At 41.3% G+C, this 225,190-nt stretch overlaps 2 protein-coding genes across 4 annotated transcripts in view; one reads left to right on the top strand and one right to left on the bottom strand.

The window, feature by feature from the left end:
* LOC140458441 (collagen and calcium-binding EGF domain-containing protein 1-like) overlaps window positions 1–4,348 on the bottom strand; it is a 170,520-nt gene extending 166,172 nt beyond the window's left edge. Inside the window, exons 1-2 of the mRNA XM_072553012.1 lie at window positions 3,425–4,348; window positions 2,184–2,264 (exon numbers count right to left, since the gene is read on the bottom strand). Coding sequence (XP_072409113.1) covers window positions 2,184–2,264; window positions 3,425–3,528 — 185 coding nt within the window. The 5' untranslated portion in view covers window positions 3,529–4,348. The remainder of the gene's footprint in view (window positions 1–2,183; window positions 2,265–3,424) is intronic.
* A 59,884-nt stretch (window positions 4,349–64,232) lies between these two features.
* csk (C-terminal Src kinase) lies at window positions 64,233–207,464 on the top strand. 3 transcript variants are annotated; one of them, XM_072553009.1, is made up of 14 exons: window positions 64,233–64,346; window positions 108,073–108,191; window positions 163,921–164,008; window positions 166,442–166,555; window positions 167,197–167,309; window positions 171,064–171,283; window positions 186,723–186,816; window positions 188,519–188,584; window positions 191,188–191,287; window positions 192,680–192,770; window positions 195,128–195,201; window positions 196,041–196,236; window positions 197,326–197,412; window positions 206,684–207,464. In XM_072553009.1, the coding sequence occupies exons 3-14, from the start codon at window positions 163,994–163,996 to the stop codon at window positions 206,864–206,866; spliced, it is 1,353 nt and encodes a 450-aa protein (XP_072409110.1). In that variant the 5' UTR covers window positions 64,233–64,346; window positions 108,073–108,191; window positions 163,921–163,993; the 3' UTR covers window positions 206,867–207,464. The 3 variants fall into 3 exon arrangements, with proteins under 3 accessions (XP_072409110.1, XP_072409112.1, XP_072409111.1); XM_072553011.1 differs by lacking the exon at window positions 108,073–108,191 and having other exon boundaries at window positions 64,323–64,346; XM_072553010.1 differs by lacking the exons at window positions 64,233–64,346; window positions 108,073–108,191 and adding an exon at window positions 150,974–151,161.
* The last annotated feature ends 17,726 nt before the right edge of the window (window positions 207,465–225,190 follow it).

Below are 225,190 nucleotides of genomic sequence, written 5' to 3'. Positions count from 1 at the left end.
AGAGAGAGTGAGTGTGAGTGTGAGTGAGAGTGTGTGTGAGAGAGAGAATCTGAGTGTGAGTCTGAGAGAGAGAGTGTGTGTGTGAGAGAGAGAGTGTGAGTGTGAATGTGTGTGAAAGTGTGAGAGAGTGTGTGTGAGTGTGAATGAGAGAGAGAGTGTGTGTGAATGTTAGTGAGAGATAGAGAATGTGTGAGAGAGATAGAGAGTGGCTGAGTGTGAGAGAGAGTGTGTGTGAGTGTGAGAGAGTGTGTGAGTGTTAGAGAGAAAGTGTGTGAGCGTGTGAGAGAGAGTGAGTGTGTGTGTGAGAGTAAGAATGTGAGTGTGAGAGTGTGTGAGTGAGAGTGTGTGTGAATGTGAGAGAGAGAGAGAATGTGTAAGAGAGATAGAGAGTATGTGAGTGTGAGAGAGAGTGTGAGTGGGAGAGAGAGAGTGTGAGTGAGTGAGATTGAGAGTGTGTGAGAGAGATAGAGAGTGTGGGAGTGTGTGAGTGTGAGTGTGTGTGAGAGAGAGTGTGAGTGTGAGAGAGAGTGTGTGTGAGTGTGAGTGAGATTGAGAGTGTGTGAGGGAGATAGTGTGGGAGTGTGAGAGTGTGTGTGAGAGAAACCTATTGGAATGTCTAAGGTGTCAGTGTTTCTACCCTGGCTTTGGGGTAGTATTCACACACAGGAGAAGATTCGCTCATCTTGGTCTGTACATGGGTGTAAAATCAATTGCTGCCTAGCTGCATCTGAGATCACTTCCAGAGAATTATTGTGGTCCATTTAGGGTGGCATGGTGGCTCAGTGGTTAGCATTGCTGCCTCACAGCACCAGGGCCCCAGGTTCAATTCCAGCCTCGGGCGACTGTCTGTGCGGAGTTTACATATTCTCCCTGTGTCTGCTCGGTTTCCTCCCACAGTCCAAAGATGCGCAAGTCAGGTGAATTGGCCATGCTAAATTACCCAGAGTGTTAGGTGCATTAGTCAGAGGGAAATGAGTCTGGGTGGGTTACTCTTCAGAGGGTCGGAGTGGATTGGTTGGGCCGAAGGGCCTGTTTCCACACTGGAGGGAATCTAATCTAATCATTTAAAAAAAAAGCCACACACACAGAAAAGCTCAGCATCTGGAAAGAGATATCAGAGTTAACGTTGCAGGTCGCATGACCCTTCCTCAGAACAGGGTTATTAATAATTTTTTAAAATGCTACGGTCCTACCAGACAATGGAGCTGCTTCCTCATCAGAGAAGCAACTGGTGATGGTCGAAGCTGAAGGTCACCGTGCCTCAAGTGAGGGGGAGTTTGAGAAGGAGAATCTTTCATGGTGACCTCAGCCAGTGCAAGAATTGAAACCATATTGTTGGCATTATTCTAAAATGCAAACCAGCCAACTGAGCTAGCCACCCATCCCAAAATCGATAGCAGGCTTCCATTTGAAGATAACAAAGGTATCAAACCTCAAAATAAAGGGAAAAAAAACTGAAAATGCCAAGTAACTGGGACAGTGCCTGTGTGTGTGTGTGTGTGTGAGAGAGAGAGAGAGAGAGAGAACGTTCTTAGCAGAGGTCATTAGCCTGAACTCCAGTTCTCTCTCTAGTCTCCAGTATTTTGGATTTCCTGCACCCACAGGTTCTTATAACACTATGTTCAGTCACTGTTTCCAAACCCTGTTGTGGTTTTTTTGTGCGATCAGCTGATCTCATGTTGTAATGAAAGCACAATACTCTGGGCGGTGGAGGTCTGAAATTAAAAACAACTGAACAGTGCTGGAGAAACTCAGCAAATCTGGCAGCAGAGAGAGAGAGAGAGAGAGAGAAAAACAGAGTTAACATTTCGAATCCAATGACTCTTCAACGATTCCAGTAATTAATTTTCTCTCATTCCAAAGCCAAATAACCTGGTGGGACTTTCTGATAAAGTTGTTTTATTCAGCGCCAGAGAGGCGCTTTGTAAATGCAGAGACGTTGTTGGGAGACTCGTCAAGAAATTATTCTTTCCTTGTAAAGAAAACTCGAAAAATTAACTCTGTCTCCATAGATGCTACCAGACCTGCTGAGTTTCTCCCACACTTTCTGTTTTGTTTGAAAAGTCTGATGCTGAATTCTTTTCATCTGTCATCCAGATGGCATTGGACCACCGCCAGGGTCCTCAATTAAATCTTCACCCCTTCCCCCAAAGTAAACATTGCTAATGCCAAGTTCTCTTTACCGTAAGCACGTGGACATTTCGCCAGTAGTCTTGCTGCACTGATACTGCAGGGTGATCACATGATTGTCGGGACACGCTTCTCTAATTAAAACAAGATGAGAACATTAGACAGTGGCCGGTCAACAGCGAGTCACATCCAGCCCTCGCACGCACTTCGGTTTCACTGCGAGCCAGCTGGTTTGGCTGACCTCAACCCCTGACTCAGTACCCGCGACGCGTTTTATTCAATTGAGTGCCGTGGAGGCGTTTTGCAAATGCAGAGTTGTTGTTGTTGTTGTTGTGGGGCACTTGTCAGGAATTGAGTCCTCTGTTCGGTGCCGGGAGAGTGCAATCTTTCACTCTCTCTCTCACACACACACACACACACCAACACGAGTTTGCAAGAATGCCCACATTTCCCACTGTATGCAGGAAACTTTCAGGAGCCCATTCCCCCTCCAGGCTCAGCGCCCAGAGCTGCATCTAACAGCCTCCTAATGTCCTCTGTCCATCTTTCAGAAATGGGAGGGGGCGGCTTGTGAGCTTGGAGTTCAGGCATTCCCTGTAACTTTACAATGCTGAACAATCGGAGAGAGAGAGAGAGAGAGAGAGAATGGGGGTCTCTCCCCACACCTGACCCCCTGAGACTTCATTCTCAATGTGCAGATCCTGACAAAGCCCCACTGTCTCCAAGCGATCCAGGGAATGCCGTCCTCAGAGATCGGGGGCGGGGAAGCACAGTGGCTCAGTGGTTAGCACAGTTGCCTCACAGCACCAGGGACCCGGGTTCAATTCCTGTCGTGGAGTTCTCCCCGTGTCTGCATGGGTTTCCTCACACAGTCATCAAAGATGTGCAGGTCAGGTGGATTGGTCATGCTAAATTGCCCATAGTGTTAGGTGCATTAGTCAGAGGGGAAATGGGTCTGGGTGGGTTACTCTTCGGAGGGTTAGTGGGGCCGAAGGGTCGAGTATCTAATCGAATCACCAATCAGTTATGGAACATCTCCGGAGCAGCTGAAACCTCAATCGCGAGAAACTTATTGGGCTCATTACAGATGTTGTAATGGTGCACATAATCTTTGAAGTCTAAAACCCCACTAGCTGCCTGACGAAGGAGCAGCGCTCCGAAAGCTAGTGCTTCCAAATAAACCTGCTGGCCTCGAACCTAGTGGTGTGTGATCTGTAACTAAAACAATTTTCACCTACATAAAGCTCCCCCCGCCCCCCATCCCCCGGTTTGGAGGCAGTTAATTAACCCTTACCTTTCCAGTTCAGCATCCCAGACAGGCGAGGGGCACATCGGTGACAGCAGGGCAAAGGCCAGGACGATCGGAAAGTATTCTCCACAATTCATGGGTTTGGACATTTGTTTTCAGAAAGACTGCGGGCAAAGCGCGCCGCCGGAAAATGTCAAATATTGCAGCCTCGGATTCTGGTGAATTGGTCCGGAGGTGTTCGCTGGGCGGTTCTGTTGGCGAATTGGGTCTTTGCCCCCCCCCCACTGAGGGGAGGTGCGAGGATTGGTGGAATCTGGTTTCTTGAACTCGTCCAAGTCTCTCACTCTATCATCTCTCCCCCTGTCCCCACTCTTCGTAAGACAAGGGTAACCGAGTAAAGACTGACTTGAGTGACAAGGGAGGAGGTGTGGGGGGGGGGGAGAATTGACCAGGAGCTCCAGTCTCCGGGGCTCAGGAAGCGAAATGCGCGGAGAGTCTTCGGGTGGAGGGTTTGAGAAAGTTTCTTCCACCCCCCACCCCTGCCCCTGGAAGCCAAGCCAAGCCTCAGACTCCTTGGCTCCGTTACAGCCTGGTGAAACTGACCACCAGCTACCGGACTGCTCCGAGATGAACACAACTGGGCGAAAGCAATCTCCGGGACGGATTGAGACACCACAGTGAAATTTGTCACCGGCGGATCCGCAGGAGTCGAGTGCAACTCAGGAAACCGGTTGAGTGAAATGCCCGGAGATTGTAAACAATCGCATCAATAACTGGTTTCCCTCCCGGGGAAGACCTGCAGCAAGAGAGAGGGGTTCGCCAGCGAGCAAGAATGACCTCGGGTATTTCCAGTCCCCCATCTCCTGGGGATCAGCGCCGGCCCACCTCCCACCTTCATTTGCAGCAGCAACTGAGAGGTCGCCGATCCCTCTAGCTCTCAACAACCTGGAAGGCATCTTATCTCGCCGGCTTTCAGTCTCCCCTTGTACCCCGCACTGAACACAACCGGGAGAAGGGCAGCAAAGAGCAATGAACTCAAAACGAAGACTTGCATTTACATAGCGCCTTTCAACCACACTACCCTCCCGATGCCCCAAAGCGAACAGAGTACGTTTGAAATGTATTTGGGCGGGGGGAGGGGGTGGGGGGGGTGGAGCCAATTTATGGGCAGCAAGCTGCGCAAACAGCCATGTATCCACAGATAATAGGAACAGGGGTAGGCCATTCAGCCCCATCTTGTAGTGCCAGAAACTAGCCAACGCACTTGACTGATGCTAGTGAGACCACAGCTGCCGGCCATCCAATTGGCTCTCATAAAATGGGACATGTCCCTCAGATAGGATTGGATTTTTAAAATTATTCAGTCACAAGGGCATCGCTGGCCAGGCCAGCATTTATTGCCCATCCCTAATTGCCCAGAGGGCAGTTAAGAGTCAACCACATTGCTGTGGGTCTGGAGCCACATGTAGGTCAGACCGGGTAAGGATGGAAGCTTCCTTCCCGAAAGGACATTAGTGAACCAGATGGGTCTTTCTGACAATCAACAATGGATTCATTCATTGGCATCATTAGACTCTTGATTCCAGATTTTACTTTATTGGTTTCAAATTTGACCATCAGCTGTGGCAGGATTCCTAATGGTATTATTGCTGGATTGTTAGTCTGGAGACCCAGGTAATGTAATGGGATCTTGGGTTCAAATCTTGTCTCATCATAAAGCTATTGATGCAATTGCCAGCATTAAATTGCTGCTGGACAATCTTCAGTCATTGGCAGGCTGAACCTTGACTTTTTAGCTGGATGGGGTCGGGGTGGAATGCAGGGACCAAACTGCCTGGTAAAATCCAGCCCATAAAAATTGAGTAAGAAGCACAGTCGATTTGGGTGCTTAAAGACCCTGATCCGAAACCATTTACACCTTGTAGATTTGGTTAAAATTATATTCAGAGCTCGAGTATGGATCGAACTGGGAACAGAATTGCAAGGAGCCTCTGTAGGAGATAGTCTTGACTCTGCTTAAAGTTAGCATCCATTGAAATGCGAAGCTGGACTTGAAACCGACACAGGAGAGGGGGGAAGGGGGCAGCTCCATAGAATGCTCTGATCACTTTATAAGCTTCTGCAACACTGCGAGTCCATTTCAAGAGTGGATCACCTCAGAAATAATTACAACGTGCCATCCATGACTAGAGCTCTGTGCACATTTTACAAATGCTGGATTCCTAGGAATTTCATTAGGTGCCGAGGGCTAAGATTGTGTCTGTGGGAACGATAATGGCATGTGGGGGAAAATATATTGGAGATTTTCACGACCCTTTGAAGATAGGCAGTGCAAATCCCAATTTGTAAAGTTTGGCAAAATTGGCATTGAAAACCTGTCAGAGGGAAATAACAGGATATTGTTGATGGTGATCTCCGGTTCAAGGGCCTGATAAGTTTTTATCGTGTAATCTCAGCAAGCCCTTCTGCAGAGAGAAAAACCTATTAATACCTGTAACAGAATCTTTCAATCTTGAAAAGTCTCGAAACGAAGGCAACTGTGGGATAAAACTGCGGGAGACTTTCCCAATGAAACGTGGTGAGCAATAATGTTGGTTTGACAGCAGACCACACACACATGCACGCCAAGTGGAATCAAGGCCCACCCAGACCAGGCAGCTGGGTAACTCATTATCAACAGCAAACTTTGTCAGCAAGGTCACTGTTGGAGAGGTTGAATTCAGCGATGGCAATGTGCATTTATATAGCGCCGTCAACATAGCAAAACATTCAATGGAGCTTCATGGAAATATTATCAGATGTAATATGATTATGAGCAACACACGTAGATATTGCCCCATTTGTGGCAGAACCAGCAGATCGCATATTGGACTTCAGACATCTCACAAGGAATCAAAGTGGAGTGGAAGTAAGTCGTCTTCAACCCTAAGGGACATCCTAAGAAGCAGATGGGGAGTGCTCTGAGTCAGAACTTTATGGTGGTCATTGTATTTGAGCACTTATTCTAGCCTTACAGTTAAACTTATTCTAGCTAGTGCAGAGCTGAATGAGTGCTGTATCAATGGAGTTACAGTCTTTCAATTGATATATTAAAATGAGAGTATCTGTCAGTTCAGGGGCTTGTTAGTGGTGCTACAGCTCTATTCAATGAAGAAAATTAAAATCACCCTTGCCTTTAATCCAATGTTTCTCTCGTTACCAAAACCAGGTTGTTATTTGTGGGACCTTGCAAATGCAAGTTGACTGTTGGAAGTGCTGGCAAAGCAATCATAAATGTTGCTTATAAAGTGCACTGGGATGTCTTCGAGGACTTGTCAAAAATGCTGTAAGTTTCATATAGTAGAAAGTGCTTTCTGAAGCTCGTTATTACTGACAAATTTCTTACAAAGTGTACAGGGTAAAGATGGAAAGGATGTTTCCCCTAGTTGGTTTGTCTAAAAGTGGGAGATAGCTTCTCTGAATAAGGGCCAGGTCATTTAAGACTGGGATCAGGAGGTGTTTCTTCATTTTAGAAGTCAGTGATTCTTTGGAGTTCCTGGAGAACATGAAAGCTCAATGATTCAGCGGGTTCAAGTCAGAAATGAATAGATTTCTGGATACTAATGATATCAAGGGAAATGGAGGAAAATTATGCGGAGGTAAATAATCAGCCAGGATCTGTGTGAATGGCAAAGCAGGCAGAATGGTCTACTCCAACTCCTATTTATTCTAAAAGCAAGGCCTTTTTACACAGTACTGTGGAGAAAAGTTATGGAGTGATTGAAAATATCAGCTGTACGTAACCCAGCATCCATATCATTTAAAAAAGAAAAGGCATGTATTTACAAAATACTTTTCACAACCACTAGATGCCTCAAAAGTGTTTCATGGCCAATTCAATGCTTTTTCAAATGTTGTCACTGTTGTAATTTGGACAAGACCACAGTCAATATTTCCACTGCAAGCTCCCACAAACAACAACATCATAAAGACCTGAGAATCTCTTTGAGTGATGTTGGTTGAGGGATAAATATAAGTCAGGACACAAGGGATAATTCTAGTAAAAGCTAAATGCTTGGATGCTGGAAATCTGAAATAAACACAGAAACTCAGCAGGTCTGACGGCATCTGTGGAAAGAACATAGAGCAGGAGTAGGCCATTCGGCCCTTTGAGCCTGTTCCGCCACTCAATAAGATCATGGCCAATCTTTTTGTGGACTCTTTTGTAGACTCCACTTACCAGTATTTTCACCATAACCCTTAATTCTTTTATTTTTCAAAAAACAGTCTCTACCTTATCTTTAAAAGCAATTACTGAAGTAGCGAAACCTACTTCCCTGAGCAAGGGATTCCATAGATTTACAACCCTCTGGGTGAAGAGGTTCCTTCTCAGTTCAGTTGTAAACCTGCTTCCTCGAATCTTGAGGCCATGCCCTCTTGTCCTAGTCTCACCCATGAGTGGAAACATTCTACTTATTTCTGTTTTATCTATTCCCTTCAGAATTTTATATGTTTCTATAAGATCCCCCCTCATTCTTTTAAATTCCAATGATTATAATCCCAATCTACTCAGCCTCTCCTTGTAATCCAACCCGCTCAACTCTGGAATTTTAACCCTACTGCGAATCCTCTTGCAAGGATGCCTGCCTTGAAGAAGTTTTCCTCCTCTCTCTACAAGAATCTCAGGGAGTCCCTCTCCCACTGCAACTCCCAGGTCATTTCACCCATTGTACTCTATGCTACTCTCTCCCCACCCCCACCCTCCTCGAGCTTATCTCTCCACGTTTCAGGCTCACTGCCTTTATTCCTGATGAAGGGCTTTTGCTCGAAACGTCGATTTTGCTGCTCGTTGGATGCTGCCTGAACTGCTGTGCTCTTCCAGCACCACTAATCCAGTATTTGGTTTTCAGCATCTGCAGTCATTGTTTTTACCTCTGGAATCAACCTAGTGAATCTTCTCTGCATCCCCTGTAGTGCCAGTACATCCTTCCTTAAGTAAGGAGACCAAATCTGCACACAGTACTCCAGGTGCTCATCAGCACCTTATACAGCTGTAACGTTAATTCTCTCTGTTTTTAAACTCAACCCCTTTAGCAATGAAGGGCAAAGTTCCATTTGCCTCCCTAATTACTTGTTGTACCTTCAGACCAACCTTCTGCAATTCTTGTGCCAGGACACCCAGGTCCCTCAGAAATCAGCATGCTACAACTTTTTTTATTCAAGTAATAATCTACTTGGCTGTTACTCCTACCAAAATGTATGATTTCACATTTACTAACATTGTATTCCATCTACCAAACCTTTATCCACTCAATGTATCTATGTTTTTCTGCAAAGTTTCACAGTTCTCTGCACACTTTGTTCTGCCACTCATCTTAGTGTCATCGCCAAATCTTTACACCGTACACATGGTCCCCAACTCCAAATCATCTATATAACTTATAAGTAATTGTGGTCCCAACACGGATTCCTGAGGCACACCATTAGTCACTGATTGCCTGCCAGAATAGCACTCATTTATCCCCACTCTTAGCTTCTTGTCAGTCAACCAATCCTCTATCCACGTTAATACTCTACCCCTAACACCATGCAGCTTTATCTGATGTAGCAGCCTCATGTGCAGCACCTTGTCAAAGGCCTTTTGAAAATCTAGGTACACCACATCTACTGTCCCATATTGCCCACTTTGCTTGAAATGTCTTCATAGAATTCCAAAAGTTTTGTGAAGCATGACCTGCCCTTCATGAACCCATGTTGCCTCTGTACAACGGGACAATTTCTTTCGAGATGTGCTGCTATCTTTTCCTTGATAATTGACTCAAGCATCTTCCACACTACAGAGGTTAAGCTCACTAGTCGATAATTCCACTTCTTTTGTCTACTTCCCTTTTTAAACTGTGGTGTCACATTTGCTATTTTCCAATCTGCTGGGACTGCCCCAGAGTCCAGTGAATTTTAGAAAATTACCACCAGGCCACCTGCTATTTCTCCCGCCATCTCTTTTAGTACCCTGGGATGCATTCCATCAGGACCAGGAGACTTATCTATCCTGTTCTCCATTAGCTTACCCCACACTAGCTCTTCCTTAATAATAATTGTTTCCATCTCCTCACCTAACTTTGTCTCTTTGTCAATTACTGACATGTTATTAGTGTCATCCACTGTGAAGACTGATACCTCAGCCATTTCATCATATCCCATGACTAACTGCACCTTTTCATCCTGTAAAGGACCATTTACTTTAGCCATTCTTGTTCATTTTATGTTTATAGAAACCTTTGTGATCTGCCTTTATATTCTGAGCTAGTCTTTTTCTCATACTCGTTCTTACTTTTCTTTATAGCTCTTTTTGTGGCTTTCTGTTGACCTTTAAAATTTTCCCAGTCTTCTAGTTTCCTGCTGTTTTTGGCCACTTTGTATACCTTCTCTTTCACTTTGATAGCCTGCCTTATTTCCTTAGACATCCATGGCTAATTACCCCTCCTCTTCCAGTCCTTCCTTCTCACTGGAATATACTTTTGCTGAGCACTTTGAAAACTTTCTTTGAAGGTCCTCCACTGCTCGTCAACTGTCACACCATAAAGTCTCTGTTTCCAGTCCACTTTCGCCAGGTCCTCCCTCATTCTATCATAGTCCCCCTTATTCAACCACAGGACCCTGGTATTAGATTTTATCTTCACACTATCCAGCTGTATTTTAAATTCAACCATACTGTGATCACTGCTTCCAAGAGGATACCTGACTATGAGGTCATTAATTATTCCTGTCTCATTACACAGGACCAGATCTAGGATAGCCTGCTCCCTCGTCAGTTCCATTACACACTCTTCAAGAAAACTATCACCTGGATACACTCAATGAAGTTGTCCTCAAGGCTAACCTGACCTATCTGGTTTGATCAATCTACATGCAGATTAAAATCCCCCATGAGAACAGCCGGACCATTTTTGCAGGCATTAGTTTTGACCTTGTTTATTGCCCATCCCAATGTGATGTTATTACTTGGTGGCCTATAGACGACGCCTATCAGTGACTTTTTCTTCTTGGGAATTCCTAATTTCCACCCAAATGGATTCGACCTCATGATGCATAGAACCAAGATCAACCCTCAGCACCGCCCTGATGTCGTCCTTGAATATCAGAGCTATACCACCTCCCTTGCGTTCCTGTCTGTCCTTCCGAATAGTCTGGTACCCCTGGATATTTAATTCCCAGGGAGAAAATGAGGACTGCAGGTGCGGGAGACCAGAGTTGAAAAATGTGGTGCTGGAAAAACACAGCAGGCCAGGCAGCATCCAAGGAGCAGGAGAATCGACATTTCCTTCTTCCTGAAGAAGGGCTTATGCCCGAAACGTCGATTCTCCTGCTCCTCGGATGCTGCCTGGCCTGCTGTGTTTTTCCAGCGCCACATTTTTCAACACATATGTAACTCCTAGTCATGACCATTCTGCAATCACGTCTCTGTGATAGCTATTTGTGTCATTAACTCATCAATCTTGTTACAAGTGCTACGAGCATTCAGGTAAAGTGCCTTTATGATCGCTTTCTTACCATCATGATTCACAACATCTCGAATATCTCCTGATTTATCATTCATTTTTGCTTCTTTCATAGTTTGCCTTGAACTCAACCCCTCCTGCATACATGCTAACCTGCTGCTTACCTTTTCATTTATCACCATACTTCCTGTTGCTTTCCCTTTGCCTTCCCCCCAACTCACAAAGTTAAAGTCTTACTGACCACCCTATTTATCCTTTTCACTAGAACACTGGTTTCATATCAGTTCAGGTGGAGACCATCCCATTGGTACACATCCCCCCGGCCCCCCCACCCTGGTTCCAAAGCTGATGGCAATGCCCATGAAATGGAATGCCTCTTTTCCAAACCATTCCCTTTACCACATGTTTACTTCCCTAATTTTCTTATCCCTATGCCAATTGGCACGTGGCTCGGGCAGTAATCCGGAGATTATAACCCTTGAGGACTGTTCCTTAATTTTGTTCCAAGTGCTTGATAATCCCCAAACATGTCCTCCATCCTAGCCTTGCCTGTGTTGTTCATCCCAACGTTGACCACAATAACTGGATCCTCCCCCTCCCACTCCAGTATGCTTTCAAGCTGGTCGGAGATGTCCTGCACCTTGGCACCGGGCAGGGAACGCACTGTGCGGGACTCCCAAACCAGCTTGCATAGGATACTATCTGTCCCCCTAATTATAGAATCCCCAATAACTACCACTCGTCTTTTTGCTCCCCCCTCTTAAATGGCCTTCTGCACCATGGTGCCGTGGTCAGCTGGTTCATCCTGTCCACAGCCCTTTTCCTCATCCATACAGAGAGCAAACATCTGATACCTGTTGGACAAGGTCAAGGGCTAAGGCTCCTCCACTCCTAAACTCAGGATCCCCCTACCTGCCTCACTTGCAATCACACCCAGTTGTCCCTGATTTGAATTAATTAATCTACCTTGTGTGACTGCCTCCTGAGACAAAGTGTCCAGGTAACTCTCCCCCTCCCGATGTGCCGTGGTGTTTGAAGCTCAGATTCCAGATCATCAATTCTGATCTGGAGTTCTTTCAGCAGCCAACATTTGCTGCAAATGTGGTCACTGGGAACAGTCAGCTTCCACATTATACAGCTACAGCACATCACCTGACCAGCCATCTCTACCTAGTTAATTACTCCATACAAATTTGAGTTAAATTATTTTTAGTGCTTCTCTGCTCTGGACTTATTCAATTAACCAATTAATAGAAGATTTTAAAAAGTAATTTTTTAACCAATCAACTTATGTTATCAACCCACCGCAAAGTCCTTTTTCTTTGGTTGGACACTACACATGTAGTGTCTCGGGTTCAGCCACTGCCCAAATATATTGCCAGCAGCCCCTGGTGTTCACCTCTGCCTCTGCTCTGGGCCCCAATATTAGAGGTGAGTTTTTCAATTTTTTTGCTCACCTTCCCGACTGCCTCCTGCTCGACGCTCCCGCACTTCCTGCTGCTGGAACAACAACAAGACAAACAGAGTTGATGTTTAGAGTCTTGTATGACTCTTCTTCAAAACCTGAAGAAGTTCTGAAGAAATCAATCCATATTCAAAATGTTAACTTTGTTTTTCACTCTCCACTGATGCTGCCAGCCCTGTTGGCTTTCTCCAAAACTTTCCGTGCTTGTGTCAGGAATAACTTCCTTATTCCTCTTCAAGTTGGTGCTATGCGATCTCTCACATGTGCCTGACCAAGTGGGGAACCAAGTGACACTGACAGGAAATGGGAACTGGAGGTGGGCATTGGACACAAGACCCTTAAGACTCAGTGGGTGCCTGTCATAAGTGGTTGGGTTGCATTGACATTTCAGCTCAACATTTGAGTGAATGACTTGGTCTTGCTTTTCCAGTTTACAATGTCGTCATAATCTTTCAGTTGAATGATGTTTCATGATAGGGTGCTGTATTCCTGCATTTCTCCACAACACAAGTTTTGACTGTCCATTCAGTATTTTCAAATTGACAGCATTTATTTCTTGCTCAGAATTTTCAATTTTATTGTCTTTCATTATTGGACTTCTTTCAAAAAGTGTTCTTTACTCTTGGTACGTGAATTCATCTCTGTTTGTTGGTTGCTTCCTGTAGTTATACTCATTACGATTGGCAGTATGTGAATGATGGCTGAGCGCTGCAGCATTAAAATAAAAAGCCAGCAACATCATCTAGGTTCTAAGGTTCCAGGTTCCAGCTTCTGCAAAATATGATGTAATTGTGTTAATTTGTAACATTCAAAGGAAAACTATTGCTTTGACATGTCAGTTCATGAAAAGTAGGGCCTTGAGCAGTGTTGTAGAATAGAGAGGTTCAGTTTCATAATTCTTTGAAGTTTGTGTCCTTCATTGCTTCGACCTTTAATTCTAGAAGTTGGGACGTCATGTTGAGGTTGCACAAGATGCTGGTGAGGTCTCTTCAGGAGTACTGTGTCCAGTTCTGGTGACCCTGTTATAAGAATAATATTATTAAGCTGGAGTGGGTTCAAAAGAGATTTACCAGGATGTAGCCAGGATTAGAAGGTTTGAGTATCGGGAGAAGCTGGATAGGCTGGGACTCACTGGAGCGTAGGAAGTTCAAGGGTGACATTATAGAGGTTTACAAAATGATCAGAGATATGGATAAGGTGAATGGCAGGTGTCTTTTCCCAAGAGTGGGGGATTTCAAGACTAGGGGTCATATTTTTAAGGTGAGAGGAGAAAGATTTAAAGTAGATATGAGGGGCAACATTTTTCACACAGAGTGGTTTGTGTGTGTAATGAAGTTCCTGAAGAAATGGGTACAGTTACAACATTTAAAAGACATTTGGATAAGTACATGAATAAGAAATGTTTCAAGGGATGATGGGCCAAGCCTTGTTTCTGATTGACAGTATCTGCAGTTTTTTCACCCAATATTTCATTAATATATCCAACACCTGTTCCCTCCTTTCATTTGCTGTTAAGCAGCTCTTCAGACTATATTAGATGATAACAAATTCCATTTTTTCTTTTTGAATAAACGATTGGATGCAATCATTAAAAAAATTGTTTCTTTGCTAAGAGATTCGAGTCTTCGGAACATCCAACAATTTCTTAGAGCTTCCTCCTTTCCAATCAACTTCATAGATTCCCTACAGTGTGGAAGCAGGCCATTCAGTCCCTTTCTGACCCTCTGAAGAGCATCCCACCCAGACTGAGCTCCTCCCCACCCCCCCCCCCCAACATACCTATATTTCTCATGGCCAGTCCACCTAACCTGCACATCTTTGGATTGTGGGAGGAAACCAGAGCACCAGGAGGAAACCCACACAAACACAGGGAGAATGTGCGAACTCCACACAGACGGTCGCCCAAGAGTGGAATTGAACCCAGGTCCCTGGCACTGTGAGGCAGCAGTGCTAACCACTGGGCCATCATGCCTCCCTTGTTCAGACATATTATGACTCACCTATGGAGCAAGTGAGACTTGAACCTGGATGTTCTGGCCCAGAGGGACCACTCCTGCTGTGCAAGATGAGTGCCCTTGTTTTGGGCCATGCAAATCAATCGGACAGCTGCTATCCTCCTAGTTCAGTTTGGAGGTTTCTCCATTCTCCACCATCTGTTTTCAAGCAGCAATACTGATCCGCAGTCTGTTTTCACACATTTCACAGTGTACATTATCCCACAGTGACTTATTATTGAATTAGCGCTCAATGTGCTTTGCGACTGAATATTTAGAACTACTTCCAATCCTTTTATTAGAAAAACAGAATATCTATCATCTTGCCAAGAACAACACTCTGCCACTAAGGTACTTTCTATTACTGTTCTGATCTTTTTACCTTCCCAAGCTAAAGGCAACATTTACCTTGCTTTCCCACAGGAAAAATTATAAACCTTCCTGTACTTGAGAGTCCACCAGAGATTTGCGTAAGATGTATCACTAAAAACAGCAAGTTTTACATTCCTGACACGTCCCAGTGATGGGAATTTCAAAGGAATTTTCTCAATGTTTTCATTCAGCTTGGGATGGATGACAGTTGTGCTCAACTCTGATACTTTTGAAACGGGCATCTGGCCTGGTTGCCCAACCAATTCAGTTAGACAATTCCTCCATAATGGTTTTGCAAACCACTGTGTCATTGACTCATAGAGTTATACAGCATGGAAACAAACCCTTCAGTCCAACTAGTCCATGCTGAATGTAATCCCAAACTAAACTAGTCCCACCTGCCTGCTCCTGCCCCATATCCCTCCAAACCTTTCCTATTCATGTATTTATCCAAATATCTTTTAAAAATTTTACCGCATCCACCACTTCCTCAGGAAGTTCATTCCACATACAAACCACCCTCTGTGTACAAAGAAATTTGTCTCTCATGTCTTTATTTAAGTCCCTCTCCTCTCACCTTATAAATGTGCCCGCTAGTCTTGAAATCCCCAAACCTAGAAAAAGAACAACTATCATTAACCTTCAATATACCTCTCATTATTTGAAAACCTTCTATAAGATTGCCTCTCAACCTCCTACACTCCAGTGAAAAAAGTCCCAACTATCCAGCCTTTCTTTATAACTCAAATCTTCCGTAACTGGCAACATCCTGGCAAATCTCTTCTGAGTCCTGTCCAGTTTAATAATATCCTTCCTATAACTGGACAGCTAGAACTGGACACAGTACCCCAGAAGATGCCTCATTAATGTCCTGTACAACCTCAACATGACTTCCCAGCTACTGTACTCCAAGGACTGAGCAATGAAGGCAAAACGTGCTAAATGTCTTTTTAACCACCCTATCTATGTGTGACACAAACTTCAAAGAGTTATATACCTAAACTCTAGGTCCCTCTGTTCTACAGCACTGCCCAAGGCCGTACCATTAATTGTATAAGCCTTAGCCCTTGGCCTTAGCCCTGTTGAAATATTGCGAGCAATTCTGATCTCCTTCCTATCGGAAAGATGTTGTGAAACTTGAAAGGGTTCAGAAAAGATTTACAAGGATGTTGCCAGGGTTGGAGGATTTGAGCTATAGAGAGAGGCTGAACAGGCTAGGGCTGTTTTCCCTGGAGCATCGGAGGCTGAGGGGTGACCTTATAGAGTTTTACAAAATTATGAGGGGCATGGATAGGGTAAATAGGCAGTCTTTTCACTGGGGTCGGGGAGTCCAGAACTAGAGGGCATAGGTTTAGCGTGAGAGGGGAAAGATATAAAAGAGACCTACGGGGCAACTTTTTCACACAGAGGGTGGTACGTGTATGGAATGAGCTACCAAGAGGATGTGGTGGAGGCTGGTACAATTGCAACATTTAAGAGACATTTGGATGGGTATATGAATAGGAAGGGTTTGGAGGGATGTGGGTCGGGTGCTGGCAGGTGCGACTAGATTGGGTTGGGATATCTGGTTGGCATGGACAGGTTGGACCGAAGGGTCTGTTTCCATGCTGTACATCTCTATGACTCTATGACTCTATGTTGGACCAAAATGCAATACTTCACATTTATCCAGATTGAACTCCACCTACCATTTTTCAGCCCATTGATCCATTTGATTAAGATCTCTTTGTAATCTCAGAAAATATCCTTCACTGTCCACAATGGCTTTTGTAAATCCCTACTTTGAGGAATAGCAATGAGAATAACATTTTCCAAAGAAGATTCTGTCTGATTTCCAATCCAGTATACTCGGAAACCCTAGGCCTTATTTTCAATTTTAAATTTGGCCTATTTATGACATTTTTTCAACTTCATTGCTCACAGTCCACAAAATAAAATTATCCATGTGCATCATAAAGATGCCTGAAAACTTCCCCTTGTGCTGCTGTAGTACCAGAGTACGAAACCTCTGTGGTGAGTGACACACTTCACCTCTCCCAATGTGCAAGCTACAAATCAAGAGTGTGCTAGAATAATCTTCACTTGCCTGACTCTTTCCAACAGCATTACTTGCTGCAAGTTCCCTTCCATAACATGCACCATCTTGACTTGGATACCATTATTACAAATCTTGCATTTTTGCTTGGTCAAAATCCTGGAAAATGCTCCCTAATAGTATTGAAGGCCATATATACTGCTGCAGTTCAAGGAAGTAGCTCACCAATTTGTCTCACCAATTTGGGCGGCACGGTGGCACTGCTGCCTCACAGCGCCAGAGACCTGGGTTCAATTCCCGCCTCAGGCGACTGACTGTGTGGAGTTTGCACGTTCTCCCCGTGTCTGCGTGGGTTTCCTCCGGGTGCTCCGGTTTCCTCCCACAGTCCAAAGATGTGCAGGGCAGGTGAATTGGCCATGCTAAATTGTCCCTAGTGTTAGGTAAGGGGTATATGTAGGGGTATGGGCGGGCCGCGCTTCGGTGGGGCGGTGTGGACTTGTTGGGCCGAAGGGCCTGTTTCCACACTGTAAGTAATCTAATCTAATCTAATTAGAAATAGGAGAAGGGCCATGGGTGCTGTTCTAGCCAGTGACAGCAACATCTGATGAAAAAATAATAATAAACAGATGCATGTCTTTCTTTTGTTGACAAAAGCAGATCAGAAGTAGGAAATTCTGCACTCAGTAACACACCTCCTGAATAAGAGCATCAGAAGCAAGAACACAAGATGGCCATTTGGTCCATCAATTGAATTGAATTAGCTACATTGTCACATGTACTCAGATGAGTATAGTGAAAAGAATTCAGTGACCTCTGCAAAAAGAAGTTCCTTTGCAAATCAGTTTTAAATGAGTGCTCCCTTATTCTGTAACTGTGTACCTTAATTCAACCCCACCCCACCTTGAGTGGAAACATCTTCTCGCTATCTACCCTGTCATGTGCTCTTAGAATCTTATATTGTGTTAGTAAGATCAAACACCCTCCATTCTTTTAAACACTATTAAATAAAGACCCAACCTGATTAGGCAGCCTTGACAAATCAAGCCTTCCGTGCCAGAACCAAACTTGTGAATCTCTTGTGAATTGCCTGTAATGCCATCCGTCCTGTTTTACATAACGGGAGCCAAAGCTGTACACAGTATTCCAGGTGCTGACTCATCAACACCCTGTACAGTTGTTGCAAGACATCCCTGTTCTTAAATTGCAATTCCCAAGTTTCGAATGTCTGGCCAATATCTACAAGGACAAGGTAGGACTGTGATGGAATATTCTCCTCTTCTTGACTGAGTGTAGCTCCAGTGACACTCAAGAAACTCAACAATTCAGGGTAGCGCAAATCACCTTGAACAGCACCTCAGCCACCAACTTAAACTCTCAACACCATTCTATATTATCAACGTGTATTGGCAGCAATTCCCTTCATAAAGGCACTGTCAGTGTCCCTACACCACCTATATCGCAGCAGTTCAAGCAGGCAGCTCACTAACACCTTCTCAAGAGCAACTAGGGTTAGAAACTAAATATTGAGGTGATCAACATCCCACAAAAAAAGTATAATAAAAAATGAAGTAAAAATATACAGCTCTTTCCCTTGTTTATTGGATAGATAGCAATGGATTTCTTGACAAAACTCGATAAGGTGTAATAGTTTACAAGGAGGAGGACAAATCAATTATGATGGCAAAATTAATTCATTGAGAAGAATATTATACATCAACACATTGTCATTTCTTAAGTAGCTTCTGGTATATTGATTGCTTTCATTTAGCTAATTATGCCACAGAAATGTAATTATTGCTGCATTGTTCTCAATTCAAGAATAAATTATTTTAAAGTTCTGTTCTAATTATTTCCTATTTCATTCTCAAATGAAAATAATTATGTTTTGTTTTCTATCTGTCAATGGTAGCACACTCAAAAGTACAAGGTTTCTTCATGTGCTGCAATCAACACTGTGACTCCAGCAAAATACCAAAGCAGTGCTGCACTGTTGGAGGTGTTATCCTATGGATAAGAAACTGAGACCTAGTCTACTTGTTCTAATGCATGTGGAAAATCTCTGTTTACTACTCCAGGAAAACTCCATGATAGTCACATGCTGTGCTCCTGATTTATTCAATTAAAAGGGACCAGAGGTGCAACACAGAGGGTGGGTTCATATGTGGAATAAACTGCCAGTGGAAGCAGTCGATGCAGGTACAGTTACAACATTTAAAAGACATTTGGACAGGTACAAGGGTAGGAAAGGGTTGGAGGGATAGGGGCTAAATGCAGGCAAGTGAGACTAGTTTATTTTCAGAAACTTGGTCGGCATGGACTCGTTGGACTGAAGAGTTTGTTTGCATGCTGTATGACTCTATGACTCAATGAATCAAACATTATCCTATCTTATTCCAATTTCTCATTTAATTGCTATAGTTTTGGAGTGTTTGAAACGATTGACAAGGAACGAGTTTGCTCATTAATATATTGTACGCTACTCACGAAACAGATTTCCATGTTTTATCTGTTCAGGGCCCAGCTACTTGGCTGAGCTTTTCTTCATAAAAACTTTTCCCATTGACAAGTGAGACCAGAAATATGGCACAGTGAAAATCTCTCCATCTCCCTCTCTCTTTCTCTCTCTCTCTCTCTCTCTCTCTCTCCCCCATTGTTGAACCGCTTTGGAATAAATTACGGATCCTTCCACAAGTGCTGAAATAATCACTAACTTGGATGCTTTTAAGACGCTGCCAACTACAATACATTTGTCCATCTTCCCACAGTATCAGGTTCATCAATTCTTTAACATAAAGTATCATTTTATTGATACTCACTGTCCTATTGGGAAAGCTCCAGGAATAAGTCGGCAAGAAGTTACTTGAAGTTAGTTCAACTTGGCAATTTCATTTCAATAAAGTGGTGCTCTATGGTCCCTTGAAGAATAAGCACAGATGTGCTCCAGAGATAATGGAAAGCAAAAACGGTCGTTGGAGCATATGTTTTTCAGTGCTCCTGTAGTGGTAGTGCCCCCATCTCTGACCCAGAAGTCCCGGGTTTGAGTCCCAGTTGCCCCAGAAGTGAGTAATACATCCCTGAATGGTATGATTTTGAAAATATCAAGAGACGTTTTTCCCTAGTAACAGGAGTTGGTTAGCAAGAGGGTGCGATTAGACTGGAGTTTGGACTGAATGATGAAATGCACACAGTGTTGTGGAAGACACAGGCTGATTCCTAATTCAGTAAATGGATGATTAATGGTGTAAGGTGCAGCATTCTCCCAGTAACTGTGTAGAAATGCTATGTGAAGATTTTCATATGAGGCTTGAACTACCAGCCTTTTTGATCAGAGGTGAGAGACTGCTATCCACTGAGGCCTGACTGGCAGCTAGTACATTACGCTACATGAGCAGCAGCATTTCTCTCACCAAGTCATGTTACTACTGCTTTCCGGACAATAACAGCTAATGATGATGGCTCTCCTTTTTTAATAACGACAGAACCATCCTTCTTGCCTTGATGGTAGGAATCAGAGGGTAATAGTGGACAGATGCTTGTCGGACCAGAGGTCTGTGCCAAGTGGAGTGCCTCAGGGGTCAGTGCTGGGCCCATTGCTGTTTGTTATCTATATCAATGATTTGGACGAGAATGTCCAAGGCATGATTGAGTAAGTTTGCTGATGACAGTAAAAAGAGGCGGTATCATGGACAGTGAGGAAGGTTCTCAGAAATTACAGACCATGGTCACCTGGGGAAGTGGGCCGAGAAACAGCAAATGGAGTTTAATATAGATAAGTGTGAGGTCTTGCATTTTGGAAAGTCAAATCAAGGAAGGAGTTTCATGGTGAACGGTAAGGCCTTAAGGAGTAGTGAAACAGAGGGAGCTTGGATTTCAGGTTCTCAGTTCTCTGAAAGTGGAGTCACAGGTAGACAGGGCAGTGAAGAAGGCTTTTGGCACACTGGCCTTCACCAGTCAGGGCATTGAGTATAGACGTTGGGAAGTTATATTGCAGTTATACAGGAAGTTGGTGAGTTCGCATTTAGAATATTGTGTTCAGTTTTGGTCGCCTTGTTAGAGGAAGAATGTTATTAAACTGGAAAGAATGCAAAAGAAATTTACAAGGATGTTGCCTGGACTCTGTGGTCTGAGTTATAGGGAGAGGTTGGACAAGCCAGGACTTTTTTCTTCAGAGTGTAAGAGACTGAAGGGGAACCTTATAGAAGCATATAAGATCATGAGAGACATAGATAGGGTGAATACACTCAGATTTCTTTTCCCAGGGTTGGAGAACCAAGGACTAGAGGGTATCAGTTTAAGGTTATAGGGGAAAGAATAAAAGGGAACCTGTAGGGTAACACAGAGGATGGTACACATATGGAAGGAACTGCCAACAAAAGTGGTTGAGCTGGGTACATTAACAACATTTAAAAGGCATTTGGACACATACATGGTTAGGAAAGGATTGGAAGGGTATGGGCCAAGTGCAGGAAATGGGGTTCACATGACAGACATTTTGGTCAGCATGGAGCAGTTTGGATCAAAGGGCTGTCTCTGTGCTATAGGGCTCTATGACTCTGAGAGGGATAAAATACATATTTAATCTGTTTGCGCCAATTAAAATGATCTTAGATATTGGCTCGGAACACACCCGAATTTGTGAGGAATGGGACTGAAGTAAAACACATTGTAATTTTTCATCTGAATACATTTGGAAATAGTTTTCAAAATTCAAAGCTGTCCGCTTGTGCATCCTTGACTTTAATCATTCTTCCATTTTCCAGTGTGCCCTCAGCTGTCTGAACCTTAAGCTCTGGAATTCTTTCCCTAAACCTCTCAATCTTTCCTCCTTTAATATGCTCTTTGGTTAAACTTTTCGTCACTTGCCCTCATGTGGCTTGGGGTTCAATCTTGTTGGATAATTGCCTCGGGATGATTTACTGCCTTAAGGTTGTAGCTTTAAGCAATTCCTGAACGTGCTCTGATCAGGCTACATTGGTGAAAAACTTCTGAGAAACTTGCATGCGGAATCATATTGATTAGAATGCATATGCTCCAGTAAACTATGGTCTGATCAATGGTTATGGTCTGATCAATGAATGTTAGCAGCAACTGACTGGGAGTGCTGGAAATCAGATATAATCGTATAAAACCATATATGTCCAGCAGGTGCCACTGTGACCCAGAGGTTGGGGATTGGTAACGTGCTGCAGTATCCTGTACAAGATTCACTGTGAGAGTGAAACTTTTTGTTAATTTATTTGTAGACCCTTGAATAGTAAGAATCAGACTTAAACTGTTGAAAGTGAATGCATCAAGGACCTGTAAGGGTAGATAAGAAATACAAAATATTCACCCGAGATCAGTTTCAAGTTCTGTGAAACACTGTTTCCTGCTGCTCAAAAAAAGATGCAGCAACTATTGGATTCCTCAGTGCAATGATAGAGAGCACAGAAGAACTACCTACCATGAGCATTAAAGAGGGTAGGAGAAAGTGAGGACTGCAGATGCTGGAGATCAGAGCTGAAAATGTGTTGCTGGAAAAGCGCAGCAGGTCAGGCAGCATCCAAGGAACAGGAGAATCGACGTTTCGGGCATGAGCCCTTCTTCAGGAATGAGCCCTTCTTCTCCTGCTCCTTGGATGCTGCCTGACCTGCTGTGCTTTTCCATTAAAGAGGGTAGGCAAGGCACTATCAGTGTGCCTGCAACTGTGTTTCAAACCTATTCCATCAAATCTGATGTGCATATCTCAATTAGATGAAGGCAAGAGATTTCTGCAGTCCACCCCAATCTGGCTTTTTTTTAGATTAGATTAGATTACTTACAGTGTGGAAACAGGCCCTTCGGCCCAACAGTCCACACCGCCCCGCCGAAGCGCAACCCACCTATACCCCTACATCTACATCTACCCCTTACCTAACACTATGGGCAATTTAACATGGCCAATTCACCTAACCTGCACATCTTTGGACTGTGGGAGGAAACTGGAGCACCCGGAGGAAACCCACGCAGACAAGGAGAGAATGTGCAAACTCCACACAGTCAGTCGCCTGAGGCGGGAATGTATGTCCAATTTTCTTTGCCCCTTCAGTCTTAAATTCTGGAATTCCCTTCCCAAACCTCTCCATCACTCCTCTTTCAACATACTCTTCACAGATTCCCCCGTTTTTAATCAAGCTTTTAACTATCTGTCCCGATATGTTCTTATGTGGCTCAGTGTCTGATGATACTTCAGGAAAGGGGTGTTGCAATGTTTTACACTGTTAAAGGTGCTAAATAAATGCAGGTTGTCATTGCTGAACCAGCCTAATCCCATTTCGTGTAGTTCCCTGACAGCCAGAGTCAGCAAAACTTCTCCAAGAGTCTAACATTTTTACAGGTGAAATGATTTGTGTTAATCCACTTGATAATTGCACCTCCCTCTGACCCACTGTTGCTGAAGTCAAGTCCCCACTGGTATTCCTCCAACCCATAACCTACAGGCTGGACAGACTGGGACTGTCTTCACTGGAGAGCATAGAAGTTTCAAAGGCGACCTTACAGAATGTTATAAAATCATGAGGGGTATAGATAAGGTTAATGATAGTTCTCTTTTCCCTCAGATGGGGGATTTCAAGATGTTCACATTTTTAAGGGGCAGGAGAGAGATTTAAGAAAGACACGAGTGGCAAATCTTTTACACAGAGAGTGGTTCACGTGTGGAATGAACCTCCTGAGGAAATGATGAATGGGTTTAAAAGACACTTGGATAAGTACATGAACAGGAAAGATTTGGAGGGATATGGGAGCATCCGAGGAGCAGTAAAATCAACGTTTCGGGCAAAAGCCCTTCATCAGGAATACAGGCAGAGAGCCTGAAGGGTGGAGAGATAAATGAAAGGCGGGTGGGGGTGGGGAGAAAGTAGCATAGAGTACAATAGGTGAGTGGGGGTGGGGATGAAGGTGACAGGTCAGGGAGGAGAGTAGGGGAAGGTAGCAAAGAGTACAATGGGTGGATGGGGGCGGGATGAAGGTGATAGGTCGGTGGGGGGGAGGAGGGTGGAGTGGATAGGTGGGAAAGAAGATAGGCAGGTAGAACAAGTCATGGGGACAGTACTGAGCTGGAAGTTTGGAACTGGGGTGAGGTGGGGGAAGGGGAAATGAGGAAACTGTTGAAGTCCACATTGATGTCCTGGGGTTGAAGTGTTCCGAGGTGGAAGATGAGGCGTTTTTCCTCCAGGCGTCAGGTGGTGAGGGAGCGGCGGTGAAGGAGGCCCAGGACCTCCATGTCCTTAGCAGAGTGGGAGGGGGAGTTGAAATGTTGAGCCACAGGGCGGTGTGGTTGATTGGTGCGGGTGTCCCAGAGATGTTTCCTAAAGCGTTCCGCTAGGAGGTGTCCAGTCTCCCCAATGTAGAGGAGACCGCTCGGGAGCAACGGATACAATAAAACTTTGATGGATGTGGAAGGTTCCTTTAGGGCGTTGGATAGAGGTGAGGGAGGAAGTGTGGGCGCAGGTTTTACAGTTCCTGCGGTGGCAGGGGAAAGTGCCAGGATGGGAGGGTGGGTTGTAGGGGGGGGCGTGGACCTGACCAGGTAGTCACGGAGGGAATGGTCTTTGCGGAAGGCGGAAAGGGGTCGGGAGGGAAATATATCCCTGGTGGTGGGGTCTGTTTGGAGGTGGGGGAAAGGTCGGCGGATGATTTGGTTTATGTGAAGGTTGGTAGGGTGGAAGGTGAGCACCAGAGGCGTTCTGTCCTTGTTACGGTTGGAGGGGTGGAGTCTGGGGGCGGAGGTGCGGGATGTGGATGAGATGCGTTGGAGGGCATCTTTAACCAAGTGGGAAGGAAATTGCGATCTCTGAAGAAGGAGGCTATCTGGTGTGTTCTGTGGTAGAACTGGTCCTCCTGGGAGCAGATACCATGGAGGCGGAAGAATTGGGAATATGGGATGGCATTTTTGCAGGAGGTAGCTGTGGGAGTCAGTGGGTTTGTAAAAAAATGTCGATGTCAAGTCAGTCGTCATTAATGGAGATGGAGATGTCCAGTAAGGGGAGGGAGGTGTCACAGATGGTCCAGGTAAATTTAAGGTCAGGGCGGAATATATTGGTGAAGTTGATGAATTGTTCAACCTCCTCACGGGAGCACGAGGTGGCGCCAATGCAGTCATCAATGTAGTGGAGGAAGAGGTGGGGAGTGGTGCCGGTGTAATTACGGAAGATGGACTGTTCTACGTAGCCAACAAAGAGACAGGCATAGCTGGGGCCCATACGTGTGCCCATGGCTACCCCTTTGGTCTGGAGGAAGTGGGAGGATTCGAAGAAGAAATTGTTAAGCGTGAGGACCATTTCGGCCAAACGAGTGAGAGTGTCGGTGGAAAGGTACTGTTGGGGATGTCGAGAGAGGAAGAAACGGAGGGCTTGGAGGCCCTGGTCATGGTGGATGGAGGTGTAGAGGGACTGGATATCCATGGTGAAGATGAGGCGTTGGGGGCCGGGGAAACGGAAGTCTTGGAGGAGGTGGAGGGCGTGGGTGGTGTCTCGAACGTATGTGGGGAGTTCCTAGACTAGGGGGGATAAGACAGTGTCAAGGTAGGTAGAGATGAGTTCAGTGGGGCAGGAGCATGCTGAGACAATGGGTCGGCCAGGGTGGTCAGGCTTGTGGATCTTGGGAAGGAGGTAGAACCGGGCGGTGCGGGGTTCCCGGACTATGAGGTTGGAAGCTGTGGGTGGGAGATCTCCTGAGGTGATGAGGTTCTGTATGGTCTGGGAGATGATAGTTTGGTGATGGGGGGTGGGGTCATGGTCGAGGGGGCGGTAGGAGGAGGTGTCCTCGAGTTGGCGTTTGGCTTCAGCAGTGTAGAGGTCAGTGCGCCAGACTACCACTGCACCCCCTTTATCTGCTGGATTGATGGTGAGGTCAGGATTGGAGCCGAGGGATTGGAGGGCTGCGTGTTGTGAGAGTGAGAGGTTGGAGTGGAGGAGGGAGGTTGAGGCGGTTAATGTCTGGGCGTTAGTTGGAAATGAAGAGATTGAGAGCAGGTAATAGGCCAGTGCGGGGTGTCCAGGTGGATGCAGTGTGTTGGAGATGGGCAAAGGGGTCCTCGGAAGGTGGGCAAGAATCCTGATTGTGAAAGTAAGCTCGGAGGCGGAGGCGACGGAAGAAGTGTTCGACGTCACGGCGTGTATTAAATTCATTGATGCGTGGACGGAGGGGGATGACGGTGAGTCCTTTGCTGAGGACTGATCGTTTGTCCTTAGTGAGGGGGAGGTCTGGAGGGATGGTGAAAACTCGGCAGGGCTGGGAGCTGGTGTGGGTGTGGGGCTGGGAGATGGGGGCGGAGCCTGTAACTGGAGTGGGTGTGATGGTGGGGGGAATGGGGGTGGAGTCATGAGCAGGGGTGGTGTTCCCCTCAGGGTTCTGCAGGTCGGGGATGGTGACAGTGGGACCTGTAGGGGGCATGTCAGCAGAATACAGGTTGGTGGGGGTTGAAGTGGTGGCAAACACGGCGGTAGGGGGGGTGCAGAGGTCACTGAGCGTGTGACATCAGTGATGATGTGAGGGGCGGAAGTGATCGTTTGAGATTATGGACTGGTTGGACCGAAGGGTCTGTTTCCATGCTGTCTGACTCTGCGACTCTATAAGGGGAATTCGTAGCGATGAACCTTTGTTTGCCTTTTCAGATTGGTTTGTAACACAGTCCTGTTTTGTCCTATAAGTGCCAGACATGCTGACACAGCAGAGGGGCAGGTGAAATGTTGAGAAAATTCGGGGTGGGGGGAAAATGGCTTTAGATTAAGGCCTTAGTTGGTTTCCCTGTCTCCATGGAAAGAGCCGTGTGCCAATTCCCACAGCAGTCCACCCATGGACAAAACCACCCAGCGAGAGAACAGCATCAGGAGCCCCTTTCAACAAGGTACTGTGCTGTTTTCCTGGCTCCATTCCATTCTTCCAGTTTCACTGTCTCCATCACATATGTTCTGATGATGTACCTGCCACTGGGCTGCCTTTGACATGACCTCCTCTTTCCTCAGCTAAAGATACCCCCATTCAGATTGGCAAGGTCTTCAGCCATATCCAATTCATCTCCCATACTTTGTGCCCTCACCCCTTCTGCTCCATCGTAGACTGGTTAAAAAGGTTTGATCACATGGGATCTAGGGGGAGCTAGCCAACTGGATAGAAAATTGGCTTGGAGGTAAGAAACAGAGAGTGGTGGTCGCTGTTTGCTTTTTTTGCTCTGCAGGCATGTGACCGGTGATGTGCCACAAAGATCGGTGCTGGGTCCACTGTTTCTCATTATTACGAGAAATGATTTGGATGCGAATATACGAAATATGGTTAGTAAGTTTGCAGGTGCCACCAAAATTGATGGTGTAGTGGACAGTGAAAAAGATGATCTCGGGGTACAACGGGACCTGCAACAGACTACATCAGGTGGGCCAATGGGCAGAGGAGTCGCAGATAGAGTTTAATTCAGATAAATGTGAGGTGTTGCATTTTAATAAGGCAAACCAGGGCAGGACTTATGCAATTAATGTATGACCCTGTGGAGTGTTGCCAAACAAAGAGAGCTAGGAGTGCAGTTACATAGTTCCTTGAAAGTGGATTCACAGGTATAAAAGCTGGTGAAGAAGGTATTTGGTCAGTGCGTTGAGTATAAGAGTTGGGAGGTCATTTTGCAGCTATACTGGACATTGGTTGGGCCACTTTTACATTATTGCGTACAATTCTGGTCGCCCTCCTATCGGAAGGATTTTGTTAAGCTTGGGAGGGTGCAAGAAAGATTTACAAGCATGTTGCCAGGGTTAGAGGGCTTGAGTTATAGGGAGAGGCTGAAAGGGCTGGGGCTATTTTCCCTGCAGCGTAGGAAGCTGAGGGGTGACCTTATAGAGATTTATGAAAACACAACGGGCATGGATAGGGTAAATAGACAAGGTCTTTTTCCCAGGGTGGCGGAGTCCAAAATTAGAAGGAATAGGTTTAAAGTGAGAGGGGAATGATTTAAAAGGGACCTAAGGGGCAACCTTTTCACACAGAGAGTGATGTGTGTATGGAACGAGTTGCCAGAGGATGTGGTAGAGGCTGGTACAATTACAACATTAAAAGACATCTGGATGGCTATATGAATAGGAAAAGTTGAGAGGGGTATGGGCCAAATGCTGGCAAATGGGATTAGCTCAGATTGGAATGTCTGATCGGTGTGGACAAGTTGGACTGAAGGGCCTGTTTCAGTGCTGTATGACTCTATAACACTGAAACAACTCTTGTCCTTACTTTACACCCTGTTGGTCTCTGCTTTCAACATTTCCAGCAGGATGCCATCACATCTTCCACTCCCCTCCACTGTCAACATTCTGCAGGGACTGCTCCCTCCGTGACACCCTCGTCCACACTTCCATGACTCCTAAGACTTTCTTACTTCCTCATGGTGTCTTCCCATGCAATCGCAGAAGGTGTAACATTTGTCCCATTTACCACCTTCCCCCCCCCACCTCCAATCCCCCAAACACATCTTCCAGGTCAAGCAGCATTTCAATTGGACATCTTTCAATCTAGCCTGCAATATCTTCTGCTCTCAATGTGGTCTCCTTCATGTTGGTGAGACAACATGTGTGATTGCTCTGTGGAATGCCTCCAACTGTCTTTGGGAAGAATCCCAACCTTTCGGTAACATGTAACTTCAATCACCCACCTTGCTGTAGTGCTAACATTTCTGAGCAGGGCTTGCCACGATGATCGAACAAAGCACAGTGTCATCTCATTTTCCGCTCAGACACTTAATATGGAATGCCTCTTTGGAGCCTGGCTGCATGATGTCTGTTCTCCATTTTTGTTATATTCTGCACTCTTGCACCCCCTACAGTCTTGTCTTTTACTGTGCCTTCAGTAGAGAGGATCCATACTATTTCTTTCAAACAAACAAAACCAAAGAACTGCGGAGTTTGGAAATTGAAACGTTAACTCTGCTTTCTCTCCACAGATGCTGCCAAACCTGCTGAGCTTTTCCAGCAATTTCTGTTTTTGTTTCTCTCCCTTTCATGTCTTAATGTGTGCTGATTTTACATCTTTATTTTTCCAAGATGGCGGCAGTGCGCCCAGAGCTCGTGCGATTCTGTCGGTTTTCTTTCTCTTTCTCTTTTCTTCTTTAGCTCTTCTTTCCTTTATCTTCTTTCTTCATTTTCTTTTCATTAAAACCTGGAGAGTGGCGAGTGAAGAAGGCGGTCTCCGGCAGCAGCGGCAGCAATGCCAGGGCATGCCGGACCCGGCTCAATCCTAGTCCGGGGTGTCCCCCACTGACCGAGGAGCAGGTCCAAGGCTGACTCCACACCACCCCAGCCCTCAGACTTGTGGGCCAGGCTGAGGCTCCTGGTCTGCAGCTAGGCCCAGGTGCCTGAGAATGAGTAGTGGCGGTCTTGGTACAGGGGGGCCGTCTCCCGATGCGGCAGTCCTGTTCCGGTGTGGAGGACTCATTCCCATGTGGAGGTCTTCTTCATCTTTGGCTTCCAGCAGCCAGGAAGATGGTCTTGGCCTGGCATGACGGTCATTCTCAGTGGAGGCCTCCGGCCCAGCTTTCTCAGAATAGCAGTCTCATTCTGGCTGTATCGTCAGGCTATTCCATCATTCCTTAATTGGCTATAACTGAACTGTGATGAACTTTGTCTTAATTTTACATTTTTCTTATTATTATGGATGGCTTTCTGTCATTGATGTAGGTGCCGCTTTGAGGTGACTTAAAAAACCTTTTCAAGGGTTGGGGAGTCCAGAACTAGAGGGCATAGATTTAGGGTGAGAGTAGAAAGATATAAAAGAGACCTATGGGGCAATGTTTTCACACAGAGGGTGGTACGTGTATGGAATGAGCTGCCAGAGGAAGTGGTGGAGGCTGGTACAATTGCAACATTTAAGAGGCATTTGAATGGGTATATGAATAGGAAGGGTTTGGAGGGATATGGGCTGGGTGCTGGCAGGTGGGATTAGATTGGGTTGGGATATTTGGTCAGCATGGACAGCTTGGACCAAAGGGTCTGTTTCCCCACTGTACTTCTCTATGACTCTAAGTAAAAGTACAGACAACAAAAAAATTCTATTCTATTCCATGCCATTCCAATCTATCTTTTTCACCTTCACCTTTGTTCCCCTCTCCCCTGCTCTATCTCTGTCAAAAGAACCCAAAATACCAAAGAACCCATTTGCCAATCCCTTTCAGTTCTGAAGAAGAATCATAATTGACTTGAAACATTGACGCTGTTTCTCTCTCCACAAATGCTGCCTGACCTGTTGAGTTTCTCCAGCATTCTCTGTGTTTGTTTCAGATTTGCAACGTCCACATATTTTTGCTTTAATGATCACTCAGTGTTTTGTCTTACACGTGGCCCGGAGGAAGTGATGAGGTTAATGACGTTGCATGAGAGATGGATGCACATGAGAAGAGGAACAGAAAACCCAACTCCCGACTCCTCACACAGGGTTTGGTTTTCTGCTGGAGTGCTTCTATATATATCACACCACACCATTAACCATATCTTATCCTCTTTCAAATAACTTGAAAGAAATTCATTCTAGTGTCTATTTTTATCACTCATGCACTTCAAGAACAGTGACTGCACGTTCATTATTTTCAATTTTCCATTGTTCTTGATCAGGGTGCAGTACTGTCACACATGACACTTATTTTTGTGGGTATTCTCAGTTGTGTCTCAGTGGGTAATATGTCCAGAAATTTGCGGTTCGAATCTCACTCCATTGATGTGACCTCAATTTCTACACTGAGTGTGAGAGGGCTGCACTGTTAGAATGTCAACAGTGTTGCTGTTTCTTAGATAAAGTATTAAACTGAGGCACAGCCTGTCCTCTTGGATGGACCAGAGAGATCCCTGGCTATCATGTTGAAGGGCAGTTCTTTCTACTGTAGTTAACTGGTATTTATCTCTCAATCTGAAAAAAACTGGTAATCTGCCAATTTCTCCTCTATTGTCCAATTTTCTGTAATTGACCAGATGCAATGAGTTTTATGAGATGCATCCTAGGGGAAAGGTGGAGTCAGGTCAAGGTCACCAGTCAGTTGGGACTTCGGCAAAGCTATTCCAGGAATAATTATGTAACTCAAGTTTTGCTCAGCATTGTGATTTAGCATCAACTCTTTACCAACCTCTTCCATCACAATTCCTGGGCCAGCCAGAGAGCATTTCCTGATTTTAACAGGATGCCTGGGTTTTCACTATGGCCAGCAGTGGCCCATTTGGTGCCGATCACTTGAGAGGGATATTGCCTGGGAAGCTGAAATATTGGAGCACCTGCTGTACCTTTCTCCACAATGTAGTCAGTGTGCTCACATCTCCAAATCACACCCACTCACTGTCCAAGTGGGAGCAAGCAATTCATGAGACAGTGGCCATTCAGCCCATCAGAATGCCTCTTCTAAGTAACTCTGTCCTGCCCCTGCTTGATCCATTGGTGCAGACAGAAAAGTGAAGCTGAGATCACATTCAGATCAGCCGTGATCCTTTAAAAGGCAGAACAGGCTCAAAGGGTTGAACAGCCTACTTCTGTATTTGTATCCCATTCCATTCATTCTGTAGGTTCTCACCTAACTGTTCAGCCTCTGGAATACTTATCTAATTACAACAAGCTGTCATTAGATACAAGAGTGAACCCGCTTAATGTTCTGAGCATCTGCAATTGTATGAGCCCTCAGTTGATCTAATTCTGAATGTGCAGGGTAAAATTAAATGTTCTCAGAGCAAACTTTTAAACAGGGGTCTAGTAAGAAAAATGGTCCCCATCACCTGGCAACCACCCTACTCCATCCTCCTCCCCTCTTCCTCATCCCCATTGAGTGTTGGCTTTGGTAAATTCACTTTTAGCCAGGTTTATCACTAAGCCTGCCTCCCGAAGTCAATCAAACAAGTCTGATAAATGTTGCAAATGTTCCTTTCATGTCTGACTAAAAATCACCAGGTCATCTATATATGTGACACAGTTGGGTAATCCGGCAATGAACGTATTGGTTAGTCTCTGAAATGTGGGTAGCGTATTTTCATACCAAATGGCAAGACTTTAAACCGATACAGTCCATTCGGCGTTACAAAAGGCGAAATTGTCTCTGTCTTTCGGACAAAGGTATCTGCAAGTATCCCCTGAGCAAGTCCAACTTAGAAATATAAGTCGTTTGTCCCACCGTTTCAACACAGTCTTCCAAATGTGGAATCGGATATGTATCAGTCTTCATAATGACATTGACTTTGCGATAGTCCACATATAACTGTTGGGTGCCAACTGTTTTGGGACCATTTCTATGGGTAAGCTCCAGTCACTGTAACCCACCTCAATTAGGTCATCTTGGAGCATGTGCTCAATCTCCTTTTAAACCTGTGCCAATGTTAGAGGGCTTTTCCCATAAGGATGTTGCTTAATTGGAACAGCAGCTCCTATATCTACATCATGCATAATTAGGTTAATACTCCCCAGCTTATTTCCACATTTCTCCCCACGTGATAGTAATAACTCTTTCAGATTTTCCTCTGGAAGCTAACTCAGTAATTTATCTCAATTTTTGACAACTTCCTCATTGGCCATTTTAAATTGAGAATCCTCTGACCTTGGTTCTTGCCTCTATGTTGTAACCAATAATCCATTCTCCTCTTGCTTTCCTTCCCTATCAAAATACCTTTTGAGCATATTCACATGACGCACTCTGTGAAATTTCTTTCTGTCTGGAGTTATTATCAAATAGTTCACCTCAGTTAATGCCCTTTCAACTCGATAAGGTCCACTAAACCTTGCTTTTAAAGGTTCACCTATCACTGGAAGTAACACTAACACCTTATCTCCGATAGCAAAATTGCAAGTTTTTGATTTCTTGTCTGCTTCCTGTTTCATTGTATGCTGTAATATTTTTAAAGGCTGTCTAGTCAATTCCCCTGCTCTATTTAATCATTGCAGAAAATTTGACACATCGTCTAAATATGTGGTCTCTGAATTCTGACTTACCAATTTCTCCTGAATCAATGTTAGTGGTTCTCTGACTTCATGCCCAAAAACTAATTCAAATGGGCTGAATTTGGTCAATTCATTTGGTGCATCTCTGATCGCAAAAAGTATAAGCAGAATTCCCTTATCCCAATCATCTGGATAGTCTTGACTATAAGCCCTCAACATGGTCTTTAACGTCTGATGCCACATTTCTAGCGCTCCCTGTGTCCCTGGATGGTATGCAGTAGATTTGAATTATTTTCTTCCTAAGCTTTCCATAACTTCCCTGAATAATTATGATCCTTGCAGTTTGATCCTTGACCTGATTGTATCTCTGTCAGTAATCCATATCTAGTGAAACATTTGAGAAATTCGTCTACAATCCTTTGAACTGTGATATTGCACAATGGAATGGCCTCTGGCAATCCAGTCAACACATCCATGATTGTTAACAAATACTGATTCCCACTTTTTGTTTTAGATAGGGGTCCTACGCAATCAATTAAGAGTCTTGTAAAAGGTTCCTCAAATGCAGGAATAGATATTAAAGGTGTGGGTCAAAACCACTGCCTGTGGTTTTCTAATTACCTGACATGTCTGGCAAAATTCAATTACATCCCTGTGCAGGCCAGTAAAAATGTTTTTCTATTTTAACTTGAGTTTTTCTCACTCCTAAATGATCCCTGAAGTAGTTCATGTGCCACTCACAACACCTTCTTTCTTAACCCATTGGCAACATGATTTGATGAAATTCTGCCCATATCATGGTCTCCATTTCCTTATTAAAAAATCATTTTTAAGATAATAACATTCAAGGATATATTTGGATTATTTTTCTGTATATGCCTTTTGATACAATTGCTTTAAACTTTTATCTTTCTGCCTTAAATTAACTCAGCTAATTTATCAGAATTAAAGATGTCTGCTTTGTCATCTATCTGCTCCTGGTTTGTGTCAACCATCTAATCAAACAGTATCTCTGCTCATTCCACTTCAACTTCCTAATCTGTACTCTTTGATCTCTCCTGTTTCAACTGGTGACTTTGTGACCTCATTACCACACAGTCAAGAAAATTCCCAGGATATGCATCCTGCAATAGTTCAGTTGCCTGGGTTTCCACTGGCTTTTTGACCACAGTAGGCAGCACTCCTACCATTGAACCAACTGTATCGTTAGCAAGGACAAATTGTATTCCTGGAGCTGTGTCGGTACTCCTACCATGATGTCTCCACTCTTCACTGGACACTCTCAACCTCACTTTACAAATTGAACCCTTCTTGTCTCACTGTGAATTCCTATTACTAGTAGCTTTTCTGATAATAGTCCTTCAGAGGTACATATCTCCTCATTTTTCAACAACACAGATTGAGAGGTTCCTGTATCTCTTAATATTGTAACCTTATTACCTGCTGCTCCTGGCCTATGTGAGTAAACTTTACTTTTGCAGGTATATGGTTTAAGAAGATCTGGTACTTCCTCCTTAACCAATCTCCAACCAGTTTGTATATTCTGGTGCAGCTTTCTTGCCTCCACTATGCTTTTCATTACCGATCCAACACAATTCACTGGCTGATCCTGTTTTCCTACACCTGGCTTCACAGTGCTTTTCCTAACCAAACACTGTCATTTCATGTGGCCTACTTTATTGCAGTGAAAACACCGAAGCTTTTTAACCTCTCTGTTCCACTTCTCTGTCCCCTTCAAGGGTTTCCTTTTAACCCTGATAAGGTAAGTTATCCTTCTGAGCTTCACCAAGACCTTTCCATGCGAGGATTTCTCTTTTCCTCAATTTTAATCCCTCATGCATTGAAATTAACTTTGCCAGCCAAACTTTGATTTGATGGACCAACTCATAATCATCAGCCATTTCAGCCACTCATCTTGCTGTTTTAACTGTCTGCTTTTTCACAAGAGTTCTCACTACTTACAGGAAGTGAACTTTTGAACTCCTCCAAAATAATTGTTTCTCTAAGACCGTCATAGGTTTGTTCTAGTTTTAATGCGGATTACAGAACATAGAACATTACAGCACAGTACAGACTCTTCGGCCCGCGATGTTGCGCTGACTTGTGAAACCAATCCAAAGCCCATCTAACCTACACTATTCCATTTTCGTCCATATGTCTATCCAATGACCATGGTGGATCAGTGGTTAGCACTGCTGTCTCAGAGCACTAAGGACCCAGGTTCAATTCCAGTGTTGGGTGACTCTCTGTGTGGAGTTTGCCCATTTTCCCTCTGTCTGTCTGGGTTTCCTCCAAGTGCTCCAGTTTCCTTCCACAGTCCAAAGATGTGCAGGTTAGTTGAATTGGCCATGCTAAATTGCCTATAGTGTTCAGGGATGTGTAGATTAGGTGCATTAGTCAGGGGTAAATATAGGGGAATGGGTCTGGGTAGGTTACTCTTACGAGATTGGTATGGACTTGTTGGGCCGAAGAGTCTGTTTGCATACTGTAGGGATTCTATTCTATTCGAATAAATACTGGCCCAGCCAGCAACACTCATGTCCCACAAGTGAATAAAACAAAAATGTCAGCAATGAAAGGTGATAGTTTTAACCTACAATACATGGACTGCAACAATTCAAGAAGGCAGCTTACCACCACCTACTCAATGGCAACTAAGGATGGGCAATAATTACTGGCATTACCAGCAATTCCCACATCCTGTCAAAGAATAAACTTAAAACAGGAAGTTCAGTGTAATTCAAATAAGAACTTCATTGCAATGTTCAATGTTGCTATTTTCAGTCTATTTCCATGGTAATGCATCATAATCAGAATTATATATATATAGAGGCCTCCAGGCTTGCTAAAGGATTGGCTGTAAGTTTATTTAGTTGTGAAATCTCCGGCCTATTTCTTTCTTGTGTTGGTTTACTTAAAATGGCCATGTGAACACTTGGAAACACTGAATATTTGAACTCTTCAGTAGAGGTAGAAAATAAAAGAGATGATGTGCATTTCAGTCTGTCCTAGTAATACCCAATTCCCATACACCAGCAGTATTCCCACGTCAGGATACAGAGGTGCCCCACCCTCAACTTTGAACATAGAACACAGAACGTTACAGGCCCTTCGGCTCTTGATGTTGCGCCGTCCTATGAAAATAATCTGATGCCCATCTAACCTTTATTATTGCATCAGGAGAAGGAAAGGGAACCGGCAGGCAGAGCAGGGATCTCCTGTGGTGGTTCCCCTCAACAAGTATACCATATTGGATATTGTTGGGGGGGTGGGACCTATGAGGGGTAAGCAAAAAGGCACAGGTCTCTGGTGCAGAGTCTGTCACTGTTGCTCAGAAGGGAAGGGGGAAGAGGAGCAGAGCTTTAGTCATTGGGGACTCCATAGTTTGGGAGACAGATACGAGGTTTTGCGGGAACGCGAGAGACTCACGATTGGTGTATTAAGCATTATTATCCATATGCCTATCCAATGCCCAATTAAATGCCCTTAATGTTGGTGAGTCTACTACTGTTGCAGGCAGGCTGTTCCAAGCCCCTACTACTCTCTGAGTGAAGAAACTACCCCTAATATCGGTCCTAAATCTATCACCCCTCAAGTTAAAGCTATGTCCCCTCGTGTTAGCCTTCACCATCCAAGGATAAAGGCTCTCACTGTCCACCCTATTTAACCCTCTGACCAGAACTGCACACAATAATCCAGGTGTGGCCTTACTAGTGCCTTGTACAGCTGAAGCATGACCGCGTGGCTGAGAAATTCAATCCCCCTCCCAATAAATGCCAAGATACCATATGCCTTCTTAACAACCCTACCAACCTGGGTGGCAACTTTCAGGGATTTATGCACCAGGACTCCGAGATCTCTCTGTTCATCTACACTACCAAGAAGTAACACGCAAGCTCTCCCTAAACTCCCACATCTGACACAAAGAGCATATCACTCTACTAAGGGCCATTTTGGCTTTTTCTAGTCTGCAGACCCAGAAATTAGCATCATCTTGTTTCTCGACAAAACAAAGCTCCAGGCTAACTTAATACTTATGCCTTATCTTTTTAAGTCTGTTGCTTAATACACCAATCGTGAGTCTCTCGCGTTCCCGCAAAACCTCGTATCTGTCTCCCAAACTATGGAGTCCCCAATGACTAAAGCTCTGCTCCTCATCCCCCTTCCCTTCTGAGCAACAGTGACAGACTCTGCACCAGAGACCTGTGCCTTTTTGCTTACCCCTCATAGGTCCCACCCCCCCAACAATATCCAATATGGTATACTTGTTGAGGGGAACCACCACAGGAGATCCCTGCTCTGCCTGCCGGTTCCCTTTCCTTCTCCTGACAGTAATCCATCTATCTTCTAAATGTGGCTGTGGAGTAACCACCTCCCTGTAATTCCTCTCAATAACCCCTTTCCGCACAAGAAACTATATTAAATTCCAGGGCAGTATTGATAGAGCACAGAGGTGCCAAACTTCAAATGAGATATTGATTAAGGCCCAATCCTCCTGATAAAAGCAATAATGATTTGGAGATGCCGGTGTTGGATTGGGGTGTACAAAGTTAAAAATCACACAACACCAGGTTATAGTCCAACAGGTTTAATTGGAAGCACACTAGCTTTCGGAGCGATGCTCCTTCATCAGGTGATGAAGGAGCGTCTCTCTGAAAGCTAGTGTGCTTCCAATTAAACCTGTTGGACTATAACCTGATGTTGTGTGATTTTTAACTTGATAAAAGCAAAGTATTGCAGATGTCGGAGATCTGAAATAAAAATAGAAAATGCTGGAAAAACTCAGCAGGTCTGGCAGCATCTGGAAAGAGAAACAAGAGTTAATGTTTTGAGTCCGATATGACTGTTTTGCAGAACTGAAAGGTGCTGCAAGACAAAGGTTTTTATGCTGTTGACAGAGTGGGAGGAGGAGCAATTGGAGGTGTTCAGAACAAAAGGCAAGGGGCGTGTTAATGGTGTGAATGCAGTGATATAGATATGCAATGAGTGTGAATGACAGGTGTGAAAAGGAGAAAACGAGTTAGTTCTACTGACAGCAAGCTCAACAAACAGAAAGAAAACATGGCCAGTGGGGTGTGGAGGGTTGTACATTACAAAATGGGGGGATATGAGTCAGGTTCAACTTATGGAACTCAATGTTGATCTTGAGGCTGCAAAGTGTCTAAACTGAAAATGAGACGTTGATCATCATTGAAACACAGTTGCAGGTCCAGGATGGAAATGTTTACATGGAGCAAAGTGAAACGGCAAGCACCTGGTAGGTAAGGGTCACTCCTACAGACAGAGGGGAGGCGTTATGCCAAGTGGTCACCCAGTCTGCATTTGAACTTGCTAATATAAGGGAGTCTGGTCTACCTACTCTGAGGGATGTACAGGATCGCACAGCACTATTCCAAAGAAGAAGGGCGGGGCATTTCTTCCTTGAAATCCTGGAAAAAGACAACAGCTCGTGATCCAAGAGCACTGGTCATAGAAGTATCTCAACCTAACATCTGTGTATTGTCATCATGCAGGCAGCTGGTGTGGTAAGCTTTGCGAAAGGGTTTTGTAATTAGTCTGATGACTGAATTAACCCAACCCCTGGCAGCAGTCTCCACACATTTCGGGAAGCCTCAATTGCCATTCTGGCTGAATCCTCGGAAAGTCTGAATGGTTCTAGTCGCTCAACCCCAAGCAATCTGTAACTTTTCAATCTACGTTAACCATGTCCAGTACCATCTATTTTCTCAAAATATAAACATTCATGACTGGTATTGTTTAAGTGAGACACTTGTTTTGAAAGTACTCTCCCTTTCTTTCATAGGAAGTAGTTATATAAATATTGGTTTATGAATCTTTGTCAGTTGTGCCTTGGTATTTTCTCATCCATCTCTAAACTCATATTTTATGTCTCAATGTACAGTGTATTGATCACCTTCCTGTAGTTCCCAGTTTTCTATTCTTTCATGGGATGTGGGCGTCAGTGGCCCAGCCAATATTTATTGCCCATCCTTGGAGAAGGGCACAGAAATGCCTTCCTGAAACTGTTGGCATTTAGGTATGCCCACAGTACCAGCAGGGCAGTAGAAGCAAACTAATTGCAGAACTATGAGGAAATTTTGGGAACTGAATAAAAACAAGATCCCGGGGGAGGTTCCCCAAGTCAGTGTGATTCCACACAGATATTTCAATTTATTACTCCCCCAGGTGAGGAGGGATAAAATGCTTCACCCCCTTTATTCACCCAGCCTTTGGTTACTTACAAGGTTAATTTAACAAAAGAAACCTTCCCCTATGGATGCCTTTCTCCCAGACCAAATGAATTTATGGGTTACAAGAAGCCAACTTAACCAAGCTTTCTTGAGTTGGTAAAAAAAGGGTGAGCTTATTAGTGTGAGTAACACAATTTACAGACAGATTAGGAATTTGAATTTAGACCAAAAAAGATAAAAATTTAAAGTTACACCGATCAGTTTCTCTGGGTGAAGTATAGGTAGTAGGATATTGATAGTTAAACAGTTAATTTCAGGATTCCTCATTTTAAAGTTAGTTGAAATCCTTTTGTATGTTTCTCTTTGGCAGTGGTTGGCTGGTACCATTTGGAGTCCTTCTATCATCTTGTTTACTTTCAACTGGCTTGTTAGCTAGCTGCCTTCTAGCACTCAAAGTAAAAGATCCTTTTACCTGCAATCCAGGTTAGCACTGCTTCCTCACAACGCTAGGGACCCGGGTTCAATTCCACCCTCAGGCGACTATCAGTCTGGAGTTTGCACTTTCTCCCCAGGTCAGTATGGGTTTCCTTCCACAGTCCAAAGGTGTACAGGTTAGGTGGATTGGCCATGCTAAATTGTCCAAAGCATCCAAGGATATGCAAGTTAGGTGGATTATCCATGGGAAATGTAGGGTTATGGGGTAGGAGGTTGCGTCTGGGCGGGATGCTCTGCAGAGGGTTGGTGTGGACTCAATGAGCCAAATGGCCTGCTTCCACGCTTTACAGATTCTATGGTACTGGTGAGTGGCTCTTCCACTTTAACCTACACAGTGCACTAACACACAAACCAAGGCTATTGTCCTCATGTTTCAGTTGACGAGCTCAGCTTTTTCCATTAGCACATCTTCTCCCGTTAGCATTCACAGGGTGGTGTTGCTGTCAGTTTTTAAGTCCCCATTTCTGTATATTCCTCCAAAGAATAAACACAAAATATGTCTGCCAGAAGAGGCTTTCTGCTGAGAGGGGGAAGATAATCAAGGCCTTTGTAACTCTTCCTGTTAACTCTCTCTCTCTCTCTCTCTCTCTTCCTGTTAACTCTTTCTCTCTCTCTCTGTAGATTCTTTGACAGTCCACAGGTACAAAATACCATGGGTTCCATACAGGACATTGCCAGAGAGCACTCTGGTGGCATGGTGGCACAGTGGTTAGCACTGCTGCCTCACACCACCAGAGACCTGGGTTCAATTCCCGCCTCAGGCGACTGACTGTGTGGAGTTTGCACATTCTCCCCGTGTCTGCGTGGGTTTCCTCCCACAGTCCAAAGATGTGCAGGTAAGGTGAATTGGCCATGCTAAATTGCCTGTAGTGTTAGGTAAGAGGTAAATGTAGGGGTATGGGTGGGTTGCGGTTCGATGTGGACTTGTTGGGCCGAAGGGCCTGTTTCCACACTGTAATGTAATGTAATCTAAAAAAAAAGCACTGAATTTACATCTGCTGTCTTTTTATTAACTATAGCAGTCCTTGTTTTAAAAAAGAAATCAGGCTTTGTAATTAAAAGTTAGAACTATCCATCATACCTCAGGGTTCTGATCTGTCATCATAATACAATGGGACAAGCTGAGATGCTCTTGCAAAGGGCCAGCACAAGCATTATGAGTGGGTTGGCTTCCTCCTGTGCTATAGCTGCTCCATTATCCTTTCTTGGAATGCCTTGGATATTCGGAAATCATGAGAAATTCAGTAGAAATGCAAGTCTTTATTTTTCGTTCATTGAAGTAATTTGGTGTTTCTCACAAATTTTAAACCCAGGTTGCCCACTGGAATGCATGCAATAAGGTAGATAAATGTATTTAGGAAAGACATTTGGATAAGTTCATGAATAGGAAAGGTTTGGAGGGATTTGGGCCAAGCCCAGGCAAGTGCGACTAGTTTAATTTCGGAAAAAGTGAGGACTGCAGATGCTGGAGAGTCAGAGTCAAAAATATGGTGGAGGCTGGTACAATTGCAACATTTAAAAGGCATTTGAATGGGCATATGAATAGGAAGGGTTTGGAGGGATATGGGCTGGGCGCTGGCAGGTGGGACTAGATTGGGTTGGGATATCTAGTCAGCATGGACAGGTTGAACCGAAGTGTCTGTTTCCATGCTGTACATCCCTATGACTCTAAGTGTGGTACTGGAAAAGCATAGCTGATCAGGCAGCATCCAAGGAGAAGGAGAGAAGATGTTTTGGGCTTCCTCCAGGTGCTCTGGTTTCCTTCCACAAGAAAAAGATATGCACAGTAAGTGAATTGGCCATGCTAAATTGCCCATTTTGTAGTGAGATGCATTAGTTAAGGGTAAATGTAGAATAGTAGGGTAGGGGAATGGGTCTGGGTGGGTTACTTTTCAGAGGGTCAGCGTGGACTTGTTGGGCCAAATGGCCTTTTCCACACGGTTGAGATTCTATGATTCTGATGGCCTAGTGGTATTATTGCTAAACTATTAATCCTGAAACTCAGCTAATGCCCTGGGGACCTAGGTTCAAATCCTGCAGGTGGTCAAATTTGGATTCAATAATAATCTAGAATTATGATACCATTGTTGGAAAAACCCATTTGGTTCATTCATAACCGTACCTGGTTTGCCCTAACATGTGACATCAGACCCACAGTAATGTGGTTGAATCTCAACTGTCCTCTGAAATGGCCTGTCAAGCCACTTGGTTTAGAGGCATCTAGGCACAGGCCATAAATGCTGGCCAGCCAGCAACTCCCATGTATCAATGACAAAATCTACCACCTGGTTCTTTCTCGATTAATTCACTCCAAGTTCCTTCCAGGAGGCGCAGCTTTCCTTCAGTGCCCTGCCTGAACATAGGGATTGAGCTGTGTATTTCCTTATGATTGAAACTTCTGCTGGCCCCCAATGACTGAATCTCCCGAGTTGGATTTCCACTCCATTATGAGCCTCAGCTTGATATTTTAGGTTGGGTCATTGTGTATTCATGCTGACCTGATTGTTGCCAGCAAGAGTTGGACTTGCCAACACATCAATCCATTTGACCATGGGTTGACACCATCTATGGCGTTCATCAACGGGCAAAATGGCTGAAAACAAATTGTAGGAAATACAACTTTCAAAGGTGGCTCAAAGACTTCTATTTTTGGCAAATGGAACAGAAGAATTCAGGTCCATTCATCTTACTTTATTGAGTGGGACTCAAGAGTTAAGAAATAAAACACGATTATTTTGAACGCACTGGCGAATTATGTTTTTCAGATTAGAGAATATTGCCCTTTGACAAAATATGTCAGTACAAGTTCAACAAAAGTTTTTCTCAAGCATAATTAAAGTTTGGATGAGCTGATATTTGGCAGACTGTTAGTTTGGATCCTGTGTCCCTGGCTAGAGGTAGTATTTTTGCAACCAACTGGGAATTAGGAATTACCAAATTCTGTACTTGTGCTAGTTTTTAAGTTTTTTGTTTAAAAGAACAATAACAGCAGTTGCATTTACTTCATCATTAATGTAAACTTCATTTTATGTATTGCCATGTGGACATTGGGCAGGATGTGGAGATTTACCTTTTCCTTTTGCTTTCTCATGGAATTTTTTAATATTATGTAGGCATTTTCTTCAGTTTGTTTCCCTGAGTGGACTCAAAGAGCAAACCTAAGAGTTAATTTCATCAGTTCACCAGTTCCAGTCCTTCGAGCTTTGGATCAACTGAATGTAGAAGGTGTGAGAGCAATACGTAGCTGGACTGTAGTTTGAAGGATGAAGCACTTTTGCCCGAAACATCGATTTTCCTGCTCCTCGGATGCTGCCTGACCTGCTGTGCTTTTCCAACACTACACTAATCTTGACTCTAATTTCCAGCATCTGCAGTACCCACTTTCGCCTGTAGTTTGAAGGAACTGTACAGCTGTTGTATTATGCAGATATTATTGTGTATAGAATCCCTTTGCCCATTATTTTATCTTATCCTGTTTATTTTAAAGAGATAAGGCCTTCCATTAAAAAGTCAAATCGAGACACTTTCAAACATTAGTTGCCAGTAGCTCAGGATCCTGTAATAAGTGCTCTACACTTACTGCAGCTATTGTGAAGGAATAGTTTTAAAGTGTTTTTGTGAGCAAAAAAGCCAATACAAGGTAAGAGAAAGCTTTCTCACACTGAGTGGTTAGGGCCTGGAACTCAGTGCTTGAAAGCATACTGGCAGAAGGTTCCATGGAGGTATTAAAAACAGCATCAAATGATTATTTAAATCAAAACAACGTACAGGATTTAAGAGAAAAGGCAGCAGATTGGCACAAAGCTAAAAATGCTCAGAGTGCCAGCGCAGAGACGAGCCCTCCTGCTCCACGGCAGTTCTGTGATACTACCACACAACTGTTTAACATCTTCACAAGAAATTGTTTCCTGATGAAAACAATGAAAGCAATAACTTGTTTAAGATTTAAGAGTTAACACTTGCACTAAGAACGGGAGGAAATAATTTCATTGGAACACTTTTCCTGTCTCTACAATCATGTTGCACACCCTGATTTCTTGGCTTTTGTACCACATCGAACTTTTCCAGTAATTAGATGTAGATTAATTTGCAATAAATCCACAGCAATAATGTTGCAATCCCCTTGTGGAAGTGTCAGTGGCCATTATGGAGATGGAATGTGCTGAGTGTTGCCATCTGAACCAACAGCTGTTCATTGACAAAAACACAGGGCCAAACAGACAGAAATAGACTGAATTTCCTACATTATAAGACTGACTACACTCCTAACACAGCGGATTGGATGAAATGTGCTTTGAGGTGTCAACTGGTCATGAAAAATCCCGTATGAAACAAGATTTTCTTTTCTTTTTGTAACTTTCCAAATGTTTCCACTGAGGTTTGGAAAGTTACAAAAAGAACTTTGGGACACCCGCCATTTGGTTGCAATTATTCAATGATAGAAAGGGATAACGAGGAAACCCGAAAAGAAGTACAGGGGGTGGCACGATGGCTCAGCAGTTAGCATTGCTGCCTCAAAGGACGAGGGACCCGGGTTCGATTCCAGCCTGAAGCAACAGTCTGTGTGGAGTTTGTACGTTCTCCCTTTGTCTGTTTGGGTTTCCTCCTTGTGCTCTAGTTTCCTTCCACAATCCAATGATGTGCAAATTAGGCGGAATGGCCACAGTAAATTGCCCACAGTGTCCAGGTATGTGCAAGGTAGGTGGGTTAGCCATGGGAATTACAGGAATATAGGTTAGGGTGGTAGGTCTGGGTGGGATGCTCTTCTGAAAACTGTGTTGCTGGAAAAGCTCAGCAGGTCAGGCAGCATCTAAGGAGCAGGAGAATCGACGTTTCAGGCATAAGCCCTTCTTCAGGATGCTCTTCGTAGAGTTGAGGTGGACTCAATGGGCTGAATGGCTTACTTTCACACCATATTAATTCTGTGAGGCCAACAGCCTGTGTGATCTGACACCTGCAGTATTTCTAGTTTTCACTGTACTGACTCTCCATTGATTTTTTTATCCATTTTACTTTTTGTTGCACTCTGACCAGTTGGTTATCCGCAATCCTGTTTGTCATTTCCAACCGGAAAATCATCTAAACTCAGGACTGATAGAAATCAAGGTGACCGTACTGAAACATAAGATTTTTGAGGACCTGACAGGGCAAACCCAGACAGATTATTTCCCCTTGTGAAAGTCTAGGGCCATGGGTATAATTTAACAGAAAGGGAGATCTGTTTAAAACAGAGATGAGGAAGAAATTCTCTCAGTGGGTAATGAATCCATGGAATTTGTTACTGCAGAGGGCTGTCAATGCTGAGCTTTACGTATATTTGAAGCTGCGATAGATGGATTTTAAATCAGTGAGGAAATCGAGGATTATGGAATGAAGACAGTGAAGTGGAGTTGAGGATTATCAGGTGTCGGTCCTGATCTTATTGACTGACTGGGCAGGCTGGATGGGCTGAATGGCTCCCCTGTCAAATGAGTCACTCAGTTTAAAGTGCTCATGTATTAAATAAGCTTGACATCCCATGGTCCGGCAAGCTTTTTGGGCTGGCTAAAGTCTAGTTCCGATTGCAAAGGTTCAACTGTCATTGCATAGTCTGTCTTTTCTCAATAGCAATCAGGATTGAAGATCGCTTTCTTCCATTCTGGTTTGATGGGTTCGGTGATGGCTGATAAATCCAACATGCAATCTGCAGACCCTGCCACCTGGAGCATGGGTGAGGGCATGGGGTACGAAAGTGGGCTACAGGTTGACACGTTGTTTAGAGGCTTGCATGTAGCCTCCAAGACCTCACCTGCACCTCCGCAAATTTGCAGCAGCAAGTTCTCTCTGTGTGTCTGGTGCCTCTGTTTTGATCAGCTACATGCCAGGGTCTCCTGTGAGGGCATCAGGGATGTTAGATTTCTTTGGGAGGTGCTTTGGGGATACCCCAAAAGTATTTCCATTATCCTCCAGGAAGAGGCTGGTACAATCACAACATTTAGAAAGCACCTGGATGGGTATATGATTAGGAAGGGCTTAGAGGGACATATCCCAAGTGCTGACAAATGGGACTAGATTAATATAGGATATCTGGCTGGCATGGATGAGTTGGACCAAAAGGTCTGTTTCCGTGTGTACAGCTCTATGACTCCTTCTCTGACCGAGTTCCAAATGTCCACTGTAACAAAATCTAAATTACATCATTTTGTTTTATTGCAACAGGAAACTGGCTGCCTAAAATACTCCTTCAGTTTTATTTAATAATCTTGTACCAGTAATTGCTCTCATATCCCTGGAGAGCATTTTAGTGAAAAAGGTATGAGTGTTACTTTCTACTTAATTAGGTGAATACATCATTGATTCTGTCAATCCTGGAGCCTGTGTTGGCAGCAAACGCTGAAGTGCGTGAAGCTGCCTGGACCTTGTGCTGTTCTCCCTGCTCGTGCCATATTTAAACCCCTGCCTCACACCCTTTCGAATGCTACAAGCTAGGAACTGCTCCTCACACAGTGCAGCCGGACCACATCCACAGAGAACATGGCCCAGAAGGGAAAGCTCACAGCTCACATTTCGGATGGGAATCTTGAGGTGCCAGTGAAGAGGAGGACCAGCCTGTATCCTGCAGGGAGCAACGCCATCAGATCCAGTCAGCCTAGACCCACCCAGCAGCCTGAGTCAGCGCCATTCCTCATACTAAACTAGTGTGCTCCCAGCACCACCACCTCTCTGCTGTCTTGCACTCACTCAAACTCTGTCATTACACAGTAAGATCACCCGGACTAAGGTCTATCATTCTCACTACCATATGCAGCATCTCCACTAAACAGCCCTCTCACACCTCATCCCCGCCCACACAACTAATGGTGGCCCACTGCTGCCTCACAGCACCAGGGACCCGGGTTCGATTCCACCCTTGGACAGCTATCTGTGTGGAGTTTGCACATTCTCCTCATGTCTGCGTGGGATTCCTCCGGGTGCTCCGGTTTCCTGCCACAGTCCAAAGATTTGCAAGTTAGGTGGATTGGCCATGGAAAATGCAGGGTTACAGGGAAAGGGTAGGTCTAGGTGGAATGGTGTTTGGAGGGTCGGTATGGACTGGATGGGCCAAATGATCTGCTTCCACAGTGTAGGACTTCTATGACTTCCTACCCTCTGCTCTTTTTACTTATTCACTGGGAACACATCAAACCTCTCCTGCTCCATCACCAGCACCCAAGTCCATCAAACTCATTCCTTCCATTTTCATTCACTCATGGAATGTGGGCATCTTTGGCTGGGCCCTAATGGCCTAGAGGGCAATTAAGAATCAACCACATTGCTGTGGGTCTGAAGTCATATTTAGGCCAGACTAGGTAGAAATGATAGATTTCCTCCCCGAAAGAACATAAGGAACCAAATAGATTATTCAAACAATTGACAATGGATTCATGGTCATCATTAGACCCTTAATTCCAGAGTCTTTACTGAATTCAAATTCCAATCTGCCATGGTAGGATTTGAACCCAGGTCCCCAGAACAATGGTTGAGTTTCTGGATTAAGAGTCTAGCAATAAAAACAATAATGCCCCCGGGGTCAAATCTTCCAGGCCAGCAGGGTCATCTACAGTTCAGGGTCCCTCCAACCCACCTACAGACCCCAGAATTGGGCCTATGTGTTGTGGGAAGGTAAGGAACATAAACACATATGTTGCATGGGTGACTCATAATTGTAAAGCCCCTGTAACATTTGATAATATATAGACACTTTCAATCTACACATGTCTTATCGATTGGGATTTTAGCTATAGGAAGTGTTAAGGTGGCTAACATGTCAGAATAAAGCAGTCCCTTCACAGTTCCCAAAGATACTGGAAATTGAATGGTAGAGTGTTGGTCATCTCTGACAAGCATCCCAGATAGCTGTCAACATTAGGGATTCTTCATTCCTTATGGTCATGTGTGCAGCCAAAACATTGCATTTTTATCAAGAAAGCAGTGAAGCCAAAGGTAATGTGAGTGCATTGTGATTGGACTTGGCATCCACTCATGTTCTACAGTCACTACACTCATTCATTCATTCAATGGAGGTCCCTTGCAGAGGAGGATGACTCTTCCACTCTCAGGGTGAGTCTGTAGGTGGCTGAACAGACCAATGCAACTACCACAGGCTGTGTTACGCTGGGGACAGAAGGTGATCGTGGGAAGGGGGGGGCATTGGTGTTGTAGTGCATTGCTGTTTTCCCTGGCTTCTACTTTTTCCTGATGGTAGGTCTTGCGGAACTTGACGCCTTCCCGGATGCTCCTCCCCTACTTTAGGATGGCCTGGAGCCAGTGATTCCCAGGTGTCTGTGGGAATGCTGCCCTTCCCCAGTGAGGTCTTGAGGATATCCCTGAGGCACTTCCTCTCTCCCACCTGGGGTTGGCCTGCTGTTTTGGAGCTGGGAGTAGAGCACTTGCTCGGGGAGCCTCGTGTTGGTCTTGGGGACGACATGCTCAGCCCATCGCAGCCCATAAAGGGGGTGGGGTGGTCAGTACCACGATACTGGGGATGTTGGCCTAGTCGAGGATGCTGGTGTTGGTGCGTCTGTCTTCCCAGCGGATTCCCAGGATCTTGTACAGGCAGTGTCGGTGGGACTGCTCCAGAACTTTGAGGTGTCTGTTGTAGACAATGCCTGAAACAACTCAGACAGCCACTCAACCAGGAAACACCGAGACTAGTTTGATGAGAATGATCAGAAGATCCAAGAACTGTTAAGCCAAAAGCTTATTGTAAAACAACAAGTGTACTCAGAAAAGGTAAGCATACAGGCAACTGAAGGCAGAGGTCCAAAAACAAACCTGTGATATAGAGAACAGGTGGTGGATGGGGAAAGCACTGGCGGCCAAACAAATGGCCAACAGCCATGACACATCTGTCTTCTTCTGTACTGTCAAGACACTGCAACCTCATGTGTATGACCATACGATCACGTGAGTGCACACGTCTCTGGAGAGGAAGGTTCTTTCTAACTATCTGTTTGATGAGGGAGGGAATACTCATTCAGGAATGAATGATGTCCAGTGCTGCATTCGCATTCAAACTCTTCCTCATGGAGGATGGTTGTGAATGGAAAAGATGCTGAAGGTGAAGACTCCATTGGTTTAAATGCCACCTGACGTGTACTGAAGCACTGAGCTGTAGATTAGATTACTTACAGTGTGGAAACAGGCCCTTCGGCCCAACAAGTCCACACCGACCCTCCAAACAGCAACCCACCCAGACCCATTCCCCTACATTTACCCCTTCACCTAACACTATGGGCAATTTAGCATGGCCAATTCACCTAACCTGCACATTTTTGGACTGTGGGAGGAAACTGGAGAACCCGGGGAGAATGTGCAAACTCCACACAGACAGTTGCTTGAGGCAGGAATTGAACCCAGGTCTCTGGCGCTGTGAGGCAGCAGTGCTAACTACTGTGCCACCGTGCCGCCCACTTGGCAAACCAGGTAGGATTTGGACACCTGGGAGAAATTCCAGGGAAGATGGTAAGTTCTAACTCCCTTCTTCCTCCTTCACATCTCTGAGGCTCCCTTCAGGTGCTGCTTCTCCCTCTGGAAGCTGTGCAGGTGAAGCTTGCTGCTGTTCCTGGGCTTGCAGATGCCTTTGTAATTGATGTCTCTTTCTGCATCTTCAACTTGAGACAAGAGCAGCAACAATTGTACGAGCCATTGTTGAATCCATTCATGGTGAGTGAGCTGATGTTACGTGGGGAATATCAGAGCCAAAATGGATTTTCCACTATGTGATTCCTGAGCAGTCACAAGAAACACAATCAAGGCTTCAGTGTGTGTAAATGTACATTTTGGTATGGAGACCTCTCAGAAGGTGAGAAATATCAGGCCTCTTCATTGGATCTCTGAGTTATTTCACTCTATGCAGCTGAATGTGATGTAAGGCATTTTGCTAAACCATATTAGGAGATTATAAATCTGGCAGGACTACACCCTCACTGTATCCCCAGCCCTCTCCTCCCCCCAAACACACCCAAGAAATGCACCATTGATTATAACAGATCACGTCCTTAAATACTTACAGTTCAGTATGAGAAGCAAACAGCTTAGAGACGCTGTCCAGCAGTGACACCAGTGGAATGTGTCTGTGATTTAATGAATGCAGATAACACCTTTACGTTTGAGTGGGATCACAATCAGCGTCACAAAAATGACAAATATTCCATTATCATAAGCAATGGATTGGCCATGATTGCTTGAGGCAATGATTCAAATAGACATTATTGGCTAATGTTTGGGCTACACATGAAGCACAGTTTGATGGAGGATGTGTGGTCCTATTGAGTGCCTGATTAATGCAATTGCCTCTATCAGGGCCTCACCATCATGAACATTGGCACCCTGCCCTTGCTGGACAAATAATTAACCTTTTCCACTTGCTTTGAATGTGTTGACACCTATTTTGTTTCCTTATTGCAGTTTTGGTTTGGTCAAAGATAGCGCATTAACAGCTTGTGTTCCTGTGACTAAGCTACAGGTTCAACCTGAATATCAAGAGTCCACTCCCACACCCATCATCTTACATTTTGTAATGCTGTTCCTGTCAATACCATCAGCATTTAGGCTCCTCACTTTCCTCTCCAACCCTTTTATTGGACCGTAAATATTCCTCATTCTCCCCTGCTTCAACCATTGACCTAGTGCATTGCCACGTCCATGGTAACCATCTACTTTCCCCCATTAATGTTAGAAAGCTGGTGACTTGCAAACACTTCCCCAACCACATTACCAATGCACTCCTGTCACTGCTTCAGTTTCCACGCCTACCTTTGGAGTTTGTGGGTATAGCAACCCCAAATAGTCTGCAGTGGTTTAAGAAGACAGCACACCGTCATCTTCTCAAGAGCTATTAGTGATGGGCAATAAGTGTTGGCCCAGCTAGTGATGACCACGTCCCCTGAATGAATTATTGCTCAACCCCCTGACCATGACTCAACCTCCAGACTGACTTCCAAGGACAATAATGCTCCTATTTCTGATGTTCTTACAGTGATGATACCCCCTGACTGACTGTAATACTTCTTGATTGCACTAAGGAGTGGTCTCCTTTGATTTTTGAGACATGGCCATTTGACTGATGCATGTACATTGTTTTTTTTTAAGATTAGATTCCCTCCAGTGTGGAAACAAGTCCTTTGGCCCAACAAGTCTACACTAACCCTCCAAAGAGTAACTCATCTCCCTCCAACTAATGGACCTAACATTTTGGGCAATTTAGCATGGCCAATTCACCTGACCTGCATGAGGAAACCCACACAGACATGGGGAGAATGTGCAAACTCCACACAGACAGTCGCCCGAGGTGGGAATTGAACCTAGGACCCTGTAATTGTGAAGTAGCAGTGCTAACCACTGAGCCACCATGCCTGGTATGGAAGCTGCTGGCACATGCTGTCACTGTGACATTGATATAGCTTGGTGCCATACAGCAACATCCCTACCTTCATGACCACTCATGACCACTATGTGATTCCTGACCAGTCACAAGAAACACAATCAAGGCTTCAGTGTGTGTAAATGTACATTTTGGTATGGAGACCTCTCAGAAGGTGAGAAATATCAGGCCTCTTCATTGGATCTCTGAGTTATTTCACTCTATGCAGCTGAATGTGATGTAAGGCATTTTGCTAAACCATATTAGGAGATTATAAATCTGGCAGGACTACACTCTCACTGTATCCCCAGCCCTCTCCTCCCCCCAACAATGATAGGCTGTCTTCCTATCTGTGTTAAAAGGCAGCGCAAGCCAGAGGTGTGACCTCACAGTAATGGGCAATGTGAGGCGTGTTAAGAAAAAGGAAGCTAAGAACTACAAAATGCATGCTGTACAGATGCATGAGATAAGTGTATCTCCCTGCGTGCAGAATGACCAGGCAGGAACATTGCAAAATTAGAGCTGAATATTTAAGTAATTGCAATATCAGCTCCAAAGTGAGCTGCTGTAGTGCATTATGCATTAGCCTGAAAGCAGCCACAGTGATGTGCTGAGGCTGGTGTTTGTGCTTTATTCTGTGTTTTATTCCGTGGATGAAGATGGAAGCTGGTGCTGTCCACGGAACAGAAAACGGCGGGTCATTGAACGGACTTTAAACTGGAAGCCCGGAGAAGAGAGCAGCAAGCTACATCCATCGGGTAACCCTGAGAGTCAGGAATCACCCATTCCTTGGTTTCCAGGAGAGGAGTGAAAAATTGGGAGCTCCATGTAAATGAGGCCCGGTTAGCTAACAGTGAGATAGAAACGCAAGAAATAAGGTAGTCAACGCTTACGAGTGAGATTCAGAATCCTGATTAAAGCCTTATGGGGAGAATCAGAATTCTTCTTTTAATTCCAATATTTTTAATCTCACCACGTTTTCTCACATTTCTCGCCATTGACTAGGCTGCTCAAGGGCTGAGAGATTTCACTTCTGGCGTTGGTTGTCATGGCAGCTCTGGTACTCCCAGTGAACTGCAAGACACAAACCCAATATCTTGAGGACTTCCTAATTTTCCTGTACTGTGTTGTGGACTAGACCAAACCCCCTCAAAATAACTTCAAAAGGTAGTCTAGACCGTAATGTTTTATTATTTTAAACCAAGTGTAAACAGTCGCATTCCAGGTACAATTCAATTGGTCAAACTACTCAATATGAAGCAAGACATAGTTTATTCATACTGGATTAGTGGTGCTGGAAGAGCACAGCACCACTAATCCAGTATTTGCTTTCCAGCATCTGCAGTCATTGTTTTTACCTCATACTTTATTCATACACTATAGTTAAGATACAAGAACAGAAAGAAGAAATTGGAATAACGTAACTCTATTGGAAAACTTAAACAGAATAATAGATCATTTAACTATTAAACAGTAACTGTTCCAACCAATAAACACACCCTTGGCAAAGGCAAATTCAGTAAAACAGATTGTCTCACATGTGATTCTAGCTGCAGGGAGAGAATCCCAGCTTTTATCTGTAACTGAGGGAGGAAAAACAGCTTCCACATCCATCTTCAAGACCTCAGCAGCTGCTACTGAAAAACTAATACTAAAGCAATTTACTTTATGGGGTTTCAATAGACCTCTGACTTAAAACCCTCTCTTCAAAACAAAAACCAGGACAAGATACACCTCTTAAAGCCATAGTATCATCACAACTGATATACTGTTATGATGTTTTTGTTGCCTGATTTTGTTAAATTACTGCTATGAACATGGCATTTTCCTTTGACAGCGGAAACTGTTTTTCCATCAGAGTTTATCATTTGCTAGGCTCACTCAGTGATTCAGCAATTAGCACTGCTGCCTCACAGCACCAGGGTCCTAGGTTCAATTCCAGCCTCGGACAACTGTCTGTATGGATTTTACACATTCTCCCTGTGTCTGCATGGGTTTCCTCCCACAGTCCAGAGATGGGCCGTGCTAAATTGCCCATAGTGTAGTGGTAACTGACCTTAGTCAGAGGGGAAATGGGTGGGTTACTCTTTGGAGGGTCGGTGTGGACTGGTTGGGCCAAAGGGCCTGTTTCCATACTGTAGAGAATCTAATCTAATCACTGTCTTTATGTTTGCAGGATGCCACACCTAAAAGGTGTTAGCATTTTCAGGAAGTTCTCAGGAACATGTCAAGTCTTTGCATGGAGCTCCCAAATGTGCACTGATATCTTAGCAAGCTCCGAATGTGCACCAGTATTTATCCTGTATTCCTGGATTGTGTTGACAATTTGTGTTATGTTCTTAGAGCAAAACAAATACTTCAATCCTTGTCATGCCATTGTCTGACTTTCCAGGCAATGCAATGCAATGATATTCACAGCATTCTGCAATAAGCTAAAATCACTGGTTTTATTTTTTTCATCAAGTATGGGCATCATATTTGTTGCTCATCCCAAACTGCCTTTGAACTGAGTGACTTGCTCAGCCATTTCAGAAGGTAGTTAAGAGTCAACCACATCACGGAGTCACATGTAGGTCAGACTGAGTAAGGATGACAGATTTCCTTCCCTGAAGAACATCAGGGAACCAAATGGGTTTTTCCAAAAGTCAATGACAGTTTTGTGTTCACCATTACTGGGAGATTTTCAATTCCAGATTTTTATTAATTGAATTATAAGTTCCACCAACTGCTGTGGTGGAATTTGAACCCAAAGTATTGACCTGAACCTTTAAATGAATAGGTTAGCGACATTACCATTTAACTCTACCAACATTATTCAATGAAGATTAGATATCGAAACTGTAACTGGGGAGAATTGATAATTTGTATTGCTGATCAGATACCAGAAAACATTTGACATCTAAAAATACAATGTTTTCACTTCAAATCTCCAATCATTTTTCCTTTCTTCAACTCAATCACCTGACACTTGTACTTTTCACAATCAACTATGGCAATGCTGTCTTCCACTTACTCTTAATTTTATCAACACATACTGCAAGCATCACAAAACCCCTGAACTTCATACTTGTTGACTGTTAAGCTCCAAGGACCATTTGTGTAGGAGACCAAAACTATGAGGCACATGGACAAGACGGTGACTCATAAATCCAATAGGAATTTGAGGAGAAATCTAGACAATTGTTCCAACTCACGAAAGTTTTTGAGGTTAATACATTTATAAGACTTCAAGACATAGGAGCAGAATTAGGCCATTTGACCTATCAGGTCTGCTCCACCACTGATATGCTTCTCAAGCCTCATTCCTGATGAAGGGCTTATGCCTGAAAGGTTGATTCTCCTGCTCCTTGGATGCTGCCTGACCGACTATGGTTTTCCAGCAACATAATTTTTGACTCTGATCTCCAGCATCTGCAGGCCTCACTTTCTCCTGATATGCCTCTCAGCCCCATTCTCCTCTCTTCTACTTTGCCAGTCAGGAACCTATTTACCTCTGTTTTAAGTGCACTCAATGACATTGCCTCCACAGCCCGCTGCAGCAATGGGCTTCATAGTTTCACCACTCTCTGACTGAAGAAATTCCTCCTCAACTCAATTCTAAAAGGTCATCCCTTCACTCTGAGTTTGTATCATTGGGTCCTACCTAGTTTCCTACGAGAGGAAACATTTTCTCCACATTGCTGTAGCAAGGCCTCTTAATATTCCATAAAGTTCAATCAGATCCTCCCCCATCCTTCTGAACTCCATTGAGTACAGATCCAAAGTCCAAACTCACTTCTCCTATGACAAGCCCTTCGTTCCTGGGATCCCTCTTAGAAACCTTCTCTGGACCCTCTCCTTCCTTATAAACAAGCCCAAAACTGGTCACAATATTCCAAATGCAGTCTGACCAGACCTTTATACAGCCTCAGCAGTACATCTCTGTTCTTGCATACCAGCCGTGTTGAAATAAACACTGACATTGCATTTACTTCCCTGAACCTGCCAACTGAACCTGCATGTTAATCTGAAGAGAATCCTGAACTTGGACTCCCAAGCCCCTTTGTGCTTCATATTTCTGAAACGTTTCCCTATTTAGAAAATGGTCTACGTCTCTATTCTTTCAACCAAATTGAATAATCTCATACTTGCCCACCATTCTACTCCATCTGCCATTTCCTTTCCCACTGTCCTAGCCTGTCCAAGTCTTTCTGCAGCCACCCCGCTTCCTCAACATTACCTGCCCCTCCACTTACCTTTGTGTCATCTGCAAACTTAGTAATAATGCCTCAGTTTCTTCATCCAAATTGTTCATATGTAATGTGGATAGTTAAAGTTACAATATGGAACCCTGCTGATCTCCACTACTCATTATCTGCCATCCTGAAAAAGACCCCTTTATCCCCACTCTTTGCCTTCTGCTAGTCAGCTAATCCGCTATCTATGCTTGTTCCTTGTACCCAACACCCTGGGCTTTATCTTATTTAGTAACTTCCTTGACAGTACCTTATCAAAGGTTTTCTGGAAATCTAAATAGATCATGTCCTCTGGCTCTCCTTTGTCTAACTCGCTTATTATCGCTTCAAGGATTTATCAGGCATAACCTTCCCTAGACAAAGCTGTGCTGACTCAGTGCTGTTTTACCATGCACTCCCAAGTACTCCGTAATCTTATCCAGACTCTAAAGTTCCACCAACAACTAAGGCCAGGCCAACTGTCCTGTCTTCTGCCTCCCTCCTTTCTTAAGCAGGTGTATTACGTATAGCCATTCTCCAATCCTCTGGGACTCACTCTGACTCCAGTGATTCCTGAAAGATCACCACCAATGCCTCTATTATCTCCTCAGCTATCACCAGCAGAACTCTGGGATGTCGTTCATTGGGTCTGGGTGATTTATCCACCGTCAGAACTTTCAGCTTCCTCAGCACCTTGTCCTTAGTGACAGCCCCAACGCTCACCTAACCCCGACTCTCTTAAAGTTCTGGTGTGCTGTTCGTATCTTCCACTGTGAAAACTGATGCAAAATACCCATCAGCTCCTCCGCCATTTCTTTGTTCCCGCTACTACGTCTTTGGACTCATTTTCCAGTAGTCCAGTGTCTGCTCTTGCCCCTGGCTTACCTTTTAGATATCTAAACCAAACTCTTGCAATATTCTTTGATATTACAAGCTAGCTTACTCTCATGTTTCATCTTCTCCCTCCATATTGCTTTTTCAGTTATCGTCTGCTGGTTTTTAAAGGCTTTCCAATCCTCTGGCTTCCCACTAATCTTTACCACATGGTATGTTTTTTTCCTTTGCCTTTTATGCTGTTTCTGACTTCCCTTCTCAGCCCTGGTTACTTTGTCCTCCCCTTAGTGTTTCCTCCCCTTAGTTTCTTCTTCCTTGAGATGAATTCCTGCTGTGCCTCATGAATTACCCCCAGAAACTCCTACCAATACTGCTCCACTGTCTACCCTGCTAAGTGTCCCTTCCAATTAACACTGGCCACCCCCTTCATTGTTGTTACTGTTACTCAGTTATAATACTATTACATCAGATTCCAGCTTCTCTCTCTCGCACTGCAGGGTGCACTCTGTCATATTGTGGTCAGTATCCCCTGGAGGATCTGTCACCTTAAGCTCCCTAATCAAGTCTGCTCATAACACATCACCAAATCCAGAATTGCCTGGTCCTTCATGGGCTCTACCACAAGCTTCTCCAAAAAACCATTTCATAAACATTCCACAAATTTCTTTTTCTTGAAATCTGCTACCAACCTGACTTTCCCAGTCCACTTTCATATTGAAGTCCCTATGATTGTTGTAGTAATGCATTTCTTACTTGCCTTTTCTATCTCCTGATTTAGTTTCTTCCCCACATCCTGACTACTACTGCTAGGAGGGCTGTACGTAATTCCCATCAGACTACTTATCCCTTTGCGATTCCTCAACTCTACCCACCTTTCGACTCTGTAACACTTCTTGCTATTGATTAAATTTCATTTCTTACTAACAAGGCAATCCCATCCACTCTGCCCATCTGCATGACCTCTCGCTAGGACATCTACCCTAGGATATATAGTTCCCAGCCCAGAATGCCTTGCAGCCACAATTCTGTGATAACCACAACATCATACCTGCCAATTTCAATTGATATTCTGAGCTCAGTTTCCTTGTTTCGTATACTGAGTAGATTTAAGAACAACACTCTTAGTCCTATGTTGACTGCTTCCCCCCACCCCCAAGTCTTCAATGAGAGAACATCCCTACGGTCCAGTAAGATTATTGTGACTTTACCTTTGTCTTGGGCACATATATTAGGAAACTAGACAGGTCATTGCTGCAGTGTTTAGTCCCTGCCTCTGGAGCCAGATGTTCTGAATTCCACTCAAAGAAGGGTGTAGCACCATCAAATTGGTTAACAGATTCTTCCAAAACAGCATGGCAGATAGCACATAAAAGAACATCTCCTGGTCAGGCAGAGAGTGTGACAACTTCCCCATGATAAAAGCCTCCATATGCAGATTCTTGCCATAGACTGTACTATACTGTGGCAAATATCCTCCTTATTTCAAGGGACTGTTAGAAGAAGGGATGAAGGAAATAGAGTTTTTTTTCGATGGAGATCAGTTTAAAATTCACTCTGCAGTTTACAGACAGAGAGTTTTGTCCACTGTCTAAAGCTCACTTCTGCGCTCAGTGTTCAATAATTCCACCTTGAAAATCAATGTCAGTCTCCCTGGGATCTTGGTCCTTTTGAATTGTTGTAATCTTGAAATTATGGCAGCCAAGTTGCACAAAGCAAGCTCCTCAAGCAGCAATTTGATAATGACTAGATAACATGGTTTTTTTGAAACGCTTACGAGGGATAAAGATTTGAAACAGTACCGTTGGATCTTTTACACCCACTTCAGCAGGAAGTTGGGACCTTGGTTTAATGTTTCAATTGAAAGAAAATGTTCATGAATTGATGAGATAACAGTTCTACCTCTGAGACATGCCTTTTTAAACTCAGAGCTGTTCAACTTCCTGCTGAAACAAAGATGACACAATAGACGCTGTGAGTTTAGAGCACATCATGTGCACTGTAACTGATTTCATGATTAAGATGCCTGATGACTTCAAGAAGGTGGGTGGATGGTTTATGCAATTGTGCGTTAACTAGCTAGAATTGCTTTATTTCTTTCCCAAGCAGTGCAGTGGAATCCAATTCTTAATAAAGAGACAAAACCTGTTGTGTACACCAACTTAGCAGTCCCTGCATTTACAGCTATGTGAAATTATGCTGTGCTAAAACAAAGATCAGACTACCGCTGGTTGTTTTGGGAGCAACACCAAAATCTCTGTCTGGTCTCATTTTGTGTCAAATGAGCAAGATATGTTTGCAAGATCTGGTCGGCTCCAAGAGGCAGGTGTTAATTTTTTAAAATTTTTGTTTGCATTATGCATGTTTCCCTTTGTGGTTTTGAGCGTGGGCAAAGTTGCTGTCTGCAGACATTTTACGTTTCCTGAATGTATTAGTTATTGCTGTAAAAAAGCCCTTTGTTTAACCTGTGTAATTTTGCCTTCATATTTATCATCTGAATGTGTGATGATTAAGTAATTGGAAATGGGCAAGGAATGCAAAGCCTTATAGACAAGTGGGCCAACTGAACAGAAAAATATGGTATCATCTTATTTATTTGATAGTAGATAGAGTAGAAAAAGAAAACAAAGCTTGGTTATCAGCCATTTACTGTATTTGTTTTTAGGTACCACAAATAATCAGTGTCTCAGGAAATTTTGATTGGAAATATTCTCCCCTTCAAGTCTGAAAGTGTGCAATAAAGCCCAACTCCACAATCTGAACCCATCCTCAAGCCTGATATTTAGCGCAGTACTGAGGGAGTGCTGCAATGCCAGAGGACTTGTCCTTTCTTTTTACTTCCTGTTCTTGAGCCTTTACTGAAGTCTTTGTGGACTCCCAGCCTCAGCGTGGACTGCTGGCCTTGAGGTGAAACTAGAGCAGATTCCTGGCCTTGAGGTGAAGTCGGAGTGGACTCCTGGCTTTGAGGTGAAGCCGGAGTGGACTCCTGGCGTTGGGGTGAAGCCAAACTGGACTCCTGGCTTTGAGATGAAGCCAGAGTGGACTCCTGGCCTTGAGTTGAAGTCAGAGTGGACTCCTGGCCTTGAGGCAAGGCCTTGCGTGGCCTGAAAGCTAGGTGCCAGCACAGACTGGATTGGAAGGGCTGTTATTGTGAATTTTTTATTTCTTTATTTTTCTAGTTTTTCCCAAAGGACTTTTACTTACGAATCTGTACCTAGGTACCTTTGTACTTAAGATGGCGCCATAAGTGCCGACTTGTAAACCTTTCACTGAATTCATGTGAGTGCATGTGACAACAAAGCTAATTCTAATTCTAATTCTAATTCTTTGGATTAGGTATTAATCTGAAACCCAATTTGCATGTTCTGGTCATTTGGGAGACAATAAAAATCCACACAATGTGAAGAGGAGCAGAGAGTCCTTCGAGTTGTATAGGGGTGTAAAGATCGGAAAAGGTCAATACCAAGGAGAACCTTAAATTTCACCCACCATGTTATATCCTCAGGACTGAGTGGGTTAGTAAGCTTTCACATCTGGGTCTTCCACATGGTCACTCAAACCTACCAGATAGCTCATACAACATGATCAACGGTGAAGATTTTGCAAAATTTTCAGCTCCATTGCCAATATTATTTGATAGGAGATAATGACTTTGTGCTAATGTCACTAGACCAATGGATTAAATACCACAGTAGTAATTTCTGGAATTTAAATTCAATCCAGCACAGAATTCTTACAGTGCAGAAGAAGGCCATTTGGCCCATCATGCCTGCAATGGCTCTTCAAATGAGTATCATTATCTATTTCATTCCCAAATAGCAGATCCCAAATTCCCAAATGGACTATCATGTTAATCTCAATAATGGTGATCATGAAACTAACATTGATTATTTGAAAGACCCACATTTTCTTCAGAGCTGGACATCTGCCTTCTTTATCAGATCTAACCTAGACTTGGCTGCTGAGTCAAGAATGTGATGCTGGAAAAGCACAGCAGGTCAGGCAGCATCTAAGAAGCAGGAGAATCGACATTTCGGGCATAAGCTTTTCACCAGGAATTATGCCCGAAATGTCATTTTTCCTGCTCCTCGGATGCTGCCTGACCTGCTGTGTTTTTCCAGCACCACACTCTTGACCCTGATCTCCAGCATCTGCAGTCCTCACTTTCTCTTTGGCCCCTGAGGCAAGGTCATGACCCATGGTCATGTGGTTGACACTTAACTACCTTCTGGAATTGCTTAGCAAACCACTAAGTTCAAGAGTAAATTGGCATGAGCAGCAAATGCTGGCCTTGTCAGCAACTCCCACAGTTCTGTGAAATAATAAAGAAAAATTTTCCATTCTTCATAAAATGAATGTGAGACGAGCTATTTTTGTAGTAACTTGCTGCTTAACAGTTTTAATTGGAAAGCTGACGAGAGATGAATATTGCTTTATGTGGCCGGCACGGTGGTTAGCACTGTTGCCTCACAGCACCAGAGACCTGGGTTCAATTCCCACCTCAGGCGACTGACTGTGTGGAGTTTGCACATTCTCCCCATGTCTGCGTGGGTTTCCTCTGGGTGCTCGGGTTTCCTCCCACAATCCAAAAATGTTCAGGTTAGGTGAATTGGCCATGCTGAATTGCCTGTAGAGTTAGGTCAAGGGGTAAATATAGGGGAATGGCTCTGGGTGGGTTGCACTTCAGCAGGTCGGTGTGGACTTGTTGGGCTAAAGGGCCTGTTTCCACGCTGTAAGTAATCTTAAAAAAAATTAAGTAATAATTAGACACTTTACTGGAGCAGACATAGATTTTTTTCTTTCTGATAGCCAATCAAAGGCCAGCAGATGTGCATTGCAAAGCAACACCTCTGGGAATGGTGTTTGGTGCTGGTAGTGTACTCATCAGGATTGCTGAGTGGCCTAGGCCCCATGTGAGAATGGTGGCATTAGGGACAGGGAGTAGGAGTCATGGGGAAGATGGTCAGCAGCAAGGGGAGAGCAATGGCAGTGACTCTCAGAAGGCTACTTGTTCCTTCGCATTGCTGGGTCCCTTGATTTGGAAATTGAGGGACCTTGAATGAGGGAAGTACACCCTAAAAAGTCCTCCAAGCATCCCTGACTAGGTTTAGTTACTGGGTTTCCCTTCTGGCGAGACCCTTGGTCACCACTGGATGAAAACTAACAGGATGAGTATTTTAATTGGGTGCAGGTTTGTAAGGCTGACCTAAGGCTTTCCCAACCCACATTTAGTCAGAAACAGATGGGAAAAGTGGTGAGGATCCACCTGCCCCTTTCCCCCCCCCCATCCTCAGTAAGTGTCAACTTCACTGGAGTGCATTAAATTCTACTCAGAGTAAATATTTCAGGCTGTTGACCTCTCTTCAAACCTACATTTCACATCTTTTCCAGGGCTGGGGCTGGTTGCAGAGAGAGACTGTAGGTAGCAGTCTGCATGCAACAGGCAGCTAGTCAGTCTTGATAAGAACCACTTCAGGCCTAGTGAAGGAAGCTGAGTGGCATTTTCCAGTCAGCACTGCGAATCCCAGATTTACCTGGGTGGACATTTCGGCTACTTAGAGATAATGCCCCTATTTGGGACCAAGGCAGTATTCCAGCCAAGTTTATAAGTTCACTGTGTAGCTGCAGAGGTCCCAGTATGGACAGGATAACCTAAGAATGAAAAGATGAAGTATGCCCTTCAGGCCCCTGAGCCTGTTTCACTATATGTTATAATCACGGCTAATCTGAATCATAGAATGCCTTCAGCATGGAAACCGACTATTGGCCCAACAAATCCACAACAACCCTCCAAAGATTATCCTACCCAAACCCAACCCCCTAACCTATCCCTTTAACCCTACATTTCCCATGGGTAACGTGGCTAACCTGCACACCCTGAACACTATAGGTAATTTAGCATGGCCAATCCACCTAATTTACATGTCTTTGGACTTTGCATTGGAGTAGGGGGGAGTGGTCTGACTGTTGTCTCAATTGTTTTTATTCATTCAGAGAACTGCTAGCTGGGCCAACATTTATTGCCCATCCCGCTTTTCCTTGAGAAGGTGATGGCGAGTTGCCTTTTTGAACCACTGCAGACCATATATTGCAGGTACATGCTGTGAGGGAGAGAGTTTCAGGACTTTGAGCCAGTGAGGTGCTGCATTTTGGGAAAGCAAATCTTAGCAGAACTTATACATTTAATGAGTCCTAGGGAGAGTTGCTGAACAAAATGACCTTGGATTGCATAACTCTTCATAGCTCCTTGAAAGTAGTTGCAGGTAGTTAGGATAGTGAAGAAAGCGTTTGGTATGCTTTCCTTTATTGGTCAGAGTATTGAACACTGGAGTTGGGAGGTCATGTTGTGGCTAAACAGGACATTGGTGAGGCCACTTTTGAAATATTGCCTGCAATTCTGGTCTCCTTCCTATCAAAAAGATGCTGTGAAACTTGAAAGGGTTCAGAAAAGATTTACAAGGATGTTGCCAGGGTTGGAGGATTTGAGCTATAGGGAGAGGCTGAATAGGTAGGGCTGTTTTCCCTAGAGCATCGGCAGGTGAGGGGTGACCTTATAGAGGTTTATAAAATCATGAGGAGCATGGATAGGGTAAATAGATAAGATTTGTTTCCCTTAGGTGGGGGAGTCAAGAACTAGAGCGTGAGAGGGGAAAGATATAAAAGAGACGTAAGGGGCAACTTTTCACGCAGACTGGTACGTGTGTGGAAAGGGCTGTCAGAGGAAGTGGTGCAAGGTAGCATAATTGCAACGTTTAAAAGGCATCTGGGTGGGTATATGAATAGGAAGGGTTTGGAGGGATATGTGTGCTGGCAGGTGGGACTAGTTTGGGTTGGGATATCTGGTCGGCATGGACAAGTTGGACCAAAGGGTCTGTTTCACTGCTGTACATCTCTATGATTCTATGTTATAGAAGGAACGGTGTTCTTTTTCAAGTCAGGAAAGCTGAGTGGATTGGACAGAACATTACAGCAGGTCATGTTCCCATGTCTCTCATAGCCTTGTCCTTCTCAATGCCTGACAAAACATCTGTCTTCTTTGTAGTATGTTTCCCCACTCCCCGCCCCCCAACCAATTTGAAGAGAAAATACCTCCATTTTGAAGTGGCATCCCTCTTATTAACTTACCATTGCATTATTCAGTTTGTATTGGACAGTCCAGTTTTTAGTGACCTGTTCCTTGTCTGGTATTGGTCACTTTTATGTCTGGCATTTTTAATTTGAAACCCAGAAACTCGAAGGCTTTCAGTACTTGGCAGAAACAAACACTGCTCACTAACGAATTCTATGATTCCTGGGACTGGGAAACAAGCCTGATCCATGTTCTTCACTGATTGGTGTACATCATTGTCTTTATCCCCTTCTGTTTTTCAGAAGGGTTCCCCCACCTCTTGTAGACCAAGGACCAGGAATAACTTGGAACACGTTGGGATTCTGCAATGCTTGAAGCAGAACTTGTGGAGCAGGGAGTCGCACCCGACATCTGACCTGGAAGTTCCGGTTTCAATTCCCACTATCATGGGGAAAATCACAGTGAACGACTGTTTCTTGCAATGATTCAGCATCTGACCCCTGTTTGAATTTGCTGGTGTGGTTGACAAACCCTCAGCGAAGGTCCTGTCCTTGCCCCCTAATTCTGTCTCTGTAGATGCTGTCTGAGCTGTAGAGTGTTTCCAATAGTTCCTGTGTTTTAGACTTCTGATAGCCAGTGTTTTACTTTTGTATTAACTGCTTTTGAGCGTGTTTGTGAGCATGAGTTTTATTTCCAAAAGTAAACAAGATTGTTGGCATTTATTGAAGGCAAATACATGACATTTAAAGTTAAAATTATGTAAGGTGCAAAACGAAAAATGAGTTTCTTCCATCATTACATTATGTTTACAAGTACAGTCACTATTTCCAGTACTCATTAAAAACCAAACATACAGGGGGATTTTTCATGCTGCCCATTTCCGTCCTGTGTCTCTCCAGATTAGGTTTACATCTGCAGCAGATGAGATTTGAACCCACGACTGCTGGCTCAGAGGTAAAGACACTGCAACTGCAGCAAAAGATGCCAACATACTCATTATTTTTCTACCACTGATGCTTTTGCCTGAATGGAATATGAAGTGTTCCATCAACCTTTTCTGAGACATTACTGCACAGTCGGGAAGAGTGTTCATTCATAATTTCGAATTTTCCCGCCTGAGTCGCCTCTGCGGATTCAATCCCTGATTGGCTAACTATGCCTTTCGCCCCGCCCGTTCGCCATGATTGGCAGGTGTGGCCAGGGCGGAGGTGCGATTGGCAAGCCGGCTGCCACCCGCCCTCTAAACCATCTCGGCCAATGGGGAGGCGGGATCCGCCCATTGGCCCGGACGGTGACCAATCGAGATAGAACCAGTGACGAGAACGACTTGCCGATTGGCGAGCCGGCGGAGGCCCTGCGATCCGACTGGACAGAGGGGCTGTCGATCTGAGTCGGTTTGGGGGGGGAGTCGGAAGGTGGGGTTTTGATTGGCCCAGGGCCCGGCGGGCGGCGAGGCCCCGCCCAGCGCTGCGCCCCGGCGGTTGTGCGGAGCGACGGGAAGGTGCAGCTCGAGCGGTGGCGGCGGTGAGTGAGTGAGGCAGAGAAGGTGAGTCCCGGGTCAGCGACCGATTAAAGGGGGGGGGGGGGGGGAATGAGGGAATACCATGGGCGCTGACGGTCTTCTCTCCCCCCCCCCCCCCCCAAATCAGGTCGTTAGGGCAGCAGAGGCCTCGGGGCCGCCTCAACCCAGTGCCGCCTGTCGGAGCCCGGGTTTGTACCTGAGGCCTTGTTTGCAGCCTCCGCATGATCCGAAAGGGAAGCCGGCCGGGAGGGACTTTCTGCAACCTGAGAGAAATCAGGAAGTAGGACCCTCGGGGGAGCTCGGAGCTCCCGCGGGTTGCGGAGGAGAAGCTGGATGTAAACCCCGCAGAGGAGGTGCACCCCCCTCCCCCTTGCTCCTGCCCCTGCACCGCCCCACACTGCAGCTGGGGGTCCCCACACCCTCCCCCCTTCAGGTGGAGGTCCCCCTGGTGGACATGGATCCCCCACCTCCCTCTTCAGGTGGAGGTCCCCCTGGTGGACATGGATCCCCACACCCTCCCCCCTTCAGGTGAAGGTCCCCCTGGTGGACATGGATCCCCCACCTCCCTCTTCAGGTGAAGGTCCCCCTGGTGGACATGGATCCCCCACCTCCCTCTTCAGGTGAAGGTCCCCCTGGTGGACATGGATCCCCCACCTCCCTCTTCAGGTGAAGGTCCCCCTGGTGGACATGGATCCCCCACCTCCCTCTTCAGGTGAAGGTCCCCCTGGTGGACATGGATCCCCACACCCTCCCCCCTTCAGGTGAAGGTCCCCCTGGTGGACATGGATCCCCCACCTCCCTCTTCAGGTGAAGGTCCCCCTGGTGGACATGGATCCCCCACCTCCCTCTTCAGGTGAAGGTCCCCCTGGTGGACATGGATCCCCCACCTCCCTCTTCAGGTGAAGGTCCCCCTGGTGGACATGGATCCCCCACCTCCCTCTTCAGGTGAAGGTCCCCCTGGTGGACATGGATCCCCCACCTCCCTCTTCAGGTGAAGGTCCCCCTGGTGGACATGGATCCCCCACCTCCCTCTTCAGGTGAAGGTCCCCCTGGTGGACATGGATCCCCCACCTCCCTCTTCAGGTGAAGGTCCCCCTGGTGGACATGGATCCCCCACCTCCCTCTTCAGGTGAAGGTCCCCCTGGTGGACATGGATCCCCACACCCTCCCCCCTTCAGGTGAAGGTCCCCCTGGTGGACATGGATCCCCCACCTCCCTCTTCAGGTGAAGGTCCCCCTGGTGGACATGGATCCCCCACCTCCCTCTTCAGGTGAAGGTCCCCCTGGTGGACATGGATCCCCCACCTCCCTCTTCAGGTGAAGGTCCCCCTGGTGGACATGGATCCCCCACCTCCCTCTTCAGGTGAAGGTCCCCCTGGTGGACATGGATCCCCCACCTCCCTCTTCAGGTGAAGGTCCCCCTGGTGGACATGGATCCCCCACCTCCCTCTTCAGGTGAAGGTCCCCCTGGTGGACATGGATCCCCCACCTCCCTCTTCAGGTGAAGGTCCCCCTGGTGGACATGGATCCCCCACCTCCTCCTTCAGGTGGAGGTCCCCCTGGTTGGTGCTGGGTTCCCCACACCCTCCCCCCTTCAGGTGGAGGTCCCCCTGGTTGGTGCTGGGTTCCCCACACCCTCCCCCCTTCAGGTGGAGGTCCCCCTGGTTGGTGATGGGTTCCCCACACCCTCCCCCCTTCAGGTGGAGGTCCCCCTGGTTACAGAAAGACATCATGAACATTGAACAGGTTGATGCCAGAGCTATTACAGTTTTCACTGCTGAAGTGAAGGCAAAGGATGAAAGATTTCATAGGGCAAAATGTTTTTGTTAATTTATAAGAAGTACATGAGTATATGTGAGTTAATTAGGGAGTGGTGCATTTAGAAAGGTTATGGGGAAGAGAGTGGCATAGTAATCCAGAGACTAATCCTGTGGAGACATGGGTTCAAATCCTAATGCAGCAGGTAAAGATCCACTTTTCAGACTTTCTTCTGATAGTGAATCTGTGGAATTCCTTACCACAGAGGGCTGTGAGGCTGGATCACGGAGAATATTCAAGGCTGAGATAGATGGATGTTTAATTATTAAGAGGATCAAATGTTATGGGGAAACCAGGAAAATGGGTTGGTGATGATAAGATTTACTATGATCTCACTAAATGGTGGAACAGTATAGCTTGAATGGTCTACTTTTGTACCTGTGCTAGTGTGTGTTTTGAATATCGATTTTCTCATTGATCCCTCTGGTTAAGATGGAGGATCTTGCTAATTTTGAAACTGTCCACTTGGAGCAAACATCAGCAGTGAAATTCTGCATTAAAGGGTTGTACATTTCAGCAAAGCAGAGGATGTTCTCCCTGACACACATGTACCAATTTCATTTGAGTTATTAATTTTGTTTCTCTACTCTTCCCTGTGTCCTGAGAAATCCCTCTTAAATATTGTGATTGGAGCTACAATGAATAGTTTGGTGACATTCTTTCGAGTTGCATGTGGTTTCTTTTGCACTGACCCAGTGTGTTGAGTATTTTAAAGGTGCATTAAAATTGTCTGTATCTGTAATCCAGTCGAGTCAAATTTGATTGTAGAATCATAGATTTATATAGCACAGAAGGAAATAATTTAATGTTATTCCCTTGAATCCTCTTTGTAAGAACTGTCCAGTCAGTCTTTTTCTCATTGTTCTGTCAAATATTTCCCTCCAAACATTTGTTCAGTTGTCATTTGGAATTTATTGTTAAATTTGGTTCCATTGTTTGCCCTTTGAGACAATCCATTCCATGCAATAACAACTCATTGTGTAAAGGATCTCCCTACTGAATCTTAATTTAAGATTTCATCAGAATTTGGAAAATGGGAGCAGGGAGCGGTTTGAGTCTTCAATTAATGATATTGCAGATCTTCTGTCACAGTACCTCCATCCAACATTATTCCGATATCCTTCAATTCTTTCAGTATCTTTTGTGGAAACTCTTTGGTTATTCTATGAAATCCACTAATAATTTTGAACAGCTCAGTTAAATCTCCAGTTGCTCTTTTCTCAATCTGGCTATCTGACTTCCGTAAACGTAGCCTATGCACTGCTTTTGCTCATGTTGCCTGCATTTTATCTTGAAAATTAAGAGCTAGGATGAGATGTATGTGAACTGTGTTGATACTTAATGTTGAATACATGAATTATTGAGCAGCTAATGAGTTATGATCCTTAAAACATGTTAAATAATTTAGATAGCATTATATTGTAGACTGAACAGGATCAAAGATGATTGCCTTTCAACTTGTGGATTGGTGCTGTTTTCTCATACCCATCATCTTTAGTGCTCACAACAGAAGTGCTAACTTGAATATTCATATCAGAATATGGGTATGAGGTGGAGACAGAGCTGGTAAATATGAGTGGTATTAGAAGTTGTTTTTTTTTCTTGTCTGCTTAAACCATATCAGCCCAAAGGATTATATCTGTATTCTTATTACATTTTAATGCTAGCAAAGACACTAGAAATGGAATTCAGGGAAGTCTTAAAAACTGTATGTCGTAAAAACAGTTGTAGTTTGGCTTATTGCTCGATAGTATTTATCAATTTATTTCTGTGCTATAAATGTCTGCTTTATACAGCAGAATAATACCTGAACAAAGAAATTATTCTTCACGTGAGTGTTATGTTTTCAAATATGAATCTGTACTGAGGATGCACAGTAACTGGAATTTACTAATATATTTTTATAGTGATTGAGTGCTCTTTACACTTAAAAATTGGGTGTCAAATTCATGCAATTTACTTTTTCATACACCCTAGGTGTACTTTAAAACATAACTAATTAAGAACAGTATGGAGCAGAACAACAACTTTCAGAATAGTGTGAATTGGCTTCTAGTGTGATCATATCATATAGTAGTGGTCAGGTGCTTTGAGTATATTATAGCTATCGAGCAGGCTTCTGGTATGTTGAGATATAATCTTGTCAGTTTTCTCTTGCACTATATTTAAAATGGAGAAATTTGTAGTGTCTCATGTGTAGCTTAAGGTGATCACTTAAGATTATAAATGGTGTTTTTGATTCCAAACTAAGACTCTACCAGTGGCAGATGTTCACAGTCTTCAATGTTTTCTACTCTTGTCTTTACTTCTGGATTGTTAGTCATTTTCATGCACCAAGAAACGATTGAAAAGATTTGGTTGGTTCTGTTCAAGTACAGAAATGACTTCAAATCTAAATAACAGAAGTCTGGAACATTGGGTAGACAGATTCTGTGGGTAGACAGATTCTGTGGAATGACAGATAGGGTCTCTGTTTCAGGAGGTGGTTCTTTCAAGGTGGAAGATGTTTGTAATGTTTTGTATTTTAACTTAAGTTTTGCATTTTGTCAGAGTCAGCCTGCAGTTTATGTTGTGTACTCCCAGGATAAACATTTGGTTGTAAGTTGCTGTTATGTCAGCTGTTTGGTCTTGATTAAAGTTTTCAGGCAGCAGCATGTTCATTTATGATTTCATAACTATGTCTGACGCCTGGAGGTTACGCTTAACAGCACTGTTTTTACATGACCTTGTACTTTGTACAGAAATGGAGCAGTTTGCATTGGAGCAACTTCAGCTGCATATCATAAACTTGCAAAGAATGAAAACAATGTTTGTTGTTTATGGAATGATTTATGCAAGATGCCATATGTATGGCATCAAATACTTTATAAAAAAGGATCTATTCTGATTCATGTTCTTTTCTGAATTATGCTGATATGTTGTTGCTGAGTGAATTTTTTAATGAGGCATCCAAGATCCTGTAAAATTGTAACCTTCACATAATTTGCTGTTTTGGTGCTTTCCTTTGGTGTCATGATATTTGACACAGCAACCATTGCAACTCTGCCATGAGGTTAGTGACACCCTTAGTTTGCTGATGTTGGTAATGAGACTTCAAATCTGGGGGCTGATTAATGGAATAATCAGTCCAAATTGTGAACTCGAGTGAACATGTGGATTGTAAAAGCAATGCATTTATCAGTATGAATAGATTGTTTCCTCTCATTTTTAGATGCTTTCTTTTTTTTTGAGTTTTGGAGGTCAACTCAAATTAACATGCTTGTCCATCAATGGCCCTTTTAATCTGACGTATGGCTATTGCAAAACAAAAGCTTGCATTCAGCAAGTTATTAGCTTAAATGGGAACAAAATGTCTGAATTTAACTCTCCAGTCAGCTATACACTCAAGATGTGTTTTAGTGAGGGCAGGATGTGTGGAAAAGCCAATATTTCACCTATGTTGGTTGTTTCAAAAATGAAATATGGAAAGTTTGCCTAGGACTGGTTTATTGTCCCCAAGAGTTTAATCGTATAAGGTTTTGCCTCCTTCAGTTTTAATTTTGATAGTGTGCAAATGTAACTATAATGTTTTTAATAATCCTGGAAAGACAATGTTGTTGTATGGGCTAAAGTGATCTTTGTGGAATTATACAATGGAAGTTGCAGGTTCAGTTATTTTTGTTTTGAAATATTGCTTCACTGCAATATTTTAGTGCTGTTTTGAAGAGCAATGTTTTTGTGGATTGTTGTTTCAGTTTACAATAGGTTTTGCAAATTTTGCGAAATTCTGACAGCCTGTATTTGCAAAATGATTGAGTACTCATCTCTACTTTTGATAGGTTTTTGTTCATTTTTATATTGACTTTGAGGTTATAGGTGTAGTAACAGAAATTAAATTCAGAGGTTCAATAATCCAAGCAATGTGTTCAGATTCCTCTCTAACAGTGTCAGAATTTGAATCATTTATGTTGAAAATAAAATTCTTGCTTTCATATAAAGTAAAAGGGACTGAAAAAATGAACAAATTGTTGCAGCAGTCCAATTGGTTGGCTAGCGTCCTTGCCTCATTTGCCCTTTATGAAACTCAAGTCCCATACCAATGCAATTGGCTCTGAACTGCCTTCTGACACAAAACAAGCCACCAAAGTTGGGATGATGTACAGTAAGTTCCAGCCTTGCCTGTGAACAAATACTAAGCTATATTTGTCAGATGTTTTAACACCACTTGCAAATTATGCATTAGTCACCACAAGTTCTATCAACTTTCTTAACAATTGTCATTTGTGCAAAAGTTTTTTGTAGTTTTATTCTGAAAGTATCACATTGTTGACAAGAAATCAGCTGTAATTAATTTGTACATTCTGAACAATTTCAAATGCTATAATTATTCAGATTCATGTGCCTTATTTGGTATTTCCTGCCAATATATCAATATCTTGCTAAGGTTTACAGTACATGCATTGTTCTCTACCTGTTGTCTGTGTTTGCATTTTTCCAAAGTAGAAGGAGTTAACCTTTGCATAACACTCGGTAATATTTGTACAGATCACGTTGGTTGGATGTTATTCAGTGGAGTATGAATATTATGTAGATATTATATTCTAACAGGTGTAACTAGCAATAAGCAACTTTGTTTCATTTGATTTCTTTTGCATTGTATTCCTCCTACCACTTAGATGTGCTAAAGTGTATCTTTCTAAGTGGAGGATGCAGTTATTCCATGATTTAAGTACATGTATGATTTGTTGAGGAATACAAATCTAATAACTTGGCTGGTAATGTGAAAAGCCCTTGTCATCAGTTTCTTCCTTATGCTTGAATTTTTATCCTCGCCCCACACAAGCTGCCCTCGGTGATAGAAAGGTATCAACGCAGGAGCAGAAGATCATTTGGCTGGTTGGGTCTGTTCTTCCATTCAATATGATCATTTAGACTTCTGTCTAAATGCTAACTACCTCTCGAAATCTATCAGTTTTCTACCAAGTTTTGGAATGTGCCTTTGCTAAGAGAACAGCAGTGGTTTTGGTTTTGGTTTTGGTTTTTGTTGAAGTTCACCCCGTGGAGCTTTGTCATACAGGACTCCGCTCTATGGATGCATTGAGCTAAACACCAATCGTGGCAACAGGACCATCAATTCATTTGGGAGGCATTCATTTTGGTGTTCTGAAACGTGCTGGTCTTCCGCTGCATTACTGAGTGTCAAAGGGTCTAGGAATGCCCGACAGCCAGGGCCAGCTGCATACTAGCACAATTGGGTAAGGTTCCGTCTAGAGTCTATCAGTCTCAATACACTCAGGGGCTCGAAACTGTATTGATCCCCTCAGAGTATGCATTGCAAATATCCAGATTGTTGAAATTGCATTGAGGCACCTTCAAGTGAAAGTTTTTTTCTAGAGCGATTTATTTCTGTAACTTAGTTCAGATGTTTTACTTGGGCTGTGTGTCTAACATAGACAGTATTTTGTAAATATCAATACTGTAATACAGTTGCATTGAGGCAGTCAAAAATAGAACATGTCTTTGGATACAAGTTGAATTTCTTTGCACATTCTGTAATATACAAGTCAATGTTTTATAATGGATTTTTCCAAGTCTTACGAATAAGGTTTTTGTAAAAGAGGAAAATATGCATGCAAATTTTGCTGTGTAAAAAGTAGTTTAAGATCATAAATTGTGGATTTGGGAAATAATCCAGATTCAGTTCATTGCAGTGCAGAGTGTGTACTGAATTATTAAAAATGCTGTCTTTTGAATGAATTGGAGAATTGGCATCCAATTTACCTTGATGACTATAAAAGATCCTGTGGAAGCAGGAAAGTTCCCAGATTCTCTGTCCAGTAACTCTTTTAACATGCTGAAGAGTTGTTCTGGTCATTTGTCTCAGTTGTTTGTGCTGTGTATAAATTTGATCACAATACTTGTTTCTGACTTTCTTTGGAATGTCCTGAGGAGCCATCACAGGGCTATTTTGATATCTTGAAGCTGTACCTGTTTGAAGGCGAACTGCTTCATGATTTATTTTTGCACATGTAAGCAATTTTGGACAATATTTAACAATGAATAATTTAGATATCTGAAGTCATGTTTAATTTCCAAAGACTGTTGTATGTCAAAAAATAAGCTATGTGAAGAGATTTAGGGGCTTGATCCTTCTGACATGAATCCTATGTTACTACAAATTCCTCCATCTTTGGATCAAAGGTCATGAGTATTGAATAATTGCCAAGCACAGGAAGGCATTTGACCATCATATCTGGAGCAATATAATTGTGATCTGTGGTCCTGTTCATGCTGCATGTCTGTTCAGTTGTCCATTGCATGGTTCTTCTCATAAGGCTAAACTTGGGTCAGGGTAGCTTATCCGGGATCAATAGAAAATAGTTTATTAAACCAAATATGCAAGAGGAGAAGGGAGAGAATGCTCACATTAAGTTAGTATTGTTAGTTGTAATGCTTTTTTAAAAAAAAGTACATTTGCCATTTGTGTATTCTCTCCTCAATGGAAGCTCGAGGCAGTGATGCACAGGATGCCAGTCTGGTCAATCTAGCTTTGGAGAGCTGAGCGCAAGCTGCACAGCTGACGAGTTGGCATTTCAAGTAGACATGACACAAATAGCTTGGAGTGTTCAAACAAGACAGTATTCCAATATAGTACAGTAAACCGTTGTATTCTAGATATCACTGGCATGCAGTAGATAGCTGTAGTGATTTATGAGATATGTTGCCTATGTAAGCCTAATAGGAACAGCATCTACTAATTCTGTTGGTGTTCTCTCAAAGCGCAGTATTGTAAAATGCTGGCATTTCAGTGATGTATTTTGACACATGACTCATTTGGATTCTTAGATGTTACCACCTGGAGTCTGTGTTTTAGCTTTATCCCTACATGCAGACATTTTAAGCATATTAGAAACAGTTACATTATATTGCCATTTCCCAATTTCTCTGCCAGGTTACAAATTGAATCAAAGATAAACAATCTTATACAGTGTCTCAGTAAAGGTCACCATTATATCCTCAATTATGCTGTTGAAGGTTTGATTGCAATGCACAAAAATGCATTAAAGAAAGACTGTCTCTGACCATCAGCCAGAAAAGGGAGTGATTTTTTTTTGTGTGAACGTAATGAATGCATCTGCAGCAACCATATTGATGATTACTAATGTTGAGAGTAAATTGCAAATAATGTGATGAATGTATCTTGGATATGAATAAATCACGAATTGTTTTGGATAAAGGATAACATTTATAAATGGAAATAAGGTATCATGAACCTTGTCGGAAGACAATGATTATAAAATGTTCCCAGATTGTTTCTAGTATCTAATTATAAGAATTTCTTTAACTACAGCAATGAAATTTCAATTGTCGTTCCATTCCTCCCTCCCCGTCAGTTGAAGTAAAATGCTCAGAGTGACTGTATAGTTTTACCTCCATCTTTATTCTGGGCCCTGGAGGGAGAGAACACGATCGCTCATGTGCACAAAGACATGAGTTCATGGTCTTCTCTCGAACAACAGTTCCTCAATGAACTATATAGTCATTTTACAAGGAGGAGCATCCAGATGAGGCAACATACATATTGATTGGGTGACTATTACAATCATTGAGTATCAATAGCACAGACCAAGCACTTTACTGTTGTACAGTGAATGTTTTTAATCTGGGTTCAAACAATGGATACATTTTCCCCTTGTTAGTGAACTTGCATACTGAATGCTTCCAATATTGTTAAATGGCTCTACATAATGACTGCTTGTCCACCTTGTTAACCCTTTACACTTGTCTCCAGTATGCCATTGTTAACTGTAAGTTCTTATCTGATCTGAGTGATGTTCAACTGAACCTCTTGTTTCACAAAACTCAGAACATAACTCTTTCCCTGCCTGCTTATTCCCTATATACGTTCTCATTCCATCCGTATCATTTAATGCTAACCACCTAGATGGCATTAGTAGTGTTCATTAGACTGACAGCCAGTATTTAAGCAAGTTATTGGCACACAGCATACAATGATTATAACAAAAAAAATACTAGTCCATTACAGTAAATAGAATTTGAAGAATCTTTCCATGTGAAAAAAACATTCACCAGTAAACTTCTTAAATCCATAGTCCTTAGTGCGCACTCATCCCGTCCAAGTTGCGTGGAAATGAGCCAGTCAAAATCTCCTATAGTAAAGTCCAACCTGAAAACAAAATTCAGTCTGTCCTTGTGCATCACTCCACAGAGAAACCTGATTACTTGGATAAGGGCAGTTAAATACTTCACAAAACCGACGAGACTTTCTTCTTTCCGGAGATGTTTTAGATGGAGGATGCCAGCACATCTGAACATGCAGTGTTGCAGCTGCAGGCTAGGTGAACGCAGCATTCTTTGCTTCCACTTTGCTGTTAAATGTAATGAAGCCAACTGGCCTTTTTGATGTTAGCTTGATCGGTGAACCTTCCTATCCCTTAAATAATCAAGACCAGGTACAGCTCATGTAGTTTAATGTCCACAGGAAGGTCACTGACAAGGACCGACCTCCTCTTCACTGTTGTTAATTTCTTCTTTTGGTGCTCATGACTGGGAGCTGAATGAATCCATTAGATCAGGTTGTGGAGGGGTGGGTGGTGGTCCGAAGGCGTGTTTTACCTGTGAATGGAGAAACTCTAGAGAAGATGTTAGCTGCTGAAAGTATATTTGCATTTCCTCTCTCATTTCTTCATTGCCAATGTGATTATCAGTATGGAGACAGTCACACATTTAACTAGACTAAATTGTGTCTGCCTATTTCAACATTCTCAGTCAATTTGAAGTCTGTTACTCTGTTCACTATTTATATTATCAAATTTTATGCAATCCATATGTTTCTAAATTGTACTGCCTAAACAATTCAGTCAATTATAAACAACAATCAATGGTCCTAAAATCAAACCCTCAGGTATCCTATTCGGGTTATTCAAAATTATTTTCTTTTAACAAATCGATACTTGGCCGATGTGAAAGTTGTCAGGAAAAGTATTTCAAAAGTCTGGAACAGCATGAAAACAACAAAATGTTTCCTGTGCTTTAGCAATTGAAGAGGTAGTTTCAGTTCAGATTTAAATCTCACATATTCATGGGAAGCAAATGCTGAATATTTAAAAATATGTTCTCCAAATGAAAATTCCCAAATAACAGTTGGAATTACAGTAGCAACTTTAGAGATCTACAGTCTTTGAATTTGCAATACGAAGGAGGCCAATGTAGTCTTAATAATTAAGAGAACTGAAACAGGTCAGCCTCAAGTTCTCAATATTCTCAAAATATCAAACTCAAAATGCACTCTTTTTGTTGAACACTGTGTTAAAAACACAGCAGCAGCAAAGATATTTTAATACAATACTCTCGTCTGTCTAAAGTTTGACCACTGACCCAGCTTTTTTTTAAATGGGCATTGTAGAATTTCAAACAAATCAGGGGTTCAAGGCACTCAATCAGTTTGTTTCAAGGTTACAAGTTTGATAATTTTAAAAAGGACATAATGTTGTACAATTTCAATGTAAAAACAAAATCTGACTCATTATGTTGAATTGAGATCCTGATGCAAATAAGTTACTTTGATATTTTCTGAACCAGTATTTTAACAAACCAAAATATTTAAATATCAAACACTTAGAGCATGGCGCAATTTACATCGAAACTTCCTTCTCTGACCCAAGTATTAGTACAACCTTAATTTCAGCATTCTTTTGTTTTTTTTTAATTTGCATCCTGTCACTGAAATTACACTTAGCGAAGGCCCTCACAGCGGACCACGTGATGCTGCAATCCAAGCCACACACTTTTCCCCCAGACCAAAGACTCGCAGAGCCTCAAATTTTACCACTGGGGGACTTTAACCCCTTTCTCACTTTACTCCTCACAGAGAACTTGAATCCCACTTAAGCACAGAGAACTCTAACCTCGCTTGAAGCTCACTTAAACACAGTGGAGAGGACTTGAACCTCAAATCAACCCACCCAATAGACTCGAGCCTCTGCCTGCCAGTGTGTTTGTGAAACTGCGTCTCTCGACTGAACTAATTACCATTTGAGGAATCCGTAGAATAGAGAGCGATTGAATAAGGGGACCATCTCTGGCGGACAGGAATGTTGAGAGGGATCAAAGTTTAAAATCTTAACTGTGGCCCATCCATCTGGAGACACTGATGTTCTGGGCGGCTGCTGACACCATCCAATCGTAACTATCCATTTGGATCCTGCCGACTATGCCACTATTGTCATCCCGTCCTCCACCCCTCAGTTGAAGCAAAATGCTCAGAGACACAGTATAGCTTTACCTCATTCATCTTTATTCCGTCCCTGGAGGGAGAGAGAACGTTTGCCCATGTGCACAGGGACGTGTGTTCATGGTCTTCTCTCCAAGAACAGTTCCTCAATGAACTATATCGTCATTTTACAGGGAGGTGCATCCAGATAAGTCAACATACATAATAATTAGGTGACCATTGCAATCTATGAGTATCAATAGCAAAGACCAAGCCCTTTACTGTTATGCAATGAATGTTCTTAACCTTGTTAACTAGGTTCATACAATGGATACGGTTCCTCTTGTTAGCTGACCTTGCAGACTGAGTGCTTCCAATATTGTTAAATGGCTCACGTAATGACTGCTTTTTCACCATGTTAACCCATTACCCTTGCTTCCAGCATGCCATTGTTTACTAAGTTCTTATCTGATCTGAGTGATGCTCAGCTGAACCTCTTGTTTCACAAGACTCAGAACTTAACTTTTTCCCTGCCTGCTTGTACCCCATACACATTCTCATGAGAGCCTACTGGTGTCCATTATAAATTTCCTTACCATTAAACTACAGTATCAACATTGTTTAAATTTTATTAAGATTGGAGTGTTATGTTTAAGCTGATTATGTTAAAGGTTGTTTGGTATGATTCATGTGGCGACAATTTAATTTAGGTTCCTGATGCTATTTCAACCTCTGATGAATTATTACCTTTGTACTCCAGCCACCTGTATTGTATTGTGCAGTAATTGCAGTTCCTTTCGGGCTCCAGTTGTAACTTGTGGGTTGGTTTGCAGTTACTGCACATCAGATGAGTACTGCTTTAGTTTCTGGGATACACAGTAAAAATGCAAGGTATGCATTTCCACTTGTTGAATGAAACGTTGGAATGCACAAGAGTGGGAACTTTTGGTTAAGGGCAGGATATGTTGTGACATAGTTCACTGGGATGCCGAATTGTTTCAGGTAGAACAAGTAGTTTCTTTGACAAACCACTGTTATAGGTTGCTTCTTCTGGTATTTTGTGGAATGAAGGGATATTATAGTGCTTGCAGAGCATTTTGAAGTTTCTTAAAACAAAAGCATGAGAGTCAGGGAAAAGGGTTCGGGGCTGTTTTAAACTGCTGGGCATTTTGGAATAGCAGTTGACATCAGTGATCAGACAGGCTATGCCCACCTTTTTTTAAAGAAAGGTAAGGATTTAAATTTATCTCCGCTACTTGCACATGGTCTGAGCTCCACAGTAACTATTGCTGCCTCTCACCTTGTGGCTTGTGACGTACACTTTGGAAAACCCAGCCAAAGGGGAAATTATTGGCTCTTAAATTCTCGGTTTTGGACAATATCAAATATGTATGTGCAGTTTCATTTCTTGAAACTAAGTTGAGAAATGTCTCCCACGTGTACATTTAAATATAGCAGAGTATGTTTCACACTGAGTTCCTGACTTCATGAAGCTGGAGGAAATATTGAAGGTGATCATATTGTTAAAACTGAGATGGAAGGAGTGTAGTGTTAGTCCCAATACTCCTTGGGTCACACACAAATTAGCTTGTTTTACTCAGTTCCCCAATTACTGACAGTATGCCTTCTCTATTTTATGCTTAAAATAATAAGATCCGTCAACTGGATTTCTGTTTTGTTTTGCAACAAAGTAATGAGCAGAGATGTCAACATGCTATTTGAAATATGAAAATATAAATGTTAACCTAACCATGTACACAAACACACATTTCAGGCAAAGAGGGCCAAGAACATTTCTCTCTGTGGAGGCTCTTTTTCTTGAAATTATTGTTATTGGGGTGTGGTGGTGGTGGAATGATGGGAAAAACGTTTGGCCAGTAGCTTTTAGTTCTCAAAGGCAAAATGGATAAGTTTTAAAATATTCAGATGATTGTTGGCATATCATTCTCATAGAGATCTACAGCATAACAAAATAGGCCCTATACCTTAATGAGTCTGTGCTGGTCAAAAACAAGCACTTAACTACTCTCACTACAGTATTGTGTAGACAAGTGTCGTCAAATGTAGGCAGTTGTCTCTGAGATCTTGGCAGTTGAAGCTTGCTCAGGTAACACAGTAACAAGGAGTCTTCCAGCCACTGTTCAGGAGGACAACGGATTTTCACGAGGAATGTATTTCAAAAACAGGAGAAGTGAGCTAAACAGCCTGTCCTTATCCCTGACTGGAAATCCATATACAAACACCGAGCCTGCAGAATGCTGTTCAAACAGAATAACAATAAAGTCCAGTTGTAAAACCAGTTTGGTATTGTACCTAAAGTGAGTGCAAGCAACCACTTGTCTGGAATAATGAGGTTTCCCAGGAATGCCTTGTTGAAAAGAAAATTCCAATGTACCGTTTCATTGACCTTTATCTTTAAAGAAAAGGTCCAGATATCTCCATAATCCTTCAAACTTTCCCACAGAGATGATTAAATATAAAACAATCATAATATCCTTTGACATGAATGTTTTAAGCAGTGAAGATAAAGATGACATGTACTTGTTTCAAGTGTTGCCCCAATAGTTTGAACTTTGGTAATGCATACATTTACTGAATCCAGAGTAATGCAGTGAAGGGAATTTATCTTTTATTAGTCTGCTGCAAGGTTTGCATTGGGCATAATTGAAACTTGCTCTTTAAATGTGTATCATATTTGCATACTGAACCTAAATATTATTCTTCCTAAAATGTCATGATCAGCTTCATAACTAAGTTAATAATACAATTCCTACCTTACGTCGGAGACCATATTTGAAAAAGTACATTGGCATGCCAGTAACTCCTGCAGTTTGTGGAAAATACCTCATAAATAGCTTTTTTTTCTAAAAAGTTGGTTGAACAGTTGAGATGTTTTAACATTCAACGCTGGTAAGTGGCACTAGTGTCGTTTATGTTGGTGCAGACTTGATGGGAGAAAGTGAGCACTGCAGATGCTGGAGATCAGAGCTTACAAATGTGTTTCTGGATTAGTGGTGCTGGAAGAGCACAGCAGTTCAGGCAGCATCCAAGGAGCAGCGAAATCTATGTTTCGGGCAAAAGCCCTTCATCAGGAATAAAGGCAGTGAGCCTGAAGCGTGGAAAGATAAGCTAGAGGAGGGTGGGGGTGGGGAGAAAGTAGCATAGAGTACAATGGGTGAGTGGGGGAGGGGATGAAGGTAATAGGTCAGGGAGGAGAGGGTGGAGTGGATAGGTGGAAAAGGAGATAGGCAGGTAGGACAAGTCATGAGGACAGTGGTGAGGTGAGGGAAGGGGAAATGAGGAAACTGTTGAAGTCCACATTGATGCCCTGGGGTTGAAGTGTTCCGAGGCGGAAGATGAGGCGTTCTTCCTCCAGGCGTCTGGTGGTGAGGGAGCGGCGGTGAAGGAGGCCCAGGACCTCCATGTCCTCGGCAGAGTGGGAGGGGGGGTTGAAATGTTGGGCCACGGGGCGGTGTGGTTGATTGGTGCGGGTGACCCGGAGATGTTCCCTAAAGCGCTCTGCTAGGAGGCGCCCAGTCTCCCCAATGTAGAAGTTACCTCGTTGATTTTAAAAATGTGTTGCTGAAACAGTGCAGCAGGTCTGGCAGCATCAATGGAGCAGGGGAATCGATGTTTCGGGCATAAGCCCTTCAGGAATCTTCAGGATGAAACTGGACGCAGTGGAGGGGGGAGATCACCAGAGGCAATGAGGGCACAGACAGTGCATGTGATCAGGATTCCTGAAGAAGGGCTTATGCCCGAAACGTCGATTCTCCTGCTCCTTTGATGCTGCCTGACCTGCTGCGCTTTTCCAGCAACACATTTTTAAGCAAACTTGATGGGCCAAAGAGCTGCTTTGTACTGCATTGAAAAATCAAATCCCTTAAAGAGACCCAAAGGTTCTTTTGGTTGAGTCAGATTGGTGTGGTGTTTTTCTCATCTCTTGACAGCGTGTTGCCACCAGGGTATAAAATCCAATGTGAGTTCAAAAAATGTCACTTGCAACTCTTGAACAAATTACCCCTTGTTATTATCTTTCTTTGGCTGTTCAATCTAAATGTTTTCTGATCCAATTGAATGTTGCTTGCTTCTTGGATTATTTGTTGCTAGCTTGATGCCATGCTTCATCCATTTTAACTGTTTATAATCATTCTGTTGAATTTTACTGTCTTTAATTGTGTCTACTGTCTTTTTTAAAGCCATTTGTAGTTGGGTTGCATTTGCCCTGTTTTGTTTGTGTTTAGTTATGCCAGGAGCTCATTATTTAAATGTCATGCTGTAATCCAAGATTTTGCTGCAAACCAGAGTTGTTGGAAGCTGTAATTGTGATATGAACTTCCTGCCTATAGTTATCTGCAAATGTGAAACTGTATTGGATAACTTGCTTTTGGCACACCTTCCTAAAACTGGAATAAAAAAGTAGTGCTGGAAAGCACAGCAGGTCTGATAGCAATTGTAGAGAGAAAACAGTTAACATTTTGAATTCATTGAACCTTGGTCAGAATTGACTCCTCAAAACTCCGTCTCCGTGCCTCCTTCTTTGACAGAACCCCCAACCTCCCTGCCTTCAACCTACCTCCTCCACTTGGTCACCACCTAGTGGCGTTGTAGCCGCCCTAGACTTCTTCTTTGCAGACTGCCGATGTGATGTCAGCTGCCTCAGTTTCTTCGCACCCCCCCCCCCAACTCCAATCTCATCCCCTCCAAACGTGTAGCGCTCTCCTCTCTGCACTAACCCTGATTAACCATCGAACTCGTTAACAAAGGCAGGGTGGTGATAGTCTGGAGAACGGACCTCTGTTGTAGAGGAAGAATGCAATTCTTGGACACCACATCCTACCTTCCCCTTCCCCACGACCCTTCATGCCAAAATCATATGCACTGTCTGTACCCTCATTGCCTCTGGTGATTTCCCCCCCTCCACTGCGTCCAGTTTCATTGTCCCCTGACCTCTCACTGCCCTGTTCTACCTGCTCCCCAAGGTCCACAAGCCCAATTACCCCGGCTGACTCATCATCTCAGCATGCTCTTGCCCCACTGAACTCATCTTGTCCTACGTCAACTCCATCCTCTTCCCCCCCCCCTTGATTTAGCCACTTCCCACCTACTTCCGTGACACCAACTAGGCCCTCCATCTCTTCAATAACTTCCAGCTCCCCGGACTCCAGGATATCTTCACCATGAACATGCTTTCCTTAACCCCACATGGATGGCTTCCAGGCTATCTGCTTCCTCTTCTCCAACAGACCCACCGAGTCCCCTTCTATCAATACCATCCTCCACCTCGCCAAACAGGTCCTCACATTCAACAACTTTTCCCTTAACTCCCCCCATTTCCTCCAAATCCAGAGGTGGCCTTGGGCACCCAGATGGGCCCCAGCTATGCCTGCCTCTTTGTGAGCTATATCAAACAGTCCCCCTTGAGTACCTACACAGGCACTGTGCCCCAACTCTTCTGCCCATTACATTGCTGACTGCATCAGTGCAGCGTCCTGCACCCATGCTGAACTGGAGCAGTTTATCGACTTCGCCCACAACTTCTACTCCGTCTTCATGCAATTGGTACATTTTGGACACCTCCCTTCCCTTTCTTAACCTCTCCATTTCCATCTTCAGCGACAGTCTCCAGGCGGACGTTTACTACAAGCCCGCAGGCTCCCGCAACTATCTGGACTACACCTTCTCACACCCAGTATCCTGCAAGAACTCCATCCCATTCTCCCAATTCCTGCACCTCCACTGTATCTCCTTGGACGTGGAGACATTCCACTCCCAAGCACACCGGATGTCCAACTATTTCAAACAATGTACTTCTCCTCCCTCTATCATCCAGACAGCCCTCCACCCCACCAGCTGCATTCCCCGTTCCACTGCTCTAACCACCCCGTCAGCGCAATAAAGATGGAGTTTCCCTTGTCCTCACTTACCACCTCACTAGTCTGTGCATCCAGTGCATCATCCTTAAACACTTCCACCAACTCCAACTTAAACGAGACCCCACCACCAAGAACATCTTCCCCTCCCCATCCCTCTCTGCCTTCCCCAAGGACTGTTCCCTTGGACAGGTTTTGGTTTGTGCCACCCTCCAACCAACCCCCCCTCCCCCCCCTCTAGCCCCCACCAAAGCAGTCCTTTCGGGTGAGATAGGTTCACCTGCCTCTCTTCCAACCTAGTTTACTGCATCGGGTGCTTCCGATGCAATCTTCTCGACATCGGGGAGACCGAATGTAAACTTACAGAACGCTTCACCGTGGATCTCAATTGGGCCCACAGGGGCTGACTAGACTTCCCAGTAACTGCCCATTTATTCCCCTTCCTACTCCCTTTCTGACATGACTGTCCTTGGCCTCTTCCATTGCCTCAACGAACCAAACCGGAAATTGGAGGAACAACACTTCATCTTCTGCCTGGGCAGCCTCCAGCCTGGAGGACTCAACATTGAGTTCTCCAATTTCAAATAACCTCCCTTCCCTTGCCCCGACTCCCTTCCCAGCCCACCCCCCTCCCTTCCACTCCTCCCTGCCACAACCAGCTCGTACCCTCTACCTGTCTTCACCACCCCCTTTATGTGTAGCTCGTCCTACACCCACCCCCAGCCTTGAAGAATGGTTACACCTAAAACATCGACTTCTCCATCTCCTGATGCTGCCTGGCTTGCTATGTTCTTCCAGCCTCCTGTCTGTCCAGAGGTGAGGATATTTAGCAACAATTATGAAGTTGGACTGAAAAAATTCACTTCTCCTCAACCAAGGATTCCCCACCAACTGTGATCAACAGGACCTTTACCCATGCCTGATCAATTTCTCACATTTCTGCCCTCACTCCTTCTCTTCCCTTCCACAGCATGCCTAAACATGCCCATTCCTCACTCTCCACCTCACTAGCATCTACATCTAAAGGCTCATGGTCTGACACTGCCCACTACCAGGCACAAATTTCTGTTCCCTCCTTGGTCAGCATATTGTCGGGACCATTCCCTCCAGGACCCACTGGTCCAGCCCTGCGCTCCCAAACCACCTCCACCATCACCGCCCCCAACCCCCCCCACGAACACACATTCCAAGCAGTTGTTGAAGGTGCGGCATTTACCACCTCTTCTCCAGCGAGACTCAGCGCAAGCTGGAAGAACAGCATCTCTTTTACTGTTTAGGTACCCAGCAGGACTCAATAGTGAGTTAATTTACTTCCAAACCCATACTCTAGTTCCTGTTAGCACAGCCAACCCACTATCACCTACTTAGAGTCCCCATTATCTGTTTTGCTTTCTCACTGGCAGACATTCATCTGTCCTGTTGTCGGCCTACTTGTCGTTTTCTGTCCGGGCTTCATCTCTGCCTATCTGTTTACCACCCCCGTCAAACTCCTGTCTTCAGCAGAGATACCACCCTTTCCGACATAATCAGTTTTAAAAAAGGGTCCATGCACTTCAATTGTTAACTCTGTTTCTGTCTTCTCAGATGCTGCCAGATAAGTGAGTTTCTCTACCAATTTCTGTATTTGAAGACAAACAGTCAGTGTTAATATTGTAGGCTTAATGTATTGGCATAATACAGTACATAGCACCTTCAGAAATGAAGAGCTTCTTTTTGATTAGCTGATCTCACTTTTGTTGGAGTGGGTCAGATCTTGGGTAAAGTGTGGTGGGAAAGCACATAGAACATAACCAGAGATGTCCAGTTCCAAGTGCTTGTACTATCCTCTTTTGTCAAGTCTCTGATTACACCATGCAGTTTTCAAGTCCAAAAATGGTTTATTAGTTGATCACAATGCAATCTTTTGGAACATATGGGAACAATATTCACGTATGAAGTATTAGGTGGTTCCTTAATATCCATGAGATAAAATCATAGAGGTGTACAGCATAGAAACAGACCCTGTGGTCCAATTCGTCCATACCGACCAGGTATCTTAAATTAAGCTAGCCCCATTTGCCAGCATTTGGCCCATATCCCTCTAACCCTTCCTATTCATGTATACATCCCAATGTATTTTGAATGTTGTAATGATACCCGCCTCCACCACTTCCTCTGGCAGTTCATTCTGTACACACACAACCCTTGTGTGAAAAAGTTGGCCATTGGCTCCCTTTTAAATCTTTCCCCCCTCATGCTAAACCTTTTCCCTCTATTTCTGGACACACCACCTGAGGGAAAGGACCTTGGCTTTCACCCTGTCCATGCCCCTCATGATTTTATAAACCTCAATAAGGTCACCCTTCAGCCTCTGACACTCCAGGGAAAACAGCCCCGGCCTATCCATCCTCACACTATAGCTCAAGCCCTCCAACCCTGGCAACATCCTTGTAAATCTTTTCTGAACCTTTTCAAGTTTCACAACATCTTTGCTTTGCAAAGAAACCAGAATTGAATGCCGTATTCTGAAAATGGCCTAATCAATGTCCTGTATAGCTGCAACATGACATCCCAACTCCCATATTCAATGCACTGACCAATAAAGGCAAGTATACCTAACACCTCTTCACTACTCTGTCTACTGTGACTCCACTTTCAAGGAACTACCAACCTGCACCCCAAGATCTCATTGTTTGGTAGCACTCTGATTTTTAATAAGTCCTCCCACACCAAAATGTAACACCTCATATTTACCTAAGTTAAACTCCATCTGCTGCTCCTCAGCCCATCTCATTAACATCCCCTTGTACTCTGAGTAAACCACATTTGCTGACCACTAACCACCAGTTTTGTCTAATCTACAAACTTAGTGATGATGTATCCTATATTCACATCCAAGTCATTTGAATAGATGACAAAAAGTTGTGGACCCAGCACTGATCCTTTCAGCACACATTTGCTCATCTGTGGCTACCAGTGCTAATAAAGATCTCAGCAAAAGCCACGTCAATCACTTTCCTAGCTTCCCACAAAGTGCTGGGATATACTTGATCAGGTGCTGGGGATTTATCCTCCTTTTATGTTTTAAGATGTCAGCACACCACCTCTGTAATATAGACATTTTTCAAGATTATTTCAGCAAGTTCGCTAGCTTCCAAATGCTTCTGCACAGTAAATATGAATGCAAAGTTCTTGTTTCGTGTCTCATCCATCTCCTCTGGTTCCACGAATCGATGGCCTTATTGATCTTTAAGGGATCCTATACTCTCCCTAGTTATTCTTTTCCCCTTAATGTATTTGTAGAATCTCTCTGAATTCTCCTTAATTCTATTTGTCAAAGCTATCTCCTGTCCCCTTTTTGCCCTCCTGATTTTCCTCTTAAGTTTTCTGCTATTGCCCTTCTATTCCTCTCAAATGAATTCATTTGATTCCAGCTGTCTATACCTGACATAGTAAAAACAATGACTGCAGATGCTGAAAATCAAATACTGGATTAGTGGTGCTGGAAGAGCACAGCAGTTCAGGCAGCATCCAACGAGCAGCAAAATCAACGTTTCGGGCAAAAGCCCTTCATCGATGAAGGGCTTTTGCCCGAAACGTTGATTTCGCTGCTCGTTGGATGCTGCCTGAACTGCTGTGCTCTTCCAGCACCACTAATCCAGTATACCTGACATATGCCACCTTCTTGACCAGTCTCAATTTCTCTAGTCATCCAGTATTCCCTATACCAACCAGCCTTGTCCTTCACACTAACAGGAACATACTGCCTTTAGACTCTATTATCTCATTTTTGAAGCCACTTTCTAACTGTCCCTTTACCTTCGAATAGCTTCTCCCAATCAACCTTAAAGTTCTTGCCTAATGCCATCAAAATTGACCTTCCTCTAATTTAAAAGTTTGACTTTTAGATTTGGTCTATTCTTTTCCATCACTATTTTGAAACTAATAGCATTATAATCACTGGCCCCAAAATGCTCCCCCAGAGAAACTTCAGTAACTTGCCCTGCTTTATCTGCTTTATTTCCCAACAAAAGGTCAAAGTTTGCTCTCTCCCCCCCCCCCCCCCCCCCCCAACCGTAGGTCCATCTGCATACTGAATAAGAAACTTTTCCAGTACACACTTATCAAATTCATCTCCATCCAAACCCTTAACAGTATGGCAGTTCCTGTCTATAATTGGAAAATTAAAATCCCCTACCATTACAACCCTATTATTCTTACAGAAATGAAATCTCCTTACAAATTTGCTTCTTAATTTCTTGCTGACTTTTGGGGGCTTATAGTACAATCCAGTAAGGTTATCATCCCTTTCTTATTTCTCAGTTCACACATATAACATCACTGATTGTGTTCCTAGAATTATCCTCCATAAGTACAACTGTAATGCTATCCTTAATCAAAAATGCCGCTTCCCTTTCTAACCTTACCATAGCGTCTATACCCTGGAAACTTAAGTTGCCAGTCCTGCCCTTCCCTGAGCCATAATGTCTGTAATAGCTATGACATCCCAGTCCGCAACCATGCCCTGAGTTCATCAGCTGTCAGGCCTCTTGATTTGAAATAAATGCTATTTTATTTATCAGTCTTGCCTCATTCTCCACTTTGCTCATTCCTGCATTGACTGTTTGACTTGTTCTTAACTGTACCAGCCTCAGACTTATCTATTTTCACTATCTCATCCACGCCTGTCTTCCACCTCCCTCCCTCCCACGTCCATGCCTCCAACTAGTTTAAAGCCACCTGAGTAGCAGCAGCAAATCTCTTGACTGAGATATTTGCACAAAGTAGAAAATTAGACATGATGATGCCTCTTAAGGTCCAAGTGCAATCTTTATTCTTACCAGACACTACCCACAGAGCCAAAAAACTAAACAGCAATAATACAAGCATTTTAATTTAATTCAGTCCTTGGATTCAATTGACATGAAAAATTTGATCCAGCTACAAAATTACTTCAGATTTTAATCATCACTGGGAGCCTTAGGGCGGCACGGTGGCATAGTGGTTAGCACTGCTGCCTCACAGCGCCGGAGACCTGGGTTCAATTCCCGCCTCAGGCGACTGACTGTGTGGAGTTTGCACGTTCTCCCCGTGTCTGCGTGGGTTTCCTCTGTGTGCTCCGGTTTCCTCCCACAGTCCAAAGATGTGCAGGTTAGGTGAATTGCCCATGCTAAATTGCCCGTAGGTAAGTGGTAAATGTAGGGGTATGGGTGGGTTGCGCTTCGGCGGGTCGGTGTGGACTTGTTGGGCCGAAGGACCTGTTTCCACACTGTAATGTAATCTAAACAAAAATCCAAACAATCTTGAGTAATTGGGCACTATTCTGCTGTAAAATATTCTCTCCATTTAGATTTACATTGTGCAATATGCTCAACAAGTAACAGTAAGCATCCTTATGTAAATAAATCCAGATAACAAATGATCAGTTTAAATGCAGTCCAGAATATAAGAAATAAGGGGCCAAGTCAATAAGATCACAGGTCATCTACCACATGCCAGGCCCCATGTTAATTGATTATTTTCGCAACCAAATGTCTGTTGATCTGATTTAAAGACACATGAAAGTTTGAGCTGCCATAATTCTCTGCAGAGAAATCTGGAAGTTCAAAGTGTTCTTTTGCAAAGAAGTGTCCCTTCATCTTAGTTCTAAATGGCTGATCCCTGTCTGAGAGCCAAATCCTTATTCAGTAAATGCAGCAGATTCTAGCCAAATCCATGAATCTCACAATTTGAATTGGTTCATTTCTATTGTTTTTGCAGCTCAGACATTATAGCAGTACGTTGCCTTTAGCTGACTTTAAGCTTTTTTTTTTCTTTAAACGTTGTGTGTTATTAGACAACAATAAAATGTGAACTGCCAATAAAAAGACCTGTAATCCTTAAAACCATCAAGACAGAATCAGCAAAGCTAAACATCATTAATCTGTGTGGGTAAAACAGCGACATACTACTCTGAGGGAAGCTCTGAAATTTTCCAAGTATAGCATGGAGTACCGTAGCGAGCTCTTGTTGCCAAAACACACATGACATTCAAGTCATGAAGGCATTGAAAAGAGCTGCAATGATGATCCCGCAAATTGGAGGTTGCAGTCATGTAGACAGAAATATGAACAGCCCAAACTGAGTGGTAATCTTAAAAGCTGTACAAGATTGTGAATGGTTTGCAAAAAGGATAAGCCTGTATGTTTGCAGTGAGTCAAATTGTCTGTGCGCACAGCCACTTGGAATTAAATCATCGGATTGCAGCTAATAAAATTTCAAATCTGAGGTTTTCATCCCATAAAGATCCATTTTTCTGGCTTCCCAGCAATACGATAATAGTTGCCATAGGACTTGAAGGCATTCCAAGTCTAGCAATTTCCTGAGTGTGAAATTTCCTTTCGTAAAATCAGTTTGAATCTGGCACCAAGGCTAAAATTCATTACAGGTGTAAAGATAATATCTTTGTTTAATTCTGTGTTTTATTTATGGAATGAAATGGGGGAAAAAAACTTGTTTTGAAAGAATAAGAGTCTTAGCGTTGAACAGCACGGAAACAGACCCTGCAGTCCAACTCATCCATGCTGACCAGATATCTCAAATTAATGTAGTCCCATTTGCCAGCACTTGGCCCATTATTCATATATACATCCAGATGCCTTTTAAATGTTGTAGCCTCAGCCACTTCCTGTGGCAGTTCATTCCGTACATTCCCCTCTGTCTCTGTTTCAGGGAAAACAACTCAAGCCTATTCAGCGTCTCCCTATAGCTCAAACCCTCCAACCTTGACAATATCCTTAAATCTTTTCTGAACCCTTTCAAGTTTCAAGATTGTAGAAAGGATTCCTGTACTTTTTAAAGTAGTTACTTGGCACTTATTTTAAATGTTGTTTGCTTTGTTGGTTCAAGTAATGGGAGACGGGTTGGAGTGCAGACAGGTTGGAGTTAAAGGGTACTGATGTATGGAAATTCAGCTGGAAGCAAGTAGAATAGAGAATGGTGACCTGTTGCTGCTGAAAAGGACTTCTGCCTGCCAGCATCTTTTGAGGTTGATTCCCAGGCAGCTGAACAGTTTGTGTGAACTTTTGAGCAGAAGCCATCAGATCTCTGGAAAGGAAGGCACTGCCTTCATTTATTGCAGTGAGCCGTGATTCTTAATCAGTAAGTCAAAGATTTTATAGATGTGAACTAATTGTTTTGTGCCTCGTGAAAATACTTGGAGAAGGAAGATAGGGAAGTAGCAAGACCTGACAAGCCCAAAAGATCATCTTAGCGTAGATATTTTTCAATCACCCTGATTAGAGAAGTTATTACACACCTCTAGAACAGGTTGGACTTGAACCTTTATCTCCCATCATCTGTTTACCTTGTGGACAATTGAACTGCCTTCCCAATCTTGTCCTCGCCAGAGCACTCAGTTTCTTTTCTGTCTGTATGTGTGTAGGTTTTTTAATAATGGGGTTAGAATTTTAGATTTGTGTTATAAGTCAGAGGTTCAAAATTACCTAATACTAGGATCAATTTGATTACAATAAATAACAATTCTTGTTAAATATGGAAACCTAGTCTGTGCTTTCTGTTAGCTTGGATCTGAAAGGGAGATAAATGCGCATTTTCCATACTTTTGTAAATCTTTTACTTATGGTGATTGTGGGAATAGCAAAGCATGATTTTCTGCGTATTGCCCTAGTGAGGCATAACATGGCCATAAGGATGTTCAGTAGTAATTTTATACTTCACAAGCAGAACACTCAACAGTCAAATGTAAAATTGCTGACTGCAACCTGTAAATTTCTTCATTTAGTTGAACTTAGGTGGACTTTTGAGCTCCTCTCAAATTTAGGAAATAATGACGGCAAATGGTACTGGTTTCACCACCATTAGCAAGGCAAGCTCTTGAGCTATGGAATTAACTCCCAAATAGAGTTGTATTTTTACAAGAGGAAATATATTGCCTTGGCAGTATCATTCCCTTGGAATTCTTGTCACCAGAGTCCATTCACTGATACAAACCTGTCTTGACCAAGTGTGTAAAGCTTTTCTTATTTGGGAAAAAAACCCGCTTTCATTTAATTTGCTTTAAAAAATACCAGAGGTTCAAGAAGAAAAATATGAAGTATTAAAGTTTGACAGTTGCAAACAAGACAAACTTGTGAACTGGCGATCACATGACCATAGTTCATGACCTTAGAGAACATTTAAGAGCAAAGAGCCAAGAAAATTATCAATACTGCTGCCATGTTCAGTCTAACTTAAGCTTGTTTAGCTCAAAGTTTCCCTAGCTCATTAAAAAAAATTCAACTGTGAAGCCAACCACCACTAGGAAAACATCAAGATACACAGCAATGAAGTGCAATTTATAGTGATTTTTAATGGCTTAGAAAATGCTAAAATTTAAATTTGAGGAAGCATTTCATTTCTGTCCATTTAATTGGTAAAATGTGGCTTTGACATTTAAGGATGTTAGTTGGTAACGATAGAACTGCATTTGGAGTTTACCAAAGTACTGTCATGTATGAAAGATTTATTGATTCAGTCCTTTAATTGCTGTGCACCCACTGTAAAACAGAATGTAAGCCAGATTCAGAACAAATAAAAGTTTATATTCAGTGAGCTTGAAAGAAAATTAAGATCACACAACACCAGGTTGTAATCCAACAGGTTTATTTGGAAGCACGAGCTTTTGGAGCACTGTTGCTTCATCAGGTGGTCTGGCAATCCAGAAATCCAGGCCAGTGATATGACATTATGGATTTGATCTACCATGGCAGATGAAATTTGAATTCAATAAAATTCTGAAATAAAAAGCTTGCTTAAGGTCAAGCACGTCACCGTGGTGAATGATTTTTTTTAAAAAAAAACTCCGTTCACTGATCCATAAGGGAAGGAAATCTGCCATCCTTTCCTGGTCTGCCCTATATGTGCTCCCAGACACACTGTAATGTGTTTGACTCTGAACTGAGGCCTGGCATTTAGGGATGAGCAACAAATGTTGGCTGAGCCAGCAACACCCACATCCCAAGAAGAAATAAAAAGCTCCAATAGTTTACTTTCTGCAATAGGAGAGGCAAATAAAATCCAAGAACAGTAACTTAATATTCTTAATAAAAGATTTTGTATTTTTGTACACCTTTACCAACTGCCAAGGTACAATTTCACAAATGCCAACAGCATTTTGGAACTTTTCCTAAGTGGCTAGTGTCTCTGTGTGAGACACATTTATGTCAACTCTGGTGATGGAAGGTGCAATACAATCAGGCCAACATCAAATTTACATACTGTATTTGCGCTTATTTTAGAGTTTTGTATTTAAACAATCAGAAACAGACAGCATTCTTGGAATTTAGCACTTCCCAGCCTGAGACATGGCAATCAACTTTTTATGCCTTCCTCTGCTCTGCCCCAGACCAGTGAAACAGTTAAAAAGAAATTAGGAAATGTTGACTAAGATTCAAGTACATAAATACACACTGCAGAGCCAAATATTATTCTGATAACCACACAGCATTCCGAACAACCGAATCACTTCCTATTAGCTCCTATGATGTACATACTTGATGAAACACTGTAGGGATAATCATGTTGCATGCATATTTTCTACACAGATTTATCTTCAGTGCATCCTATTAACTGGCTATCAATCCAAAAGCCCAGTTGCACTAAGATATAGCAGCATCTACTGATTAACACTTTAATTCAAACCTCTTTACGAACATTTTCGTAGCATTTAAAATTTCCAACTTGATTCATACTTATCCCCTGGATTTTATCCAGCTAACTTGGGATGCAGTAAAATGTATGTATTTTACATAGAGTCATAGAGATGTACAGCACAGAGACAAACCCTTCGGTCCAACTTGTCCATGCCGTCCAGACATCCCAACCCAATCTAGTCCCACCTGCCCATATCTCTCCAAACCCTTCCTATTCATATACCCATCCAGATGGCTTTTAAATGTTGCAATTGTACCAGCCTCCATCACTTCCTTTGGCAGCTCATTCCATGCACGTACCACCGTCTGCTTGAAAAAGTTGCCCCTTAGGTCTCTTTTATATTTTTCCCCCTCTACCCTAAATCTATGCCCTCTAGTTCTGGACTCCCCCACCCCAGGGAAGAGAGTTTGTCTATTTATCCTATCCATGCCCCTCATGATTTTATAAACCTCTATAAGGTCACGCCTCAGCCTCTGAAGCTCCAGGGAAAACAGCCCAGGTCTATTCAGCCTCTCCCTAGAGCTCAAATTCTCCAACCCTGGCAACAACCTTGTAAATCTTTTCTGAACCCTTTCAAGTTTTACAACATCGATTTGCTGGAGTTATCTCACGTTCCCTGCTGATTTCCCTCTTAAGTATACTCAGCTCCAGGGAAAACTGCCCTAGTCCAACACTGGCAACATCCATGTAAATCATCTCTGAAACCTTTCAAGTTTCACAACATCTTTCTGATAGCAAGGAGACCAGAATTGTGCGCAATATTCCAACAGTGGCCTAACTAATGTCCTGTACAGCCGCAAATGACCTCGCAACTCCTGTACTCAATACTCTGACCAATAAAGGAAAGCATACCAAATGCCGCCTTCATTATCCTATTTACAATTTAGCAAATTGGGCACTAATTTGCAACTAGCACTTATCCTTTATTTTAATAACAAGGCCTTACATTTTAACATGTATGTTAAAGGTGAGACATAAATGCAATAAGGCATTTTAAAGGATTAACAAAATTTGACATAGTTGCAAATGATATCTGGTCAAAGATGTAAGTTTTTATATAGGAAAAAAAAGGTAGCAAATTGTTGAGATATTAAAGAGCAAATGCCTTACCAGAGATGGCATGGCCACCAATGGAGGAGCAATTAAAATCAGAAATGCTGAAGAGATCAGAATTGGCAGAGTGCAGAGATCTTGGAGGACTGTAATGGTGGAGGAGATGACAATGATAGAAAGGGGTGAGACCAAGCGAGGATTTGAGAAAAAAGGCAAAAATTTTAAAATTCAGGCACTGCTTAACTGGAAATTAATGTAGAGTATCAAACACAGTAGAATGGTGAATGAGCCTGGAGAGAATTAGGATCAAGAAGGGTCTCAGTCACCTGAATATATGAAGCCTTCCATTTCGGCAGTTAAAAAGTTTCAGCCCATACAAACAATCTATGCCCTGCCAGTCAATAGACATTGGCCTTTTCAGTCAATGAAATCATGAGCTCAGTCTGCAAACATGTATGAAACAGTCACCCACTCAAAATATTAAAATCAAGTGCCACAGAAAAAGAACCAGTTCCCTTGTTTCAAGACTCTTTGCAGCCATCCTCCTTGTGGATCACTGCAGAACAGGCCTACATTACAGAGCTCCCACAGGACAGCTAACAAAGGAGTCACACAAAGTGTAACATCTGGACACTAAGAGTTCATAGTGTATGGCAGCTGTGGATGTGGAATCAGGAAAAGCAGGTATTATAGAGTGGGCCTCTAATTTATCAATTCATGAACATCTTTCAAGTGCAATTATGGAAGTGAAAAATAAATAACTTAATGCAGGATATTCTAGAATGCACTCGGCTCTTAGCATTAAAGATTAGATTCCCTACAATATGGAAATAGGCCCTCCAAAGAGTAATCTACCCAGACCCATTTAATGCACCTAAAACTGTGGGCAATTTAGCATGGCCAGTTCACCTGACCTGCACATATTTGGATTGTGGAAGGAAACTGGAGCACCCAGAGGAAACCCACGCAGACACTGGGAGAATGTGCAAACTCCACACAGACAGTTGCCCAAGGTGGGAATCAGACATGGGTCCCTGGTACTGCGAGGCGGCAGTGCTAACCACTGAGCCACCGTGCCACGCATGAAGTCTTCTGCAACTCCAATTTTAGGAAAATAAACAGCACTGCAGATGCTGGAAATCTGGAACAAAAACAGTTTACCTTCTGTTTTAATCTAGTTATAAATTTTAAGATTACTAAATAAATGTTATGATAATAATGCAAGTAATAAACTTTAGTTTGTAAATTTGCTGTCTGCCGTGCTGTATCATTCTATGTGAACATGCTTAATATTCTAAAGATGAGCCAGTGCTCTAAATGTTGGCACAGCTGCTGCAGATGCTTGGTGGAAAATGTGTCTGGAAGAAGGTAGTTTAAATGGGTTATTATTTTTTACATTTCCTGTTATGTTGTTTGTCTCCTTCATGTTTCAGCAGTATGTGCTTTGCACTTGCAGAAGATTAAATTGTTTGAAGTATGCTAAGCGCTACTTGGCAATTAAGATGGTGTTCATATTTATTGTGGAGAAAGCACTGTCCCATCGTATTAATTTGTAACTTTATTTTATTTTTCTGATTTATAAGGACTGTAATGTTGAACTTGTAATATTTCTTTTTTTAAGCTTAAGATGGCACCAAGAATGGTGATTATGTACACTTTTCACTGTGCTCCTGTTCCCTGTACTAGAATACATGTGACAGTAAAATATAATTCTAATGTCAATTTGATTTACAATTTTTTAAAATAAGAAACTAAGTTCAATTAATATATCTGCATTTACTTATGAAGTGTTTGTCATTTCACACTTCAACCCAAGTGGAAACCATGCTGGGTTTTTTTTTGCATTATGCTCTTAAACTTTCTTTAATTATTTTGCCTTTTTGACAGAATCCCTACAGTATAGAAACGGGCTATTTGGTCCAACAAGTCAAAACCGACCCTTTGAAGAGTATTCCACCCAGACTCATCTCCCTACCCTTTCCCTGTACCCCTACATTTCTAATGGCTAACTCACCTAATCTATATATCCCTTAACATGACGGGCAATTTAGCAAGGCCAATCCACCTAACCTGCACACCTTTGGATTGAGGGAGGAAACTGGAGTAGCAGTTGAAACCCATGTCGACATGGGGAGAATGTACAAACTCAACAAAGACTTGAGCACAAAATTCATAATGGGGGTTCCAGTGCAGGTCTGAGGGAATAATGAATTTTTGGAGTTCTCAACTTTTAAGAGAAGTCCCAAGACCCCTCTTAATTTAGTGCCATGGGATCACTTACATTCACTATTTCAAAGAAAAATAGTTATTGTCCTGGTGTCCAGGCTAGTATTAGACCTCAAAAATCCCAAGTGAGTCTGGAAATTGAATTGGAGGCTGGCCATAAGTGGTTAATCAAAGATTTTGCTCATGTTGATTTATTTACTTATACATTGTTCCGAAGAAACGCAATGTTTTTGATTTCAATTATGCCCTTTTGACTTAATGTGAGCAATGCAGTTGACCCTCCATTTACAATGCTATCAAATTCTGATGTCATCTTTTCCCTTTCAATGGATGTTGCTCAATCTGAGGAGTTTTGGCATTTTCTATTTTGTATTTTCAAAAATTCAATAATCAAAGTATTCCAATATACCATAAATTCAGGTTCACTGTGATCTACAGAAGAGAGTCTTCATGTTTTTCAAGAGCACTTTGGAAACATTTTTGTGGTTTACTTAAATTTTCAGTTAAATCTAACTTTAGCTTTGGGCTCTTACAGTTTACTGGAATTCCAATTCCCTGCTATCATTGTAAATAAGGCTGACGGAATTTTTAATGTAAAAATTTGACTGAATAGATACAATATCATTTTTGTGGGTGAAGGTGCTTTTCATCCCAGTGCACATTTGAAGGGTGTAACTCTAATCATGATGTACCATCACCTATGACACAATAGCTCAACACGAACCAACACCTTCAGAGAGGGTGTGACGAAAAAATGGGGAAACAAAATTATTTAAAGCCAAAGTACAAAATATGAAAGTTTGCAATTAAGATATATTTGCAAAATCAAAAAGCAAGTCAAAACTGTAGCAATCTGATCATTAATTTTGAATGCATACTTGCCTAGTGATGCAATCACAGCTGTTCCTTGACTGACCAGGAGAATACAATACACATCATGGCCATTCTAAACTACAAGAGTGAAGCTCAATTATTATTTTGTAAAATTAACCAGAATATTAATTTGTAAATGAGAATATGCATTGCCACAATCTCAAGATGGCCACTGCTCACTTGTATATGCACAGATGGCAGTGGTGATATCGCAATAGTACCATTTGTCACGAGAGACTCTGCTGGTTGCCTCCCCTACCCCGGCTGCCCTCCTGGCCGTATTCTTCACTTGCATGGTTTGCTGTTCTGCTCAGAAAAAGGGGCAATTAGTGAGGTAGTTAGGACTTTTTTCTGAGCATGTGTCTGGATCAATGTTTTTCTAATTCATTTCAGGGCTACATCATGCTTGGATGCTTTAATAAAATCATGGACAAATAACTTCTGTCATATTGTAATATTTGAATTCAGTGAGCCGATGCCCAAGAATTTGTTGGCAACATGATTTCCGTGCACACTCTGATGCTGTGCCACCTTGCGGTGATGCTGTCAGTAAATGTAGCCTTTAAAAGTGCAATATTTTGTGTGTGTGTGTATATAAATTGATGCTGTGTCAGGTGAGTAAAACCAAGGAAGAACAGTGAGGATTTTATTAGTATTATTGAGAACCTTAATTTTGCTTTGAGCTACATAGAGGAAAGTTATAGAATACACAATGTCAATGTTTTAACACATTTTCTTGTAATCCTTTTCTTATCTTATTTATTGTATGAATTATTCTACAATGGAATAAGCGAAAGTCACCATAGTTGTAGATGACCAGAGGCTGTTCTCTTGTCAGAGATAGACAACTTGAAGGTCACAACACTGCATAGAAAACCAGCCATCCAGCTAACTGAACCAATAGCTAATATTGAACAAGCTTTTCAAAGTGGGCTTTTTCAGTGCAATTACACCTCAGGAGAGTGGGAATCAAATATGCCAACAATGAACAAGCGTGTTAAGAGTTCAAAACAGGATTGAATGCTGGAGTGTGTGTGCTGTAAACTGTTTATCGTTGATTTGGCAACAAGGTGCTTGATCGAACTGTTCTACTTTCCAACTAACAAATTGAGTGGTAAACACAGTGCAGCAACTGCATCTCCAGGTCCTGTGTCAATATAACCTTTGTCTAGAAGAGTGTGATGAGATAGCACTTAGCATATGTGTACAATGGTGATTTGAGAATGAAGTTAGATTCCACTTGTGTAATTGAATCTGCCTCCCTGTTTTTTGTGCAAGGGCATGATCAGCCACAATTTTAAAGGCAGCAGTTTCCAGTTAGACATCATTGTTTATTTTACTTGCATATGTAAACCTTCCATGGTGTCTATAAGCTGATCTACTCATTTCATGCATTGATTATATCTGAGTACGTTACTCCTGTAAATATTCGAGAGAATATTTGAATACCTTGCATCTCTAACAAAATTAACTTAAAAGAGCTGTCTGTTTCAACATTTGAATTTTGTATCCACACATAAATATTGGTTTCAAGTTGGTTGAAAATACACCTAACAAGATTTGTAGATTAGAATATTGACCCAGGCAAACCACTAGCCTTGATTCAGATAGGGACTATTAACTATCTGAATTTATAATCCTTTAATTAGGCTCCTTCAACAGGAGCATTTAGTACAGGAACTTAGCACTCCAGAAAGGTCCTTCTCCATTTACCAATTTGACTGCAGATTTTGGATCCATTCCTTGAACAATTCTAATTTTGAGAACATTCCAAGTATAACTTGAACATTTATAAACATTTTAGTCATTTTGAACCTTGGTTTGACTACAGTTGGAATTTGATAATGCTTCTACTCTATTGTAAAATGAATATCAGAACATTGGAGAGGGTAAATAAGATCTGCAAAAAGTTTAATTTAGTTTAGAGACTGCATCCTCTGAGGAAAGCCTGATCAGGTCAGGGCTGATTTCTTTAAAAGACTGAGTAACCAGTAACCTAATACATGACCATAACACTCGAAAGGGGAGATGATGGCCTAGTGGTATATTGTGAGACTATTCATTCAGAGCAATAATTAATTTAGAATCCGCTAAGGTTAGCTGATACTATCTGTTTTCTGTTCTGGGGACCTGTGTTTGAATCTTGAGTTTGAATTCAATGAATATCGGGAATTAATCTACTGATGACCATGAAGTCACTGTTGATTATCATAAAGCTATCTGGCTCAATAATGTCCTTGAGGGAAAGAAATCTGCCATCCTCACCTGGTCTGGACTGCACGTCACTCCAGAGCCATAGCAATGCCCTCTGAAATGGTACAGCATGTGACTGAATTGTATCAATTGCTATGAAGTCTCAACAAAGAAATGAAACTAGAATAGATCACCTGGCATTAACCTAGGCACCAGAAAAGAGACAGGCAGAAACAGCCCTGTTGACTCTGCAGAGTCCTCCTGATGAACATCAGGGGGCTAGAGTCAAAATTGGGTGAGTTATCTCTCAGACTAGCCAAGCAATAGCCTGTACATAGTCTTAGTCACACAATCATACCTTAAGGACAATGTTCTAGATGCTGCCATCACCATCCCTGGATATGTCCTGTTCCACCAGCAGGACAGACCCAGTAAAGGTGGAAGCACAGTGGTATGAAGTCAGCCAGGAGTTTCCCTGGAGTCCTTAACATTGACTGTGGACCCATGAAGTCTCATGGTTTCAGGTTAAGTGTGGAGAAAGAAACTTCCTGCTGATTACCGCATGCAGTCCTCCCTCAACTGATGAAACTAGGCTCCTCAACGTTGAACAACACTTGGAGCAAGCAGAGGGTACAAGAGCACAAAATGTCTACTGGGTGGAGGATTTCAATGTCCATCACCAAGAGTGGCTTGGTAGCAGCATTACGAATCAAGCTGATCAGCCTTTAAAGGTGTAGTTGTCAGATTGGGTCTGTGGCAAGTGGTGAGGGAACCAACAAGAGTAAAAAGCATGTTTGACCTCATTTTTTACAAACCTGTTGGCTGCAAACTCATCTATCCATGATAATATTGGTAAAAGTGACCAATGCACATTCCTTGTGGAGATGACATCCAGCCTTCACATTGAGAACACCCTCCATTGTGTTTTATGACACTATCACCGCACTAAATGGGATAAAGTTCAAACAGATCTAGCAACTTGACTGTGTATCCATGAGGGGGTTTGGGCCATCAACAGCAGCAAAATTGTACTCCAGCACAATCTGCAACCTCATGGTCTGGCATATCTCCGACTCAACCATCACTGTGAAGCCAAAGGATCAACCCAAGTTCAATGGAGAGTGCAGGAGGGCATCCCAGGAGCAGCACCAGGTATTCCTAAAAATGAGGTGTCAATCTGGTGAAGTTCCCAAACTGGATTACTTGTATGGCAAACAGCACAAGCAGCAAGTGATAGACAGAACTAAGCGATCCACGACCATTGGATCAGATCTAAGCTCTGCAGTCTGTCACATGGATCATGAATGGTGGAGGACAATAAGCAACTCACTGGAGGAAGCTCCACAAATATCCCTATCCTCAATGATGGAACAGCACAATACATCAGTGCAAAAGATGAGACTAAAGCATTTGCAGCAATTTTCAGCCATAAGTGCCAGATGGATGATTGATTTCTGCCTCCTCCAGTGGTCCCCAGTCATTTCGGATACCAGTCTTCATCCAATTTGACTCATTCTACGTGATATCGAGAAATGGTTGGAGCATGGGATACTGAGAATGCTATGACTTCTAATAACATTGCGCTCCAGAACTTGCCATTCCCTTAGCCAAGCTGTCCTAGTACAGGTACAATAGTGGCATTTACCCAGCAATGCAGGAAATTGTTCAGTTGCATCCTGTACAGCAAAAGCAGGACAAGTTCAACATGGGCAAATACTGCCAGTCTGCTATGGATCATTAGTGAAATAGTGGAAGATGTCATGAATAGGGCTATCATTTGCTTAGTAATGCCCGATTTGAGTTCCACCAGGCCACTTAGCTCCTGACCTGATTACAGCCTTGGTTTAAACATGGACAAAAAGAACAGAATTCTGGAGGTCAGGCAAAAGTGACAGCCATTGACATCGATGCCACATTCAACAGGGTAAGACACCAAGGAACTCTAGCAAGACTGGAATCAATGAATATCGGGGGCAAACTCTTGCTGGTTGGTGTCATACCTGGCACAAAGGAAGATGGTTGCAGTTATTGGATGTCAGTCACCTCAGTTCCAGAATATCCCTGCAGGCATTCCATCTTCAGTTGCTTCACTAAAGACCTTCCCTTCATCATAAGATTGTATGTGGAGATGTTTGCTGATTGCAGAATGTTCAGCACCATTTACAACTCCTCACATACAATAGCAGTCCATGTCCAAGATCTAGATAATATTCAGGCTTCGGCTGTCAAGTGGCAAGTAACAGTCATGTTACACAAATGCCAGGCAATGACCATCTCCAATAAGACACCATCTAGTCACTGGTGTTACCATCACTGAATCCCTCACTAACATTGGTCTTGGTGTTACCATTGACCAGAAACACAATTGAACTTGCCACATAAACACAGCGGCAAGAAGAGCAGGTCAGAGGCTAGGAATTCAGAAATGTGATCAAGGGAATCTGACTGAGGTATATAAAATGCTAAAGGGAATTGAGAAGGTGGATGATCCCCCCCTTGTGCGACAGTCTCAAACAAGAGGTCATGGATATTGAGTGAGAGGAGGAAGGTTTAAGACTTTTGAGGGTTGTGAATCTATGGAGCTCAGAGTGCATTGGCGGTAAAATCAGTCAACAGATTCAAGAAAGAAATAGCTATGTTTCTGATGAACATAGGACAAAGGAAATAGACTGCAGGCAGGGAAGTGGAATTGAGACTAATATAAAATGAGCCATGGTCATGTTAAATGGTGGAGTGAGTTTGAGGGGTTGAATTGCATACACCTGCTCCTTATTCCTGTGTTCCTAATACCACAGTAAGCAACTCTCCTCTTGACTCCCCAAAGCCTGTCCCAACATCTACACGGCACAAGTCAGGAGTGTGATGGAATTCTCCCCCTTTGTCTGGATGGGTGCAGCTCCAACAACGCTCAAGCTTGACACCATCCAGGACAAAGCAGCCCACTTGATTAGCACCATGTCTGCAAGCATTCACTCCCTCCACCAATGTTCAGTAGCAGCAATATTTAGTATTTACAAGATGCACTACAGAAATTCACCAACGATCCTAAGAAAGCACCTTCCCAAACCATGACCATTTCCATCTAGAAGGACAAGAGCAGCAAATAAATGGGAACCCCACCATCTGCATGTTCCCCTCCAAGCCATTCACTATCCTGGCTTGGAAATATTGCTATATGTTTACTGTTGGTGGGTTAAAATCTTGGAATTCTCTACATGAGGCTATTATGGGTCAACCTATAGCATATTTATTGCAGTGGTTCAAGGCAGCTCAGCACTACCTTCTCAAGGGGCAGGCAATAAATGCTGGCTAGCCAGTGATCCCCCACATTACATGAGTGAATAAAAGGTTCCTTTTTTTTTGTCCTCTAGACCATTGACAGGATTATTGTGCATTCAAATTTAAGCAAATGGATGAAGCATGAAGAGTAATATAAAACCATAAGGGAAGACAAATATTTAGCCAGCAGTATTTAGTTCTTTTAGCCCTAAGCTCAGAGTCCCTTCCTTAGACTCTCCCAGTATCTTCCTCTTTCTCTCAGCAACATGCTCTTTAAAATCTGTTTAGCCGAGCTTGTCTTAATATCTGCTGTTTTATATATCTGTCACACATTGTTTGATAAGACTTGTGTGAAGCACCTTGCATTTTTTTACTGTGCTGAAGGTGTCCCATTTCCCTCCCCCTCAGTTGAAGCAAAATGCAGAGAGACACAGTATGGTTTTACCTCCATCTTTGTCTCTGCCGCCAGGGTCCAGAATAACGATCGCCCATGTGCACAGGGACATGAGTTCTCTGTCTTATATGGAGCAGCAGTTTCTCAATGAACTATATAGTCATTTTATAGGGAGGAGCATCCAGATAAGGCAACATACATATTAATTGGGTGACCGTTACAATCAACGAGTATCAATAGCGGAGATCAAGCCCTTTACTGTCATACAACAAATGTTCTTAGCCTTGTTAACTGGATTAGTACAATGGATACTTTCCCCTTGTTAGCTGACCTCGCAAACTGAATATTTACAGTATTGTTAAATGGCTAGGCATAAGTGTTTTTTTTCCAACTTGTTAACCCATTACCCTTGTCTCCAGGATGCCATTGTTAACTGTAAGTACTTAACTGATCTGAGTGATGGTCAGCTGAACCTCTTGCTTCACAAACTCAACTCAACTCAACTCTTTCTCTGTCTGCTTATACCCTATACACATTCTCAAAGGCACTAACTGTTCAACCAAGATTAATTAATATAAGCAACAAAAGGTAAATTGCAAGTTACGATTTTATCATGTTTAATGCCTTACTGAGTTTGGTTTATGACAGACCGGTCAAGGAGATGACAAAGTCAAGAGCTGCCTTTAGGCTTGGATTTCAAAGTAACACTTTATTATATGTAACTACCAAATGCTATTGTACATGACATTTGGTAGTTATACAGTCAGTTCTTCTATAACACAATGGTTACAGAAAAATCGCGTTTTAGGGACAGAGTGTTATAGCCAGCGCGTGTTTTAAAAGTTTGTGCTGAAGAAACAGTGTCCCCAATCTGTCAGTCGTGTTAGTGAATTCATGTTGATGAAATGCATGTTATAACAGAACCACCTGTACCAGGCCCTGACTTGTTACATTAGCTAATGGTGAATCTGCTCCCTATCTGTGCATGGCCATATGCTCTCAAGCTTCTCTTATTCCAGCTTATTTTAACTTTGTCCACTTTGTGCTATTTATACGACTTGACATGTAACTCCAGAGTGCTGAAGCTGTTAGAAACACCCCTCCCCAAGCTTTCTTTCCTTGTCTTCGGCAATGTTTAATAATTAGATGCATTCTCAAAGGAGTTAAATTTCACTTTTTATAACATATTCTTGTATGTCCATACTTTTGTATCAGTCTATATTGTTGATTGTAGACTGAAATGCAAAAAGAACTTTTAAAAATCAAGGACTGTTAAAAGATTACTGTAGTTTTTGAAAGAAGGTAATTTGACACTCACTGTATGTCAAGCAGCAGTGGATGGTTTGCAGATGAGCTGGAGCCAATGACCCAATAAAAATTTCAGTTAGTAGCAACTAGTTAACTGGTCTGTGGACAAGTGACCAGTCATTGAGAGGCCTTCTGCCTCTCAACAATTGTGGCTCCCAGGAAACAGAATAGTTTGGGGGTGTGAACAAGATCATGAGAAGTCATCCAATTTCCACAAGCTCAGGACCTCTCTGTTCTCTGCAGTAAAAGTCCTTAAAATCTTGAACTTTTGTGATGACTCCACAAAAAAATGAGGTTAATTTCCAGTGCACTACCTCATTGAGGTTGCACTATGTTTTGTTTTTGTTTTCTCCTACCCTGAGTTTTTGACCTGATCTGACAGCAGTGCTGACTAGATTGAGAAATTCTATGACCAGATCTAGAAAAACTTAAGGTAAATTTGATGATGGAGTCATACAGCACGGAAACAGACCTTTCGGTTCAACCAGTCCTTGCTGAACATAATTCCAAACTAAGCTAGTCCCACTTGCCTGCACTTGGCTCATATCCCCCCAAACATTTCTTATTCATGTACTTGTTCAAATGTCTTTTTAAATATTGTATCAGTATCTGCATCTGCCTCCTCCTCTAGAAGTTCATTCCACACATGGGCCACTGCCTATGTTTTTTAAAAAAGTCTTTGTTTTTCCAAAAAGCTTCCTCCTCTACCTTAAAAATATGTCCCTAGTCTTGAAATCCTCCACCCTTACGGCATTTGCCAATCACCTTATCCATACCCCTCAAAATTTCAGAAGCCTCTCTTAGGTCACCTCTCAACCTGCCCGCCAGTGAAAAAAATCCCAGCCTGTCCAGCTCTCCTTAGAACTCGAACCCTCCATTCTGGCACAATCCTGATAAATCTCTTCTGAACCCTTTTCAGCATAATGATCTTCCTATTATAGAGCATCCAGAACTGAGCATAGTACCCCAGAAGGGACCTCATCAATGTCCTGTACAACCTCAATATGATGTCCCAAACCCTATACTCAGGTGTGAGCAATGAAGGCAAGTGTGCTAAATGGCCTCTTAACCACCCTGTGAAGCAAATTTCAAAGAATTATGTACTGGAGCCCCTAGGTGTCTTTGTTCTATAGCACTGCCCAAACTCCTACTTTTAATTGTATAAATCTTGACCTTGTTTTGCTGGTTATCTGCTGGCAGATTAGAGATTCAATTGATTTGGTGACCTGGGCATGTGTCCTGAATGGACATACTGGTGTTTGGTGATACCCTGCCAGTCATGCCTGATTTTGTTCCAATTGAGTAGGTAGCTCCTGCAGTTAGGTTAATAACTGGGTAGGATGGAACAATGGAATGAGGTCACAGGAGTTGCAATGGATAGGCCTCTCCTTGTGGCCTAAGGTACGAATGCTGCTGCTTGGGTACTTACTGCCTAATAATATCCTTTTTAATAAGCTCAGTTGTTGAGACTGTTTGGTTGCCCATGTTCCCATGCAGGCGATGTTTTGGTGTAGGAATGCTTAACATAATTCTGTGCATTCCTGCTCTGGAACGGCTGTTACTTCTGGGAAGTTTTCTTTTAAAATTATAACATTTTTTGAACATAGCTGAAAGACTTCCAATGGATCTGTGCTCAACTTTCTTAATGCCTTCATGCACTAAGGTTCAATTCTTTTAATTGTATGAGAAATGTCTGCTCTAGTGTTCACTTGATTTTGGCCAGAGGAACTTTTATGCCAGAGTTGACACCATGTGATCAGATTTGGACTCTTTTTTTTTTCTTTATCTGATTATAAATGGCTGTAAAAGCATTTTGAGACATGATGTCCTAATGGTTTCTCTGGAAGAGTTTTCCTTCACAACAGCTCTTCAATGCTCATTCTCCTGGCTGCTAGTTGGACTTAAGACCATACTTGGAACATAAATTTGGTTGCATTCTTCTCTTCAATAATCTTTGGTTTGTTCGTAAATTTTCCCTGTTGCACAATTTGCTTGGCTGTGTATTCCATTGCTGCCACCATATTTTACCATGTCGTTTAATGCCACTATGTATTGGGTTCAAGATAGACCATTCAAGGAGAGGCCAAAGTCAAGAAATGTCTTCAGGTTTTGACTTCAGAGTAACATTATTTATTAAGTATTGCCACCGAATACTGCTGTACATTGTAGTCATTTATATAAACAGGCTCTGACTTCATTTCACCAGGTAATGACTATTCTACCATCATCTTTTAATGTCCATCTGCTCTCAAGATTTTCTTCGTCGAGCGTTCTAACTTTTCCCACACTGGGCTGTTTATACTCAGAAATGTGCAGCAAACTGTCATAACTGCAAGGTTGTTCCAGGGGTCCTGAAGCCTTTACACAACATTTATGCAAATCGAAAGTATTGGACATTTGGGTATCCTGATGTAATCCACATTTAAAAAGAGTGGTTGTTTTTGAGTTCTAATAATCAGTAAACTGAAGCAACCAGCAATGTAGAGAAAATGAGGACTGCAGATGCTGGATATCAAAGTCGAGTGTGTGGTGCTGGAAAAGAACAGCAGGTCAGGCAGCATGAACTGCTGTGCTTTTCCTGCACCACACTCGCAACCATTAATGTGTCAGCTAAATTCTATACAAAACCAGTTTTGTAATGAAACAACCTGTTATTGGCAGCATGATATGATCCAGGTTAAGCCCATCAGAAATTATTATTGTTTTGAGTTCTTATCAGAGCAGGAATGTACAAAGCACTTTTATGGTCTCCTTAGCTATTAAACAGCATGTGCACCCAGCATGACTACATTCTTCTAACTTTTCATATGTTTAAAGTTCTGGATACAAAGTTATTAGATGTTCCGCGTTCTGATTTGTTCACCATTGGATATTGGTATGAACCTCCGATGCTGACAAAATTTAAAGCAGTGTGCTGGAAATGGGTTGCAATGGATGGGCAGAGTTGCCAGTACCCCACAGGGGTGTCTCAGTTTCAGCTTTAGAAGGGTTCAGACCTAAATAATGAAAGAAGAGAGTGTTGGCTTGTCTTTGCCATTTTTCAAGAGCATGGCAAAAACTCTCTCTAGTTCCTCAGAACAGACACTTTCTCGTAGTGTTTTTAATCCTTTGGGATGCCTGTATTGCTGTATTTACCCTTGAACTGTGTGGCCTGCTCGGCCATTTCATAGGGCATCAGGAAAGTAATGGCCTAGTGCTGTTATCACTAGACTACTAATCTAGAAATTCAGCTAATGTTCTAGGGACCTGGGTTCAAATCCCACCATGACAGATAGTTTGAGTTTGCATTCAATGAAGAATGTAGAATTGAGGGTCTAATTATGATCATGAAACCATTGTTGATCGTCAGAAAGACCCATCTGGTTCACTAGTATCCTTTGGGGAAGAAAATCTTTCATCCTTACCTGGTCTGGCCTAGATGTGACTCCAGATCCACAGTAATGTGGTTGACCCTTGACAATTAGGATGGGCAAAAAAAACTGGCTTAGCCAGACTCCCCCATCCTGAGAGAGATTAATAAAAAAAAGAGTTGGCCATGCTCCTGAGGGCTTGGAGTAACATGTACGGCCAGACCAGATATTTGGCCTATCATGGCAGAAGGCGGTGAGCTGTGGACTTGCCAAAATGAGTTTTTCTGGCAACGTCCCAGAGCTCTAGTGCAGCCATTAGCCCACCCCTCGCCCTAAAACAAAAAAAAACACATGCATAGAGATTCCTCCACTCAGTATCAGACAACTTTCTGCACTACAAGACCAGGTTTCAGGCAATCCAAAGAGCACCTTTGGCCAAGTTACTAGTTCTCCAGCTGAGTTTGTCTTGCTAACTGTCCCTGGGAACAGGCCATTGAGTACAGTGTCCTGTTTTATGCAGCAGGTAGGAATCTAGATTACTGTAAGAAAACCTTGACAGGAGAGTTGAGTGGTTGTGAGCCTGTCACAAGAAAGTGTGTCATGACTCTGAGTAGTGCATTGAAGATCAGGTACAGAGACAAGATTAGATGGATGTGTTATGGGTTGGCAAGGAGCAAAAAAGACAGTGAAGCATTTCTGGCATCATTCTGGATTACAAACCACGATATGTTTTCCTTCAGTTCCCTTTTGATGCCTTTTGCCTTTTTGAGGAGGATGTGAAAATGTGGACCGATAAATTCTAAATCAATCTTTCGTTGGTTGAGGGTTCACTCTTTCAGTCTATCTGGTTTTCCCTCTTTGCTTTCCATAAGGGAATAAGAGAGTAACTAGCTGTCTGGAATGTTCTTTTACTACTCCACTCACCGAAGGGGAAGTGAGGGAGAGTTGTTTTCACCTTGTCAGACTGGATGTTTGTGATGTAGCCATTTGCCCAGGAACCATTCAAGAAGTTGTTGCTATGCTGAGCACTCCTGAACTGGTCCTGGGTGAAAAATCAATCTCCGTTCTCACTGGCATAACTGTTCTGAACACACAGACAGAATCAAGGTGTCGAGCTTCTCTTCTCCTGTTTTTGCTGTGCATGTAGAATATTACTTTATTCAATGAGTTTTGTTAAGCTAATCTTTTCACAAAAGCATCTTCCACAATCTCCTGTTTAAACCAGTATAATTTCCTATTTTTAAGTCCACAGTCTAACAAATAATTAGTCTTTAGAGTGTTATTGTGTGTCATTGGTGAAAAAGGCAGGTTTTCATCAGCTTGTGGATGAACTGCTAACACAACATCCTGAAACTCCCAACGTATTGTGGAGGAAGATTGGTTTCCACAGTTGACATTAAGTACACTAGTTGCTAACTCCACAATTCCACCTATATGCCATTTATGACTATTTTAAAATAAACCTAGCAATCTGGTAACATCATCTTTTATTCAAATAGAACCTTCAAGATAGCACACCTCCAGCTGTGCACTCCAGTGGGGCTAAGACTGATCCAGCATTCCACCACATCTTTCCAGTGCTCGACAATTCTTCGTGTTGAACAGATGCATCTGCTGAGTAAGTTGGAAATGTTACCTGGTAGGGATGCTTTAATTTTCCATGTGCAAGTATTTTGCCTGTAATTTGCAAGTGAAAATAGTTTTCTCGATTAGTGTGTCCTGGACCAAAAAGGATTTGTTTCCTGCTCTGTCCAATTTCCATATTGTAAGTATGAGAGAAGTTACCTCTGAATGAAGTATGCTTTGCTCATCCTGAACTAGTTACTGTGCAAGACTGGGACCAATCATCTAATAAGAAAATAATTTTTTCCAATCTGCTTCCTTCCAAAGTTCAAGATGCTACTTTTGTTGAGTCATATCTGAACAGAGAAGTGGTTTCATGAAACTGTAGGTTTGTTGTGAATTATGTAGTTCTGAATTATGGGTTCAATTTTAATTTCTCTGTGTGAACTAACTTTTGGCTAAGATCAAGTGTAGTATCTGTTCTTGTCAGTTTTGCGAGTCATCAGAGCTAGTGGAGATCATTGCTGATTGTGATTGGACGTTGGAGTATCGTTTGGTTGTGCTGTCCTGCTATTGGTGGATCTTCATGCTGGTTTTGGCCTAACGCCAATTCAGGGACCAGCCAACCTCAGAGCTATGGCCTCAACAGCTGCCCGCACCCCGGGTCAGGGCATTCGCAACACAGTCAGGGTGACTGTCAAGAAGGTGGATCGTCAAGAAGATGTTGCTCGAGTGCTGTGGGTTCGCCGCAGTGGACGTGTACTGCCTGCAGGATTTCCCTGGGGCAGGCTACTTTGACGTCACTTTCAGGAGCGTGAAGCAATGCCAGCAGCTCCTGAAGGTCTTCAAGGAAAAGGAAGGGGAGCCACTGTTCTCCATCATGTCTGCGGTCCTGTTGTGTGTGCTTCCTGCACAGAGGAGTTGGGTTGTTACAATCCACATGTACAACCCCTATGTTCCACCAACCGATGTCCTGACGTTTCAGAGAAGATATGTGCAGGTTGAGGGAGAAAGCACCGACTTGGTTGACCCTTTCGGGATCTGGACCAGCAAACGACAGGTCAAGGTAACCCTGAGGGTTGATGCTGGTGGGAACATCCTCCACCCACCCTCCAGCTTTGCTATCTGAGGGAGCAGACGACGTGGATCCTGGTCTTGGCCCAATGACACTGGAGCGGGCAAATGGGTCCAGTGAGGAGCTGGACAAGCTACCTCAGCCCCGCGAGGGTCCAGCAGTTCGTGTTCACCATGGGGATGCAGACAGCTACCGCAGAGGGGCAGGACCAGCAGCAAATTGACACGGGTAACCTCAACTTATTAAAAATAGGGATAAAAATTGCAAGTATTAATGTGCGCAGCATAAAATCTGCTACACGATGTGTTTCAACGCTGGCCTTCCTGGCCAATGTCAAAGCCGATGTCCTGTTTCTGCAGGAGTGTGGGATACCACACCTCAGCAGTTACAGGGGATGGTCGAGCTTATGGGTCCATGGGCCATCAGTTTGGTCGGGAGGCAACAATAACCGCTCCTCAGGCCTGGGTATTCTGTTGCGAGGAGGCAACTCCACCATCTCCGAGGTTAAGGAGGTGATGGGCGGGCGCATCTTCATCGCGGATGTTACATGCAGAAACGCTCCTGTGAGATGAACCAATGTGTACGCCCCAGCGGATAAGAGTGAATGGTTGGCCGTCCTGCAACAGCTTCCACTGTTGCTGGCTACGTCCAGGCTGGTCGTTCTGGCCGGAGACTTCAACTGTATCATTGATCCGGTGGGGCGGGGCAGTAAACTGGACACCACGTCCAGAGCCCTGAAGGACACGGTAAAAGATGCCAAGCTGCACGACGTCCTCAGCACCCCTGCAGACGGAGTGCAGCGTAGATACACCTGGTCACGGGCAGACGGGTCTATCTGCTCACGGATAGATTACCTGTTTGTGTCCCGAATGCTCTCGGTCAGAATCACTGATGTCAAGCTGGTGTTCTTCTCTGACCACTGCCTCCTGCTGGCTGACTGTCACCTACAGGCTGAGCAGCGGGCTTGTAAGGGAACGTGGAAACTGAACACTAAGCTGTTGACCCCGGGAAACATTGAGGAGCTCAAGAGGGATTACGCAGGTTGGAGAACCGCAAAGCCCCTCTGAGTCCCCAGCGGACTGGTGGGAAACAGTAAAAGGGAACATCGAGGTTCTTCATCCTCAAAGGTGTTCAGGAGGCGAGAGAGACACGAGGAAAACTGTCCCAACTCCAGGAAAGTATGCAGAACCTGCTCCTGCTGCAGACGTTGGGAGTCGATGTCACGGAGGACCTCAAGGAGATGAAGGGCCTGCAAGCCTCGCTCTTTACATCGGAGGCCTCCAAGATAATCTTCCGATCCAGAGTCCGCTCGGTGGAGCAGGACGAGACGTGCTCATGTTTCTTCTTCCAGAAGGTGCACAAAGAGAGCTCCGTGCTCAGCAGCCTGAAGGAAGAAGATGGCTCGGTAACGTCATCTCAGGCTGACATCATGAGGATCAGCAAATCCTTTATGCCGGTCTGTATGACTCGGAGCCAACCGACAACGCAGCCTCCCAGTCGTTCCTGTCCTCTATCACGGAGGTCTTAGACAACGGATCATGAGAGAGGCTGGACTAGCCGCTATCTATGGATGAGCTGACCAAGGCCCTCAAGTCCTTCGGAAAGAATAAAACTCCCGGAAGCGACGGCTTACCGGTCAAGATCTATTCTGCTCTTTGGGACTTGATTGGCCAGGACCTGCTGGAGATGTATGTCAGTATGCTTCAGGCAGGTACCATGAGTGAATCCATCAGGAAAGGCACCATCACCCTCATCTACAAGCAGAAGGGGGAGAGGGAGGAAATTAGAAATTGGAGACCAATCTCACTATTGAATGCAGATTACAAAATCTTGTCAAAGGTCATCGCCAACTGGGTCAGGTCTGCTCTGGGATCGGTGATCCACCCTGACCAAACCTGTGCTGTACCGGGTAGGAAGATCGCTGAGAGTCTTGCACTCCTCCGAGATACGATCGCCTACGTGCAGGACAGGGGGGTGGACACCTGCCTCATCAGCCTGGACCAGGAAAAAGCCTTTGACAGGATATCACATACATATATGAGGGATGTCCTCTCCAAAATGCGCTTTGGGGAGGGAATCGGTAATTGGATCAGACTGCTCTACACCGACATTGTCAGTGCAGTCTCAATCAATGGGTGGGAATCAGATAGCATCTCTGTAAGATCTGGAGTCAGGCAGGGCTGCCCTCTCTCTCCTGCCTTGTTTGTGTGTTGCATAGAGCCATTTGCCGAATCCATCAGGAATGATGCGAGCCTGAGAGGGGTGACTATTCCTGGCAGTGGGGGCCTGCAGGTTAAGGCCTCCCTATACATGGATGATGTCACCATTTTCTGCTCGGATCTGCTGTCCGTGCACAGACTCATGTGCTTCTGTGACCAGTTTGAACAGGCCTCGGGGGCCAAGGTAAACCGAGGCAAGAACACGGCCAGGCTCTTCAGGAACTGGGCTGACCAATCCTCTATCCCCTTCACCATCGGGATCGACCGCCTGAAGGTGCTGGGTATTTGGTTTGGGGGGGGGCTGGGGCGTGCGCCAAGATCTGGGAGGAGCGGATCAGGAAGATGAGACAGAAACTAGGCAGATGGGAACAACGGTAGCTCTCCATCGTGGGAAAAAACCTGGTCATTAGGTGTGAGGTACTCTCAGTATTGCTATATGTGGCACAGGTCTGGCCTATCCCCAGAACCTGTGCAGCCGCAGTCACCCGGGCCATCTTCCACTTCATGTGGAGATCAAAGATGGACCAGGTCAGAAGAGACACAATGTACAAAGACCGGTGCAATGGGGGAAAAAACATGCCCAATGCCACCCTCACCCTGATGGCCACCTTTGTATGTGGCTGCATCAAGCTGTGCGTGGATCCCGGTACGCAAATACCAAGTGTCACTACGTACTGAGGTTCTACCTGTCCCTGGTGTTGTGAAGGATGGGCCTGGCCTTGCTGCCGCGGAACGCTCCGAGTAGTTGGATCGCTCCGTACCACCTGTCCTTTGTGGAGAAATTTATGAAGAAAAACACCTTTGACCACAAGTCCATCAGGAAGTGGTCAGCACGTAGTGTCCTTGAGATCCTTCAGGGAAAGGAGAGGGCAGATCCTGTCGAGCAGTTCCCTGAGCAGACTGTCAAAGTCATTCGGCAGAATGCCTCATCGCCAGAACTTTCCAACAAGCACCAAGACATGGCTTGGATGGTAGTGAGAAGGGCTCTGTCTTTATGCATGCCCGGACTCTCTGCCGCATCGCACGCTGCCCTCGAAGCGGCTGCAGTGGGGACGTGACTGTCACACACCTCCTTCTGGAATGTGGCTATGCAGAGGAAGTCTGGAGAGGAATGCAGAGGTTCGTTGAGGTTCGTCTTGAGCAACACCGTGACGCGGGACTCCGTGCTCTACGGCCTATTCCCCGCGACACACACTGAGACGATCATCAACTCGGTGAAGGACGCTCTCTGGGCGGTCTTAAACCTGTTGATCTTCCAGCTGATGGAGTTGACCCCGACTGTTGCAGACTGGCACTTTCCAAGGTCCAGGACTACGTGTTGAGGGACGTGCTGAAGCTTGGGGCAGCTGCCGTCAAGGCGTGGTGGGGAAAGACCACCGTGTCACATCTGCCTGCCTAAGAAGAACAGGGGGTCCACGCAGTCATTTGGGCTCTGCTGACGTCTCAGCTAAAAATGTAATCGTACAGACCTGTAAATAGGAATGATTACTCTGTTTCGGTATGCACAGAAATGGAATGTTTACGTATGTATGGCATGTCCAATTGTTCAGATCATCAAAGTATTTTATGAATAAAGTATATTTTTGAAATAAAAAAACACTTTTAGTGACTATCTTAAGTTTACTAATTGGATAAAGATTGAATAGGGGAAAGCAGAAAATCAAATGTTTATCATGAGTTTTGAAGTATTGAAGCCTTAAAGTCAATGGATAGAGTAGTTGTTACTGAGGTCCAATATGAATATTTAACTTTGACATTGTATTATGTGATGATGCTGCTCCTTTAACAAGGTTAGGTTGTCGTGTTTTTTTTCCCCCGAAGGTCATAAAGACAGGCTCCAAAGTGTCTGGGTTGATCTACTTGAGGAAGCTTTGGGGTGGATGGGGGCAGGATTGGATAGGGTTTAGGGCATGGATGGAGTTGGGCAAGGTTGGACGGGGTTGGGCGGTGTTGGATGGGGGGAGGTGTTGGATGGGATTGGGGGCAGGTGTGGGCGGGGGCTCGCGCCTGCTGTGCTGCTGCCTAGTCTGAACAGGGAGCAGACTTAATAGAAAACTCCGAACTCCAGAGGAAAGTCATTGAATTGATTAACCAAATAATCAATTATCCAAGCGAAATAGTGCCCACCCATCTTGTTCGGATAATCGAGGTTGCCCTATACGTTTTTTCCAGTCTGTGTTACTCCTGTCATTGAACACCTCCATTTATCAAGTGTCACAAATGTGTCAACAATCACGTTTTCTCATCCTGCTACACGTGCCATTTTCAAATTGAATGGCTCTAACAGGAAGCTCCATTTAAACAGTCTGGAATGTTTGTCCTTGAATCTCTCCACAAACCTCGATGGGTTATGATCAGAGATATGATTGTCTCAGATATGTGACTGGTAACATAAACGTTGAGCAGTCTCTCGCGCTCTCTCTCGCTCTCTTCCCCCTCCCCCCTCCCCCTCTCTCCTGTAAGACACTGTTTTAGCACAGGCCCTTCAGCTCTGTGAAACCAATCTGAAGCCCATCTAACCTACACTATTCCATTCTCATCCATGTGCCTATCCAGTGACCATTTAAATCCCGTAAAGTTGGCAAGTCTACAACTGTTACAGGCAGTGTATTCCACATCTCTACTACTCTGAGTAAAGAAGCTACCTCAGACATCTGTCCTACATCTATAGCCCCTCAATTTGAAGCTATGCTCCCGTGTGCTAGCCATTACCATTCTAGGAAACAGGCTCTCTCTGTCTATCCTATCTAACCCTCTGATTATCTTATATCTCAAGCCACCTTTCAACCTTCTTCTCTCTATCAAAAATTGCCTCAAGTCCCTCAGCCTTTCCTCATAAAACCTTCCCTCCATACTAGACAACGTCTTTGTAATCTTCTCTGAACCCTTTCTAAAGCTTCCACATCCTTCCTATAATGCAGTGACTAGAACTGCCACAATACTTCAAGTGCGGCCGCACCAGAGTTTTGTACAGCTGCAGCATGACCTCATGGCTCTGAAACTCGATCCCTCTACTAATAAAAGCTAACACACTGTGTGCCTTCTTGACGGCCCTATCAATCTGGGTGGCAACTTTGAGGGATCTATGTACATGGTCACTGAGATCTCTCTGCTCAGCTACACTACCAAGGATCTTACTATTTGCCCAGTAGTCTGCATTCCTGTTACCCCTTCCAAAGTGAATCACCTCACACTTTTCTGCATTAAATGCCATTTGTCACCCCTCAGCCCATCTCTGCAGCTTATCTATGTCCCTCTATAACCTACAACATCCTTCAATACTGTCCACAACTGTACCGACTTTAGTGTCATCTGCAAATTTACTAACCCTTCTACACCCTCATCCAGGTTGTTTTGTGTCAAGGGGTGTTTATGGGGATTGTAGCAAGTATTTGGAACAGCAGCGTTAAGTTGGGATAATCTGGTTTCTCGGATAGGTTAAATAATTCTATATTCTGTTCTCTTTTGTTTGGTGTTTCATTGGTAATCTTGCAAATAAATTCTGTTTTGTTTAAAACTAAATGATTGGGCCAGCTGCATCACTCCTGAAATATCTATGTTTCACCTGCTTAACACAACTCGCAAAGTCACGGTTGGGGCTGCTTTCTTGAAATGTTTTGAGGGGGTCTGGTCTGATCCATAACCAGTACCATACACTAATCATATTTTTGGGTTGGAATTTTATTTGTGTTCAACATAGAGCTAGAGTATAGTCAGAAAAATAGAAATATTACAGTGCAGGAAACCATTCAGCCCTTTGTCGCCATGCTGGCTCTGTGCAAAAGCAGCTCAACTAATTCCATAGATTATTTATCAGGCTCTAAAGTATCGCATACAGGGGAACCTTGGTTATCTGAACGAGATTGGCGGGCAGTATTTCGTTCGGGTAATCGACTACTCGGTTAGTTCATTGAAGTTTTTAAAGCCTGCGTCCCATTCAGGAGACAAGACAGTAACACACCGCACGCGAGCCCCTGCCCAACACTGCCCCTGTCCACCCCCAATACCGCCATCGCACGCCCCCAATCCCATCCAACACTGCCCCCCCTCACTCCCAACACCAGCCCCTGCCCACCCCCTAACCCCATCCAACACAGCTCCCGCCAGCCCCCTCCTCCTGACCCCAAGCCCCGTCCAACACCGCCTCTTCCCGCCACCAACACTGCCCCCTGCCTGCCCCCTAATCCCATCCAGCACCGCCCCCAGTCCCCCAACCCCGTCCAGCATTACCCCTATCGTCCCCCCAAACAATATCATCCGACACCACCCCCCTGCCTGCCCCCAGTGCTGTCGAACACCATCCCCTGCCCACCCCCAATCCCATTCAACACACCCCCACCCCTGTCAGATTAAGGCTTAGTTTTCTTCAAATTAGAAGTGAATCTTGAAAGATTAGAAAATTCATCTTTTACTTTCTTCTGTCCCATTCCTTGAAATCCCTGTAATCTGGATTCCCTAAGTACATTAAACTATAACAAAAGTCTTGATTCAACACGTTTTACTACTTTGTCTCTTTAACTATTTGTTGTACCAAAGGACTTTATGCTCAGCAATTTCATTTCAGTTTAGCAGTTCATAAAAGTGATGAAAAGTCTCTTTAATATTGAAGTAATAAAAATATATCACTTGTTATAATTTATAATGGTGTGCTGCAAATCATTCAAAGTCCAATTTGCTGTGTTTTATGAACCAACATGATGTAGTGTGCAGCTGATAGAGGCTCCAGTTTTCTATCCATGGCATTGTGTACCGGGTTTACTTCCTGCTCATGCTGCTTGCCAATAACTTAGGTTTGAAGGATTTGGAGGTGGATACTTAATATGTTTGACCACTTTATGAATGAACTTTCCATTGCCATCAGGTTCTGAAGTGGGTCTCAAACTAGAACCGATGATTCAGAAGCAGGGCATGACTCGTTGTGTTAAAAGACCTCCAAAATAGCTAACACTGACGACTTTTGTTTTGAAACAAATACAAAGAAAAACAACTCTTAAAGTTGAAGGCCTTGAAACAAATCTGCACTTTTCCCCATTAGATTTTTTTTTCTTTGAGCTTGTATGACTTATTAATTGCCATTTATTTTAAGAGAAAAACACAAATGTTTGAATTTGAGTCTCACAGCGTCATGAATTTAGTTTGTGGGCTGATGGGTGTTTAATTATAGTGTGAAGCAGCAGAAAATTACAAGGTGTCAGTGTGACTCTTTATAATTGAAGCAGAAGGTTCTGATTCAGGATACTGTATAAGAATTTATCTTACACTTCCTGGAACAACGTTAAAACGTATCTGCAAGAGATGGCAGAGTGCCATGTTTTTGAGGGGTTTAAGACTTCTCATCTGTTCCGATGATTGCGATGATGCCTCAACAATGGCAAAGTTGTTTTCTGTATCTTGCTCGACGTTTATCCTTTCAGCAAGCACTGCAGAAACAGGTTGATGAATCTTGCTAGGTGCGTGCAGTTTATCGTGCTTGTCAATAATTTACGCAGGCACATTTCAGAAGTAGCTTACTGACTGAAGTGCTTTGCAACTTGCTGATGGGAATGGGAATTATCCCACTCCCCTAGTGTCTCTCCTCCTCTCCTCTGTGCTCTTTCCTCTTCCGCCTCTGCCTCTGCCTCCGCCTCCTCGCTGTCCCTCACCCTTGCTCGCCCTAACCCGATCCTTCGCCCTCCTTTCTCCCTGCTCTCCTTTCTCCCTCCCTCCCAGCTCCCTCTCTTCCTCCTCCGTTTATCGCCTGCTCCCTCCCCCATGCTCCAAGTAATCCACATGGCTGTAAAGGCAAGCACTTAAATATACATTCAAATACCACAAACATGCTGTTTCCAATTGGTTTGATTTGTCACGCACATGTTGAAATAAGCAGGAATATTACCATTTGCAGTTCTGTGAATTTCATTTTTAAACACTGCAGTTCAAAAATGTTTTTTCAATTTTCTGTGCGCCCCTCTCAAATATTGTGTGAAGTAATTGAAGTAATGGTTTTGTGCATTGCAATTGACTACCTACACCCCACAACTCCCCTACCACACCAAATGGCCATTAATTACACTAATTTGATATCCCTCTACAAAGCTATGTAACGGTGAGAATTTGTGGATAATATACATCTCAAATGACTGTGGACAGCAGTTATATTTCTGTTGAAATTAATCATTCATTCAATAGTATCAGCTAACATTGAATGTTGTAGGTCCCTTGGGAGTGGATCTCTCTGGAAAGAAGTTTAGTATCTGAACAATGGTCTGAATTAGATGGTCACAGTCTAAATTCGAGGTGGTCCTTATGTTCCTTAGTGGAGCTAGTGGGCAGCTATCCCCAGGTCCATTCTGAAGTTGTTGAAGGTTGTCCATATTTTCATTAAAAGGTTGAAAGCTGGGATTTCACAACGTGGGTCTTTTGGCATTTGTGGTCAACGAGGAGCTATGCCATTTAGAAGTAGGAGTATCCTTTTGAGATGCAAGAGTGTATTCCAGTAATGTTTGCGATTTCAGATCAGTGCATGAGAATTCTTCAAATCCCGTGTTTGTTGAAGTACTTTTTAAGTTTTTGACTGAATGTGTTCTTTGAGGAGGATTCTTTCTTGCAGGTGTCAGGAGGTTCAGTGTGTGCCAGCTTAGAAGCTCACTTGAGCGGTGATGGTCTCAGCTTTCCAGAAATAATCCTCTTGACTTCCTGAAGATGGATGTTGAGGCTCTTGAACCAGAGTTGAACAGCAACACTGCCTTGTTGAATAGACTAGAGTGAGGTATGAGTGTGATCTTGCTACCAATCAACCAGAAGAATGGAACACAAGTTCCTAGTTTGTAATGGAGGGGTGGTGTATTTTTTTTCTTTTTCCACTTGTGTCAAGTGCGCTGTGACTAACTCTTTCAATACCTAAGGTTATGATCGTATACAGGCATGAGGTTGTATTTGTGTTTGTGATCACCTTTGAATGTTTGGCATAGCGCGTCACTGTGCTTTGGAGAACCATTGCATGACTTTTAAGAAACATTTCAGTTAGATTCCCATTGCATTAATTTGGAGTAAACCAAAGGGGATCACGACCTGAAACATGAGCTATGATTTTTCTTCATTGATGTTGCCTGATCTGAGTGTTTTGAGCATTTTTAAGTTATTTAGGATCTCTAGTTTCCCCACTGTTTTGCTTTTTGCTCAATGTGGAAGTTGGATTTCCAATCCTGTTGTTGAATTTTGTAAACGTGTACCACCAGTGCTTAGGATCTGGACAACCAATAGCTCAGAGGTTTGTTCCTCATTGTAAGTATTCATCATAAAATTTAATATATATTTTCACTTTCGAATTCTTCTACATTTCAATTGTTAAATTCTTGATCTTTTGTTGAATTTTGACTGTTAACAAACTTTAGGGCAAAATCATCGACTGTAGGTGAGCATTAAATATAGCTGTAAGTTAGGAATGATACTTTGGGAACTCAAGACTACATGACCCAATCAGGTTTCTGGTAGTTACTGAGCATTTGGAATGCAGTGCATTGCAAACGGAATTTGTCCAAGGGCATTTCATGATGGGTCGTGACTACTTTATACAGCTTATTTGAACTGTGATGCAATCTGCTATTTGACTTGGATGTGACATAAATTTTCCCCTCAAACTTCTTTTTTCCATACGTGATTTAGTGATGTTGTAACTGGTTGAGTTGCTGAAACTGTTTTCTGTAGAATTCCTGAGTCCTGTTTGGTTGGGCTTGATAGGTGCTGTGTAAGCTGAGTTTAACAATTTGATTGAGATCTTTACAGCTTTTAACATAGGATAAATACCCTTGTTGATTTTATCATCATATGTTCAAAACAGTATTTTAACTTTCTACCCATGTCCAGTCATAGAAAATTCACCCTGTAGCATTACGTAATACAATTGGAAACTATGTTCAGAATGACAAAAGTCAGTCTGTCGGTGTGTGGGATGGATCCCTTTGACAAGTAAACTGGGACAGTAACTCCACAAACTTGTACACCTACTGAGTCTGTATTTTACTTGTTTAACTTGCACTGAACTGAAGTAAAATATTAATGTGCAATGATTCTTTATAAATGTTAGCTGGAATTTAGTGAAGTTTCAGTACTTTTTTGATTGTTTACATTCTTTTTAAAGAGACTGCTGGTACAGATCTAAATTAATGTTATGCAAGTTGAAGCTGGAACTTTTTGCACAGCAATGTTTAAGGTTAAAACAGTGAATGGCATATTTCAGCATTGCTAATGTTGAGAGTTTGTCACTTCTGGCAGTCCCTGCACTGCTGCTGATTTTGTTTTTGCCAATTTCCTTCACTTGGCCTAAATAATATCTGGCCAGACTGTTTGGAAGCATGTTCTAATCTGAATCTTGTGTATGATGTGAAAGCAATTGAAAATGATTTGCATATGGTGCAATGTGAATGGCACTCCACTCCTCTATTTTCTCCACTCAGTTCCTGGCTTTGACCTCCCATCACCCCCAACAAATGAAGTATTTATCTCGTAGTATAAATTAATGTATAACTAAGATTAAATGAAGAGGAGAGTTCAGGATTTTCATTGAGGACTCCATCAGTGCTGCTTTTGCATCTAGTTGAGTGCTCAAAGGTTTCAGTAAACTTTCAATTTTGGGCTATCTCTAGGCTTGCCCTTAGCACTTTGCTATAGTAGTATAACTGAAACAAGGAGCATCAAACCTTCAACTTTACACACAACTTTTTTTTTAATACATGAGTAGCACTTTCTAGTAAGTGATACCCAAATGTTCTGAAATGCCTTTGCTTGACTTGAAATCAGATTGCGATAGTATATACTATGTTCTAGAAAGACCACTGCTTCAGTCCTGGTTTCATACTAAAATAACTGACCATGAATGGTAGTGGTAAATTTAGCCTAATTTTTGAATTGATGGTGCAGAAGTGAGTTGAAATTCTTGCTAGTTTACTCTCCATTGTCTTCTGTCATAAATGAACTATGAAGTTGTAATTTTATACATGTTACACAGTTCCAGGTTTAATTTGAAGGAACTATACAGAGAAAGTATAAGTTTTTGCAATGTAGGAATTTTTGGAACGTAGGATTTCAGGGCAGGGAGCCATTTGCCACTTTGAGTCTGGTTCCACATTCAATAAGAGAACTCCATTTTGCTATCTACTTCTGAAGCTATTTGACTCCCTGTTTACCAAAATCTGTCCAAGTTGGCCTTGAATGCATTCAATGACCCTGTTTCCATTGGTTTCTGGGCAAGAGAATTGCACATACTTGCAACCACCTGAGAGAGAAAAGAAATTCTCCTGTTCTCTGCTTTGAAAGATAGGTCTCCTATTTTTGGTCTCCTCCAAGAAAGGAAGCACTATCCCCATATTCATCCGTTAAGTTCTCTCAGGATCTTGAATTTTCAATAGAATTATATCATTTTTCTAAATCCCAGTGATTATCGTGCCAACTTGCTCAATCTTTCTTATGATCGGGCTGCTGCCTTCTCTGGAATGAAGAATGAGTTGAGTGAATCTCCTTTGAATTGCTTTTGTCACCATTACATCCTTTTCACACAAGAAACCAAAACTGGTCTGGTAGGTCAGAATATTGGGCAGGTTTCACCACATATTGGCTTGCCGAAGCCCTGTGTGGCTGTAGTAAAACGTTCTTACTTTAGTATTGCATTCCCCTTGCAATACACAATACCATTGCATTTGTTTTCCTAATTGCTTGCTGTACTTGCATGCCAACTTTGTGTATCAAGGCACCCGAGTCCCCCTCTGATGCCACATTCTTGCGGCCAAAGTGGGCAAGCTCACAAATTTTCCATATTACCCTCTGTCAATGATTTCCTTATTCATTTAATCTATCTGCATGCTTTTGAAACCCTTTGCCTTCTCTTGACAGCTTACTCTCCTCCCCAATCTTGGTATTATTGACAAATATAATTATTCCTTCATCCAGGTTACGGGTGTAATTTGTAATTAATTGAGGCCTCAGAACTGACCACTTTACGAATTTCTTTCAACTCCTCATCATTCTCCCAATCCACTCAGATCTCTAGTTCTGAGAGATTAATTGTATCTTCCTTAATGAAAACAGACACAAATTAATCATTTAAGCTTCTCTGCCATTTCTTTATTCCCCGTTATGAAATTTCGTGGCTCTGCATGTAATGAACTTCTATTCAGCTGAGCAAAATATTTCCTTTTTAGATTAGATTACTTAGTGTGGAAACAGGCCCTTCAGCCCAACAAGTCCACGCTGACCCTCCGAAGTGCAACCCACCCAGACCCATTCCCCTACACCTAACACTACGGGCAATTTAGCATGGCCAATTCACCTAGCCTGCACATCTTTGGACTGTGGGAGGAAACCAGAGCACCCGGAGGAAACCCATGCAGACACAGGGAGAACGTGCAAACTCCACGCAGACAGTTGCCTGAGGTGTGAATTGAACCCAGGTCTCTGGTGCTGTGAGGCAGCAGTGCTAACCACTGTGCCATCATGAGTTTTTACAGTTTGTTTTAGCTTTTGTTTTGATAGGTTGCATTCATATTTAAATCTCCCTTTCCTGACCTGTTTGTTGGTTCTCCTTTGCTGTATTCCTAAAAGCCTCTCAATGATCAGATTTCCTATAATTTTTGGCAACTTTGTTGGCCTTTTCAGGGTTGTACACGATTAAAAGAATTTCCCTTGTCAGCCATAGTTAACTGACTTGTGGGATTTTGCTCCCTGATTAGTTACTGTAAACAATGTAGTAGGCAATGGATGGTCTTTGAAGAACTATGTAAAGTGGTGCCCTTTGTTGTATACTTCCCAATCCACTTCCATCAAGTTGTGATTTATACCATCATAACTTCCCTTATTCAAATATAACACTCTTGCTTAAGATTAACCTACCTCCCTGTCAAAAATAATGTAATATCTATCACATTGTGATGACTTGCTGCTAAATGTTCTTTCACAACAACAATTAGCCCTTGTTCATTACATAATACTCATCTGAAATAACTCCTGAATATATGGTCATTACTTTTATACTTAACCATAGATCCATACTTTGCACATTCAAACTGGAGTGTGACATTGTATATTATTACATTGACTGTCGTGAAGAGGCTTTCTTCAATAAGATGTTTTGATTTAGTTCTGTCTCATTGCACGTTGTCATGTGTAGAATAGCCTACTCTCTGGCTAGCATGAAAACATAGTATTCAAAGAATGTGTGTTGAATAAACTCCATAAATCATTTTCCAGGTTGATTGTGATTTGCCCTGTCTCCATGTGGATTGAAGTTACTCATAATTATCACAATACTTTTTTTTAACAGATCCTATTAATTTCTGTCTATATACCCCCTTCTAAACTTAAGCAAAATATTTGTTGCACAAGTCTCTGTTTAGAGACCACAGTGACTGGTTTCCCAGCAACACATTCTCTTTTATTTTACCCAAGCTAGATACACCATATAAATGTGAGTGTCAAAATGCATGTCAATATATCACAGGAAATGCCCAACCCCTCTAACAATTGCACTTTTAGAAATTGCAAGTAATTTGTTAGCAATTATGCTGCCACTTGAACTAAGAAATATAATGACTATAATTAACTGGAATGTATCTTGTTTAATGTAGAAATTTGTCTAGCATTCTCCCAGTTATCTCAAATGTTTTAAACTGTGCTTTAGAGACTGCCTATTGTACCAACTTTTCTCTTGAAATATACAAGTCAAGGCACGAAATGTTTATTAAGGTCTTTTTGCGGGAGCGAAGCTATTGTGCAAGTATTTGAGGTTCAACGTGATTGGAAAGCGTGTTGAAAAAGCATCGTGGAGGTTGCATTCTTAGCAAGCCTAAATATAGAGGCTTTATTGTGTACGAGCAAAGAAATTAGTTAAAAAAAACTATTTCCAATAATTTTGAGACTGAAACCAGGATGTAATCTTTTGCATTTAATGTATGTAGTACTGTATAACAGACTTGTAATTGCACAAGTAAATGAAGAAAAGAATGGATTTTTGCGTTGAGCAACAATTAGTTCAAATGCTAAAGTTATTTGTCGAATTGGTCTATCTGTTGAAGCTTTAACATAGCAGTGGTTTTCAAGTTTTGCAGGTGAGGGAGACTTACCCTTCAGATATTGTCTCATGTAGATCCCAATTTTTCAAGGGTGTCCTCATTTCAGAAAATATTAAATATGTAGAAATGTGGATGCAAAGATATTTTAAAAATTATTTGACATTGTGAAATATAAGTTTGGAAATGGATGTTATCTTGCAGATTATTTAATTTTGATTCCAGATTCTTAAATTATGCCTCTTACTTCACTCTTGAGCAGTCAATTGCTAAAAAAGTTATTTTTGAGACTGAAATCTTGCTTTTGTGATTTTTACAAATGCTTGGTTATTTAATGTGTTCCATGATGTTCAATCTGCAGAATTTGTCTGACCAAGGCAGCCATTATCTAAGCATTTCCCTTTCCTCTTTTCTCTCTGACAGACTGTTCAATTGTAGTACATCGACTCAGAGCCGTATTGGAATCAGTATTGGAATTTTTGCATCTGATGCTGATCAGTCAGAAAACTTTTCATTTATGGCGACACTTAGAAGTGTCTGACTTGTGCGATAAAGTAGTCAGAAGAGTCACTCAGTGCTGAAACCCAGAGAGACTTTTGAAGAACGTCATTGCAGAAGCCATGCTCCCTTTTGCAGTTCATGCTACCGGAATTGATACTCCAGCAGGTTCAAGCGTAGCCTACCCACTGTTTTCTCATATTTGCATCCTTCCCTAAATCAAATGTCCAGGAATGTGCATGGTACTTAAGATACAGTCTCGTTAGTGCCTTGTAAAACTATAGGGTTTGGTTTAGCTGTTGAATGGATCACTGATTTGTGATGCAGAGTAAGGCCAACAGCATGAGTCCAATTTCCACATTGACTGAGGTTCGTATGAAGGAATCTCCTCCTTTCAACCTCTTCCTTCACTACGGTATGGTGACCCTTAGATTAAATCACCATCTTCTAATGAGAGTGCAGCCCAATGGGTCTGGTAAGACTATAAAGACTATTTACTGTATAGCTGAATCCTAAGCATGATTCAAGGCTTTCATAATACTTGGGGTAAAAAGGGATAAAGGAAATGGTTCTTAAAGAATCTGGAGAAACTTGACTTGAGTACTGTGAAAGCAGTGTTCAGATAACCAGTAGTTTGTTCATTGCATTGCCCATGGTCAGTTGATATACAAGATAACTTCATAAACTTGCTACACTGAGCCAAGTTACTAGAGCTTGCAGTTAAATCACAACATGCACAACATGTTGCAATTGCATCGATAATAGGAAATGTTGATGTAAAATTGTGAGCAAAATGTTGAACAGGAAACTGGGTTGAGAAGAGGAAGTATATACAAAATGAAAGACTGTTAGCATAAATTCTGTAACCTTAGTTCCCATGTGCATGTTTTTGAACATCTGAGTAACAACTACTTTTATGTTCATATATATCTCTTCCCATCTAAATAATGTAGCTTTTACAGACAATGGCCAAGGTACCAGCGTTGGCCAGTTGGCAGATAGTAAGATTGAGGGAAGAATGATATTGTCAGCTCATGAAATCTTTGGGATGGTTTGGAAGGCAAGCTGTGATGTGCCAATGGATAAAAAAAAATTGAAAGGAAGGATGAGGGCATTTAGGAGGACTGGAATAAGTGGCTGAGTTGGGTCAAAGAAGGAATGCCCGATCAGCCAGACCTAATATGAAATGGAGTCTTTTGGTGGGGGGGCGGGGAGCGGGGGATGTAGTTGGTCAAAGTTGGGACTGGAGCAATTCTCAAATCACAGAGGGTCAATTTTGTTCAATCTATGATGGAAAAAGGCAGCCTTTCAGTGTGATAAAACCTCTGTTAAATTCCAATTTGGCCAACTCTGGTTAACCCAGAACTGTTGTGCTCAAGCATTTTTAGTTTCAGTCTTTGTATAGGATGCTCTATGCCTAAAAGTACAGTGATAAACTGATTCAGAGATTTTTAAAAAATGTTCAAGAATGAATGGAATTTTCCAATATTTTAATTTTTTAAAAACTCAAGAAAGAATTTGGATGCTTCAAAATAATTTAAATTTCAAATTTTGAGGAGTACTGGCTACATGTATATACTGTCCATGGTGTCAAAGAATATTTGGTGATGTGTGATTTCATGCAAATAAAGCAACTTTTGGTTATTATCTCTGGTAAGAAGAAAATGAAAGGCAGTCGGGATTTTAGTTTCACGTTTGGGTACTGGCTGATTTGTAATGTTTTGGATATTTTCGATTATGTGGCTGGTTTAGTTGTAAGAGTGATTTAATGTCAGTATGTCAAGACAGTACTGATGATATGGGCAGTTATGGATGAGGGAATGTGCTTAATCTGGGTTGATGACATCTTCTCAAAAGAAACTACTGTTGGTTATTTTCAATTTATGCAAAGTGTAACATTGTCTATACAGGTATTGTGTGGCCCATTAGTGCTAAATTTTGTTTGTGGTATTACATTGAATTGAAAAATGACATGACATAATCTGCAAAGAGATATTGTCATTTTTAACAGGAATTGAGCTAGAAGCATGAAAACAGTGTTATACTAATGAATTGAAATTACAGGTTTTGTTGTCTTTATATTGTTTGAAGTTTTTCTCCTATATTAATTGGTTTTGGCATCAGAGTTATGCTTTTGAAGTTCACTAACATAGTCTACCAGGGTAAAACTCACACACCAGGTTGTAGTCCAACAGGTTTACTTAAAGGTATGCGTTTTCAGAGCATCGATCCTGTGTCAGGTAGCTGGGGAGGGGTGGGGGGGTGAGGGCTGGGGACAAGATCAAAGTGCCATATAATTGATGCAATTGCTGCTAAATCTTTAGTCACTGTGAATGGGGATGCAAGTTTCAATTGATTATTGTATAAATCCCAGAACTGCTTTCAAGTCACAGGCCTGAGATAATTTAAGGTTTTATCAGATTACAAATGTGACATCTCAACTCTGAGAATACATTAAAGGCATGAGGTTAAGTCTGACTGTATCCTAACCTTGAGTCTGACTGGTTCTATTTCCAAAGTAGGGATTTATAAAATGTCATATTGACTGCCTACAGATTGTGTTTTTTTGAACAAAATAGAATGTATCTGCAAATTCACCCCATAGGCTGACTTACGTACGTGTACGTGTGTGTGTGTGTATGAGAGAGAGAGAGAGAGAGAGAGTCTGTGATCTTGTACTTTCAATTTTGTGTCCCATGATCCTGCCCCACTAGATTGCTGGTGAAGGTGTAGTGCTCCAAAAGCTTGTACTTTCAAATAAGCTATGACCTGGTGTTGTGTGATTTTTAACTTTGTCCACCCCAGTCCAGCACCGGCACCTCTACATCATAGCCGACTAGGCCATAGGGTAGCGGCAGAGACAAACCACTATAAATGCCGGAGGAAACAACACAGAAGTGCTTCACAGGAGGCTCCCAAGCACTGAGGATGTCACCTAGACAGGGGACGAAACGTCTGCAATACAAATTCCCAGCTCGGCGAACAGAACCATAATAACTGTAAGAGTAGAAAAACACAATGCAAGTTGGGAGGGTAAGGAGGTTTTCCTTTTTCACCGATCAAATTAGTCAGATGTGGATTCTTGTTTTTTTCCGTGTTTGTAAAAAGTCACTTTCTGGTATGAACCTAGTTATTGATCGAATGGATATTACTATCTTTATAAGCCTCGCACTTTGCATAACCAAAGTATGGAAGGGCTCAAGCATTTCATCTTCAAAAATGCTAAGTTGGTCAGTATTTTGTATATCTTGACTGTCTACTTCAAAAATGTGCTGTTTGTTTGGTGTGTTTATTAGTTGCACCTTTTACGAGTAATCTCTGATTGTGATCCTTATTCTTTGTCCCACACGGGCACCATCATACAGACCCAACAAATACACTTTAATCTAACTTTATTAGCATGCTTCACCAACAAATGTGTGTGCATAACATACTCATTTTCAGAGGCACAGGTGGGAGTATATGAGACTGTTACCAGAAGTATAATTATTGTGGTAAATGGCTTTTGTAATATTTTAACTCTTCAGATTGAGGTATCAGAGTGTGTTCTGAAAATGCTGAGAACTTTGGATTATCTTTCCAAGTTAAAGATGCATTCTGTGTTGTGACTTTTAAGGTTTTTTAGAAAACAAATACTTCCAAATGGTTTGATTTGACACAAATGGATAGATGGATGTGTGTTTGGCAGCCAAGGAATTTTTATGGTGCACTTTTTGGCCCCATGTCTCAAGAAGGATGTACTGGCCCTGGAGCATGTTCGAAGGAGGTGCAGGAGAATGGCCCCAGCAAAGCCAAGCTTAACATATGAGGAATGTTTGAGGATCCTGGGTCTGTACTCTATGGAGTTTAGAAGGATGAGCGGAGAATCTAATAGAAACTTACAGAATACAGAATGGCCTGGACAGAATAGATGTTGGGAAGGTGTTTCATTTGGTAGGAGAGACTTCGGACCTGAGGGCACGGCCTTAGAGTAAAGGGAAGACCTTTTTAGAATGCAGATAAGGAGAAACTTCTTCGGCCAGAGAGTGGTGAATCTATAGAATTCATTGCCTCAGAAGGCTGTGGAGGCCAGGACATTGAATATATTTAAGACAGAGATAGATGGGTTCTTTATTGTCAAGGGGATCAAGGGTTATGGGGAGAAAACTGAAGAATGGGGTTGAGAAACTTATCAGTTTCTCATGATTGAATGGTAGAGCAGACTCGATGGGCTGAATGGCCTGATTCCAGCTCCTGTGTCTTATGGTCTTAAGACATCATTCTAGAGCTATCATTTCTCAGATTAACATTCAGGTTAACATGTAAAGGGATAATTTGTGACTATTGTTTGTCAGATTCCCAAGTTTACTGCGGGAAATGCATAATTTAGAAATACAAAAAGGCTCGTGTTTCAGAGACCAAGATGAAGCAGTTTTGGGACCATATCTTCATTTTCTGAATCTTACCTGAATTCCAGTTCTCTTGTGGTGGTGTTATATTGGGCAAGATAGCTATTCCCCACAGGAATCCACTTGTAGGACAGCTTGAAGTAGCAAGGTTAGCAGTTTGTGTATTGGGAAGTTAGTAGCGACAGGAATGAATAAGCATAGAAATTTTCTTTCACCTTTTATTTAATAAGAATAAATCCACCTTTTCCAATCAATCTGTGTTACTGAAACTTCTCTATTGGAATCATTTTCAGAACTCCTCTTCACCTTGTCTCAAGCCTTATCATCTTTCTAAGGTATCGGGTTCGTTATTGGACGTACTAGTTTGCCCTGAACTGGAGAACAAGTATTGTCATAAACATTCTTCATATGCTGCTTGTTTTTGTTCTCAATATCTCAGTTTATCAAATCCTGGATTCCATTTGTTTTCTAACACCATTTCAACTTGCCTTGCCTCTATCAACAATTTGTGAACATATGCCAGCAAGTCACTACGGTCTCTCTCAAAATTATTCCCTGTTTGTAATTTTTATTAATGACTTAGATGAGGGAGTCGAAGGGTGGGTCAGTAAATTTGCAGATGATACAAAGATAGGTGGAGTTGTGGACAGTGAGGAGGGCTGTTGTCGGCTGCAGAGGGACTTAGATATGATGCAGAGCTGGGCTGAGGAGTGGCAGATGGAGTTCAACCCTGCCAAGTGTGAGGTTGTCCATTTTGGAAGAACAAATAAGAATGCGGAATACAGGGTTAATGGTAGGGTTCTTGGTCAGGTGGAGGAACAGAGGGATCTTGGGGTCTATGTACATAGATCTTTGAAGGTTGCCACTCAGGTGGATAGAGTTTGTAAGAAGGCCTATGGAGTATTATCGTTCATTAGCAGAGGGATTGAATTCAAGAGTCGTGAAGTGATGTTGCAGCTGTACAGGACTTTGGTTAGGCCACATTTGGAGTACTGTGTGCAGTTCTGGTCGCCTCACTTTAGGAAAGATGTGGAAGCTTTGGAGAGGGTGCAGAGAAGATTTACCAGGATGTTGCCTGGAATGGAGAGTAGGTCGTACGAGGATAGGTTGAGAGTTCTCGGCCTTTTCTCGTTGGAACGGCGAAGGATGAGGGGTGACTTGATAGAGGTTTATAAGATGATCAGAGGAATAGATAGAGTAGACAGTCAGAAACTTTTTCCCCGGGTACAACAGAGTGTTACAAGGGGACATAAATTTAAGGTGAAGGGTGGAAGGTATAGGGGAGATGTCAGGGGTGGGTTCTTTACCCAGAGAGTGGTGGGGGCATGGAATGCGCTGCCCGTGGGAGTGGTAGAGTCAGATTCATTGGCGACCTTTAAGCGGCATTTGGATAGGTACATGGATGGGTGCTTAATCTAGGATAGAAGTTCGGCACAACATCGTGGGCCGAAGGGCCTGTTCTGTGCTGTATTGTTCTATGTTCTATGTTCTATGTTTTATAATTGCCCTCTTCACCTTCCTACCAAAATGCGTCACTTCACACTTCACTGCATTAACTTTAATCTCTCATAAATATGCCCTAGCTACCAGTGCCTCTTCTCTTGAATCTACACTATACTGCACTTGACAGTATCAAGTTTTGTGTCATTGCAGATTTTGGCATTGTGCTGGGTATACCCAAATCCACGCCATGAGTATAAATCAAGTAAAGTGGTGCTTAATAGCACTGATCCCTGAAGAACTCTGCTGTAAATCTTCTTTCAGTTTGTGAAATAACTCTTCACCATGAATGTTAACTATCACTTAGTCAATCTTCTATCCTTCTGCCATTTTTTTCTTCGCCTTTGCCTTCATAACTGTTAAGTCTGTGTGCAGATTTTCAGTGATAAAGTGCATTCATGCCTATTGGGTGTTCCAAAATGTTTCATAACCAATAGAAGTACTTTTCAAATGTTAATCAAAATGGAGATGAACAATATCAGACAGCCACATTGCACAGTGCAAAGTCACATAACAGCAGTGAGATGATCAGGTAATTGGATTTGGCACTCGGTCGAAGAATACACCCTGCTTTTTCTTTGAAAGATGTTGAGACTTCCCCATTTACTAAGGCAGACAAGACCTCAGTTTGAAGTCTTATTTAAAAGATGGCATCTCTAACTGTGGAGTTCTGCTATGTGAAACTTATTTCAACTTCAGCCATGTTCAATCATTGCACCAACACTCACTGATTTGCAGATGGGCTCAGCAACACTTCATTTAAAAGTCTCACGTTTTATCCTACTTTAGCCATCCCTCCTTGCACACCTCCCGAGAAGTTTGTGTTCTTCTGAATTTGACTTTTTGAGCATCCCAATTTCACTTACCCCTCCAATTAATGGCCATATACTGAAGGTCATTGGCCCTTAGCACTACAATGCTCTCCATAAGCTTTGTCGTTACCTCCTTTCATATAGTCCTGAAAACCACCATCTTTTGACTCGAGCTAACATCTTATCGTCTTGGTGTCATTGCTTAATACAGTGGTTTTGCAGGGCTTTTTATTACGTTAGAAGCACATTTACAAATGTAGTTTGCTATTGAAGCACTGTCTCAATATTGTATTGAAACATTGGCCAAGTTTATACGCTTCTTTGAAGAAGAACTAGAACCATTGGACTGACCAAAGTGAGATCTTTCACAGACCATAAGCTGATGCCTTTGGCTATGTTGCATTTGGTTTGCCAATTTTGAGATCTTCTACTTTTAAGGCTGTGAGAAGAATACTCTTATTTTGTGTACTGATTAAAATAATGTGCTTCTGGAAAACATGAAAATTGCCATGACTTTTAAAGAGTAAGTGCTTGTTGTATTTTATTTCAGAATCAACAAAATGGGCGTGTTATATCGTGCTTGGATAAGGAACTGATTAGCTGAGTCTGAAGTGGCATGAAATTGGATTTTAATGAAAACACTTTAGGATGAATTATCGTGTTATGACTGCAAATATGTTTTGTTTTCATTTAGTGGAAAGATGGTATTTTCAGTTGATCAGTTCCTACTTCTGTGGAGTAGTGAGGCATTCATAAATTCTATCCATCTTAGTGAAATAGATTTAGCTCATTATGATTTAGCAGTGACAGTAGAATCCTAAAACTAAATGCTTGGCCACCAAAGTGTGAAGTTTCCAAAAATCTGTGACCAATATTTAAGTTGTAGCTATAAGATCCAACCATTTTAGAGATGAAAAAAAGCACATATATAACCTGGCAAAGACACTGATTTTTCCATCTTGCATATTTGAGAGGCTGGAACAAGATATTCATTGCATCTATTTGATGACGTTAGGGAGAGGTATGATCCATTTCAGGTGTTTGTTGGATCTTATTTAGTTTCTATCGACTGCTTAAAAGACATTCACTGTCTAAACTCAGGGTCCAGAAAATCCAGCAGTCTTGCTCCTTCATACTTGCTTGCTACCTCCCAAAAGGAAGGTATGCTCTTCATTGGTGTATGAGAAATATGTCCCTTGAGCAATGGTCAGTTAGCAATCCTCATTGTGATAGTAACTGGATGCTGCTTCTAAGCTGTAAGTTGTCCAGGCAACAACTGCACGTTGTTCCTCCCATGAAACACAAAACTGCAGAAGGGACCAGGTAAAATGTGTTGGCTTTGGTTTGAAGCAAATCTGTCATACTCTCTTCCACAGTGAACTTTTAACCAGTATTCTGCTTTATTGTGAAATCTTTTCCACCTGGCTATTCAAGTTGTACTGTTCACAATAATGTTTGCCGTACTTTGACTTTGTTTTAATTCTACTTGTTCATGTTGATAAAGCATCCATTTGGTGATGGTTTACACCTGAAGTAATCCCAATTTAGCCCAGTTGGTATATAATCAGATTCATCAACTAAGGATCATGTGTTCAAATATCTGATCAAGTGCTTTTTTTGAAATATCCTCATGTCATGGAACCCAATGTTACAACACAGAAAGGTTCACGCGAATTTATTTTGTGTTCTTAGGGCGCAGTGCTAATTGCCCTACCTCTTGGTCAGAACAGGAGTTGAAATTTCATTTGCTGTAACACATCTGGACTGGTTTATTAAAAGGATCTGTAACTGAGGTCAATTTGCCTAAAAAGTAAAGGTAAATAAGAATATCTTGGAATAAGAATTTAGGTTTGTTTTTATATTTAAATTGACACTTTTGGTGTTATTTCAAAGGTGGATATATAAGAGTACATGTTTGGAGGGAAATGAAACATAATATCTGCCATTTAATTAGTGTTGAGGCTATGTCTATCTAACCAAGGTAATTTACTTGATGCAAGTTGAATTTAATTGTCATTCCTATGAAAATAAAATGTCTTTGACAGCAATAGTTTGTACCAAGATGTCACTACCCATATTAGTTTTGTAGAGGTATTTAAAATATCCTTGGAGCAAAGTGAGAACAATATCAATTTGATATTTTCCTCAGCAACCTATTCACATATATTATTCCACATCTCTGGGGCATAGCGGACTTGGACCTGGACTTCCTGGTCCAGAAGCAGGGACACTATCCTAGCAGTTTTGGGGCTATGTATAGCATCCATTCTGTTGCTTTAATCTTGAGTGTGAGCTCAAGATTAAAGAACCAAGGCTGAAGTTTGAATACAGATAAGCCAATTCCCTGAATAGCATAATGTGTTGAGGGTGCCTATTTCCGTCCGTATGTTTCAACACTTGTGCAACTTGCATTTCAAACGGTTTAATGAGCATAAGGCATCGATCATTGTTATTGGAAGCAGGTGTTTTCTGGATGGCTGGTGAATTGGAACGAGCACTTGGAGCAAGCAGTGCGTCCGATTCACATTGTAAACCTAAGTAACATCATTTCCTCCTGCTGTGTGGTTTGAAGAAATCACTAGCACATTTTATCTAGTTTCTTAGTCTGTCTTTTTTAAACAAATGACTTTATGTAGCCATGCTTCAAATTTTTGTGGTTTATTAATGATGACATGCCCGTTTATGCATGTTTTCACATGTACTGTCCTTAATAGATTGCACTCATCAGTATAATTGCAGCAAATTCTAGTTCAAATGAAGATCATACCTGTTCAGAAATTTAAAAGAAATTTAGTTTTATTAGAAAAACTGGAATACACTTTTACTGCTCTGCATTCCTTCCCTCTTTAACTGGCATTAACTTTGTAAAACTTGCATAGATGGTGGTAAGCAGGAGATAAATAAGTAAAATTTGGTTTCTTTCTGGAGTAAGTTGACTGTACAGTAGCAGGAAGTTCTTTTGAACTTTAGAGCAATCAGTGAGCCGTGTGAATCTTGAAACAACAGTGTGTGGTTGAAGTGACTTCAGTCTAATCTATTAATAAATCTGCTGACTCTTACTTCCAAATTGGTCTGGGTTCCATTTTGCGCTTGAATTTAGTTCTGACACTATTACAGTAAGCAAGTTAAGGAATGGCATAGTCTTGACATCCTGGGAAATGTTGAGATGATTTCACAAGTAGTGGTTTAGGGATGAAGGAAAGTTATTGCAGGTGGTATAAATTTTGAAGCTTGCTGGCACTCGGGAAACAGAAGAACTGAATGGCACAATGCTGTAAAAAAATTTTTGAAGATTGAAACCAGGAAGTTTGATGCAAAAATAATTGGAATGAAGAAATTCCACTTTTCTCCTATAATCTGCAACATTTTAACATTGCTTTTTGTGTCAGCTGACCAGAACAGGACAGTAAAAGAGTGGTCATCACTTATAAGAGTCTGCCAAATTGAATGCTGACTCTTGGATTTTAGACAGTGAGATATATTGTTAATTGTAAAAACCTAGAAAATAGCAGGAACCAGCTGTTCAGCCCTTTGAGTTAGTTCCACCAAACATTATGTCCATGATTATCCAAGCCATCCTGCAATTGCTTTGCCCTCGTATCTTTTGATCCTTTTAGCCCCAAGTGTTGACTCTAATATCCTCTTGAAACCATACAATATTTTGGCCTTGGCAGCTTTCTTTGACAATAGATTCACAGGCTCAACTCTTATGGGTGAAGGAATTTCTTCTTATTTCAGTCCCAAATCGTTTATCCTTTATTCTTAGATTATGACTCTTGGTTATGGATTCCCCCGCCATCAGAAACATCTTTCCTGTATTTATTCCGTCTTGTCCGGTTAGAATTTTATGGCTTTCTATGAGATTCCACCCCTGATCCCCATTCTCTGAACTCCAGTGCATATAGTCCGAATTAATTCAACCTCTCTCTGCACAGCTCCTGCCATCCTAAGAATCAGTCTGGTAAACCTTTGTTGTACTCCCTCTATCACAAGAATGTCCTTCAGCAGATGGGACCAAACCTGTACACACTGTTCAAGGTATGATGTAACATTGGCCCTGTATAATTACAGCAAGCCATCTGCTCTTGAATGTGAATCTTCTTGCTATGAAGACCAGCACACTGTTGGGATCATGAGGAACAATTTGTTGAATGGGTATCAAATCACAGGGTACCAGATTTAGCTCTGGGTGAACTAAGTGAAATGCTGTATTATGAAGATATGAGGGGGGATGGAGAATTCAATATTTAATAGCTGTTTACATCAGAGGATTGTCATTTATTGGTTTGAGTTGTTTGGATTCTCAAGCCTAATTGCTTAATAGGTTAAAGTGGAATTCATATTCAACACAGCTGTATTCCTAGATCTCTCATACTGTTTTGAAGCCAGATGGTGCTTCACAGTAGCCTTATCAAGCAAAATTTGACACTGTTAAATAAGATTTTAGGGCAAGTGACCAAAAGGCTGATCAAGGAGGTCAGTTTTAAGTCAAGTTAATACAATAGCCCAATTAACCTTATATAAAATTGTACCAGTCAACATACGACACCGATCAAAGCAGTATTTTATGGATTACTTGCTGTTTTGGAAATCAGCATCTGACATAAAACTGATTTTTCCATGAAACTAGAATTTCTAGTAGAATTCTTAGTGTATTTGTTTGCACATTTTGTCTTGTGGCAAGAAGATTTGTAGTTTATTGGCAGCATTTCCACTTGAAATAATAAGGATTTAAGAATGACAGTGATTTCTACACAATCTGATATTACAAGAGATTACAAGTTTCTATGGATGTTTCATCAATGTTAGGAAAAAGTGAGGACTGCAGATGCTGAAGAGTCAGTCGAAAAGTGTGGCGCTGGAAAAGCACAACTGGTCAGGCAGCATCCGAGGAGCAGGAGAGTCCTGATAAAGGGTTTATGCCCAAATGTCGACTCTCCTGCTCCTTGGATGCTGCCTAACCTGTTGTGCTTTTCCAGCACCATACTTTCGGATACTTAATCAGTTTTCATGATTTTGAGAGAATTAGGTATTTGTTGAATGAATTGTTTGACATGTTTAAAAATCATCCTCTAAATTACTGGCCTTGTTTGAATCAAATTTAATATTTTCAGATGAGAATTTGTTTAATAATTCACAATGCTACTTCATATAGTATTAATTTTAACATGTTCCTTAATTTATTGCTCAAATATATAGTGAACAGTTTCTAAATATGGAAATCTAGTTGATGTACAGAAAACTGGGACAAAGCAGTTTGTCAAGATAACTTACTGCTGATTCCATTTGGTTTTGACAATTGTGTCCTAATGCATTTGGGAAATAGTTTCTTATTGTTTTCATCTGTTCTCACTCCCCCAACCTTTAAAATTGATGCAGCATAGTTCCATGGTTCACTTAGACAACATATAATAGTGGATTGGTTTAATTAGGAAGAAGGTTAATTTCCTATCCTGTAAGGCATGCAGATTGATTAGTTTTAAGAGTTTATGCTCCTCATGCTTCTGCTGGTTGAGGGCAGGGGTCCACAGTGTACTCCCTCCCTTTATTGAAGGGTTCAGTGACACCTGAATACTTTTCAAAAAATAAAAATTCACAAGCTATAAAACTTTTCTAGTCTTGGTCAGTTGACGTTTTCCAAACTCTTTCAGCAAATGTGAAAATCTTTTGTGTTTTTGATGGTGGCCACCAAGTGTAATATTGACCAGAGACATTGGTTTATTCAAGAAATTTCTCACTTACACAAGTTCACAGGACCAAGTGTAATCTTATGCACATGTGCTCATAGGCTATCAGAAACTGAGTATTTGGTGCTAATTTAAAAGGAGTTCTCAGTACTAATTTTTCAGTTCCTCATTGTATATGTATTTTTAGCGACAACATGCAGCTGTATCTTCTATTACATGGATGTGGACTATGTAATTTATTTATGCTTCAAATATATTTCAATAGCTGCTCAGTTTATGAATCATACTCAGTGTAGCATGCAGCCTAATTTTATTTGTAAATCAAGTATTAATAGCTTTAACATGAAGCATTTCAAATCCAAATCAGATTTTAACCAACAGATTGAGAAGCTATATTAACAAGGCTGTTCATTTGGTTTGTAATCCTACAATTTCTTAATACTAAAGAAATACTAAAAGACCCTGTCATTCTTGTGTTTGCTATTGACTTGAAAATGAGCCATTGGGATTGTTTGTTTACAATTAAATAGCTTTTCTCAGTAAATGAAATCACTTTACCCATGTAGTTATCTCGATTGAAGAGGAAGTGTACATATGAAGAGAACTTTAAATGGCAGTTTGTGTGAATTCATGGAGATTTAAACCTTAATTTTTAATTTCAATCTGCTTCTTTGTTAACAGTTTTCGACGTTGCTACGAATAAGGCATAAATCATGAAATTAATTCTCCTAGACGGTTTTATTTTATCGTTATGCTTGGGTACTGTAACTGAAAGCTGATCATTTGTCACTTATGAAATAGTCAAGCAGACTCAAGGTACTAAGTGTCTTATTTCTGGTTTTTTTGTGTTCTTAATAGAGAAAATTAGTAAAATAAGCTTTTATATAAAAAATTATTCATGCTATTTGTGAATTTCAAACAGATTATTGACCATCTTTATTTTTTAAACTGTAGTTTGCTGGACTATTTCATAATGCAGTTAAGAACCAGCAAAATTGCTCTCTGTTTGGAGATACTCAAACCAGATTAGGTGAGAATGGCAGATCTCATTCCCTAAAGGATATTCGTGAACTAGCTAGATTTTTATGACAAGTTAGGAAATAGATGGTCACTGTTCCTTGTACCGATGTTTTTTTGTTTCAAGTTTTATTTATTAGCTGTGTTTGAATCTTGTGTTCTGTGGTGGGATTTGTACTCATGCCTGTTATTTTGTTCGCCCTTGGGCCTGTGTTTTACCGATTCAGTAACAATAGCATATTCAACCTATGATTTAATGAGGGGGACTGTGAGACTTGCAGTTATGCAAAGGAGAGGGAAGAGTAGCTGATGTGTAGGTATGTGTAGAATGAAATTGTAAAATTGCATGTCTTTGAATTCATTTACATTATTGCATTATGGAGCAATCCATTTTCTCACCTATCCATCATCACACCTATCCATGAGTCTAAAGCAACGTAGTTCCTTGAATGGGACTTGAGGCTTAAACATTGTAAAAGCATGTTTTAGATATTGCATGTTTTTAAATAATTAATCCATTGATTAACTTTTCATGATGTACAGAATTAAAGGAATAAAATTGATCTCTCTTTTCCCTAACCCCCACCATAGCTGGTGAAGATTTATTAGATCTGCTCTGCACCTTTTCAAATGGGTCCAAAATTAGTCTACAGAATTGGATACTGTACTGTGTGGAATAGTGATATACAAAATAGCCATCAATATTTGCTTGGGGGGAGGGGAAAACCCTGCTCTGTATGCCCCATGCCACTTAAGATACTCATGCAATTAGTTGGGTCATTGGTCACATCGATGAAAGTATTCCCTGCTTCAGTCTATATTCTGTAATGTGTAGTACTTGCAATTTGCTGTTATGGCCCCTTTGAGTAAGATGATTCATGTGCACACTTTAATTTACAGTTAGCTATGTAATATAATGTGAAAGTAGAATGTTGTCAGTGCTGTGGGGAGGGAAGAAAATGTTGTTTCACCATTACATTTTGCATTCAATTGCTGCTATACAACTATAAGTTAACGTGATTGGCTACCACTCAACACACTGCTGAATTGCTAGCATTTCTTGCCAAACTTTTATTTCAACAGTAAATGATTTTGAAGTTCGCTACTACACCTGCGTGATGCAAGTTTCAAATCAGCTTTAGGCAGATGGGAAAGCACAAGAAAGTTCTTGAATATAGACAAACCTATGTTGTCAGCTGATTGGTGGCATCTTGGTGATGGCAAGGTGTGCTCCAGAATCTGTCCTTTGCCTCGACATGGCTGAGATGGTTAGATTCTCTTGTTGGAGATTCTCATTGCCTGGCACTGTCTAGGGTGAATGTGACTTGCCATTTTATCAGCACAAGCTTGGTGTTATGCTGGTCTTGCTGCATAAGGACATGAACTGCATCAGTATGAGAGTATTGCCAAATAGTGCTAAACATTGTATAATCAGTTAACCGCCCTCATCTGATGATATGATGGAGTGAAGGTTGTTGATGAAGCAGCTGATGATTGGGCCGGGGCACCCAGAACTCCTGAGGAACTCCTGCAGAGATGTTCCTGCTGAGATGATGGACTACCAACCATCGTAAGTATCTTCCTTTGTGCTAGATATGACTCCAAACAGCAGAGTTTTCCTCCTGTTTCCTGTTTGATTCAATTTTTCTAGGGCTTCTTCATGGCATACTTGTCCAAGTGTCTTAATGTCAGAGGCAATCACTCTTGTCTCACTTCTGCAATTCAGCACTTTTGTCCATGTTTGGACCATGTAATGAGGTCATCAGCTGAGTGGCCCTGACAGAACCCAAACTCAACTTGTCAATGAGCAAGATATTGCTGAGCAAGTGCCACGTGATAGTACTGTTGAAGATGCCGTCTGTCCCTGTGACAATTTAGGGATTCCAGGATTGAGAGTTGACTGTGGTGCTTGGCTGCTTCAGATTTGTCCTGCTTTTATGAATGGGGACTTTTAATGGCAACTTTGGCTAACTGGAAGCAGAGACATATGGCTGAATGTTTGCTTTGCCATGATATGCTGCTTTGAAACTATCACATGCTTTATAGAATTCATATCTATAACTATGTAAGAGTTTGGGCAACATGCAAATCACATGTGAAGCTCAAGGTTTTTTATCGAAGTCACTCGTTTGAACATTTTTGTCTGCCATTTTCATGATAGAATTTGCTGAATTCAGATTAGAGATTTCCCAAATGATAAGGAATAATTTCCTCATTTTTCGAGTAATGAAGTTTCACCGATTTCAGTTGATTTTGAAATGGACAGAAATTTTAATATTTGATGTGATGGCTATTTTGTCAGCGTTATTGTTGGTGGATTTAATGAAGAAAATACTATTGTGCAGTCGTAATGACCTTGAATTACTTGGCAAAATATACATGGTTATTTTTATTTAGAAGTTAATGTTCAACCGACGTACAAGTGCATGGGCAATAATTGGCAGTAAAGCTGTAACTGAAGGAGTAATAATCCAAATTGTTGCAATGCACAATATGATTTGCAACACATGGCATGAGGAGTTTCTAATGAGAAAAATCAAGATGTAATCAGGAAACTGTCATGGTTGAAGCATAATGGATGTACAGCTAAATTGAGAAGTAATGGTTAGCTACCTTAGGTTTGACCTGAAATATCTGATAACATAAAATGGATGTCAAAATTGCATAGATATTCAAAAACTGAATGGAATAAAAATCATAAGATCATCAATTGAAGGTTGTCTTCAGTATTTTATTGTGCCCTGGATCTGTATCACTTAAAGCTTGTCTCATGCCAAGGTTTTATGACATAATGAAAACAACAAGTACTGTGAATCACAACAGGTCAGGTAACATCCATGGAGAGCGAGCAAGCTAATGTTTCGAATTTGATGACTCTTCATCAGAGCTGAAGCGAAGTGAAAGCTTCCTCCAATGTATCTGCAAGTACATACATGGGGTTAAGGCAAGTTTGCAGGGTCAAGTGTCACTACCAAGTCTGAGTCATAAGAGTATTTTTTTTTTCATAATTTTTAAAATCAATTATCATAGTAATCTGGGCAACAAATGTACCACTGGGTACGCCTTGGAGGGAATTATAGTTAATTCCTTTTCAGGCTGCTTAATAGAATACTCCAAGCCTTCTGTTTTGGATACTGCACTTCTGTTCATTTTAGTGGGGTGAAATGGCTGGGCCTTTATTGCCCATCCCTCGTTGTCCTGGAGAAAATGTTAATGATTAGCCTTCTTGTGCTGTTGAAGCCTTTGGGATGCATACAGCCACAGTGTTATTGGGAAGGGGATTTCAGGATTTTAATTCAATAACAGTGGAGGCAAAGTAATATAAGTTCATGCGTGTGTGGCTTGGGGGGGAAACTTGTGCACAGTGATGTTTCCATGTCTGTTGCCCATATCTTTTGAGAAAGCAATGTTTTAAAAGTTGATGTTTTACTTACAATGACAGGAGTAGTATGGCTTGTGTAGGGTGCAGACGCGATAGCAGTGAGGTCATAAGGAGTAATGAAAGCGGAGAAGGCCCAGGAGCAGGCAGATGGATGGCAGAGATGTTTCCACCAAATCAGCAAGTAGAAAATTGAGTGCCTGTAGGGTGGTAAGTGAATGGAATGCACTGCCAGAGGAAGTAGTGGAGGCATTTGGATGGGTATATGAATAGAAGAGGTTTGGAGGGATATGGGCTGGGTGCTGGCAGGTGGGACCAGATTGGGTTGGAGTATCTGGTCAGCATGGACAGGTTGGACCGAAGGGTCTGTTTCCATGCTGTACATCTCTATGACTCTTATTATAACTAGATAAATAATAGAGAGCCCATTAAGGACTGTAAAATTTGGGCACAGTCCTCAATGAGTACTTTGTATCGGTCTTCACAAGTTTAAAAAAAAGGATATAAGGATAGAGGATTTTGAAATATTAGGAAAAGTTAACAGCGAAAGAAGCTACTAATGGGTTTAGCAATGTTAATTTTGGATAAATGAGGAACAAGCTAAGGGCAAGGTTGCATTTGACACATTTGATTAGATTTCCTGAAGCTGGAATGTTAATGAGGATTACATAATGCATTTGATGTCGTCTGCGTGGACCTTGGCAAGGCTTTTGACAAAGTCCCTCATGGTAGACAAGTCAAGAAAGGAAGAAGCTTTGGGATCCAAGGCAAAGTAGCATGTTGGATCCAAAATTGGCTGAGGGGCAGGAAGCAGAAGGTGGTGTTAGGATGTTTCTGTGACTTGATGACTGTTTTTACTGGGGTTCTGCAGCATTTGAAGCTGATGTCCTTGCTATTTGTAATGTACATTAATGATGTGGGCTGAAATGTAGGGAATATGATCAAGACGTTTGCACTTGTCACGAAAATTGGTAGAGCACTGAATAGTGAGGCAGATTGCTTTCAACTGTAAGGGAGATAAATGGACTGATCAAGTGGGCAGAGCAGTTCCAAACAGAATTCATCCTGGAAAGGTATGAAGTAATGCAATTGGAGGGGGCCAATCAGGGAAGTGATTACACTATAAATGTTGGGATTCTGGAAAGAACTGAAGATCAGGGGAACCTTGATGTGCATATCCACAGATCCCTGAAGGTATTAGGGCAGGTCAATAAGATGATTATGGGTGCATTAACTGAGACATTGAATACATGAGCAGGGGGGTTAGGCTGGAACTGCATAAAATGCAACACAACTGCAGTAGTGAGTGTAGATCTGGTCGCCACATATCAGAAGGATGTGATTGCCATAAGGGAGGTGTAAAAGATGCTGCATGGGCCGGAGGGTCTGAGCTATGAGGAAAGATCGGATAAACTGCGATTGTTTTCCTTGGAGCAGCAAAAGCTGAGAGAGATGTTTAAGATTATGAGGTGTGTAGACAGAGTGGAGGGGACGTTTTTTTTCCTTTTAATAGAGAAAACATGGGTTTATGGTAAGAGGTTGAACACTAAAAAGCAACAGAACAGATTTGTTTCCACCAAAAGTGCAGTGGGAGCCTAGAACTCAATGTTTCAAAGAGTGGTTGAGTCAAACACAACTTGTAAGCAATATTTAGATATTCACTTGTTATAGTCTTCAAGGCTATGGATCAAGAAATAGAAAATGGGATTGGTGTAGTCAGAACTATGATGGACAAATGAACTCAGTGGCCATGTCCTGTGCTGTAAATGTCTGAGTCCAGACTTTAAACTCCTAATTGAAAGATGAAAAAATATTCGCAAGTGCTTTTGGTGTCATAGCTTAACAGATATTTAAAGCTGAGTTTTTGGCCCACAGAGCTGAATACATTGACATCCAATTATTCCCATTTTTCATAAACTGCTAGCAGCTGTGCATTTATTCCTCCCCCTGCAATTTATCATGATTTTGGCACACAGTTAGCTTTGATGAAATTACCTGCACTTTGATAAAATAATCTGCAAGATGAAATCCATGCACTAGTTTCTAGTCAAAGCTATTGGATCTCATTAATTAATACCTTGAGGTAAGCAGCATGCTTTGTTTACAAACCGATATCGAGTGCTTCAATGCTATTAACGTGAGAAACACGATTGTCAAAAGGCACAGTACAGTAGAGGACAGATTCTACATCCTCAGTAAATGCTGCAGAACAATTAATATTCTGAAAAACAAATCTCAACATCATCATCAATTGTTTTGTTTCATAGTAGGATGTCTTAAGATTTACAGTAATATTGTCTTATTTTGTTTGCTTCTGTCATTTTCAATACTGGATTTGTTAACAGGTGTAGATTAGACTGTAAGAATTCCTGTACACTTAAAAGTTTCTCATGTATTTTGTGACCCTAAGTTTCCACGGTTGAAAAGGGCCTTAGTGTTTTTAAGTGACTTACACATTTTCACTTTTTATGCTTATTATCAGTCTAAAAGCCTAAATAATTACTGACCCCATGATAAAGCAATTTCAATGGTCATTGACTTTGAACTTAAAAATAACAAGTATCTTTGTTTTAATGGTTTGTGTGCTTTAATCGATTTTTTGAACCGCCATAATTGCAGAGCGACAAATGTGGTTGATTTTCAACTTTGCACAGTTGCTTTGATAAGTTGAATCTTTGATAAGTTGAATCTTTGAATCCAATTTTAATTTTACGAGAACCATTACATTAAGAAACAGCATTTGATGAAAATGCTCTGCCTGGATTTTAGTTTAGCTTGCAGTGTGTTTTTACACACTCATTCTCACCCAAACTCCATTTTTGTTTTGGGATGTACTTCAGTTGTCCCTTTCCTCAAGCAATTAACTGAGATCACAATACAACAACGAAGGCTGAATCTTCTACTATGGTTTTGTACCAATACAAAACACTTAATGTGATTAGAAGCCGGGATGAAACTTTGTTTTCAGTTTGAACATCCTGTAATGACTCTGTAGTCACAGATTGCTGAATCGAGTCTGCAAAGTGTTTTAATGTGAAGGCACATTGTGGTTGGATCTTTCATTCTTCAGTGCATGATTATCTCTTTAAATGGCTGAGCACTGTAAATTATCTAAATTGCATCATGATATGTGCCTCGAGGAGCCAGTGTTTAAAAATATCTAAATTGAATTCCTGAGAATTTGAGTTTCTCTTTGTTTGATGGTGCTCACTACCTTCCCATACGGATGCAGTATCACCTTATCCAAACCCAATCAAATTGAACAAGGATTAGCATAAGCTATATGCTAGGTAAAATACTGCAGAGTCATAGAGATATCCAGCATAGAAACAGACCCTTCGGTCCAATTCGCCTGTGCCAACCAGAAAGAGGATGTGGTCGAGGCTGGTACAAATGCAACATTTAAGAGGCATTTGGATGGGTATATGAATAGGAAGGGTTTGGAGGGATATGGGCCGGGCGCTGGCAGGTGGGACTAGATTGGGTTGGGATATCTGGTTGGTATGGACGGGTTGGAGCGAAGGGTCTGTTTCCATGCTGTACATCTCTATGACTCTACGCTCAAAAGCCTTCCTATACCAATCCAAATGCCTTTTAAATGTTGTAATTGTACCAGCCGCCACCACTTCCTCTGGCAGCTCATTTCTATGCATGCACCACCCTCTGCTTAAAAAAAGTTAACCTTCAGGCCCATTTTAAATCTTCCCCTCTCACCTTAAACCTGTGCCCCCTAATTTTGGACTCTCCCACTCTCAGAAAAAGACCTTGGCTATTCACCCTATTACAGCCATCATGATTTTTAAAATCCCTCAGTCTTTGACACTCCAGGTTTTAAAAAAAAGCCCCAGACTCTTCAGCCCCTCCCTATTGCTCAAACCCCCGAGTCCTGTCAACATTCTTGTAAATTTTTTCTGCACCTTCAAGTTTAACAGCATCCTTCGTATAGAAGGTGACCAGAATTGTATGAAGTATTCTAAAAGTGGTCTCATCAATGTCCTGTAATGACATAGCAACTCCTTTATTCCATGTTCTGAACAATTAAGTCAAAAGTGCCAAATGCCTCTTTCACTACCCTGTCTACCTGTGACTCCACTTTCAAGGAACTATGCATCTTCTTCCCTTGGCTTCTCTACTTGGCAACACTCCCCAGGGTCCTATCATTAAGTGTACAAGACCTGCCTTGATTTGTCTTACCAAAATACAACACCTCATATTTAACTAAACTCCATCTACCACTCTGCCCATTTGCCTATTTAAGGCCTGCCTCCAATATGGCAGTGATATGTCTGACCATACCCTAAGACATTGAAAGCCTTCATCTACACTGCCTGTCAGTCACATCATGGAGGCAGAACCTGCTTCATTGACTCTTCACTCAGGATAGTATCTTACCTTGAGCGCTGATCTGCCTAAGCACTCTGTCATCTCATGACTGTGTATTCTGTCTCTAGCTACATGTAGCATGAGGAAAGCTGCTGAACTCATTTTTTCAAGTGTTCTCTCCTCATGGACAATATCATCCTCATCCTTAGAGGGTGATAGACCAGAATGTTGCTCCACTTGGCTGGCCAGGCCAGGAGAGCGGAGAGACCCCGGCCACACGTGCTATTCCTCTTTCTCAGCCACTTCACTCCCACCTTCCCTGAGCTGACCCCAGCTCTCAACTCCATGAAATTTCAACCTGATATTGAATTTTTTAAAAATTCAGTCATGGAACATGGGCATAGCTAGATCAGCCAACATTTATTGCCCATCCCTAGTTGCCCTTGAGAAGATGGTGATGAGCAGCCCTCTTGAATGTTGATTCACCCGCAATGCCCTTATGGAGGGAATTCCAGGATTTTGACCCAGAGGCACTGAAGGAGCAACAATATATGAATGGTGAGTGGCTTGGAGGGGAATTTGCAGTTGTTGGTGTTCCCATGTGTCTGGTGCCCTTGTCCTCCTCGATGGAAATGGTTGTGGGTTTGGAAGGTGTTGTCTGAGAATCTTTGAATTGCTGCAATGCATCTTGTGCATCGTACACACTGCTGCTACTTAGCGTCAGTGGTGAGGGGAGTGGATATTTGTGGATGTGGTGTCAATCAAGCAGGCTGCTTTGTCTTGGATGGGGTCAAACTTCTTGAGTGCTGTTAGAGCTGCACTCATCAAGGCAAGACTTGGGGAGTCAGGATGTGAGTTATTTGCTGCAGAATTTCTAGCCTCTGACCTGCTCTTATATCTACTGTACTTATGTGGTGATTCCAGTGCAGTTTCTTGATATGCATAACAAAGAAAGGCAAACATAGTTTGTTTGTACAGTGAAAATATGTAATGTTATACAAAACAGGTATTGAATGTTGGCATTTCTATTAAGTTTAAATATACCAATCATATAAAATTGAGATTCACTCCTACAGAATCTTGGTCTAATCTTATTGGCATTGTTTTTACTACCTCAGTGAATAACCACAATATGCATCAAGGAATCAACAGGGAAAGTTAGCAGGTAAGTTGTATGAACTTGGAACATTGGGAGGGTGATCCCACTGAAGTGCTTAAAGTGATGGAAACGCTTTGGTACACTGAAGAGAAACTTAGGCTGTCCACATCCCTTGAATGAATAAACTTTGTTGCCCATCCCCAACTTTTCTTCAGGTGAGTGCAGGGACACTCACAGTGATGTTAAGAAAGGAGTTCCAGAATTTTTGGCAAGTATTTTTCCAAGTCTCTTGGAGAGGAACTTTCAGGCAGTGGTGTTGCCATGCACCTGCTGCCCATATAGGTTGTAATAGTTGCTGATTTGGAAGATCCTGTCAAGAGTCTTGGTGAACTGTTGAACTATGTCTTGTGGATGCCTACACATAACTGCCTTTGTCCATTACTTGTAAAATTTTGAGTGGTGAATGGGGGACCAGTCAATCAAGTTGCTTTGTCCAGGAGGAGTTGAGCTGCTTGTTGTTTTAAATGTGCATGCATCCAGGCAAATGGAGAGTATTTTGTCACACTTCTGATCTGCCTCATAGAGGCAGACAGAAGGTGAGCTACTGGCTATAGAATTCCCACCTTCTCTCCTGCATTTGCAACCATAAAATTTTAAGTGGCTTCTCATTTGCAATTTTCAGCATGTGGATAGGCAATTCATCATTGATAATGATATTGAATGACAAAGGGGCATGGTTAAATTGTGCCTTATTAGAGGCATCATTGACAGGCACTGTTGGAGAGCAAACAGTACTTACCACTTGTCAGCTTGAGTATTGATGTTTTTCAGGTCTTGCTGCATATGGACTTAGCTTTGTTATGTAAAGAATAGCAAATGGTGCTGAACGTCATGCTCTATCTGTGCATATCCCCATTTCTGACTGGATGATGGGAAGGAAAGTCATCAGTGATGAAGCTGAAGATGATTTGGGTCACAGGCAATTTCTGAAGTGATATCCTGTGGCTGAGATAATTGACCTCCAACAACCACAATTATTTTCCCTTGTGTTAGATATACCAACCAGCAGTGACTGCTCCCCCAATTTCCAGTAATCGCAGTTTTGCTGGGGTCCTTGATGTCACACTCAGCCAAATGTTGCCTTGATGTCAAGGGCAGTCACTCTCTTTCTTCCACTTTAGGGTTGAACTCTTCTAGAACTCAAACTGAATTAAGAAAAAAGGTTTTAAGTAACTGCTGCTTGGTACCACAGCTAATGAGCGCTTCCATCATTCAGCTGAAGGTCAATCCACAGCAGCGACTTGTGGAAATGGAAGCCAATTCTGCAAATGTTCTTGGCGTACTAATTTCTGGTAGTGGACCCTCAGTACAGGTGTACCTTAAAGGCAACATTGCTGGACAGATACCTATGCTGTAGCCAATTTGGGAAGCTGTCCAGTTACGTTTTTTATGAACCAGACCAAATTCCCTCCGAATAAATCAACGAGAAAGCCTAGACCCATGTTTTTTCTTTTATTTAAAGGCAAGTGTAATGCACTGTGTTCCAGATGTGATTCGACTGGTCCATCACTAGGCTTTAAATAAAACATATTTTTCTTGCAACAAACTTAAAATACAAGCAAACAAAATGAAGGATTGGCATAACTATTGAAATACGTAATAAAACAATATATTATTTAAATACTAATCATCATCTGTTCCAAGAAAGCAGCATGTCATAGACATACTTTTGGCCAAGGCAAGTTCGGGAAAACAGATTTTCCTCGCATGCTATCATTCTTCCAGTCCAGGAGAAAGAAGCACTGAAAGAAACTGATAGGATGGTAAATGGCTGGTTTGGAATTATCCCTTTTGCAGAACATTGTGTTCATACCATTTAAAGTGGGTGGCACAGTGGTTAGCACTGCTGCTTCAGAGCCAGAGATCCGGGTTCAATCTCTGCCTCAGGCGACTTACTGTGTGGAGTTTGCACATCCTCCATGTCTGTGTGGGTTTCCTCCAGGTGCTCTGATTTCCTCCCACAATCCAAAAAAAAATGTGCAGGTTAGGTGAATTGGTCATGTTAAATTGCCCGTAGTGTTAGGGGAGGGGTAAATGTAGGGGAATGGGTCTAGGTGGGTTGGTGTGGACTTGTTGGGCTGAATGGCCTGTTTCCACACTGTAAGTAATCTAATCTAAAGAGAGATTTATTCTGTGCTTTTTTTCTTGTGGATCAGTGTTGCCACAGTGGTAGTGGAATATCTGCTTCAGAAGCAGTGGGTCAATAGCTTTGAGCTTCCTCAGTGACTTTTTTAAAAATTAGTGGGTGGAGTCAGGCTCACAGGCCCAGGGTTTTGGTTTTGCTTTCAGTTGGGTTTTGGAGTTAACTGTTGAAGGTAATAGATATAGTACCTGCTGCACAAAAAGCTTGAGTTCTGTCTCTCATGCTAGATTTTATTTTCAGCTCGGGTTATCTTCTTTGAAGCAGAGAGGCTGAGGGTGTGGGGCCTGATTGAGGCATACAAAGTTAGGAGTATCATGGCATGTACTGGTTGGATAGCGAATGGGTTGTCTCCCTTAGTTGAAGGGTCCATAATGAGGGGGCATATTTTAAGGTTTAGAGGGGATTTGAGGAAAACCTATTTCACCCAAAGGCTGTTGGCATTCTGTAATGCACAGCCATGTAGAGCTGGCAAACTTCAGATTTTAAAAAGTGCATGAATGAGCATTTGAATTGTCATAATGTTCAAGACTAAGCTAAATAACGGATTGGTATAGATAGGTTGGCATGGACTCAATGGACCTAAGGGCCTCTTCTGTGCTGTATGATTCTAGACTTTAAAGGAGCAGTGGAAATCTGGAATGTGACCTCTCAAACGTTGTGAATGTTGGGTCAATTTATATTTTCAGCGCTTGAGCAGATTGATACACATCCCATGAGATATACAAATAATACAAAGGCATATAAATAGAGATTAAGTACTCATCAATCATAATTTGATTGGTGGAGTAACTTTCGTTCCCGCATGACACCAGGTAAATGAATCAGATGTGTACAGTGTTAGAAATTCAAGTTTTGAATGTATGCTAGATTAGTAGAAATAAAAGTGGGCTTGTACTTTATCCTTGGATTATCCCAATAGTGAATTGCTTTAGAAAATGTAATCACTGTTGTGTAGGCTAAGATGACATTTATATTTTGGCTAGCAGTTAGTGCAAATTCCAGAATGGCTTTTTTTCTGTTGATGGCCTATCATGTACCTTACCAAAATTTGAGAGATTGCAACATCAGTTGTTTAGATGAACTGAAATAAATTAAGCCTCTCATAAGCACCTCTTCTTGCCCCTCATTTGTAGGGCACTCAATAAACCCTACCTCTTTGACAGGTGTATGGTTATCTGTCCTAATATTAAATGTAGGTTCTTGTCAAACTTTCTTTTATAATACTGCTATGACGCACCTTTAGACAATTTGCTATCTTAATAGAGACCGTATAAATGGTATTGTTTTGAAAAATAAAGTACCACTGAGCTACACTACGCTCTGTGATAGGCAGTTTTTACAGTGCATTTCATAGAGTCATATAGCATGGAAACATATCCTTCAGTCCAACCAGTCCATGCTGACCATAATCCCAAACTAAACTAGTCCCACCTGCCCGCGCTATGCTCGTATCCCTCCCAAAATTTCTTATTCATATACTTATGTAATAATTGTCTTTTAAATATTGTAAATATAATCCACATCTTCCACTTCCTTTGGAAGTTTATTCCATATATGAACCACTGTTTTAAAAAGTTGCCTCATGTCTTTTTTCAAAATGTTTCTCCTCTCACCTTAAAAATATGCCCTCAGCCTTGAAATCCCCCCCCCCCCCAAGGGAAAAACACCTGCTAATTTGTCTTATCCATACCCCTTGTTTAATAAATGTCTATAAGGTTCCCTCTCAATCTCATTAAGTTTAGAACTGTCCACAAGTAATATTCCATTTGATAACACAAATTCATTTCTGGTGGTAGCATTTTTCCTTAAAATATTTCATGCAGGGAAATGTAGGCACCAAATTGTTCGTATTTTCCAGCCTGTGTATTATGCCTATGTTTTGCCACTTGGGTAACATTGGTAAGACTGGATGATGAGAAATTGTTGTTGCACTGTTTTGGGTGCATTTTACTTGCCGTTAAATTCGCAGTCATGATGCACTGGATGAAATCTATGTGGTTTATGTTCTAATTTCTAACTTGTGCAATTGCTGCTGATTGATACATGCAATATCAAGTTGTCATTTCCCTGAATATTATCATTTTAACTTGAAGTTAATTACAAATTTTCAAATTTTTCAAGAATTAATTTTGAAGGAAGAACTGAAACCTGTTCATTTATTATGATTTGGATGAGGCAGACATTTAATTCAGACCCCACCCATGTTCACATTTCTTTCCTGTGCAGGCGTTGAAAGCAATCCATATCCCAGTTCAGTGACCAGCTAATCATCTTGAAGTGTTTTTATGTATCATCTGTAATTCATTTATATTGTTTTAGATCTCTGTTTTCATTTGACATAAGTAAAGATGTAGAAAATGATTGCTATTTAAAGTTACATTGCAAAATAGAATGCATGAAACATTTTTTGTACGTTCAGCTGCAGACAGAAAATGTTAATGACTTCAGCTAGACTGTCTTCATTGGCCAAATGGTTATCAGTTGTGGAGGGAGAACTGGATTGTTATTGGTTTAGGAATTTAACTGGAAGACAGAGTGCTTGATGGCTGCATCAGAATCTGCCCACTTATCTATGTGCAAAATCTGCATTGCACATAGTTTTTCCAGCACAGGCACCATGAACAATTGCACTGGACTGAGCATATTGAAAAGACTTAGCAACTGAAATAATGCATGCAAAATCCCAGAGACTTGCGGAGATTTTGTTGTTCTTGATCTTCCTTTGTGACAGCAGAAGTGTAGTACTCGCCTGTGCTCTGACAGACAACCAGCTACAAGGATTTGCAGGCAAGTATTGGTACTAAAACTCTCGACCAAATGTACTCCCTATCCCTTTTCCGCAGTATTTTGCCATTTAGTCTGACACGTTATAAAACTTACGAGGGATTCCCTGTATTTACTGTCAATTTTGTTTGCACAACCATGTGAGTACTGAAATTATTCTGAAGTGCTCAGGTCAGATGCGTCTGAAATGAGCTAGTAAGCGTCATGATCGTGTAAGTGGTGGTTTCTTTTAGTAATTTAACTTTACAGCACTGCTATTAGAACATATTGATCGTGGATGTCTTTTGTAGTTACCATTTTGTTGCTTTGGGATGAGAGGGGCAGCTAATTTCATCAAGCTTATTGGAAAATGAGATTGCAGTCTGGTTTTTTAATTAAGCTTTTTGGTGAATAAGAAATTAAAATGAACTACAGAGATATTCTGACTTGTGTTTAAGATCAGGAAGTTGTCTTTTTTTTGAGCAGCAATAATGAGTACAAAGCATTAGTCCTCCTATGTTTTGGTGCTGTGACTGCAGAGTACTGCTGTTTTGTTTGAAGGAGTCAGTGCATACCCTCGGTACTGCATCAGTCTGCAGAAAAGGCCAGCCCAACTGCCTATGGTAAAACTGTGCACTGGAGCGAGCTGTAATGCGATCAGCAGCTATCATTTGTGCACTGACGTATTGTTGGTGTTCTGCTAATTAGCTCTCTGCTGTGTGCTTCTTTACTTTGAAGGCTGGCGCTGTACATATTGAGAGGAATTTCTTGGTTGAGTCACCCATATTACCATCACTATAGATTGATTTAGCATCTTTGTCTCAAACCACTTTGTAAAAAGAAGATTTTATAAATATACTAATGCTATGCAGAAGTGTTCGCTGTTTCCCCTAAAAGGGAAAGTTACACATTTTAATAATTCTGCTCTATAAGCCGAAAATAATTGCTACTGTTTGGAACTTAGACTTTTTCATTTGGGGCATGACTTGCAAACCTGGCTGGATAGACCTTTGGGGGGGGAAAAGACAGGCCAGCCTAGAACAATTGGTTTATTTAGGCTAAGATACTGTGCTGACCACTGAGACTGTAAATCTTGGTATCTCTTTGGAAATATCGAATTGCTTCTGCTCTTTCTAGCTTAGTGACTCCACCCGTTAAGTTCCGTGGGAGGACATATAGCAGCAGCTGCTCATTATGCTTTTTATATTGGTGTGGATCCAAAATGTCTAGTTTTTAATGTACATCAGTGCACTTCAGGTTGGGTCCTTGAACAATACAGGGGAATTGAGGCTCTGTTAGAATGGGTATGCTGTGCTTGGCTGATTGAGAGCTTTGCTCAATTTTCTGTGCATTTAGCACACAGAGGTACCAGCTGAGCTTGCTACCCTGAGATTTGGAAATAAATACTCAAGGGCTTAAACTTGTAACTGGACAATTTATGTTGCAAATTGTTATCAAGACAGACTGGTGAACAGAACTATTTTACAAAATGGTAGAATTCTGTTTTGTTTTGTACTGAAAGTCAGTCCAGATCACAGTCAGCCATTGTGAGCAGTCACTAAATATGGCGAAGTGTCTTACCATATACAGTACAGCCTTGATTATCCAAACAAGATTTCAAGGTCCCAATGTTTGGGTAAACTGTAATACCGGAACGTTCGATAATCCGAACAAAATACTCCCTGCCCGTGTTGTTTGGATAATTGAGGTTTCCCTTTACAAAAATGAAAATTGTGAAAGGTTAAACAATAAAGGGCTCAGTGGTTAGCACTGCTGCCTCACAGTGCCAGGAACTTAGGTTCAATCCACTCTCTGGGGGCTGTCTGTGCAAAGTTTGCATGCTCTCTCTGTGTCTGTGTGGGTATTCTATGGGTGCTCTAGTTTCCTCCCACTGTCCAAAAATGTGCAGGCTATGTGGATTGGACATACTAAATGCAGGGTGTTTGGGCAGGTGGGTGGATCTGGGTGGGATGCTCTTCAGGGGGTCAGTATGGACCCAATGAAACAGCCTGCTTCCACACTGTAAGGATTCTGTGATTCTAATAAAGACTGCTGGACATAATTGTTTGCTATAGGATTATTTTGACACCCACTAATTGGCCTTTGGCTTGTCCTACCAACTGGATTTAATGTTTGCCAGGAAGACACTTTTTTTTAAAATAGAGGCAAAACACATTATAGTTAGTGTTGAAAGTATGCAAACTTTTCAGATAATTGTGCAACCCAGTCATTTTGCAATACATTCAGATTTTTTGGACTATAGCATAGGCCGGGTGACCATATCCTACTTTTCACACTTGGTTTTTACATCTGATTTGAGTATACTTGGGGAAAAATTCATGTAGTCTATTATCTTGATTTTAAGATATTTTGTTTTGGAAATCGTCTATTACTTTAAAAAGCGTGGTTGTGATGTACCTGAATTGAGAATTGATTTGTGCCATTGTAAATGGATGTGGACTGAAGTGCTTAGGTTGGATTAGAAGGTATGTGTTTGCAACATGCAACTGTAAGTTAGTGTTTTTACAAATATGTAAAGATTGGCTCCAGTTCTGCCCTCACCAGTTGGCTTTCTGGAATACTCACGCCTTGTGGGACTGCCTTTTCTCAGAACGTTAATTAGATTTTTAAATAAGATTGTTGTGTCGCTTGAAAAGAAAAAATGAATGAAATGAAATTGGTATATCACGTGCTGTTTATTTCCTAAACAGACTGCTACAATTTCTTCCCCAATTAAAAGGATGTTCCATGCTTGTTTTTAGGTTTGAGGGGAGGCCCTCCATTTTAGGTATCTACTCTGATCATGGGTACTGTAGCTTGGACCAATATTCTTCTCTACTTGGTAATTAATTAGCTGTAAAGCACTTTGAGAAACTCTGAGCACACACTGTGCTGCTACATCAATATAAATTATTCGAGGATTGGCTCCAGTCTTATCCTGGGGCTACTTCATTCTTGAAAGATGACTCCTGACTGAGTATACAGGCAGTAAAGGCAAGTTCTTGTTGTTGAGGTTTGAATTGGCACCCACTTTGTAAGTTAAATTTTCCATGTAGAATAACAAAGCTGTTTCAAGATGCATGCGGGACATTCTGTAACTCGGAAAAGTTATTGCCTCTAATTATGGAGTGCCTTCTTCCATTCAAACACCCGGCTGTGCTTCACGCTATGAATTTTAGTGAGATACAACAATGCCCTGAGGGGGCAATATTTCTCAGAGCCATAGATGATGTGGCTGGCCAGTTAATTTATTTGATAGTACAGTATTTGTCCAAGGTTCTTTGTTATCTTGGGAAGGCTTATAGTAGTTTTCCACTTGAATTTCGTCAGGCAAGAAATGTTTTGACATTCTTTTGCCTGTGCATTGTTGCTAGGTTTAGATTCTTTAGCAGTATTTGCTTCTTTGTGGGTTTGATTTCAGGAAAACTGTTACATTGTCGTCCCATTTCCTTATCCCCGCATCAGTTGAAGCAAACACTCAAAGAAGCTAAAAATCACACAACACCAGGTTATAGTCCAACAGGTTTAATTGGAAGCACACTAGCTTTCGGAGCGACGCTCCTTCATCAGGTGATTGTCTCCTGATGAAGGAGCGTCGCTCCGAAAGCTAGTGTGCTTCCAATTAAACCTGTTGGACTATAACCTGGTGTTGTGTGATTTCTAACTTTGTACACCCCAGTCCAACACCGGCATCTCCGGATCATGACTCAAAGAAGCAGTATGGTTCTACCTTCTTTACCTTTATTTCAAGCCATGGAGAAAGAGCGACCATCCATGTGCACAAAGATATGAGTTCTCGGTCTTCTGTCAAGCAGCAGATTCTCAAGGAATTATATAGTCACTTACAGGGAGCAGCATCCAAATAAGGCAACATCCAGCAAGCATCAACAGTAAAGATTAAGCCATCTGGCATTACACAATGGATGTTCTTTACCTCGTTAAACTACTACCCTTACCTCCAACATCTCATTGTTTATTGCAAGCTCTTATCTGGTCAGTCATGTTAGCTGAGCCTTTGTTAAGCAACCCTAAACTTAACTCTATCCCTACCTGCTCGTACCTTATACCCATTCTCAACATAATTACATATGTTTGGGTGCAATACTAAATAATTTTGCCACATTTCACTGTATATTTAAAGATTCATTGATTTGTTACTGTCTTTTTAATGCAAAGTACATGGATTTAGTTATTCGACTCTGATTATGGCTGTCATTGAGATTTCATTCATAAACAAATACTCATTGAAAACTACACAAGTTGTTAATTTCTCTCATCTTGGATTTGTACTAGTGACATGAATCAGTTGCAATTGTAAACTTTACTAGACTTTTGTTCCCACCTCTGGTATGGTGTTGGATAATCAGTATGTATTTTTCATATGAATTATTTAATCCTGCTGTTCTTTGGTTCATGAATAACTTGTCGATCTTTTAATTGATTATCTTGAGGGATTCCTATTCTACCATAATGATGCTACTTGCCTTTTTGGCTGTTTCGCAGCTAGCTCAATGCAGTGGCACCGCATTAAAAATACCTGAGGATGAAACAAAACATAAAGTTTGTTTAAGAGGATGAAGTAAAATGTGGGGCCTATTTATTTTATGGTGGATAGCATGATGCTGAAACTTCCAGAATTTATGAACTCTGATGTTTGAGTTTGAATAAACATACAGCAATTCCTATTTTAGTCTTTTAGGTTTTTTTTGTTGGAACTTTTAATTTATTACTTCCATGATCTCCTGGCAACTGTCATTATAGTGATTTCACGTGAGTGAAAGAACCAATGAGTGAAGAGAATGAGCTGGTGTTACAGTGGGAGTTCATCAGCTTTTTTTTTGTGGTCTTTTTTATCATAACTTCCCACAGTGCTTTGTGGCAAAGTATGGGGAATGACTAAAAGTTGCTTTCAATCTGTTAGAGTATTAAAGGAAGAAAGAATTTTTGGGAGGGAACTACACAGCTGAATACATGCCTGTGAATGGTTGATTACTCAGGTAATGCATGTGAGGGATGCCAGGCTGGAGCTATGGAATGCAGAATTTCTGAAGTGCTGCAAGAGTGGAGGCTTTGGGTGGAGGTTTTCAGAGTGAAGATTTTCAAGATGAGGATGCAAATGTTAAATTGTTTTCAATCAAATGTGATCTTTGAAATACCAAATACAAAGTAAAAATAAATCCCTTTGCAGGGTTCCAGAGCCATCCATCAGACGAGTATTCTGCTAAATTTGGTTATTTTCAACAACAGTGCTGACATTCTTTTGAACTATGGGGAGGCAGGTTGTGGGGACAGGAAGGAAAGTGCAATTGAGACTGAGATCAGATCAGCTGTAGTCTTGAATGGTGGAGCAGATTCAAGGGCCTTTGCGTCATCCTATTTTTTTTCCAAGAGTTGTGTTAATGGCAACATTTGTGGATCCTTGGTAACTCTTGTATTGAGTGTTGAGAGCAGTTAAGAGTGAACTTCATTGCTGAGAGTCTGGAGTCACATGTAAGAATAGCAGATTTTGTTCCTTGAAGGACATTGGTGAACCAGATAGATTTTTGTGACATTTGGTAGTTTTGTGACACCATTACTGAGACATGCTTAGAATTACAGATTATATTAATTGACTTTAAATTCCACCAGTTGTCACGGGGCTTTAAACCCATCCTGGACTTGTGGATTATGAATCCAGTATCACTAATAGTGCATCACAATTTCTTATTGAGTTTAAATGCTGTTCCTCACACTGTTTGAATGTTCTGACCCATAGTTCCAGCAGCATATTACTGATCCATAAAATAAAATGGCTTCATGTTGTTTCATCGTCTGCTTTTTTTAAAATGTTGTGTCAATTCATTGAGCTGGCTGTGAAACAGCAAAAACAGCAAAAGTCTCCATAGTGGTAGAATAGAAAGTCCTCAACATAATCGCCATTAAAAGTCCTGTGGATTGTTCATGAATTCTAGAACTCAGGGATGAAAGAATTTATTTGAAAATACATACTGGTTATACAGCATCATACCAGAGTCAGTAAAGTTTACAAAATGGAATTGATTCACATCACCAAGTACAAATCGGAGATGTGTCTGCAATGACGAGCTTGTGTAGAATTTAGTTAGGAATGTGCAAAATTACTACTGCATTATGCCATAATATATTTTGGTCAAAGCCCTCTGGTCCCTCTTCCAACTTGCAAAAGAATAAACCAACCGTGAAAAATTCTGAAGTCATATCTGTATGACATCAAAGTAGTTATTGTATTGAAATGTCAGCTACGACCTACCTCCTTTTGTTGAGCATACGCACTGTTAAATTAAATAATGTCATCCTGCAGAACTCTGGCTCTCAAATTTTGGCATGAGAATGACTTCAAAATTGTTGCATATTTTGTATCATCTGGCACACAGATTGAAACTGTTTGTTGTGTTTTATTCTTATGGAACACTCTGGATATGATGTGTTGGGAGCAGTTGGAAAATGTGGGAGAATGATGGGAGAATGCGAACTTGTTCATTCCACCCATCCTTTAATGAGACATTTCCAAATTGTACTTTTCGAATGGGAGACTTCTAGTCTTCCTGAAGGCAATCTGCTTTCTGGTCTGTTTCTTCACTGTTGTGTGCAAGGTGGATTCCCTTCTACTCATTGTAGAAGGTTTTAGATAACAATATCCTCGTTTTCATTTTGCTCTTCCGTTGTTCATTAGTGACGGGGAGGTGGGGTGAAAGGAAGATGTATTGAAAAGATTTGTTTTGGATTCTTTTCATCCTCTTAGTATGCGGCCACATTATATAACAATTTCTTGTTGCTTTTATGTTTAATTTGAGATGTTTCAAATTCCAAACATTCATGGCTGAAGGGTTAAACCTCAGACCGCATTATTGCATACACCAGATGGTAGCACTTCATCAGTGTATTAATAAACTGCATTAATGAGTTTTAAGTACTTGATCTGTATCAATTTATTTTAACACATCGTAAAAACAATTTATCACTACTTTCATCTTCTATATAATGGTACAATCAGTTTTTTTTTCCCCAGTTGGTTTAAAATGAGCTTGCATTTTGAGGTTTTCTGTTACATTTTCTGGAGATAGTGCGTTGTTTGATTAAGTTGTTTCTTGTAGTTCTGTACAAACGTGTATAGTATTTTTCTGAATGTAAAATCTGATCTAGCAAATGGCTTTACGACATTATTATTGAACCCTTTTCACTGTCGATGGTTACTAGGTTTCCTGCAGCATGTGGTGATCAAGCACTGTTTGGCAATGGAATTTTTTTCTCATGCTGGAGCAGTTTGGAAATGTGCTCTTAGGAAACAGTGTGCAAATATGTTCCTTAAAGTGTCCTCGAAGCCTGGCTGCAGCAACAAAGTAGATTCAAGGCAGGAATTATGAAGTGCTGAATTTTCCTCCTCCACTCTGGTATCTTACTCTGGGAGAGACAGAAATGAGGATTGTTCTGCATGTTTTAAGCCATGTACGGGCGAAGCTAATTTATAATAGATTCTGACAGAATGATGATTTGAATTTTCCAAGACATTGCTCCTAGATACTTTGCATTATAATTCCAGTGAATAAATGTAGGTGCATCAAACAACCGATAGCAATATATAAGCTCCGGTTGGGCTTGAAACCTAAATAACTGGAGCTGAATCTCTTGGGTTAGTAAATTTTATTTTAATGTGTTGAACTTATTTAGTGTCTTTAGTTATATACTATTTTTTATCTATATTTTGTAAGAAAATTTGTTGTCATTATTAGGAGTTAAGGATATTTGCTGGAGAACTCCGTTTTTCTCTCTCTCTCTCTCTCTCTCTCACTCCCCACTTTCCTGTGGGACAGCATTTCTGCATTCATCTAATAAGGGAGGCAATTCAGCCTTTCATTTTATCAGGTTTTCCCCTACTGTTGGCAGTTTCTCACCACATGCAATTAATGTGAGTTAATTTCTTGTATTTATCTTTATTTCATTTTAAATATTTCTGCTTTCTTTAAACAAATGCAAACTCCTTCAGGCAAGGTATAAAATTAAAAGAAACATCAAAGCTTCTGTTTGTGTTTTGTTTGCTGCTTGGAAATTAGGACAATTTTCTTTTGTAATTTGTGTGGCTGGTATGCATGCAAGTAAACCTCCCTTTTTAACAGTATATCCCCCTCCTCAATTCCGAAGACTGTTGCAGTGACTTTTCCCCCCTCTTGGATATTTTAGTAGTCAAAAGATGCTATGTTTACGGTAGTTTGGTGGCTTCCTCAAGAAAATTGTTCCAAATTTTAAGGTCTTTTAGTTCACAACTCCTGTATGAGCAAGAAGAAGTTATATTTATATAACATCTAAGACACACACAATGGAACAACAAAATGTGCTTCATGTCTAATTAAGTATTGTATTTGGAGTATAATAACTAATCTGATGTCAGAAATGGATCTTAATTCCTTGCCGGTCTGTACCGGGTTCAAGCTGAGTTGACACTGGTGCAGTGCAGATATGCCCTTTGCTGCTAAGTTCTCATGTGGACCTCAAAAATGAAAGTCTGTTTGTCTACTATTTAACTCTGAGGACCAAGACCATTGTATTAAACTAACCTGAATTCAGGGATTCCCTTTTAGAGTGTCAGTAATTTAAATTGAGAGATTTATAATTTGCAGTCTAAAATAATTGTTGTTCTTTCACACGCATGGTCACAATAATAACGGAGACCAGAAAAATGTTTTGTAAGACTACATATTCTTATTTCCTAAATGAATTTTTATCAGGTTTTTTTTATAACTTGTTTCAGTGAAACCTACTTTCGGGTTTGCTAGTTTGGCTCGTGAAAATGTCATTATGACTACTCACATCTCTGGATTAGAGTTAAAATCTCCACGAATGAACTTTTAAAAAAATAACTCCATTAAGGGCTTGATTTTATTTGGTGGATCAATAATGTTTTCATTTGTTCCAGACTTTGGCACTTGGGGGAAAAAAATGCTTGTTTTTCAAATTTTGTTTGAAAATGTTAAAGCTGTTTTCTATTTTGTTGAGGATGCGACACAATCAATCTCACTAGATACTTTTAAAAATACCGTGTAGAAGTGAATAGTAATGGATTATACACATTTGTCTAATGCAAATGTGGTGAAATCTTCAGTACGATCAGAATGGATGGCCCAGATTTTACAGAACATTGCAAATCTTGCACTGAACATAGGCTTCAAGCTGGTTAGAGTACCAGCATTATTGGTTAGTGATGTCATAATTGCTTTTGTATAGGTAATAAAGGAGTTGAGAAAAGCAACTTAATTGAGTTTCACAACTTGGACAACTACTGTGTGAACTTTAATTGATGTAAAATGTCAAGTTCATCAGTGTTTGTGCAGCCAATATAAGGGAACTGATATCAATGATGTTAATTCAAGAATTGACATTTGGGTGCTGCTTTCCTGTCATCCGAACCAAGCAAGTGCTGATATTAACACCTCTTCTGGTTGTTTTTTTTTATTTTCGATGCTCTGATTTCACTTGTGCAAAGAGAAGTTATCAATGTTAGAATGTCAAAGAGATTGATGAGAGAATTTAGAAGTAACTTCACCCAGAAAGTAAAGAGAATGTGGAATCTGTTATCGCAGGGAGTCACTGAATCGAATAATGTAGTTGCGAGAATCCTTGAGACAATCCAGAGGAAATTTATTAGAACAGTTCCAAGGCTGAGAGATTTTATCTATGATGTTAGGAGCAAAGGAGATTGCAGGGAGATTTGATAAAGTTGTGCAAGATTGTGTTAGATTTCACTAAGATAGATAGATAGATCGATTGATAGATTCTTCACAATAGCTACTAGTACGAGACCGACAGTTTTAGATCTTGACCAAGGGAGGCAGGAGATGTAAAGGAGAAGTTTTTTACAAAGTGTGTGGTATTGTCCTGGGTGCTTCTGTCTACATCCAAACCTGGTAGATGTCGAGACACTTGATGTCAAAAGGAGATGTGTTGGGCCCTCCATTCACTAAACTTGCAGGGCTAGGGAATTAAAGCAGGGGAATGGGACTGACCTATGCTGTTCCACAGAACCAGTGTAGTGTCAATTGTCTGGATAGTGCTCTTCTGTAGCATAAAGCATTGAGCAGAGAATTGAAACTGATCTATAGGAAATCCTTCTGTACCATAACCTCGGTGTGAGGATTTTAGTGGATGTTAAAAGACTGCAAAAACAATGGAATTATGCTGATTGACTCAGGAGCAACAGAAAAGGTGGAATTGAAGCATATTTTTGGAATGAAGTGGTGGACCGAATTTTTGTTTCTTTATGCTATATATCTAAAGTAGTTTTGAGTATTTACTGTCTAAGCCTGTATTCAACCAGCTTGTTTTAATTGAGTCTTTTTTTTCCTTTGGATTCATTACATGGTTTGTTCAGGATGTCAGTAGATCAAGGTGCTTTGTCAGACAGAATTGTTTCTTCAAAGTTTGTGATTCAATTTCTGGATTCACATACTGGCACTCTTCCAAGATTAAACTTTTGAACATTATTTACACACAATTGGGTTAGTGGGCCTAAGGTTGAAGACTCATAAAGATTGTCCTGCATCCTCAAGGAATTCTACTTTAATTTTCTGTAAATACTCCTATGTTGCATACAGCAGGGAAATGTAATCTTTATTAAAATTTTATTTCAAAATTTTTAATTTTTCTTTTTAAAAAAAAATTGGAGATGAGAGTTGATTTGACTGGGAGAAGGCTTCGAGAGGTTGTCAGTTATTTGATGAAGCCTCCATAAATATATTCACCTGTGGTCTGTAAACTAGGACTGATTTTTTTTTAAAAGGAGAAGCTAGTGCTTTTCACAACTGCCAGATCTATCAAGGCATTTGATTTTGATATTTTTGAGTTGCAGTCACTGCTGTTGTCCAGGAGATCAGGCAGCCAAATTGCACATAGGTCCCAAAGAGTACCGTGAGGTTTTGTTGAGGTATCCTTTTTTGGGCGGGGGGGGGGTTGATGGATAAATATTATCTAGGGCAATGGAGATAACTAATCAGTTCCTTCCTTGAAATCAATATTCTGAGATCTGTTACATCCACCTCAGCAGAAAGTTGGGACCTAATTTCTAATCCAAAACATTATATATCCAGCTGTGAAGAACTCCTTTATTGATGTGGAATTGGACTTAAACTGGAAACATTGTGATTTAGATGCAAGTGTGTTGTTACTGAGCCATGGCTGAATGGCAAACAATGAGGTGCAGAGCGCTGGAGAAACTCAACAGTCTGGCAGCATCGGTGAAGAGATCTCTGTTTTTGTCTCCATGCATGCTGCTCGACCGGCTAAGTTTCTCCACCACCACCTTTTTGTTTCAAATCTCAAGAAACCCACAGTTCTTTGTTTTAGAATATGACTTTAAAAATGGAGTAACATGATGGACTAAAATTAATGTCAAATATTGTTCTGGCCTCAAAGGGTTGCAAAGGTTAGATTCCAAACAACACTGGCCGCATTTCAAATTTGTGTTACAGAATATGCTGGCTCAAACTGTTCCAATTTGAGCAAAGAGATTTTGTCAAAGATTTTTGGCTTTGACTCATCTTGACAATTTGCAAGAACACTAACATGAAATGGAGCAGCATGTTTATACAGTGTGACGGGAGAGTGCTGAGTGGTTAACAAATGGACTTTGGTGGAGTCACTGCTAAGGTGATTTTAGTCGTTGGATCGCAATAACTGTTATCTGCTAATCTTTGTTTAAATTTAAGTAGGTTGACTCTGGGCAAGGTATTGCCATGAGGAATCTTATCAATTGTAAATGATTATTGCCTATTTTGTTCTATTGAAACAGGTACAGTTTATGAACGTGTTAGGTCTGCCTGCAAATTGTCCACACTGCAGATCCAACTGCCTTAAATTGGTTGCCAACCTATTTCTTGGCACACTTGGGATTATTTGACAAATGTTACCAATCTCAGAATTATACCTGTTTGCAGATTTGCAAGCAGAATTCGCTATGGTCTATATCTTTCATGTAGCATACATTGAAGGGAAATACTGTTTGGTATGATCCACTAGTCTGAGAGGTGCACAGCCTAAATACCTTTCATTGTTTTTGCACCAAAATTCATATGCTGTTTTACCATTCGTATGATAGGCAGGGTGTCATTTGAGCTTGATTACATCATGCTGTTGTACCAAATGCATTGCTGCTGCCTAGCAGTAGCAATAAACAGTGGGCTTCATCTGTCACTCAAACCTTTTTGAGGTGCTCTTCCAGGTTAATCTAAGGTATTCTAGGTACTTTTTAAGAGCAAAAGTAGCAGACATTGTCCCAAAGTGCAGCAAGGGATTATCTGATCAAGGGAGCCATTATCTTATAAGATAGCCTTGTACACTAGTGATTCAGGTTTCCATGGTTGCTCAGGTCCTATTTACAAAGTGCAGGTAGTTCTTCTGTCACCTGATCACCTTCTATCACCAAGGTTCATCCCTTGATCATGTCTTGTGCTGTCAGTCAACCTGCCTGCTTTAAATTTAAACACAGCTTGACAACTGTTGGTCATTACTACTGGTGCGCTCCTCTTGGCAACCCATCTACCAATTACAGCCCACTTGCAACCAATCTACAAACTCTGCTTAAACAATAGAAACATGTTGTTCCCCTTCACATTGATGTCCTTGCGATTTGTCCTGATGTGTACAGGTTGAAAATATTGGGCAAAATATGTCTTTTTCAGCAGTACTTAAGTTCTGCATTGCCAACTGATTATTCATTCATTCCAATTTGTTTGAAATTTGGTCTCAGTGTTGTTGTTTTGTGTTATGTCTTGACAGGTCTGATGGTACCAAGCAACCATTGAACCGTTGTGAGGCCTCCCACCCACATCACCAATTACAGCCGTGCAACATGTCACAGCCACAGGTAGATGAACCTCCCTTCCTGGTTAAATGGACTCACTATACTTCATTTTTCAGTTGAAATGTGAAACATCAGAGTATTGCACAAAGATGGCGAAGAAACTCAATACAAATCTGTTTGTATTTAATGAGATTCAAGCTGTCTTTTGGCCATTTGTTTTTTGATAACCATATGTGTAGTCAGGGTCACTTGAAGGAATATTAGTATTACTGAATTAGAGCATAATTGTGACAGACCATAAAAATGTTTTTGTACATTGCAGGTTAATAACTTCTGGTATTTTCAGTATGGGGTTACATTTGTAGAGAGTGGTCTAATGCATAAATAATATAACCAAAAATGCAACCAAATTAGTTGTAAAATGGCATGTGTGCAGGTGTTAGAACATGTGGAATGTTTTGCTTAAGTGAAGCCATTTTATACTGTTAAGGCAAAATGAGGTGGGTAAAATGACAATATTAGCTTTTGCTTTATGTTCTTGAATCTATCTACTTGCCCTCTCCTTTTTCTCTCTTTTAACTTCACCAATTTAAAGGTCTAGTGTTTTCATTTGGATTTGGTGTGGTGCAATGAAAAACACACAATTTTAAAAAAGCATGTTATATAACATGAATGTTGGAGTTTTCCAAAGACATTTTTTACAGTTGGATTTTCTATAGCATTTTTTGATCTAATGCAAGTATTAAATTATCTTACTCCCAATTGAAAATTGTAATTCTTTCCCTCAGTAGTAGTATTCATAAAGCGAGGCAGCTTTAAACTCAATATTTCCAGTTCATACAAAATTTGCTCGTGCGTAACCATCCCCTGAAGTACTTTGTCACAGAAATTTGTCTTTGCAATATTTTGCTGTTAACATCTAGTAACAGGAACCTTTGTCTGTACATGTCCATCGATGGCTTCTACAGTTCAATCTGTTTTGCATGGTTTCTAGTAGTTTGGACTTTATATTGTCTGAAAAATGTGTCTTGGAAACTGAAAATATTTTTGTCTTAAAAGTTGCTCCTATATATAAAAGTACATTGGGAGGCGAAGTAAAGGAATTAACTGATGTTGATGGAAATATGCAGGGGAAGAAATATGTATTAAAGTGGAGGGAGAATTCCAGGAAAGAAGGACAAGCCTGATCAGTGCTCACTTTTCATTCAGCTGTTTTTATCTTTTTGTCTCTCTCCAAGTTTGAACAAATCATGTGCTAAATAATGGCACAATAGTGACGGCTTGAATAAGCCATTGTACATAGAGTATAGTGGAAAAATTAAGTTACACTAGAGATAAACATGTCCTATTTCCTTGTATATTCTTTGTCCAGGTTTCTGAGGTGTATAGGGAAGTGAATCTAGTTAACAACAAGCTGCCTTAATTTACATGCTGCTATTGCAGCAGTGTAGCCCTTTACATCGTAATTTGAATAAGTAAAGTTGCCATAGTTCTAGATGACCATGGTGTGCTGCTCTGTCATTAGAGAGGCAGCTATTGGTGGTGTGATGGAGGGTCACCATGCCTCAGGTGAGGTTGAGAAGGACCTCAGTTGGTATGAGAAATGAATCCACGCTATTGACATCACTCTGCATCATAAACAAGTTGTCCAGCTAACTGACACTTAGTAATTTGAATATGAGGATATTGAAAGGCATCTGTGTAACAAAATCATAAAGGCCTGTAGCACTTCTTGGAAAATAGGTTGAATGTGGTTCATTGTTGGCTATTTTTCTATCCTATTTTAGCAATTTATATTGTATTGTCTATTCTTTTTGTATGTTATCTTGCTATTCGACTTCCTACTCCAGTAGTTACTGTCTTCATTCCTGAATCAGTTCGTATACAAAGATTGAACATATCACACTGTGTTCGACATTACAATGATTCAGCCATTTTAGGAAACATTGAGTACACATTTGGAGCTTAAATTTTGATTTTGTTAAAGGGCAAGTTATATAGAATGATTGCTGAATGTCCGATCAGCATGTGGCAATTTTTGAGCCAGCTGTTTGAATGAATATTTCAGGCTTCACTGAATTAAAGTAGAACAATTAAATTGATTTTGACTTCTGTTCAAAAGCTCAGAGTTCAAAACAGATGGCGTTTAATTTGTAACGCATCCACTGAAACATATCCATGAACTTGTCATTAATTTACATGCCCTCCTGAAAATATGAGTGGGACATGTCTAGTTGCAAAATTACAATGACAAGTTACATTTTCAAATTGGCGTGACAAAATCATTAACCGTTGTCATAACTATTATGGAAATTCAAGGTTTGAGATCTTACAAATTAATAATAGCAAGAAAAAGCAATTTCATCATAATATCTATGTTTGCTATATAACATTTTTCAAAACAACCTTTAAAGCAGATTTATTTATGTATTTCATAAAGAAATTTGCAACATTAAAATCCTAATTTGTCGTGATAAATGTCCTTTTCCTTTGCAGACAATATGGGCATCCGGCACAGAATGTATAGCCAAATACAACTTCAGTGGAAGTGCAGAACAAGACCTTCCCTTTAACAAAGGAGATGTTCTCACCATTATTTCAGTCACTAAGGTAATAATATTTGTTTAGGTCCACGTAGAAACAGCATGAAGTGACATTCTACAAGATTTGTTCAATCACTAAAATATTTTTGTCATAGGAAGTGTGCTCACACTTTGCAATATTATATGTTTTAATAAATTAAGTAATGTAAATCCTGGCATAAAATGTCTGCTTTATTAACTACATTGTGCACATTGCCTTTCATGAGCCATCTCCATAAAGATGTGCAGGAAAGATCTGAAGAGTAGCTAATTGTGTCATGCATGATTTACCATCCAAAACCATTTCTAACTATTTGGCTCATATGCAGTAGTCATATCCATTTTCTTTTCTCCAAACATAATAAGAAATCGTGACCACCTTATGCTCAAAAACAAACTGTTGCACTATTACTGCTTCATTAGATCCTAAGCTGATTTGTGTCAGCATCCATATTGTTTTATTAAAATGATCTGCTCATTTCTTGGAAGAATAATGTGCAAGTTTGATTTTTAATACTTAATGCAAAAAGTGTTTGTGATACAAGGCTTTAAGGAAAGAGCAAGCAGTAGTATGCACTTTGTAAAAATTACACTTGGTATTCACTTTGTGTTTGTCACTGTGCACCTCCTTAGTTGCTTTACCTTTTAATTCTGCCTTGCCAATTTTAGGATCCAAACTGGTACAAAGCAAAGAGCAAAATTGGTAAAGAAGGTATCATTCCTGCAAACTATGTCCAGAAAAGAGAAGGAGTCAAATCTGGTGCAAAGCTTAGCCTTATGCCGTAAGTATGTGCTTTGGTGTAATAGCCACAGACCATAGAAAACACAAATGCTATGTGCAAATGACACAGTTACTGTTACTATTATAGATCTCCAAAATTTGGAACAAAGAAACAAGGGAGAATTCTCACCAAATGTTACAGGAAGTACTTAAATATAAGATTTTAATTTGGGGACTTCCTGTGGCCTGACTAATTCAAGTGCACTCCATTAATTGATTATGCCAGAGCTGTCGTATTCAGTTGTTACGTTGGTCTTGATTTCGGTGTTTTGTTTTTAAAATACGTTATTTGGACACAGCAGTAGAAATTTGTATGGATTTTGTCTAGATATAAAACAGTTGAAGTGTGTTCCAATTTCTTGATATGCACTGCAGCATGAATATCTGTCTTCTACTCTGCCCTCCAACCTTATGCTGCTAAATCTGCTTAATATTGATGCAGATTGATGGTGCAATAGGACTGACAATAAGACTAATTTACTTGGTGTTGGAGAGCAACCAAGACGCAATCTGTATCAAGGCAGTTGATCGTCCTTGTCTTCAGCTTTGTGTTTGCTGATGGACTACTGCAGCTTTTCTGCCAATGATTGTTTGGCTGTCTCGACTGTTCCTGTGATTCACGTGCAGAAATTGCAATTCTAAGTTATCAGCCTATTAACTCGAATGGAAGTGAGTGCAACCACTGAGTACTAGAAAAATAAGTAGCTGTTATAACAGCTTTTCATTACACAAGTCATAGAGATGTACAGCATGGAAGCAGACCCTTCGGTCCAACTCGTCCATGCTGACCAGATATCCTAATCTGATGTAATCCCATTTGCCAGCACTTGGCCCATATCCCTCTAAACCCTTCCTATTCATACATCCATCCAGATGCCTTTTAAATGCTGTAATTGTTCTCTTATTGATTATTATTTATTTGCAGACGTTTTCTCAGCATGATGAAGATTTACTGTAGCATGATATAGAGTGCTTTTAAGGTTATAGTTCAGATTCACCCCTTAATGGTCATTTAATCTTACTTTTGGATAAAAGAAAACTGATTCACTACCCAGCCAGGTTGTGGAAGAAATCTCAAGGGGAAAGAAGGTTTGAGATAATCTTGGGAAAATTTGTTAAATGAGTGGTTCAACTGAGTATTGATATTGTTGCCCTGGTCATCCATCTATTATTCTCCTCTTGTCAGAAGGACAGTCAGAATTGATTTTTGTGAAAGGGTTGCTATTGTTTTCATTCAGCCAGCTTTTAAGAGACCAAATTGAACCATTAAGCTGATAAGTATACCATAAAACTAATTACTAGGCTGCAGGGCCAGATTCTTTCTGTTGTAATAGCTGCTTTGAGCGAGATGTTGCAATTGATTTTTCTGGCATTTGCCTAGAACAAACTACAGTTTGAAGGGGAAAACATGATATCTTTTGCTTGTCTTGTGCCAGTTTTTAATGGATAAAATCCTCAATCCACGTGCTCTCTTATAATATGATATCTTATCCAAAGATCTTCCATCAACTCTCTTGTTCTAGTACATGATTTGAGAACAAAGTGATATAAACGCATGAGTTTCTTTCATTTGGAGAGGAATAATTGGTCAGTGTTTTTTGAAACACAAAGTCTTTATTTTAAAAATATAGATCCCATATCAGTTTTAAACAGTGCTTACTGTACTGAGACTTTTAGGAAAGGGAAATTCCTCATACATATTCCTTAATGAGGGAACAAACCTTACCTAATTTTAAAGTTCCTTCCTCCCTTTGCGAAAGACATTAAAGTTGAAAACAGTGCAATGTTCCTAATCAGGGTCACAAAAGAAATTTGTATTTGGCATGTGCCCATTGCTGGCAGTAATTCTGTGCACTTTTAATGACTTTACCCTTTTGCAAATTTCGATTTTGACAGCAGCTGAACTTCAGTTATTATTTCGTTTGCCAATGCGAAGAATTATTTCCTTTCTCACTGTCTGCCAATGTGTACTAAAGAATTGAATATGTCAAATAATATGGAGGAAACTGTTCTTTTGAAACTAGTGCCACAAAATGTAGCAAATGAAATATTCTGAGTATAGGTTCCAAACTGCTGTTGGCAGTTATAGACCCTTGAGGATCATTTACAAAGGAATGTACCCCTTTTAAATATTCATTTGTTCTTATCATGCCATGTGTCTCCTGATATTTCATTTGATGCTAGGTACCTTAGTTGGTATAGAGTTTTGTCCCTTGCAAACTTTGACTGCCCAGATGAATACTAGATTAGCCAAATGTTATGTTTACTGAGGTAAGAGGAGGTAGCAATTGTTATGATCAGAAACTAGGTGCTTTTGTGACGAGGAGAATGTAGAGTCACATGAGTATTGACTGTGGTTCAGATAAGCAGCTTTATTTAGTCTGGAATAATTGTCAGAGAGGACAATTGAAGCACAGGTAAGGCTGAGGGGTTTGAGGCAGTGGCTGAAAACATGGCTTTTATTTCCCCAAATATTTGATTGGATAGTGGCCCATCCAGTCCTGGAAGCTGGGAAAGGAGTTTGACAACACAATTTAATAGAAACATCATGCTAGATCATTAAGAGCTTTATCTGGATCTTGTCAGTCGATACCTGGAATTTACTCTTGTGAGATAATGTTACTGAGAATGTTAGCTTGTGAATGAGAAAAGGTAGGAAACCATAATTTGAAAGATGGTGTTTGGACTTCGAGTGCTAATGCAGAAATAGTTGGAAAAACCAATGATCTGTCCTTTGGCTCCAGTTAGCAAGGCAAATATGATACACAGAAGAGGAAGTTGAGGAGCATTGCTGGTTGTTCCAAAGCCAGCACGGGATCGAAGAAAGTCATAGTCCAAAAGAGTTCAATATGAGACTCTGGTTAGGGATTTTTAGTGTCATTGTAAGCATAGTTGTCGTGATTTAAATATGGAGTCCATGAGAATGCTGACATCAATTTGGCAAATTGCTATTTCTTAAGGGTCCTTGGAGAGGTTTAGTGGGTGGGAGTATTAGTTTGCAAGGATTTCAGAGTTAAAGATGTTTAATGATAAATGCAGGGTTACAGGGATAAGGTGTGGCAGGGGTGGGATGCTATTTGGAGGGTCGGTACAGACTCGATGGGCCAAATGGCCTCTATCTGTACCGGAAGGGTTCTATGATGAGGTTTAAGGGGCAATATAGTGAACGTGAAAAAGAAGTATGTTATTTGATAAATCATCCTTGAATTTCTAGAAAATGTAATTGTGGATATTTGTGTCTTGACTATCTTATAACAGACTACAAAACTAGGGTAACAATTTGTTATAAAAGTATCAGTCACCCTATATTTTGTTGCTCAGAAATTATAAGACAACAGCACATGAGCTTAATAACCTGAAACTGTTTAAATTACAGAAAGTTAAAAATTGGAGAAATAGTCTATCTGATCGTTTGGAGCCAGCTTGTGTATGACAAAACAGAATAGTAATGGCTTGACCCCTCCCAGGTTGACACAGCAACACAAGTATTGAGTTGTTGCATCAAGGGATTGTATGGATAAACTAGGAAAGGGAATGAGCATGTAAAACGGTACATTAAACAGATCATTTGGTGACTTCGTAACTTGAGCGCTCGAGGATAAAATCAAGGAAGGGTGATGTGGTTTCATCCTCACCCTCTGTCCAGATAGTTTGTGATGAAGTATATATGGTTCGAAATACCCTGCAATGAAAATATTCTGATTTTGTGCTTTATTTTTATATTGCTTTCTGATTTATGCTGTTATTTGTTGCAGCTGGTTTCATGGAAAAATTACTCGTGAGCAAGCAGAAAGGCTACTGTATCCTCCTGAAGATGGTTTATATTTGGTACGGGAAAGTACCAACTATCCTGGGGACTACACACTGTGTGTGAGCTGTAGTGGGAAGGTGGAACATTACAGAATCATTTATTCTTCCAGCAAACTTAGCATCGATGAAGAAGCCTACTTTGATAATTTGATGCAATTAGTAGAGGTCAGTTTGATTTTAATTTTAAAATTTGTTTTAAACACCTTGCTCTCTGGGCCTAGAGTGCTTTAAGAATAATATAATTTCAGTATCACCTCAGTGGATTGCTTTTGGATTACAGAGGCAATTTGTAAAACGTATCTGTAATATTTGTTATTTAACCATTATTATAGAATCAAAATTTGAGTCTGCTATGGTCGGATTAGAAGAACAGAGATAATGCAGAGAGTTTCTCTTGCATATAATGATGCTCTTTTTCCTAACTATTTTGAAGCATTGTTCTGGTTATATACAAACTGTCTCAGACCCACTGCCAATTTCCTGAAGAAGGGCTCATGCCCGAAACATCGATTCTCCTGCTCCTTGGATGCAGTCTGACCTGCTGCGCTTTTCCAGCAACACGTTTTCAGCTCAGACTCGCTGCCACCAAGCAAATTCATCACTTAAGCAATAGACTTCCAATCTGCCTCACACTGGTAGATTTAACTATGCTTTGTGCCTAAAACGTTGCTTCTGTTATCCATAATGTTTCCTCAAGTCCCCATATTGGCAGCTATATGGAATCTAAATGATGAGCAGCATTTTAAAAAAAATTGTCTGGTTATTTTGTTTGTGTGAGCCAATCAGGACTTCATTCTGCTTGTCAAATTGATGAGCTCTGTATCTGTGAATGTAATTTTTAAGTTGAATCAGCTTGCTGAATTTAAGGATTATTTGATTTGCATCTCCCAAGTATCATAAGCAGTGCACTGTGTCTGTGGATTAATTAATGCTTCAATTTGTTTTAATCTTTGTGTGAAAATAATATTTAACATTCCTGAAAGCTTTCTACCCACCTAGTTTTATTTAGCAATTTCAAATTAAGAATATCTCCTAAAATGCATTGTTTTTTCAAAGTTATTTACTGTCAGGTTTGGGTCAATTTTGGCCCATTCCTGGGGTTAACGGAATGTTGAAGTTGGGGTAATTTTCTTATCTACACATCTGCATTCAAATACAACCTAACAGCCATTCATCCAAATGCATGTTACTATTTCAAAGGTTTCTCCCAAAATTGACTCTCTTCACTCGTTTGTAAATTCTGTTCTGTATAAAACCCTTTTTTGAATGTCCCTATAGAATTACTGCTTGTTATGGGTTGCCTATTACAGAAGTAGAGTCTAGCTCCAGACCAGCATGTGTCAATTCAACATCTTAGCTCCCAAATCTTTTCCAGTTGGATTCACTTAACATGAAACTGGCTGATCATTAGAAATAATGTCAAGAAAAATAAACAATGTTTTCCTGTCATGATAAAAGGCTTGTCATTATATTACACTTCAGTTTCAAAAAGTTTTAACAGGAAGTTCTGCCATCTCTCAAACATTTGAATGATCTACAATGCCATTGATCATGCCTTTGGTTTGAAGTGCAGATTATATTTTCAGGCAATTTTCTTAGTTACAAAGGCTTTTTTCAGGTAGAAAAGATGGTTCTACCCTGACAATGAATTAAAAAGGCACCTCTTACAAGTGTATGCGTTCTTTTGTTCCCTTCCCACCACCACAAAACAAAGTCAAGTTTTGTGCTGTCTTGACTTGGAAGTTTTTCATCCCTTCTTTCTATTAGATCAGGATCCTGGGGCTCACGCTCTAATAGCATGGCTAACGTAACTTCACCATGCAGTTTACAATTATTCTCAAATGCAGTTCATCGCCACTATCTGCCAGTGGTATCCATGCCCCATAAAATGAATGAATGAATAAATAAATAAATAACTTGACTGAAAGTCAGTAAGACTCTTTTTTTTTACAAGGGCCAGGATTACTTAGCTGTACCTCTTGGAAGCATGTTCTGCTGGTAGAGGAAATCTCACTTTGAGGTTGCCTTCTGTTTCCTAAGACCAAGACAAACTGGGACAGTATAAAGTGTAGTCATTCTGTCCCAAACAAAAGGAAAGATTGATTGAGCTTCCAGAACTTCCTGTCCCAATTTGATGGGATTGAGTGCTGTAGTTGGAAAGCTGCACCCAGTGCAGTCCTATTTCATCTCCATTTGACATCTTGGCTCAAGATAATTCAGTCTCATTATGTAAATATTGATGGGGTCTTGTTTTACTGATAGCATGTGCAGCATCAGTGCACTATTTTTATTTAAAGCTACCTTAATTTTTGTTTTGGGAAAGTGTTGTTGAAATTCAAATCATCATATTTCTGCTTTGTTCATTTTTCTTGAGTTTCTGTCGTCTAAATAAATGGCTTAGGCTCGTGAAGACTTTTGAAAAATTTTGGTCGGATAGAACAACTTTATGTAAACCAGTCACTCGGCAATCGTTTTCTTGTCATGGGTTTCCAGCTCAGAATGCTGGCAGCTTCTGTACAAAGCTGGAAGAACGCTATTTAAGGATTTTGTATGTACTTTTTTATAGAATTTATCCGAATAGTTCAATTTAAGACAATAAGTGGATTGGTCTAGCCCTGGTGAAAATTGCTTTGCCTTTTTGGCAGTTCCTTTGTTAGAAGGAGGTTAAATAAAGATAGACAAATGCCATTATGTTTTCCTTGTAGTTGCCTGCAGTCCCAAGGCTGCAGTGTGTTTTGAAATGATTTTGTGTATATTTTTTAAAAAAAGGTCTAGTAAGAGTGTTGTCATTTAAGTCAGACCCTCCAAAGAAACAAGAGAAATGGTACATTATACTGATGTAGCTTGATGTCATTTTGGGATCTTGTACATTAAACAAAATCATTGAAGGCTGCCAGCTGCTTTTCTCAGGCTGATACAGTCATGGCAGCTGTGAGCAATGTTACATCGAGTATTAGTCCAGTGTGTTCTTTTTAGTTGCTTTGTAGTTCTAACCAATGTTTGTTGGAGCTATTAGTGTTGATATAGTGTGCTCGTGTATGAAGTGTCAGTTGCGTTGTAATTTGTGAAAGCTACACAAATGCCTTTTTCTAATAGTTTTGGCATGTTGGATGTAATACTTCAAGTCTCTTACCCAGAATTCTGCTTGGGGTTAAATGAAGACATAAAGGATTGTAAATGCCAGTTTAACCCAAATGTACTTGTTACTAGATTAATGATAAATCAATTTACCAGTTCTATTAGCTGTTTTACTTATTCTATACAGAAGGATGTTTGGATATGTGGCCACGCCCAGCTCTAGCTTATATTTCATTTTAATCACCGACTTCTATCACACTGTATAGTTTGTGCTGTTTGTAAAATCACGGGCTCTTAATACTGATTCACTAGCAAGTAGTTGGCTACAATTTTCCTGAGCCTTTTTTGAATAATTGTTTCTTACATCTTAAAAAAAAAGAACTGACCAAATGCAGACTCGATGATGACTTGAAAACAGGCAGTTCTTTTTTTCTTGGTGGGGGCGTAGAGGAGAGAATACTTTCTGTAGATTGGGTCATTTTACTGAATGAAGCCAAAGAATTAGCTTTGTCAGAGAAAAAAATGTAGCCATTCACTTAGTAAAATATTTCCCTGTTGCTTTCTTTGAGGAACTGACAGAAGGAACATCACACTCGGGCTGAAAGAGCAACCAGATAATTTACCTCCCAGTGTCACTTCCTCAATAATTGGCTATGCAAGAGCACACTACTGCTCTTTCCCTCCTGTATTTCCTCCATTTAAAAGAATCGTGTAGCAAAGGTTTTGTCACGAGAGCTTCAACAATTCTAATGAGAAATCTGCTGGTGATGGGGAAGTGTTTTAAAATGGCACAGCATTACACTAGTAGAAATCTGGGATAATTCATTTGGGCACAGAAATTTGCAAATGTATCTCTCGGCATACGAGGTAACTAATTTGATTGTATCTAGTCTATGTACCTTTCACTTATTTTGCAAAGAAAAGTGCAACTGTTAGTGATTTAAAAATAGTCAAAGATGTGTACATGTAGGTGCAACGAAAGGAAGCTTTGCAATGATTTCTTGTACTGATAAGTTGAAATCTGCTTTCAGATTGTTAAAATACATCAGCTTTAAATGTGGAATTTCAAATACTGCAGCACGAGATTGGCTTGAAATGTCCGCACTTGAACTAGTTTAAAGTATCAAAGAACGGAAGGTATTTGGATTCTGACTCAAATATGCTCCAGAAATGGTCTGCTAAAGGACAAGTGGAGGTCTGCTTGCTGGAAAGTTGGCAAGAATCATGTCACATTCATTGGGGAAGGCCTGCCACATTACATGCTGGCAATGATGGATCTTGTTTAACAGACTGGTATTCATATGTTGAATTCAGCAATGAAAGCTTTTGAGATTAGCAAGAATGTTAATCAATGGTTCAGTACAACCACCAGTTTCCACCTTTCCCTGTCCAGAAGGTAACTTCCCCAGGGAAGAATCCTGTTTTTCTGTAAAACCAACCTGTTCAGACATGTTAAGACACATGTTTGGAGCAGATGGTTCTTGAACCCAATCTTCCTGGCACAGAGGTAAGGACACAACTGCTACACCATGACAAGGCCTAACAGCTGTTGTCTATTTTAATCCATCTATTCAAGCAGTTAAGATTCTGAACTTTTTTTTAAAGCAGTCTGTTCAGGTGGGACTTGAACCCAGGATTTCTGACTCAGAAGCAGAGTTGCTATCTCTGCACCAGAAAAACTCCTAAATCCCCAGCCTGTTATAAAAGTTCAACGAACATCACCTGCTCTTAATCAACTCGGGAGCTTTTATAGGGGAGTTTTTGTGGCGCAGTGGTAGTGTCTCTATCCCTGGACCAGGGGAGGTCCACATTCAAGTCATACCTGCTCCGGAAGTGTGCAATAACAAGTGAAAAGGTGGATGAGAAAATACCTTCTGCTTGACTTTTGGGGTTTTTGTGGTCCAATGGCATTGGAGCTACTGCTGAAGTGGGAGGCCTGGGTTCAAGTTCCCCATGCCCCACTGGTGTGTAATTACATCTCTGAACAGGTTAATTAGAAAATATGTTCTGATTTGACCTTTAAAGGGACCTGCGATTCTAATAGACTTTCCTCAGCATCACGTGTCCCCACTGGCAGAGGGCCTACTCACCCAGAGATGCCAACTAATCAGAAGCTGGTAGGTCTTCTCTGATTTGAGGTGCCACCAGGGAGGTAATTGCTGCTGCCAGTAATGTAACCACCCAAGACCTTGGATCATGACGAGCCAAGGCTAGCGGTGAGCAATGGTGGGAGAGTGGATGGAGAAGAGCATTATGGGATGCAGCTAGCTCATTCTTCCGGATGTCTGGTCTTGAGCCTTTGAAAGTGCATAATTGGCAGCACAGTGTGAAGTCAGTCCATGAACCTTTCCTCCAATAGGTCCCTGGTAGGAGTGATAGGAAGGCAGTAGGATCCTTCCCCTCCCACTGTCGCCAATTCTACGATGATACAGTGTGAAATGTAATTGTCTTTTTTCCCCAATACAGATGCTGCGAGACTTGAGTATTTCCAGCATCTTGTTTCTGATTTTCCAGTATTTGGAGTACTATCGTTTTTGTGGAAAACTCAAGCTTTTGTCTTCTGTAAAAATCTTAGTTACAGTTGTAATAAAATGAATTATTTCTATTCTCAGTGAATGAATTTTTTTTTAAAAGAAGTTATAGTTTCATTATTAATGCAGAACAGATGTGTGTATATATATTTACACCAAGTCAGAATGCTGCCTGTCCATTTAGAGGAAATCATAAGTATGTTTTTCTTGGTGAAACTGTAGTTGAATGCTCCTGCTTTTTATTTGATAAGTTGGGGTTTTTATTTGATAAGTTGGGGTTTTTATTGTGATATTAGTCAGTGAGTTCAGAGTTGAATGCCTTTTTGTCCCTGAGGACAGCATTTAGTTAAATGTTGAACCAATGCTTTAAAAGTATAAAACCTTTTAAGGGGCATTGCATTGCTTATCCTTGTGTAATAGTGCTCCATTTCATAACCGAATCTGAAGTGTGTATATAAAAAAAGCAACTGCACCTTTAAAGTTGTATGGATGTACTGAAAGCATCAATGAACAACATTTTTGACTTATGCAAGCCATGGTTCAGTCCATGTTTTGGGTTTGTGGTCTACAGGCTGTGATATACTTTTTACGAGTTTAGGGCTCCATTAAATAACATGGAAAGAAACCTGTGATGGGTTATGGATTAGTATTACAAGGCCAGTAGCAATTAGCCGTCTTGGAGGGATCTGACTATTGCTATTCCACAGTACTTTTTTTGCATTACCAATTGTTATCTTTGACTTTACAGATTGCGTTTAATTTTTTTTCTTCTTGGGCATTAGTTATGATGTAACAATATGCTTAACATCTTTAAGAAAATTAAAAGTTAAGATTCCCTTTGAAGCTGAGACTTTATAGGCTAAATAGCAAGTTTTCAATAAATGGAAAGCTCTTAATTTCACAGGTTGGTAACCTTACTGGGAGAATGGTCAAATGAAGATGCTGACAGTTTGAGTACGGACACTTCTGAAAAGAACACGGAATTTTCATCCAGTAATGCAAATATCTAATTTGGGAAACCTTGGCTTTACACACCCTTCTTGGCTGCAAAATCATAGCTCTTGTTGTCATGCTTTTATGAAGTTGGTATACTCTGTCACATGTTGAGGTGCCTGTTTACCATTAAAAAAACTTCTGTGGAACTTCAGAGTTTATAATACCCTAGTACCCAGTGTTGCCTGAAAGAGCTCCTCGGATGCTGCCTGACCACATGCGCTTCTCCAGTGCCACACTTTTCTGCCAGTGGTTGCAACCAGAGTACTTTAGCTATGCACTACTGAACTACCTTTTCAGCCTCCCTGACAGGAGGGTCTTGAACTTCCAACCAAGTCCTGTTTAGTGGTGCGATTTTTAATTTTATTACCAAATCCAGAAAAATTTTAGAACTTCAAAAATCGGTGGCTTTACACCTGAACACGAAGCTTCAGTCATCCCTGGCCTCTTGCTGTGCTTGACCTGAAGTGAGATATTTTTTGACTTTTGAGGGCAAACTGCCAGAGGATGTTGACTATTGCTTATTCACTGATCGCTTGGATGTAGTGGCACCTTGGTTCTAAAATGGCTTACGAACAGAATATTTTGAGAATACTTGCAGCTATTCTCTCATTGTCAGACACAGGAACAAGTTTAAGTGTAGCACAAGGAGTTTGTCTCTAATCAGTATCTCCGCTCCATACGTGAGGCTGTCATGTTTGCTTTTGCACTTTGCCAGTAACATGACAGCAATTTTCAGAGCTAATAGTTTGAATAACCTTGCTATAATATTCTTTGTGCATAGTCTGAGAACCATGAATAAAGACTTTTTGTATTCTTGTTTTTTGGCGCAAACATGACAAATTGATTTCTTGGTATTGAAGTACTATAGAAATTCAAATGCAACAGCTCTTTGAGGATATCAATAGCCAAGGTCTGCTTTTTCTGCAGAGAAAATTGATACCACCAAGATGATTCACTTGAATCTCCTCTTTCAAGTTATTTAGCTTTGATGTGCACTAGTTGGTGCTTCTGCATCCTCGGGTTAGCTGCATCTGACATTTGTAGCAATTTGCTATAAGTACACAGATGTTGAGAAGATTGTGAATTTTACCAGTTCAAGGGCATGTGCATTACAGGCCATAGAGAGTTTAACTTGTGAACCTTCTGCATTAGATTTCTCAATTGACACTGTTGTTTAGCCCCTGCATAAGCTAAATATTTTGAGTACTTGAGATTGGAGGTGGGGGGGTGGGGGGGGTGGCGGTGGTGCCATTATTTTCTTTAGGTTCAATGAAAAGACATTGCAGTTTTTCCACCATTGGAACTCATGTGATTTGATAGTTGCTGCTCATTGGTTCTTCAACTCCCTTTGGGAAAAACCACTGACTGTTGTACCACTGTGTTTTATGGCTGTCCTGTTTGAAGGATGCTCGTAGACTTGAAGACACTTTACAGTTAGTTGGGACAAACCTTTCAAGTAAAAGCTGCCCAGCTTGTCACATGTTTCTGAAACATCATTGTGGTGAATTTGATGTGTAGCCTGATGGTGCTTTAGGAAATGAGTGACTGAAAAAAAACTCCTCAATGTTTTGTTTCCTGAGCAAGTTGTGTCTACCAAAACCATAGACAACTGTGCATAATTAGTGACTTCACTATACATACAAGACCACAAGACTACAGATCATTCTGGACCTTATCATTTTTGCCTTTGAGAATATCTACCTTTGGCCATAAATTGTTTTTTTTTTGAAGTGAATAGCATGAGGAGAGAGAAACTTTTTTTTTATCAGTTGAAGTTAGTGTATGTTTCGGATTGTTTAAAGAGGAAAAATGAAATTATATTTATGCATTATAAATGATAATGAATTCTGCATCTTCATTCAATGGGTTTTGTTTTATAATAAATTGAGAATTGTTTTATTACACCTGGAGTGAAAAGGTCTGTCAAGCAGGGTTTCTTTAGTGTAGTTGAAACAAACAATTTGCCATATTGTGACTTGTTTAAAAAAAATTGTTAAATTTATGTTGTGACTCATTGAATAGAGGGACGAGAGAAAGACTGTCATAATGCTCATTTGGAGCATGACACCTTCACTATAAGTAATTTTATAAATTGCACAGCATTTGAGCAAGCTATAGCTGCAGGTATATCAACTTTGACTTTTGAATACAAGTTCATTTGAAACTATTTGCAAATTGCCTCACTAAACTAAGGCTACAAATTGACGTACATGTGCACTTGGAAAATAATGTTGCTCAAAATGAGCATATGGAGGAGAACATCCAAGCATTGCATATGCACTGAATCAGAAAGAAAATGAGGCACAAGACATGGTGGTGAAAATGAGTTAGACAATTACAAATTAGGCTGGGGGTCAAGTAGTCTGCCAAAGAAAGGAGCAGAAGGAAGGCGATGGTCTGGTGGTATTATCACCGTACTGTTAATCTGGAGACCTAGGTAACAACCTGGAGAGCTGGTTTTGGATCTCTTTATCACAGATGGTGGAACTTGAATTCAAGAAAAATTTGGAATTAAGAGTCTAATGATGACCACAAGACTATTGTTGATGCCTTAGATGGACGGATATTGCCAGTTTTACCTGGTCTAGCCCACAGAAGACTCAGTCCTGCATCTGTTACTTGTCTGGGCAGTTCAAAGTGGACAATAAATGCTGTCTAGTCAGTGACGCCCTCATCCTGTGAATGAACTTGGAAAAAAAAAGTGATAGCATAATATTTCCTTTCTTGTGGTGTGCCCTGGTACCAGTTTGGTTTGTTTGTGTTCTTTAGAATGCAATAATTTTTTAGCAAAAGATAAGCCTATATAGTTATTTCAGAATGCAATTGAAAAAAAGAAACAGCCCATGTTTTTCTTTTATGGAATGTGGGTATACTAGCAAAGCGAATATTTGTTGCCCATCCCTAATTGCTCTTGAGAAACTAGCAAGTTCAAGCTGCCTTGAACTGCCCTCGTCCTTAAAGTATAGATACATTCATAAACTGGTAAACAGGTTATTCCAGGCTTTTGGCAGGCAATCTGCTGTTAACACTAGGTAAAAGGACACAAAGGTTTTGCAGTATTTAACTGCTTTCAATCTTCACTTAACAGCATTGTACATGGTACAGTCCTTGTATCCTTGCAGATACGGTTTTGAAACTTGCTGTTGAATTACTTATCTTCACTCCATTTAAATAGGAGAGGAGGTGGTGCCTTAGTCGTAACGTCATTGGATTAGTAATCCAAAATCCTGAGCAGTTGTTCTGGGAACATTTTGACTCTCACCATGGCAGATAGTGAAATTGAATTCACTGAAATTAAAATAATAGCTAGTTTAATGGTGATCATATAACCAGTATTGATTGTTGTAAAATCCCAGCTGCTTCACTAACTATCTTACGGGAAGACAATTTGCCATTTTTACTTGGTCTGGTTCATGTTTCTCCAGTTTCTCAACAATATGTTTGACTGTTAAACACCTGAAGTACCCAAGCGAGTCATCCAGTTCCAGGGCAGTTTGGGATGAGCAATAAATGTTGGCCTATCATCCCATGAATGATTTTATTTTTCTAGTAATCATTGTCAATTGGTCATCATTTGATGCCTTTCCCGGTTGGCTGGAGAGGAGTTTTGTCTGGATGTGAAGCTAAGTGCTTGTTCTTCTTATGTTGCAGTGTTCATTGAGAAATGTAGTGCTTTATTTGGTGATCTACATCTCAAATGTCATTTGGAGATGTACGTAAACAGTATTTGCAACGAAAGGGGATGTTTAAATCGAATTCCGTTTTCGCCATCTTAAATATCAACTGACTAGTTTCTAAAGAGGAATGCTGTAATTTGCACTAATGGTTGGTCTGTACAGAATGGTTCAGGAATGTGTTTACATATCATTGAATGAGGTCACTTCAATCTTAGTGTTATTTCTAGTGCAAAAAGTAATATGCTTCCAATAAAATACTTTGAGCATGCATTTCAGCATCTTGGTTCAATAAGACTTAATTGCTCTGTACGGTATGACTACAGAAAACATTTGAATATATATTTGGGGAGTAAAAAAATTGATAGGGAGTGAAATGACCATGAATCCTATTTGTGTGATATTTTGCAGATATGTGAGCACAGTGAACTCAAAAGTATCTCAGTCAACTATTGTGGTGCTGCAAAAGCACAGCTGGTCAGGCAGCATCCGAGGAACAGGAGAGTCATAGAGATGTACAGCATGGAAACAGACCCTGCTGTCCAACCCGCCCATGCCAACCAGATATCCCAACCCCATGTAGTCCCACCTGCCAGCACTCTGCCCATATCCCTCCAAACTCTTCCTATTCATATACCAGCCTCCGCCACTTCCTCTGGCAACTCATTCCATACACGTACCACCCTCTGAGTGAAAAAGTTGCCCCTTGGGTCTCTTTTATATCTTTCCTCTCTCACCCCAAACCTATGCCCTCTATTTCTGGACTCCCTGACCCCAGGGAAAAGACTTTGTCTATTTATCTATCCATGCCCCTCATAATTTTGTAAGCCTCTATAAGGTCACCCCTCAGCCTCCGACGCTCCAGGGAAAACAGCCCCAGCCTGTTCAGCCTCTCCCTGTAGCTCAGATCCTCCATCCCTGGCAACATCCTTGTAAATCTTTTCTGAACCTTTTCAAGTTCATAACATCTTTCCAATAGGAAGGAGACCAGAACTGCATGCAATATTCCAACAGTGGCCTAACCAATGTCCTGTACAGCCGCAACCTGACCTCCCAATTCCTGTACTCAATACTCTGACCAATAAAGGAAAGCATACCAAACGCCGCCTTCACTATCCTATCTACCTGCGACTCCACTTTCAAGGAGCTATGAATCTGCACTCCAAGGTCTCTTTGTTCAGCAACGTTCCCTAGGACCTGACCATTAAGTGTATAAGTCCTGCTAAGATTTGCTTTCCCAAACTGCAGCACCTGGCATTTAGAACATAGAACATAGAAAAATACAGCGCAGTACAGGCCCTTCGGCCCTCGATGTTGCACCGATCAAAGCCCACCTAACCTACACTAGCCCACTATCCTCCATATGCCTATCCAATGCCTGTTTAAATGCCCATAAAGAGGGAGAGTCCACCACTGCTACTGGCAGGGCATTCCATGAACTCGTGACTCGCTGAGTAAAGAATCTACCATTAACATCTGTCCTATACCTACCACCCCTTAATTTAAAGCTATGTCCCCTCGTAATAGCAGACTCCATACGTGGAAAAAGGTTCTCATGGTCAACCCTATCTAAACCCCTAATCATCTTGTACACCTCTATCAAGTCACCCCTAAACCTTCTTTTCTCCAATGAAAACAGCCCCAAGTGCCTCAGCCTTTCCTCATACGATCTTCCTACCATACCAGGCAACATCCTGGTAAACCTCCTCTGCACCCGTTCCAGTGACTCCACATCCTTCCTATAGTATGGCGACCTAAACTGCACACAATACTCCAGATGCAGCCGCACCAGAGTCTTATACAACTGCAACATGATCTCAGGACTCCGGAATTCAATTCCTCTACCAAGAAAAGCCAGTACGCCATATGCCTTCTTCACCACACTATTTACCTGAGTGGCAACTTTCAGAGATCTGTGTACATGGACACCAAGATCCCTCTGCTCATCCACACTACCAAGTATCCGACCATTAGCCCAGTACCCCATCTTTTTGTTACTCATACCAAAGTGAATCACCTCACACTTAACCACATTGAACTCCATTTGCCACCTTTCTGCCCAGCTCTACAGCTTATCTATATCCCGCTGCAACCTGACACATCCTTCCTCACTGTCAACAACTCCACCAACTTTCGTATCATTCGCAAAATTATTTGAATTAAACTCCATCTGCCACTTCTCAGCCCATTAGCCCATCTGGTCCAGATCCTGTTGTAATCTGAGGTAACCCTCTTCGCTGTCCACTACACCTCCAATTTTGGTGTCATCTGCAAACTTACTAACTGTACCTCTTATGTTTGCATCCAAGTCATTTATGTAAACAACAAAAAATAGAGGACCCAGCACCGATCCTTGTGGCACTCCACTGGTCACAGGCCTCCAGTCTGAAAAATAACCCTCCACCACCACCCTCTGTCTTCTACCTTTGAGCCAATTCTGTATCCAAACGACTAGTTCTCCCTGTATTCCATGACCTCTAACCTTGCTAATCAGTCTCCCATGGGAACCTTGTCGAGCGCCTTACTGAAGTCTACTGCTCTGCCCTCATCAATCCTCTGTGTTACTTCTTCAAAAAACTCAATCAAGTTTGTGAGACATGATTTCCCACGCACAAAGCCATGTTGACTATCCCTAATCAGTCCTTGCCTTTCCAAATAAATGTACATCCTGTCCCTCCGGATTCCATCCAACAACTTGCCCACCACAGGTCAGGCTCACCAGTCTATAGTTCCCTGGCTTGTCTTTACTGCCCTTCTTAAACAGTGGCACCACGTTTGCCAACCTCCAGTCTTCTGGCATCTCACCTGTGACTATCGATGATACAAATATCTCAGCAAGAGGCCCAGCAATCACTTCTCTAGCTTCCCACAGAGTTCTCGGGTACATCTGATCAGGTCCTGGGGATTTATCCATTGTTAACCGATTTAAGGCATCCAGCATTTCCTCCTCTGTAATCTGGACATTTTGCAAGATGTCACCATCTATTTCCCTACAGTCTACATCTTCCATATCCTTTTCCACAGTAAATACTGATGCAAAATACTCATTTAGTATTTCCCCCATTTTCTGAGGCTCCACACAAAGGCTGCCTTGCTGCTCTTTGAGGGGCCCTATTCTCTCCCCAGTTGCCCTTTTGTCCTTGAATGTCTGACTCCTGATGAAGAGCTTATGCTCGAAACATCTACTCTCCTGCTCCTCAGATGCTGCCTGATTGGCTGTGCTTTGCCAGCATCACAATATTTGACTCTGATCTCCAGCATCTGCAGTCCTCACTTTCTCTTCAAAAGTATCTCAATCAATATTATAAATTTTTAACAACTTTTTCAGTCACCTTATTCATGATTTTTGGTTTTCTTCTTTCCCACTTAGTGGATGTCAATCCAAATCGATCATAGTATTCCTACAGTGCAGATGGAGGCCATTAAGCCCATTTAGTTGATACTGACCCTCCAAATAGCACCCTAATGGGACACCACCACCACCACCCCCCCTCCAAATTCCTATGACCCCTACACATCTTCAACCTCTCGGAGGAAACCAGAGCACCCAGAGGAAACACTCACAAATACGGGAGAACATGCAAACTGCAGAGTCTGCTAAAATCAAATCCAGGTCCCTGGTACGATAAGGCAGTAGTGCTAACCACTGTCGCCATGCTGCCCTAAATGATTTATGTTCAAAAGCATCATTAATTCATTAAACTAATTTTCAAGATGTGTACAATGATTAGGAAACTCGGTATGACTGATATTTCAGTTGTATTGAGGTTCCTAATCATTTATCAGTTCATATATCTGTCTCCATAATATCAAACGTTTAAATTATTTTCAAATACATTAAAAATTCAAGCTTCTTTTCTTTACTTTCAAACTATTTATTTCCTTTTGATATTTAAAGTGGAAACTTATTATATTTAATATGCAAATTTACAGTCTTTTACAGCCACGGCTGTAAGAATCCACTGTTATCTAGTGTCACTACTTTCCAGGTCACAAAATAAGAATTGTACTTCCAGTTACTGAGACAGCCAGTTAAATGCCTAATTTTTATTCAATTATTAAATAAAAACATGAATTAACCAGGGTTCTTAATAAACACAGTTAATGGCTTATTATTGAAACAAGACTTAGATTCAGTAAAAATGTATTAATCATTTCATATTCACAGTTGTTCATGTAGAAAAATAAATGCTTATCTCTCCAGATATTCCAAAAAAGATACAAACGCATACTTCAGGCTGAGAAAAAAGGATTTCTCTGCAGAGGTTGACTTCTGGTGGAAAAATCCCAGTTTGGCCAATGGGTTATTCTTGAAGGCAAAAAGATGAAGACTCGTGCTCCCAGATCTGTCACTCTGATGTTCTGGCCATGTGGTCAAATCTGTTGCCTGTAGCATATTTTCAGAGACAGCTTCCTCAGGAACTACAATAACAAGATGTTCCTTCAGTCTCTCTTTCATGAGAACAAATCGCTTTTGCCCTGAGCTTAGACAGTTACTTGCAGAAGTAAGAAGTAAGAGAGATTAGCTGCTCTGCCTTTCTTGAAGGCTTATAGTCCCTGAACTGAAAATTAAATAAAGCAAACTCTCAAAACTTGTCAACAAAGCAAGCAGTTATCACCAGTTGTATGACTTCAGGAAAGTCTTTGTGTCATAGTCAGTGTCATAGAGCACGGAAACAGACCCTTTGGTCCAACTCATCCACGTCAAATGGATTTCCCAAAGAAAAATTTGTCCTGCACTAGGACTGTTCTCTTTCCCTTCTCTTCTCCCCCCCCCCCCCCCCCATCATAAAAAAAATGTTATAAAGGTTATGTCATTTTGTTTTCTTCAATCCAGGTAGTGCCCTTCATAAAGCTTCACTCCCATTTACCAATACTAAAAAGTATTGCTTGTTGTTGAAAGTGGTGCAAGAAGGCCATTCCTCAAGTGAGGATGGTGAAATTCAGCGTCTCCAAGTTCTTTTTTTAAATCCTGACTTCTACTCTTGTGTATCTTTTTTCCTTTCTGTGAACTAGTACTTTTATAAGGAGCAGACAATGGACCATTAGTTTAAATCAGAAGGGAGATAACATTGAAGAATTTGCTTCATTGCTCAAGGAAAGGACAACTATTACTCCAAAGGGAATAAAATTTGTAGCAAGCAGTCACTGGATTATTGATGTCTGATTTGCGTCTGCAACCTTAAGCAATATACAGCACAGTGAACAAGTCAGCTGCAGATGCAGTATGACACAAGGAATCTGGCATGTTTTAAATTCTGTTGGATTGATGACAACATCTTTACCTTCTGTCCATTTTTATTGTTTGTTTGTTCCCATGTTTAGCATTACACCATGGATGCTGATGGGTTGTGTACGCGTCTCATCACTCCGAAGCTTATGGAAGGGACAGTGGCAGCCCAGGATGAGTTCTCCAGAAGTGAGTGGCAAGTTTGAAACCTGAAAATGCTGATTTATTTTGGCCTCCTTAACCTCCACCCTGTACACGTGCACACAGGCAAAAGCACAGGTGTACATTGACAGATGCGCACAGGCACAGATGTTCACACAAACTCTGTAATGCACTCCGTGGGATGGCGTTTGATGGCATGGTCTTCATTGTGACAGCATGATACTAACAGGTGTTCTTCTCCTGAAATGAATTGATGATTGAAGAGCCATATTCATTGTGAATGCCACCACGAGATGTGCACATATGCTGTGTCGTGACCTCGTGCATGAAATGACACGAAGAAATCGTGCTTGGGAGTATGAATCATTGGATGTAAGTTTGCTCATTGAGCTGCAAGGTTTATTTCCAGACATTTCATTACCCTACTAGGTAACGTCTTCAGTGGGCCTCAAGCGAAGCAATGCTGAGAATTCCTGCTTTCTGTTTATAAAGTTGGTTCTTCTTTGAGTTGGTGATGTCATTTCCTGTGGTGAAGCGACACTTCCTATTCCTTTTTTCAGGGGATGGTAGATGGGGTCTAATTCGATGTGTTTGTTGAGAGAGTTCCGGTTGGAATGCCATGCTTCTAGGAATTATCGTGCATGTCTTTGTTTGGCTCGTCCTTGGATGTGTTGTCCTAGTCAAAGTGGTGTCCTTCCTCATCCATATGTGAGGATACTAGTGAGAGTGGGTCATGTCTTTTTGTGGCTAGTTGATGTTCATGTATCCTGGTGGCTAGTTTTCTGCCTGTTTGTCCATTGTAGTGTTTGTTACAGTCCTTTGTATTTTGTAAATGACATTAGCTTTGCTCGTTGTCTGTATAGGGTCTTTCAAGTTCATTAGCTGCTGTTTTAGTGTGTTGGTGGGTTTGTGGGCGACCATGATGCCGAGGGGTCTGAGTAGTCTGGCAGTCATTTCTGAGATGTCTTTGGTGCAGGGGAGAGTGGCTAGGGTTTCTGGACATGCTTTGTCTGCTTGTTTGGGTTTGTTGCTGAGAAATCGGTGGACTGTGTTCATTGGGTACCAGTTCTTTTTGAGAACACTTTCGGTGATTTTTCTTTGCTCTGCATGGTTTCTCTGTGCTGCAATGTGTGTTGGCTCACTGAAATAATATTCTGATGCAGCTTCCATTTTAGGACAAGCCAAACAAAGACATGCATGAGAATTCCTAGACGCATGGCATTTCAATCTATCAACAAACACATAGTTAGACCCCTCTACCACCCCCTGAGAAAAGGAACGGGAGGTGTGACTTCACCACAGGAAATGACATCACCAACCCAAAGAAACCCAAACATATAAATAGAAAGCAGGAATTCTCAGCATTGCTTTGCCTGAGGTCCACTGAAGATGTCACCTAGTAGGATAATGAAACGTCTGGAAATGAAGCTTGCAGCACAGTGAGCAAACCTACATCCAAAATCTCAACCTGAACTACAAATCTTCTCAAAACTCGCTAAGTATGAATCGTGTCCCTATATTTAGGCTGATGGCAGCATCCTGTGTATAGACACTTTGAATGGCCTGTTCTGCTGCATGTGCATCGTAGCAATATTCTATTTGGTTCAGTCATTTCATTATTAAAATTATTCACTGTCTTCAAAAATCTAGATATATTGAAAGCCTTCAAAAGCTGAATTTTCATCAGTAGCCGGCTTTTGGCAATTTCTTATTGTGTTTGTTTTTTTAGGTGGATGGGCACTAAGCATGAGGGAGCTCAAATTGTTACAAACAATAGGCAAAGGAGAATTCGGAGGCAAGTAGCAACTTAATGTGTTTGGGTTTGGGGGCTGACTTGACATTACTATGCATGGAATTCAGCTGTTTCCTATGTTTGTACATTTGTTCTGTTAGTAACTACTGTTTTGTACTTGAGAGAATTTGCTTTGATTTTGAAATATTAATTTTCGATTCATTGAGAATATGTATTTTGCCTTTTTATTGAGGGTGATCAGATGGAAATTGCCCTCAGTTTTTAAACATTATTAATATGGCAAACATTTGATCTATCTACCCAGCAAATACAGCATTTGTGATGCATGACTTTGGGGCTTCCAGTAAAGTTGTGTGATATGAAGAGTTTGAAATGTCTGCCCATCGCAGTCCTGCAGTTAGCAATGAGTTTGGTGCTTGAGGGATGAATATCAGGCTGAATATCAGAAGAAATCCTCTGCAACTGCTGTCATGCAATTTTTTGCAGCTATTCTGAGAAGGTGGATAAGCTCTCACTCCTGCCCGAAAGGCACTAAAGTATCAGCCTTGACTGTTATCAATTCCTGGGAGTAGCATTTGAATGTATGACCGGCTGATATTGTATCCGTTGCTCCCGATGCGGTCTCCTCTACATTGGGGAGATTGGATGCCTCCAAGCAGAACACTTTGTGGAACATCTGTGGGACACTTGCACCAATCAACCACACCGCCCTGTGGCCCAACATTTCAACTCCCCCTCCCACTCTGTCGAGGGCCTCCTTCACCGCCGCTCCCTCACCACCCGATGCCTGGAGGAAGAACGTCTTATCTTCCGCCTTGGAACACTTCAACCTCAGGGCATCAATGTGGACTTCAACAGTTTCCTCATTTCCCTTTCCCCCCCACCTCACCCCAATTCCAAACTTCCAGCTCAGCACTGTCCCCATGACTTGTCCGACCTGTCTATCTTCTTTTCCACCTATCCACTCCACCCTCCTCTCTGACCTATCACTTTCATCCCACTCCCATCCACCCATTATACTCTTTGCTACCTTCCCCCACCACCCTCCCTGACCTATCACCTTCATCCCCTCCCCCACTCACCTATTGTACTCTATGCTACTTTCTCCTCACCCCCCACCCTCCTCTCATTTATCTCTCCACCCTTCAGGCACTTTGCTTGTATTCCTGATGAAGGGCTTTTGCCCGAAACGTTGATTTTACTGCTCCCCGGATGCTACCTGAACTACTGTGCTTTTCCAGCACCACTAATCCAGAATCTGGTTTCCAGCATCTGCAGTCATTGTTTTTACCTGATTCAGAGGCATGCTGATGCTACTATAGGTGACAGCTCTTGGGTCATCTTGATTGGGGCTGAAAATGTGTTGCTGGAAAAGCGCAGCAGGTCAGGCAGCATCCAAGGAACAGGAGAATCGACGTTTCGGGCATCAGCCCTTCTTCAGGAAACTAGATCAGGTTGGGATCAGGTTAAAAATCACAACACCAGGTTATAGCCCAACAGGTTATTTGGAAGTACTAGCTTTAAGAGCACTGTTCCTTCATCAAGTAACTCATGGGGCAGGATCATAAGACACAGACTTTAGTGCAAATGATCACGACGTCATGCAATTAAAATGATATTTTGAATAAACCTAGATTGCTGTTAAGTCTTTCATCTTATAGAATGGGTTGCAGGTTTAGGTTCATTAACATGTAAATCCCAGAACTATTTTTAAGTCACGTTGTTGAGATAACTTAAGGTTTTATTTTTAAAAAGTGACATCTCAGCTCAGACAATTTTTTAAAGGTGTGAGGTTAGAGTCTGTCTGTATTTCAATCTTGAGTCAAACATTTATAAAATGTTATGTGGATTGACTGCATGTAAGTTGTGTGCTTTTTGAACAAAAATAGAAAGTATCTGCAAATGTAAATTCACCTCACTAAAACCAATTCTAAAAGATGAAAGACTTAACTGCAATCTAAGTTTGTTCAATATATCGTTTTAATTGAATGTCACTGTGATGTTTTGCCATAAATACTGTGTCTTATGATCCTGCCCCACTAGTTACCTGATGAAGGAGCAGTGCTCTGAAAGCTCGTGCTTCCAAATACACCTGCTGGGCTGTAACCTGGTGCTGAGAGATTTTTAACTTGGTCCACCCCAGCCCAACACCAGCACCTCCCCATTATAGATTGGAATCAGCATTCCCTCAAAAGAAGCAATGGCAACACGAAAAAATATTTTCATTTCAGTTCATGCTTATGATCGGGAAAATGCTGCCTCCATGTAGTGGAGGTACTATCACTTGAAGCTTTGATAGGGGAATTGGATCATTATCTGAAAGGGCACAATGTGCAGGGCTATTCTTTATCTCAGGGGAGTGCCATTTAGTGAATTTCTTCAGAGGATCAGCACAGATATGCAAGACCATTCTGTAACCATTCAGCAATTCAGATTATGATTCTAAGTGTCCTACAATGGTTTGTTATACTTAACCATCTGTCTTGTTTTCTTGTGACTGTGTTGCCTTATTTGTTGTTGATCTATTATGAGTCTCGATTACTTAACCGTGGTTTCTAGTTCAAAAATTAAACTCTATTTTGCATGTCCAAGATTTTGGTGTGTATGATGCACCTCTTTTGATTCAACTGTTTATTTTCCTCTAGATGTGATGTTGGGTGAATATAGAGGCAACAAAGTAGCAGTCAAATGCATCAAACATGATGCAACTGCCCAAGCATTCATTGCAGAAGCCTCTGTAATGACGTAAGTTCTACATTTAACTCTCTAATCTATTGAATTCCAAAATAAAACAGATTTTTGAAATGGTGATTCTTAGTGTCAAACATTTGAAATGAAAGTCGTATTACTTATAGAATCATAGGGATATACAGCATGGAAACAGACCCTTCGGCCCAACCTGTCCACACAGACCAGCCATCCCAACCTAATCTAGTCCCACCTGCCAGCACCTGGCCCATATCCCTCCAAACCCTTCCTATTTATATACCCTTCCAAATGCCTCTTAAATGTTGCAATTGTACCGGCCTCCACCACATCCTCTGGCAGCTCATTCCATACACGTACCACCCTCTGCGTGAAAATGTTGCCCCTTAGGTCTCTTTTATATCTTTCCCCTCTCACCCTAAAGCTATGCCCTCTAGTTCTGGACTCCCCAACCCCAGGGAAAAGACTTTGTCTATTTATCCTATCTATGCCCCTCATAATTTTGTAAACCTCTATTAGGTCACCCCTCAGCTTCTGACACTCCAGCGAAAACAGTCCCAGCCTGTTCAGCCTCTCCCTGTAGCTCAGATCCTCCAACCCTGGCATTTCTTTTTGAAAAATGCAGATTTTGGTCTGAGTTCTGAACCATTGTGGCAAAATTAAATTCTTCAGGTGCCTGCTGCCTTTTATTCCATAGCCTCTTTCACTGTATCCCTGCCAGTTCACTTTGTGCACTTGGATCAACATTTATCAATTATTCTGTCATGTTTACTTCCATGAAATTTCATGGATGAATCTCTCCAATTTAAGCGTATTGCTCAAATGACAAAATTGAAGGAACCATATCTTGTTATTTTGTATTGTGTGGAAGATTTTTAACTATGGATTGACCAAATTGTTTACTTTGTGCTTTGTCACAAGTGCATATCAGCTTTTATTTTTACATTGGAATCTTGATTTCCTTTGCATGGTAGTGTAAGTTCAGGAACTGGATGAGCAAATCCAAGGTTATGTTCTGAAAGTAAATTCAACAAACTGAAAACTGTGGGCTGACACCATGGGGGGAGAAAAAGCAGCAAGGTTAGATGTTTAAAGGTTTATTAATGGCCTGCAGGGAAGAGAGTTTGCTGTCTGGTAATTGTCAGTTCTAGACAAGAAAATTGACTTGGTTCCCTTTGACTTCTTGGGTCATGTCAGTCAGTCTCCATGATGATTATTGTGAAATCCCACTCAGCATCAAATCTCAGTAGTTTGAGTGGTCATTAAATAAAGTGTGCTCAGTGTTACTGACTTCGAATCAAGCTGAAATGCTAACATTTTGGTTTTCTGAGGTACTGTAATGTGTTTTTTTTTTGTTAAAATTGTCTTGACTAGAGTTTTTGTAAGTTTTTAAAAAGTGTTTAAAAACTCAACAATTTTCCTTTCTTACAGGCAACTCCGTCACAAAAACTTAGTTCAACTTTTGGGTGTCATTGTTGAAGAAGGCGGGTCATTATACATTGTAACAGAATACATGGCAAAAGTAAGTGTGTGGTTGTAATACATATGGAGATTGAAGGGCTTGAACTGACATGTTCTTATTCATTTTTAATCTGAGAATTCTGCAGTTCTATATGTGACATTCATGAAGTCCAAGGCTTTCATTGTGGATCTCTACAGCATCAACTTGTTTCCCTTTTACCAAACCATTTATAGGAATGTAGAATTCACTTCCAGGGTTATTGTCTGCCAAAGGAACTATGTCAACATTTGAAGTTAGATTTGCAGATGGATGAATTGGGCTTGAAAGACTGTGGAAACTAGTTGTGTAGAAGTGATTTCGAACTTCTGTTTTGTCGAGGGCAGATATCAGCACAGACATTTGGGCAAAAATTCTTACTTCGTTTCAGTTCTTTTACCCAACAACTGTGTATTTGACACAAGTTTTGATTAATTCCTCAGGGCAAATTTACAGTTTAAATTTTTCTTTTGATTGTATTCCTGAACAAAATTGTCAAGAAAGTTTCAGCAGTCGTAAGCAGGACATATATTTATCAAAATTCTGCATTTTGAATGGTACAGAAATGTCTTATAATGCACGGTCTATCTTGTTGTGAGAATACCATTTTTACTGAGTAGCCTTTTGAATTTATTGTAGTTTATGCAGCTGCTTGGTAATGTGATTTGTACTTCAAATTAACTGCACTCCTTAATGCTAGATTACTTAAATAGATCTGCCAGTTTTAAAATTCGGATCAAGTGCACTAAATCAATATTGCTTTTAATTTAATTTTATGAACTAGAAAAAGCACTTAGATTTAATCTTTTTAAGCTGTGTTTTCCTGCGTTTTGGGGGTTTTACTGTTGACCCCAATTTTGTCGTCGATGTCCAAGTGACCAAGCTTGCTGTGAAGTTAGAGTTGCTCCCAAAGATCACACCATGTCTGTAGCGTGGATTTTCCCTTTTCCACCTTTGTTTTACGTCAGGCACCGAATCGGAGATTTCCAAGTTTGCAGAAAGTGATGCTATTAAGCAGGATAAAGGACCAACCACATTGAAGCACTTGCAGCCTGCAAGCCAATAAAATGCAATAAATAATCTTCATGTAGAAGTATAGAATTAGTGCATATACATAGAATGTAGAAACTGAAATATAATTTTAAGAATAGATCTTTCCTCAATGTTTAGTAAGTTGGAGAATTTGAAAAATTTAATATTAGGTTTTCAGGACCAGGAAGTTTTAAAATCTAATTATTAACCCAGTCTGCTATCAAAAAACCCAGTTGCATCTTTTTCAAAAATGGAAACTTTTAACATCAATCTTTACTGCAAGACTAATATTGTGAAAGGGAAAATTCTTGACAATTTAGTGATTTTTTTATTTGTTTGCAGACTTGAGATAATTCAGCAATGCACCCAGTGGAGAAACACTGGATTATTTACAGCATCCTCTGGATTTTTGTATTTATCTGTCTGTACAGACTTGAAAATTGTTATGAATTTCAAAGGAGATGGTGTACACAGACAGTTTTTCTACCGTTAGTAATAGAAAGAAAGTAATAGTAACAGAAAATTTTGTCTTGGGCCAATATACACAGTTAACTACTTGTAGGTGGAAGTTATGTCATAAAGAAGTAGAAAACCCTCGAAAGGGAGTGAATTTGCAGAGAGGAAAGCCACACTAATTCTGTGGGTGTAGACCCACTGACATTTTTTCAAGTTGTGATTTATTTTTAAATGCTGGGTTGCGATGTTAAACATATAAGTACTTGCTGATACTAACACTGAAAAAAAATCAAGTTGTTTGCCTGCTTTTTTTAAACAAATTAACTGGTCTCTAGTCAGTTAATTTGATGTTTGGCGTGTCACCCTTTTTGCTGTAGTCAGATTTGTCTGTGAGAAATTTGTCCTGCTTCAAACAGCTGGCTTTGGAAAAACTTTGAAATGTCCTGAAGCAGTTTTCTTTCAATCATGTGCCTTTTGCCTGAAGGCAAGTCATGGATCATTGTTTATTGAAGCCTCATCTGGAGCCATTTGTTAACCTGCTGTGTTTTGCCACAGCCTTCCACTATTGGCCAGAACTAAACACACTTTGTAAGTCTTCCTTGGCCAGAATGGGAATCAACCCACACTATTACATTATTCTCAACCTTGCATTAACCATCCAGCTAACTGGACATAATGTATTTCTTCAGTTTGTTTCACCAGCTTCACGTACAAATTGATCAAGTCATTTTGTGGAACATTGCTGGTACAGAATTTGATCCCCATAAATCTTCACTGCTCCCCAAAACTCATCACATGTGAAATGTTTAGGAATGTTGTGAATACAGGGTGCTTGGATCAATACAGATGTTTCAAACGACAGTGATAAGAATTAAATTTCTGTTGACTACCAGGGCAGTTTGGTGGATTACCTGAGGTCAAGAGGAAGGTCTGTCCTTGGTGGAGACTGTTTACTTAAGTTTTCCATGTGAGTATTATAATCATGCAATCATGATCTGTATGCAATTTTCGGAATCGAAGAAAAGGGTACACCTGAAATGAACAAATGGATGGAGAATTTACACCACTGCTCCTGGGAGTAGTAATGATTACAGTTTTCTGTCTGTTCCATTTGATTGCCAGTGCTTGCAAGTTTTTGTTAAATGCGTCTTACTTTCTGTATGACCACTGTAAATGTCAATGTCCAATGTCCAAAACTTTTTTCAAGATTGTTGCACCTGTCATTCATTTTGTTTCCTCATGGTCCCCTCTTACTGTTCTTTTGACTAGTTCTGGGGACAAGTTCGTTTATGTTTTCAGTCAATGTCTGTCAGTGTCATTATGTCATGACTTAAGTCAATTATTGGACCTAACCCATACCTGTTCACTTGCCCTTGATTTGGTTCTTTTGTTAATTAAATAACTAGCAGCTGGAACTGCAGAACTCTTAGCATTTATAAATTATTTGGCAATGGTTTTCTAATTTCTGCATTTTTCTCTTATAAACATTACGGACCCAAAGTGACCCAAAGAAAACTAATGTCATTATAGAAATATTTGTTTAGATGTGGCAATAAGTTTAGAATTTCTTCTGCAAGTGTCAGGAATTTCCTCATTTATCTTAAGAGATTACCAAGCCCAAGTTTGAAAATAAGATAAATTTTCTCATCAGAGGAATGAAAGATATTAATATAGAATTAGCAACTGTTTGGTTTCCACCACAGTGAATGCATGTCTTGAGCATAAGTGATGCAGTATTTTATGTTTTATTCAAAATAATTCTGCCTGTATCTGCCATGTTAAATAATATTTTGATTTCTTTTTCAGTGATGTCTGTGAAGCAATGGAATACTTGGAAGCAAATAATTTTGTACATAGAGATTTAGCTGCTCGTAATGTCCTGGTCTCTGAGGATAATATAGCTAAAGTTAGTGATTTTGGTCTGACAAAAGAAGCTTCTTCAATGCAAGACACTGGGAAGCTCCCTGTAAAATGGACTGCACCTGAGGCTCTTAAAGAAAAGGTAAATATGATGACTGGTTAATAGGTATAACAAGACATTTTAAGTACTTTTTTGACTTGTGTCCTGCTGAGGCATGTGGCTGATTTATGGAAAATATAATATTCTTTCCAAAAATATGGATCTAGAGATGTTGCAGCAGGGCCTGGCAGCTGCACTTCAACTGCTAGGCTATTTTGGGTGTTATACAGATAATCTGTCGTCTTCTAAGAAATGCATGGTTGTTGAGCAATGCAATGTTCTGTGTACTATGGGGGTAACTACTTCAGTTTTCTCCATTGTTCTTCTCTGTTTTCCACATCACATCAAGTAAAGACAAGCTGTCACAAGTGTGCAACAGACATGCATGAGTCAAACTGAAATTGCTAATGGCAACGTGACATGGTAAGATAGTCTTGTGCACTGTAATCTTAGAAAACGAAGTATAGCTATTCAGCAACATCTTTCCAGATGGTATAGACCTTAAGTGATAGGCTGAAATAAGAGATCCATCATTTACTTTAGTTTATCTGAAGCCTGAACTCAAACGTTTGCCTACTTTTTTCTTGCTATGATATTTGGCACTCATCATTGAAACGTTGTGGGCTGTTTCTACTTCCTTGACAAAATATACTTGTCTTTTATTTCTGCCGGGATTTGCATGAGTGCAGCTGTGACTTAAACCATTCTATCCATTCAAGATAACCAAATAAAATGCCAGAGATAAAAATATTTCTGATTGTGGGGAACCACTTCCTAGACCAAGTTTGCCTGAAACTCTGCCCCGATGCAGATATTCATAAATTTGAGTTGGCTAATGTTTATTTCACCTGTTGTTAGAACAGGTGTTAGGCCATTGAATGTAGCCCTCCCACCTTCCACACCAGTCCAACAAAATAATGCATCTTGACTTCCTGGTCCAGTTATTCCAAACCCCCTAGGAAGAACCAGGTTTGGATTAAAGAAAATACCTGTCTTCTATTGTAATTGTCTATCTGTTATTCTTTGGTGGACATTATTTGCTAACTTGACACACAAGTTCATGCAATGGATACAAACAGTAATTATGAACTAGATTAGAAGAATAATACACCATTCTTGACTTTATTACAGAATTTTTCTACAAAGTCAGATGTATGGAGCTTTGGAATTCTTCTATGGGAAATTTACTCTTTTGGGCGAGTGCCTTATCCCAGAATGGTAGGTAAAAGTATGCACTTTATTACAACCACGGCCATACATATGGAGTATATGATGTACTGTTGTTATATCTCATTTTGAGTCTTAAGAGTCATTGAACCATCCAGCAAGGAAACATACCCTTCAGTCCAACAGTCCACGCTAAACATAATCCCAAACTAACCAAGTCCCACCTGTCTGTTCCTGGCCCATTTCCCTCCAAACCTTTCCTAATCATGCACTTACCCAAATGTCTTCTAAACATTGTAATTGTATCAACATCCACCACTCCTTCAGGAAGTTCATTCCATTCACGAATCACCCTCTGTGTAAAATGAAATTGCCCATCATGTCTTTTTTCAATCTCTCTCGTCTCACTTTTATAAACATGTCCCCTAGTCTTAAAATCCCCCAACATATGCAAAAGACTACATCAACCCTATCTATATCTATCATGCTTTTATAAACGTCTGTGAGGTCATCTCTCAACATCCTATGCTTTGGTGATAGAAGTCTCAGCCTATCCAGTCTGTCTTCATAACTCAAATCTTCCATACCCAGCAACATCCTGGTAAAGCTGTTCTGAGCCCACTCCGGCTTAATAATATCCTTCCTATAACTGGTATCAAAAGGGAAAAGTTGGACGCATTATAGACCTAAGGGGCAGCTTTTTCGCACAGAGGGTGGTGCATGTATGGAATGAGCTGCCAGAGGAAGTGATGGAGCCTAGTACAATTACAGCATTTAAAAGGTATCTGGATGGGTATATGAACAGGAAGGTTTTAGTAGGACATGGGCCAGGTGTTGGCAAGTGGGACTACATTAGGTTGGGATATCTGGTCGGCTAGACAAGTTGGACCGAACGGTCTGTTTCTGTGTTGTACATCTCTATGACTTTATGATTAAACTACAAGTACAACAGATAACAGCAAAACATAGAATTAAAAAAAAGGGATAGATCCTTTTCTTCTTTGAACCTGGTCCACCATTCGATATGATCATGACAGATGATCTAACTCCGTATCTTGTTCCCGCTTTCTCTGCAAACCCTTTAGCTCTGAGGACTATATTTAACTCCTTGAGAACATTCAGTGTTTGGCCTCAACCACTTTCTATGGTAGAGAATTCCGTGGGCTCACCAGTCCGTGGTCCCCAGTATATCTGGGGACTTTTAGAAGACTTTTGATGATGTTCACGTAAAGTTCAAGTGCACGGGATTGGGGTTAATGCACTGACTTGGATAGTGAACTGATCGGCAGATAGTGAACAAAGATTGGAATAAATTCGTCATTTTCTGAATGGCAGGCAGTAAGTTGTGAAGTACCACATGGGTCAGTGCTTGGAACCCAGCTATTCACAATATTAACTGAAGGAACTAAATGTATCTCTTCAGTTTGCACATGAGACAAAGCAGGGTGAATTGTGAGGAGGAATTTGTACAAATTGAGAGGATAAATGCATGGCAGATAAATGCATGAGGTATAATGTGGATGAATGTGAGGTTATCCATTTTGGCAGCAGAAACAAATAAGTCATATCTGTTGTCTCCTCTTTATCAATTCTTCTAGTCACATCCTCGCAATGTTCCAGTAGATTTGTCAAGCATGATTTCCCTTTCGTAAATCCATGTTAACTCTGTCCGATCCTGGCACTGCTTTTCAAGTACCCTGCTGTTAAATCTTTTATAATAGACATTGGCATTTTCCTACTGCCCATATTAGGCTAACTCTATTTTGTCTCCACATGATATTTGTGCATCAAAATAGTAAGTACCTTCGCTTATTTGAAATTCAGTGGCTTTACTATTTTTCCTAACCTTACAAGGATGTTGCCAGGGTTGGAGGATCTGAGCTACAGGGAGAAGCTGAATCGGCTGGTGCTGTTTTCCCTGGAGCGTTGGAGGCTGAGGGGTGACCTTATAGAGGTTTACAAAATTGAGGGGCATGGATAGCATAAATAGGCAAAGTCTTTTCCTTGGGGTCGGGGAGTCCAGAACTAGAGGGGCATAGCTTTAGAGTGAGAGGGGAAAGATATAAAAGAGACCTAAGGGGCAACATTTTCATGCAGAGGGTGGTACATGTATGGAATGAGCTACCAGAGGATGTGGTGGAGGCCGGTACAATTGCAACATTTAAGAGGCATTTGGATGGGTATATGAATAGGAAGGGTTTGGAGGGATATGGGCCGGGTGCTGGCAGGTGGGACTAGATTGCGTCAGGACATCTGGTCAGCATGGACGGGTTGGACCGAATGGTCTGTTTCCATGCTGTACATCTCTATGACTCTAAGTAAATAACAAGAAAAAGAAAACAAAATATTAATTTGTTTGAAACATTTGGGTCCAGAACTCCTGCTGAAAAACGTCAATACACTTCTTCTTTCGTCTGTTGAAGCAATAAAGCTTTTAGTCTGGCTCTGTTCAAAGATTGTGTCCATTTGATCTGATCCTATTCTACAGAAGTCTACAGCCTGTTGCAGTAACAAAACAACAGCTGAAATATGTGTTCAGTCTTGGGCTCATTTACTTGATCTCTGATATGTGCTGCCTTAATGTAATTTGAGCCAGTTCATTCAGACCAGCAATTTGTTTTAATTATCGGTTCACAGTGCTGCGAGTCTTATTCATGGAGCTCTAATAACTATTCTGTTTGATCTAGACTTCTATTTTTCTTTTGTTCATGTAACATTACACTATTTGTGTTTGTTAAAAACCAATGACAGAGTGGTTATGCCCAAAAGACGCACTGGATCTTGGTTATCAGATTTTAAAGCCAACATTTATTAAAACACTTAGTTGCATTTACATTACATTTCCCGTGACTCATTAATTACATTTTTGGGGGGGAAAAGAACTTATCAGTGATTGTTTGTCAAATATTCCTATCTCAGTGGAGAGTGAACTGTTTCTGAATTTTTAACCCAACAGACTGGGTAGAGTCTCCAGCATCTGCAGTACTCACTTTTGCCTAGAGAGAATGGATTGTTTATTAACTTGTGTGAAAAATGCATTTGAATATAGAAACAGTTTTTCAAGCCATATGTTTGCCACTATTTTTTCATTCAAGCAGCAGAACATATACTTCCTGATAATTGTTCGATTGTCCACTGTTAACTTTTGCACTGAATCTATGCTGAAACTTAATGTGGAAAGCCTGCTTCATGTAGAATAGCTTCTAAAGCAAAATATTTGTTATGGTGTAGTCAGCCTATCTTTTCAGGCTGAGGCATATTTTTGGGAAGTGTGTCAGAAGAATTTTTAATTTATTTATCAATTCAAGGTGACATCTGGGTGTGTTTTTAATTCCAAACACACCCTGATAATGTTAATTCTCATTGCTTAATTTAAATTGCTGAAGGTCTGGTCAAATCTGTTCCACAACTTTGAAATAAGAAATGGAAGTCTACTGATTGCAAACCACCTCACCATCTGAAAGTTTCATTTTCCTCTAACATTGAGAGCCTTTCCTCTCCCACCTCATAAATTCAATTCCAAGTCATACTGAGACCTAGTTCAGAATAAATTAAATTTCTACTTATGTAGAACTATCACCTCCCTCAGTGCATTTAAATTCAAACTATCAAACAGGAAAATAAACACGTAGAAGTTTCTTCACCCCCTTAGTGAAATGAGAATGTTCACTTCATTTTGGCTGCTTTTTGTCCCTCTTTGCTTGCATCATTGATGTGTAGGCAGACGTATAATTACAAGCTTGTCCTTCTGGCTGGTGCAGTACTCTTAGACATCGAAACATAGAACACAAGAGTAGGAGGAGGCCATGCAGCCACTTGAGCCTGCTCCACCATTCGATACAATCATTTATTGTTCCCTGTTCCTACGTTCTCCCCAAATCCTTTGATACCTTTAGCCCTAAGAAGTATATACATATCTCCTCCTTGAAAATGTTCAATGTTTTGGCCTCAACTGCTTTCTGGTGCAGAGAATTCCATAGGCTCACCACTGTGCACGTTCAGTATCAGCTCTGCACATGCATAAGCTGCAATAGCTTGCTTTATACTGTTCTTCATAAAATGTTTTCTCTGGTATGTATATGTGAACAGGTATCCCGATTACTTAAGGTGATTTACATTTTTGTCAAATCAGTTATACATTGACTAGGCAGAAATTAAATCCATGGTGAGTATACTTTCTCTTCAGTACTGGAAAGTGTTTCACAGATTGAAATCTGACTTCACGTTTTAAGAGTTAACTTCCTTGTGAGCAGTGCTCATTTAACTTTCTTATCTTCCTTGGACACAAGCTAGTTGTAATTTCTCTATGCTTATTGGGCTACTTTCTGTCAATAGTGAGGAAAGTTACTTGATTGCATGAGAAATAATGGCAAAAGGTTCACTCAAAATTATAGCAGTAAGAGCGAATGAACTTGGACTTGTACATTATGTTATTTTTAACAATTAGCCTTCAGACCTATAAATGTATGGGAAGAGATTCTGTATCTCAAGGTTATCTGTGCCATTCCACTCTGCCTTGTTAAAATTGTGCAAATTTATTCTGGGATATTTTCTTATTGTCCTCAGAGCTCCATGCATTTTGTGTAATTATTTGGCATTGCTCCTGAAGCATGTACAAGTCTGGGCGACTTTAATGCAGGACACTTGTAGTATTCATGCCTGGCATCTCTCAAAATTGCTGCAGAAACTTATGAATCATGTGTATTCATATGCTGTGTGATTAAGTACAATAGTACCCTCTGTAGGAGGAAAAATGAGCTGCATGCTTTGCATGTTTGTAGTGTTGATGGTTTAATTATAGGGCAGTAGAAAAACAACGTAAAAAATGGTTGTTATTTTGCAGATTAAAGGTGGACATTCTACTTATGGTCAATGTTCTCTTCACTTGCTGACACAATAATTATAGAATAAATGGTAAAATATTTGAATACTTTTTATAAGCGGTAGGGATGTGAGAAAGCCCTGTGTAAGGGGATGGATGGATGGATATGCACTTTGCTCATCTGATCCTTTTGATTACTTAATTTATTTGGACTGGAAATACCTCACTCATTTGCATCTCCTGTCAGTTAATTGTGTTTTCCGTGTTCCTCCTCTTTCTTTCTTATGCCCCAGTGATTTATTTCAAAAATAAATTAGCATGATCTTTAGTGCTGTATACTTCCAACTCAGATATCTATTTATGCAGTTCCATATCAATAATTTGCATGAGACCTAAAACATTTTGCAGATCTGTTGCAGATTTGCTGCCTTTTTTTCTTGGCATGCTTCTTGGCAACATTTTAGGATATAATTTCTCATACAAAGCTGTTCTTGGTATTTTTTTTAAGGCCGAGATTCTTGTTAAGCAAGGGGATAAAAAATTACTGGGGTCAGTAGGAATGCAGATTTGAGATTATAATCAGGTCAGCCAACTTGGCAGGGTAGGCTTGAAGGGCTGAATGGCCTACTAATTCGTACACAACTTCAAATGCCCTTACAAATCTACCACATTGCAATGGCACCTGCTCAGAGCTCCTGCTGCCTAACAGTTAAAGGTTTATTTACAGCATTGTACGTTTATATAGGAAGCTTATATTTTGAACTATTGACATGAATTTGTCAGCAAATATGATTGCAGACAAGTGTTGATTCATTTGGGGAAGTTAATAAAAAGGAAAGTGTCAAATTGCCCCCATTTTGTAACCTGCGTATGGATTGGGAGCTGGGGTCCAACCCCTTGACCTTGCTCCACCTTTCAATAAGATTATGTCTGATTTGATGATAACACATTTGCCCTTACCACCAATAACGTTTCACTCCCTTGCTTATCAAGACTCTATCTACCTCTGTCTTAAAAATATTCAGAAGCTATGCTTCTATGACCTCTTGAGGAAGAGTATTCCAAAGACACTTGACCCTCAGAGTAAACATTTGCCATAACCTCTATTATATTGGTGACCCCTTATTTTTTAAACATTACTGCTAATTCTAGATTTCCCCACAGTGGGAATCTTGCTTTCTGTATGCAACCTTTCAAGAAACCTCAAGATCTGTATATGCTTCAGTCAAGTCACCTGTTATTCTTGTAACTACAGTGGATACAAGGCTAGTGGGTCTAACCATTTGTCTCAAGCAACCTGCACACTATAGGTGCTAGTCTAGTATACCTTGTCTGACCTACTTTCAACACACTTTCATTCATGTTTAAATAACATTCTCCCCATGCCTACAGGGTTTCCTCCGGGTGCTCCGTTTTCCTCCCACAGTCCAAAAATGTGCAGGTTCGGTGAATTGGCCATGCTAAATTGCCCATAGTGTTTGGTGCATTAGTCAGAGGGAAGCTGGTCTGGGTGGGTTACTGTTCGGAGGGTCGGTGTGGACTGGTTGGGCTGAAGGGCCTGTTCCCGCACTGCAGGGAATCTAATCTGAACACAACTAATGCTATACAAAGTACTCCAAATGTGGTCTCACCAATGCAGAACCGTCCTACTTTTGTATTTAATTCCCCTTGCAATATGCAATAACATTCTTCAAAGTTTGGTAGAAGATTTGTAGCTCGGGTGCTCGTTGTTGTGGTTCTGTTCGCCGAGCTGGGAATTTGTCTTGCAAACGTTTCGTCCCCTGTCTAGGTGACATTCTCAGTGCTTGGGAGCCTCCTGTGAAGCGCTTCTGTGCTGTTTTCTCCGGTATTTATAGTGGCCTGTCTCTGCCGCTTCCGGTTGTCAGTTCGAGCTGTCCGCTGTAGTGGCCGGTATATTGGGTCCAGGTCGATGTGTTTGTTGATAGAGTCTGTGGATGAGTGCCATGTCTCTAGGAATTCCCTGGTTGTTCTCTGTTTGGCTTGCTCTATAATGGTAGTGTTGTCCCAGTCGAATTCATGTTGCTTGTCGTCTGTGTGTGTGGCTACTAAGGATAGCTGGTCGTGTCGTTTCGTGGCTAGTTGGTGTTCGTGTATTCGGATCGTTAACTGTCTTCCTGTTTGTCCGATGTAGTGTTTTGTGCAGTCCTTGCATGGGATTTTGTACATTACATTAGTTTTGCTCATGTTGGGTATCGGGTCCTTTGTTCTGGTGAGTTGTTGTCTGAGCGTGGCTGTTGGTTTGTGTGCTGTTTGGAGAGACAACGGAACGAGCCCATGCCGCAACCCAAAGGACTAGCCACACTACCATACATCAGGAGCATTTCTGAACTGACAGCCAGACTACTGCGACCACTAGGACTTATAACAGCACACAAACCAACAGCCACGCTCAGAAAACAACTCACCAGAACAAAGGACACGATACCCAACATGAGCAAAACCAATGTAGTGTACAAAATCCCATGCAAGGACTGCACAAAACACTACATCGGACAAACAGGAAGACAGTTAACGATCCGTATACACGAACACCAACTAGCCACGAAACGACACGACCAGCTATCCTTAGTAGCCACACACGCAGACGACAAGCAACATGAATTCGACTGGGACAACACTACCATTATAGGGCAAGCCAAACAGAGAACAGCCAGGGAATTCCTAGAGGCACGGCACTCATCCACAGACTCTATCAACAAACACATCGACCTGGACCCAATATACCAGCCACTGCAGCGGACAGCTCGAACTGACAACCGGAAGCGGCAGACAGGCCACTATAAATACCAGAGAAAACAGCACAGAAGCGCTTCACAGGAGGCTCCCAAGCACTGAGGATGTCACCTAGACAGGGGACGAAATGTTTGCAAGACAAATCCCCTGCTCGGCGAACAGAACCACAGCAATAACATTCTATTGGTATTCCTATTTACTGCTGTACCTGCATACTAATCTTTTGTGCTTTATGCTCTAGGGCACCCAGATCCCTCTGCATCTGAGCTCTGCACTCCCTGTCCCTTTAGACAGTATGTTTCTCTTTTATTCTTCCTACTAAAATGGACAGTTTTCGCATTTTTCAGAGCTCTGCCTACTCACTTAACCTATCAATATCTCTTTATAGCCTCCTTATGTCCTCTTCCCAACTTACATTTCCAGCTATCATTGTGTCACCTGTTTTCCAACCTATCTTGAAAAATATTTTCTTCGCGAGTGTTCATGCAACTTCATCTTATGCTGAAGTGCATTCATGTCTGGTATAGGTAGATTTTTGATCTCTTTGGGAATCAAGGAATTTGGGAAGCAGGTGGAAAAGTAACGTTGAGGCAGAGTAACCATGATTATACTGAATGGAGGAGTAGGTTCACTTTATATGGTCCCACCTTCCCTGCCTTGTTACATGAGCCACACAATTGTGCTAGGTTTTAAAGTGGGGTTGTGTTATGATCCCAGCTGATGTTAATACTGAACAAGTCAAACTTCACAGTGAAACCCAGTTTTATAAAGCAATCTTCTATTTGAACAAAGATCCGGAAGGTCACATTCGTAAATCTCTGCCAGTATGCTTTTAAAACATTGATTAAGCAAGAAAAGCATGAACTAAATTGCGCCAGAAAAAAGGTTTGGAAAGACTCTAATTCCATTTATTCCAGCAATATCCTTATTACCGACCACTGAAACTCCAATGAAGAATCATCACTATCTTGACACCAACCTTACTTGCTGTGGCTGCTAGAAATGCAGTCAGTTCCCTTCTGGCAATTTCTGCCCGTTCACTAGATGCTTTTTCCTTCAGCTGGTATCCCTCCCACAGATATCTAAAAAAGTAAAGCTAAACTCAATTTTATATTAAGTTTAAAACACATGAATTCCCAAAACTCAGATTCCAGCAGTTTTTCCCTGACTGTCACTCACTGACTTTTTTAGATTTCTCTGTCTCCGTGTTTCGCTGGGCCCCTGTTTCTAGACAACAGTGTGGTTTCCTTCCTTTATTTTTTAAATGCATTCAATCACTTTATTTCAACCTTACTTAGATGCCAGTTTTAAAAAATGGTTGCAGATTATGCAACATCAAGCTCCCAAGAACTCTCAAACTGTGTCCTCCTTAACTCACAAATATAAACATAAATTGCCATTAGAAATAATGCATAACTGAGTAAAACATTGCTTTAAAAAGTATTCTTTCTATTAATCAAACTCTATTTAAATACTGCTTTAAACAGTTTTTAATATCTTCACCTCCTCCCTCCACCCCAAAAGCAAGTTGTCAGAATTGTCTGTTCTGATGAAATATTACAGAGCTGAAACATTAACTGTTTCTCACAGCACAGATGTTGTTGGACCTGCTGAGTCATTCCAGCATTTTCTGTTATTTAATTATAAATGACCTGTCCTTTATTTAAGGAACAGCATCAACCAATGGGGCACCTAAACATTGTGATTAAAGAGTGAATTGCTATTTTTCTTTTTGAATTCCCTCAGCCTCTGAAAGACGTGGTTCCTCGTGTTGAGAAAGGGTACAAGATGGATCCACCTGACGGATGTCCGCCTGCTGTGTACGAGTTAATGAAACGGTGCTGGGAGCTTGACCCTGGTCGTCGACCCACATTCAGGCAGTTGAGGGAGAAGTTACAAGATACCAGAAAAATGGAACAGCACCTGTGACACCAGAATGCCATGGAACTTCCTTTTTTCTTAAAGACTGCTCGACATTAAACCAAGAGTGCTGAGACTTTTACAAAGCAATCTTCTTAAGAAAAGAAATTGAACTCTGCATATCATGGCCTTGTGTTTCATTTCCCTCTCAGTTATGTGTGCTGCAACACAATATCCCTCTATCCCCATTAAAGAAGCATGCTTGAACACCTTTGTCGAGTCCTTTGGTCCTTGTGGTAATTGTTTTGTGCCAAGTGCCTCCAGCCACAAAGACGGTGCTTACTTTGCAATGTGTTTGTTTCGACCAAAACGAGATTTCACAAAGAGGATTGGTGAAGAGACGGTTTTCTTTAACCAGCATAACACAGTTTTGTGTTTTTTTTTGCTTTCCCATCTAAATTTGCTTAGCCAGGTTTTTTTAATACTTAAATTGTAATTTTTTTATAAAATAAAAAGGGTGTTTTTTTTTAAATGTTCTGTAATGTTCCACAGATTTGACAAACTCATTGCATGTAGTGTGGGAGGCATTCATTTCTGTCAGTGCGTTACATCATTTTAGCTGCCAAGGATGAGATTAAATAAACCATTCCATATGATCAGTTCTAAATGGCTGTTATGTTTTGATTTTACTTTGGCAGAATATATTGGGCTGCTGTCTTTGTCTTCAGCCCTCTGTCATAGAAATGTAGAAAATAGGAACAGAAGTAGGACAATCAGTCCATCAGGCCCGCTCCACCATTTGTTATGATTATGGTCGATCCACTATCTCAGTACCATATGTCTGTACTATCACCACGCCCCTTTACAACTCGGGTCTGTAGAGATCTGTCCATCCTCCTCAAATATATTCAGTGTCTTGGCCTCCACAGTCTTCTATGAGAAAGAAGGGGCAGCACGGTGGCGCAGTGGTTAGCACTGCTGCCTCACATCACCAGTGTCCCAGGATCTATTCCAGCCTCGGACGACTGACTGTGTGGAGTTTGCATTTCCTCCCCATGTCTGCGTATATTTCCTCCCACAGGCTGAAGATGTGCAGGTTAGGTGAATTAGCCATGGTAAATTGCGCATAGTGTTAGGTGCATTAGTCAAAGGGAAATGGGTCTGGGAGGGTTACTCTTTGGAGGGTCAGTGTGGACTGGTTGGACCGAGGGGCCTGTTTCCACACCGTACAGAATTTAAATCTAAAACTCCACAGGTTCATAACTCTCCAAGTCAAGAAATGTTGACTTGGTCTGAAATGGTCCAGGGCATAATATTAAACACCTGTCCCCTTGTTCGGGACCCCAGACCAGGGGTCCCTTAATCCAGTCTGCACAGCTCTGTTAGAATTTTAAATGAATGAGATTCCCCTCATTCTTTTTAACGGCAGTGAATAAAGGCCCAGTCAAACCATCTGTCATCATCTGACAAACCTGTCATCCCAAGAGTCTATCTGATGGGTTTTCACTGCACTCCCTCAATGGCAAGTTATCCTTTTTTTAAGTAAAGGATACTAGAGATGTGGTCTCAACAAGGCCCTGTACAGATGCAGGAAGACTTCCTGCCTTTGTACTCAAATCTACACTCATTGTCACCATGAAGGTTCTACCTTCTCAACTTTGACTGAGGCATGGTGTCCCTTAGTCTGAAATCACCATCAGTTATCTGTCTCATCAGAGGACAGTGCTCTGGGACTGTGGTGGCTGTACCTTTTCTTTTATTCAAACCTTTTGCAGTGAAGGTGGCCGTATCACTTGTCTTCCTGATAGTTTGCTGTATCTGTGTACTTTCTTTCAGTTCTGTTGTCTCACTGAACTCACCTGAGTGGGGACTGGGTGACCTTCAGTGGACACCACCAGCCTCCGCAGACAGCTCATATCAAGAGCTCAAGTACAGCCAGGGGTTGAATTATTAATAGAGTGTTTCTACCAACCGTATCAGTCTGGAGATGGCCAAAGTTTGCATAGTTGTGCTCAGAAATGCATTCATCACATCTGTGGCTGAGAATAACAGTGGTACTCCTGGCTCTTTGAAACTTGATCTGCAAAGTTCTGGAAAGATCCCAGGTCTGATGTAATTTGAAATTGTTATTTTTATTTTCAGATGCCTAGTTTTCTATTTAATCATTTGAGGTGTCTTGGCTTAAAGCAAGATGTGGTGTGAACTGTAAATGATGTAGACTTGAGATGCTTGTTTCCTTTCTGCCTCGTGAAAAGAGGTCTATAAGTAACTTTTGAGAATGCATTCAGAACAAACTTTCAAAGTAGTCTTCTGGCCACATACCAAATTGAAAAGAGAACAAAACAAAACCTGAAACAACTGCAGATGCTGGAAATGAGAAACAAAGACCGAAATTGCTGGAAAATCTTCGAATCTGGCAGCATCATCTGTGGAGAGAAGTCAGAATTAACATTTCAGGTCCAATGACCCTTCAGAAAAAGTGTGAAACGAAAACTACTCAATACTGTCAAATGACTAATGTGATTGGGCTAAGAGGGATTAATTCTTTTAAGCCAGAGTTTCTTTTGGCTGGTCTCTGATAAACCTGTGCAGTTTGTCAAAGATGACCTGTTAGACTCACCCAATTCCCTTTTGCCTGCTGCTGTTTATTCTCCAGGCTTCGTGTGAAGCTTCTATGAGTTACTGGAGTTCATGCTGGCAATCAAATGATGTTTGCTTCTAAGAGAGGACGAAAAGGACAAAAAAAAATATGGATTGTAACAATTACTGAAGATGATTTTGTTGGAAAATTAACATGTATGCAGTTAGTTGTCTTGGATCTTTTAAGGATAACGTTGAGGTAAATATTGTCGAAAGTCTGAACTTTAAATATTAAAAGTGGTGAAGCAATTGGTTGGGTGGTCTAATGTTTAATGAACCAAAGAGTATAAACTCTGCTGTGATGTTTACATTTTTAATCTGTTGAGAGCTTTATTTACTTCAGTGGTGAAAGTTTGCTTGCCAGTTTTGAAATGCATTTTACATCTTTTGTTTACATTTACAAATTTTAGTAGTCATATTGGGGTATCTCCATTGCAGGTCATGAAGTCACTGGGCTGGTAATCCAGTGGACTGGACTAACGATCTGGAGACATGAGTTCAAATCTGACATGTTTTAGATTGAATTATTTTTCAAAAGGCAGCACTTATTGCAACATCACCGCTTGGTGGAGTGTGGCAATCTGAAGTGCAAAATGTTGAAAGCGTTGCATCCAACTCGTTAAAAAAAAATCAGGTCAATTGCACTGGAATTCGTTCCAGGCAGCAATCTCGGAACCAGACCTGAAAAAAATGCAGCAACAGTTATAATCGGTCTGAGTTTTCCTTTGCAAACGGAGGCCCTGAATTCAAAAGAAAGCTAGTTAATTGTCTTGACAATGTCACTGCATCTCTTCCAGGACCAGGAGGAAATAAACCATGAAAAGTACGCATGTTCAGATTGATTCTGGTGACCTTTTTTGCATTGGGAAACAGGTATTGTTCACAAAAACCTGGAATAAAAGGCTTGCATCAGTAATGATGATCATGAAATTAACAGATTGTAACATGAAAGGCTTTTAGTGAAGGAAATCTGCCAACACCTTGTCTGGCCCACATGGCTCCAGAACCCAATAATGTGGTTGACTCTTAACTGCCTCCTCAAGCAGCATAGCAAGCCACTCAGCCCTCCCTGTTGAGAGGTGCTCAAGATAACTGAGGGGCGAGCAATAAATGAAATGAATGACAAGAGTCTTTTCCCTCTGGTGGATGGGTTCAAAACCTGGGAGTATATTTTTAAGATGTGAGGAGAAAGATTTAAAAAGGACATGAGGGGCAACTTTTTTCTTAAACAGTAGTTCACATTTGGAATTAACGGCCAGAGAAAGTGGTATAGTTACAACCTTTAAAAGACATTTGGATAAAGTCATGAATAGGAAAGGTTTGAAGTGATATGTGCCAAGAGCAGGCAGGTGGGACTAGTTTAGCTTGAGAACATGGTTGGCTTGGACTGGTAGGAATGAAGGGACTGTTTCCGTGCTGAATGACTGAGGGAAGATGATGTACTGGGACTTAATTTTTTTATATATATAAGAAAAAGCTTTGGTGTCTTCAGTTGCAAGCTATTAGGATGTACCAAAGAGTTGACGGGTTATTGGACTTGGACAAGTTAGGTTACTAAGGTAAAAACAATGACTGCAGATGCTGAAAACCAAATACTGGATTAGTGGTGCTGGAAGAGCACAGCAGTTCAGGCAGCATCCAACGAGGTGCTGCCTGAACTGCTGTGCTCTTCCAGCACCACTAATCCAGTAATCCAAGTTAGGTTACTGTCCATCAGATCAGCTAAACTAGTCCCACCTGCCTGCTCTTGGCACATATCACTTCAAACCTTTCCTATTCGTGACTTTATCCAAATGTCTTTTAAAGGTTGTAACTATACCACTTTCTCTGGCCGTTAATTCCAAATGTGAACTACTGTTTAAGAAAAAAGTTGCCCCTCATGTCCTTTTTATATCTTTCTCCTCACATCTAAAAAAATATACTCCCAGGTTGAATAGCATAGCAGGCTAAGTGGGCTTCTCCTGATCCTATTGTAACCAGGTTTAATGCTGTCAGATTTAGAGTTGCAGTCATAATGATAACCTATTCCTCAACAACACCTTAGTTAATTCCTGTGCTGTTTGAGACAATGCCATCAGGTGTATGTACCATAAAAGCCTGTATGTTATTTTTAAAGATGCTCCTTAAAACCTACCCTATAATCAAACTTTTATTTTGAGCTTGTCAGCTGTCCTAAAATCTTCCTGGGTGGCTTGGATGTAAAATTACATTGTCCCCTAACACTCGCGTGAAATGCCTTAGGATGTTTTAAGACATTATAGGTGTTTTTGTAACAATTTTTTTCTTTCATTATATTTTTAGTTCGGTTTTACTTAAAATGAATTCCATTCCTATCAAACACTTGCAGACTCGTAACATAAACAGTACATTCCTATATCTCATTGGAGATACTATTAAACCAATTAAGGCCTGGTCATGCCATAAAAAACAAGTGAGAAAGTTATGGATGTTTTGATATATTTGTCTTGACATTGCCCCAAAGTTTTGATTATAGATGCTTAATTAAAATGATTTGGAGGTGCCGGTGTTGGACTGGGGTGAGCAAAGTTAAAAAATCACACAATACCAGGTTATAGTCCAACATGTTTATTTGGAAGCACCAGCTTGCAGAGCACTGCTTCAGGACAACCACCTGATGAAGGAGCAACGCTCCAAAAGCTAGTGCTTCCAGATGACCGAGGTGGACTATAACCTGGTGTTGTGTGATTTTAAATTAGTTAAAATGACATTACAATCGAGAACACAGTGCTGATAAAAAAGAAACCATTTCACTCTACATTTGTGTGAAAGCAGAGTTGAATTTTATAGTTAAAACACCAAGCAACTCCATGTAAATTATGCCTCAGAAGGATCACTGGGAATGGTAACTTCTGACCCATTTTCTGCCACTTATCTAGTAGTCAGTTTCATGTCACTGCTCTGAATTGAAATTTGAAGGTACTTTGATTCAAATATTGTCAGTCATAAAAACAGTAGTTTGTAAGTTTTAAGTTGGTTTCAATTACATAGAAAATTTTGTCTGAAAATTAATTGGCGTAGATTCAAATATAGTCACTCACCTAAACTCAGTAAGGAGCATTTTCTTTCAGTTGATGCTATGCTTTAAGATTCCTGACTGGATACACAGGTTTATGGAGAACTAATGCACTGAGCAATGTCAAGGGAGCCTTTCTTTCTCCCAGTGTTAACCATGCCCCAAATTTCTTTTTATTCTGCTGGGGTGGGCATCACATCTCCCAGTCACTGCTGTTACTAATTTACAAGAGAAATTAAGTATTTAGACATATTTATTCATCCTTGCAGGCCCAGATGAGCCTTTTTATATCTTAACCCTTATTTTCTTCTAATGCTTTTTTGCTAGAAATATTGCAGAATTGAAATAGAGTCCTTGCAACATGGAATTAGGCCATTTGGTGCATCAAATGGTCAACACTGACCCTCAGAAAGACAGCCCACCTACACTATCCCCGCCCAACCCTGTAACCCTGCACTTCCCATGGTTAATCCACCTAGCCTGCACATCCCTGGATGCTATGGGGCAATTTAGCATAGCCAATTCACCTAACCTGTATGTCTTTGGACTGTACGAGGTAACCAGAGCACCTAGAGGAAACCCACGCAGTCACAGGGAGAATGTGTGGAGTTTGCACAGACACTCGCTTGAGGGTGGAACCAAGCCCAGGTCCCCAGCGCTGTGAGGCAGCAGTGCTAACCACTGTGGCACCGTGCTGCCCCAAATCTCAGGCTTTAGTTGCTTAAGTTACCTCGAGAAGACGACTTAAAAGAAATAGTGGGATTTACGTACTAATGAACCGAAACCTGCAACCCATTCTAAAATATGAAAGACTTAACAATCCAGGTTCGTTCAATATATCATTTCAGTTGCATGACACTGTAGACATTGTAATTTTGCTATAAAGTCTGTGTCTTATGATCTTATACTCCACAACCACCTGATGAAGGTGCTTCCAAAGAAGCCTATAACCTGGTGTTGTGTGATTTTAGCTTATGTATGAGAAGATGAAGCTAATTGGTTGGGCCATTGCAGCAAAAACAGTGACAAATAATTTACATATATGGAAAATAAGGATGCAGCAAAAAGTGACAAATAATTTACATATATGGAAAATAACGAATAACTCTCAAAAAATTGCACAAGGTAAAAATAAAATCTATTCTTCACATTGTTATAATGCAAAAAGGCTTATATTCTTACAATCCAAGGTTATTACGATCATTCCATTACTTTTACAATAGAATCACTGCAGTCAGGCCTTTTGATCCAATTGAGTCTACACCGACACTCCAAAGAGCATCCCACCCAGACCCAACCCTAATGCATTTCCCATGGCTAAACCTAGTCTGCAAATTCCTTGGACTGTGGGAGGAAATCCATGCAGATCTGGGAAGAATGTGCAAAGTCCACACAGACAGTCGCCCGAGGCTAGAATCGAATCCAGATACCTGGTTCTGTGAGGTAGCCGTGCTAACCAATGAGATATCGTGCCACCCTATTTGTTTTCTAAGAAATGAAACTTGGCCTGGGGAGCAACAACTTTGCCTAGAGTGGTTTAAGTATAGTAGGGTGGGAACTTCGACACTCTATTAAAGTGTATGATCAAGCAAAGGGTCGTAGTTCTAGAGTCCTACAGCGCAGAGACAGGGCCTTTGGCCCAAACTGGTCCATGCTGACCAAACTGTCCATCTATACTAACCCTACTTCCCCGCACCTAGCCCTTATCTTTCTAATCATACCCAATCCATGTTCTTGTTCCGATACAGTAACTTATAATTCATGTGTACACACTGTATCATGGTATGTTGTACAAAGTACGCTGAATAACTTCAAGACATTGTAATATATTCCTGTTTGAGTTTCCCATATTCTTCCTTCCATGATCTTGAGTTTGTCCAAAATTGCTATTTGTGTCATTGCCCACACCAAGATGCAGTGTTGGTGTTCACACATCAACTCTGTTCTCACAGGGTAAAAACAAGGACTGCAGATGATGGAAACCAGATTCTAGATTAGAGTGCTGGAAAAGAGCAGGACAGCCTGATGTTAGTACAACTGGCACCTTGACTTTTATACTCTCATTTATTCTTCAAATCCTTCCTTGGCCTCACCCATTCCTATCTCTGTAACCTCCTCTAGCCCCAGAGCCTTGAGGGATTTGCGCTCATCTAATTCCTGCGCTGAGCATCCCTGATTTTAATTTTTACATTGGTAGCACTGAACCTTCAGCTCCCAAATTTCATTCAACTAATTCCTCTCTGAAAGCTCTTCCCTTAAAGCACGTCACTTACACAGGTTTATAAAATCACGAGGGGCACAGATGGGGTGAACAGCCAAGGTCTTTTTTCCCAGGTTAGGGGAGTCCAAAACTAGAGGGCATAGGTTTAAGGTGGGAGGGGAAAGATCTAAAAGGGGCAACTTTTTTACGCAGAGGGTGGTGCCTCTACAGAAAGAGCTGTCAGAGGGAAGTGGTGGAGGCTGGTACAATTGCAACATTTAAAAGGCATCTGGCTGGGTATATGAGGGATATGGGCCAAATGCTGGCAAATGGGACAAGATTAATTTAGGATATCTGGTAGCACAGATGAGTTGCACCAAAGGATCTGCTTCCCTGCTGCACATCTCCATGACATTCTTCATATCCACCTATTGGAGGTCTTTTCCCCATTGTAGGGGAGTCCAAAACCAGAGGCATAGATTTAAGGTGAGAGGGGAAAGATTTAAAAGAAAAGCGAGGGGCAATTTTTTCCACACACAGGGTAGTGCGTATGTGGAACTAACTGCCAGAGGAAGTGGTCGATACAGGTACAGTTACAATATCTAAAAGAAACTTGGACAGGTTCATGAACAGGAAAGGTTCAGAGAAAATGAGCCAAATGCAGACAAATGAGGCTAGTTTAGTTTTGGAAACCTTGTTGGCATGGACAAGTTGAATTGAAGGGTCTGGTTCTGTGACTCTATAAACTTACCTCTTCAACTTAGCTTCTGGCTCCCGACAATTGCCTTGTAGGTCAAATTTGTTTAATACTTATACAAAGCACTTTTTGTTTTATTATAATCAGTATATGAATTAAAGTGTGACTGAGACATCTGTCAGCTAAAGGTACCAAAGAAGCAGATTTGCAGTTAAGGTAACATCCATCCCAATCCTTCCCCACACTACATCCTTAATCTCACGGCGATGAGTAATATTTAGTGCTGTACTAATATTGCTCCTGTCCCAGTAATTAATAGTGAACAAAACATAATTAAAATGTCACATGTAGTCCCTTCTATAGCCATAATTATTTTAAATGGTGAAAATAATTGGCATCTCTAAGATCAAATGGAGATTTCAGAGACAAGTGTGTTGTCTGAAAATATGAATTATTTTCTTACCTGAATAATGACAGAAGGTTTTTGCTAAAATGACTCTGAAGTTTGCTGGCAAGCTATGTGTAACATATGCTGTACAGATTAGATCAACCATTGTGTTGTTGCTAATAGGATTTACACTGAATGCAGGTTTTGTACTTCAAGCCAGAACATCTATTGAAAAATATTCTGTTGTTTATTTATGCAGTTCAGGCTGTTAATAGTTGATCATTTTTAAGAACAGTTGGAATTATTGCTTCATCACAGAGCATTAGCGTGCATGTTGTGGCTGTGAATTCAGAAGTCTGATGGCAAAATCCTATCACCTTCCCAGGCCCACTTAATTTCTAGGTTGAGTATTATCAGGACAAAGGCAAATTAGCATTGAGCACATCCATCCACCACTTAAAATAATTAGAAAAGTTAACCGATTGGTATAAAACTCCCAAATAATTGCTTAATGTACTTAGGTCTTCTGGCTACCTTTAAATAAAAGCCAAAATTGTTGGCAGCATCTGGAGAGAATCAGGGTGGCACAATGATTCAGTGGTTAGCACTGCTGCCTCACAGCACCAGGACCCAGGTTTGATTCCAGCCTCAAGTGACTGTCTGTGTGGAATTTGCACATTCTCCCCATGTCTGTGTGGGTTTCCTCCCGCAGTCCAAATATGTGCAGGTTAGGTGGATTGGCCATGGGAAATGTGGGATTACAGAGATAGGGTGGGGGGAAATGAGTCTGGGTGGGATGCTGTTTGGAGGGTCAGTGTAGACTCAAAGGGCCGAATGGCCTGTGCCCACACTGCGAGGTTTCTATGATTCAAAGTTAACACTTCAAATCCAGTGTGACTTCTTAAGAACTTCAAGGAGAGTTATTCTGGACTTGAAACATTAACTCTGTTTCCATTTCTACCGATCCTGTTAGACCTGCTCAGTTTCTTCAGCACTTTAGTTTAATTTCAAAATGTTCAACATTTGCAATACCTGCTTTCATTCCTCTTGGCTACCCTTTCCAACTTGAGTCCCACAGAGATAGCTGGCCAATGGAAACAGCTTAGTAATCTGCTTATTTCCAAGCTGTTGCCCAATGTTGGGAGTATTTGTTTTAATGGGGAAGGAAATAATGTACAGAATATAGTTCAAGTTGGTTTTATGTATTTCTAATGTATTTTTACATTAGTACCTCTACAATTGCAGGGTAAAAGGAGTCTGAACCTCTAAAGAGGAGTGGGTAATAAAACTACTTCACAAATTACCAAAACTGCCATTTTAACTTGAAAAAAATGTTTTTTAGTTCCATCTAATGACTAAATGTTTTAATTTGTACAGTAGGACTTGGGTATGGACACACTTAGCATTTATGGACATTGAAATTAAATTATTGAAGTTAATGAGGCACCTATAAATTTTGAAGTGAAATTAGTCTGAATACTCCAGCCATTTCTCTTTCTGGAAAACCAAAACTATAGTTTGACAAAGTTCTAAATGTTGGATTTCACTAAAAATTGTATATCTGAGTCTCTGCACCTGCTATTGCAAAAGCACATCTTCAGCTCTGTTTATACAAACACAGAAGATAGGAGCAGTCGGAGGCCATTCAGCTCTTTGAGTCTACTCTGCCATTCATCCCAATCATGGCTGATCATCCAACCTAATAGCCTAATCCTGCTTTCTCCCCAAAATCTTTGACCCTGTTCACCCCAAGTGCTATATCTAGCTGCCTCTTGAATACATTCAATGTTTTGGCATCAACTATTTCCTGTGGTAAGAATTCCACAGGTTCACCACTCTTTGGGTGAAGAAATGTCTCCTCATCTCCATTCTAAATGGTCCACCCTGAATCCTCAGACTGTGATCTCTGGTTTTGGACACACCCACCATCCGGAACATCCTCCCTGTCTAGTCCTGTTGGAATTTTATAAGTGTCTAGGAGATTCCCCCTCATTTATCTGAACTCCAGCGAAAACAGTCCTAATCTTGTCAATCTCATTGTCAACTTCAGTCCACCATCCCCGGAATCACTCTGGGAAATCTTTGCTTCGCTCCCTCGAGAGCAAGAGCATCCTTCCTCAGAAAAGGAGAAGTTTCACAGGCTAAGCAAAGACATGCCAGAGAATTCCTAGAGGCCTGGCACTCCAACCACAACGCCATAAACAAACACACAGATCTAGATACCACCTATCAACCCCTCAGAAAATGAACAAGAAATGACATCACCACAAACCCCAGGAACCCCATCCAGAACAAACATAGAAATAGAAAGCAGGATACAACAGCTTCGCTTCACTTGGAGGTCGCCACTGATGATGTTACCTAGCCAGGTAATGAAACGTCTGGATATCAAACCTACAGCTCAGCGAGCAAACCTACACCCTAAAGGAGATAAAAACTGCACACAATATTCTCAGTGTGTCTTCACCAAGGTCCTATTTAACTGCAACAACACATCCCTGTTCCTGTACACTACCCCTCGCAATGATGCAGGGATGGTGTTGGAGTTAAACTGTTTACTGTATTACGACAATGACGTTCGCATTGAAAAGATGGGTTGGTCTGCTTTGCCTGTGCAAGTCAAGAAAAAAAAATCTTCGGTAATTTTCCTTATCTATGATGTTGAGAGTGCATTGCTGAGATCTGAAGCTTATTCAGCTTCATCCAGCGGTAGATGTTTCAGATTGGAGACACTGCTAGACAGGATATTGTGAAAGAAAGTGACTGTAGCATGCGTAATAAATTTTATACAGCCAATTGTTTTGCAACATTTCCTAGACTCAACTTCCTGGAGGTTTGTCTCTTCTCTGTCTTGCGCTATTTTAACTTGTTACCCTTATAAGGAATATTTACTTCGATAATTTAAGTTGTTTCAGGCCAGATTTCAAATGGATTTCATCACAAGTCTTGATATTTGCTCAAGCAACTTGTTCAGAGATGTTATTTCAGGGCCCTGGGCCACTTGGCCCAGAAGGCGGGCTTACCACTGCACCACAAGAGCCTCAATTGCTCACCCGTCCTAAGTAACTTGAGAATTGGTTTTAATTGCTTAAGTACTTGAGCTGATTAGAACACCCAGATCGTGGCAACTGTTCATAATCCGAATAGAGTTGTAGTCATCAAGCCTTGAGCTCAGTGCAACAATTAAAGCTGACACTATTGCTGCCTTCAATCAGAAAATGATTTAGTTTGAAGACGATACTCAACAAAAAATAGCATATACCAATTTTTTTTCTGCTGGTCCTGAGGAATTGAATAGCCATCGAGGCACAGCATGGTGATTTACTGTTAAAAAGGACAGAGAGTTCAAATGCCTTGGTGATTGCCCCTGTTAAATGAGTATAAGTGTCATGTGTTTTATCAAATTAAGTGGCTTTTTCTCCCATCTGTTCTGTTCAGGTTCCCATGGTTTTCCTTCACAACACAGATGATAATTGGAGTCATAGAGTTGTACAGCGAGGAAACAGAGTCCAACTCTGTCTATGCTGACCAGATATCTTAGATTTATCTAGTCCCATTTGCCAGCATTTGGCCCCTATCCCTCTAAACTCTTCCTATTCATGTACCCATCCAGATTCCTTTTAAAATGTTGTAATTGTACCAGCCTCCATCACTTCCATACAAGCACCACCCTCTGCGTGGAAAGGTTGACCCTTTGGTCCCTTTTAAATGGATTTCCCCTCTCACCTTCAACCTATGCCCTCTAGTTTTGGAATCCCCTATCCCTGGGGAAAAGATCTTGACTATACACCCTATCCATGCCCCTCATGATTTTCTTCATCTCAGCTTCTAGGGCAAATAGCCCCAATCTATTCAGTCTCTGCCGATAGCTCATGCCCTCCAACCCGGGCAACATTCTTGAAAATCTTTTCTGAACCTTTTCGAGTTTACCATCATCTTTCCTACAGCAGGAATGCCAGAATTGAACGTAGTATGCCAAAAATGTCCTACGCAATATCCTATACAGCTGCAACATGACCTCCTGACTCCTAATCTCAATGCACTGACCAATAAAGGCGAGTGTACCAAACACCACCTTCACCACCCTGTCTATCTGCATCTCCACTTTCAAGGAAATCTGAACCCACACTCCAAAGTTTTTTTTGTTTGGCACATCCCCTAGGACCTTGCTATTAAGTGTGAAAGTCCTGTCCTGATTTGCCCGACCAAAATATAGCACCTCACATTTATCTAAATTGAACCTGCATTTGCCACTCTCAGCCCATTGGCCCATCTGATCAAGATGCTGTTGTACTCCGAGGTAATCTTTGGTGTCCAGTACACCTCCAATTATCTGCAAACTTACTAACCATACCTCGGATGTTCATATCCAAATCATTTATATAAATGACGAAAAGCAGTGGACCCAGCACCGATCCCTGCAGCACGCTGCTGGTCATTAGCCTCCAGTCTGAAAAGCAGCCTCCAACCCCCCCCCCGCCCCATCTCTTTCCTCCCTTTGAGCAAATTTTGTACCTTAAAGCTAGTTCTCCTTGTACTCCACGTGATCATACTCCATGTGATCTAACCTTTTTAACCAGTCTACCATGTGGACTTTTGTAGAGTGCCTCACTGAATTTCATATAGACAACATCCACTGCTCTGCCCTCATCAATCCACTTCGCCACTTTAAAAAACATACTTAAATTTCTGAGACATTGTTTCCCATGCACAAAGCCATGTTGACTGTCCTTGCCTTCCCAAATACATGTAAATTCTATCCTTCAGAATCCCCTTCAACAACTTACCAACCACTGATGTTATGTTCAACAGTCTATAGTTCCCTGGCTTTTCCTTACCATCTTTCTTGAGTAATGGCACCCACTCTCGTGATTATCGATGGTGCAAATATCTCAGCAAGGGATCTAGCAATCACTTCCCTATCTTCCCTCAAAATTCCAGGGTACACCTGATAGGGTCCCAGGGATTTATCCACCTTTGTGCATTTTAAGACATCCACCACTGTAATATGGACACTTTTCAAGATATCACAATTTATTTCCCCAAGTTCACTATTATCCATATCCTTCACCTTCCATATCCTTCTCCACATTGAACATTGATGCAAATACTTGTTTAGTATCTCCCCTATCTCGTGTAGTTACATACGTGGCATGTATTTTGAAAATGGGGAGTGACCAAACTCTTGATTTAAAAAAAGACTAAAGTGTTAAAATATCAATTAAGTTAGTAAAAATGATTGCAAATAGAATGTACTATGTGCAGCATTTCAGTAAGTGCCAAGAAAGGGATAAAAGAAATTGTGGGGACCTTGGAGGGTAACCAAACACTGGTGACAGAGATGGGAAGACTTTTTGAATCTTAAGAATTCGAGAAAGAAACTATGTAAGTACAGGGACGGGGCTTGTTTGTGGATATAGAATGAATAAGGATCCTACCTCTGAGCCAGGATGTCTGGGTTCAAGACCCACCTGCCCCAGAGGCATATAACTACATCTCTGAATAGGTTCTTTGGCAAATATCTACAGTGGAACAGGGCTGCCTGTTTCTTGTTGTCATAGAGACAATTTATAAGGCAGCATACATATATCACGAGGACACCTAAAGAAAGCCGTACCCATTTTAGGATAAATGAAAGGGTTGAGTTCTGACAGAATTTCCCTTCTGAACAGTTGATATGAAGAAATCACACTGGATTGTAGGTATAACTTCATAGAACATCGAATGTTACAGCGCAATACAGGCCCTTCAGCCTTCAATGTTGCATCGACCTGTGAAAATAGCCTGATGCCCATCTAACCCACACTGTTCCATTATTATCCATATGTATGTCCAATGCCCATTTAAATGCCCTTAATATCAGCAAGTCTACCCCTGTTGCAAGCAGACCATTCCTACTACTCTGAGTAAAGAAACTACCCCGATGTCACTTCCTTTAAATCTATTTGATTTCATGTCCAATTACCATTTTCTAAGGTCAGTTTTAATGTTTTAGAATTAGATTTTATTGTCACGTACTCAAGTACAGGGAGTATAGTGAAAACTGTACAATGTCACATTCCTGGCACCATCTTGGGTACAAAGGTAGCTATGTACAAAATCTTAGGTATAAAGTAGAAAAATAAGAAAATATAGTTAAAAGTTCAACACTAAAGTCTTCCTTATAAAGTAGAGAAGTTAAAAAAAAGTTTATACTAAGAAAGACTTTAGTGTTGAACTTTTAACTATATTTCCTTATTTTTCTACTTTATAGAGTCATAGAGATGTACAGCACGGAAACAGAGTCTTTGGCATGGATGGGTTGGACCAATCAGATATCCCGACCCAATCTAGCCCCACCTGCCAGCACCTGGCCCATATCCCTCCAAACCCTTCCTATTCATATACCCATCCAAATGCCTTTTAAATGTTGCAATTGTACCATCCTCCACCACTTCCTCTGGCAGCTCATTCCATACACATACCACCCTCTGCGTGAAAACGTTGCCCCTGAGTACTGTTTTCTATCTTTCCCCTCTCACTCTAAACCTATGCCTTCTAGTTCTGGACTCCACCACCCCGAGGAAAAGAAAACTTTGTCTATTTATCCTATCCATGCCCCTCATGATTTTGTAAACCTCTATAAGGTCACCCCTCAGCCTCCGATGCTCCAGGGAAAACAGCCCCAGCCTGTTCAACCTCTCCCTATAGCTCAAATCCTCCAACCCTACCAAAGATTTTTTACCTAGGTACCTTTGTACCTATGATGGCACAGAGAATGTGACATTATGGAAAAGTCAAGAAATAAAGTTAGAAGTTTGACATTGTAACTTTCTTAAGTGCTGAGCTATGCTGGGCTCCCACTCCCCACAAGGGTTCAATCTCCTCCGCATTGGGCTCCATCTCCCTATGCTCGATGCCCGGGGGACCTCTATCATCATCGCCTAGGGCTCACTCTCTCGCTCTTCCCCGCCCTCTCTCACCGTCCCCTCCGCTGGCTCGATCTCTCCATAGAAGGTAATAGATTAAAATAAGACAAACAAAAAGCTGTGAAGCAAGAAAAAGGAAAAGTAGGTGATTGGATCTGTGCAGGAGCTTACAGGTTGTGCTGCTACTTCACTGCTATCTTGGATATCAAAAAAATATCAGCTGAAGAACAATAGCTATAATTATATTTGATTGTCTATAATTCAGAATTGATTCTTGCATAAAATATAAAATAGTTGTTGTTTCCTACTTAAATTGTCATGAGGCCATGTCCACACATCAATATTGAGAAGTTAGAATTCTCAGTGCTGATAATTGATAAACTTAAAAAAAACCAATTGTTTTTGCTACAATGTACTTAATTACATTCCACCCTGAGATAACTGTTCTGGTTTTAAAACTGCTGAAGGGAACAAACATTTCATTATTGGACCCCAGTCTATAGCCACTAAATCTAACTCTGGCAGCTTTCAAGGACTGCAAAGGCTGGAAATCTGAATCAAAAGCAGACATTGCTGGAGAAACTCAGCAAGTCCAGCAGCATTGTTAGAGAGAGAAACAGAGTTAACATTTTGAGTTGTGACCTTTCTTCAGAACCCTTAACCTCTGCATTTTGCTCACTTTTTAAGACAATCCTTAAAATCTAGCTCTTTCTCCAACCAAATATTTCATCTAAATATCTCTCTGCAGCTAAAAAAAAGTGGTTATTGATTCTGATAAAATCTTTAGGGACATTTTATGATTGTAATCATGCTATGTAAATGCAAGTTAATTTGCTATCTACTTTGGTTAACCCAACAAGTGTTCAAAGTCTTGAATTGCTGTAAGATTCCCTTACATACATGCTGGAGGAGATGAATTAGTTAATGACTTATTGTGGGTAATGCTGGAGGAGATAGACTAATTAAAATCTTCCTGTTGGTAACATTGTTGCGCTGAACACTGAAATTCATGAAAAAAAGTTATTCGTTTCTTATCCTGTTGCAACTAAAAAAAATCATTTCCTGCCGTAGATCTTGAGCAAGGTCACAGCAGATTCATTTGTGCTCTAGGATTGTACATGATGAAAAAGCGCTGAATGATAAATGTGGGCAAACCACGAGGCTGCTACATGGTGAGCACTCAGACTCAATGCAATATGGCACAGATGTGTGGACTTGTGTATATTTTGTCTGCCTGCTCCATTCTGTTCTGCTTTGCCAAAGTTCCCTGTATCTTCGATGGTGTTCTATGCTTCCATGTTGATCTCTGAATTAATCACTGTAATGCAATTCAGAATTGATTCTTGCAAGAAAGTATAAAATATTTGTCCACCACCTAAACCCTCATCTACAATTCATAACGGCACAGCAATATTCTAAAATTCTTATGTCAGGATTCTCAGTGCTGATATTGATTAAACTTAAAGAATGTTGTTTCCGCTACAGTATCTTATAGATATATTCAATCCTTAGATAACTGATGGTTTGACAACTGCTTGGGTGGTAAAGACATTTCATTCTGGGACTCAGTCCATAGTTGCTAAAACTAACCCAGTCAGCTTTAACACTGTGAATACAGAAATTGCTGGAGAAACTCAGCAGGTCTGGCAGCATCTGTGGAGAGAGAAAGCAGAATTATTGTTGAAGAATCCAGTGACCCTCCTTCAGAACGCTAAACCTCTGCCTTTTGCTCCTTTTTTAAAAAAATATAATCCTTAAAATCCAGCTCTTTCTCCAACTAAACCTGTTCATTCTAATGTCTCTCTGTGGCTGAAAAATAGTGGTTATTGATTCCTATAGTGTGCTTTGGGAAAATTTGGTAGTGTGACTTGTTATGGACCAGACTAAACTCCCTCAAAATATATACAGAAGACAGCCTAGACCCAACCTTTTCTTAGGCAAGTTGCAGGCATTTTATTCTGGCTGGCTGAAGTGGGTACTGCAGATGCTGGAGATTAGAGTCAAGATTAGTGTGGTGCTGGAAAAGCACAGCAGGTCAGGCAGCATTTGAGGAGCAGGAAAATCGATGTTTCGGACAAAAGCCCTTCATCAAGAATTTCATTCTGGATGCAATTTGATTGGCCAAACAACCAGTCTTAAAGCAAAACATACTTTGTTTGTGCATAATAGTTAAAATACAACAAAAGACTGGAATAACTTTAATGGAAAACTTAATGGAATAATAAATCACTTAACCATTAAACAGTAACTTTCAATATCCCTTAAACACACCCAAATTCAGTAAAATAGATTGTCTCACATGCAATTCTTCAGTCCAGGAGAAAAAACATGAAGAGAAAACTCTGAGAAAGAGTTAAAAATCACACAACACCAGGTTATAGTCCAACAGGTTTAGTTGGATGTACTAACTTTTCAAAGACTGCTCTTGATGAGAGAGAAGCATTCCCTCTTGCTTCCAACATGATGGACTATGACCTGGCGTTGTGTGATTTTTAACTTTGATCATCCCAGTCCAACACCGGCTCC

Source organism: Chiloscyllium punctatum, chromosome 33 (genome assembly GCF_047496795.1).
Source record: "Chiloscyllium punctatum isolate Juve2018m chromosome 33, sChiPun1.3, whole genome shotgun sequence".
NCBI lineage: Eukaryota > Metazoa > Chordata > Chondrichthyes > Orectolobiformes > Hemiscylliidae > Chiloscyllium > Chiloscyllium punctatum.
This window is presented reverse-complemented; position numbering and strand designations above follow the sequence as displayed.

What these genes read in the sequence shown, in the direction of transcription:
- csk (XM_072553009.1), top strand. An exon ending in CCATTATTTCAGTCACTAAG is followed by an intron (nt 166,556 to 167,196) that starts GTAATAATATTT and finishes TGCCAATTTTAG; the next exon opens with GATCCAAACTGGTACAAAGC. An exon ending in GCAGAAGCCTCTGTAATGAC is followed by an intron (nt 191,288 to 192,679) that starts GTAAGTTCTACA and finishes CCTTTCTTACAG; the next exon opens with GCAACTCCGTCACAAAAACT.